Source organism: Nycticebus coucang, chromosome 9 (assembly GCF_027406575.1).
Source record: "Nycticebus coucang isolate mNycCou1 chromosome 9, mNycCou1.pri, whole genome shotgun sequence".
NCBI classification, from domain to species: domain Eukaryota; kingdom Metazoa; phylum Chordata; class Mammalia; order Primates; family Lorisidae; genus Nycticebus; species Nycticebus coucang.
The window spans coordinates 48,891,583-49,170,738 of NC_069788.1; the positions used below are offsets into that span (position 1 = coordinate 48,891,583).

General features: G+C 47.4%; 14 protein-coding genes, 1 long non-coding RNA gene and 1 pseudogene across 34 annotated transcripts in view; 7 read left to right on the forward strand and 9 right to left on the reverse strand.

Annotated features, from left to right (window-relative positions):
- Window positions 1-12,760: 12,760 nt before the first annotated feature.
- Window positions 12,761-32,599, forward strand: POU5F1 (POU class 5 homeobox 1). Of its 2 annotated transcripts, none has more exons than XM_053601317.1 (8): window positions 12,761-12,896; window positions 23,389-23,421; window positions 23,668-23,700; window positions 23,882-28,030; window positions 30,659-30,779; window positions 31,057-31,187; window positions 31,741-31,899; window positions 32,082-32,599. In XM_053601317.1, exons 4-8 carry the CDS (start codon window positions 27,626-27,628, stop codon window positions 32,346-32,348), a joined length of 1,083 nt encoding a protein of 360 aa, XP_053457292.1. In that variant the 5' UTR covers window positions 12,761-12,896; window positions 23,389-23,421; window positions 23,668-23,700; window positions 23,882-27,625; the 3' UTR covers window positions 32,349-32,599. The 2 variants fall into 2 exon arrangements, with proteins under 2 accessions (XP_053457292.1, XP_053457293.1); XM_053601318.1 differs by lacking the exon at window positions 12,761-12,896 and adding an exon at window positions 20,637-20,772.
- Window positions 32,600-34,572: 1,973 nt separating this feature from the next.
- Window positions 34,573-38,944, reverse strand: TCF19 (transcription factor 19). The gene is made up of 4 exons (XM_053603672.1): window positions 38,768-38,944; window positions 37,775-38,347; window positions 35,457-35,988; window positions 34,573-34,940 (listed from the first exon to the last, which is right to left on the reverse strand). Exons 2-4 carry the CDS (start codon window positions 38,010-38,012, stop codon window positions 34,706-34,708), a joined length of 1,005 nt encoding a protein of 334 aa, XP_053459647.1. The 5' UTR covers window positions 38,013-38,347; window positions 38,768-38,944; the 3' UTR covers window positions 34,573-34,705.
- Window positions 38,945-39,284: 340 nt separating this feature from the next.
- CCHCR1 (coiled-coil alpha-helical rod protein 1) lies at window positions 39,285-53,932 on the forward strand. Of its 5 annotated transcripts, none has more exons than XM_053602674.1 (18): window positions 39,285-39,343; window positions 40,291-40,357; window positions 40,435-40,648; window positions 42,133-42,436; window positions 45,950-46,113; window positions 46,214-46,349; window positions 46,453-46,635; window positions 47,169-47,318; window positions 47,742-47,852; window positions 47,936-48,042; window positions 50,622-50,734; window positions 50,923-50,968; window positions 51,137-51,285; window positions 51,371-51,559; window positions 51,655-51,756; window positions 52,897-53,048; window positions 53,162-53,324; window positions 53,645-53,932. In XM_053602674.1, the coding sequence occupies exons 2-18, from the start codon at window positions 40,342-40,344 to the stop codon at window positions 53,767-53,769; spliced, it is 2,424 nt and encodes an 807-aa protein (XP_053458649.1). In that variant the 5' UTR covers window positions 39,285-39,343; window positions 40,291-40,341; the 3' UTR covers window positions 53,770-53,932. The 5 variants fall into 5 exon arrangements, with proteins under 5 accessions (XP_053458649.1, XP_053458653.1, XP_053458651.1 ...); XM_053602678.1 differs by having other exon boundaries at window positions 46,525-46,635; XM_053602675.1 differs by having other exon boundaries at window positions 39,302-39,343; window positions 53,204-53,324.
- Window positions 53,933-57,007: 3,075 nt separating this feature from the next.
- On the forward strand, window positions 57,008-59,634 carry PSORS1C2 (psoriasis susceptibility 1 candidate 2). The gene is made up of 2 exons (XM_053602861.1): window positions 57,008-57,796; window positions 58,382-59,634. The coding sequence occupies exons 1-2, from the start codon at window positions 57,742-57,744 to the stop codon at window positions 58,732-58,734; spliced, it is 408 nt and encodes a 135-aa protein (XP_053458836.1). The 5' UTR covers window positions 57,008-57,741; the 3' UTR covers window positions 58,735-59,634.
- A 13,754-nt stretch (window positions 59,635-73,388) lies between these two features.
- On the reverse strand, window positions 73,389-73,520 carry LOC128594975 (uncharacterized; annotated as a pseudogene).
- Window positions 73,521-75,117: 1,597 nt separating this feature from the next.
- On the forward strand, window positions 75,118-80,167 carry CDSN (corneodesmosin). The gene is made up of 2 exons (XM_053603483.1): window positions 75,118-75,269; window positions 77,726-80,167. The coding sequence occupies exons 1-2, from the start codon at window positions 75,185-75,187 to the stop codon at window positions 79,294-79,296; spliced, it is 1,656 nt and encodes a 551-aa protein (XP_053459458.1). The 5' UTR covers window positions 75,118-75,184; the 3' UTR covers window positions 79,297-80,167.
- Window positions 80,168-83,455: 3,288 nt separating this feature from the next.
- Window positions 83,456-84,802, forward strand: C9H6orf15 (chromosome 9 C6orf15 homolog). Of its 2 annotated transcripts, XM_053603152.1 has the most exons (3): window positions 83,456-83,523; window positions 83,802-84,315; window positions 84,531-84,591. In XM_053603152.1, exons 1-3 carry the CDS (start codon window positions 83,457-83,459, stop codon window positions 84,538-84,540), a joined length of 591 nt encoding a protein of 196 aa, XP_053459127.1. In that variant the 5' UTR covers window position 83,456; the 3' UTR covers window positions 84,541-84,591. The 2 variants fall into 2 exon arrangements, with proteins under 2 accessions (XP_053459127.1, XP_053459126.1); XM_053603151.1 differs by having other exon boundaries at window positions 83,802-84,802.
- Window positions 84,803-100,066: 15,264 nt separating this feature from the next.
- LOC128594571 (eukaryotic translation initiation factor 4E) lies at window positions 100,067-100,883 on the reverse strand. The gene has a single exon (XM_053603484.1). It carries the CDS (start codon window positions 100,869-100,871, stop codon window positions 100,218-100,220), a length of 654 nt encoding a protein of 217 aa, XP_053459459.1. The 5' UTR covers window positions 100,872-100,883; the 3' UTR covers window positions 100,067-100,217.
- Window positions 100,884-103,115: 2,232 nt separating this feature from the next.
- On the forward strand, window positions 103,116-227,419 carry LOC128594343 (uncharacterized). Of its 2 annotated transcripts, none has more exons than XR_008382537.1 (3): window positions 103,116-103,517; window positions 168,909-169,103; window positions 227,184-227,419. It is a non-coding gene; the product is annotated as an uncharacterized LOC128594343 (long non-coding RNA). The 2 variants fall into 2 exon arrangements; XR_008382536.1 differs by lacking the exon at window positions 227,184-227,419 and adding an exon at window positions 171,012-172,071.
- LOC128594341 (dentin sialophosphoprotein-like) lies at window positions 131,717-137,803 on the reverse strand. Its single transcript, XM_053603039.1, has 3 exons — window positions 137,484-137,803; window positions 134,761-136,307; window positions 131,717-132,141 (listed from the first exon to the last, which is right to left on the reverse strand). Exons 1-3 carry the CDS (start codon window positions 137,695-137,697, stop codon window positions 132,061-132,063), a joined length of 1,842 nt encoding a protein of 613 aa, XP_053459014.1. The 5' UTR covers window positions 137,698-137,803; the 3' UTR covers window positions 131,717-132,060.
- Window positions 189,924-194,589, reverse strand: MUC21 (mucin 21, cell surface associated). 2 transcript variants are annotated; one of them, XM_053603040.1, is made up of 4 exons: window positions 194,428-194,589; window positions 194,228-194,350; window positions 190,792-192,272; window positions 189,924-190,473 (listed from the first exon to the last, which is right to left on the reverse strand). In XM_053603040.1, the coding sequence occupies exons 2-4, from the start codon at window positions 194,295-194,297 to the stop codon at window positions 190,279-190,281; spliced, it is 1,746 nt and encodes a 581-aa protein (XP_053459015.1). In that variant the 5' UTR covers window positions 194,298-194,350; window positions 194,428-194,589; the 3' UTR covers window positions 189,924-190,278. The 2 variants fall into 2 exon arrangements, with proteins under 2 accessions (XP_053459015.1, XP_053459016.1); XM_053603041.1 differs by having other exon boundaries at window positions 190,792-192,269; window positions 194,228-194,589.
- On the reverse strand, window positions 219,259-230,234 carry MUCL3 (mucin like 3). The gene is made up of 4 exons (XM_053603037.1): window positions 230,017-230,234; window positions 222,887-224,437; window positions 221,235-222,805; window positions 219,259-220,778 (listed from the first exon to the last, which is right to left on the reverse strand). The coding sequence occupies exons 1-4, from the start codon at window positions 230,093-230,095 to the stop codon at window positions 220,632-220,634; spliced, it is 3,348 nt and encodes a 1,115-aa protein (XP_053459012.1). The 5' UTR covers window positions 230,096-230,234; the 3' UTR covers window positions 219,259-220,631.
- An 8,474-nt stretch (window positions 230,235-238,708) lies between these two features.
- On the forward strand, window positions 238,709-239,644 carry SFTA2 (surfactant associated 2). Its single transcript, XM_053603042.1, has 3 exons — window positions 238,709-238,980; window positions 239,205-239,293; window positions 239,430-239,644. The coding sequence occupies exons 1-3, from the start codon at window positions 238,920-238,922 to the stop codon at window positions 239,514-239,516; spliced, it is 237 nt and encodes a 78-aa protein (XP_053459017.1). The 5' UTR covers window positions 238,709-238,919; the 3' UTR covers window positions 239,517-239,644.
- A 2,000-nt stretch (window positions 239,645-241,644) lies between these two features.
- VARS2 (valyl-tRNA synthetase 2, mitochondrial) lies at window positions 241,645-253,321 on the reverse strand. Of its 7 annotated transcripts, none has more exons than XM_053603048.1 (30): window positions 253,183-253,321; window positions 252,258-252,485; window positions 252,048-252,129; window positions 251,833-251,933; window positions 251,455-251,576; window positions 251,287-251,353; window positions 251,096-251,193; window positions 250,390-250,471; window positions 250,103-250,222; window positions 249,404-249,515; window positions 248,646-248,734; window positions 248,092-248,182; window positions 247,756-247,883; window positions 247,556-247,659; window positions 247,241-247,322; window positions 246,882-246,958; window positions 246,726-246,801; window positions 246,340-246,445; window positions 246,030-246,100; window positions 245,776-245,901; window positions 245,448-245,552; window positions 245,272-245,367; window positions 245,075-245,153; window positions 244,843-244,970; window positions 244,557-244,709; window positions 243,398-243,604; window positions 242,686-242,797; window positions 242,360-242,535; window positions 242,069-242,197; window positions 241,645-241,965 (listed from the first exon to the last, which is right to left on the reverse strand). In XM_053603048.1, the coding sequence occupies exons 2-30, from the start codon at window positions 252,456-252,458 to the stop codon at window positions 241,864-241,866; spliced, it is 3,222 nt and encodes a 1,073-aa protein (XP_053459023.1). In that variant the 5' UTR covers window positions 252,459-252,485; window positions 253,183-253,321; the 3' UTR covers window positions 241,645-241,863. The 7 variants fall into 7 exon arrangements, with proteins under 7 accessions (XP_053459023.1, XP_053459020.1, XP_053459025.1 ...); XM_053603045.1 differs by having other exon boundaries at window positions 253,233-253,315; XM_053603050.1 differs by having other exon boundaries at window positions 252,258-252,387; window positions 253,233-253,308.
- A 114-nt stretch (window positions 253,322-253,435) lies between these two features.
- Window positions 253,436-259,523, reverse strand: GTF2H4 (general transcription factor IIH subunit 4). 4 transcript variants are annotated; one of them, XM_053603051.1, is made up of 14 exons: window positions 259,306-259,523; window positions 258,336-258,478; window positions 257,949-258,053; window positions 257,491-257,622; window positions 257,134-257,230; window positions 256,952-257,040; window positions 256,631-256,742; window positions 256,408-256,476; window positions 256,187-256,270; window positions 255,526-255,658; window positions 255,187-255,317; window positions 254,479-254,526; window positions 254,249-254,327; window positions 253,436-253,726 (listed from the first exon to the last, which is right to left on the reverse strand). In XM_053603051.1, the coding sequence occupies exons 2-14, from the start codon at window positions 258,473-258,475 to the stop codon at window positions 253,554-253,556; spliced, it is 1,392 nt and encodes a 463-aa protein (XP_053459026.1). In that variant the 5' UTR covers window positions 258,476-258,478; window positions 259,306-259,523; the 3' UTR covers window positions 253,436-253,553. The 4 variants fall into 4 exon arrangements, with proteins under 4 accessions (XP_053459026.1, XP_053459028.1, XP_053459027.1 ...); XM_053603053.1 differs by having other exon boundaries at window positions 254,249-254,299; window positions 259,306-259,517; XM_053603052.1 differs by having other exon boundaries at window positions 259,301-259,517.
- Window positions 259,524-265,286: 5,763 nt separating this feature from the next.
- DDR1 (discoidin domain receptor tyrosine kinase 1) overlaps window positions 265,287-279,156 on the reverse strand; it is a 15,551-nt gene continuing 1,681 nt past the window's right edge. The window contains exons 2-18 of one of the 3 annotated variants that reach the window (XM_053603055.1): window positions 276,565-276,691; window positions 276,370-276,472; window positions 275,928-276,156; window positions 274,337-274,484; window positions 273,980-274,079; window positions 272,996-273,182; window positions 272,645-272,891; window positions 272,081-272,176; window positions 271,818-271,969; window positions 270,904-271,069; window positions 270,087-270,197; window positions 268,705-268,949; window positions 268,400-268,527; window positions 267,985-268,203; window positions 267,300-267,534; window positions 266,415-266,564; window positions 265,287-266,288 (exon numbers count right to left, since the gene is read on the reverse strand). In XM_053603055.1, the coding sequence (XP_053459030.1) occupies window positions 266,148-266,288; window positions 266,415-266,564; window positions 267,300-267,534; window positions 267,985-268,203; window positions 268,400-268,527; window positions 268,705-268,949; window positions 270,087-270,197; window positions 270,904-271,069; window positions 271,818-271,969; window positions 272,081-272,176; window positions 272,645-272,891; window positions 272,996-273,182; window positions 273,980-274,079; window positions 274,337-274,484; window positions 275,928-276,156; window positions 276,370-276,472; window positions 276,565-276,649 (2,742 nt within the window). In that variant the 5' untranslated portion in view covers window positions 276,650-276,691 and the 3' untranslated portion in view covers window positions 265,287-266,147. Of the gene's footprint in view, window positions 266,289-266,414; window positions 266,565-267,299; window positions 267,535-267,984; window positions 268,204-268,399; window positions 268,528-268,704; window positions 268,950-270,086; window positions 270,198-270,903; window positions 271,070-271,817; window positions 271,970-272,080; window positions 272,177-272,644; window positions 272,892-272,995; window positions 273,183-273,979; window positions 274,080-274,336; window positions 274,485-275,927; window positions 276,157-276,369; window positions 276,473-276,564; window positions 276,692-279,156 lie in introns of those variants that run through there. The other 2 variants (XM_053603057.1, XR_008382538.1) reach the window with 2 other exon arrangements.

Sequence of the window (279,156 nt, forward strand, 5' to 3'; positions counted from 1 at the left end):
TTTAGAACACCATACTAAGCCAACCTGGCTTAATTTATAATATTGAAAGAAGGCTTAAGAGGCAAAAGTATGGGATACCACACACAGCCCCTCCTAGGGAGCTGCCCACACCGAGGCACTGGGATTTGATTTCCTTGGGGTCCTGGGAATGACTGATACCTGGGAAGAGTCTGAACGTGGGTCAGCAGGTGGTCTAGAGGCAGGGCTTTACACACAGCTCCAGAGCCTATTACACTCTCAGGTCCTTCCCACTCTCCATACTGACCTCCAGGCCTTGCTCTGCTGCCCTCGACTGTTTGGGCCCGTGATGTGCCCAGAGGAGCTCTGAGCATAGTTTCTGACCCAAAGACAGGGGGACCTAGTATGACAACTATTCACAAACTAACAGGGATAACAGAATGGGCCAATGGCAAGGACCTTCAAAACTGACAAATGGCTTCAATCTTGTCCCTTGCAGGAGAATTACCAAAGTGTTTTCTCTGTCTCTAAATAAACAAACATATATATCACAAGCTTTATCCCACACAGACACTAGAGGGCGGCCTGAGTGCGCTGAAGCCACCTAGAATCCCTTGCAGATGGGGTTTTCTCACTAGTCAAAATTTCCTTCACCAAACAAATTGTATTTATTTATTAATCATGCACTTACTTTATCTTTTAATGAAAAAAAGACACATATTGGGGCAGCTCCTGTGGCTCAAGGAGTAGGGTGCTGGCCCCATATACCAGAGGTGATGGGTTCAAACCCAGCCCTGGCAAAAAAAAAAGAAAAAAAGACATATAAGTAAATAAAAATAATGTAATTTTTAAAAATTATGTAAACCTTCTTGTTTAAGAAATGATATAATTTTTTTTTTTTTGGAGACAGAGTCTCACTATGTCACCCTCAGTAGAGTGCTGTGACATCACAGCTCACAGCAACCTCAAACTCTTGGGCTTAAGCGATTCTCTTGCCTCAGCCTCCCAGGTAGCTGGGACTACAGGCATCCACCACAATGCCCACAATGCAGGCTACTTTTTGTAGAAATTGTCCTCGTTTAGCTGGCCCAGGCTGGGTTCGAACCCGCCAGCCTCGGTGTATATGGCTGGTGCTGTAACCACTGTGGTACAGGCGCCAAGCCTAATTTTTTTTTTTGAGACAGAATCTCTCTATGTCACCCTTGGTAGAGTGCTGTGACATCACAGCTCACAGCAACCTCAAACTCTTGGGCTTAAGCGATTCTCTAGCCTCAGTCTCCCAAGTTGCTGGGATTACAGGCACCCGCCACAACGCCATGCTATTATTTATTTTATTTATTTATTTTTTTTTTTTTTGTGGTTTTTGACCGGGGCTGGGTTTGAACCAGCCACCTCCGGCATATGGGACCGGCGCTCTACTCCTTGAGCCACAGGCACGGCCCGTCCATGCTATTTTTGTTGTTGTTGCAGTTGTCATTGTTTAGCTGGCCTGGGCTGTATTTGAACCCACCAGCCTGGGAGTATGTGGCTGGTATCCTACCCACTGAGCTACGGGCACCGCCCTGGAAATGATATAATTTTTATTTATTTATTTATTTTATTTATTTTTATTTTTTTTGAGACAGAGCCTCAAGCTATTGCCCTGGGTAGAGTGCTGTAGCATCGTAGCTCACAGCAACCTCAAACTCCTGGGCTCAAGGGAGTCTCCTGTCTCCGCCTCCCAAGTAGCTGGGACTACAGGCACCCACCACAACACCTGGCTATTTTTTGGTTGCAGCTGTCATTATTATTTGGCTGGCCCGGGCTGGATTCGAACCCACCAGCTCAGATGTATGTGGCTGGCGCCTTAGCCCCTTGAGCCACAGGCGTGGAGCCATGATATAATTTTTAAACAATTTTTTATCTTTAATAAAAGTAAAAGAATTATTTCTACCAAGTTTTTTTTTTTTTTTAAGTTTTTCCTTTTTAATTGTGTGACCTTATTTGTTTGGTCTCCCTTGGAATTATCTTTTATTTTACTTTTTTTTTCTTTTTTCTTTTTGAGACAGAGTCTCACTCAGATGCCCTGGGTAGAATGCCCTGGCATCATCATACCTCATAGACAGCAACCTCAAACTCCTGGGTTCAAGTGATCCTCTTGCCTCAGCCTCCTGAGTGGTTGGGACTACAGGTACCCACCACAACACCCTAAGAGTTTTTCTTTTTCTCTTTTTTTTTTTTTTTTTTTTGCGGTTTTTGGCCAGGGCTGGGCTTGAACCCGCCACCTCTGGCATATGGGGCCGGCGCCCTACTCCTTTGAGCCACAGATGCCACCCCAAGTTTTTCTATTTTTAGTAGGGTCTCACTCTTACTCAGGCTGCTGTTGAACTCCTGAGCTCAAGCAATCCACCTGCCTCAGCCTAGGATTATAGATGTGAGCCACTGCACAAAGCCTATTTTACATTTTAACTTAGTTTTTTTGTTTGTTTGTTTGTTTTTTAAGAGACAGAGTCTCACTTTATCACCCTCAGTAGTGTGCTGTGGCTCACAGATCACAGCAACCTCCAAATCCTGGGCTTAGGCAAGTCTCTTGCTTCAGCCTCCCAACTAGCTGGGACTACAGGTGTCCACCACTATGCCCAGCTATTTTTGTTGTAGCTTGGCCAGGGCTGGATTCAAACCCGCCACCTTTGGTATATGGGGCCAGCACCTTACCCACTGAGCTACAGGCACCGCCGCATTTTAACTTAGTTTTAAATTCAAAAGGTTCAAAGGTAAAAAGTCTCTTTCTATTCCCATCCCATCCCCAACAGACAGGCTCTGATACCAATTTATTGTTTACTTTTCCAACAATATTTTATGTATATACAAGCAAATATCAATCTATCTATCTATATATTCTTTTCCCCCTTTCACATACATTTTAACAAATTATGTATGCTTTTCTGCAACTTGCTTTTTACCCCCTTAACAATATATCATTGGGTAAAGGGGGGAGAAGGGGAGAAGTAAAAACCTACCAACAAGTACAATGAACACTGGGTAATGAGCATGCTGATACCCCTGATTTAAGCATTATAGAGGCTCCCCATGTAATAAAAGCATTTGTACCCCTAACACAGAAGAACCTCCATAGCTGACCACCTTTGTAAGTTGACCTAATTCTCATAAGACTGAACATGCACCACATGTACGTATCAGTACAGTAGGCCTAGTTCTCATGTTGACCACCTCTGTATGTTGACCAGTTTGTTACAGTCCCTTGAGTGGTCAACTTATAGAAGTTCTAACTATTTTGAAAATTGTTTTGTTTTGTTTTTGAGACAGAGTCTCAGTTTGTCAACTTCGGTAGAGTTCCATGGGGTCATCACTCATAGCAACCTCAAACTTTTGGACTTAAGTGATCTTCTTGCCTCTGCCTCTGCCAAATACCCCACTATTTTTAGAGACAGGAGTCTTGCTCTTGTTCAGGCTGGTCTTGAACTCCTGAGCTCAAGCAATCTACCTGCCTCAGCTTCCTGGTGTGCTAGGATTATAGGCATGAGCCACCATGCCCAGCCCATATTTTGAAATTTTATATAAAATTCATACATATATGTAGGGCTGTCCAAAAGGTATCCACCCATTATCAATACTTGGTTTTTTTTAATATTATTTGGAGACCATCCCATGAGAAAATATAGTGATTTTCCTACCTTTTTCTTTGCTTTTAAATTTTCATATACTCCATTGTATAGATATGCAGTACTTTTTTTTTTTTTTTTTTTTTAAGAGACAGGGTCTTGGGCAGTACCTGTGGCTCAGTGAGTAGGGCACTGGCCCCATATACCAAGGGTGGCGGGTTCTAACCTGGCCCCGGCTAAACTGCAACAGCAACAACAAAAGAGACGGGGTCTTACTATGTTACCCAGGCTGGAGTATAGCGGCTATTCACAGGTGCATGCCACGGTGTCCAGCTTATGATGCTTTTTATGCCTCTACTGATAGATATTTGTATTATTTCTTTGCTTTTGTTTTTCTTTTAGTTTTGTTTTGCTTTTACAAACAGAGCTGCCATTTTGAATACAGAATTTTGTAGGGATGCAGGTACAGTATCTTTCTGGACACATTCCTAGAAGTGGGACTGCTCTATACTTTGTTGAGACGGAGTCTTGTTCTGTTGCTCCAGGTAGAGTGCAGTGCAGCAATATAACTTACTGCAACCTCAAACTCCTGCACTCCTGCACTCCTGCCTCAGCCTCCCAATTAGCTGAGACTACAGGAACTCACCATAATGTCCAGCTAATTTTTTCTACTTTTAATAGAGATGGCCTCTTCCTCTTGCTCAGGCTGGTCTCAAACTCGGGAGCTCAAGGGATCTTCCCACTTCCACCTCTCAGAGTGTTAGCTTACAGGCAAGAGTCACTGCCCTTGCCCTGTATCTTTTTAAACAATTCTCTATATTTGTTCCACTGTAGGCTCTTTGGAGGTAGGTATCACCCCATGGTTTGATAATCTGAAAATCAAATTCTCTGTCCTTTTATTTCTACAAATATGATTTTTTTTTTTTTTTTTTTTTTTTTTGTAGAGACAGAGTCTCACTGTACCACCCTCGGTAGAGTGCCATGGCGTCACACGGCTCACAGCAACCTCTAACTCTTGGGCTTAGAGCAGATTCTCTTGCCTCAGCCTCCCGAGCAGCTGGGACTACAGACGCCCGCCACAACGCCCGGCTATTTTTTTTTGTTGCAGTTTGGCCAGGTCTGGGTTTGAACCCGCCACCCTCGGCATATGGGGCCGGCGCCCTACTCACTGAGCCACAGGCGCCGCCCATGATTTTTTTTTTTTAACTTTGTGACACTCTTTGGACCTCTACCCTTCTCCCTTTTACTCTATCAGATATCATCTGTATGGAGCCAAAGTTCCAAAGAAAGAGTGAGGAGGCAGCACAAATAAGCTTGTGCAGAGTGGATGCATAACCAGTGACATGGAACACCTGCAAAGCACCAAACTAGCCAGAGGGAAGAAAACCAGATTGAGCCCAAAGCCCCTGCTCTCTGGAACCTCCATATTTTGTTTAAGAGAAAAAAGTAAATGCACTTACAGGCTGAGATTTTGTGACTTATACGATTTCAGCAAAGAAAGATCAGTGTGGGCCTGAAGAGGTCAAGGGTTTGGGGTCCCCAAAATTGATGGGGGAGAGTCACTCACTTCTTTGTAACATGTACTATTTGCTGTAAAGTTTATATTAGTATTCCCTTTAATTTTCACACTGTCCCTCTAAAAAGGAACACTGCATTTTAGAGATCTATAACTGGGAATCAGAAGTTTAGGTAATAGGTTACAAAATCACCCAGAAGCAAAACTGGGTGGACACCTGGGACTGCCTGCCTATCTCTTTTCCGCCCTGTTTCTATTATAGCACCTCAGGACTCCTAAGAAAGGGGAGATTTTAGGCTTGGTGCCCATAGCACGGTGGTTACAGCACCAGCCGTGTACACCAAAGGTGGCAGGTTCAAACATGGCCCAGGCCAGCTAAACAACTGCAACAAAAAAGTAGCCAGGTGTTGTGGCAGGAGCCTGTAGTCCCAACTCCTTGGGGGGCTGAAGCAAGAGAATCACTTAAGCCCAAGAGTTTGAGGTTGCTGTGAGCTGTGATGCCACGGCACTGTACCCAGGGCAACATAGTGAAACTCTGTCTCAAAACATAATAATAAAATAAATAAAATAAAATAAGAAAGGGAAGATTTTGAATGGATCATGAGACTGGGAACAGTGCTTTAAAACAGTGGAGAAGCTCCTTTCCCACCCCACCAGCCCACCTCAAAAAATCAAAATTGTCCCCTTTAATCTACGCTGTACCTCTTACTCTCCCTCTCCCTACAATGACTGCAAGAATGGGGGGGAGGGAAAAAGAAATCGCCCTAGTTAGCGGGGCTCGGTGGCTCGTGCCTATAATTCTGGCACTGTGGGAGGACGAGGTGGGCAATTGCTTGAGCTCATGAGTTCAAGGCCAGCCTGAGCAAGAGCAAGAGCAAGACCTTGTCTCCAAAAAAATAGCTGGGTGTTATAGCGGGCACTTGTAATCCCAGCTACTCAGGAGGCTGAGGCAAGACACTTGAGCCCAAGAGTTTGAGGTTACTGTGAGCTATGATGCCATGACACTCTACCTAGGGTGACAAAGTTAAGACTCTGTCTTAGAAAAAAAAGAAAGAAAGAAATTGCCTTTGTCCTTCTTGGGCCCTTCCTCTCCTAGGGTCTTTGTCTTTCCACCATTTACTATTCCCACACTTATCCTGTCCATTTAACAATTTTTTTTTAATTTTTTTTTTTTTAAGACGGCTTTGGGTGGCACCTGTAGCTCAATGGGTAGGGCACTGACCACATACACCTAGGCTGGAGGATTTGAACCCATCCTGGGCCAGCTAAACAACAATGACAACTGCAACAAAAAAATAGCAGGGCATTGTGGTGGGTGCCTATAGTCCCAGCTACTTGGGAGGCTGAGGCAAGAGAATTGCTTAAGCCCAGGAGTTTGAGGTTGCTGTGAGCTGTAACACCACGGCACTCTACCGAGGGCGACATAGTGAAACTCTGTCTCCAAAATAAAAAAGACAGGGTCTTACTGTATTGCCCAGGCTAGAGTGCCTTGGCATCAGTCTAGCTCACAGTAACTTCAAACTCCCAGATTCAAATGATTCTCCTCCCTCACCCTCCCAAGTAGCTGAGACTATAGGGATGTGCCATGACACCCAGCTAATTTTTCTATTTTTAGTACAGATGGGGTCTCACTCTTAGGCTGGTCTCCAACACCTGAGCTGAAGCAATTCACCCTCCTTGACCTCCCAGGGTGCTGGGATTATGGATGTGAGCCACCACACACACAGCCCTTTTTAATTTTTTTTTTTTTTTTTTTTTTTTTGCAGTTTTTGGCCAGGGCTGGGTTTAAACCCACTACCTCTGGCATATGGGGCTGGCGCCCTACCCCTTTGAGCCACAGGTGCCGCCCTTTTTTTTTTTTTTTTTTTTAAGACAAGGTCTTTGTCATCGGGGCTGGAGTGCAGTGGCCTGTTCATAACTCCCTGCAACCTCAAACTCCTGGACATAAGTAACCTCTCACTTCAGCCTCCTGGGCAGCTGAGACTATACGTGCATGCCACTATGCCCGGCTAATTTTTATTTTAATATTTTGTGAAGCTGGGACTCCTTATGTTGCCCAGGCTGGTCTGGAATGAACACCTGCCCTCAAGTGAGTCTCCTCTCCGCTGGCCTTGACCTCCCAAAGTGCTGGGATTAGATATGAGCCACAGATGTGAACCACTGTGGCAGGCCTTACTTAGTAATTAATTGAGGCCATTCACTTAACAATTAACTGAGTGCCTATTATGGTTTTTACTTTCAGATTAATATGAAAGTACAAATGATTAGGTTACATTGTTTGCTTTTTTTTTTTTTTGATACAGAGTCTCATTCAGTTCCCCTGGGTAGAGTACCCTGGCATCACAGCTCACAGTAACCTCAAACCTTTGGGCTCAAGATATCCTCATGCCTCAGCCTCCGAGCAGCTGGAACTACAGGTGCCCACCACCACGCCAGGCTAGATTTTCTATTTTTAGTAGAGATGGTATCTCGATCTTGCTCAGGCTGTACTTGAACTACTGAGCTCAAGTAATCCACCCAGTTTGGCCTCCCAGAGGGCTAGTATTACAGGCTTGAGTCACTGCGTGCCTGGCCCATTGTTTGTACTTCTTAGGCAAAATTCAAATTCTAGTTGAGTCCTTCACCCAAGACGTGTGTGAATGCCTATTATGTGCCCTTACCTCTGGGGACAAGAACATGAGTAAGATGCCCCTACCACCACCACCCCCAGTCTACATAGGAACAAAAGACACTAGAGCAGATTGTAAAATTTGGTGTCTTTCCAGTCTGTGGAAAAAGGATGGTGTGATTCAGGGAAAGGGACCTGAATAAAGCTGACTCCTAAGATATGGTAGGTCCAAGAACTCTCTTTATTGGAATTCAAGTCTAGACACAAGTAAATAATATCAGTTTGACTGAATTCCATTCAGTCTTCCTGAGGGATGGACAAACTCACTCCAGTACAAGGAATGTTCCTGGGGTGAAGAAGGCTAGTCCCCAAGAACACTTAGGTTCTGCCAGTCATCATTGCCCACCCAGAGCTCTCTTAGGTCAAGCCTTCTTCCAAGCCTCTCATAGCCCTTGACTGCATCACCGCGGTGTTCACCATGGATAATGGGGCCAGCCTCAGAGTCAGACTATTGAGAAGTGAAACAACACTGACCCTTGCTGAATAAACTTGACACTTCAATCTCATTAAAAGGTTTAATTATAAATCCAATGGCCTGAAAATCAATTAATTAGCTACAACATCCAGGACTGATAAAGATACAGGAAAAGGGATATACTGGGGGTAAGTCTGGAAACTGCCGAGACTGGAAAATGCTTCCATTGTTTGTGAATATAATCTGACAAAAGGAAGGAAAATTCCCAGCCAGGCCTTGGTGGCTCACACCTGTAATTCCAGCTCTTTGGGAGGCCAAGGAATGTGGACTGCTTGAGCTCAGAAGTTCAATACCAACCTGAGCAAGAGTGAGACCTCATTTCTATTAAAAAGTAGAAAAATTAGGGGGTCAGGCCTGGTGCCTCAGGCCTGTAATCCTAGCACTCTGGTAAGTGGATTGCCTGATGTCATGAGTTCAAGACCAGCCTGAGCCACAGTGAGACTTCATGTCTAAAAATAGCCGGGTGTTGTGGTGGGCGCTTGTAGTCCCAGCTACTTGGGAGGCTGAGGCAAGAGAATCACTTGAGCCCAAGAGTTTGAGGTTGCTGTGAGCTGTGATGCCAAGGCACTCTACTGAGGGCAACATAGTGAGACTTCGTCACAAAAAAAAAAAAAAGGAGTTAACAGATTGAATAAATAGTGACCAATTCATTCTGTGGATTATTATCCAGTTATTAAAAAGTAGTTTTAATCCATGTATGGCATTAGAATACTATGAATACTATTATCCGATCTCTGTGGCAGCAAACTTTAAGTATGTGGCAATTCATATTTATGTCATTAAAGAAACATGGAAGGATACATAGCAGATTGTTGACATAGTTATCTTCTTGAGGTAGAAACAGACGATGCAGTTTGCTAACTTTTCTTTTATATATTTTTACATTATTCACCAGTAACAACAAACACACAAGGTCTGATGATTAAGTTCATGAACTCATTCTAGAAAAAATGTTGCATAAACATACCTCATTGTAGAATATCACTATGTTCACCTTTGAAGTACTCCCCCTGGGAAGCTATGCACTGACACCAGCACTTAATCCACCCTTCAAAGCAATTTTGGAACTCTTTTTCTGGAATGGCCATCAAAGTCGTTGTTGTATTACCCTTGATGTCCTGAATGTCATCAAAATGTCTTCCTTTGGGGCGGCGCCTGTGGCTCAAAGGGGTAGGGTCCAGCCCCATATGCCGGAGGTGGCAGGTTCAAACCCAGCCATGGCCAAAAACTGCAAAAAAAAATTATAAATAAATAAATAAAGTCTAATTAAAAAAATATATCTTCCTTTTAGTATTCTTTATCTTCAGGTAAAGAAGAAAAGTCACTGGGGGCCAGATCAGGTGAGCAGGAAGGGTGTTCCAATACAGTTAGTTTACTGACTAAAAAACTCCCTCAGAGATAGTGCAGTGTGAGCTGGTGCATTGTCATGACGTAAGAACGATGAGTTATTGGACGAGATTTACAGTTAAGATTTTCCTGTTTCTCTATAGATGTTTGCTTGGTCTGCTATGCTCCTGACAGACAGCCAACGATCTTGATCACAATTCTATGAAACTTTGCAATGTTTTCATCAGTTCTGCTTGTTATTGGCTGCCTTGACCTTTCTTCATCAATGACTCTCTCGCCTCAGAAATTGTTTAATCCATTTGTACACTGCCGTTTTCTTCATAGCATTATCCCCATCAGCTTGGACTAACATGTCCCTGATTTCATTTCCACTCTCCCCAAGTTTAACAAATTTATAAATGTTTGTTCATTGCTCTAATTCAAGCTCTGACACTTTCACCACTGCACACAAAAACACAGGACAATCATGAACGCCACTCAGCAAGACACTGCCAAATGTCAACTGAACACAACTGAGAGACACTGATATCCAAAGATTATAAAACTTTATCAAGCCCCAGTCACTGAGCGGCCGCCGAGGACTCAGCAGCCTCCCCCTTGAGCCCCCTCGCTTCCCGACGCTCCGTCCACCCCCCCCCCCCGCCCGCCTTCTCCCGCCGCCGCCTTCCACAGGCCGTTTCCACCGCGGAAAAGAGGAAAAGGAATCCTATCGTATGTCCGCTATCCAGAACCTCCACTCTTTCGACCCCTTTGCTGATGCAAGTAAGGGTGATGACCTGCTTCCTGCTGGCACTGAGGAGTATATCCATATAAGAATTCAACAGAGAAACGGCAGGAAGACCCTTACTACTGTTCAAGGGATCGCTGATGATTACGATAGAAAGAAATTAGTGAAGACGTTTTTTTGTTTTTTTTTTTTTTGTGGTTTTTGGCCAGGGCTAGATTTGAACCTGCCACCTCTGGCATATGGGACCGGCGCCCTACTCCTTGAGCCACAGGGGCCGCCCTAGTGAAGACGTTTAAGAAGAAATTTGCCTGTGGGCAGCCCCTATGGCTCAAAGGGGTAGGGTGCTGGTCCCATATGCCAGAGGTGGCAGGTTCAAACCCAGCCGTGGCCAAAAAACTGCAAAAAAAAAAAAAAAAGAAATTTGCCTGCAATGGTACTGTAATTGAGCATCCAGAATATGGAGAAGTAATTCAGCTACAGGGTGACCAGTGCAAGAACATATGCCAGTTCCTTGTAGAGATTGGACTGGCTAAGGACAATCAGCTGAAGGTTCGTGGGTTTTAAGTGCTTGTGGCTCACTGAAGCTTAAGTGAGGATTTCCTTGCAATGAGTAGAATTTCCCCTCTGTCCCTTGTCACAAGTTTAAAAACCCCACAGCTTGTATAATGTAACCATTTGGGGTCTGCTTTTAACTTGGACTAGTGTAACTCCTTCATGCAATAAACTGAAAAGAGCCAAAAAAAAAAAAACACTTTATCAAGTTGCTTACAAGCAACTGCTGCTAATGTAAGCATGCTAGCGGCAAGTTTACAAACTTGTCAGATCTCCTATATTACTTTTGTAAGTTAAATTGTATATATATGAAAAGCTCCTTGGTGATGGTTACACAAGGATAGAACACGAATGTACCTAATGCCACTGAAGAGTACACTTAATACGGTTACTAGGGAGGCAAGATAATCCCTTGAGCCTGGAGCTCCAGGATGCAGTGAGCTATGACTGGTGCTGTGAAGAGCCACTGTACTCAAATGGAACCTTTGAAAAAAACACTTTATCTCAAACAAAGAAAAAAGCTAAAATGGTAATTTTTATGTTATAAAATATTTTTATATTTTACCACAATTTCTAAAAACGTAAGAACTTCTGATGCATCTTCAAAAGATCCCATGACTGGAATTGAAAGTGGAACCTAGGTCAGAGGCTAAGAAATCAGATATAAAAGTGGATGTTAAAAAACATAACGTTGGGGGTGGCACCTGTGGCTCAAGGAGTAGGGCGCCGGTCCCATATGCCAGAGGTGGCGGGTTCAAACCCAGCCCCAGCCAAAAACCACAAAAAAAACAAACAAACAAAAAAAAACATAACGTTGGGTTCAAGGCGCCAGCCACATACATCTGAACTGGCGGGTTCGAATCCAGCCTGGGCAGCCGAACAACAATGATGGCTGCAACAAAAAAAATAGCCGGGCGTTTGTGGCAGGTGCCTGTAGTCCCAGCTACTTGGGAGGCTGAGGCAAGAGAATCGCTTAAGCCCAAGAGTTTGAGGTTGCTGTAAGCCATGATGTCACAGCACTCTATTAAGGGTGACATAGAGACACTCTGTCTCAAAAAATAAATAAATAAATAAAAACATAATGTTGGGCAGCAGCTGTAGCTCAGTGAGTAGGGCACTGGCCACATAACACCCAGGCTGGCAGGTTCAAACCCAGCCTGGGCCAGCTCAACAACAATGGCAACTGCAACAAAAAAAAAAATAGCTGGGACCTGTAGTGCCAGCTACTGGGGAAGCTGAAATAAGAGAATCGCTTAAGCCCAAGAGTTTGAGGTTGCTGTGAGCTGTGACCCCACAGTACTCTATCGAGGGCCACAGAGTGAGACTCAGCACATTGTACCCCATAAATGCATTAATGTATACATGATCTATGTATTTTATGATTTAATAAAAATAATAATAAAAAGAATGTTTTGGGGGCACCCATTGCTCATGCTTGGGGCGCCAGCCACATGCACCAGGGCTGATGGGTTCGAACCCGGCACGGGCCTGCTAAACAAAAAAAGAAAAATAGCCGGGTGTTGTGGCAGGGGCCTGTAGTCCCAGCTACTTGGGAGGCTGAGGCAAGAGAATCGCTTAAGCCCAAGAGTTGGAGGGTGCTGTGAGCTGTGACGTCAAGCATTCTACCAAGAGTGACAAAATGAAACCATCTCGATTTAAAAAAATAATGCTTAATTGGTGGAGAAGTGTCTTATCATAAAAACACTCGATTCAGAAGTGAAGGAGAAGGAACAACGTAAATCCAATCCCCAAGTAGAGGGTTAGCAAAGCACCCCTCTGTCTGCAGAGAAAACAATCTTGTCTCTGACCAGATTCAGTCCAATGGGATGCAAGGAAAAGGGAAAGTCCCGCCTCGCCAGCAGCTACAGGCCAACCGGCGCCTCGGGGACTTGCGGCGCTGCGCAGGCGGGTAGATCTTCCAGTGATGTCCGCAGATCCGGAGGCCTGGCAGCTGGGCCTGGGTGAGAAGGATGCCCTCCAGCCCACCCTCCTGCGCCCCCTCGTCCTGCTGCTGTGCTTGCTGGGGGCGGCTCGTTCCGGAAGCCAGGCCTGTGAGTGCAGGAAGCAGAGGGTGCGGGGCTGTACCCGGCCTCCCCGCCCCCACCCCTTCAAGGCCCCACCCCCAGAATCACAGCGAGAGGTTTGCCTTCCAGGGAAACTGAGGCTGAGTTGCCCCCACCCCCCATCACCAGCGGCCTAATAATGCTACGCGGGGAGCTGAGTTGTAAGGAGGATTAATTGACTTTTCAGAAACCATACCTTCCCCCCGAAATGTGGCCTTTATGAGGTCCGTGAAGAGCGCTTTCTGGAACCCAGGCAGGGAGAACAGGGGAGGTGGCGACTGGGAGTCTGAGAGAAAATAAGTTCAGGCTTAAGGAGCAAGGTTTCCACTGAGATGGGTTGCTTCTCATAAGTGTCCTGATTCTGTCCACCACACTTGAACCTTGAACTTGACTCCTGCCTGCGGTTAGTTCTGCATGGAAGGAGATGAAAAGAGAAAAAGTGAATTTTCTATAAAACTGATTTTTGCAATGCCCACTTATTGATCAGGTACTTCTTGCTTGGCGTGGGGGGAATGCAGAGACGAATAAGATCTGAACTTAAAGCTGGGCACAGTGGCTCAGGCCTGTAACTCTAGCACTCTGGAGGCTGGGGCAGGAAGATTGCCTGAGCTCAGGAGTTTGAACTAGCCTGAGCAAGAGAGAGACCCTGTCTCTACAAAAAATAGAAAAATTAGCCGGGCATGGTGGTGCATGCCTGTAGTCCCAGCTACTCACTCAGGAGGCTGAGGCAAGAGGATCACTTGAGCCCAGGAGTTCGAGGTTGCTATGAGCTATGATGCCATGGCACTCTACCCAGGGTAGAGTGAGACTCTGTCTCAAAAAAGAAAAGAGAGATCTGAACTTAAAGGGTATCTGGTCTGTTGAAAAAGAAACACTGAGCTGATTAGTGTAAGCAGAATGTGTAGGGGCTTGGAGTTTCCGAAAGGAGGGAGTGAATTGTAGAGTTGCAGAAAGGCTTGAGAGAAGTGGCTAGAGTTCAGTGTTGGAAGACAAGCTGGGTCTTGAGTAGACAAAACTGGGAAGGAAGTCACTGCACCAACAGAAGCAGCCAGAGTGGGGTTCTGGGAACTCCAGGTAGATCTGTAAAACTGGGGGGCAGGTGGTATAGGCTGAATCAAATGTATTGGTTGTTGGAGAGCTCATCTCTCTTTGCTTTGTGGGTTATTTACTAACATTAAGCCATTGAATCTGAACCATGTCCCTCCATGATAGGTGGATCTGTTGTCCCAGGTTACAGAGAATAAAGAGATTTACAAGTTATCGATTTCCCTAACTTTGCCTACTGATATGTTGGTGAGTGAAGGATGTCAAACAAAGTATTTTGGATTCCAAATCCTAGGCAAGTCCCAGTCTCCTTATATGAGACAGGCCAAGAAACTGACTGTTTCTGGAAAGCAGTGGTGAAGGTCTCATTAAAGGAGACCTTCAGGCAGGGCAATAAGATGACTGCACTTGTGTTTGGGAAAGAACACCTCAGCAGCTGTGTGCAGGAGAGATGATAGGAGCTGCAAGAGAAACAGGAGCATTGAGAAGTCCAGAGGCGGGTGAGTTTCTTCAGGCAATACTTGTAGAATGAGCAGAGGGTGGAGCTAAGGAAGTGATTCAGAAAACCCCATATAGTCACTGCTCAGGCCCTGGACCCAGTCAAGGAGGCTAAAGAGAGAAGTCAGTTCCCCAAGCAGGAGACTGACAAGAGAAGGGGGACTCGAGAGTCACAGGCTTCTGAGAGACCACATCAGACAAGGGCTGAAAAGAGTGGCTTTGGCAACTAGGAAGTGCCTGGAGACCTCAGCCAGATGAGCACCATGCTGAAGTGGGGACAAAAGATTTGATGGGACATATGTTTATCTGAAAAACTGGGAAAAAAAAAAGTTGTAACAGTAGAATCTCATTTTTGTTTATAGCAGTTTACTCTATTCCAGCCCTGGCCAAAAACTGCAAAAAAAAAAAACTGAGTGCATGTGAAGTGCTTCTTAAAAAAATATGAAGACTGTTTGGAGGCAGTATAGCTCTGTTGCCCTGGGTAGAGTGCTGTGGCATCACCATAGCTCATAGCCACCCCAAACTCTTGGACTCAAGAGATCCTCTTGCCTCAGCCTACCGAGTAGCCGGGACTGCAGACACCCACCACAATGTCAGTTAATTTTTCTTTTTTTTTTTGTTTTTTTTTTTTAGTAGAGACAGGGTCTCACTCTTGCTTAGATTAGCCTTGAACTTCTGAGCTCAGGTTGTTTTTTTTTTGTAGAGACAGAGTCTCACTTTATGGCCCTCGGTAGAGTGCCGTGGCCTCACACAGCTCACAGCAACCTCCAACTCCTGGGTTTAAGCGATTCTCTTGCCTCAGCCTCCCGAGTAGCTGGGACTACAGGCGCCCGCCACAACACCCAGCTATTTTTTGGTTGCAGTTTGGTCGGGGCTGGGTTTAGAACCCGCCACCCTCGGTATATGGGGCTGGTGCCTTACCAACTGAGCCACAAGCGCCGCCCCTGAGCTCAGGTTGTTTATCCACCTCAGCCTCTCAGAGTGCTGGGATTACAGGCGTAAGTCATTATGCCCAGCCAAAATAATACAGCTGGTTGAACTGAGCATGGTGGCATGTGCTTATAGTCCAAACTACTCTGCAGGCTAAGGTCAGAGGATGACTTGAGGCCAGGAATTCACCTAAGGCTATAGTGTACAATGATTGCACCTATGAATAGCCACTGCGCTACAGCCTGGGCAACATAGTGAGACCCCTAAAAACCAAAAACCAAAAATATAGATTCTTGGGTCCAACCCTCTGGAGTCAGGTTCTTTTTTTTTTTTTTTTTTTTTTTTTAGAGACAGAGTCTCACTTTATGGCCCTCGGTAGAGTGTCGTGGCATCACACAGCTCACAGCAACCTACAACTCCTGGGCTTAAGCGATTCTCTTGCCTCAGCCTCCGAAGTAGCTGGGACTACAGGCACCCGCCACAACGCCCAGCTATTTTTTTTTTTTTTTTGGTTGCAGTTCAGCCAGGGCCGGGTTTGAACCCACCACCCTCGGTATATGGGGCCAGGGCCCTACCAACTGAGCCACAGGCACCGCCCTGGAGTCAGGTTCTTAAGGGGAAAGGCCTGGAAAACAGCTGAGGTGATTCTTAGGCTCCGGAGAGCTTGGGAAGTATTGCACTGTACCTTCTTACTTCTCTCAGGAGCTAGTAGTCAGGAAAGGACTCCCCTCCCAAATAGAGGGGAGAGAGAGGCCAAGGAAATTAACTTTTAATAGGAGAAGGGATGGCCATGAGAAGGAAGTACAGCCATTGACAAATGGCAGGGTGTGTGTGTGTGTGTGTGTGTGTGTGTGTGTGTGTGTGTGTGTTGGGATTAGCCCTCCATTCTCTGAGAGTCATAGATCATCTCTTAAATGAAGGGGCTGAGAGGCTGAGCAGCATGGTAGATGGTTTGAGGACAAGTAAGAGTTTAACAAAAGGGTTTAGCTGGTGTGTAGGGAAGAAGGGAAGGATGGTTTTTTCTTCAAGAGTGGAGAATCTCAGGAAGGCACTGGGACATGGAACTGCAGGAGTACCGAGATGCTCCAGTGTTCCTATTCCAAGAGGGCTTGGTGAGGTCAGGGAGTACCAGAGATGGCAGCCTTCAAAGGGCCTTGTTTAGCTTCCTAAGGAACTTGGTAGTTATCCTAGAGAACAAAAGGAAACAGCAGAATGGTATGTAGCCAGATATGTGTTTCCAGATAAATCACTCTGATTATATCAAGGAGGACAGATTTTAAGTGGTTAAGACTGAAGGGAGAGAGACCACTTGGAAAGACTTTGACTATAATTAAGCAAAACCGTGGTTTGATGGGTGTAGATAAATGTCCAGATTTGAGACATAGACAGTAAGAAATGAGCAGGGCTTGGTGATTGTTTGAAACTGGAGGATGGGCAGGTATGGTGGCTCATACCTGTAATCCTAGTGCTAAGGAAGGAGGATCACTTGAGCTCATGAGCTCATGAGTTTGAGACCAGCCTAAACAAAAGTGAGACCCTGTCTCTACTAAAAATAAAAAAATAAAAAAATTAACTGGACGTTATGGCAGGCACCTGTAGTCCAGCTACTTGGGAAACCAAGGCAAGAGGATCACTTGAGCTCTGAAACTTGAGGTTGCTGTGAGCTAGGTGATGGCATGGCACTCTAGTCTGGGCAACAGAGTGAGACTGTCAGAAAGAAAAAAAGAAGGGAGGAAGGAACTGGAGGATGATGGGACGCAGCACTCTGGGATAAACACCCTTATGAAGCACACTTGCTGGTTGTTTGGGAATATCCAGCTCTGCTATAGAAGACAGGAATGAGAATGGGATGGAGGGAACTCAAAACAAGCGTTACACATAGATAATTAAGTTAGTCGTCTGTTAGATAAGTAAGTAGAAAGTATTTGTGTGACTAGAGATACAAAGAGACAGAAATGCCAAGTAGGCACTAAATAGTCATGATACCCTAAATACATGAAACACAAGGCTCTCAATATTCCTGAGGTCTCAGTTGGATAGGACAGATGCATGTTACATTACCTATGATCAGGTTGTGTGATTCTTCCCCCCAGTTTGCACCCTGTACTGAGTGTTAACCTCAGGACTTTCCACTTGCTTCTCATAGTGTTTTACATTCATTTAACAAACCACTTTGAGTATCATAATTTTGTCTGTGAGCCTTCTTTTTCCATGACCTCTGGGATAGCTTCATGGTACTTTGTCAGGAGACTACCATGACATCAGTGATTGCACACATCACGGTCCAGTTCACCCAGTAGGTAGGCAGGTGAGTGGTGATGCCACCCACTGGGAGTACAGGATGAGCGGCAGGTTGTTCCGTGGCAGGTGCTAAGAGGACATGTTCAGTTTTAAATGTGTCCAGATTGAGGTGATAAGGAATACGAGGTCAAGATGGCCAACAGCTGGATGGATATACAGAGGTTAAGTACAGGTTTTCTTTCTTCTTTTTTTTTTTCTTTGAGACAGAGTCTCACTATGTCTTGCCTCAGCCTCCCAAGTATCTGGGACTATAGGTGCTTGCCACAATGGCCAACTATTTATTATTATTGCAATTGTCATTGTTGTTTGGCAGGCCCGGGCCGTGTTTGAACCCGCCAGCCCTGGTATATGTGGCTGAAGCCATAACCACTGTGCTATGGGCGCCGAGCTGGGAATTTAGAGATTTGGGAGTCACTATTTACAACAGTGAGCAGCCTGGATGAGATCCTGGAGGGAAGCAAGAATTTCTTTTCCCATTTATAGTTGTTCACTCCTTGTTCCCCTTCCCTACTCCTTTGGTGCCCTCAAAAATAGTCATACAGCCTCACCTTCTCATAGGAATATTGAGTCATTGTGTCCTAGGCAAGAATCCTATCAGAAATGATGCTTTCCCCTCATTTCTTTTTCCCTCAGCAACCCATTCTCTGCGTTATGACTTCATTGCTCTTTCCCAGCCCCACCCTGGGCAAGCCTCTTTTGAAGTCTCAGGCTACCTGGATGATCAGCCCTTCTTATGGTGCTGCAAGGAAGGCAGGTGGGCAGAACCCCGGGCACCCTGGTCTCAGGCCAGAGATCCAAAAGCTTGGGAGAAGCTGGTTCTCAGACTGAAGGCCAGAGCACAGCACCTTGTTATTATCCTAAGGAGAATTATGGCGCAGAACAACCAGAGCCAAGGTGATTGGGGTTGGGGAGGAGGCAGGGAAGGAGAAGAGGTGCTCAGTACAGGCCTAAAGATGCTGAGCTGTATTCTTGTTTTGTTTTTGTTTTTGTTTTTTTGAGACAGAATGTCACTTTGTCACCCTGGGTAGAGTGCCTTGGCAACATCTTAGCTCACAGTAACCTCCAACTCTTGACTCAAGTGATCCTCTTGCCTCAGCCTCCCAAGTAGCTGGGCTACAGGTAACTGCCACCGTGCCCAGCTTTTTTTAGACAGGATCTCACTCTTGCTCAGACTGGTCTCAAACACCTGAGCTCAAGAGATCCACCGGCCTTAGTCCCAGAGTGCTAGGATTCTAAGTATGAGCAATTGTGCCAGGTGACTGTATTCTTTATTGTTCAACTAAGATGTGCTAAGCTCTGAGTGGGGCATGGTGCTAGGCACTCTGGATCTGACCCCATCTTCACTAATATCTTGATACTTTCTCCTCTGGGGGATTTTATCCCTGATTCAAACCCTGGTTTTGTTGTACACAGTGGTGCCTAAAGATTGGGATATGAGGTATTGGAAAAGGTAGGACATGAGATCCCCACACTTTCCAATTCTCTGCAATGTATTCTGAAAAAAAAAAAAAGGACTCCCACACTTTCCTCCAGTCAAGGAAAAGGTCCTAAGCTGAGTCATTGTCCTTAAGTTCTCAAAGCCTTCCCTTCAGATGAAAAAAACCTTAGCCAACTTTTTTGAATCCAAGAATCGGGAAATGGGGCGGTGCCTGTGGCTCAGTTGGTAAGGCGTTGGCCCCATATACTGAGGGTGGTGGGTTCAAACCCAGCCTCGGCTGAACTGCAACCAAAAAATAGCCGGGCGTTGTGGTGGACGCCTGTGGTCCCAGCTACTCGAGAGGCTGAGGCAAGAGAATCGCGTAAGCCCAGGAGTTGGAGGTTGCTGTGAGCTGTGTGAGGCCACGGCACTCTACCGAGGGCCATAAAGTGAGACTCTGTCTCTACCAAAAAATAGAAAAAAAAAAAAAAGAATCGGGAAATAGCTGGCCTTTTTCCATCATATCCACCTCCCACCCCTACTAGTAGTTATAGGAACCTGGAGACCTGGGCAGGGTCCTGAGCAAAGTATATTTCTGTCCCACCTTGTTTTTCATCAATAATCATTTGAGGGCAGTGCCTGTAGCTCAGTGAGTAGGGCACCAGCCCCATATACCAAGGGTGGTGGGTTCGAACACAGTCCCAGCCAAACTGCAACGACAACCAAAAAAAAGAGCCAGGCGTTGTGGCGGGTGCCTGTAGTCCCAGCTACTTGGGAGACTGAGGCAAGAGAATTGCCTAAGCCCAAGAGCTGGAGGTTGCTGTGAGCTGTGATACCACGGCACTCTACCAAGGGTGAGAAAATGAGACTCTGTCTCTTAAAAAAAAAAAGCATTTGAGGCCCTAGTAAATGCAATTTGTTGTGCTGTTATGTACCTTACAATAGCAGCTACTTAGTTCTTGAATTCTTGTTGGCAGGTTTTACATGAATGCTGGCATGCACTATTAGCTCCCATACCCACATGAGGAAAGCTAGGCTTAGAAAGGTCCAGATACATTTGCCATGGGCCTATAGCCAGTAGGTGGTATTTGGATCTGAGATTTGGACTTGATGCTGTGCTGGCCTTCAGGAGGCCTCGGGTGTGGTGTGGTCAAGAGGGAGAACAGTTGCATGCTGGGAACATGGGAGGGAGCCACTTGCTGCAGGGAAGGGAGGGAGGGGTGCCACATGACTTGGCCAGGGTTGTGCATCACAGGGAAGATGTATCTTGGAGAATGAATGAGGGTTTATCAGTCAGAGAAGAGAATTTCAGGCATTTTGGGAGTTGTTTGGAGTGGAGGTGGAGAGGGCCACTGTTTTGCTCTCTAGTAACTTTTGAGTTCTGGGGTTTTGTCATTTCAGAATCACACACCCTTCAGACCACAGTGGTCTGTGAGTTGCTGGTGAACCAGAGCACCAGGGGACACTGGCAATACAACTATGATGGTCAGAACTTCCTTCTCAGCACACTTGAGTCTTTCAACTCCAGCAAAAGCCAGCCAGAAATAAGCAGAGCTGCAGAAGGGGAGAAGAGAAAGGAGCAATCCTTCCTCACCCAGAGCTGTCTCTACCCTCTCCGGAAATACCTGGAAGCTGGCTACCTGGAAGCTGGCGTGGGGCCACGGCCCACCATAGGTGTGATAAGTTTAGACTGATCAGTGTGGTAAGGTGGAGCAGCTAAGGGCCCTGCAAGGAAGGATGGAAGTGCAGGCCCCGCAGCAGCCTCCGAAACTCCGTTTCATCACCTCTGCCCTGTGTGAACACAGTCCTGTCACTGACCACTCTCTCACACATGTTTGGTCAGCCCTTTCTCCACTTCGTGCTCCAGTTCTGACCCAGGACTCAGCACTCAAAGGCACTCAGGGCGGGGTGTCACCATGGAATGCAATGGGATGGTACCTGAGTGGTGGCCAGAGGATGCACAGTAGTTTGGCAAGACCCAAAGCAGCAGTTTTGGGTTGGTCTAGGAGGTCTCCTTTCTGTCCCACTGTTCCCCTCAGTGAGTGGGATTATCTACAACCTCGTCCCCCTCCTAGGAGTGAGCCCATCCCAACATCCCCATCTAGACCTAGTTGAGGTTGGGCTGCCCCTGCCTTGACCCCCAGGTCCTTGGGACCTTAAGCCACCTGTCCACAGGGGGATGGCATTGCTCAGAGCCAGCTCCACCAAGATCCCTTTGACATGAGCAGAGGCTCTCTTGTCTGGTGGAACACAGATCCATGCTAGGTCTCTGCATGGCCTCAGATGAGCAGCCAGAGGAGCTTCTGCTCCTATTTGGTGGGGAGCCCAGCTGGTCTGACAGTGGCCTACATGCTGTCTTGCCTTTCAGAGCCTCCCCAAGCTAAGCAACTCCCAGTGTGGATCTTGTGTGGGCTCCTGGCTTCCACAGTGGTCATTGTGGGAGCTGCAGGTGCCTTTCTTTGGAAGAAATGGAAAAAGAGCAGAATGGCAGGTATGCTCAGGACAGTAGAAGCTAGAAGCCACCTCAAGCATCATTGGAATGCCTCTTTCTGGGAGCTGGGGGCTGGAGAGAAGAGATTTAGGGAGGAGAAACTTAGGGACTATGAAAACAAAGAGGAGTAGGTTAGGGGTCCATTTCTTCTCTAGCCTTTGACCTAGGTTTCTTCCTTCCAACCCACCCCCACCCCCTCATCCCTTCTGCTCCTTGCCTTTTTTTTTTTTTTTAGACAGTCTCATTTTATTGCCCTAGGTAGAGTGCCATGGCATCATAGCTCATAGCAACCTCAAACTCCAGGGCTCAAGAGACTCTCTTGCCTCAGCCTTCCAAGTAGTTCGGACTACTGGTGTCCACAACGACACGCAGCTAGTTTTTCTATTTTTCATAGAGACAGACAGGGTTTTGCTCTTGCTCAAGCTGGGTCTTGAACTCAAGCAATCCACCCACCTTGGTGTCCCAGGGTGCTAGGATTATAGGTGTGAGCCACCACGCCTGGCCGCCTTGCTCTTATCCATGAGAATTTTACCTTATGTAGTGTATTTTTTTTTTCCTGAGACAGAGTCTCACGCTGTTGCCCTGGGTAGAGTGCCATGGCATCAACATAGCTCATGGCAACCTCAGTCTCTTAAGCTCAAGAGAGCCTCTTGACTTAGCTGAGGCTATAAGCACTCACCACAATACCCAGCTTGTTGGGTGGCGCCTGTGGCTCAAAGGAGTAGGTTGCTGGCCCCATATGCTGGAGGTGGCGGGTTCAAATCCAGCCCTGGCTAGAAACAACAACAACAACAAAAAAAACACCCAGCTAGTTTTTCTATTTATTTTTTAGACAGAGTCATACTCTGTGCCCTAGGTAGAAATACCTCAAACTCTTGGGCTTAGATGATCGCCTTTTCTCAGCCTCCCAAGTAGCTGGGACTACAGCATGTACCATCATGCCTGGTTGCTTAGGCTGGTCTTGGAACTCCTGAGCTCAAGCGATTCACCTACCTCAGCCTCCCAGAGTACTAGGATACAGGCATGAGCCACTGCACCTGGTCCTGAAGTGTTTTTCTTATGCATACCAAAGCAGTGAAAACCAAAACTGGCTCCTTTCAAACTGTTCTTTCTTTTTTTTTTTTTTTTGAGACAGAGTCTCAAAGCTGTCGCCCTGTGTAGAGTGTGGTGGAGTCATAGCTCACAGCAACCTCCAATTTGGACTCAAATGATCCTCTTGCCTCAGTTTTTCTATTTTTAGTAGAGACGGGGTCTTGCTTTTTGTTCAGGCTGGTCTCAAACTCATGAGCTTTAGCAATCCACCCACCTCAACCTCCCAGAGTGCTAGGATTACAGGCGTGAGCCACCATGCCTGGCCACTCCTTTCAGACTTTTCATCTACTTCTCTTTTTTCTTAGACAGAATTTTACTATGTTGCCCTCAATAGAGTGCTGTAGCATCACAGCTCACAGCGACCTCAAACTCTTGGGCTTAAGCGATTCTCTTGCCTCAGTCTCCCAAATAGCTGGCATTACAGGTGCCCGCCACAATGCCTGGCTTTGTTTTTTTTCATAGTTGTCATTGTTATTTAGCAGGCCCAGGCAGGGTTCAAACCCCCCAGCCTCGGTGTATGTGGCTAGTGCCCTAACCACTGAGCTACAGGCGTGAGTCTTCATCTACCTCTTGATGAAAATTGAGGGGAAAACCTGCCAGATTTCCCAGGAAGTCAGCTTGGAGGTGGACAGTGGGGTGTAGGGAGACCTGTGCCACCATCTCACTGAACAGCCTTCTCAGCTCTCCTACCCCATCTCTCTTCACAGGTGGACAGAGAGAAGTCTACATTCCCATGTCAAGTAAGTGAGGAGGGTTGATGGAAGGGTATGGCAGCAATTTTATGTCGGAGTTGGAGGGATATTTATAGTTCATTTCATCCAGTTCCTTTTTACTGGGTGAGGAAACTGAGGCACAGAAGGGAGAGGCACCATTAGCTGAGGAGTCAGAGCCAGGGCCTTGAACGTGGTCCATGGCCTTCTGATTTCTTCCTGACCCCTTCTCTGAGCTCCTCCATCCCTCCTGCTCTTACCTCTATCTCCCTGCAGGCTACAACCAGAGAGTTGACTCCTCTATTTGAGGTAAGAGTATCTGGACTTGGGAAAAGACAGCTTGGGGAGATCAGAAAGCCCACTGTTGAGAAAAGGGGACTGGTCACAGCAAGCAGTGGAATCTGAGTAAACTGAGATTAAGGGAGATCATCTCCTAAGGTGGGACAAGCCTCTCTCTTCAACCCTCCATTCCTTCCCTTTTTGCCTTCAGCTTGACAAACCTCAGAAGTCAAAATAAGTGATTTCCTCGCCTTAATCAAGAGTGAGTCTCCATTGGTCCACATCTGCATTTTTCAGTTGGTTTTCAACCCAACCCTACCCCCATCCCCCAGCAAAGGATGACGGCAGTCTGGCGGCTAGGCTGACAGCAGTCTGGTCACTCGTCACAAGGTTTTGCAGCCATGACAGTCAGCCATACCTGTGGGAGCGGTGGACCTCATTTGCATCTCCCCACACAGTGCTCTGTGAAGGGCTTTGATATTGCACTATAATAAAGGTATACGCAGAGCATCCCTGAGCTTAGTCCTAAATTTGTTTTAGGCACCTGAAGTTTTTTGGTGACTTTCTAAGACAAAAGAAGGTCAAGGAGTCAGATCTGATGACTCAACCTGGCTTCCAGTCTTCTCCAGCTCCAGTAGGGGCCAACAGCACTGGGTCAGGCCTGGCAGAGCTGGCCATGGCAGAAGTGAGGCTGCCTACCCTTCCAGCCTAACAGGAAGGTAGGAAAGAAGAGAAGCATGTTTTAGCTTTCCATCAGCCCTCAGCACCCTTGGAGGGGGCCAGCTAGGACTCTGGACAAATTCAACTTGCCACTAAGCTTGGGATTCAGAGTCCAAGCATGCAGTAAGTTCACAAGGCAGCCAGGGATCTCGGCACCCACCCCTTCTATGGGTCCCTTTTAGGAACAGTCCCCTTGCCCAAACCAGCAGGGACTTTCTTGGTAGTGGCACCCTGTTGAAACTTAACCACCTAGAGCAACTATAAAGTGTAATCTAAAATGAAGAGGGTGTTGTTAAGTGGGGGAACTGGGAAAGGTGTGTTAGGAGTAGCTGGGAAAACAGAAAGCAGGGGCTTTTGGGGCTGGCTTGGGAAGAGAGGTCTCTGGGAACCCAGAAGGGGTGACAAGCTGAGGAAAACTAGGGTTGGGATTTCAGCTGAGTCCCAGGCCTGCCCCTCCCCCTCCTTGGGAAGGCCATCTCCCCCTGGCAGACAGCAGAGAGATGCATGACAAAGGTGCCATGATGGCTCTGTCTTGGGGGTTGGAGGAGCTGGCCAGGGAGGGGCCCCTCCTGTTCCAAAGCACCTTTCTTCTCCCCTACTGGGCCCCTTAATCTACCTGCCTTTTTGGCAGTTAATAGCTGGGAAGTGAATACTGCTGCAACCCCACTGCCTTATAGATCTTTGAACAGACCTACCGGAAGTACTGAAATGCACACATACAATTAGTTGTTCAAAAAGTCTACTCGGATGGGAGATGGCCATAGTAAGAGCCAGCTTGATAGACTCAGAGGGGGAAAAAGGCTCAGAAGGCTCCTGGATGATACCAAGACAAAGATAACCTGCCACAGGCTGGGCATGGTGGCTCACACCTATAATCCTAGCACTTTGGGAGGCTGAGGTGGGTGGATTGCTTGAGCTCAGGAGTTTGAGACCAGCCTGAGCAAGAGTGAAACCCCATCTCTACCAGTCCCAGCTACTCAGGAGGTTGAGGCAAAAGGATCCCTTGAGCCCAAGAGTTTGAGGTTGCTGTGAGTATGAGGCCATGACACTCCGGCACTCCACCCAGGGAAACAGAGTAAGACTGTCTCACACACACACCCAAAAAAAGAAAGACAGCTGGCCACAGTCAGGAAGACCCTTACAGTACACCCAGCCCCTAGGAAGGCAGAGACAGTGCCACCGACCACAGCAAGCAGCCCAAGGCAGGCTGTGCCTGGAACCTGCAATGTAAACAAGACTTACTTAAGTTGACAGAGAGCAAGTTCCCATCTCAGGATCATGGCCTTGCAGAATACAGGGCTTTCTGGTCCAGAGCCTTTCTGGAGCCCCTTTCTGATTTACCCCAGAACTCCACTTAGAGCAGGTTTTGGGAGCAGACAGACAAACATCATCCCTCACAGACAGGCACTCTGTGGGCTATTCTCTTGCAAAAAGAAGCAAGCACTAGCCCAGCAGCCTGAGCCCTCAGGACACTTAGGCAAGGCCCAGAAAAACACCCTGAGGGAGAGCTCACGGCGGCCTTTCTGCACCCCCCTCCCCAAATTGCTGTCTACCTCCTTGGCATCTTTCCCACAGGCAGCCCCCCTCAACAAAGCACAGCCCAGGGGCTGGAGAGCTGGAGGAGGGATGATAGCGAGGCAGGACACCTGAGTCCCCAAAGGAAGGGGGAGCAAGCGAGCTACCTCGGTCCCTGCAGGGGGCACTTGGTGCCTGTCTGAGCCTCCGTCTTTGAGGGGGTTGGGGAGGGGGGTTGCTAGAGCTCCTTTTAGCCTCTCTAGGGGGATTCTGTGAGGGGATTGGGACTAGGGGGTTGAGGGGCAGGAAGCTGTCCCCAGGGGAGCCATCCAGGCCCATTCAAGGGTTGAGCACTTGTTTAGGGTTAGAGCTACCCCCTCTGGGGACCAGGATTCTCCAGCCAAGGCCATTGTCCTGCCCCCTTCCCCCCGTCCCTCCCAGACCTCTTTGAACCTGAAGTCAGATTTTTTTTCTCCACACCCCCCACCCCTTGGTTTCCCCACCCAGGGCCTAGGGCTGGAGGCCTGGGCTGGGGCAGTGGGGGAGGGAGAACAGGCGTGCTAAGGTACTGGATGTTGGGTTTTCAGAGGAGGGGGGTTCACGGAGCCTGTGCAGGTCCTGGAGTGGGGGGACCTATTCGTCTGTTTGAACAAAGGTTGGGGGACTCAGGCCCAGTCAGTCCAGAGCCTGGTTCCTTGAAGGGGAAATGGAGGTGGGGGGGGGGGGGTTGTGTGTCAATCGATGGATTTTTTTTTTTTTTGAGACAGAGTCTCAAGCTGTCGCCCTGGGTAGAGTGCTGTGATGTCACAGCTCACAGCAACCTCAAACTCTTGGGCTTAAGCGATTCTCTTGCCGCAGCCTCCCAAGTAGCTGGGACTACAGGCGCCCGACACAACGCCTGGCTCTTTTTTGTTATAGTTGTCATTGTTGCTTAGCTGACCCAGGCCAGATTTGAACCCATCAGCCTTGGTGTATGTGGCTGGCCCTGTAACCACTGTGCAATGGGCGCCAAGCCAATCACTGGATCTTTTAGAGGACTAGTTTCTGGAGTCTGATATAAAAGACTGGGTTATGCCTTGGGTCTGGTAGTCTACCCTGAAGGTGGGGGGCACTTGGTAGGATGGGAAGTTGGGTGCTGGGTATCTGAGGCTGCAGGACTGCTAGATTTGGCCAGTGCCTGGATGGGCATGCCAGGGTTTCTGCAGGGGGACAGTGGGGTCCAGCTAGCCAGCATGCTTATGTTTGCTCATGAATTGAGGGGTAGCCCCAGACACATTCAATAAATGTTTGAGGAGGTGGGACGGTGGCTGGGGCCAAAAGAGAGAGGACAGTTCCAGAGGTCTCAAGCACCTGTGGTCCTAAGAATATGGAGGTGTCTGAGGGAGCCCAGATAGCTCTGAGGCATGCAGAGAATGAGGGAGGGCTGGCAGCCTGTTGGAGTTGAAAGTGAAGTCCCTGTGGGGAACCTGTACCCAGGTGCAGTAGTGGCACCCTGTAGGATCTCTCAGCTTTCCCCTTCCACAGACACCACTGCCACCTTTAGGAGAGTACCCTCCGCCTCAGTTTCTCCCACCCCCACCACCCTCACCTCCACCCTTCCAGGGGGCGGGGCCAGAGGTCAAGGATAGTGGGTGGGATTGGGGAGGGAGAGAGGTGTTGTGCAGTCCCTACGCTATCCTTCGTTTTACCAGGCCCCCGGCTTGGGGTGCCTTCCTTCCCCATGGCGGGACACCTGGCTTCGGATTTTGCCTTCTCGCCCCCGCCTGGTGGTGGAGGTGATGGGCCAGGAGGTCCAGAGCCAGGCTGGGTTGACCCTCGGACCTGGCTAAGCTTTCAAGGCCCTCCTGGAGGGCCAGGAATCGGGCCCGGGGTTGGGCCAGGGTCTGAGGTATGGGGGATTCCCCCATGTCCCCCACCATATGAGTTCTGTGGGGGGGTGGCCTACTGTGGACCTCAGGTTGGAGTGGGGCTGGTGCCCCAAGGCAGCCTGGAGACCTCTAAGCCCGAGAGCGAGGCAGGAGCTGGAGTGGAGAGTAACTCCGAGGGGGCCTCCCCCGAACCCTGCACTGCTCCCTCTGGTGCTGTGAAGACGGAGAAGGAGAAGCTGGAGCAAAGCCCTGAGGAGGTGAGTGAACTGAGAAAGGGACAGTGGTGGGGGACCCAGGTTGGCAGGGCGGCAAGAGGGGGAAGTGGTCACATGCAGCTGCCCAGGCCTCAAACTGAGAGGAGAAGCCTGGAGAGGTTGCCCCGGGCAGAGAGTGTGTGTGGCAACTGCCGGCCATCCTGGGAGGCAGGGGCAAGGTGGGAACTCGACTGGTGAAGGCAGGGCAATCTGGGAGAGTTGGAAGCTGATCCAGCCTGCTGCCCTTGCTCTGGCCCAGCTCTTGTCAAGTAGATCCCTCACTTCCGAGGTCTGCCCAGGACCAGGTCACTCATTACCAGCCCAGCACCAGGCCCAGCCTGGTGTTTCAGCCCTCTCTTTCACCCTTATCCCGTCTTGAGAACTTGATCCTATCAGAACCTGGATCTGAGCCTAAGGTTAAGAGTGGCCTGCGGGTAGAAACAGTACTTATCCTGCGGGTTATTGTTCCTGAAAGTCCAGGGTGTGACTGGTTTCTGATAGGAGCTCCCTTTTGGGCTGTGTGTGCACGTGGGGAGTTGGGTTTACTTCCAGCCAAGTTTAGGTCTTGTCTTCCCTGGGTTTGGGCCTCAGACCAGTGAGCACTGCCTTGTAGAGAGCTGGAAGTACAGATTTTGATCAATTTTGGCCTCAGTTCCAAAGTTGTAGACAAGGAAAAGAAATGATGAAGTTACTCCAGGCCATTCCCCAAATGTGGGGCTGCTGAGGGATTGAAGGCGCCAGCCCTTCGGTACTGTTAAAGTTGGATTTTCCAGCCCTCTGAAGCAACAAGTGTAAGCAATTAGAGATCAAGTACTAAGTCTGGAGACATCACGGAAGGTGTGAGTGGTTTCAGGCTCAACTGAGTAGCACCAGGTTCTTTGCAGGAGGTGACTTGCTGAGCCTGAATAATAATGGCTGCCAATTGGGGTCCACTTCCTAAGTGCTTGACTGTGTGGTCAGTTTATGCATCATTATCTCATTAACCGTCACAAAATCTCCTAAGGCGGAGGTATTATTAGTCTATTTCATGGGTCTTAACTGCTAAATGATGAAGCAAGGATTTGAGCTGGGGTTTACCTTATGCCAAATCCCAAAAACAGGTTTTGGAAATTCCAGGAAGGCAGATAAGGGCATTTATGGATTCAAATCATTGGCTGAGCAGAAATTGGGAATGAAAATGAGCCTGTTTGAATTTGATGTGATCAATCACTACGATCAACTTCCAGGACTACGGAAAGGCTCTGTTTATTCTCACAAGCTGCTGTTCCTCTGTCCCCTTGGCTGCTTTATCAGCATGCCCCAGGCCCAATCCTTCAACCCTGTCTGTATCCACCCTTCCTTCCTCTCATCCACCCTCAAGGCTTAAATACCATTTAGACAGGTGACTGCCACATTTTCTGACTCCTGTGGATGGCTCCCTGAACTGCCCCACTCAACACCTAGTTGTGCAGGGCCAATTACTTGCACATCTACATCCTGTCCTTAGGAAACATCCTGAACCAATCCAGTCCTAACTCCCATGTCCAGCCACCAACATCTCTGCCAGCATTGCTGCAGTAGTTTCTCGAGTGCACTCTTGCCTTCTCCTTACATAGAGTCTGTGGCCAACATATTGACCAGAGTCATGTTTTAAAGGGTGAGTCAGATCATTTCACTCCACAAAACCCTTCAGGGGCTCCCCACCACTACACCGGTCACTGCAGCCTCCACAGACCTGCCAAGCTCCCTGTGCTCTGCTATTCTCTGTGGTGGGCCACCACCCTGCCCAGCTGGCCTTGCCACTGGGCTCTTTTTTGTTCAGATAGCACCTTCTATCCTATTTACAATTGTCACCCTTTTTTTACAGTCTCCTTCCCTCCTTTCCCCTACTCCTATGTGACCTGCTTGCATTTTCCATAGCACTTCGATCAAGTTGATGCCAGGGCTTTTGGTCCACTTTGAATAGCCTCTGGCTTACATGTAGTAGGTGTTCAATATGTGTGTTGAATTTAAAATCAGAATGCCTCTATGGTGTGAAAAGATGTAAAAATAAGGGATATTCAGTTGTTGTTTTTTTTTTAATCAAGCACCAAGTATCTGTAAAGTGCCTTTTGGTAACTCTTAATGACATCTCCTTTTTGTACTGTGCTTGTTTATGTATGTGCGTGCCAAGTCATAGTGTGTGGGACCCTCAAAGCAAGCTGGGTCCCAAAGAGCTTATTATCAGGCATGATGCTTTTTATTTCTGTAGTCTCAAAATGTCATCAAATTAGGAGTAGTACTTGAGTCAAAGAGACTTGTGAGTATTGAATGAGCTAGCCAGGTGGGAGCTTCTAGCCTAACCATCATAATCTGACAGGTATTTTTATTGAGACGAGGACCTTTCTATCTTTGTTCCTTGCTCTGCATCTACTGGATGTACCAGTTACGAGGGGTGAAGAGCAGTCCACCGTCATATGCATGAATCAGGGAATAATGCGTGAACGAATGTAGATTGGTTATTTTCAGATGTTAGGTGGGCAGAGATAGTCCCACAGACCATTCCTTGAGACCACAGTCAGGGTCTTGAATCCTGAATGGAAAAAATGGAAAGGGGAGGTTGATAACTGGTGTGTTTATGTTCTTACAAGTCTTTTGCTTTTTTAAATGCAGTCCCAGGACATCAAAACTCTGCAGAAAGAACTCGAGCAGTTTGCTAAGCTCCTGAAGCAGAAGAGGATCACCCTGGGATATACCCAGGCTGATGTGGGGCTGACCCTGGGTGTTCTCTTTGGTGGGTCCCTTCAGCATCTTCTGACCTACAGGGACCACATATTCCCCAGAGGAACACCCCTGTACTTAGGCCTTTCCTTCCCACCAAGCGGGGTGGAGGGAGGATGTTTCAGGGGCAGGCTCTACACTCACCCATGAAGAGGGAGGAGGAGAAGCTTCCTGTGGGATGAGGTAGGATCCACAGTGGGATCTTGTAAGGACAAGAAGAGGTGGGAGGCCTGAGTTTTAGAGGAACAAGGGCCACCCAACGTTGCTTTTCTTTCGCTGGCTTCCCCCAGGGAAGGTGTTCAGCCAAACAACCATCTGCCGTTTTGAGGCCCTGCAGCTCAGTTTCAAGAACATGTGTAAGCTGCGGCCCCTGCTGCAGAAGTGGGTGGAGGAAGCTGACAACAACGAAAATCTTCAGGAGGTGAGGTGGAGGGATGCACAGAGGCCTGCTCTATCTTGGCCCTATTTCCATTGCTTCCACCCCTGGCTTGTAGCGCTTCCTCTTAGGGGCAATAGTTCTCAATGGGATGGAGTGTAATTCCTCAGTTCTGCTGGGAAGGGTCCAGAGCCACCCCCCAAGGACGTTCCTTTTTCCTACCACCTGGCTCTGGTGATATAGCTAGTCATGGAGGCTTGGCACCTGTAGCACAGTGATTACAGTGTCAGCCACATGCACCAAGGTTGGTGGGTTCGAACCCAGTCCAGGCCAGCCAAACAATGACAACTGCAACAACAACAACAAAAATAGCCAGGTGTTGTGGCAGGCGCCTGTGGTCCCAGCTACTTGGGAGGCTGAAGCAAGAGAATTGCATAAGCTCAAGAGTTGGAGTTTGCTGTGAGTTGTGATGCCACTCTACTCTACCAAGGGTGACATAGTGAGATTGTCTCAAAAGAAAAAGAAAAATAACCCCATGGAACTGTTGCTCTCAGCAGGTCCAAAGTCTACCCTTGTCTCCCCTTCCCCACCTATCCAGATATGCAAAGCAGAGACCCTTGTGCAGGCTAGAAAGAGAAAGAGAACAAGTATCGAGAACCGAGTGAGAGGCAACCTGGAGAACTTGTTCCTGCAATGCCCGAAACCCACACTGCAGCAGATCAGCCACATCGCACAGCAGCTTGGGCTTGAGAAGGATGTGAGTGCCATTTTGTCGTGTGTTCTATCTCCTCCTCCCCATCACCATCTCCCTTTCCCTAGCTCTGGCTCCTCCTCCAATCTCTCTAGGGCTGTTAGCTATGGGCAAAATAACCAAGCAGAGCCAGACCCACCTCTTGGAGCTCATGGTCTAACGTTTCTCCCTTGTGTTGTCCATCACAGGTAGTCCGAGTGTGGTTCTGTAACCGCCGCCAGAAGGGCAAGCGATCAAGCAGTGACTATTCACAACGGGAGGAGTTTGAGGCTGCTGGGTCTCCTTTCTCAGGGGGACCCATGTCCTTTCCTCTGGCTGCAGGGCCCCATTTTGGTACCCCAGGCTATGGGAGCCCTCACTTCACCACACTGTACTCCTCAGTCCCTTTCTCTGAGGGGGAAGCCTTTCCCTCTGTCTCTGTCACCACTCTGGGCTCTCCTATGCATTCAAACTAAAGTGTCTGCCCTTCTAGGAATGGGGAGGGACATGAATCCAGGAGAAGCTAGAGAAGGAGAACCTGGAGTTTGTACCAGGGCTTTTTAGATTAAATTCTTTAATCACTAAGGAAGGAATTGGGAACACAAAGGGTGGGGGCAGGGAGTATTGGGGGAGCTGGATGGAAGGAAGGTGAAGTTCAATCATGCTCTTGATTTTAATCCCCATATCACTCTTCACTTTGTTATTAAATAAAGCCTGGGACACAGTAGATAGATAATTCTGTCTTTATCGTCCTTTAGTTACTGAGGAGGAGGTGGGGATGGGGATATCCAGTGATACCTGTTTTTATAACAAAGTGACCCTAAAACCATGTTGCCATTTATACTGAGATTCCATGATATCAGAGGGAGAGCTGGGATTAGAACCAAGTTTCTTTCTAGAGGGCTCTTAGAGGCCTTCAGAACCTGTGATGGGGGGAGGTCTGAACACCACACTTTTACCCATAGACATAGTCACCATGTTGCACATTCCTCACTTTGCTCTGGAAGCCTTCAGTAGCTTTATATAAGAAATTGAGTCTTGGGCGGCGCCTGTGGCTCAATCGGTAAGGCGCCAGCCCCATATACCGAGGGCGGTGGGTTCAAACCCGGCCCCGGCCAAACTGCAACCAAAAAATAGCTGGGCGTTGTGGCGGGCGCCTGTAGTCCCAGCTACTCAGGAGGCTGAGGCAGGAGAATCGCCTAAGCCCAAGAGCTGGAGGTTGCTGTGAGCTGTGTGAGGCCACGGCACTCTACTGAGGGCCATAAAATGAGACTGTCTCTACAAAAAAGAAATTGAGTCTTTAGATACTGTTTCTGTGCCATATCACCCCAATGTGAAACGCTTTGTGCTTTCTTGATACTAGAACCCATTTGGTTTTCCACAGGTTTTTGCATACCATGTCCATAGTGACTCACAATACACCCATCTTTTTTTTTTTTTGAGACAGAGTTTCATTATGTCACCCTTGGTAGAGTGCGGTGGCATCATAGCTCACAGCAACCTCAAACTCTTAGACTCAAGCGTTCTCTTGCCTCAGCCTCCCAAGTAGCTGGGACTACAGGCGCTCACCACAACGCCCGGCTATTTTTTGTTGCAGTTGTCATTGTTGGTTAGCTAGCCTGGGCCAGGTTCAAACCCACCAACTTCACTGTATGTGGCTGGCGCCATAACTACTGTGCTACAGGCGCCGAGCCACACCCACCTTTTGTTCTGTGTCTGCCACTAGTTCATTAGGGGCCTTTGCTCAGTAGCTGTTTCCTTGATGTGAAAAAACTTGGTAAGTCAAGGCAGGAGAGCATAGACAGGTCAAGATAAGCCTTTCCCAATAAGAAATCGAGATGATGCTTCAACAGTATCTTGGTTTGGTGTTAAGCTGACAGAAAATAACACCTACTGTATATAGGTTGTATGTGGCCAGCATCTGCTATAGCTAGCTAACAGGATTTTTCTCTTTCACTGACAGTACTTGTGAAGTCCATAAAAGCTGTACAATTCTTAAGAATCTTAGATTACCTGTATTTGTTTTCCTGTCTCCTGCCTCCAACTTACCCCATATATCTATACCTTTGCAGTGAACAGGTTAGTCTTTCTCTACTCATTTCCCCTTCCCCAAACATTCTGAATTAGTTCTCCATACTTTGTCAAATGGCATTCTCCCAAGAACTGGAAAGCAAGGAATATCAGAGCCACAAGAAGTAAATACCCAGGAGTTAATGAAGCTGCTGCTCATTTACTTGGAAATAGAAGCAAAGCTCTGAAAAGCCAGGTCACTATAATCTGATCAGCAGCAGGACCAGCCACAGTGTAAAGATGCTTTGGGTCCAGACCCTGGTTTTCCCAGAATGCCTCAGGTGATGTCATTCAAGAACTCCCTCATAGCAGTTCCAGGTGTGTGTTCTGCAATTGATGGGATGCTCTGACCACAGGTATTCTGGTGCCCGTGGCAAAAAGGCCTCAGCTTATAACAGTGGGAATTTGCAGCTCAACTGGCAACTTAGAGGCAGCGATGGTAGGAAACCATCTTCTGGGGCGGCGCCTGTGGCTCAAGGAGTAGGGCGCCGGTCCCATATGCCAGAGGTGGCAGGTTCAAACCTAGCCCCGGCCAAAAACCACAAAAAAAAAAAAAAAGAGAGAGAAACCCACAACTCTATTCCCAAAGGAAACCATCTGTCACCTTAGCCATGTATCCACAACAATCCACCCTTATTCCCTATAGTCATTCCCTCCTGAGAAGGGAAGGAGGGGGGATGCATTTGTTAGATCCATTTGCACTCCACTGTGTCCTGCAAAATGGAATTGTGTCCTCTGCTGCCTTAGTGGGTAGGCCTTAGGTCTAGGTGTCAGCATGGCATCCTGGGCATCGGAAGTCAGCCTCCCTGGCAGCCTGGATGCTGCAGCCAACACAGGCCACGTGAAACCAGACGTCACAACCATCACACTGAACCCAGGCCACTGTCTCTTCTTGAGGCAGGCAGCAACACGGAGCTGCACAGGGCTCCCCTCCCCCACCTGCAGGGGGTGCTGTGGGGGTGCTCACTGGGTGCTTTCGAGGACGACCACGGCGATTTCTGAAGGAAGAGAAACATCAGGGTCATTGGAAATCTGTAGAAGGCCTAGAGATCTTTCCTCCTGAATAAACATAGGGTGAATTTAGATAGGTTCACTGGACTAATGTGAATCTGAAATCATGTAGAGTTGTAGTGTGGGCCTAGAAACTAGTCCTTAGTTGACTCCTTAGTATGGGATATGATTCTCCCTTTGGGTGCAAAGCTAGTAACTGAAAACCCGCAGTGTGAGCCTGCAAGTTCCCCATCTGGAGTTAAAGCCATAGAAATATAAAAGGTAAATACACCTGTCTGCTGACCTACTGGTTTTATAACAACTGCGCCCCTCACCTAACACATTTCCTTCTATATATTTTTTCCTATTCCTGTTAAAGCTAACCTAGGTCTTGCCATTCTAACATCTGTTCTACCTCTGACTGCTTCCTAAGCAGAGGAGCCTCCTCCCAGCCAGAGGAAATAAAGAGTTGAAAGGCAGTGAGTTATTGAGAGAAGACTGACACATGAGGACTCTTTACTTACCCACTGGGTGTCAGCAGGGCTTTCTCTATACGGAGTTTCTTCCTGGGCTCCATAAGGACTGGTGGAGGGCTCTCATCATCCAATTCTGCCAACACTCGGTGAACAGATTTCCTCCGATTTCGTGGGGGTGGGACAGAAGGGGTTGTCCCTACTTCTCCAGGTGGGGTGGAAACAGGCATGCTCTTAGGCCCACTCCGGGAGAAGGTGAGTGGCTGGGGCTGGAGCTTGCTGAGGCTCCCAATGGAGTTGAGGATCAGTGTGGCCTTGGGAGTGGGAGAGAGGGTGCTGAGAGGCCGCTGTGGAGCCCCCTGGGAAGGCAACATGGGCTGGAAACCAACCCCGGCATCTCCTGTAGACCGTGGGATGGTAATGGCAGCAAAGTCTTGAGGTTTGACTCGGACTTGTTGGAACATGAAGTAGAACTCCGAGGGGCTGGTTCCCGGGGGCGCTTCAGGGCCAAAGGTCAGGAGGTCCCCATCACTCAACTCCAGCCTATGACCTCTTGGGAGTCGGACATTATTGACCAAAGTCCCTGTTGATGGTGGGGCGTCAGATATAGAAAAGGACAAAAACAGAAATGACCAGAGTCAGGAGTGGAGAAATCTGGTTCTGTTTGATATCTGGGGAGCATGGGAAGAACATGCTTTCTTCATCACATTTCTAAGCCCCTCAGCAGGTGATTGCTAGATACCAAGCAATAAACTTCTTGTCCACTGGGAACAAGCTTCTTTTTCCTGTGCTTTCCTACAAAGGACTCCTTCCTTCACTCTCCTGAGGTCCAGTCCTTAGACATCCTCTCTCTTGCCCAACTCCAACTCAAACTGGTTCAAATCCTGGCATCTATCACCTTTCCCAGTCTCCACTTTACCAGCTATGTGATCCTGAACAAGTTTATTATCCTCCTTGTGCTTTGTTTTCCTCGACTGTAAAATGGGGATGAAATTAGTGCAGCCTACATTCAATGCACTTAAAATAGTGACTGGGTCATAACAATAAGCACTAAGGCCAGGCTTAGGGCCTCACGCCTGTAATCCTAACACTCTGGGACGGCAACATGGGTGGATTGCCTGAGCTCATGGGTTCAAGACCAGCCTGAGCAAGAGTGAGACCCTATCTCTAAAAATAGCCAGGTGTTGTGTGGGTACCTGTAGTCCCAGCTACTTGAGGCTGAGGCAAGAGAATCAATCACTTGAGCCCACAAGTTTGAGATTGCTGTGAGCTATGATGCCACAAAGTGAGTGAGACTCTGTGTCAAAAAGAAAAAAGTAAGCACTAAATGAATGTTGGGTACTACAGTCTGATACCTACATACCCTGAAAACTGATTCTGCCAAGAGGCTTTGCCGGGGCAAGTAGCAGAACTCAGAAGTGAGCCTGGGCCTTCTGAAAGTGACTGATCACTCCAAGTCAGGGAGAAAAACACATGCCCAGATCATTAAAACATAATTCAACATAAAACTGCCCAAAACCAGGAATAGAGTGCCTCAGCAAAATTGAATCAAGTCTGAACATGGCCCCACTGTGACACTAATCTGATGATGCCCCAGGCCCTGAACTAAACTAAACAGACCAACAAGGGGGGCGCCTGTAGCTCAGTGGTTACAGCGCCAGTCCCATGTAGTAGGGGTGGCAGGTTTGAATCCAGCCTGTGCCTGCTAAATTAAACTAAAATAAAATAAAAAAATAGCCAGACGTCTGTAGTCTCAGCTACTTGGGAGGCTGAGGCAAGAGGATCACTTCAACCCAATAGTTTGAAGTTGCTGTGAGCTAAGATGCCATGGCACTGTACCATGGGTGACCAAGTGAGACTCTGTCACAAAAAAAAGGGCGGCACCTGTGGCTCAGTGGGTAGGGTGCTGGCCCCATATACCGAGGGTGACGGGTGCAAACCCGGCCCCAACCAGCTAAAACAGCAGTGGCAACTGCAACAAAAATAGCCGGGCGTTATGGCAGGCACCTGTAGTCCCAGCAACTCGGGAGGTTGAGACAAGAGAATGACCCTAGCCCAAGAGCTGGAGGTTGCTGTGAGGTGTGATGCCATGGCATTCTACCAAGGGTGACAAAATGAGAGTCTGTCTCAAAAAAAAACAAAAAAAACAAAAAAAATTCCACATAAACAGGCCAACAAGAATCAAGCTTCTGACACTGCACACTTTCTGACACTACACTTTTGGTGGGAAGACAGGTCTGGACCCCGGACCGTCCACCCAACCTTATAGGGAGTTTAAGAGGCAGATGGCAAGGTCCTTGTGGAGGCTCTTACTCATTCCAGCCTGGAATGAGTTGCTCAGGAGCAAAGCTGTGCTGCTTACTGCTCACCTTGGCTGCTGTGGTCCTCCAGGCTGACCCTCCAGTCATCACCCCGGGGCTCAGCATGCAGCTCGGCGTGGACCCCAGAGATGAGGCCAGGCTCCTGCTGGGGCCGCAGGGCCACATCACACAGGTCAGCCCTGTGGCCCAAGCGATAGGTGCAGCCAGCACCAGTGGGGGGGTGGAAAGTATAGAGATCACCGCCCTTGCCGCCCCCTATGCGCAGAAGCTGGAAGCAGGGCAGCATGGGCAGTGCCCCCTCTGCACCACCTCTTCCACTTCAGGCATCTATCACCTTTCCCAGTCTCCAGCCATGCACCGCTGGCTTATGTTCACTTTCCTGTCTGATGCAAACTTGAGCTGTGCTGTGTGCGATTTCAATTTTGACCACACTACCTGAGTAGTGCAAATTCAGACAGAGTACAAGTAGCATAGGCACTCAGTGCAAAATTGGTTGTTAAGCAGACTTGCTACTGAAAAATTCCAGGAAAGTCTTGGTGCATTGCAAAAACAAGAACATGTCCTATAGCATCTCAGTTGAACTGGATCCTCAGGTCGCAGAATGTTTGGGAAGCATCCAATCTGTGCAATGAAACGAGACATTAAGCCATTTCTAGGGAAATAAAAATTGAAAGGTTGTATGTGTGTGGGAGGTCCTGTTATGCAAACATATAACGTACAATTAGAACGTACAACTTCTGTGTAATTTGGAGAAGAGCAGCCTCTTCCTGTCAAACTTGACTACCCAAATAATGCACCCCTTCTGCTCGCCCGTGCCCCTTCTTCTGGCCAATCCCTCACTCTTAACTAATTAGTTTGAACCACCGAGGGAAATGAATTCACTGTCATCCTCCAAAGTCCTTAAGTACTCCAACAAAGCAGATCTAAACCCTTGCTTCCCAGGTTCTCCGGGAGGGATAAAAACAGAGGAAGGAGCTCCCCGCAGTCACGGAAGGCAAACTCGGCCCTTCTCCCCCAGCCCTATCCCAGTTTCGGATCTACCCGCGCGGTGCAGTCTCCGAGATCTCTTCTTCAGGCAGTGCCAGGCTGTGCAGAGGCCTCGGTACCTCTCGGGATCCTCCGGCTGATCCGGCGCTCCCGCAGACGTTTGACAGCCAAGAAGCCGGGGCCAGGAGGGGCGCGGCCTCCGCGCGCGGGCAGCGCCGACCCCTCCTTCGGAATTCCCGGGTCTGAACTTCGCGCCAAACGAGCCCGCCCCCAGGCAGTTTCTGATTGGTCATCTCTTTTGCTATCCCCCATGTCATTGGGCAGAGCGCTGGACGGGGCGCCAATGTCCCGCCTTCTGCTTGTTCTGATTAGTTCACAAGTTTTCCCGGTTCCCGGAGTGGGGAGGAGCCGCCAGGGCGCCGAGAGGTCTGGACACATTAATTGGACCCGGCTGTAGACGCCACTGCGCCTGCGCACACTTTTGCCTCTCCTCCTTCCGGGCGATTGGGCTTCAGAGTGGCCCGCCAATTCGTCCGCCGTGCGCAGGCGCAGTCAGAGGCGGAGGCGGGGCCGGGCCTAGTGCGAGAGGTGGGGGTGTGGCCACAGCCCCGAGACGAGCTCTCGCGCTGGGTAAGGGGCGTTCGGGAGGAGTCGGTTGGGGGCGGGAAGGGGCTGAGAGGACTGCTGGGGGTGGGGTGGAGTCAGGGGATCCACAGGGGAAGAGGAGGACAGGAGCCGAGTAAAGGGACAGATGAGGTCAGAATAGCTTAGTTTAGAGTCCAGCAGGGTCGGTGATATCTTTGGGGAGAAGAGGGGAGAACAGAGCCCGCTAGAGTGCAGGCCGCTGAGGGTGAGGGACCAGAATAATTCCTTCAGAAAAAAAGCAGATTAGAATGTATGAAGGGACAGGTTAGGAATCCTAGATTTGGATAAAAAAAATAGATGAATTCATTTTTTAGGAGGGTGAGAGAAAGATCTTGAAGAACCCACTATGCTGTAGGACTCTAGAAAAGGAGGTGGGTAACAGGAATGGAAGCCAAATGCTAGTACAGAGAAACTGAGAAGAAGGCTGCAAAAAATATTTGGATGAAATGCCTGGAAGCTGGATCTTCAGCCCAGGATTTAGCCCTGCATGTGGCCACATTCATCTAGGTCCAGGCCTTGGGCCAGCGTTTTAACAGGGAAGGGCCCAGGAGTTATGGCCTGGTGACTTCTAGATGGGCCCCCTCTCTGTCTACTTCTTTCTCACTTCCAGCCAGGAGCAGAGGGGGTGTAGACACTTAAGGAAGAGGGTAAAGGTACTGCCTAGAATCCTAAAAGTATGAGTAAAGCCGAAGAGCTCCCTCTCACCTTGTCTCTCAGTAAATTCTCTCTACTTCATAGTTATTACCTGGTTTCTATCAGGAACCAGGCTGGGACAAGCAACTAATCTTGGGGAATCTCCTACTTCTTTGAGAGGAGGTGAGGGTCTGGTGGACCTGGTTGTAATTTAAGGATTATGACTTTGTTATTGCATGGGCTTTGTCTTAGGAAGGTAGCCTGAAAATTGGAATGTCCTTGTTTTTCCTATTGTCCAGGGGAACATAGATGGCTGGAGACAAAATCTAGAGCCTTCAAAAAATGTGGAGATGTTTCCACCTTCAGGTTAGTGGGACCAGGCAAGGGGACTGTGATTGCCACTGCCTGAGAAACTGACCACCTTTGCTTTTGTGATTCCTCAGGTTCCAAGGGGTTGATTCCCCCTTCCCACTTCCAAGCTCGGCCCCTTTCAACATCGCCAAGAATGGCTCCCACCTGGATCTCAGACATTTCCCTGGTCCCACCCCCAGCCCATCAAGATATCTCAGGGAGATGGCTGGACACTCAGAGATCTCAAATGACCATGAGGGAACAAGATGTTTCTGGTGATAGGCAGGAGCCAGGGTGGAGAGGCAGGTAGGGATCAATCATTGCTGTTTTTCTCAGATTTGCTGGCTAGTGACCCTTCTTCACTGAAATAGATTCCTTATCCTATTTCAGCCCTTGGTTACCTAACTTACTCATTCTTGCTTAAACAATTACTGGTACCTCTGACAGTGTGGTAGGTGCTAGGGATAGGGATAATAATAAGACAGATCTCAGCTTAAATTTTTAATTAATAAGGAATTTAATATCCTAAGGGAAGAGATAGATTGGCCAACAGTCGGTCATTAAGCATAGTAGAAGGAAATGAAGACGTATAAACTACAGTAGAAGTAGGCACCCAGTACATTCTCATGAAGTAAATGAGGAAAGCCTTTACAGAGTACATGCCATTGGAGCTAGACATGCTATCTGTCGATGTGTTTGTTGTCTAGAAAGTTTTTATTTTTGTTGTTTCCTGTGTGTCTTTTCCCAATTGTACTGGAATGGCATTCTGCCATTTCTCTCCAGAGTAGAATTATATCAAAGAGGAAGAGCATGAAGAAAAAGGGGGAATACTTTTGGGTGTCAGGAAATAGAGACTATTTCTAGTTTGGCTACCAGCTAGGGGTCCTTGGCAAGTCACTTCATTTCCCCAGCCTACAGATCCCTGCTACTTAAAAATTATTCTGGTTCTGGGTCTGAGGAAGAGCAGACTCAGGAGCCATGGTCTAAGCAGGGTTAAGCTTTACATGACACCAATAGACTATTCTCCAAAGATCGGCACTGTTATTTATTGATGTACTGTCATCTCAGACTCCTGATAAAGCATACCTAATAATAAATGCCTTTAATTAGTGCCTAACCTCACGATACTAATACTGGAAACCCATGACCTCTCTATGCCTGTGCCTCCCTCAAACCTGTCTTTATTTTATTTTATTTTTTTTTTTTTGAGACAGATTCTTACTATGTTGCCCTGGGTAGAGTGCTGTGGCATCACAGCTCACAGCAACTTCTAATTCTTGGGCTTAAGCAATATTCTTGCCTCGGCCTCCCAAGTATCTGGGACTACAGGCCCCCACCACAACTCCCGGCTATGTTTTTTGCAGTTGTCGTTGTTTAGCTGGCCCAGGCCAGGTTTGAACCCACCAGCTTCAGTGTATGTGACTGGCGCCGTAATCACTGTGCTACAGGCACTGAGCCAAACTTCTCATTCTTAAATCAGGATACAGAAGCCTCCATGTGTTCTTCCAGACTTTCTACCTAGAGTATGTACCTAATGATGTACACATTTGATGTCTAATACATCTGCTGGTACCATATATAGCTAGAGAGATCAGGTTCCATGATCTCAGCTAGCCTTTAGCCCTGTGAGCCCAGGCACTGCACATTGATGAATGGTGACGATGATGTAATTGCAGAGATTCTTACATGGGAACAGAGGGATCCTCTCTTTCCTTCGGTCTCCATTTATGCCTTGGGCCACCCTCCCAGCATAGGAGACAAGTCTTACCTGTGCCACCTTGTCTTTAAAGATCCCTGGAGCTGGAGGGGTCACAAGCCCTGAGCCATCAGGCTGTGCTGATCTCTCGGCAGCTGCAAGAGCTGCAGCGGCTGGAAGAGGAGGTCCGTGTCTTGCGGGAGACCTCACTGCAGCAGAATATGAGGCTGGAGGCCCAGACCACGGAGCTAGAGGCTCTGGCACGGGCAGAGAAGGCTGGTCGAGTGGAGGCCGAGGGCCTGCGTGCTGCTTTGGCCGGGGCTGAGGTCGTCCGGAAGAACCTGGAAGAGGGGAGCAAGCGAGAACTGGAGGAGTTTCAGAGGCTACATGAAGAGCAGGTGAATGTGGGGACAGGAAGGATTCAGATTCATAACAAGGAGAGCTGGGCAGTAGTTTCTCAGCAAAGGGCAGGTATTGCAGAAGAAACCCCTGTGAGCAGTGGAGCAAGGAAAAAAACTAAGTGACCTGGAAAGGGGGAGAACTTGCATGTTTTGGTTTTACTCAGATCGCATTTTTTTTTTTTTTTTTTTGAGACAGAACCTCAAGCTGTCACCCTGGGTAGAGTGCTATGGCATCACAGCTCACAGCAACCTCCAACTCTTGGGCTCAAGCGATTCTCCTGCCTCTGCCTCCCAAGTAGCTGGGATTACAGGCGCCCGCCACAACGCCCGGCTATTTTTTTTTTTTTTTTTTTTGGTTGCAGCCATCATTCTTGTTTGGCGGCCTGGGCTAGATTCGAACCCTCCACCTCAGGTGTATGTGGATGGCGCCTTAGCCACTTAAGCCACAGGTGCCGAGCCTCAGATTGCTTTTTTTTCCCAGGATTCAGGTGACCTCCTGTCACTTGAAGCCCTCCTTCCCCTTCCAATAAGAAGTAGTGGGCACCCTACTTCTTCCAATAAGAAGCTAAGGCACCCTTAGCTCAGTGGATAGGGCGCAGGCCACATACACTGAGGCTGGCGGGTTAACACCTGGCCCAGGCCAGCTAAAACAACAATGACAACTGCAACAAAAAAACTATCTGGGTGTTGTGGCAGGCGCCTGTAGTCCCAGCTACTTGGGAGGCTAAGGCAAGAGAATCATTTAAGCCCAAGAGTTGGAGGTTCTGTGAGCTGTGATACCATGGCACTCTACCCAGGGCGACAGCTGGAGACTTTGTCTCAAAGAAAAGTAGTGTGCCACTTTACTTCAGGTACCCGTTCACATGGGGACATTGTGAGGTGCCACAGTAGACTGAGGAAGGGAGTCTGCAAACTCAGTGCTTACTCTTTGCCATCTCTGAACTCCATGACCAAATCAGCTTGAGTCCCTGCCCTCACAGATGGAGCTGAAAGCTTCATGGAGGATACATACATTCCACATTTAATTTAATCACAACTGATTAATTGCACTTGGGAGAAGTGCCTTGAAGAAGAGGGACAAGAGAGTCCAAATTAGTCTGTGATTTAGGGAAGGCCCCCCTAATCAGTTGACATATCAGGGAATGAAACTATAAAGGTACTAGAAGAAACTATGGGTGAATTCCTTTATAATCTTGAAGTAGGGAAGGCCTTTGCACTTGTGAGTCAAAATCCAGAAGCCATGAAAGATCGATACACTAACTTTATAACATTAACATTTGGAATGACAGAGTTAAAGGACACATGATTAACTAGAGAAGAATATAGCTTATATCAGAAAAATGCTAATATGCCTAGTATATATTGTATGCCTAGAAAGTGGTAAGGTAAAGACTAGCAATCCAATTAGAAATTGGACAAAGGAGATAGTTGAAAGAAAAATGTAAATGACCTTCAGATTCATGAAAGAAGCTTAAAAGCTGGCATTTGTGCTGAATGAAGAGGTGTGTGCAATGGTGTGGAAGCTGGTACACCCTCAGCAGAGCAGCAGGTAGAGGTGAGGGATGGGAGGAGGCCAGAGGGCTGGAGTACAGGTATGAGGACCAGGGTGCGAGACCTCTGGCTAGATGAAAGCTTGACACTTTGTCTTAGGAGCAATGAGCAATTGCTAAAAGTTTTTTTTGTTTTTTTGGGTTTTTTTTTTGTTGTTGTTGTTTGTTTTTTGAGACAAAGCCTCAAACTATCGCCCTGGGTAGAGTGCTGTGGCATCACAGCTCACAGCAACCTCCAACTCCTGGGCTCAAGCGATTCTCTTGCCTCAGCTTCCCAAGTAACTGGGACTACAGCTGCCCACCATAGCACCTGGCTATTTTTTGGTTGTAGTTGTCGTTGTTAGGCAGGCCCAGGCTGGACTTGAATCCACCAGCTCTGGTGTATGTGGCTGGTGGATACAGGCGCTGAGCCATGCTGAATGGTTTTGAGTAGGGAAATGACATGATCAGTTTTGTATTTTGTGACTAAAAGACAATTTTGTGATTTATATCATCTAAAATCCCTTGACTATCATATGGAGACAGAGATAGAGGGAAGAAGACCAGGAAGCAGGATGGCCACTTTGCATTCCTTTCCAGTCTGTCCCATAACTCTTGGTGGCTCTGACACCCTTATGACCATTTGAAGTGCAGTGACCAAAGGAGATTCCTCCCTTCCTAGAGCTTCATTTCCAATGGGACATGACAGATTGTGAACACATATAAGCAAGATACTGTTAGATAAGTGCTCAGGAGAACATGAACAGGAGATAGGGTGGAATGTCGGGGGGTAGGAGGGAATAGTGGTCCCAGTGAGTCCTCACTGAGTTGGGATCATCGCCTAGGGTCTAGGGAGCCAAGAGGCATCTGTTCTTTTTTCTTTTTTTGAGACAGAGTCATTTTGTCACCCTCGGTAGAGTGCCATGGCATCACAGCTCACAGCAACCTCAAATTCTTAGGCTTAAATGATTCTCTTGCCTCAGCCTCCCCAGTAGCTGGGATTACAGGCGCCTGCCGTCTGGCTCAGACTGGTCTCAAACTCCTGGGCTCAGGCAATCCACCTGCCTCGGCCTCCCAAGAGCTGGGATTACAGGCATGAGCCACCTCGCCCGGCCTAAGGCATCTGACTCTTGATAGACTCCCTGTGGTTGGAGCTCAGGAGCAGTGGGATAGTCATGGAGGGTGAGCTCAAGAAGTGGGCAGAGGGCCAGGTGCAGTGGCTCACAACTGTAATCCTAGAACTCTGGGAAGCCAAGGCAGGTGGATTGCTTGAGCTCACGAGTTTGAGACCAGCCTGAGCAAAAGTGAGACCCCATCTCTACTAAAAATATAAAAACTGAGGCAAGAGGATCGCTTGAGCCCAACTTGGAGGTTGCTGTGAGCAGTGACACCATGACACTCTATCCAGGGTGACAGCTTGAGATTCTGTTTCAAAAAAAAAGAAGAAATGGGCAGAGGCCTGGTCATCAGGCTCCACAGGTGTAGGGAGATGTCTGGATTTTGTTCTCAGCCACTGAAGGTTTTTGAAGACTAGCTAGGAGATGGTTGCCGCTGTCCAGGCAGGAGATGAGGGTGGCTTACCTTGGGTTGGTGATAGTGGAGACGGAGAGACAGAGGGAGGTGAAGATATGTTTCTGGGCAAGCCTGACAGGAACTGCTGAAGGGTTGGAGGATGTCATCTGACAGGAACTGCTGAAGGGTTGGAGGATGTCTGGGGAAAGCGAGGTGCCAGGGATGGTCTCTGCTGCTTTCCATGTGCAATTAGTAGGGCCTTTTTTTTGTTGTTGTTGTTGCAGTTTGGCCGGGGCTGGGTTTGAACCCGCCACCCTCGGCATATGGGGCCGGCGCCCTACTCACTGAGCCACCGGCGCCGCCCCAGTAGGGCCATTTTTTAAGGTCACAGAAGGTAGGAAGGGACAAGGCCAAGTTTGTGGGGGGGAGGGTTGAAAGGCCCCTACTGAGGACTGTCTTCTCTCCACAGCTGTCCTCCTTGACACAGGCTCACCAGGAGGCTCTTTCCAGTTTGAACAACAAGGCCGAGGGCTTGGAGAAGTCTCTAAGTAGTCTGGAAACCAGGCGGGCAGGGGAAGTGAAGGAGCTGGCTGTGGCCCAAGGGGAGGCCGAGCAGCTGCGGAAGCAGCTGAGGTAGGTGGCAGTAGGCACCGAAGAGGGGTCCAGAAGTTGGTGGTGTGGCAGGTCTCTAGGCACCCCACGGACAGTTGTCCTGTTCCCACCCCAACCCTAGCAAGACCCAAGAAGACTTGGAGGCACAGGTGACCCTGGTTGAGAATCTAAGAAAATATGTGGGAGAACAAGTTCCTACCAATGGCCACAGTCAGGTATGGGAACCAGAGCGACAGGAGCTTCTGAAAACTGTACAGGTGAGAGAGTGCAGGGGTGCATCTGCGTAGGGGCGGTGGGATGCGTGCCTTAGGGATCAGGTTGGGGGATGAGGTGGCCACTGGAGGAGAATATGGGGGACAGTCCCCAGGAAGAAAGGCAGTTCCTGAGGCAGGAATGGAGGCCCTACAGAGGGGCTGCTTCCCCCACGCGCAGCACTTGCAGGAGGACCGGGACGGGCTGCACTCCACTGCTGAGCTGCTGCAGGTGCGGGTGCAGAGCCTCACACACATCCTTGCCCTGCAGGAGGAGGAGCTGACCAGGAAGGTAGGACTCCACCCCCTCCCCAGGCCCACTGAGCCTCTGCTGGACCCTATCCCTGCTATCCCTAGCCTTCCTCCCTGTGTGCAGAAGGGGTCAGTGTGCCTGCCCAAATCTTTTTTTTTTTTTTTTTTGAGATAGAGTATCACTTTGTGATCCAGGCCTAGAGTCCCATAGCATTAGCCTAGTTCACAGCAACCTCAGACTCCTGGGCTCCGGTGATCCTCCTGCCTCAGCTTCTTGAATAGCTGGAATCACAGGTGCCCATCACCACACCTGGCTAATTTTTCTATTTTTAGTACAGATGGGGTCCCACTGCTGCTCAGGCTGGTCTCAGATTCCTGAGTTCAGCAATTCTCCCGCAGTCTCCCAGAGTGCCAGGATTACAGATGTGAGCCACTGTGCTGGCCTGCATCTTTTCCTTGTGAACTTTTTCCTGCTCTGTCTCCTATTGCTCAGGCAAGACAAAGAAGAAACAAACATGCCTCCCTCTACTCCCCCAGGATCTCACACTTTCCTCCCCTTCCTTCCACCCTCAGCTTCAACCTTCAGATTCCTTGAAGCCTGAGTTTAACAGAAAGTGGCAGTCATTGCTGAACCGCTGGCGGGAGAAGGTGTTTGCCCTCATGGTGCAGCTTAAGACCCAGGAGCTGGAGCACAGGGACTCTGTTAAGCAGCTGAAGGGACAGGTTGCTGCACTCTCTTTTCTCCCTATGTTCCCCCCACACACATCTGGTTCTTTGCTCCTTCCATAAGAGTGGTATTCATTCAAAAAATATTTATTGCATGGTTACCACCTTGAACAAAACAGACAAGTCTCTGCTCTTGTGGAGTTTGTATTCTAGAGCTGAGACACAGAATGCATCAGAGGGTAGGTGGCTTAGTCTAAGCTGCTGAGTCCTGCGGGTGGGTCAGGGGCTGTTTCTTCAAGGTGTGGGCACATGGAAAGCACTTCTGGAAGGAACATTGAACCCAGACTCCATTCTCAGGAACCTATGCTTCTGTCTCCCTGCATGCCATTCTGCAAGATATCTGCACCTGACCCTTCGCTCCCAGAGCCTCCCTCAGCTTCCACTCTGGAGATCCCTGCCCAGCTTCTTCTCTTTCCCCAGTTGGCAGAGCTCCAGGAGCAAGTGACAGCCCAGAGCCAGGAGCAGGCCATCCTGCAGCGCTCCCTTCAGGACAGAGCCACAGAGGTGGAGGTGGAGCGGATGGGTGCCAAGGTCTGTGTGTGAGCCAGGCAGAGATTCAAAGAGGGCAGCTGGTGCTCAGGAAAGGACTGTGTCCTTTACCACATCTTCCCCAGGCCCTGCAGATGGAGCTGAGCCGTGCCCAGGAGGCCAGGCGCCAGTGGCAGCAGCAGACAGCCGTGGCTGAGGAGCAGCTAAAGCTTGTGGCCAATGCTGTCAACAGGTATCTAGGGAGGAGGGTTGGGTGGAATATTTCTGCCTCTACACTTCCTGGGCACTTGAAGTTAAGGAATAAGAAGGGGCTAGGCATGGTGTCTCACGCCTGCAATCCTAGCACTCTGGGAGGCTGAGGCAGGAGAATTGCTTGAGCCTAGGAGTTTGAGACCAGCCTTGGGAGTAGTAAGATTCTGTCTCTACAAAAACTAAAAACATTAGCCAGGCATGGTGGCAGGCACCTGCAGTCCCACCTAATTGGGAGGCTGAGGCAGGAGTATCATTTGAGCCAGTGAATTTGAGGTTGCTGTGAACTAGGCTGGCACCACTGCACTCTGCCCTGGGTAACAGAGTAAGACCCTGAATCCAAAGAAAATAAAAATAGAAGAACCAGGAGGGACTCGCAAGCTGACCACTGGAGGATGATACAGGACTGCATGTATTTAGCCCTGTGAAAGTTTCTGAGTATGTTTTTTTCTGGAGCAGTGCCCTCCACATTCACACTGTGATCACTTGTTATGAATTCCTGCTGCATGTTGGGCTGGACATGAGGCTGTGCTTCCTCCTGCAGTTCGGTCTAGTAGCAGCTTGAGCTAAATAGAACACATGGGAGGCTGGGCGCGGTGGCTCACTCCTGTAATCCTAGCACTTGGGAGGCTGAGGCAGGTGGATTACCTGAAGTCATGGGTTCAAGACCAGCCTGAGCAAGAGTGACACCTCGTCTCTAAAAATAACCAGGCATTGTGGTGGGCCCTGTAGTCCCAGCTACTCGGGAGGCTGAGGCAGGAGAATCACTTGAGCCCAAGTGTTTGAGGTTGCTGTGAGCTATGACACCACAGCATTCTACCAAGGGTGACAAAGTGAGGCTCTGTCTCAAAAAAAAAGAAAGAAAAGAAAATAGAACACATGGGAGGGTCTTTACCTTCAGTTTTGTTCAGGATGGGAGCTATGGATACTTGATCTTCTTCATTTCTTCCTCTAGTAAAATTTACAGGCATGCTCTGTTGGAAAAAATTTTACTCTATTTAGAGCTATATATTTACTTGCTTACTAGATATTCCATCCAAAATGTCAGTTGCCTTCTAAATCAATTGCAAGCCTGTGTCTGTCATACCAACTTCCTAGTTTTTCATCACTGATAATTGTTATATAACCTTTAGAAAGACCACTAAGGAAAAACCAAAGCTTCCTTATGCTGATGATGACCTCTCCTCAGCCTTGAAAATCGAGGTACCTGGGCAGGTCATTGGTGTAGAGCTCTTAGCACAGTGACTGGTTTGTAATTTGTGCCCTGTAAATGTTTACTGTTATCATGAGGCTTTTCTTTCTTTCTTTTTTTTTTTTTTTTTTTGTAGAGACAGAGTCTCACTTTATGGCCCTGGGTAGAGTGCCATGGCCTCACCCAGCTCACAGCAACCTCCAACTCCTGGGCCCAAGTGATTCTCTTGCCTCAGCCTCCCGAGTAGCTGGGACTACAGGTGCCCGCCACAAGGCCCGGCTATTTTTTGGTTGCAGTTTTGGCCGGGGCCGGGTTTGAACCCGCCACCCTCGGTATATGGGGCCGGCACCCTACCGACTGAGCCACAGGCGCCGCCCCATGAGGCTTTTCTTGATTGGTCAGATAACAGTTTTTGGTTTAGCAAAATTATAATGCAGGGTGAGTCTTTGCCCATTATTTCCTTCTCTTGGATGTGTACTTTGGGAACTAATTCAGTTTTAAAATACTATGAAAGCTTTCAAACATACATGGAATTAGACTATTTATGACGCATCACCACCCGGGTTCAGCCCATCCCAAGTGCCTCCTTCCTCCAGGAGGACGGAAAGATATGCTGTGGATAGGGTTTTCCTTTGATAGTAGTAGATCACAGACACGCTTCTTGCTAATGATTCATTGTCAAAAGTATCCAGACTCAAAGCAATCCAAGCTCAGAGTGCTGCTAGATTTGTTAGATAGTACCTAAATGGCTTGGAGACTTATCAGAAAGTAGCTTTAATAAGGGCTGCCATAGGTGGTAGGAGCACCTACTTGGTTTCCAGTTCAAGGTGATTTTTTATTTTTTATTTTTTTTTGCAGTTTTTGGCCGGGGCTGGGTTTAAACTCTCCACCTCTGGCATATGGGGCTGGCGTCCTACCCCTTTGAGCCACAGGTGCCACCCCAAGGTCAAGGTGATCTTTACTGTCTTGCTGGGGATACAACTTTGTCCTCACTTGCTTGTCTGTCAGTGCAGATCTAGACTCTCCTGAAGCAGTCCCAGCTGTGCCCCCAGATGCTTCTGTGGATAAAGTATATGGACCCGGTTCCAGAGATTCTATGCTCCTAGGCTTGCTGGACAGCATAACTTTGACCTCTAATGCATAGCAATGAACAAAATATAGGTTATGAAAAAGAAGCTTCACAGGTTGCTTGAAAAGATACACAGTTACTTAATGCATTCTTGGGGCAAGAACCCTTCAGAAAATTGACAGAAGCTGTGCATTCCTCATGTTTATGACAGAACAGATAGAGGGACTATCTGTACGAGGCACAGCAGGTCCTTTGGGGATGAGGGGAAGCGTGGAAGGTCAGTGCTCTGTGCCCTCTCCAGCTCTCAGATCTGGGTCCAGAGCACCGTGGCTAAGATGGAACAGGCTGCAGCCCGGCTTCCCAGCCTCAGCAACCGACTCAGCTATGCAGTCCGAAAAGTCCACACCATTCAAGGTGGGTAGGGCAGCCTGCTCCTGCCCTCCAGGATCTGGCCCTCATCTTCCTGGCCCAGCTCTCTCTGTCCTATATCCATCTGTTGTCCTCTTCTCACCAGTCATTACATCTCTTTTCCCCTTACTCCCCTGTCTCCCCCTTCTCCCTTGCAAACTCATCTGTATTGTACTTTGCCTTTTACTTCCCAGGCCTGATGGCTCGAAAGCTGGCCCTTGCTCAGCTGCGCCAAGAGAGGTGAAATTTGGGCACTTTGAAGTGGATGGGGTGATGTTGGGGAGCCTGGGGGCTTAAGGGTGTTGGCTACTGGGACCCAAAATCATGAGGACTGAGGAGGGATAGGTAACCTTATTGGCCAGTCAGCTGAGTGCTCCCTTCTGACTCTGCTTCTCTCCCCTTTTCCAGCTGTCCCCCACTCCCACCCCCAACCCCATCAGCCACAGACATAAGCCTTGAGTTGCAGCAGCTACGGGAAGAACGGAACCGCCTGGATGCAGAACTGCAGCTGAGTGCACATCTTATCCAGCAGGAGGTGGGCCGGGCCCGGGAGCAAGGTACCTCTGGTCCTAGAGTCTGGGGGGATGGAGAGGAAGAGGGAAGACATGGGGTCTTGGCTTGAGCAAGCACACCTCCTCCCAGGGGAGGCAGAGCGGCAGCAACTGAGCAAGGTGGCCCAGCAGCTGGAGCTGGAGCTGCAGCAGACCCAGGAGTCTTTGGCCAATGTGGGGCTGCAGCTGGAAGCAGCTCGCCAGGGACAGCAGGAGAGCACGGAAGAGGCTGCCAGTCTCCGGCAGGAGCTGACTCAACAGCAGGAGATCTACAGGCAAGGTATGGGAGGGAAAGTGGGGGCTCCCTGTGGAGGGCAGAGTGGGAATTGTGAACTGAGGCTCCTCCTGACACTCCCCATCTGCACCTCACCCCAGCTCTGCAAGAGAAGGTGGCCGAAGTGGAAACTCGGCTGCGGGAGCAGCTCTCAGACACAGAGAAGAGACTGAATGAGGCTTGGAGGGAGCATGCAAAGGCTGGTGAGGTTTGCCAGGGTAGACATGGGCCTTTCAGGAAGAAGGAAGTGCTGAGAAATAAGCTTATTATTTCCCTCTCAAACTTTTAAAAAGGTTTTTATTGAAGTATGCAAGTAACTAAAACATCAAGGAATAGCGCAGGTGAATTCTTACATGGCGGGCCATGTAGCCAGTACTGGATCAAGAAGTAGTACATTACAAGATGCCAGAGTTCCCCAGACCTGTCCCAGTCACTACCCCTGCACAAAGGCCACCACTTTCTAGATGTCTAACGCCAGCAATTGCCCTCCCCTGCAAACATTTCAAGCACCTAGACAAGTTAAATGAATCATGTAACACCAGGCGCTGTGGCTCATGCCTGTAATCCTAGAACTCTGGGAGGCCGAGGCAAGAGGATCCTTTGAGCTCAGGAGTTTGAGATCAGCCTGAGCTGATTTTCTTTTTTTTACTAAAGTTAGAAAAATTAACCAGGTGCTGTGGTGGGCACCTTCAGTCCCAGATACTTGGGAAGCTAAGGCAGGGGGATTGCTTGAACTCAGGAGTTTGAGGTTGTTGCAAGTTAGGCTAATGCCATGGGACTCTAGCCTGGGGAACAGAGTAAAACTCTGACTCAAAAGAAAAGGAATCATGTAGTGAATATTCATGTGTCTTCTCTAATTTTCTACAGTAGTTAACATTTGCCACATTTGATCTCTTATTTATATACATGTATACACATTTAAATATATTTATATACTATATAATACACAATGTATAATATATACATTTAAAGTAAGTAGCAAACATGGTTGTTCAGCTGTATCTCCCACAAATAGGAAATTCTCCTGTGTAGCTATATTACCATTATCATGCTTTAAGAAAATGAATACTAATTGCACAAAATCTAATAGTCAGTCCATATTCAGATTTCCTCTAAGGATCTCTGGGATGGTTTGGGATGGGGAAGGTACTTTAGGTTCATAGACACCCAGGATCCCGGAGCATCAGCCCATTCTTTCCACTGTATGGAAGGGACAAGAGTTCTACAGAGCTAAACAGTTTCCTCAAGTCGCAGAGCTGGTGATCCCTGCCTATCATTCTAGTCTTGTTTTCATGGGACCTGGCTGCCTCTGGGCTGACTCCTGTGCCTTGGCTTCTCTATAGTGGTCTCCCTGCGCCAGATCCAGCACAAAGCCACCCGAGAAAAGGAGCGGAACCAGGAGCTTAGGCGTCTACAAGAGGAGGCCCGGAAAGAAGAGGCGCAGCGACTGACCCGGCGTGTGCAGGAGCTGGAGAGGGACAAGAACCTCATGCTGGTAGGGGACAGCAGAGACCAGGGCCATGTTGGGCAGGTTGGGGGATAGAAGTGTGAAAAGAGGACAGGGAGGCTTTGCCTGGGCTAGGTGGCGTTTAACCCTCTCCTTCCCAGGCCACCTTGCAGCAGGAGGGTCTCCTCTCCCATTACAAGCAGCAGCGACTGTTGGCCGTTCTTCCTTCCCTGTTGGACAAGGAGAAATCTGTGGAATCCGGTCCCAGGCCTCTAGCACCTGCACTTCCAGCAGCAGCTCAGCCTACTCGGGAATCCATAAAAGGTAATGGGCTGAGCACAGAGACACAAATGGGGGGGCACTTGAGGAACTTTTGCACTTGGGAGCTTTGTTGTCACTATCCTTTAGAGCAGTGGTTCTCAACCTTCCTAATGCTGCAATGTATTTTCATTGTTAAAAAGGGGTCGCAACCCACAGGTTGAGAACCACTGCTTTAGAGGCTCTCAGACTTTTTTATTCACACCTACCTTGGACCAAAGACCCTTCTCCCTCCTAAACTTCATGTCCTGTGCCAGCCTTTTCACTGTGTAACCACAAGAGCCCTGTCTTGTCTGATGCCCATCCTTTGCTGTCTTCTTTCCCAGGGTCCCTCTCTGTCCTGCTCGATGACCTACAGGGCCTGAGTGAGGCCATTTCCAGAGAAGAAGCTATTTTACAAGGTGACAACTGGAACCCTCCAGCCCCTCTTGGACAAAGGCTGAGCAGCTAAGCAGCTGAAAGCTAGAGGGAAAGCCAGCCTGGGGTCTGGGAGGATCCTGGAGAGTGGGGCAGGGCCAGGCCAGCCCCTTCCCCACACAGCGGCTGGTTGCGCTGGCAACACTAGCTAAGACGGATTCTGAATTCCGCATCAAATAAAGATGACTACAATAGGAGCCATTGTTTGGAAATGTTATCTCTGGGAATACGTGAGAATTCTTCCTGCACCCATCTCTCCTTCTGGACATGTGAGAAGTGGTCCCACACATTGCTCTTTCTCTAGATGGTACCTTTTTCAAAACCCTTCCCTAAGCTGCTTTGAAAGTTTTTTGAGAAGCCGTCATTTTCTTTATTCTCAACTTTTGTTTTAAAATACTTTTGCTCTGGAAGATGATAAATGCCAGGAGTGAGGAAAATAAAACATTCATTCAACAGGATGTCAGAACCAGGCATTGCCCTGCTGTAGCCCGGCCACAGCAGTGGGCTGGGTGGGCCCTTGGTGCTTACACTGCAGTAGGAGAGACCTACCATTGATAGGACCTAAGTGGACAAACAAGATCACTTCAAACAATAAGTGCTGGGAAAAGAAAGTACAATCCAATGATCTGATAGAAACTCACTAGCTGGGCGTTGTGGCGGGCGCCTGTAGTCCCAGCTACTCAGGAGGCTGAGGTAAGAGAATCGCTTAAGCCCAGGAGTTGGAGGTTGCTGTGAGCTGTGTGAGGCCACGGCACTCTACCGAGGGCCATAAAGTGAGACTCTGTCTCTACCAAAAAAAAAAAAAAAAAGAAACTCACTCTGGAGCGAAGCAGCATTCACTGAAGGGACAGGAAGGGGCTCTGAGGAAGGAACCTTGTGCTGAGGACCACGTGAAGGATACCCACCTGAGGGGAGTGGGCTGCAGAGGCCAAGGGGACACAGTTAGGAGAGTGATTGAGGATGCTGGTGGCAGGCCAAGCTGTGGCAGAGTTTAGATTTTATTTTAAGTCAGAAAAAAGTCTTTCAAAGGCTGGGTGCTATGCCTCATGCCTGCAATCCCAGCACTCTGGGAGGCCAGAGGGAAGAAGGATTGCTTGAGGCCAGGAGTTCAAGACCATTTTAGGCAACATAGCAAGACCCCCATCTCTACAAAAAATAAAAACAATTAGCTGGATTTGGTGGTGCACACCTATAGTCAGCCTAGATTATAGTGTGAGACTACCCCCACCCCCTTCCATCTCTTTAAAAAAAAAAAAAAAGCCCCAGGGGCTCACACCTGTAATCTCAGAAGTTTGGGAGGCCCGAGGTGGGTGAATCACCTGAGCTCATGAGTTCAAGGCCAGCTTGAGCTAGAGCAAGACCCCCATCTCTAAAAATAGCCAGGCATTGTGGCTGGTGCCTATAGTTCCAGCTACTTGGGAGACTGAGGCAAGAGAATTGCTTGAGCCCAAGAGTTAGAGGTTGCTGTGACCTATGACGCCATGGCACTCTACTGAGGGTGGCAAAGGGAGACTCAAAAAAAAAGGCCCAAGAGTACTTTTTTTTCAGTCTCACTCTGTCACCCTGAGTAGAGTGCCATGGCATCATCATAGCTCACAACAACCTCAAACTCTTGGGCTCAGGTGATCCTCTTCCCTCAACCTCCTAAGTAGCTGTGACTATAGGTGCCCATCATGATTCCCAGCTAGTTTTTTTCTATTTTTAGGTGGTGGTAAAAAAGCAATGCACCCACTTTGGCTACACAGAGTGCTAGGATTATAGCCATGAGCCACCTTGCCCTCCTATTTTTTTTCTTGAAACAGTCTTGCTCTGTCGCCCTGGGTAGAATGCAGTGGCATCATAGCTCACAGCAACCTTAAACTCCTGGGCTTAAGTGATCTTTTTGCCTCAGTCTCCCAAGTAATTGGGATTATAGGCCTTTGTTCTTCCTCAGGCTAGTCCCAAACTCCTGAGCTCAAGCAATCCTCCTGCTTCAACCTCTCAGAGTGCTAGGATTACAGGCATGAACCACTGCACCCAGCCTACAGTACTTTTTGTTTGAGACAGAATCTCATTCTTTTGCCCAGGCTAGAGTGCCATGACATCATCATAGGTCACGGCAACTTCAAATTCTTGGGCTTAAGAGATCCTCTTGCCTCAGCCTCCCAAGAGTACTTTTTTTTTTTTTTTTTTTTTTTTTTTTGTGGTTGCAGCCATCATTGTTGTTTGGCGGGCCCGGGCTGCATTTGAACCTGCCAGCTCAGGTGTATGTGGCTGGCACCTTAGCCGCTTAAGCCACAGGCGCAGAGCCCCAAGAGTATTTCTTGATCAGAGAAAGTGATGTAACTGGATGTACATTTTAAAGAGATCTTTTGGCTGGTTGTGGGGGATGGGTTTGGATGTAGGGGAGGGGTGAAGAGAGGGAGCAGAGGAGCCAATTAGAGGGGTGGGGAGGCTGGAGGAGAGATGGTGGCTCAGGACAGTGGGTTGTGTTTGGATGAGGGGTGAATGGGGGGGCCAGGGGCCTTGCAGGTGGACGGGAAGGAATGACGGTTAAAACATTGAGGTGAGCCAAAGTGGACATTGATGCCCTCTACTGCAGGGGGAGCAGATCAGGTGGGGAACAACCTGAGGGGGAATGGAGTTCTCTTCTGAACACATTACTTCTGAGAGGGTTATGGACTTCCATTTAGGTCCTTGAAAAGTTTCTAGGGGTGGCTCACCCCTGTAATCCTAGTTCTCTGGGAGGCTGAGGCAGATGGATTGCCTGAGATCACAGGTTTGAGACCAGCCTGAGCAAGAGCAAGACTGCGTCTCTACAAATAGCCAACTGTGTGGTGGGCGCCTGTAGTCCAGCTACTCGGGAGGCTGAGGCAAGAGAACCGTCTAAGCCCAAGAGCTGGAGGTTGCTGTGAGCTGGGTGACGCCATGGCACTCTACCGAGAGCGATGGAGTGAGACTCCGTCTCTACAAAAATAAAAGAAAGAAGAAAGAAAAGGTTTTAGGGCAGTGGTTTTCAACCTGTGAGTCACGATCCCTTTGGACTGTATTAAAGGTTTGCGGCATTAGGAAGGTTGAGAACCATTGTTCTAGGGGGACCTCTAAGACAAGGGATCTGAGATCTAAAGGACAAGGGGCGGGAGGAGATAGGCATGAGAGAGCTGGAGCCAAGGACCAGAGGAGAGGCCCAGAGGGGCAGAGAGGAGGACTGCTGAGGGAGGGGGTAGCAGCTGAAGTTACAGGAGGGAGGCAGCTACGTCCTGAGCCTCTGAGCCAGGACTGATGCGCCCAGCCCTAGGTGGGAAGAGGGAACCTGGAGATCCTTGTGTATCTCCTTCCTCTTCTGTAGTCATCCAAGTGGCTCCCGGATGGAATTCCTCAGACGTCACTGCTGGGGAGGCCCCGTGCATGCCTGAAGAAGGCACATGCTGGACAGCAGCATACCTGGGTCCTGGGCGGACGGGAAGTGCCAGGGAAAGAAGGAAGTTCCGAGAAGGAGAGGGAGCAGTCAGCATGTGGGTGGGTGGGGAGACTGGAGTTCCAGCTGACCCTGTCCCAGCTGCATCCCAGGTTTCTCAGGCACCCCCAGCCAACGCCTGCTCAGGCGTCCTGCCTCCCAGCCCCTGTAATTATGGCGCTTCCCCATGTGCAGTTTGCTCTCATTCTTGGGCTTCCAGGAGCTACAAGGGAAGAAAGGTGGACATCCCTGTGATTATGAAGATGCCAGATGGGTACTGATTGCTGCAGGGTGTGAAACAAAAGTGGGGTGACCCTGGGTCTGGGTCACTGATAGGGAGAACCAAGCAGCTGGGTCCTGGGCTCTGGGACTAAAATGAGGGACGCTGCCATCAAAGGTTACATGCTAGCCTCCAAACAGGTTTGACCAGTTTGGTTCTGGTTCCTTGTTTCATTGGGCCAGCCTGTCCCCAGAAACTGGCCTCCTCCTCTCCTTCCTCCCCTATAAAGCCTCTGGGGTTCCCAAGCACCCAGACTCAGCCCGCCCCAGCTTTGGGGGCAGGAGACAGCCATGTTGCTGAACTGGAAGCTACTGGGGGTCCTGGTTCTTTGCCTGTATGCTGGAGGTGAGCCGGGAGGTCAGGAGTGCAATTTGGGAGATCAGGGATGGTCACTACAAGTGAGGGTGACCACTGAGAAAGAAGGGGATGGACTGAACGCATGGAGTGAGAGAGATTCTAGGAATTCGCATGAGGGGAAGTGTTAAGGGGTTGCAGGAAGGTGAATTTTGACTCAGAATAAATGTTTTGCTGGCTCAGGTAGTGTGGGGCAAGTACTCATTGGGACCTGTGTTAAGGAAGGTGGGGTCACTGTAGAGGTGGGGTCTGGGTACTGATGGAACCAGGGTATAGAACATGTTGGGGTGCACAGGGAGGCCCAACCAGGTTTCGAGCTTGTTTGTGGAGGTCCTGTCAGTTTAAAGTTGGTCAAGGTAATGGTTCAGATTAGTGGTGATGGTGATGGTCATGTCATTTTAAGATCATTTTAGTATTTGTAAATATTTAGAGAACTCTTTGAGAGAGACTTTTGAGGCCTGTCTGTGGCATCAGCTCTGGCTCCCAGAGAGGCAATGCCTCCTGGGTGTATAGCTGGGGTAGGGGAATGAGGTCTGGCCTTCACCACCCCTTACCTTTCCCTTTCCTCCGCTACAGGCATCTCAGGCAGTGGGGACCACCCCTCTCTCCCACCCACAGAGGCCCAAGAGGAGGAAGGCTCCCCAACATTTCCTCAGGGTCCTCCAGTCCCTGGGGACCCCTGGCCAGGGGCACCCCCTCTCTTTAAGGATCCTCCACCTCCAGGCTCCAATCACCCTTGGAGAGATCCTGAAGCTGGAGTCTGGCCCCCTGAGCCGCCCAGAACTGATCCACCTCAACCTCCCCGGCCTGATGACCCCTGGCCAGCAGGACCCCAGCCCCCAGAAAACCCTTGGCCCCCTGCCCCGGAGGTGGACCACAGAGCTCAGGTGGAGCCAGACCTTGACCCACCCAGGGAAGAGTACAGATAAGGAGATGTCCAGAGCTGCCCCTGCTCCCAGGCATCTCCAGGAGCAGTGCACCCAACCCTGTCTCCATCCTCTGATTTCTCTTAAGTTCTACCCAATTTAGCCCACCTCCCTAAGTCCCTTCCTCATTCCCTCAACACTCAGAAAGTGTTGTTCTCAATATTTTCTGTCACCTCCTGAGACCTATATTTGGCCCTCATATTTCCCCTCTGTTTTTCTCTGAAAGCCTAAGCATACCCTTCTACCTCATGTCCCATCCTCTGCTGCCACCAACTTCCTCCCCATGTTCTCTGCCCTACCCGGGACCTCGGGGCAGGGCTGCTAGCGCTGTGCTCCCGGCTGCCACCTGGCGGCCTACTGCTGGGAACTATCAGTAGACAACGACGGTGCTTCCGTGAAATGGAAAAATAAAAACTGTTTTCTTAATTCTGACTCTCTAGGCTGCTGCTTCTTCACATATAGTCTTTTTTTGTTTGTTTGATTGTTTGGCTGGGGCTGGGTTTGAACCTGCCACCTCCGGTATATGGGGCTGGTGCCCTACTCCTTTGAGCCACAGGCGCCGCCCTCTTCACCTATAGTTAGGTGAGGTTTTTTTGTTTTGTTTTAGAAACAGAGTCTCACTTTATCGACCTCGGTAGAGTGCGGTCGCGTAACAGCTCACAGCAACCTCCAACTCCCGGGCTTAGACGATTGTTTTGCCACAGCCTCCCGAGTACAGGCGCCTGCAACACTGCCCGGCTATTTTGTTGTTGCAGTTTGGCCAGGGTCGGGTTCAAACACGCCACCCTCAGTATATGGGGTTGGCGCCCCATCCACTGAGCCACAGGCACTGCCCTATAGTTAGGTTTTTAATATTCAGTTGCCCTCCTCACAATCCTAAGCTTACAGAGTAATTTGAGTTCCTAGCTTGCCCATACGCAGTGTATAAGGTTGCAGGGCTGCTCAGAAAGAGTTGGACTCAAGGTCAGGCCCTCATCCCTTCTTTCTGTGACCCTAGTATCAAAGAATGAGAAAACACATTCAGTGTCTCTTTAATGGCTTATGATTCGGGTAGCTCTGGTGTATATGCAAACTTTCTCAGAGGCATGCAGGCAGGATACCAATTACCAGATGTATGTACATACGTCTCTTCCTAAAATGAATTTTTGCCCACACTAAGCCTGCCCTTCCTGCAGCTGCCAAACAAAGGTCAAAGAAAAACATAAACCAATCCTTTCTATCTCATTAAGAGATGCATTTTTTTTTGTTGTGGTTGTTTTCTTTTTGAGACAGAGTCTCACTTTGTTGCTCTGGCTAGAGTGTCCTGGTGTCAGCCTAGCTCACAAAAACCTCAAACTCTTGGGCTAAAGCAATCCTCTTGCTTCAGCCTCCCAAGTAGCTGGTACTACAGGCTGCCAGGATGCCCAGCTAATTTTTTCTTTCTTTTCTGTTTTTTTTTTTTTTTTTTTTTGCAGTTTTTGGCCAGAGCTGGGTTTGAGCCCACCACCTCTGGCATATGGGACCAGTGCCTACCCCTTTGAGCCACAGGCACCACCCCCAGCTAATTTTTTCTATTTTTAGTAGAGACCGGGTCTCTAAAAAATAGTCAGGCATTGTGGTGGGCACCTGTAGTCCCAGCTGCTTGGGAGGCTGAGGCAACAGAATCACTTGAGCCCAGGAGTTTGAGGTTGCTGTGAGCTGTGATGCCATGACACTATACCAAGGGTAGCAGTGAGGCTCTGTCTCTCAAAAATAAATAATATAAGATACAAAAAAAAAAAAAGATATACAAGCATTTCATTAAGGTAAAATTCTATAGGGAAAGTGGAATGAAAAAAGGAACTAAAGAGAAAAAGGAACAAGATAAAATTTCTGACTGGTTAAAGGGTTTGTTCACATATTTCTTAAAAGGTTATTGACAGATACAAAAGTGCTAGGGCATTATATTCCATCTGCTACACTTAAAAGTATGTAGTCTCTGACAGACTCGGCATAAAAAATAAAATTTTTTAAATGTGATGATTTTTTTTGTTTGTTTCTGAGACAGAGTTTCTCTCTGTTGCTCAGGGTAGAATCCCGTGGTGTCATAGCTAACAGCAATCTAAAACTCTTGGGCTCAAGCAATCCTCCTGCCTCAGCCTCCCTGAGTAGCTGGGACTACAGGGCGCTGGGCTAGTTTTACAGACGGGGTCTCCTTCTAGCTCAGGCTGGTCTCAAACTCCTGAGCTCAGGCAATTCACTTGCCTTAACCCCCAAGAGTGCTAGGATTACAGGTGTGAGCCACCATGCCTGGCCAAAATGTAATGTGATTTTAAATAAGTATAATTCACTGGAATGCATACTGTTTGCAATACTATTTAAGTTATTACAAATGTTAGATGTTGACTTCTGTGCAAGTGGCATAGTTTTTCAACATCTTTTAAGGGAGCAGTAAAATTCAAAGGGGAGGAGCCCAGAGATCCCGACAGCCTAGTGTCAACTAGGCCGACTAGGGTTGGGGCTGAAGAGGAGCTAAAAGAAATTGAGGGTGCATAACCTTAAAATTCATCTCTAAGGATCCAGTTTGCTTAAGTGGTGAAACACTAAAACCTAGGCAAGAAAGGGAGACCCTATCTCTACTAAAAAAGTAGGGAAAAAAATTAGCCAGGTGTTGTGGTAGGTGCCTGTAGCCCCCGCTACTAGGCAGGCTAAGGCAGAATGATCTCTTGAACCCTGGAGTTTGAGGTTGCTGTGAAATCTCAAACAGAGTGAGACTCTGTCTCCAAAACAAACAAACAAACAACAAAAAAAAACCTACCTGTGGCAAGAGGAGGTAACACTTTGAAGGTGGGAGGATCCCTGAGCCCAGGAATTCAACACTGCAATCTGCAGTGACACAGCCACTCCAGCCTGGGCAACAGAGCAAGATCCTGTCCCATAAAAAAAGAAACAAACAAAATAAAAAACCCTACACATAGTGCAAATGCAACAAAACTAAGCTTAGGGTTTAGGAATAATCTTACAACACATAAGAATTGTAGGGCGAGCCTAGTGTCTACTCAAAGCAGACTGGATTCACCCATTTGTTCATTCCTTATCTTACATCTTTAACATGTTCACCAATGCCAGGTGCCATGGGAGAATATAAGAATATAAAGAATAAAAATATGCTGTTTCCACTTGCAGGAAGCTTAAATTCAGCTGGGAAAGCCAGGCTTTACAGGCAAGGTTAAATAACATCACAGACAGTAAGAATGCATGTAACTACATAATTACTTAAAACACGAGTGAGCACCTTGGCAATAAATGCCATGACTTTAGCATAGTCATGATGAGTTGCAATGGTCAGGGGAGGCTTCCAGGAGAGGACTGGGAGCAGGACCTGGAGGCTGTGTGGCTCGAGGGCAGAGGACAGTCAGGCAAGTGCAGACTGAGACTCACACAAGGTGCAGGCCTGGAAGCCGCCCCCTCTGGGGTGGGGATGGGGGGCTGGCAGCAGACCATTACCTCCCAGACCCGCCCTGTGCACGCTGGGCCGTCTCAGACCTCTACCTTTGAGTGAGCTGTTCTCTATGTCGAATGGCCTTCCTCTTCCTAACTAGTTGTTTGTCTCTCCTCAGGGACACTTCCCTGCGTACCACTGCCCACCCCTCCCCCCCCGCCCCTGGTCACCCTGAAAGTGATGATTTATTTATTCATGTCTCCTCTCCTCCCAGGCCACGAGCCTCTGTGGGCAGAGCCTGTGTCTACACGCTTCTTCTCAGACCTTGGGCCACGTTTGTGCCTACTGACTCCGCTGTGCTGCATCACCCACAGTAGCCCCTTCTGCCTTGCACAGCTGGGACCTTTTCCTGGTGCAGAGTGCTAGAAGCACCTGGAAATTTTTCTCTTCCCCTCCCCCACCTCTGCTCTCCCCCATCCCGACCCCAGCCTTTAACTGATGATAACAAATATGGAGGTATCACTCCTCCAGTCCTGTGATCGGAGTTGTACTCCATGACACCTTGCTTATGTCCTCTTGTCCACTCACTTGTTTGGCTTATTTTTCTTCTTCCCTTCCAGGTCCCACTTCCCCACCCCCTTTCTACTCCTCTCCACCCTCATCTCTTTTGAATACATCTCTTTTCCTTCAATCTTTGTCTCAGCGTCTGCTTCTGGGGAATCAACCTGAGGGGCAAAGTACACTACATACCATTGCAACTACTTTCTACGGCACAGAGGACGCTGTTGCCAAATGCTAAGAATTAAGCTGCAGATAAAGCTCTTTTCAGCCCAAGAGAGAAACAGAGAAGGCCTGGAGAGGTCCAATGACTTATGCAAGGCCATATGGGGGACACAGGGCAGAACTGGAATTTGAATTCAGGCCTGTGCTATGCCAACAACTCTGATTTAAAACACTGCATTATTCCAGCTGTTTATTCTTCTGCATAACCCTGACCGGGAATGCAGTGCCTGGGCCTTCATGGACACTTAATGCGTGTTTTATAACTGCCTGGACTCTTCAATGAACTGCAAATTTGGGCAACAGAAAGTAGATTGAAATGGTTGGAGTAAACAGTTTATCCCTCAGTCCAGCATGGTGGCTCACACCTGTCATCCCAGCACTCTGTGAGGCTGAAGCAGGAAGACTGCTTGCTTTTTTTCTTTTTGAGACTCACTCTGTTGCCCTGGGTAGAGTGCCATGGAGGCATAGCTCACAGCAACCTCCAACTCTTAGGCTTGAGCAATTCTTTTCCGTCAGCCTCCCGAGTAGCTGGGACTACATGTGTGTGCCACTACACCCAGCTGCTTTTTCTATTTTTAGTAGAGGTGGGATCTCCCTCTTGCTCAGGCTGGTCTACAACTCCTGAGCTCAAGCAATCCACCTGCATCAGCCTCCCAGAGTGCTAGGATTACAGACATGAGCCACCTCACCTGGCCCTTTTTTTTTTTTTAAGCAGTTCCGGGCCGGGTTTGAACCCACCAGCCCTGGAGCATGTGGCTGGCGCCCTAACCACTAAGCAATAGGCACCCAGCCATCACCCAGTCCATTTTCTAAAATTCATTATTTATTTAAGGTTAGTTTGAGGGTACAAAGAATTAGGTTATAATGTTTGCATTTGTTTGGTATAGGCCCTGATGTAGTTGTGTTCTGCCCCCAGAAGATGTGCCATATACCCCCACATTGTGCCCCTTCAGTGGGAGCACATCAATCCCCTCCTCCCATCTTGAATTGAATTGAGTTTTTCTCTTGTGTGGGCATGTATTAAATCATCTACTGGCTTCATATTAGTATAAGTACATTGGATACTTGCTTTTCAGGAGGCTGAGGCAGAAGGATCACTTGAATCCAGGGGTTTGAGGTTGTTGTGAGCTAGGTTGATGTCACGGTCATGAAACTCTAGCCTAGGCAACAGACTAAGGCTCGGTTAAAAAAAGAAAAAGTTGGCCTGGCTCCCGTAGCATAGTGGTTACAGCACTGGCCACTGAGGCTGGCGAGTTCGAACCCAGCCTGGGCCAACTAAACAACAATGACAACCGCAACAAAAAAATAGCCGGGCATTGTGGCGGGCGCCTGTAGTCCCAGATACCTGGGAGGCTGAGGCAACAGAATCGCTTAAGCCCAAGAGTTGGAGGTTGCTGTGAGCTATTCTGCCACAGCACTCTATCAAGGGCGACATAGTGAGACTCCATCTCAAAAAATAAAAATAAAATGTTTATACCTGGAGAAGGGAGAGAAATTAGTGGATGCATATAGGTTGGGGAAAAATTAGGGAAAGTCCTTATGCCAGTCTCAGGAGCTCATACTTGAGATTCTCTCTGCTCTGTCTAAGCTGTGCCTGGAGTAGACAGGACGAAAAATGGGATTGGGTGTGCTGTGCCAGGGAGATGTGGGATGGGAGGAAGAAAGAGGTCTGAACCCTTCAAGCCAATGAGATGGAGTTAGTTGGGAAAAGAAAGAAAAAAAAAAATCTTAAAGAAGAGAGAAAGGGAGGAAAAGGAACCGAGTACTTGAAGAGGCCCAGAAAAGCAGGGAGGGCTCTTTATATCCTGCTTCTGTCCTTAGTTCCCCAGCGTTATGCTGGTTTCCATGTCTTTCTCTCCTTGTAAAGGATGAGCAGGGACTGTGTGTGCCTTGTCTGTCTTTGTATCTCTCATTTCTTCTCTCCAAGCAGCTGGCCAAGGAGGCATTCAATAGAACAAATGATTAGCCCCATTTCACAAATAAGGAAACGACTCTGAGAGTGGTAATTCACCTGTCCAAGACTTATCACAAGTGCCAAAGTAAAGAATGGATGCGGGACTGCTTGGCTCCAAACCAGTTCTTCCCAGTCCAACAGAACGAGTGAGTGAGTGGGACAGAGAGGGAGGCATGAGGTCACTGGAGATTTTAATACCTATTAATAGGCAGGGTATTGGCACTCAAATAGGCCATGTTTATTAGCTGGGGAGGAGGTTGAGTGGGCCTGGATGGCATGGAGTGTTAGCACAGAGAAACCCATTGTGCCAGCTTATCCATTCAGATTGGACAATTCCCATTCCTCTCCACCTGCCTTGGCTGACCCCACCTAGGAGTGAATGTGGTGGGAGCATCTTTGATCTCATGTCAACAGGTAGTTGGGAAACCAAACAATAGAATAGGATCACAGACTACAGAACAATACCCTAGGACCTTGAATATGGAAGATAATAAATTCTTGGCCAATGAAAGGAAAGAATCTAGAACTAGTATCATGGTAAAATCTAATTATAGAAGCTGAGTTACCTTGAGAAAGCCTCAGACAAGGCCCTGGCCTTTGGGCAGGAGAGTATCTTTGGAATAGATAGAAGGGATAGTTGTCTGCCCTGCTTTAAAGATCTCTAGGTAGGGAAACTCCAAACAGCTCATGTGTTCATCTGTTTGCCCACACAACCAACGTTTATTGAGCACCTACTGTGTGGGTGCTGGGTGATGGTGACAATCCCAGGAAGCAGTCTCAGTCCTCCCTGCCCTGAAGGAGCTCTGTGTCCAGAGAGGAAAGAAACACATGAATCATGGCAATAAAATGTGATAAAGGTTAAATTAGAGAGGGGTACACCCTGAGGTGGGAGCCGCAGCAGGGAGTCTTAACTCTGCCGTTTCAAATTCATTTGACCAAAAAAGATTTGCTTTGACATATATCCAAGCTCTCTCACTGTAGATGTTTCTACTCTAATCTTTATTAAGAGGTTCCTGGTACTGGTTCAAAAAGTGTTGAATATAAGCCAGACTCACCCGGTAAGGCTTTTCCCCTAAAATCCTCAAAGGCAGTAATCAGTCTTTCCCCCACCAGGTCTTCTCTTTAGCTGCTGGTAGCAGCACAATCTCAACCCCTGTGATAGGGGCAGGCACGATGAGATCATCGGACTGTGACCTGGGTTCTTGTCCCTACTCTGCCATCTGTCTCTGTGTGATCCTGGGATGGGACTTTAGAGAGTTTCTTTTCTTTTCTTTCTTTTTTTTTTTTTTTTAGAGACAGAGTCTCATTTTGTCACCCTCCACAGAGTGCTGTGCCGTCACAGCTCACAGCAACCTCTAGCTTTGGGGTTTAGGTGATTCTCTTGCCTCAGCCTCCCGAGTACTGGGACTACAGGCACCTGCCACAACGCCCGGCTATTTTTTTTTTGTTGCAGTTTGGCGGGGGCCGGGTCTGAACCCGCCACCTCTGGTATATGGGGCCGGCGCCCTAATCGCTGAGCCACAGGCGCCGCCCCTAGGGAGTTTCTCTAATATTCTCTACAAGCGGTTCTCAACTTGTGGGTCGCGACCCACAGGAACTGTATTAAAGGGCCGCGGCTTTAGGAAGGTTGAGAACCACTGCGCGAGTCTACTCACTGTACTGAGAGTCCGAGTGGGTGTTCCCAGCTCTGCCACCAGAGGGCAGCCTAGAGATTCTTCGCGGGCGTTTTCCTCTAGAGCGGTCTTTGCTCTTTCCCTGGCCAAACCAGCATCCTGCGCTCCCGCTTCACCTCCTTGGGGTGACTCTTGTAAGCCAAGCCAGGCCAGTGAGGCGAGGTGAGGCAGGCTCTGAGCCTCGGGAAAATTCAGGCACAGGCTGCTTAGCCACAACCATTCTTACTGCACTACCTCGTTGATGATTTATTGAGTTCCTTCTCTGAGCCAGTGCTGTAGAGCTGTGGTCCCCGACCCCCTAGAGGTGTGGATACAGCTGCGAGTCACATGTCCTCCCAGGGTTTGCCTTCTAGTGGGGGAAGTGAATGACAAACAGTGCACACAGGAAATCTATGATAAGCTGTTACCTAGTGATAAATGCTGCGAAATGGTGTAAGGCAGAGGCAGGAAAGGAAGTGATGGTCTGTGTTAGAAAGTCAAGGAGGGCCCATCTGAGGAGGTGACAGGTGTTCTAGAACTGAATGAAATAAGGGAGGAAGCCAGCCCATAGGACCATCAGGGGACAAGACAAAATTAAATTAAAATTCCAGGGAAAAGTCCCCAAATACTGGCATCATGCTTATCTCCCTAAATTTGTGTCTGCAACTCCAAAGGACAAATAATAACTCCTGTCTCTGAGCGTCATTAAGAAAGTCAAGATAAATCCTGCATGTGCAGACATTTGCAATGTTACCCTCTGTCAAGGAGTTGGCACCATTCTTTGTGGGGATGGTCTAGTACTGGGGTCCATGAAAACAGAGTTGGACCTGAGATGCTGAACCCTCCAAGAGGAGTCTGTGTTTACAGGTCACCTCTGTGTGCTGTGTGATGCCAGGACACACTGGGGAATAGGAGAAGCTCCCTGCCCACGAGCTCTCCCGGAGAAGCAGTGAGACAGCCCAGAAGACAGGAGAGAAGATGGGCCCACGGTGAGCCGGTCTCCAGGAGCTCCAGGGCCACGCCCCACCTAACAGTCTTTCCCGATACAAATCTTTCCAGCCTCTCCCTTGAGCACAATCAAACTGTATCTGGCCCTCTCTCTCACCCTCTTAAGGGAGCTGGGTCTCTCTAATTCTGGGTGACTGATAACAATAAAAAGCATTAATAGCACTAGTGGAAGGAATGACTATTTGATAGGTGCACGTAATGAGCAAACAGTGAGTATTGTTTTCCCTGGCACTTGCTCTGCAGAACAGAGAAAAAAAATATTATTGTTACTCTGAGAGCTAATCACAGCCTCTGTATGCGCCTCCTCATAAGACAAGAGGGCTGGTGGCCAAATCAGATGCGACTTAAACAAAGCAATGGAGGCTTGGGCTCAGGGAGCATGACTGTGCCTCAGCTGACTCCCTGTTGCTTTCAGGAAGGAGAATTGAAAGGAAAAGAATGGTTGGGGGAGGGGGGGCAGATAGCCCGGTGGGCAGAGCCTCCATCTGCCAAATTCTTCCTCTGTTGAGATTCAAGGTCTGAAGATACTGCTGGTTCTCATCCCCGTCCTGATGCCTATGAGCCCTGAGTCCCATGGAGGGGCCAGCAGGGATCCCAGAAGGGTGAGGCCCAGGCATGGGAAGAGTGGAAAGTGGAGGCTGACCCAGCCAAGCCCTAGGAGGCCAGTTGTAGAGAAAGGGATGAACCGGGGAGCCCAGCAGGGAGGAGAGAGGGAAGACTAGGGGCCTAGAGCTGAGTATGTCTACACCATCAAATATTCTGAGGAAGGGGATGGGGTGTGGACTGCTCCCCAGAGCAGGGATTCTCAGCTAGGAGCAACACATAATGCTGTAGTGGGAGCACCTAGCAGAACCCTCCAGGGGATGTTTCAAGTACACAGCACCATCTTACCCCGCCCTTAGCATAAGATTAATGCTTTGTCTGGGGGAAGTCCCAGTGCTCCCTCGTCACAGCCATGTGAGCTCTGCTATTTGTTAATGGAAGAGTGTTGCATCCCTCAAAAACAAACACAAAAGGGAGATGATCCAGTGGAGAGAAGAGTGGCCCAGGGAGACAGTCACCCATGAGGAATGAGGGCAGGACAGATAGGCCCATGAGTGAGAGAGGACAGGGAGTCGTGTGAGTGGCTGTGTCAGAGCCAAGAGGGACACGTGACCCTCCCCTCTACCCCTCAGTGTACTCCCGGGACCCGAGGGAACTTTGCACATATTAGGTGTGGTTGGGTGGGGCAGAAGGCACAGAAACCAGGGAGGAGGGAGATGTGTCCCCAGTAAGATAAAAGAGGAAGTATGGCCTGACACATTCATTTTTCTTTTTTTAAGAGGTAGCGTCTCACTTTGTCACCCTTGGTAGAATGCTGTGGTGTCACAGCTCACAGCAACCTCCAGCTCTTGGACTTAGGCGATTCTCTTGCCTCAGCCTCCCAAGTAGCTGGGACTACCGGGGCCCACCACAATGCCCAGCTATTTTTTTGTTGCAGTTTGGCTGGGGCTGGGTTCAAATCCACCATCCTTGGTATATGGGGCCAGTGCCCTACCCACTGAGCCACAGGCGCTGCCCAGATGACATCTTTTTTTTTTTTTTGGCCAGGGCCAGGTTTGAACTGCCACCAACAGTATATGGGGCTGGCGTCCTACTCTTAGAGCCACAGGTGCTGTCCCCACATTCGTTTATTCTTTTATTCCAAAATATCACCAAGCACCTACCATGGCTAAGTGTGGAAGACTCCGTGAACACGTTTGTGCTTTGCCCACTCCACGGAGTAGGTCCGGGGGAAGAAGGTTTCTGTCACTCTTGAAGCCATGGGGATGCCGCAGTGTCCATTTGAGAAGAGGGCAAAGAAGCCAGGGCCAGCAGAATGCGGAGTCCACTCTTGGTGGCCCTGCCCCAGGGAAGAAACCGCAGTGAGTGGGCCTTCCAAGGGGAAGGCAGGGAAGTAGGGACTAACGCTGAGCAAGGGGTTCGGCCAGTCCCATGAGAGCCCCTGAGTTAAGGAGGGTCCCTCCCCGCAGAGATAGGTAGCCGCTCCCACGTACAGATTCACCCTCTCTGTCTATGCCCTTGGTCACCGAGGAACCAAGTGAACAGTGTGGGTGACTCAAGGCCACCCCTCCCCACTACAGGAAAAACAACCCAGAGGACATACCCTGCTGGGTGGGCCAGGAGCGTCAGCTTCCACACGAGGGAGAGGAGGGCGGTGTATGACTGGAGAGATGAGTCCGCACAGGTAGCGTGGGTGTGATGGAGAAAGAGAGAGGCGGAGAGGAAAAGGCCCGGCCGCCGAGCCCAGCAGGGAGGAGCCACGCAGGGAGCGGCCCACGGGTCCTGGAGCGAGAGTGGCTCTGGTGGCCTCTCTCCCGCTCCCTACCACAAAATAATCTCCTCTTTCAGGCTTTTTCTCTTCCTATCTTCATTCCCTCCATTTTCTTTCTCCCAAGCCTTAGCCCCAGGTCCACCAATGACCCGTAAGTGGAACACCAACTCTGGAACATCGTCTGTCCTGACTTTTAGGTCCATGGATGAAACTGCGTGGGAGGGACCTCACGTGCCTGGGACGCTGTCACTTAGGGCTTCCAAACTTTCAAGGCTTGGATGGAAATGGAAAAAAATCCTAGAAAGATACAAACACACAGGATTTTTGCACATATTCTTCAGGGTTTATGGAACTGCTGAATTCTGTCGACGACCCACTGCCCCTCCTTTAGAGCCTGGTGTCTGTGGCACAGAATAATGGGGTCTGTGTGTGGGCATGGACGTCCATCAGGCTTGGGTTTGAGTCTTTTCCAAACTGGTTTTGCTTGTGAGCAGTTGGTTTGGACAAATAATTTAAACTCAATTTCTTCATCTCTGCGATAAGGAGAAGAGGCACTTCACTGTACAGGGCCGTTGTGAGGATGAGACAAGACCACATGTGTCTAACACCCCAGGCACAGTGCCTGGCCTGCAGCAGGCAATCAGTAAATGGGGTTCTCCTGCCCCAGGCTTCCTCTTTTCAGCATCTTGCTCTGTCACCCAGGCTGGTCTAGAGCTCCTGGGCTCAAGCAGTACTGTCATCTCAGCCTCTAGAGCAGCTGGGACTGTAGGTGTGCCATGCCCGGTTTCAGCTTCCTCTTTGAGCATTCAAAGCCCTTCTGTTCCCTGTGGCCTCTTGTATTTACTCCATTTCCGAGGGAATCCAGATTCCTTTAGCCAGCTGCTGTGGTCATCGGTAGTCTAGGCTAAGCAGCTTGTCCAATCTCCTGCCCTCTATTCCCCTGCAAGTGTGTCCCTCACCAATCCAACCCATCTGGTCATCTTACAAGCACCCGAAGGACTCCCAGGGCCCCGAGTCTCAGTGGCTTGCTCCCTGCTCCTCATTATTTATTCCTCAAGGCCCAGGGAAAGTCCTCACCTCCTTGAAGCCAAGTGCCTGCCCCCTTCTCCACTCCAGCCTTCTGGGTGTGTGCACCACTGCACTGCAGCTCCTCAGGGCAAGAAACAATCCATGCTCCTTACAACTGCAGCACAGGGTCATGCTGGGGGAGCCAATGCCTGGCACAGTAAAGATAGCAGCATGGGGGTGCCAGAGGGGCAGTGACCTGCCTTCCTCATAATGCATGACATGGTCCCCATCTCTTGTGAATGGAAAGCGTGTGCTTTGAGCTTGGTTCTCTGGGGTGGAGTGTAGGGACGAGGTGAATCTGCACCACCCACTTTCTCCCCAGTCCATACACTGGGCCGGGCACATGCTGGCGGGGTCAGGGGCAGACTCTGTTGCTGTGGAACATGGTAGATCTCCCTGCACAACTGTGGACGTCAGCAGACTGACAGCTTCACAGAAAGTGGTCACTCAGCCCGTGTCTCCCTGGCCTGTGCAGAGAGGATGATTAATGGTGAGCTCAGAGTAAAATACAACACAGCAGATGGGTATTCGGTAAGAAAATGGCAGTGTGGATTGGAATTCAGAGGGCCCAGATGTGGGCAGGCACTCAAGGAACCAGGAGGCCCAGATGGTGGGATAGTAGGGACAGGGGTGGACATCACAGTCAGGGGAGAGAGGCAGGAGGAGGAATGTGGCCACACCACCAACATGAGTGGGTGGCTGGAGACCTGGCGGGAGGCTGGGAGAGACTGTGCCTCTTTCAGGTCAGCTGTCCTGGCCAAAGTCTGATGGTAACCAGCAGGAATGTGAGAAAGAGAACAGAGAAACTGTCACTGCTGGTTGCTCAGGGAAAGAGCCCTGGTGTCCTGCCTCCTCCCACCCACAATCTAGTCCCCAGGCTCTGCACTCCTTCCTGCTCTCTGCAGCCCACCTCGCTGCCCGAGCCTCTTCCCGCTGGGGAGTGCAGACTGAAGGCTTAAGGAGGCCTTGGGAGGGATACACGTTCAGAAGGGCAGCATCACTTGCCACTTTAAATGCATCCCTGTCTCACATTTGTGTGTGTGGCGTTTGTGTGTGTGGCAAGGGAACAGAGGGGACTCTACTGGGATCTGGACTGGAGACTAAGGAGGGGAGTGAGCTGTGGGGTGAACCCATCCTGTTTGCCTGCCTGTGGTAGGGCTGGATGCCTGTGCTAAGGGACTGCACCCTTGTCCCATTTAATTGTTCTGATAATTTCCTGTTTGAGTTTCACAAATATCTTACAAGGTACGAATTGTTTAAAATATAGTATTTCCATTTTCTACTAAGTATGGTGGCTCATGACTATAATCCTAGCACTCTGGGAGGCCAAGGCAGGAGGATTGCTTGAGCTCAGGAGTTTGAAACCAGCCTAAGAGTGAGACACCATCTACACACACACACACACACACAAAATTAGTGGGGCATGGTGACAGGTGACAGTCCTATAGCCCCAGCTCCTCTGGAGGCAGAGGCAGGAGGATCACTTAAATTTAGGAGTTTGGGGTGGTGCCTATGGCTCAGTGAGTAGGGCGCCGGCCCCATCTACCAAGGGTGGTGGGTTCAAACCCAGCGTCGGCCAAACTGCAACAAAAAATAGCCTGGCATTGTGGCAGGCGCCTGTATTCTCAGCTACTTGGGAGGCTGAGACAAGAGAATAACCTAAGCCCAGGAGCTGGAGGTTGCTGTGAGCTGTGACGCACAGCACTCTACCGAGGGCAACAAAACGAGACTCTGTCTCATATAAATTAAATAAATAAATAAAATTAATTTAGGAGTTTGAGACTGTTATGAGCTATGATCATACCACAGCACTATATTCAGGGTGAGAGACTGAGACTCTCCAAATAAATAAATAAAATTAAACATTGTAGGGATGAGGAAATTGAAGTTCAGAAAAGTTTGGTGAGTTGCCCAGAGCCAGGGGGTTAAATGGGACTTGAACCTATGTCATCCTCATTCTAAATCCAGTGTTTTTGTTTGGTTTTTGTTTTCCCCAAAACATCAGCTCTTTTTTTTTAGAGATTTTTTGTTGCAGTTTGGCAGGGGCTAGGTTTGAACCCACCACCCCTAGTATATGGGGCTGGCGCCCTACTCACTTAGCCACAGGCACCGCCCCACATCAGCCATCTTTTTTTTTTTTTTTTTGAGACAGAGCCTCAAGCTGTCTCCCTAGGTAGAGTGCTGTGCTATCACAGCTCACAGCAACCTCCAACTCCTGGGCTCAAGCTATTCTCCTGCCTCCGAAAGTAGCTGGGACTACAGGTGCCCACCACAATGCCTGGCTATTTTTTTGTTGCAGCTGTCATTGTTGTTTGGTGGACTTGGGCTGGATTTGAACCCGCCAGCTCAGGTGTATGTGGCTGGCGCCTTAGCCACTTGAGCCATAGGTGCCGAGCCACATGTCAGCCCCCTTTAAGAGAGGACTGTCCCATCATCACCTCTGTCCATGCCTCCCAGAGCCCCTCTTCCTTCCCACTCTCTCCATAGAGACTATTACAAATTGTTGGTGCTGACTGTCATCATAGCAGGGCAGTGGGGAAAGTTTTCAATTAGCAGTAATCACATCTTGGCTAAATCTCGCTGGCTACCATACTGCCACTGCACAAAGCTCCCACTGCCATTTGAATGCTGCCAGCAAGTCAAGGCTAGACTAGATGGTGGCCACTAGCTGCATGTGTCTGTCCACGTTGAAATTAATTAAAATTAAGTAAAATTCAAAATTCAATTCCTCAGTTGGTTCTCTGAGTCCCATGTGGCCAGTGACTACCTTATTATGATGACCGCTCTGACAGCAATTCCAGAAAAAGAGTTCCCAAATTGCTTTGAAGGGTGGACTAGGTGCTGGTGTCGGCACATAGCTTCCCAAGGGGAGTACCAGGAAGGTGACTGCAGTGACATTCAGCAATGAAGTATGTAGCACTTTTTCTAGGATGAGTTCTCAGACTTATTTGTCCTGCAACCTCATAGATAGCACGGAGAAGGAACGTGTCCATGCTCGTGCTGAACTAGAGTTACAGGAGGGTCAGGAGGCAGGGAGAGTGGGAGAGACCAGCCCCAGGGCTCCAGGGACAGAGCTGCCTTTGTGAAGAGACAGAAACTCTGATGAGTTGGGGTGAGGGGAGCAGGGGCTCCCCAAGGCAGCCATCTGCTCTGGGTCAGGGGAGGAGAGGGCCGCTCCACTGATTCCCAGCCCCTCCCTCCGATACTGATACTCCCGCAATACTAATGAGAAATTAATTGGCTGAGGTGGGGCCAAAGCAGGAGGGAGGGAAATGCAGCGGAGGAGAAACCGTCACCCTCTTAGCCCACTGGGGCTCTGGCCTTCCAGGCCTGCTGTGCACCCTGGGGACCCAGGAGCCTGCCTGGCCCTCCTTTTCTACCCAGTAGGAGCTGGCTGCTGCTTCCTGCTCACTCACTCAAGCCAGGGGCCACCACCTCTCCAATTAGCCTTATTAGCCTCTTGCTCACCCTCTGAGGTCTGGGTCACCAGCCCAGGGGGAGGGACTGCGAGTGGCCTGTGAGTAACCAGGACCTAGCTATGACAGGGGTCCCCAACCCAGCCTGAACCCCAGGCTGAGCCCCAGCTCCCAGCACCTCCACCAGGAGGGAGAGGTCAGGAAGCTGGTTTTGGGAAGCGAATATCAAGTTTCACTCCTGGATGGGACACATGCTGGGTGTGTGGCTGCCTGGTACTTGGGTAGCGACAGCAGGAGGGCACTGGGGCAGGGGCAGTTCTCACATCTGAAGGAAGAAAGTGAAGGTAGAGTGATGGGGTCCCAAGGGTGGCAGCAGACAGGGGTGGGGGGCTTGGATGGGGGGCTTGCTGGAGCAGACCCCCAAGTGTGGAAGGGAAAGTTGAAATGCCCCTGTCTGCAAGTGGAGACAGGGTGGGAGTTGACAGGCCAGATCAGGGAGGCAGAAGGATGAAGGGAGCCAGGCGACTGGGTCCCGGGTGAGAGTGGACGCCCCAGAGTGGGCAGAGCGCCTGGTTCCAGGTTAGGCAATGAGGAGCCGGGGCAGGCCAATCAGGTGACAGGATGGTAGGGCCCATGGCCGTGGGTACCCACACTGCAGCCACCACTGCTGCTGAGTAGGCAGATGCTCCAGGCTGATTACTGTAGCTCCTCCTGGCCACACCAACTTCCCCCAGGCTCCCACCCCCTCCGCCCCTCCCTCCCTCCCCATAGTGACTCCTGCCCAGGGAATGTCCAGCCCTGGATAAAGGACCCGGGTGTCCACGAGCTGCTGTCAGTCAGAAGGCCACTCACTCCAAGATGAGCTCCTCTTGGGCACCCCATTCGGGGCGTGTGGGTGGGCTCAGGATGAAGGTGCTGCTGCTGGCCGGTCTCCTCCTGCCAGGTAGGAGGCTGGGGCCCTGGGAGCAGGAGGGAGGTGGGAGAGGGAGAGTCCAGGAGAGGACTTGGCAAGCGGGAAGGGTAGGGGCTCAGGGAGCTGAGGTTTGAGTGTGGGAGCTGCTCCTCACTGCCCTGTCACCTCAGGCAAGTCACTTAAACCTTCTGATCAGCCTCAGTTTCTGAAATTCTTTTTTTCTTTTTTTTTTGGCCGGGGCTGGGTTTGAACCCGCCACCTCCGGCATATGGGGTTGGCACTCCACTCCTTTGAGCCACAGGCGCCACCCAGTTTCTGAAATTCTAAAATGGGATTAATAATAACACCTAGCTCTTGTCTCTCTGTGTGTCTCAAATTAAATAATGTATGTGACAGGTGCTTTGGAAATTCTGGAAGGTTATATAAATGGTGGTGCTGGTGGTTATTATGATTGTTATGGGTGCACTAGAAGAAGAAGACTGGGCATTTAATAATAATAATTGCTACCATTTTTAGGTCCCCTTTTATGTACCAGGCACTGCTCTAAGCACTTTCAATCACACCTTAGCATTTTTGATCATTATAGGAATTGTATGGCAAAAAAAAAAAAAAGAATTGTATGACAAAGCTTTGTTATTCCCACTCTACAAGTGAGGACATGGAGTCTTGGAGAGGTCAGAAAACTAACTGGCTCAAGATTACGCATTAGGAAGCGGTAAAGCCAGGATTCAAACCCTAGGCGGGGTGACTCCTGGACCTGTGCTGTTAACCACTGTGCATTTACAGCCCTTGAGGAATTTCTGTGACATACCCTTTGTCCAGTGGGTGATGTCTGGGGGAACAGAGGAGGAGGGGGGAACACCTGGTGAACTGTGCAGAACTTATGCAGGGGGGTGGGCAGGGGTGTGGTCTGGTGTGGACAAGCACACAGAGAGTTCCTTCCTTCCTTCCTTCCTTCCTTCCTTCCTTCCTTCCTTCCTTCCTTCCTTGCTTCCTTCCTTCCTTCCTGTTTTTTTGTTTTTTGAGACAGAGTCTTACTATGTCACCCTCAGTAGAGTGCTGTGATGTCACAACTCACAGCAACCTCAAACTCCTGGGCTCAAGCGATTCTCTTGCCTCAGCCTCCCCAGTAGCTGGGACCACAAGTTCCCGTCACAATGCTGGGCTAGTTTTAGAGATGGGGTCTCGATCTTGCTCAGATTGGTCTCATACTAGTTAGCTCAAGCAATCCACCCGCCTCAGCCTTCCAGAGTGCTAAGATTACAGGCATGAGCCACCATGCCCGGCCCCCTGAGAATTTCTTTTTGAGGAGAGTACAGGGATGCCATAGATTACAGAGGTCTGGTTGTTGGTGAAGGGGTCAAGGATGAGTGGCTGTAATAAACTATAATGTCTAATGCTTTATGTTTTTTCCAGCATCTTCCACATAGATGCTATCCCTTAGTCTTCATGGTGACACTGCAGGCAGACCTGACCTCTCTGTATGAACTAAACCTCAGAGAGGTTCACTGACTGTGGCTCCATCCACACCACTTGGGACCTGGAAAGTTTGGAGTGGGCAAAAAGAACTCAGGGGAGAGAGTTGTGGAGGAAGGATGGAGTAAATCGGGCTGGGGATTAAGAGCAAAGCTTTGGTAAGAGAAGCGGTGGTCCCACATCCTCCAGGGGAGCAAAGGCAGCAGCTGTCAGATGCAGGCCTGGGTTGGGGCAGCTGCGCGTGTTCTCTGGCTGGGTGGGGGAGAGATGGAAGCTGATATTGCTCAGGAGCCCTTGGAGCCTCGTGGGGTGTTATCCTGGTGCTCTGGGCTGGACCAGCAAGGGCAGGGTGGCTCAGGGTGCGGTGTCCTGTCACACTGGTACTGTCAGGTTCTTAGCAACAGATCATGACCCCACATCCTGTCCCCCACCCAGCTGTACTGCCATGGCTGAGACAGACAGGAAACAGAGTTTCCATCCTTTACCCAAGCCCGCACTCTCATGGGCATCTGGTGACGGGGACTCAGTCCTCAAGTACCCTCTCCTGTATATCAGCCCTGCCATAGTTCTCTTTCCCTTCTCATCCCTCCATTGTTTTGCCTTTTGTTTTCTCCTTCCCTTTGGTTTCACAGTCTGGCCCAGGGATGTCTCCCTCAGGATTTAAGCTCCTCACTTCTCAGAGCCTCAGTTTCTCCACTCTCTGTCACTTTAGGTCCCTTCCTTTAGACCTACTTGCTCCTGCCACTTCCCATTCGTGCTTGTCTCCAGTGTCCTTAGAGGCCTCCTACTTTGAAGCCTCGTTTTCTGTTTTTCTGGTAGGTGTTTGTTCCCCTTGCCCCACAACAATGAAACTCCCTTTATTCAGCCGCCTCCATTCTCCCTCCTTTCTCCACCCTACACTCTCCCTGGGCTCCTCTTAGGAGCAATCAGAGTGGTGGATGGCTGAGACTGGGCTGAAAGGCAAGGAGAAAACCTCTCTGGCCCTTACTAACCACTGCTTCACTCCCCAGGGACCTTGGCTAAGAGCATCGCGACCTTGGATCCCTGTAAGGATCCCACGCGCATCACCTCCCTTAACGACCCCTGTCTCTCTGGGAAGGGCGGCTCCAGTGGCTTCAGCAGTTCCAGCAGCTCCACTTCCAGTTCCAGTGTCTCCAGCGGTGGCTCTAGTGGTTCTGGCACCTCCAGTGGTGGGTCCGGCGGGTCCGGTGTCATCCAGGGCAGTTCTTCAGGATCTTCTTTAGTTAAGCCAGGAACAGGATACTCTCAGATCAGCTACTCCTCCGGATCCGGCTCTAGTCTACAGGGTGCAACTGGCACTTCCAGTGGTGGGTCCGGCGGGTCCGGTGTCATCCAGGGCAGTTCTTCAGGATCTTCTTTAGTTAAGCCAGGAACAGGATACTCTCAGATCAGCTACTCCTCCGGATCCGGCTCTAGTCTACAGGGTGCGACTAGCACCTCCCAGTCGGGAAGCAGCAGCTCTCAGTCAGAAATCATCAGCTACCAAGTAGGGCATGGCTCTGCTCTACCAACCAACCCTGGTTCTTCCCAGTCTGGAGGAGGCTCTTCTGTCTCCCTAACCTCCAGTATGTCCAGCGGCAGTAGGCAAAGCGTCAGCTCCAACCAGCGTCCCTGCAGCTCGGACATCCCCGACTCTCCCTGCAGTGGAGGGCCCATTGTCTCGCATTCTGGCTCCTACATCTCCAGCTCCCACTCAGTGTCAGGGGGTCAGAGGCCTGTGGTGGTGGTGGTGGAGCAGCATGGCTCTGGTGGCCCCAGAGTGGTTCCAGGTTCCCCCTGCAGCACTGGTGGCCTTCCGGGGAAGCCCTGCCCCCCTATCACCTCTGTAGACAAATCCTACGGTGGCTATGAGGTGGTGGGTGGCTCCTCTGACAGTTATCTGGTTCCGGGCATGACCTACAGTAAGGGGAAAATTTACCCTGTGGGCTACTTCACCAAAGACAACCCCGTTAAAGGCTCCCCAGGTGTCCCCTCCTTTGCAGCTGGGCCCCCTGTCTCTGAGGGCAAATACTTCTCCAGCAATCCCATCGTTCCTAGCTCCAGCATCTACCCATCGGGAGCTTCCTCTGCTATTGTGTTCCAGCCAGTGGGCACTGGCGGGGTCCAGCTCTGTGGTGGCTCCACGGGCTCTAAGGGGCCCTGTGCCCCCTCCAGTTCCAGAGTCCCCAGCAGTGCTAGCATTTCCAGCAGCTCCAGTTCATCCTACCATCCCTGTGGCGATGCTTCCCAGGGGCCTTGCTCCCCTCCAGGCAGTGGATCTTTCAGCAGCAGCTCCAGTTCCCAGTCAGGTGGCAAAATCATCCTTCAGCCCTGTGGCAGCAAGTCCAGCCCTCCTGGTCACCCTTGCCTTTCTGTCTCCTCCTCAACATTGACTGGGGGTCCTGATGGCTCCCCCCACCCTGATCTTTCTGCTGGTGCCAAGCCCTGTGGTTCCAGCAGCTCTGGAAGGCTCCCCTGCCGTTCCATCCGGGATGTCCTGGCCCAGGTGAAGCCTCTGGGGCCTCAGCTAGTTGACCCTGAAGTTTTCTTGCCACAGGGAGAGGTACATGACAGTCCATGAGTCAGCTTTCCCATAGGTGCCTGCACAGGCACACATGTACACACCTCCTCCCTTCCTAGCAGGGAGAAGTCCAGGGGCCCAGGAGAGGTCTCCCTCCTCCCAGGACGGCTGGTCTGCCTCCTCCACACTCAGTGTTGCAAACTCTCCCATGTCACTTCTTTTTTCATTTCCCCAAAAGGGGAGACTCAAAACCCCTGTCCTCATTCTCCCCCCACTTCACTGCAGTACCCCTTCACATGTCCTTTGCTATTTCTTTGAGAGGGTCCATGACTAACCCCACCTGCTCAGGCTCTTGACTGGAAAACCCCTTTAAATGCTCCCAGAGCACCTCTGATGCCTGGAAAAGTTATCTCTTCTACTCCTCCTTTGCCAAATAAAGCAAAGTCAAACCATTATCTGAAAACATTGACCACTTTTCATCAATCTCTCTTTGCCATATGGTCACCCAACCCAAAATGCCACTGGGCTCTCACTCCCGATTCCACATCTGCCCTCCATTCCAAGAGCTCACCACACCCTCCGAGATCACCATTTCCAAACACCCTATGTCTTTCAAGGCCTCCACGTCAGCCCCCTTCCTGCAGCCACTTCCTCTCCCTGCTCAGCTGCTGGGAGAAAAGGGCACCCTCAGAGGCGGGAGCAGGCACCCTGCTCTCTCTGGATCCTGGGCAGACTGCTCAATAAACTGTGTGGACAAAGTGCAGATATTTTGCCTTGTTGGAGTCTTGCGTCTCTTCTTGGAGCCTGGTGGTGTTCCTCCTATGCCTTCGGAGGTCCCTGTATCCCTCATTTTTATTCATGAGTTGGCCCATGTTTCTCTTATACCTTATCACTCTTCCCACAAAGGAGGAAACAATAAATATTTGTTGAACTGAAAGCAGAGGACACCTGGTCTCCCAGATCCTTCCCTCTATTGCTCCAGGAAATCCACTCTCTCCCCACTCCCCCTCCACCCCAGGTCCTCCCGTCACCTTGTATGGAGCCTTCACTATTTCCACCCCCTCCCACCCAAACTCCTTGTTCTCTCCCATTAGTGTGCCTCACCTTCTCTCAGGGAGTCTGGAGCCTCAACTTCCTGGGTTTCTGGGACACCTGGAACGCTGGGAAGGCTGGGCACAACAACACTGACCAGATTCCTGTCAACTGAGTGGAAGTCCATGTGGGTGTTTTTCTGGGAGCTGGGGGTGGAGACAGCAGAGAACAGAGAGCTGGGAGTGGGGCAGGGCGCACAGCCAAGTGTGGTGACTCATGGCTTGTGGCAGAACAGAGCCACAATATCTTTTCCACCTGCACACTCTTGCCTCTGCTGGGGCTCCAGGGTGAGAGCTGTGGGTGACATGGCTCTTAGGTGAGGGGTGAGAAGGTGGGGTACTCCATGGAGAAGAGGAGGTGGCCTCCATGGGAGAAGAGAGAAAGGGGACAGTGAGATGAGGGCCACGGGATGCACATCCTGGAGACAGGGGAGTGGCTGAGGCTGGGGACATTCTCAAATCCCAAGGAGGGCACAGTGCTGTCCCTGTAGGAAGGGCCCCACCTCTGAGCTCAAGCTACCTCTCAGAGCCTACGCTTGCCAGCAGAGGACACCCCACACACACACTCCACACCTAACCCATTCTTTCCTGTTGGTATGGTGTCAGCTGGCCCTGAGTTTAGAGCTGTTGAAATTCCAAGTCCAGAGCCTGCATAAATGTATTAATATTGACCAGAAATGACCTGGCACAGCTAGGCCAGCCTGTAGGGTTGACTGAAAACACAGCATGCCTCCAAAACAGTCCTGTTTCTGTCACCACAGTTGAGCCACCTTTGGCTCAGCATCTGACCCCTGGACTATCTATAGCCAGTGGCAGGAATTGAGGCCAGCAAAGGCTACATGGATGGGAATTTCAGGAAGGGGTCAGCCCTCTGGTGTGGGGCTTCCTTTAGTCTCTGGTGTTCTCTAAATTAAAAGCTTTTCCAAAACCAGCGGGTCGCCCAAAAAGGTCACGAGGCTCCACCCATTGGCCAGTACTGAGGAGCGCTCTTCTTGTTCCAGCAGGAGCCAGCAGGGGCTGGGTGTGGAGACAGAGCAGCACAGTCAGCTAATGTCAGCTCATGGCTCATGTTTAGACTTCAGGCAGCCAAGCAAGCCTACTCTGGGGACCTCCCAGAACGAATGGAGAGAACAAAGGCATCAAAAACCTTTTATTAAAAAAAGGACAACTGGATGGAGTTGAAACACATTCTTCTTAGTGAAATATCACAAGAATGGAAAAGCAAGTATCCAATGTACTCACACTAATGATGAAGCCAGTAGGTGATCTAACACATGCCCACACAAGAGAAAAAACTCAATTCAATTCAAGATGGGGGGAGGAGGCAGGAGGGAGAGGGAGAAGGGAGGGGATTGGTGTGCTCCCATTTAATGGGCACAATGCAAGGGTATATGGCACACCTCCTGGGTGTGGGACACAATTACAACAGGGACTCTACGTAACAAAAGCAAACATTGTAACTTAATTGTACCCTCACATCAATCTGAAAAAAGAAAAAGAGATCATTAATTAAATATTTTCAAAAGAAAAAAAAATGCCAAACAAGATGGGGCGCAGTGCTCATACCTGTAATCCTAGCACTCTGGGAGGCTGAGCCAGGTGGATTGCTTGAGTTCCAGACCAGTCTGTCCAAAAACAAGACCCTGTCTCTACTAAAAATGAAAAACTAGCCTGGTGTCTTGACAGGCACCTGTAGTCCCAGCCACTCGGGAGGCTGAGGGATGAGGATTGCTTGAGACCAAGATTTTCAGGTTGATGTGAGCTATCATGATGCCAGGGCCCTCTACACAGGTGACAGAGTGGGACTCTGTCTTAATAAAAATGTCAAACATATTTTAAAATAGACAAGATAGACAAGTTAATGAATCCCCATTCTCCCATCACTAAGCTTCAACAATGATCAAATCATGGACTTTGACAACCACACTTAAATTCCCTCCTCTGCTGTCATTTGTAAGCAGCCTCTTTCCCTCAATATTTCTTACACTCTGGGGGACATGGGACCATCTGACCATCTGTGGTAGGAAGAATGGTGTCCCCATCCCAACACCACCAAAGATGACCATGTCATAATCCCTGGAACCTGTGAGTATGTTAGGTTATGTGGCAAAGGGAAATTAAGGCTGCAGATGGGATTAAGGATATTAGATGTCTGGCTTTAAAATAGGGAGATAATCCCAGATTATCTGGGTGGGTCCTGGGTAATTATGGGGGCCTTAAATGAGGATGTGGGAAGCAGAAAAGGAAGTCAGAGTGATATAACACAAGAAGAACCTGCTCCTTTTTGCTTCGAGGATGGAGGAAAGGAATCATGAGCCAAGGAACAGGGGCAACCTCTAGACCAGTGGTTCTCAACCTTCCTAATGCCAGGGCCCTTTAATACAGTCGCGACCCACAGGTTGAGAACTGCTGCTCTAGATGCTGGAAAAGGCCAGGGAAGGGAGTCTCCCTAGGGCCCCAGAAAGAAGCAACCCTGCTGAGACCTTGGTTTCAATCCAGTGAGATCCATTGTGGACTTCTGATCTCCAAAACTGTAAAATAATAAATTCATATTGTTGTAAGCCATTACGTTTGTGGTAATTAGTCACTACAGCAATAGGACATTAATAAGCCATCATCTCATAAGGATAGGAAACATGTCTCCCTCTAGACCTAGGTCTCACGTAGGAGCAGCTCCTCAGATGGGGGTCACTTCTGTACCCCAGAACTCCTGCAGGTTGAGGTGCAGGTGAAAGCCATATAGAGATGGACAAGAAAGGGGTGCTGGGAGAAAATGATCTGGATCCCAAACAGAAAATAGAACCCAGTGTTTCTATAGAGAGGCCACGCAGAGATTGCAGCCCCAAGGTAAAGAGATGCAGAGAAGGGCAGGGCTGGCAGCCAGGGATAAGCTGTGAACCAGGACAAGTGGGTTGAGCAGGAAAGGAGCCAGGGCGGGGATGCACCCAGCTTCCTCTGGGACATTCAGGAGGCACCTGTTGCCAAAGACCGTATCAGGAATGAGGATGGAATGTGCAGATTTATTGTCTCCACAACCACTGGCCCAGCCTGTTTCTGCTGTCCCCCACCCCACTATCAGGATAAAGGGCCAGCATCCTGGGGCTGAAGGAGATGCTGGGGCTGAGCAGGATGCAGGGCCGTGTGGTAGGGAGCTGGGCTCCCTGGGGCCTGATTCTGGTCTGTCTTCATCTCCCAGGTATCGATGCTGTACCTGACCTTGGACAGGAGGAGACTTGGATCCTCTGAGGAACTAGAATTAAGAGAAGGGGTGAAGGCAGGAGGGTGCACATTGGGGTCCTTCAGGGGAGTCAGGGAATCAGAGAATCTGGGAAGGGAAGGTGTGGGGACCAAACATCCAGGGGTGGGGAACCTGCAGCCTTGGGGCCACAATATGGCCTTCTGGATCCTGAGTGTGGCTTTTTGACTGAATCCAAATTTTATAGAATAAATCCTCTGTCTTCCCCTTCCCTTCAGGCCTCTTTGCTCGGAGCATCAGTGCAGCAGAGGAAAAAGTCCCCCAGAACTTAGGGACCAACTTGCCTCTGATTGGACAACCTCCCTTGGCCAGCTCTGAACATCCTCAGCACGGACCAGACCCAAGGTCTAATGATTTAGCAAGGGCTCCCCAGAAGCTTGATGCTCCTCTATTCAGCCGCTTCCAACCTGCAGGGGGCTCTGGGATGCAGAGGTGGCCTCCATCTGGGGGGCTGCCTGCTGTGGATTCTTGGCCCTCTGAGGGTCCCTGGCAGGTGATGGCAGCCGAGGCTGACAACGGTCTGGAGGAAGCGCTGCTGGAAGGACCAGCCTACCTCTCCAATGCTGCTGTCCCCTCTCTGGGCAGCGGCCCCATGCCCGAGGAGTTCCCTGTGCACCCTGCAGGCCCCTCACGGGAGGCTGCTCTCCTCCACCAGGACTTGGAGTCCAGACGGCCACCCCGTTCCAGCTCCCTAGGAGCTCAGGGAGAAATCCTCGCCAGGCGCCCACCCTGGTCTCTCATCCACAGGGTTCTGTCTGGTCACCCCTGGGGGACACTGAGTCCCACTGTGTCCTGGGGAGGTGGAGGTCCTGGGACTGGGTGGGGAACGAGGCCCATGCCACACCCTGCAGGAATGTGGGGTATCAACAACAGATTCCCAGGCACCAGTTGGGGGAGTATTAATCGCTACCCGGGTGGTACATGGGGGAACGTTCATCTGCTCCCAGGCATCAGTAGTCAGCTTCCTCCCAGAGTGCTGCGCCCTCCTGGCTCTTCTTGGGACATCCCAGCTGGTTTCTTCCGTCCTCCCAGCCTTGGATTGCAGTGGGGGTAGAGCACCGCAGAGGGAAGCCAGAAGCTGGGAGTCAGAGGGAGTCCTGTCCCTGCCACTTCTGGTTGGAGCCCAGTGGAGGTCCAGGCAGCATTTTCCCAGCATTCTCCTCGCTTCCACTGCCTCCCCTGCTGCCCTGTGCTGACCGCCAATAAAACACAAGCAGTTACTGAATTTGCTTTTTCTCCATGTCTTTCTTTCTGGGTATAAACTGAAGGGAGTTTTGTCCATTCCCATTTTCCAGCCATCCCCATGTCCCTCTAGGGCCCCCTGCAGATGCTCTCATGCTGTCCCCATCCTTTGCAAAAGATCCAAAGTCCAGGTGCTTCAGGGTGGAGTCTCATGGTCTCACTCGGGCCAGATAGGACAGCTGGTTCCAGAATTGTCCTGGAAGCTGAAAGGGGAAGGAAGTGAGGCAGGACTAATGGGAATGGCACCGGTGGCCACAAGAAAGGATGAGGTCCCAGAAGGCCGCATCAGGGCAGGTGGGGTAAATATTCCGCTATTCACAGAAGCACAGATTCAGGTGGCATTGTCTACGCTTCACTTATCTTTCTTCCTCAGAAAGACGCGCTTCTTAGAAGTGGGAGATGCATCAATCTCCTCCCTTACACGCATCACTTAGTACATTGTGTTACAGAGAGCCACAGACTTAGAACATTTTCTGAATAAATAGCAGACATGGATAAATGAAAAAAGAGAAAAGGAAGAAAAGAACCTTGGAGCCAACAATCTCACCTGCAGTGGCATTTGATGCTTTTATTCTCAAGCGATGACAGTCTCTTCCTTTGGTCACACTATTGTCTCTCCTGCCCTCCTTCTGGGATTCCCAGGAGCTCAGTAACATCTACAGGAGTTGGAGTTAAGGTCAGGCTACAAAAGCACAGGCAGAATTGGCAGGCATGGGTTGGAGGTGGTTTGGCTCTGGATTCTCTCTTCCCCACCCATCCTCACCCACAGGGCTCTAGGTGTATGTACCCTCCACCAGCCGGGGGATCACGCCAAGTCCCCAGGAACTGGCCAGCTTGTGGGAGAGGAGGCAGGAGGAGGAGAAACACCTGAACACAAGGGTTGGGGAGTTGTCTGCTTGCCTGGGTGGGAGACGGCGTTCTAAAGAAGATTCTCTGTCCTGAAGCTCCGGCCTAAACTGAGAATCAATTCTCAGGACACCTTCCCCAGCAACCTGCCCTTCCTGTCACCTCAAACTCCTGGCTCAGTTCTTTTCCCTCCCTGCACTATCTTGGTTCCTCCCTGTCCTAGGATGGGGTGGGGGCTGTCAGCACCTGCCTCCACTGCAAGCCCAAGTCATTCTCTCAGGCTTGGGGTCTTCTTTCTCTCTGTCCCTCTTTCTGCTTGCACCTTCTTTATATTCATTCATATTTGCAGTTTTGAATTCCGTGTCAGCAGTCACCGCTCTGCTCTCCAGGCTCAGAACATCAGCACCACCAGGACAGGGGCTTTGTTCCTTTTGTTCACTACTGCACCCTCGGCACCAAGAACAGGGTCTGGACCAGGACAGGCACTCAGCCAGCACAGGAGGAGCTCTGTCTCTGTCTCTCCCTCTCTCTCTAAGCCTCCCTCATTTCTTCTTCCAGTTTCTTCTGAGCCACACAGCTGCACAGATTCTAACCTATCCTCCTGTGTGGCCAGAGCTCACCAATCTTTCCCCATAAACCTTCTGTAGCCCCTCTCAGCTCAGAAAATGCTCCATACATTTCATCATCTAACCTTCATCACTCTCTGTGAAGAAGGATTTATAAAGTTCTTTGTACTGATGGAGACACTGAGACTCAGAGAGATTAAGTAACTCACACAAGGTCGCAAGTGACAAAGGCAGTGACTCAAACAGAATTTTTCTCACTACCTGTCCAGGGAGTGTTCAAATACAATATGCAATTAACAGAGACAACAAGTAATTTTTATTATATGGGCCAGACCATGGACGAGATGCTTCCATACACACCCTTCCAGGGGATCCTCACAACCACCCCATCAGGCGGCACTGCTGGGCCCATGGTGCAGGGGCCTGAGGTTGGCACACAGGCAGCACTGAGCACAGGACTGATGTCCACCTGCTGCTGGTGCTGATGGCTCCAGGAAGCTGGGGCTGCAACAGTGGGGGGGTCCTGGGTAGCTATGGCTTGTCCTTCAGGGCAGTTTTCGGTTTACGATTAGTTGCTGTTCCGTAAAGCTGGGGAGAGGGGCCAGTAATCTGTGTTGTAACTAAGGTCCTGATGTTCACAGTGGAGACTGCTGCCGGTGCCCTGATGTTCACATCGTGATCAGTGCTTAGTTGGCAGACATCCAGCTGTCGTAGCAGGAGTTATTCCTGCTATCCTAGGAGCGTGCTTGTCCAGGAGGAGGAGTTCCCCTTCTGCCACACGCCTTCTCGGCCAGGTCTGCTTAGGCAAGCCATCGAATTCTGTAGACCTCAATCTTCTCATCTGTGAAGTGGGATGAAAGCAGATGTCAGAAAGGGAAAGCAGAAAGCCTCCCTTGTGGGGTTATTAGGCAGTTTAATTAAGACAATGGTAAGGTGCCTTACAGACTGAAAAAGCCCAAACCATCAGAAGGGCCTGATCTTAACGCAGTACATTGTCCCAGCCAGGCAGTCATGGCAGGACCATAGAAAGACCGTGGGAGGCGGGCCTCGGGCAGTGGCCGTAGCTAACTTCACAGTTGATTGTAAGGTCAGTTGTGAGGCTTCCCATGGGGAATTACACTCCAGAATGATCCCAATATCAAGTAGAGAGAGTTGGCTTCTCATTTAAATATTTCATTCCTTAAAGAAACTATATTCAGTCAGCGTTTTTTACGTGTATACACCCTGTCGGATGCTAATGATAATAGCTTCCTTCATGTTTACCACAAACTAAATGTGTTATAGGGGTATTTCAATTTGGGGGTACACTTACTCTTATTATTTCTATTTTACAGGTGAAGAAACGGAGGCTCAGTAAAGTCAAGTGACTAGCCCAAGGTCACACAGCCATAAGACGTGGAGCAGGGCTGTAATACCATACGGAAACTGCAAGCATGTTCCAGCCTCAGTCGCCGGAAGGCCAGCAGTCCGGTCTTGGTTTTGTCTCTGTCTCTCTGGACCAGATGCCTGCCTCTGTGTTCCTTGCATTACTCAGCTGGAAGCATGTCCCCTCTTGGCTTCTTCCTGCCTCCTTCTACACGAATATTCTCCTTTGCTCTCAAGGAACTGGTGAACACACCCCAAAGACACTCACCTTTACTAAGCCATAATCTCCCAGGTGAAGTGAGCACACACACACAGCCATCAGGAAGATCTGTCACATGCCAGGGTGTTGTCCTGGTCACAGAGGCCTGTGCAGTCCAGAGCTAGGGATGGTGAGAGGTTAATAGGAGCTTCTTGTCTTAGGAATGCACAGGGCATCCAAAAGTTCACCCATAAAGTCACCACATAGGGAAAATGGGAAATTGAAGCTGAATGTACCTTTATTGACAAAATATTCATTATAAAATTATAAAAAAGGTGGCTAACATGATTGTAGAGAATATTTTGTAAATATTTTGTAATGAATATTTTGTCAATAAAGGTCCATTTAGCTACAGTTTCCCGTTTTCCCTATTTATGGCGACTTCATGAGCCACCTCTGGGACTCCCTGAAGTTATGGACTATTTCTACACTCTCAGAGCGACAGCTGTTCTAGGGGTCATTACTGGCCCACATCAGCTCAGGGGGTGGGTGTGGTTCATCCCGAGGTGGTAATACAAGCTAGTGCTACAGCCGTTGCCTATTGTGAAGGGGTGGGCTAGGCTGATATGAATTCATTCTTGGTTCTGGATAGTCTCCTACTAGACAAGTCCCAATGTGGGAAGGCAGCAGAAACAATCTGTGAAATAATTTTGAGACTATTCTACTTGGTTTCAGAAAGGCAAAGGCTGGTTCCTTTATCACCTCTTCCTCTGTCCCTCTGCCGCCTGAGCACATCCTGTGCTCAGGCCACTCTCTGGACATCATCCCTCTTGTCCCACCTCACCAAACCCACCTCTCTAGCTGAGCATGGTGGCCCACACTTATAGTCCCAGCTACTTGGGACGCTGAGGCAGGAGCTAATTGTTGACCACTTGAGTCTTGGCTGGACGTGAGGCCTGGTTGCATAGAGCTGCTACACTTTTCTTCTTCTTCTTCCTCTCCTCTTCCTCCTCTTCCTTCTCCTTCTTTTCTTCTTCTTCTTTCTCTCTTCCTCTTCTTTCCCATCCCTTTTCTTACCCCCTTTTCTTTTTCTTTTTCTTTTTGAGACAGAGTCTCACTTTGTCACCCTCTGTAGAGTGCAATAACATCATAGCTCACAGCAGCTTCACACTCTTGGGTTCAAGTGATCCACCTCTGAACACTGGAGTCCAAGAGTTCCAGGCTATAGGGTGCCTTGATCATGCCATGGCACTCCAACGTGGATGTCCCTATCTTAAAAACAACCGAACAAACAGACAAACAATCAAAAATTCAAAAAAAACAATAAACACCTCCCTGAATCCCAGTGCTTTTAAGTCTGTCCACTTGACATCGTAATATCATGATTTCAGAAGAACTAGCTCTGGTAGTGATTAGGGGTGAAGATGATGAGTCTAGAAAGACAAAACCAATCTACTATGTTAATACTCCCTTAACCAACTGTCCAAAACCTGCAAACTCAGGTGGCCCTCTCTATCTTCCTGCGACACACTGTCAGTGTCTGAAGGATGTAAAGGTGTTTCTGTTTAATGTAAAATTTGTTACTCCTAAAAATTTATTAAGCAGGAGGCGCCCGAAGCTTAGTGGTTAGGGCACCGGCCACATGCTCTAGGGCTGGTGGGTTCCAATCTGGTCTGGGCCTACTAAACAAACAAACAAACAAAAAAATAGCTAGGTGCTGTGGTGGGCGCCATAGTCTCAGCTACTAGGGAGGCTGAGGCAGGAGAATTGCTTGAGCCCAAAAGTTTGAGGTTGCTGTGAGCTCTGACTCCACAGCACTCTACTGAGAATGACAAAGTAAGACTCTGTCTGAATTTAAAAAAATTTATTAAGCAGTTAGCATTTAAGCATTAAACAATATTTCCACATTTACATACTGCTTATACAGCTAATGTAGATAAACTTATGAAAATAATAACCAAATTTATTCAAATAATAAATATTGATTTTAGACTTAAACTCATTTAAGCACTTGATTAAAATCTCGAATCTAATCTATAGGAGTCTCTTATATGTCTTAAACCCTCTAAGAAGCGAACAAATGCAAAATTTATTATAGTGATTACAAGAATGATCACTACGCTGTTACTAAAAATCAGTTACCAAAAGCTAGTACCTTAGTTGGGTTTTTTCTTTCTTTCATTCTTTCTTTTTCTTTTTCTTTTCTTTCTTTTTCTTTGAGATAGAGTCTCACTCTGTCATCCACACTAGAGAGCAGTGGCATCCCCACAGCTCAGCACAGCCTCCAACTCCCAGCCGCAGAGATCCTTCTGCCTCAGCCTCCCTAGTAGGATTACAGGTGGGCACCACCACACCCAGCTACAGTACTTTAAACGTATTTCTTCATTGTCCTCCCTCTTCCCTTTCCTTTTCTGTTCTTGGGTTACCTTTCTAGGATGTCAGTGTTTTCTATTTTTATACCATCCTGAGGTCTCAATAACCTTAGGGTCGGCATTTTGACCGCCTGAGTCTTGGCTGGACGAGAGGCCTGGTCGCCCAGAGCTGCTAAACTTGCTACTCTTTCTTCTCCTTTTTCTCTTCCTCCTCTTCCCCTTCCCCTTTCTTACCCCGTCTTCTTCTCCTTCCTCTTTTTCTCCATCTCCTCCTCCTTCTCTTCTTTCTAATTAAAGAAGACTAGTGAAGTCAATAAAACCTTTTTAAAAAGCTTTCTTGGTATATTAAGTCATACATGAAACAGTCTGCCCATTTAAAATGTGCAAAACTGGGGAGTGGCTTTTAGTATAGTCACTGAGTTGTGAAACCACCACCATCATCAATTTTACAACATTTTCATCAGCACCCAAATAAAGCTTATACCCATGAGCAGTCATTCCCCATCTCCCCCAACAGCCCCACCCCACTCTCGGCCCTAAGAAGCTGTCAATCTACTTTCTGCCTTTATGGTTTTGCTTATTCTGAACATTTCATCTAAATGGAATCATACAATCTATGGTCTTTTGTGACTGGCTTCTTTTTCTTAGCTCAATGTTTTTAGGGTTTGTACTTCATTTGCGTGTGTGTGTGTGTGTGTGTGTGTGTGTGTGTTTGGAAGTAGGGTTTCACTCTGTCACTTGGGCTAGAGTGCTGTGGTGTAATCATAGCTCACTGCAGTCTCGAACTCCTGCATTCAAGCAAGGCTCCTGTCTCAGCTGCCCAAGTAGCTGAGACTATGGGTGCATACCATAAAGTCTGGCTAATTTTTCCTATTTTTAGTAGAGATGGGGTCTCAGTTTTGCTCAGGCAGGTCTCAAACTCCTAAGCTAACGTGATCCTCTCTCCTCGGCCTCCCAAAGTGCTAGAATTGCAGGTACTAGCCACTCCACCTGGTTACTTCATCTCTTTTTATTTCCAAATTTATTTTTATTTCATCACATAGGTGGATTACTGTATTTTATTTTCCAATCATTAGTTGACAGATGTTTGAGGCTGCTTTCATTACTTTGGCTATTATGAATAATAGTGTTATGAACATTTGTGAATAAATTCTCATTTTTTTTTCTTTTTGAGATAAAGTCTCACTTTATTGCTCCAGGCTTGAGTGCCCTGGTATCAGCCCAACTCACAGCAACCTCAAACTCCTGGATTTAAGAGATCTTGAGTAGCTGGGACTACACATGCTCACCACAACACCCAGCTAAGTTTTCTGTTTTCAGTAGAGACAGAATCTTGCTCTTGCTCAAGCTGGTCTCAAACTCCTGAGCTCAAGTGATCCTCCTACCTCAGCCTCCCAGAGTGCTAGGATTACAGGTGTGAGCCACCATGCCTGGCCAAACAAGTTCTTACATAGACACATATTTTATTTCCTATATCCCTAGGAGTGAAATTGCTAAGTCATAAGGTAACTCCATGCTCAACCTTTTGAGGAACTGCCAGACTGTTTTCTAAAGTGGCTACATCAGTTCACATTCCCACCAGCTGTGTATGTAGGAGAGTTCCAATTTTTCCACATCCTCGCTGACACTTGTCATCATCTGTCTTTTTATTATAGCTGGCCTATAGGGTATGACACTATTTCTTACCAGGGAATATAATTCTTTTTAGGTGAATAGTTCTCACACAATTTTGGAATTTCGCAAACTATTTTTTCCCCCAGATATACTTTAAAAATCTCTCTTTACCATTATTACATAATTCATTTCTCTCATCATATGCTGACTTGATCTGTTAGTATTATTAAATCTTATGCATTCTTCATGGATAATAAATAAAAATAAATAAGTCATCATGTATTTTATTATGATTAGCAGGGCAATTTAGATATTTAATCTTATAGGAGATGAGAAATTGGGTTGACTTGTTCTTTCCAGTGATTTTTTGGGTTAATTTATTGTCTTGGTACCTACTAGTGAGACTTCTTTCATTATTGCCCTTGACATCACCCCTTTTGAAACATTCTCTTTTTTTCTTTTTTTTTGTAGAGACAGAGTCTCACTGTACCGCCCTCGGGTAGAGTGCTGTGGCCTCACACAGCTCACAGCAACCTCCAACTCCTGGGCTTAAGCGATTCTCTTGCCTCAGCCTCCCAAGTAGCTGGGACTACAGGCGCCCGCCACAACACCCGGCTATTTTTTGGTTGCAGTTTGGCAGGGGCCGGGTTTGAACCCACCACCCTTGGTATATGAGACCAGCGCCTTACTGACTGAGCCACAGGCGCTGCCCCTTGAAACATTCTTATTTCTGCTGACATTCGCACTTATAATGGGGCTACTTAGCTTTCTCGCTGCTCCCTGTGGCTTTCTTTTCTGCTTACACAGACAAAAGTAAGCACCTATTTCTGCTTGATAAACAGACAATTAACAGAGGAGACAAAATGAACCGTTCCCTTTCTATTAAAATCAATTTTTAAAACTCTGTTCTTTTGTATTGTAGCCATCTTTTGCGCCCTTTGTATTAATATTTATCTTGTGAGTGTCATAATGATCTCATGGCTTTGGAAGCCTAAATTTACTTCAATTAACTATAATTATCATTCCTCCTCCTGATCTTTTTCCTTTCATGCTCCATTGTTTCAACTTGAACAATAAATAGGTGCTCCTTTAAGTTGGCTCCTTTGTCTTTTTTAGCACTTTCCTCAACATTTTTGAAGGCGTCCTTGGTCTCTGGCAACAAAGGAACATTCAAGTCCCGTCCTGATTCCTTCCTTCCCTGAGACGTGGAATCAACTATCATACAAGCAGTGCAGTCAAGGGGGGTCCTAGTTTCTTTAAGTGGAGAATAGTATTATTTTATTTCATTTTATTATTTTATTTTATTTAAGGCAAGCATGGAACAAAGTTTACTGAGAAAGAGAAAGGTAGATTTACAGAGTAAAAGCAAGAGATCGGCTTACAGAGCAAGATCCGTTCACCCTAGAGAGTGACCAGGCCTCCATTGCCAGGCAATAAGCAAAGAGACAAAGGGGCCTGAGAATGGTATTTGAAACCAAAGGCAGGCGGGGCTCCATGTGAGAGCTGGTGGAAAGAAGTGCTTCTTCCTCTGTTGGCCATTTTAAAGATAGATATTGAGATTGAGTTTGCTAATTTAACAGGCTATGTTTGTTGGATCCTACTTTTATGAAGACTTTCTACATCACTGTGAGACAAGGAACACGCCCTGGATGAGATTTTAAGTGGGAATGAGGCGAAGGACTGTCTGGAGGCCAAAGAGAGGTGGGGTGGCAGAGGCTGAAGTGTGTGAGGTGACCGGTGGCGGGAGGGGGGCTGGAGGGTATCAGTTTTTTTTTTTGAGACAAAGTCTCACTATGTCACCCTCGGTAGAGTGCTGTAGCGTCACAGCTCACAGCAACCTCAAACTCTTGGGCTTAAGTGATCCTCTTGCTTCAGCCTCCCAAGTAGCTGGGACTACAGCACCTGCCACAACACCTGCTATTTTTTGGTTGCAGTTGTCATTGTTTTTTAGCAGGCCCGGCTGGATTCAAACCCACCAGCTCCAGTGTATGTGCCTGGCACTCTAGCCACTGAGCTACAGGCAGCAAGCCCAGTGTAGAGATTTTGAAGCCATCAGTTTGGGGTAGATAAAGTTTCCATGATGTTCCCACCTGTCATTCTCGCCTGGTTAGGGGCCGGGCCTGTTTGAGCTACTGTCATTTGGGATGTGACCACCTGTCCCCCAAAGGATATATTTAAGTATTAATCTCTTGTACCTCAGAATGTGATCTTATTTGGAAATAAAATCTTTACAGGGGTAAATCAAGTTGAAATTAAGTCATCATCACAAGTTTTAATTCAATAGGACTAGTGACTCCATAAAAAGGGAAAATTTGGAAAGAGGGAAGATGATGTAAGGACCCAGAAAACACCATCTATAAGCTGAGGAGTGCCTGAGGCCACGAGACTGAGGAGAAGGGCACAGGACAGATTCTGTCATGGCCCCCAGAAGGAACCAACCCTGCCAACACCTTGAATTCAGACTTCTGTTGACAGGTCCAACAGGTCTGTTGTCTCTCCTGGACAGTGAGATAACAAATTCTTTTGTTTAAACTGCCCTGTTCGGGATGGCACCTGTGGCTCAGTGAGTAGGACGCTGACCCCATATACTGAGGGTGGCAAGTGCGAACCCAGCCCCGGCCAAACTGCAACAAAAGAATAGCCGGGCATTGTGGTGGGCGCCTGTAGTCCCAGCTACTTGGGAGGCTGAAGCAAGAGAATCACCTGAATCCAAGAGCTGGAGGTTGCTGTGAGCTGTGACGCCATAGCACTCTACTGAGGGTGACAAAATGAGACTCTGTCTCCAAAAAAATAAATAAATACATGAATTTAATTTAAAAAAATAAACTGCCCTGTTTGCAGTACTTTGTTAATGCAGCCTGGCCAATGGATACAACCCTTTAACACACCTCCCCTTTGCCTAATGCCCTCTAACCATCTCGCCTAAGTTTTACTAGTCACCAAGTACAAAGGACTTTAAGATAATTTTTTTGAAAGCAAGCCTACATTATTCCCTCTCATTTAACTATTAATTATTACACACTTCTTATATCTGGGCACAGTGGCTACAGGAGGAAATAAGGCACACATGGTCCTTCCTCCTGAAGCTTTCAGGCTAATGGGAGAGGCAGATATGATGGGACGATTACACAAAGAATATTGAGGAGTCAGCCACAGCGGCTCATGCATGTAATCCCAATCATGTGGGAGGCCAAGGTGGGAGGATGGCTTGAGGTCAGGAGTTCAAGACCAGCCTGAACAACATAGTGAGACCCCCATCTTTACATAAAATTAAAAAAAAGGAAAACTAATTATCTGGGCATGGTGGCATGTGCCTATAGTCCCAGCTATTTGGGAGACTGAGGCAGGAGAATTTCTTGAGTCTAGAGTTTGAGGCTGCAATAAGCTATCATTGTGCCACAGCGAGACCCTGTCCCTAAAAAAAAAATACTGAGGGCAGTGGCACTGTGTATGTGTGTGTGTGGGGGGGGGGGGGAGGGTGAGGTGTGGTCTGGCCATGCTAGGCACCTAAGTGAAGCCCTGACAGCAGAGTCTGGAGCATCTGCGGGACTGAAGGAAGCCAGGGGGCTGTAGAGAGGGACAGGGGGTTCGGGGGAGGTTTGGGTGCCAACCCTGAGGGGTCTTCTCTGGGGTTTGGAGTTATATCTATATCTGAAGAGCCATGGGAATTCAAAGTTTTAAGCAGGAGAGAAACAGGATTATATTCATTTGCCTTTTAAAATGATTTCTCTGTGTTGAGAAGAGATAGGAGGGGAGTAACGATGGAATGATAGATTTGATGATTTGGAGAGCATCAGAAAGGCAAGAAAAGGCGGTTAAGTGCACTCAGGGCAAGTCGAGGTACTTGGAGTTTACAGGGCTGACTCCATCAGGCAGGTCACCAAGAAAGGAAACGACTCCTCAGATGGTTTTGCAGGGGCTGGCCCAGCCCTCAGCTTCCTGCATCAGGGAGGGAGGTGCTTTTGTCTAATGGTTAAATTTGTTTCCTGTTTATGCCTTTCTTTCTCACATGGAGATCCCTGTGGCCTCCTGCCTGGGTGGTGACAGCAAAGTCCTAATTGGCCTCATACCCCAGGCTCTGCCTCCTCCAGCTGGTCCTGTAAGACAGCTCAGCAGTGCTCCCTGCTCAGGTACTGCTGGCTGCAGAGCCTGGGGCTTGTCATTCCTTCTTATGCAGCTGACTGGCTCTGGCTCTCTCAAATCCTCATCCTCACCCATGGGCCCTGCTCTCTGCCCAGCAGACACCACTGGTGGACCTCAGCAAATGTTTGCAAAACCAATGAATGAATAGATAAATGCACCAGGCTGCTGACAACTAACCCACCCTGTGCTAGGCCCCCAAGCCCTTGGCCATTCTGCACTTTGCTTTTGTGATTCACCCACTTCCTCTTTCTCTTCTTATTAAATGTTTCGTTTGGCCAGGTAATATGGCTTACTCCTTTACTCCTAGAGCTTGGGGGGGCTGAGATGGATGGATTGCTTGAAGCCAGTAGTTTGGAATCAGCCTGGGTAGCATAGCAATACCCTATCTCTAAAAAAATTTTTAACAAAAGAAAGAAAAAAATCAGCCAGTTGTGATGGCACCCAAATGTAGTCCCAGCTACTCTGGGGATTGAGATAGGAGGATCAATCGCTCAAGCCTAGGAGTTCAGGGCTATAGTGAGCTACAATTGTAGCCGTACTGCATTCCAGCCCAGGTGCTGTCCTTCTCTTAAAAATAAATGCCCCATTCTTTCATCGGATTCTAGTTCCAGAAGATTTTAACAAACCTGGCGGATCCTAGGGCATAATAAAGGGAATAGAAGGAGGAAAGAAGTGAAAGTATGGCTGGCTCAGGGGAAAGACTAAAGATACAGATTAGCCTTTGATGTTAAATAAAAATATAACTTAATACAGCTTTGTTAAAAATTTAAAAGCAATCACTGATTACAACTAGAAGCCTGTGTTTTAAATTACTGGAAGTACTGGAAGGCCTGAAACAACAACATAGAAAGCAATCCTTTCGGTTAAAATCAGGAAAGAAAAAAAAAATAAAGTAATATAGATGTACAAATTGACCTCTTTTTTTAGAAAGTAGGCCAGGCACTGTGGCTTATGCCTGTAATCCCAGTACTTTGGGAGGCCGAGGTGGGAAGATCATTTGAGGTAATGCTTTCAAGACCAGCCTGGGTGACAGAACAAGACTCTGTTGCTACAATAAATGAAAAAATAGCCAGGTACAGTGGCGCGTGCCTATAGTCTTAGCTACCCTAGAGGCTAGGGCAGGAAGATTGCTTGAGCCAAGGAGTTTGAGGTTGCAGTGAGCTGTGATTCTGCCACTGCACTAGCCTGGGTGATGGAGCGAGACACTGTCTATAAAGAAAAAAGAAAGTATATTTGCAGAGAAAGATCTGTCAAGATGTTATTCAGTTGTCATTCCTTGGGGGTAGAAGCTTTTTGGGACCAGTTGTTGAAGTCTTTACTGATCCCCTACTGAACTCTCATGGCCTTTGTGCCTTTCTCAGGACATTGAATAATTATGGTTGTAACTGCTATAACACATGGGTACTAAGCTCACTAAGCCTTTGTTTCCTTATCTGTAAAGCAGAGATAATCAGAGTTCCTATGTGATAGGATTGTTAAATGACTCAGCCAGACTTTTGCACGTTAAGTAATTAACATAGTAGGCAGCGCCTGTGGATCAGTGGGAAGGGCACCAGCCCCATATACTGAGGGTGGCAGGTTCAAACCTGGCCCCAGCCAAATTGCAACAAAAAAATAGCTGGGCATTGTGGTGGGCGCCTTTAGTCCCAGCTACTTAGGAGTCTGAGGCAAGTGAATTGCTTAAGCCCAGAAGTTGGAGGTTGCTGTGAGCTGTGATGCCACAGCACTCTACCCAGGGTGATAAAGTGAGACTCTGTCTCTTTAAAAAAAAAAAAGTAATTAACATAGTATCTGGCACAATAGGGATTCAATAAACCTTTCTTACAGTTTCCATTCATTCCAAACAACCGTCCAACATCAGCATTATCAGCTTTACAGGTGGTTAGAATATAGCTCAGAGAGGTTAAGTAAATTGCCTAAAGTCACACAGCTAGTAAAGCTTTCCTAGGGAGTTAGATGGAAGTTAATTAGCCACAAATGAAAGTTGTGGAATCTGCGCACAGAGAATGAGAGGTGCCATCTGGAGAAGAAATTGCAGATGGTGCTAAGGAAATTGAGGAGTAAATAAGTCCAATGAAAAGGTAATCCTGGGGAAGCACGCATGGATGGGGACTATATATATGTGTGTGTGTGTGTGTGTGTGTGAGTGTGTGTATATATATATATATTTTTTTTTTTTTTTTTTTTTTTGGAGACAGAGTCTCACTTTGTAACACTCAGTAGTGTGCCATGGCATCAAAGCTCACAGCAACCTCAAACCCTTAAGCTCAAGCAATTCTCTTGCCTCAGCCTCCCAAGTAGCTGGGACTATAAGAGCCCACCACAACACCCAGCTATTTTTAGAGACGGAGTCTCACTCTGGCTCAGGCTGGTGTTAAACCTGTGAGCTCAGGCAATATACCAGCCTTGGCCTCCCAGAATGCTAGGATTACAGGCATAAGCCACCTCACCCAGCCTGGATGGAGATTATAACTAAGTAAACAAAAATCAAATCCATGGTACTAGGTTCCTTCTGAAGAAAGAAACTGCAGAAGAGGGTAGCCTTTATGGAATCTAGAAAAGGGGGGTCTAAGGGACAAGAATCACATGCTGTTTACTGATTTTTCCCTGCAGGAGACAGGCGTGTTCTGGCCATGAGTCTTCTGTTGTAACTTTTTAATCAGCAGCCCCAAATGGCTGCAACATCAAGTGTCTACTAACACTGAACTCACAGTAATGCTCTATATATCAAAGATGGGTGGAGGCCCGGGAGAGGTGGCTCACACCTGTAATCCTAGCACTATGGGAGACAGAGGTGGGTGGATTGCCTGAACTCAGGAGTTCAAGACCAGCCTGAGCAAGAGTGAGACCCGGTCTCTAAAAATAGCCAGATATTGTGCCAGGCCCTTATAATCCCAGCTACTTGGGAGGCTGAGACAAGAGGATCACTTGAGCCCAAGAGTTTGAGGTTGCTGTGTGCTATGAGTCCATGGCACTCTAACAGGGGCAAGAAAGTGAGACTCTGTCTCAAAAAAAAAAGGAAAAAAAAAAGATGGGTGGCGAGGGGGACTTCTTATGTCAGTTTGATGGAAGAATATGTGTACCACTCTTTCATGATTTCACTGGAATCCGCCCCTGGATTAAGCCAGACCAACAGCCTGGGCACACCGTATGGGATTACACCACTCTGATTCTGACTGAACATGGTGCCAGCAGCTGCCCCAGGGACGCTGGAAGAAATGAATGAATCCTACAAAATGTGTATTTTTTTTTTTCAGTTTTTGACCGGGGCTGGGTTTGAACCTGCCACCTCTGGTATATGGGGCCAGTGCCCTACTCCTTGAGCCACAGACACCACCCCAAAATGTGTATTAATGGTAATGATGTGGTCGAGATGATGTTCAGTTTATCACACCACTTCCAGCCCATGGGGACCACAGGAGCACTGCCTCTTGATCTCAGGAAAAGGAATGGTTCTGCTTGCTCTGAGACTCTTGTCTCTTTTTATCTTCAGTGTTGGGAGCCATGTAATGACTGTGTTTCCCTCTTTGCATTGGCTGCTACAGAACTCAGTTCCATATTTGTGACCTTCTCCCAGCATGTTTATACTAATCTCAATGGTTTTTCTTATCTGATTTTTCTTTTTTTTTGCACAAAATTAATGTTTATTCCACCTTTGTGTCATATTCCTGGATCCTTCACCAATGTTACATGAGGAAAAAACAAAAGCAAAACAAATGAAAAACTGAAATCAGAATCACTAATGTTATCAAGTAGGGAAACAAATAAATTAAAATCTAGCAGCCATCAGCAAAAGTACAGCAAAGACAGTGCTGTAAAAAGAAACAAAGAAAATTGCTAGAAAACTGTATGCATCATACTCTTTCAAACCAGCAAAATATGCTCCTGCATCCAATGGAACATAAACAGAACTTTTTTCCTGTAAAGTATAGAAATGCAAATTGTCTTTTGAATATCATGGATGGGTAAAATGTGTTTGTAATGGTAATTCTACTGAACTATTACAGAGTGGGCCAGGAACACATTTATGGATTCTGGGGACAATGTGTACTGTAATTCTTTGATTGGGATAGTGGACACTCTAGCTAAAATTAAAAAAAAAAAAAAAATATATGAACACAGAAGTACAAGACAAAGGCGAATGAGACTTCTCTTATATCTTAGCAACATTTAGATGGAAATCAAATTTAAATGCAGTCCACTCTGCTTTTGAAGAGGCTTTGGTTCAGCTCCCAAATCTCGATTGTTTGACGCAGTCTCCTATGAGAATACTCAGAAGGTGTCTTCTTAAACAACAAACCTATTTTTAGTGGTGGAGCCGCTCTTAGTAGCTGTGTCTGCATGGGACTGATAACCAATCACTATCTTTGGAGGAAGTCCTAACCTTTCCTTATATACCCTCCCTATATGTGTAACAGCTTCTCTGTTTTCACATTCAGTAGTCCATATTGCTATCTTATCACCTTTAGCTCTAACATTAACAACAGCTCCACATACATCATCACTGTAGTCATCAAAAGATTCTCCAATAAGGCACAGCAGTGTCTCTAGCCAAAAGCGATCGAGGTCACTTCGTCTCTGCTGTTTGTTCAATGTAATTAGCCATCGTCCTCCCCGTTTGTTTTTCTCATCTTCCCACATAGGCTCAATACCATCCTTAAAAAGTGAGTAGTCACAGCCAGGCATTAAATTACTAGACAATTGGATATGGTTGTATAAAGCCCAAAAGTCTTCAACAGTATCAAACTTAGAGATCAGCCGAAGGTTTGCTTGCCATGTTTTGCTTTTATCATTTTTAAAAAACCAGAGCGCCCATCTGTTCTGTAGAGGATGTTTAATATAGTGTTCTGGGTTTGCAACCTCCTGATTAGATTCTGTTTTCTCCTCTTCTGCAGGTGGGGGATTAGGAGTAGGGGTGGTTTCCGGTTCCACAGTCGCCATCTTAGATCGATCTCTCTTATCTGATTTTTCTAACTCTTCATTTGCTTTAGCTGTAATTTTTCATTCTATTGTGTTTATGCTATTTTAGAGTTTGTTTAAAACAAGGCTGGTATAAATAAATACAATGGTTTATTCGAAGGCCTGGCGAAGTGGCTCATACCTGTAATCCCAGTGCTCTGGGAGGCCAAGGCAGATGGACTGCCTGAACTGAGGAGTTGGAGACCAGCCTGAGCAAGAGCCAGACCTCTAAAAATAGCCAGGCATTGTGGGATGCGCCTGTGGCTCAAAGGGGTGGGGTGACAGCCCCATACGCCAGAGGTGGTGGGTTCAAATCCAGCCCCCACCAAAAACTGCAAAAAAAAAAAAAGCCAGGCATTGTGACAGGCACCTGTAGTCGCAGCTACCCGGCTGAGGCAAGAGGGTCACTTGAGCCCAAGAGTTTGAGGTTGACGTGAGCTGTGAAGCCACTGCATTCTACCAAGGGTGACAAAGTGAGACTCTGTCTCAAAACAAAACAAAACAAATAAACAAAGCAAACAAACCAATGTTTCATTCCAGTACTGGCTTTACTATGACCTGGATGAAATGCTCCCTAAATATCTACCTCTCCTGACTTTGAGCTCTTGGTCACCCAGCAACATTTTGATTAAGAGCCAGCCTTTCCTTCCAAGTGTCTTGCTGCTAGAATATAGGCACCCCGAGTAACGGCAAGAATTCAGACAGCTTCCGGGTTACAGACGACCTGGTGTATGGCATTCTATACTTAGAAACAGGCCTCCACGCGTCCCCATAAGGATAATTTATAGTTAAATAATTAAATTAATAACCCAGGAAATAGTTTCTTCTGCACATGTAACAAATCCACGCGCCTAAGCAGTGTGCTGGCCAGGCATCTTTACGCCAGTGGCTAGTCTTAGAGAAGCAGCTGATAGAAACACAAGAACACTAAAAATCAGAAGTTCCTGCGCCAAGAAAATTTACAACAAAAGAATCAGCTGAAGCCTTTCATCTCACTGTGTCAGGATTTGCTAAGCCTGAGAAGAAAGATCCTAACAGGGAACAGTTTATAAACTTACTGTGCAGTTAGAACACCAACTGCTACAAGCCCATTTACGATGGAAAAATCAAAAAGGCTGTGCAGATGACCTTAGATACCTTTATGAGAAACCGACTTCAGTGGTACGCTTCCTCCTTCAGCAACAGAACCAAACCCTGATTGTCCAGCACCCACTCCACTCCATCCTTTTCAGCACCACCTCCATCAGCATTGTCTCATTAATATTGGCCTCCCTTCTTGTGTCAAAAATGCCCCTTCCAGTAAGCAAGACATTGAGACATTAGCTGAATGTTAACTTTTAATATTCTTTTTTGAAGTTCCTCCTTTCTCCTAGGTAAACTTTTTGTATGAGTTGGTTTTCATGTTCTGTTTGTTTGAATTAAAATAAAGAGCACGATAGTTTCTATAACTTATTATTACAGCACCGGGGTAGTATTATTATTATTATGGTATTACACCATATTATTATTACCCCATATGAGCCATTATGGAATTATTATTATTGTTACCATGTATGTGCTGTTCATCACAATTCTGACCTACAGATGTTCTCAGGAATGTAGCTCCTCCTTTGGACCACCTGTATCCTGCCTCAGGAGCAAAGTGGTTCCTACACTAGAAACCCAGCAATAATTCTGAGTCCTTCCCAGTTTCTTTCCTGAGAGTGATTGTTCTAGAGCTCAGAAGGGAGCTCCCTGGATACAGCAGGCCAGCCAGCTCCCTCACCTTGTTTTTATGGAGACAAACCCGTCTGTGGTGAACAGTAAACATTGCTTTCCAGGGGAAGGGAAAGGAACCAGCACTAAGGAAGCAGGACTCAGAGCGCTAGGCCGTTCATTGTCGAAACACACTTAATTCTGGCAGCAGTAGTTGTTGACCTGGGGCAGGTGAGAGAAGCTCTGTATTAGTTTCTTCGTTTGTAAAATGGGGATAATATCACCTCCCTTTTTGTGTGGATTAAATGAGATGATTCATTTAAATCACTTAGCACAGTTACTACAACCATTGTTATCCCTATTACTGCCAAGACTATAATCATTAATTATCCTCGCTGCAATTGTGAGGTGGGTGGAATTACATTCGGAAGAGAAGTGGGGAGCCGCCGCCCCACACCGCATCCTCCGCTAGAGGGCGCGCCGCGGCGGGCGGGGAGCAGGAGCCTCCGGTAGGGTTGAGAGCTGGGAGCCGCGGCCCGGGTGGGATAACAGTAACGTCTGTGCTCTGGCTGGATGCACTTGAGCCTGGAGATCCACAGTACCTCCTTCGACCGCTCCCTCTGCGCCTGAAGTCATTATCTCTTGTGGTCACAGCTTATTTCCTTGTGACTCTGCTCACAATGACCCTCTACATCCCTTTCTCTCATGAAAAATCTCAATTTCTTTCCGCATTGAGATTTAAGGACTGGCTCTTCTCTACCCGTGATGTCTTCCAATTGAATAAATAAAAGAGAGGAAGCAAACCGAAAATCACCTGGCGAGGTTCAGATTGTTCCTCTAGGTAAAAGAACAACTACACCTTTCATGTATGCGGCGCATTAGAGCCATGATCTCATCTGATTTTCCTGGCCATGGACAATCAGGTCAGTTAAGGTAAGCCCCGCCTGGACAGCCGCCCCAGCCCCCAGCTGTGCGCTGTCTCACTCACTCAGGGGGGCCACAGGGCAGCCCCGCGAAGCCTAGCGCAAGTGTGGGGGCTGAGGGAAGCCAGGACACTGAGAATTGTAAAATTGCCCTTAGGGAACAGAGCTGTCTGCTGGCTTCCCTCCTTGCGTTCAGACCTCTGGAGTCCCACAGCTGCCTCCCAAACTTCCCCACAGGAGCTCCAGTCTCAAAGTCCGAGGAGGGGCGACCGCAGCAGCTGCCGCTTCTCTACTTTCTTTCTAGCTGAGGCATTTGGGTCTGAGTCCGGGGCTTTCCACATCTGGAAACCCCGTCAGTCCAGCCGTGTGTAGTAGGCCTTGGGCTGGGTCTACACAGCCGGCTTTCGCCCTCTCCTGGCCTTTTGTCCCGCGGTTCCTACTTTGCGTGTACCGCTCCCTCCGACATTCTTTGCCACTTCTGTCTCTTTTGCTTCCTCCATGTTCTCGCTTCTTTTCTTTCCTCTCTCAGCCCTTGGAGTGTTTGGGTTGATGCTAGCCCAGGGTCTCAGGGACTTTATCTTCTCTGTGGCACTTTCTCTGAGGTGGTGTGGCCGGGTAGGCGGGGAGCCCTAGGCGGATTTGGGCTTGCTGCCTGGGGCTCCTGCTCAGGAACCTCACAGCCAACACCCAGCCTTGGGGGAGACAAGGAGTTGGACTGGAATTTGCACTCAAAGAACCTCATATTTCACTAGAAGGACTCAAAAGTTTTGAACAGGGACTAATTTTGACTTCAAAACACTTTTCCTCTTGTACTAGGGTCTTTATTCGTTTTATTATTTTAGATTGCTTAGATCATTTTATTATTTTGTCATTTTACTATTTTTCTTTCTTTTCTTTTTTAAGAGACAAGAGTCTCACTCTGTCACCCTCAGTAGAGTGCAATAGTGTCACAGCTCACAGCAACCTCCAACTCTTGGGCTTAGGCTATTCTCTTGCCTCAGCCTCCCAAGTAGCTGGGACTACAGGCACCTGCCACAATGCCCAGCTATTTTTTTGTTGCAGTTTGGCCAAGACTGGGTTCGAACCCATCACCCTCGGTATATGGGGCCGGAGCCCTACTTACTGAGCCATACGCACCACCAGAGTCATTTTACTATTTCCATTTACTAGTTTCAATATTGCTTCTTTATTTTTACACCATTCTTTTAAGTTTATATCATAAGTAAAATATGATTTTGTCTTAACTTTTTAAACTCATTTGAAGTCAATTTTTTCTTATTTCTTTTATGTTGGAAAAATATACACAACATAAAATTTGCCCTTTTTTTTGAGACAGTCTCCCTTTGTTGCCCACTGTAGTTGCTATAGCATCATAGCTTACAGCAACCTCAGACTCTTGAGCTCAAGCAATTCTCTTGTCTCAGCCTCCCTAGTAGCTGGGACTACAGGTGCCCACCACAATGCCAGGCTATTTTTTTATGTTTGTTTGTTGAGCAGGCCTGGGCAGGTACATTGGCAGGCGCCCTAACCACTAAGCTACAGGCATCCCCAAATTTGCCTTTTTAATCACTTTAAATGGATAATTCAGTGGCATTAATTACATTTCATAATGTACAACTATCACCACTATGTATATGCCATCACTCCAAACAGAAACTCTGCACCCAGTAAGCGGTAACTCTCCCCTGGTAACCTCTAATCTACTTGTCTCTATGGTGTCCCTATTTTGTTTTATTTTATTTTTATTTTTACTTCTTTTGGAGATGAGGTCTTGCTTTGCCACCCAGGCTGGTGTAATCATAGCTTACTGAAGCTTCAAACTCCTGGGCTCAAGCAATCCTCCTGCCTCAGCCTCCTGAGTAGTGGATGTCCCTACTTTAAATGTTTAACATAAGTAGAATCACACGATATTTTTGTGTGTGTGTGCCTGGCTTATTTAATTTAGCATTTCTTCAAGGTTCATTTATGTTGTAGCATGTATCAAAACATAATTCCTTTTTCTGGCTGAATAGTCCTTTGTACTACTTTCTCTTTTGTGTATTTTTTTGTTGTTGTTATTGAAAGGTTATAGAACCTGGCTTATTGTACCCTCAATGAATCCCCAACAATAAAAAAAAAAAAAAAAGAAAAGAAAGGTTATAGAGCCAAAGATGAAAGATTATTTGAGGCACAAGATGAATGGAATATCGAGGCCTGGTTTGTGCAATTAAAATGGCTTTATTCTACTTGGGTGCAGGTAGGGTAAGATTTCCAACCAGGCCGAGAAAAAATACACATGTGGGTAATGGGGAACAGGGGTTTTAAAGGTCAGGAAGGTGGGGGTCGGGACATTCCCTTTCCTGGGTTGGACATCTGTTGTCCTTTGGGGTAGGGTAGGGGGTGGGACACCTTTGTTAGGTGGGACATCTGGTGGGAGCGGGTAGGGGGTTGATTCTTTTAGGTGGGTCTACCCTATTTGGGTGGGATTTGACCCTATCAATTATTTTTTGGTTTTGTTTTTGTCTTTTTAGAGACAGGGTCTTGCTTTGTTGCCCAGGCTGGTCTCCCAACTCTTGGTCTCAGCCGATCCTCCCACCTTGGCCTCCCAAAGTGTTGGGATTACAGGTGTGAGCCACCATGCCCAAGAAATATCCTCACTCGCCATTGAGGCAATGTTGATTTGATTCCTTGTGGAAGACAAAATTAGAACATAACTGAGCTTTTGAATGCTTTGTACGTCTATCTGCCTTTGTCTTATCTATTTCCAGCCTGATTTCACCCCCTCCCTGTCATAAGGAAAATGTCAGGGTGCAGCTGATCTCAGAGTAAGACCTAGAGAAGCCAGCTCGGTCTGGGAGAATACTCAAGAGGGCTTCAGAACGGAATCTTCTGCATTTCTTTCTTTTTTTTTTTTGCAGTTTTTTGTTCGGGGCTAGGTTTGAACCCACCACCTCTGGTATATGGGGCCAAGGCCCTACTCCTTGAGCCACAGGCACTGCCGGGAGTCTGTTGCATTTCTGCTGAGTCATGTCTGAAGACGAAGCACAGAACAACTATTCGGCAGTCCAGGCACTGTCTTACCTCCTTTCCTGAATATGGGTCTTGGAGATTCCTCAGAGGGGCCAAAGGGAAAATATGTCCTAGGGATTGCCAATCATCTTCTGACATTCATTCTTCCTTACTGAGGCTTACTACAGCTAAGTGTGATCATGTGACAAAGTTCTAACTGACAGAGAGGGAAAGTAATGTGTACCATTTCAAGGAATACCCTTACTGGGAGGAACCTTATTCTTTCTTCCTCTCCTTATCCAGCCTCCTGCTTGGAATGTGATTATGATGGCTAAACTTATCTAGATAGTGAGAATATTTAGCTGGGAGTGGTGGTGCAGGCCTGTAGTCCCAGCTACTTGTCAGGTTGAGGCAGAAGGACTACTTGAGCCCAGGAGTTCAGGTTATAGCCAGCCTGGGCAACAGAGAGCGACAACAGAGAGAGAAAAATATTTTACTTTATTTTGTATTTTGTCTCTAAATACAAAATAAAGTAAAATCCATAAAAAAGTAGAGTGAGAATAAGGGTCCTTTCCTATGGGTAGAAAGCTGGACGTATCCTGGATTACAGATTTTTACTCTGAAGCTATCATGTTAGTCTTGAACTGCCACTGTCTGGACCACATTACAAGAGAGACAGTGACAAGCTGAACCCTGATATTTGCAGGGCTTGGGGTAATAGTACAAATTAAGGCCCACATACCATAGGACTAAAGATTAAAAGTTGCAAGTGAAATAAGTTATTAAATTAAATATGTTTCATCTTTCATCTTGATAAATACCTTCAGATTGACCTGAAAGGTGAATGTAGCAGGCACTGTCATCTGCCACCCACATTCTGACTTTAGGATCAAGTCACTCATCCCCCTGCTTCCAGAAGTGTTGGCTGCGACAGCTCCTTCTCTAGGAATTGCCCTTACCTGAAAAGAGCTGTTTTGCCCAAGGTCAAACCTCCTCTCTTCCCTGTCAGCCCACATCCCTTGACTGGGAGGTAGGGCATACAAAGTCTCAGTCCCAGGCTGGCCTCAAGCCTGGATAACAATCCCAGTGCCAGAGGCTTCCCCACCCATTGGATGGCTAAATCCTACTTTACAGCTTTAGGACAGTTAAATTTCTCTTTCCTTATCCTGCTGCTTTCAGTCCTTAAAGGTGCTTCTCCCAAGCACTCTCCATAAACCTTCTGCATGCAAATCTTAGAATTTATTTGGGTAGATTTCAAATCTCAGGAATCTAGTCCAAGACACACAGGCCTGAATTTAGAATTCTGGGACTCCCCATAGTTCTGTGGCAGAATGCGGCAGATTTAGGCAAGCCAGTGCTGGGTCCCTTACTTGCAGTCTAACCTACTTCTTTTCCTGAAAATACAAGGGACCTCCAACCTCCAGCTCCACACTCTTCTCTGAAAACACCCACCTTTTAGTTATCCTGGGGCCTGAGAGTATGTGCCACAGAGGTAAGTCATGCCTTTGGGAGGATGGTCCCAGGAGGAGGCCCCTGCAATATTGGGAGCAGGCTTGGGACGATTTGTGTCAGGGATTCAGGGGTCCCAATTACCTAGGATGTAGTTTAGAAGAAATGATGAAAACTCTGTGGGTAGGCCTATGACTTTGGTTTTTCAGGCCCTTTGTCACATGAGATAGGGGATGGTAGAGCCTGGATCAAAGGGTAAGAAAATTTTTTTCTATTTTATTTAAACCACTGTCATTTGTGTCTCTGTTCAAAGCATCCAGAAATCTATATTTTAAGACATACAGTTGAGTCCCTGTACTTCTATGTCCACCTTCTGGAAAGAGAAGAGTATATCTCTTCAGAAGGGACTTCATCCATTAAATAAGTTGATTACTCTCAGGGCCTAGAGTATACTGTGTTTCCTCCATTTAAATGATATTTCTCATCAATTAAATCTGATTTAATTAGGAAACCCATTTATGTGAGAAATATCTCTCATTGAAAACTGTCCAGACTCATGCCTATAATCTTAAAAGTTTGTGAGGCCAAGGTGGGAGCATCACTTGAGGCCAGGAGCTCGAGACCAGCATGGGCAACATAATGAGATTCCCCATTCCATAAATTAAAAATATTAGCTGAACATCATGGAGCATGCTTGAAGTCCTAGCTATTTGGGAGGCTGAGGCAAGAGGATTGCTTAAGACCAGGAGTTTGGAGTTGCTGTGAGCTATCATGATGCCCCTGCACTCTAGCCTGGGAACAAGGTAAGACCCTGTCTCAAAAAAAAAAATCTACCCAAATAAATTCTCCAATAATCAACTGTGCTGGCCTTTTGGCTCTCCCTGCTAAAGGCTTATTATGTCTCTGGCTTATCCTTCAATATCCATCAGCTCTATTCTCTATAGAGACATTTCCACTTATTGCTCATCCAACAATTCTCAGCCCTTTGCAAACAAACTAGGCCAGAAAACCACAGACTTGCCCCATAAATATGGGCTTGGGTGAACTCAAAGCACTCCCTTTCCAAAGGGCATCCCTTTGAAAACCATGAGCCTATTTCCTCAGTTATGATAGATGGAAAGATATTTCTGGTGTTTCAAATACCAAATCCACCTATCACAACCCAATGCCCTGAGAAAAATATGCACTGACCCCTCATTTTGATAATGTACCATAGTAGGTAATATGTTATCATTGGGAAAAGTGGGGGAAGGGTACACAAGACATCTCTATACTATTTTTGTAATTCTTTGGAGTCTACAATTATTTTGAAACGAAAAAAGAAGAAGAAGAGAACAGAGAAGAAGAAAAAGAGAACAGAGAAGAAGAGACAGAGGAAGAAGGGAGTGGAGGGCAAGAAGGAGAGACATTAAAAAATATATCCTTGGGCGGTGCCTGTGGCTCAGCGGGTAGGGTGCCGGTCCCATATGCCGGAGGTGGCAGGTTCAAACCCAGCCCCGGCCAAAAAAATATATATATCCTTATTAAAAAGTTGAGGTGATTTCTATTCCTGAGGTTTTAGCCCACACTCTATCATGGCTTCCTTCCTTAGTGAACTGGATTAGTGAACATGTGTGAATCATCCACTTTGCCTGGACAAGAGGCAGGGATGTGTAGCAGCCTGCCCCAGCCTGCTCTGTCTCCTGTCCCAAGAGTCCTTCCTCTTGGGCCCCCATAAGAGGGGTGAGGTGTCCTTCACCAGCAGGAGGAGGCTCTGGGTAATCCTCACGGCACCAGTCTTAAAGAATAGCTTTGCCTGAAGCATCTGCCATGTGTCTGTCCCTCAGGACCCCAACAGGGCCGCTGCAGCTGGTAGGTGGCTAATGGAGGATTTTAGGATTTTGAATCTTGCTTATGTCATCTTTGAAGACTTGACCTACATCTGGCATTGTCTAGAAGTTGAAATTGAAGAGGGAATATGGACAGAGCTCTGGGAATTAAAGAGCTGAGTCACTAGAGAATCTGAAACCTCAAAGCAGCTGCCTTTTTCTTGGGCTCAGGCCAAAATTGAGGGAAGCTGACAACATAGTGGATTTCACAGGTCCCCAGGGCTGCAAGCTTATTCATGAACATAGCAGCTTCATTGGCTTGAGGCTGAGGAAGACTTGGGTTTTGCAGAAATAGGAGAAATCAAGTCAGGGAACAGTCGCAACAGTGGAGAATGTAGGACCTTGAAATCTGCTTGGTTGTCTGCTAGAAATGTGAGGGGTTGTGTTTATAAAAAAGTGTACACTGTATTGTGCTCAGTCGCAGGATGCCAGGGTAAACACATTAATGAAGACAATCTACATTGCACTGGCAGGAAAACTAAGAGGTTTATACATTTGTGAGAACTGTCCCCATTATACATTTGTGAATTTTCCAGAATATAGAAATATTCAGATGCCACCTTGTAAATAACACATTGATTTTATTTATTTCTCTACTTTAATTAACACATGGTAATTATATATATTCAGATGTCACTTTATTTTATTTATTTATTTTTTTTGAGACAGAGTTGCACATTGTTGCCCTCGGTAGAGTGCTGTGGCATCACAGTTCACAGCAACCTCAAAGTCTTGGGCTTAAGTAATTCCCTTGCTTCAGCTTCCCAAGTAGCTAGGACTACAGGTGCCAGCCACAATGCCCAGCTATTTTTAGAGATGGGATCTCGCTCTGGCTCAGACTGGTCTCAAACCTATGAGCTCAGGCAATCCACCTGCCTTGGCCTTCCAGAGTGCTAGTATTACAGGTGTGAGCCACTGCGCTTGGCCTTCAGTTGCCACTTTTAAAGACAAAAGACAGTCTGCATGATGGTGGAGTTTTGTTTTTTAAACCCATTACATGTCTGAGTGTTCTAATGTATAATATTTCCTAAATGAGTTTTTATTTAACTATTTAAAACTTTAAAACTTTTTTTTAGAGACAGGGTCTCACGTTATGGCCCATGGTAGAGTGCTGTAGTGTCACAGCTCACAGCAACCTCCAGCTCTTGGGCTTAGGCGATTCTCTAGCCTCAGCTTCCTGAGTAGCTGGGACTACAGGCGCCCGCCACAACGCCCGACTATTTTTTTGTTGCAGTTTGGCCGGGGCGGGGTTTGAACCCGCCACCCTCGCTATTTGGGGCCGGCGCCCTATCCACTGAGCCACAGGCGCCGCCCAGCATTTCTTCATTCTTGTGTTTTCAATCCCCATCTTTCATGTCAATGGCTTTCATCACATGATGACCGCGTTATCAATTTGTTTCCCAACTGCTCTGTGATAATGGGGCTATAAAGCGGTTCTTTCGCAACCAGCACACTATTAAGCTTTGTCAGTAGAGGGCGCTGCGGGGACACTGGCGGAGGAAAGAATTTCTTCCTGGTTCTGGGTAGCGGCGATTTTTGTTATTATTGTTCCTGCTGCGAGGCTTTGCGGGGACATCCAGTACTACGTACTGACGGCGTGCGTTCCCTTAGCGAGTAGGTCCTGGCGTGGACACTGCGTGCCCCAGGCTTTGCACGCACCGAGCCGGCTCCCGTCGCCGGGATAGTCTCCTTGCCTCCTCTTTACCCCCAAAGCAATGCTTCCGGCTTGCTCACGACTATGGACAGGCTTTGGCGCGGGCATCCCAGTGAAATTAGGGGCCACCTGGTGGGCTCATCCACACTTCTGCAACGCGGTCCGAATCCAGCTTTGCGGTGGGGATACCCTTCCAGTGTGAACTCCTGTGAGTTCTTTCTTTTGGCCCCGGACATTCTACAGAATCTGCTTTACATCCTTATAGCTGGTCCCCTGAAGCAGTTAATAATACTTTCTGTCAATCTTTCCCTGCTCAAATCAGGGTCAGTAATCCCTGGTTTGTATCTTAAGCTGTTTGAAAAGTCCAGGGTGTGTGGTGGGGTTTTCAGTGGGCTTCGCTGTAGTGCAATTGGGCTCAACTGTTTCTCCAGAAAACCTTTGTATTCAGGGTCCAGTCAGGTAAAAGAAAAACTCCAAATATTTGGCCAGGTGCAGTGGCTCATGCCTGTAATCCTAGCACTCTGGGAGACCAAGGTGGGAGGATAGCTTGAGCTCAGGAGTTCTAACCAGTCTGAGCAAGATAGAGACCTCATTTCTACTAAAAATAGAAAGAAAAAAATAGAAAAACTAGCTGGGCACCTATAGTCATAGTTACTAGGGAGGCTGAGGGAGGAGGATTGCTTGAACTCAAAACTTGAGGTTGCTGTGACCTAGACTGATAGCAGGGCACTCTAGCCTGAGGCGTCAGAGGGAGACTGTCTAAAAAAAAAAAAAAACTTGAAGTATTTAGACAGAGATAATTTTATTTAAAAAATTGCTAACCACACATTGAGATCTAAAAAGACAGTAAGGGGCACTGAAGTAAAGGTGGAACATGTTGGAATCAGGCAGCCACACCCTCCCTGAGGCTGGGGGAACCAAGGGAGGGGCTGGGCTTATTCCGATTCTGGGAGGAAGAACCCTGAGGAGGGACCTGACTGGGGTGCTGCTATCACTGAAGTGATGTGACCAGCCTGGTGCTGGGAGTGGGAAAGAAATACAATGTGGGGCCAGCTACTGCTACTAGGACCAACTCTTGCTGCTGGGCTGAAGAGCCTTGGCTGTGAAGATGCTGATGCTGACCATGCTGATGACACAGGGAAGCAAACAAAGCAGCCAGTGCCTTTTTCCTCTCTAGCCCTGAATCTCTCTCTAAGCCCCACACAGGAGCCAGAGCAGGGAGAGACTAGCAGAGAGTAGAGTGGTTTTGGAGTAGAGGTGAGGAACCTGTGGCCTTGGGGCCACATACGACCTTCTAGATTCTTGAATGTGGCCTTATGACTGAATACACATTTTAATAAAGGAATTTGTTCTGTGACATTTGGATTCAGTGGAAGGGCTGCTCTTGGGAGCATTTGGGGATCTGGAAGGCCATGTGTGGCTTTGAAGCTAAAGGTTTCCCACCCTCAACTAGATTTTTCCATTAAGCTGCCTGGGGCAAGTCTCACTGCCACAGTTCTCAGAACCAAGGGGAAGGAACCAGGAAGTCTTACTGTTTTGTAGATAGGCTTTTACTTTAGCCTAAATGATGTTCAGTATGACTCCCAGGGCCTCCATGTCATGGTCCAGCCTCTCTAGTGAACAAACCACTCATCAGGGTGGAATCCAGGGAAGTACACTGCCACGTGGTGTGAGCTAAGGGGACCTGGGGCTCTAGTGGCTTCTTATACAGATGGTCAGCTTCTGGTTCCAGGCCCACTTACATCCCCACTTTCAAGGGTACCTGCGATGTCCGTCCTTACTGAGGTTCTGCCATGTGAAATTAGGTTGCTCCAGGGAGTCTCCCACTGCCATCTCACCTTTAAGTTTCTTTTATCTGCTAAGATATTTGTTCATTTGCTGTCCAGATCCTGATTTATTCACCTATTTATTTAGGTTAGGAAGTCTCCTGTTTTGTTTGGTTTGTGTTTTGTTCTTGTGGGTTCTTGCCTTTTAAAAGTCCCTTTTCCACGTTTCAGTGGGATTTCTGGTAGGAGCAGAAATGGCTGTGTTCACCCAGCGGAGTCTGTGGTGTGGACGTGGTGGACTCTGGGTACCCAGTGTGGCTTGCCTGGCACCAAGTAGAAGCAGATGTCAGGAAACCTTTCTATGTATTTCCCTCCATTTTCTCTGGGTCGCCCTTTCTCCAGGAGGGAAGGCTGTGTGTGAGTGTGTGTGTGTGTGTGCATAGGTGTGTGTGCGTGCACACTTCAGTGTATGCCCAATGCATTTCCAACAAGATCCTTTCCTATAGAGAGAGGACAGCCAAGAACTCTGGGTGATGTGCCCTACTGTGGAAAGATCTTCCAGGAACAAGAGGGGGCCTATAGTTCTCATTTTATTTTTTTTTGGCCTCTGACTAATGATTGGAAGCAAAAACAGGGCCAAAATACACAGGCTAATTTACATTCTCTGCTATCAATGTTCATGAAATACCCATATTTTTATATTGTTGCCAAAATCAAGGACTGCAGAAAGGGTGTTCAGTGGATTTGGCAACAGTCCTAAGAACTGGAAAGAAACTCTCTTCTGCTCAAAAATTTCTCCTTCCATTAAAAAATAACATTTATTAGGGTTGGAATCTTAAGGGATAGATTATGCATAGTATAAGAAAACAACAGTAACCTCTAGCCCAAATAATAAAGAAAAACATTGCTAACATTTGGTATTTTTCCTTCTGCTTTTAAAAAACTGAACATATGCTTCTATTTAATTTCATGTCATAAACAGTATCTTACCTTTAAAAATCCTTTATAAAATAATTTTAAATTGCTGTCTATTATGACACCACATAATATACCCTTTTGTTGGACTGGTAAACTGCTTCACTATTACAAGTAGTGCTACCATAGATATTATTGAAAATAAAACCTCTTGGCATATACTATCAGAGTATTTCCAAAAAGATGGTACTACCCATTAGTATTATACAGCCAGTCCTCTGAATCCATGGGTTCCGTAGCCACAGATTCAACAGAATGTGGGTTCAACCAACCAGGGATCCAAAATATTTGAAAAAAGAAAAAGAATAACAGATGATAAAAATGAAAAACAATACAGTATAATAACTATTTACAAAGCATTTACATTGTATTGGGGTATTAGAAGTAATCTAGAGATGATTCAAAGTGCGCAGAGATGAACGTGGGTTGTATGCAAATACTACACTTTTTTTATTAAATCATAAACACAAAGATCATGTATACATTAATGCATTTATGGGGTACAATGTGCTGATTTCATATAGAATTAGGGACACTTACATCACACTGGTTAAGGACTTGAGCATCCCCCAGGATCTTGGTGTTCACGGAGTCCTGGAACAAATTCCACCCGGGTACTGAGGGACCAGTGTATGTGAGTGCTTATTTCACCACACCCTCATAAGAACTAAACTATTTCCTTTTTAAAAACTCTCAAATTGCTTTTTTAAACCATTATCTGAGCAATCCAAACATGCTTTCAAATACACGAGTCCATGGCACTGCTGTAGAGCGTAAGTGGGCTGGTGATATGATTTTATTAACTTTAACTGGAAAGGATATTAATTATTTATTTATTTATTTTCGTTGAGACAGAGTCTTTCTTTGTCACCCTCGGTAGCGTGCCGTGGCCTCTTAGCCCACAGCAAACTCAAACTCTTGGGTTCAAGCGATTCTCTTGCCTCAGCCTCCCTAGTAGCTGGGACTACAGACACCTACCACAACGCCCAGCTATTTTGTTTGTTTAACAGGCCAGGGCTGAGTTCAAACCAGCCCCAGAGCATGTGGCCAGTGCCCTAACCACTGAGCTACAGACACCCTGGAAAGGATAATTAAAAGATGAATGGTCCTGATAGCTAAATAAGATAAGAAGTCACACACCAAAACAAACAAACAAACAAAACAAAACAAAAGTCGCCATATTAATTACTATAGAAAGTAGAATGGGAATAGTTATCTTTAGCAAAGACTTTCTAATTTACTGTTTGTCAATTAAGTATATGGGAAATTAATTACATAAAATCTTGCAGTGTTCCTTGGGAAATCAGTTGCTATTCTCAGAAGATCCACTGAGTGACTTTTGAGAATTTTCTGTGTCTGTAGCAGGTGACTGGTACCTGCTTTGATTTATTTTTTTTCTTTTTGATACAGAGTCTCATTTGGTCACCCATGGTAAAGTGCCATGGCATCTTAGCTCATAGCAACCTCAAATTCTTAGGTTTGAGTGATCCTCTTGCCTCAGCCTCCCAAATACCTGGGACTACAGGCGCCCACCACAACGCTCAGCTATTTTTATTTTATTTTAGTTTAGTTTAGCAGGTCCAGGCTGGGTTTGAACCCACCACCCCACATGGGGGTGGCAGCTCTAACCACTGAGCAATGGGTGCCCCCAATTTTTTTTTTTAACTTTTCAAAATAAGAATGATTTTAGTTCTGCTGTAGCAACATGAGGTTAGAGACCAGGTCTGCCTAGTGTAGTAATGACTAATGATATGGCTGGTGACTCAGTTAATTGCTGTTTCATGAGTTGGAGCAATCCCAAAATAGTTTTGTAAAGGATGCCTGGTTCTGGTGTTTCTACACAGGCTCCTGTGGAGCTTCCCTGTGCAGAGGCTGGATGGTCTTCCATCTAGGAGGACGCACAGGGTGAGGGCCTTGTTTTCATGGGGCAATGTAGACCTGCTGCCTCCCCAGCTGAGCTCTTAAGAAAAGGTCACGTATCTTAGTAACAGAAAATATACATCTTAAAGTTCCCTAACCGAGAGTGCAAACTAGGATTTCAGGTATATGGCTCTTCTCAATAGGCAAGTAGGGGCTGGGTGCAGTGGCTCTTACTTGTAATCCCAGCACTCTTTGGGAGGCTGAGGTGGGAGGATCATTTTAGTCCAGGAGTTCAAGACTAACCTGGGCAGTGCAGTAACACCTCACCTCTACAAAAATAACAATAATAAAAAAATTAGTTGGGTGTGGTGGAGCATGTCTGTAGTCCTAGCTATTCAGGAGGGTGAGGAAGGAGGATCACTTGAGTCTAGGAGTTCAAGACTGCAGTGAGCTATGATTGTGCCACTGCACTCCAGCCTGGCTGACAGGGTATGTCCCTGTTTCTTGGGGGGTGAAGGGGAAGAAAGAAAAGAAAAATAGTCCATTCATACTCTAAATTCTGTCCATAGATAATAGACTTGTATATCTTTTTATTACTTTTTTTGTAGACCTGCATGGAATCTCTTCCACTGAGTTATGTCTTAATGTTCTACCTTCCTTTTTATCCAAGTTTGTTCTAGTGAAAAATATCATATGAAATTGATTATTGAGTTTGCTATAGAAAGTTTGCTGAGAACTTTTATTTTTACAGTACCCAGTGTCCCTTATTAAAGATGCTATATGAGAAATTTATTTTAGAATTTATAACTGGGAAGAATTTTGTTTGCTTTTTTTTGCTCATAAGGACTACTCACATTCCTTTTTTTTGCTTTGGTTGCCAGAAACTTAAAGCGGCAACTGTCTCAAGTTCCTCAATATTATCATCTAAGCTTTGGAATATTTCTAGTTTTCTTTTTAAGTTTTTTCATGTGTGCTTATTTATTATTCACTCATGGTGTGTGTTTGTGTTATAAACCCTTCCAAACAATGTTTGGAACAATTTATTGTATAAATAAATGTACAATCAACAAACTCTCAGGGGAAGTCGGACATAGCCACACAGCGCCTGTTCTAACATGGGCCTGCTGAGACGCAGGCCTAGGCAGCTGCCTGCACTTTGGAGCAGGTGTCGCTGCGTCCTCTGGCCACGGCTAATTGGTCCAGAGGTGGGCACCTGATGCAAGGTCAGCCAATGTATAGCTGGCCAGTGACGGGTCCTGTGGCACGGCACTGGAAGTTGAGTTACATCAACCAGATTCTTCCTATTGGGAATCCACACTAGAAACATAAAGAAATGGCTGATAGGAGGAAGAGGATGTTGAAAGCAGTTTATTGTAGCGCAGAAAAATTTGAGCTTTGGAATCAAACAAACCTAGGTTTGAATCTTGGTTTTGTAACTGACTAAATGTTTACTTCTAAACAAATTATTTGACCTGCCTGCCCTTCAGTTTCCTCAAAGCAGAATCACAGTAGTTACTGGAGAGTATTGTAAGGAGTAGTTGTTCTCGTTGCTGTCACAAACCTGGCACTAAATGGCAGTGACGATGATGGTAATGGTGGTGCTGGTGATGGTGACCATAAGTAATGTGTGGTGGTGAAGTATTGTTCTTGATGATGAGGAGGAGGAGAAGGCTAGAAGGGCCTTAAATTGTACTGAAGAAGCAAAGTCCAGAAGTTAGGAAGTGGAGGAAGAATTATAGAGTAAGTCAAAGTCAACAGGGGGAAAAGTCTAACATAGAGAAGCATAGCCAGGTCACCCTGAAGGCCTGATGGCTGACATACAAAGACAAAAGCAGGATTTATGAAAGAAAGAAGACAGGGAAGAGGAAAAAGCCACATGCAGTGGGCAATTGTGAGTTTCAGTTTTCTTTTCTTTGGGTAAGCTTAGATGGGCTGACTGAGCAATCTGGCTGGGTCATCAGGAAAAACCATTTCAGTTACTTACAGATTCTTCCAAGAACTTGAGAGTTGAGCTATGCAGCATTGGTGAAGACTGTCCCTCCCCAGCGTCTGTTGAAGTACTCACGTCAGCACTACCACCTTAGGTCACATTGGTGCCACCTGTCTGTCAGAAATGCTCACTTACACTACAAAACCTAGTAGACCCAGTTTCACAGTTTCCTGATCTCCAGATTTTCTCTTCCTTTCCCTAATTCTGAAATTCTATCCTCTTTAAGCAACCAGACTTCTAAATTCCTAGATTTTTTTTTCTTTCATCATTACCCTCAGGCAGCTTCTATCTCCCATCACAAGAGGTCGTTGGGCAGAGACTGGAAAGTCATTGTACGGGACGTAATGGGAAAAAATATTGCTTTCAATAGGAGTTTACAGCAAATGGCCTTTAAAGTTCCTGGGAATCCCAAGCATTTGAAATACCCATAGAAGAGAAGCTCTTTAAGGAAGACAGAGAGCCACCAGCCAAGTTTAAGGGGCCAGACAACACTTAATAAACTTTTTTTATTTTTTTAATTGTTTTTTATTAAATCATAACTTTGTACATTGATTCATTTATGGGGTTCAGGGTACTGCTTCGATATGCAATGTGAAATGCTTACACTGAACTAAGTAACACATCCATCACAATTATACTCGTTTCTTAATAGTTTTGAAATGTACCATTGCATCATGAACATTAGGTGAGGTCCCCCCAAATACCTTCCCTCCTTCCATATACTTGCTACATTTTAATTTTATCCCCTGGATATTGTTTCAAAAATCAGTTTCTCATATATATATACTGTATTTAACAATGTTTAAATTCTTTATCACAGCATAGTATTACAATAAATATCATCCCAAACTTTAAGTATTTGTATATATACAGAGCAACTGACATCATTTTAAAGTAAAATTTTAGGGCGGGGCCTGTGGCTCAAGGAATAGGGTGCCCATCCCATATACCAGAGGTGGTGGGTTCAAACACGCCCCCAGCCAAAAATTGCAACAACAACAACAAAGAATATAAAGTAAGTTTTTTTTTTTTTTAATTAAGTAAGATTTTAATTGCATCCTAAGAGCAGCATTTTTCACCTTTGGAAAATTATTTTCAAGCTTACATGGAAAATCAACAGAAGATGGATTCAGTTTATAGAGTACCATTTATTTATGGAGACCTATTAGAAACAAACAAAGCAGATATACAATTGTCCTTCAGTATACTTGGAGGATTGGTTCCAAGTCCCTCCCCCCACAACCCCTAAGCAATACCAAAATAGACACACACTCAAGTCCTACAGACAGAAACTCTTGTATTTATATGTAAAGTCAGCCCTCTGTATAGGTGGCTTTTGCATCCTGAGATGGCTGTATTTTCTTTTTTTTTTTTTTTTTTTGTGGTTTTTTGGCCGGGGCTGGGTTTGAACCCGCCACCTCCTGCATATGGGACCGGCACCCTACTCCTTGAGCCACAGGCGCCGCCCAAGTGAGACGGCTGTATTTTCAATCTGCTTTTGGTTGAAAAAGATCCACATGTAAGTGGACCCGTGAAGTTCAAACCCATGTTTTTCCTGGGGCAACTGTACTGACAATTACATGAAGCAAGACATAAATGGGACTTTAAAGCCTGTTTAATAAATTAAACTTCAAAGGAATTACAAAAAACATCAGGGAAAATCAAATGAGGTATTGCTAATAATTTTTAGGCAATTTCAACAAAGGGAGGGGAATCTTACCAAGTTGATTTTTGCAAAGAAACTGGAACATGAGCTCCTTCCCACACCTATATCTGCCCCTTTCAGGAGGGCGTTCCTGAGGAATCAGCATATAACCGAGGGCCAAAATCAATGCCATTAGGCAGTTTCCCACATCTTCCATATCTTCCCTCTATCATTTTCTAAAATCTCAGTTGCTAGATTGTTTATGCCTGTAATCCTAGCAATTTGGAAGGTGTAGGTGCAGAGGATTGCTTGAGGCCAGAAGTTCAAGAACAACCTAAGCAGCCTAGGGAGAATCCATCCTCTCCCTACACCCATTTCTAAAAAAACAAAAAAATTAGCCAAGAGTAGTGGCTCAGGCCTACAGTCCTAGCTACTCAGGAGGCTGAAATAGGAGAATTGCTTGAGCCCAGAAGTTCCAGGCCACAGTGAACTATGATCAATGTTGCATTCCAGCCTGGGAATGAGATTGGGGGAACCCCTCCCCAATCTCAAAAAACAAACAGACAAAAAACAAAAAACAAAAACCCTCAGTGCCTAAATTCCTTTGAACTTTGTCTCCTACATCTGAAGTTCTTAATTCAATTCAACCTGACAATTACTTATTAAGAAAAGAGACTTTCCTATTTTTGAGGGAAACTCAAAACAGAATAAAATGGGGTTGCTGACCTCTCAGAGTTTGTCATTTAGCAAAGGAAGATACATTTGGGACATAGATAATAACCATAGAAGACAGAGGTGAGAAGAACCAAGGGAGCTGTCATAAGGGGCACTGGGAGCCCTGGGGGGACAGTCTCCAGAGCCTGGGAGTCTGGAGCTACCCCAAAGAAGCTGTGTTTTATTTCATTTTATATATTTATTTTTGAGACAGAGTCTCACTATGTTGTCCTTGGTAGAGTGCCAAGGCATCATAGCTCACAGCAACCTCAAACTCTTGGGCTTAAGCGATTCTCTTGCCTCAGCCTCCCAAGTAGCTGGGACTACAGGTGCCCGCCACAAGGCCTGGCTATTTTTTGGTTGCAGTTACCATTGTTGTTTAGCTGGTCCGGGCCAGGTTCAAACCCACCAGCCTCGGTGTATGTGGCTAGTGCCGTAACCACTGTGCGATAGGCACCCAGCCGAGGCTCTGTTTTAAAAATGTGTTTACACACATTTTTCATCATCTAAGGGAATTATTATTATTGTATGTATATTGGAAAACACAAAAAAGTATTTCAAAAGTAAGTTAAAAAATATTAAACCCTCATTGTGAAGGTTGATTTTGTATGTCAATTTGGCTAAGCCATGATACCCAGATATTTGGTCAAATATTATTCCAGATGTTTCTGCGCTGTTATTTTAAGATGAGATTCAAATTGGCAGACTTTTGAGTAAAGCAGATAAACCTTCCTTATGTGGGAAGGCCTCATCCAATCAGTTGAAGACCTTACTAGAAAAAAACACCAACTGGCTCAGCGCCTGTAGCACAAACATCTAAGGTGCCAGCCACACACACCAGAGCTGGTGGGTTCGAATCCAGCCCCGGCCTGCCAAACAACAATGACAACTGCAACCAAAAAATAGCTGGGCATTGTGGCCGGAGCCTGTAGTCCCAGCTAGTTGGGAGGCTGAGGCAAGAGAATCGCTTAAGCCCAGGATTTGGGCTGTAAGCTGTGATGCCACATCCCTCTACCCAGGGTGACAGCTTGAGGCTCTGTCTTAAAAACAAACAAAAAAAAAAAAAAAATTGAAGAAGAAAAAAACACCAACCTCCCCATGAAGAGGGGTTCTACCTACAGACTTGAATAGCAGTGTTGGTCCTCTTCCTGGCTCGCCAGGCTGCTGGTTGACCCTGCAAATTTTGGACTTGTTAGTCTCTGCAATCGTGTGAATCAATTAATTCCTTAAAATAAATCTCTGGGCGGCGCCTGTGGCTCAAGGAGTAGGGCCCCGGTCCCATATGCTGGAGGTGGCAGGTTCAAACCCAGCCCCGGCCAAAAACCACAAAAATAAAATAAAATAAAATAAAATAAATCTCTATACCTACATCTGTATCTGTAACTATACACATTCTTTCGGTTATGTATTTCTGGAGATCCTTGACTAATACAGTTATGGTTCCATTTCTCAACATTTTTTTCTAGTCTTTTCTTTATAGCTAGGTGGTGGTGGTTGTTTTTGAGAGGGCTTTTTTTTTTTTAGGGTTTGTATGTTATTGTCACTGATTGTGTGTAGGATTGTTTATCCATTTATTCCTTTGTAGGAACTATTATTATGTCTCTATTATATCCCTTATTAATACAGAATTTTAATAAATATCAGCTATGTGGCCCCCCAATGGTGCATGAAGTACATAGTCCGTATAGTTTTTCCTGTGAAGTGTTCCTGCCCCTTCCAATATTTTGTTAAGATAGTCGATTATAGTGAACGTTGTTTGGAAAACTTTTTCCAGAACTGAGATTATTGTTGTCTAAATCTAAAAGGGCTACCAGGAGAGCAGCAGAGACCTGTGGCAGGCTGGGTCAGAGACTGGTGTGAACACCTGCAGGGAGGAATGGATGACCAGGGCAGACCAGGTGTGGGCACAGACTCCGCCCTCAGCTCCCCGAGCTGCCCTCAGGCTCATGATTAATAAGGCTACATTAAAGAGTTAGGAAAAAGAAAGAGACGTCCAGAAACACTTAGAACTGGATGTTAGATATGGCTGCTTTCAGGCTTCTGAGGCCCAAACCCCTCCCTGTACAGGGTTGCCTACTGGAAGCTTCTCCACCTCACCCCAGCTTGCACCGAGTTTTAGGGTTAGTTTACCTCCTCAAGATCACTACCCAAAATACAAGCTCCCAACTCTGTCCTTGTTCTGGTCCAAAAAGGAGAAGTTTTCCTCCTCTACCCAGCTTCTGGCCCATCTACCAGAATCTACACATATAATAGCTTCTTTAGAATTATTCAAAATGAGAATGAGCCTCTCTCTCTCTCTCTCTCTCTCTCTCTCTCTCTCTCTCTCTCTCGCTCTCGCTCTCTCTCGCTCTCTCTCGCTCTCTCTCTCTTTTTTTTTGAGAAAGAGCCTAACTCTGTTGCCCTGGGGTTGAGTGTCGTGGCATGGTCAAAGCTCACAGCAACATCAAACTCTTGGGCTCAGGCCTTAGGCCTCAAAGAGATCTCTTAAGAGATCCTCAGGCCTCAGTTTCCAAAGTAGCTGGGACTACAGGTGCCCACCATAACACCTAGCTAATTTTTTCTATTTTAGTAGAGAAGAGGTCTGACCCTTGCTCAGGTTGGTCTCAAACTCATGAGCTCAAGTGGCCTCCTAGAATGCTAGGATTACATGTGTGAGCTACTGTGCCTGGCCAAGAATGAGCCACTTTCTAAAGGAGAAACATCCCAATTTATGACCTGTGACCTCAATGCCTCGTGATCCATGAGAGTGATATATGTCTAGTAGAAATATAAATTGAGTTATATGTAATTTAAAATGTTCTAGTTGTCATGCTAAAAAGATAAAAAGCAACAGGTGAAATTATTATTTTTTTCTTTTTTTTGACCCAGAGCCTCAAGCTGTCACCCTGGGTAGAGTGCCATGGCATCACAGCTAACAGCAACCTCCAACTCTTGGGCTTAAGCAATTCTCTTGCCTCAACCTCCCAAGTAGATGGGACTACAGGCATACACCACAATGCCTGGCCATTTTTTGGTTGTAGCTGTCATTGTTGTTTGGCAGGCCCAGGCTGGATTCGAACCTGCCAGCTCTGGTGTATGTGGCTAGTGCCTTAGCCGCTTGAGCCACAGGCACTGAGCCGGGAATTAATTTCAATAAGATATTTTATTTAACCCAGCATATCTAAAATGTTACAATTTTGACATATAATCAACATAAAATTATTAGTGAGATATAAAAGTATTGTACTGAGTCTTTGAAATCCCATGTGAGGGCACTTTTTTTCTTTTTTTTGGCTTTCTTCCTTTTATTATTTATTAATTTTTTTATTGTTAAATCATAGCTGTGTACATTAGTGCAATCAAGGGGTACAATGTGCTGGTTTCATATACAATCTGAAATATTCTCATCAAACTGTTCAACGTAGCCTTCAGGCATTTTCTTAGTTAGTGTATGTAGACATTTGTATTCTGCCTTTAGTAAGTTTCTCCTGTACCCATTCTAAGATGCACCATAGGTGTGGCCCCACCCATTACCCTTCCTCCCCCCTAACCTCCCCCCTCCCTTCTCCTTCCTTGGCCCTTTCCCCATAGTCTTGTGCTATAGTTGGGTTATAGCCTTCATGTGAAAGCTATAATTTAGTTTCATAGTAGGGCTGAGTACATTGGATACTTTTTCTTCCATTCCTGAGATACTTTGCTAAGAAGAATATGTTCCAGCTCCATCCATGTAAACATGAAAGAGGTAAAGTCTCCATCTTTCTTTAAGGCTGAATAATATTCCATGGTATACATGTATCAAAATTTGCTAGTCCATTCGTGGGTGGATGGGCACTTGGACTTCTTCCATGACTTAGCAATTATGAATTGGGCTGCGATAAACATTCTGGTACAGATGTCTTTGTTATATTGTGATTTTTGGTCTTCTGGGTATAAACTTAGTAAAGGAATTATAGGATCAAATGGCAGGTCTATTTTTAGGTCTCTAAGTATTCTCCAAACATCCTTCCAGAAGGAACGTATTAGTGTGCATTCCCACCAGCAGTGTAGAAGTGTGCCCTTTTCTCCACATCCACACCAACATCTCTGGTTTGGGGATTTTGTTATGTGGGCTACTCTTACTGGGGTTAGGTGATATCTCAAAGTAGTTTTGATTTGCATTTCTCTGATGATTAAGGATGATGAGCTTTTTTTCATTTGCTTGTAGATCGTGCATCTGTCTTCTTTAGAGACGTTTCTCCCGGAGATGGGATCACGTGTTCTTTTCTTTCTGATACGTTTGAGTTCTCTGTGAATTCTGGTTATTAGACCTTTATTGGAGGTATAACCTGAAAATATTTTCTCCCATTCTGAGGGCTGTCTGCTTGCTTTGATGGATGGTTAAATATGTCACCCATGCCACCTCTCCTCACGTGTAGGGTAGGAGCTGAAAATTTTCTTGGGTGGAGAAACTCACAAACATCTGGAAGCCAACTTTATTCAGGGAAGCTGTCTCAAAACTGGAGTTGGATCCTGAGTGGAAAAAAACATCTCTTCCTGTGTCCAGTCTTCAAATGGTTTCAAGGGTGAGGGTTGAGATGTTACAAATATTTTAAAAAGCAGAGCTCACTAGTAAAAGCAAATAAATGCCATAAATGTCAAAATCCACAACATCTTCCATTGCACACACAAGGAAGGACTTTTTTCCCCTGTGTGTCTGCAACTCATTTCCAGCCTGGGTGTTCCTCAAGAATAGCGACTATATCTGGTTTTTCTTGTTTGGCTCAAAACTCAAAACAGATAAAAAGAAAGATCCAAGGGGCTGTCATTGTAAGCCTAAAGAAGAAAAATTATGAACATGGTATTCCTGGAAGCAAAGAATAAGAGGAGGTTGAAAGGTAACAGATTTCATGAATGACTTTTATGAAGACAGTGCTGAGCAGTTCATCACTTGAGATTCAGCTCAAATGAGGGTAAGAAGTGAGTGAGTTTGGAGCCAAAAGACCTGAATTTGGCTCTCACTCCTCCCTCCTCCCTCTGCAACTTACCATTATTGTTATTTAGGGGCAATTTATCTAACTTCTCTGGAACTCAGTCTTTGTGGGGTTTTGTTTGTTTGTTTGTTTGTTTGTTTGTTTGTTTGTTTTTTGAGACAGAGTCTCACTACATTGCCCTTAGTTGAGTGCTGTAGCATCACAGCTCACAGCAACCTCAAACTCTTGGGCTTAAGCGATTCTCTTGCCTCAGCCTCCCAAGTAGCTGGGACTACAAGCACCTGCCACAATGCCCGGCTATTGTTTTTTGTTCTTGTTGCAGTTGTCATTGTTATTTTAGCAGGCCTGGGATGGGTTCGAACTCGCCAGCCTTGGTGGATTGGCCGGTATCCTCCCCACTGAGCTATGGGCACTGCCCAGTCTTTGTGTTTTTAAGACAAGATGGTTTTCCTACCTCAAAGAGCTGACGTAAGGATAAAATGTGAAAGCAGCATGAAGTGTCCCACATATACGTCATAAGTCTCAGGTCAATTCCCGCATCCCTTGGGAAGTTTTTCTGGATATACACAGGTTGAGTGAGGTCCCTTCTCCAGGCTGGGCCCTATGCTTCCTTCTATTTCTTTTTTTTTTTTTTTTGGCAGTTTTTGGCCGGGGCTGGGTTTGAACCTGCCACCTCCGGCATACGGGGCCAGCGCCCTACTCCTTTGAGCCACAGGTGCCACCCCACTTCCTTCTATTTACAGCACTGAGCATATTGCACTGTACTTATTGGTGTTCTTGTCTTTAAGGTCAAGGACTATGTCATTCACTTCTTTTAGTCTGCCATCTGTGTTCCCAAAAGAATTCCCAGCACATACTAGACCCTCATTTCAGGAATCCTAATTTCTTTATGTTTGTAAGCGTAACCAAAATGAAAGAAATAACACCAAAAGAAAGCTTGCATTCATTTTCCTATTCCAAAATATATATTTCAACAAATCTAAGATGACCTTGATTACAAGATGCACCATAACTTATGTCCCACTAAGAAAAAACGCTGCCAATGAGGCCAAGCCACACTGTGAAGGGTAAGGCACATCTCCATTTTAGACTGTGATGGGGGGAAGTGTGTATCGTGGGCCATGAAACACATTATAATACCTGCTCTGTCTCACGTGTCACTCTTAAGACCCCTGTTCTCAAGGAACTGACATTCTAGTGGAAGGAGAGGGGCGGCAAGTAAATTAATAGTAGATAAACATAAGTTCAGCTTGCAAACAGCTCCAGAAAGGAAATAAATGTGGTGACATACAGAGACAAAAGACAGAGGTCTGCTTGAGATAAATCACAGGAAAGGTCCTAACTAGAATTGAAAAATAGCCGTGTTGGGCGGCACCTGTGGCTCAGTGAGTCGGGTGCTGGGCCCATATACCGAGGGTGGCGGGTTCAAACCCGGCCCCGGCCAAACTGCAACAACAACAACAAAAATAGCTGGGCATTGTGGCGGGCACCTGTAGTCCCAGCTACTCAGGAGGCTGAGGGAAGAGAATCGCCTAAGCCCAGGAGTTGGAGGTTGCTGTGAGCTGTGTGACGCCAGGGCATTCTACCATGGGCAGTAAAGTGAGACTCAGTCTCTACACACAAAAAAAGAAAAATAGCCATGTGTTTTCATACCTGTAATCTCAGCACTCTGGAAGGCCGAGGCAGGAGGATCTCTTGAGCTCAGGAGTTTGAAACTAGTCTGAGCAAGAGTGACACCCCATTTCTACTAAAAGCAGAAAACTTAGTTGGGTATCCTGGTGGGCACCTGTAGTCCCAGCTACTGGGGAGGCTGAGGCAGGAGGATCACTTGAGCGTAGGAGTTTGAGGTTGCTGTGAGCTAGACTGACACCATGACACTCTAGTCTGGGTACCAGAGTGAGACTCTATTTAAAAAAAGAAAGAAAAAGAAAAATAGCCACGTGTTTGCTAAGGTATAAGACAGTACCTTATGAAGGGAGAGTGCTGAGTCACTATTTCTGAATAACAACACCAAACATTCTTGTTGTAAAGACAGGGGACTGGACAAGAATGTGCCTTCACAGACATTTCTGTGAGGGGTGACACACCCAAACAGGCAGGAATCCTGTTCAGGCCCAGTTCTGTAGGGGGTGTGCTCTTCAGTCTGGGCTGTGTGGCAGCAGCTTATGCCAACTGGGTTTACCTGGACTTGGTACCCCTCCTTCGCAAAACCTGAGGAAGTGCTTTAAAGGCTAGACTTCATAAAGAGAAAAGAAGAATTAATGAGTGGGGCTGAACTCACATGACAAAATAAACTGTTAATTCACCAAAGAGATGGCATGCCTAGGTATGTGTCACAAATTACAAGTGTCATATGACTATGAGCATAATATGATGTGGGAGTCATTGCCAAGTCTTGTAGTTCAAGTTCCCAGGGGTGGTTAAGGAAGTATTTCCCTTATTCTTTAAGTCTTCGTTTTTATCTTCTGGATATTTCTGCAGCATCTTCTCTTTGTCTTTCTACCTTCAATGCTGCCCAGAGACCCCCGCCCATGCAGCTCTCTCTGGGTCCTAACCACACCCCCTCCCAGTAGCACCAGGAGGAGGTGGCCACATTCTGGAGAAAACTACCTGGTGAGTTGAGGGAGGTGGACTCAGCAAAGACCCCATGCTTTTGGCTGTACAGCTGACATAATGGGTCATGGGTATTTGGGGAGTAATTAGTACAGGCCATTTGCTATTTATTGACTTTAAGGGCGTCCCTTATACCCTGATCCTGTGTATACCTCTGGAATCTTTGGAGAACAGCAAGAAGGACTGAGATTGAATTTCCATCTAATTGGATAAGAGCAGAAATTAACTCAACTGAAAGAATATGCAAGCTTTTGGGCTTGGTGCCTGTGGCTTAAGCGGCTAAGGCGCCAGCCACATACACCTGAGCTGGTGGGTTCGAATCTAGCCTGGGCCTGCCAAACAATAATGATGGCTGCAATCAAAACATAGGCAGGTGTTGTGGCGGGTGCCTGTAGTCCCAGCACTTGGGAGGCAGAGGCAGGAGACTCGCTTGAGCCCAGGAGTTGGAGGTTGCTGTGAGCTGTGATGCTAGGGCACTCTACCCAGGGTGACAGCTTGAGGCTCTGTCGGGGTTGGGGAAGGGGGGGAGAATATGCAAGCTTTTGATATGCTAACGTTTGTGCAAGCATGCTTTTGCATGCCAAAGTTTCTAGGCTAAGGGTCATAGAAGCTATGGTATTGAAAGAGATTTCATGGTCTCTACAATTGCTCAAAGTTGTCCTTGATGTAGAAGAACTCAAGTACACAGACTTCTTCAGCTAGAATTTGTAGCTCCAGTGAATCCTTTGTCTATTACATAAACAGAGCATGTGCTGAGACTGCAAAAGTTCTGCCCTACTGAAGGCCAAGGCAGACTCCGGAATTCCTTTTGCTTGCCAGTGCCCTTTGATGCAGGCTCAACCTCAAACCCCAGACTGAACTGCAGGCGGAAGATTTTATAAAGACACATCTCACCTTTCCTGCCTAAGAGACTCTTTTTGTTATCCTTCTTTCCTGGGATAAACTGATATTATCGCCACTAGCTCAAATCACAAAACTCTCTTTGTTGCTAGCTGCCTCCATGGGGGTGAAAAAGGGAGCTCCTTTTATTATTATTCCTCCACTCCCCACAGGGTGTAGTTCACATATTCTTGAACTCATAGCACTAGACAGGATCTAGTACAGTGTTTTCCCAAATGGGTTTTTGGAGGTGTTCTCAGAAGTCCACATGTTCTCTACGATGTTTTCAAAAGAATGCGCCATATCAGTAGGATCCCAGTAGCTCACGTAACTGAGCTGCAACTCATTACTCAGCCCATACTCAGAATGCCCTGGAGGAGCAGCCCTGGGCTCAGCAGCGCCGTCAGGGACCCAGGCGGTTTCTTGCTGCTCCACCATTGGCGTGGAGGCCTTCACTGTCTGAGTCTCCTGTGGCCTCAGCATGGCTTACTGCTCCTCCAGCTCTCATACCTACATCCCAGGCAGGACCAAGAGCCATGGTAGAGGGGGTAGGGGGATTTCTCCTCGTGAGCCTCTGCCTTTCCATCTCCAGGAGGCACGCCATCCGCAGAGACTTCTGCCTACATCCCCTTGGCCCTACCTGCACCTCCTCACCACACTGGCTGCAATGGAGACTGGGAAACTGGGGAGTTTCACCTGGGCATGTGGCCACCCCTCACAAGCATGAAGGAAAGGGGAATGAATGATGGGTAGCAACTAGCTGTTTCTGCCTCACGTTTTCCTTTAGATGATAATCTTTAAAATCCCCATAATACAAGTATTTCCTAGATTCTACAGATAACCAATGTAAAACCAACATGAAGCTTATAGAGATGACTAGTCTTTACAATTGTCACAGCCTGATGAGAATAGAGCAGGGACTGTCTTAAATGATGTATTTGCATAAGTGAGGGCCAGATAATCCCACAGCTGCCTGAGAGACTGAAGGTCTTTTTGTGGTTTTGGCTGAGGGTGGGTTTGAACCCGCCATCTCCGGCATATGGGGCCGGTGCCCTACTCCTTTGAGCCACAGGCGCCACCCTTGAGACTGAAGGTCTTGAGAGAGTCTGCACAGAGAAAATGGATGAAACAAGGAAGCCAGCACATGGCGAAGGAGCTTTCCGTAAACTATACTGTAGCAATCGGTACCAAGTTAATGTAGGGAGGAAAGCATTCTTTAGCAAAAAATATCAAGCATTACATTAAATGACTGCTATTATTTCCAACTTTATTGGGACAGTAGATCTACAAGCTTAAGGAGTTTATACTTCATATTCTGTTTTATAGATATTTATGTAATTTAATAAGGCTACTTTAATGCAATGCTGGGATTTCTCAAAAAAGTATGATATTCCTTTAAAAGCACTTATCACAAAATTTTGAAAAATATTGGAAAAGAGGCCCTGAGAAGTTAAGGGGCTTGTTCCTGGGATCTCCACCTGGACAATGAATCTCTAGTTATTTTAGTTTTTAGGTGCCCCAGTGCATCAATGGGCCGATCACGTCCCTGATCATCTCATATAAAAATAGTATAACTGGCTCAGCACCCGTAGCACAGTGGCTACGGTGCCAGCCACATACACCAAACCTGGCGGGTCCGAGTCCTGCCTGGGCCAGCTAGACAACAGTGACAACAGCAACAGAAAATAGCCAGGCATTGTGGAGGGCACCTGTAGTCCCAGCTACCTGGGAGATTGAGGCAAGAGAATCACTTAAGCCCAAGAGTTAATCACTTAAGCCCAAGGTTGTTGCTGACACCACAGCACTCTACTGAGGGCGACATAATGAGACTCTGTTTCAAAAAAAAAAAAAAATAGTATAACTGTCTGTCTTGAGCACTATTTGTTAAGCACTTTCAATCTTATTCAACTTGTAGCCACAATGCCTGGATGATAATAGGTGTGGTGTCAATTGTGGAAACACAAACTTAAACTGGATTTTATTATTTTAATTTATTATTTTGCATTTCTGATTCTATATCATAATACTATAATTCCATTAATTAACAGTGATGGTGATGCTGATAATAGTGGAATAAATCACGAGCAAAGCAATAATCAACAATCTTTAAAGCGTCTTTGCTTTTTGTCCTGAACTCTTCATGGAGCTGTTATACTCAATACTAGGCCTTGTCTGCGGTCTTAGCCGTTATTGAGAAGTCTTTGCAATGAAAGAAATCCCTCCCTGCCCCCATGAGGTAGAAGTATTCTCTTAGTCAGAAGTCAGGTCTGGCCTGTGTGATGGCTCTCTCCTGTAATCCTAGCACTCTTGAGAGGCTAAGGTGGGAGGATCGCCTGAGGTCAGGAGTTCAAGACCAGCCTGAACTAGAGTAAGACCCTGTCTCTACTAAAAATAGAAAAAAATTTTAGTGTCAGGCGCACCTGTAGTCCCATCCACTTGGAAGGCTGAGGCAGGAGGGTGACTTGACCTCAGGAGTTTGAGGTAGCAGTGAGCTGATAACGACGCCACTGCACTTTAGCCAGGGTGACAAGAGTGAGACTCTGTCTCAAAAACAAAAAAAATAGAAGTCAGGTCTGGAGTTAATGTTCCTCACTTCACACCGTGATTGAGATGAGTCTTAGCTGCTTGCCAGGTGACTGGTCCCACACCGATGCTCGATGAGTATTTGTTGAATGATCATCCTGTAGACATGACCTTTTGGCCTGGGTGTTAGGAAGGCCTGGGCACAGTCCTCCTGAGAGACTTGAAAGGCATATCTTTCAGTTCACAGACAGACTGAGCTGGATAGACTGACAGGCCTAGAGTGTGGGGCCCATGCTACTTTGTTAAATGAATGAATGTAGAGATGTGACCCAGACAGAAACAAACATTTGTTTTATTTATTTAATCAGACTTAAAGAGCTGTGCATAACTCCCCTAAATAATTTTCATGACCAAACCTGGTATATAGGTATGGACAGTTTTCCTGAGGAAATAACCATGGCCAGACAGAATACAGAGACATTCAGAGCAGACGGGTAAATCCGTGGGTGCCCTTGACATGCTTGCTCCCAGGGCCAGCTGCCTTCCTCATCTGGTGGTCCCAGGGCTGCAGTCAGGGAGGAGCATGGAAGCTGAGGACACATGTCATGCTTCACGATCGTGCAGAGACTGATGGGGTCTGGTTTCACCAGAACCAACTGTAGTCACTGCTGGGGTCCTCTTCATGGTGTGCTCCAGTTCATGGCATGGGGATGATAAATAACCCCAGTGGGTGGATTTAATGGATGCAGGAGAAACTTTTTCTAGGAAGGAAAAAAAAAATGGTTTGATTTGGAGGATCTGTTCCTCTTTTAACCCTGGTGGTTTGTGATTCATCAAGATCTCTCCAGCCCATCTCCCCAGCTCTGTGACTCCTCCATATGTCACGGTTTCTTCAGATGGTGACACTTACCACTAGAGATATATAATTTCCAAAAATGTTGAAGTTATGCAGGAAGAAAAAAACATTTTGATAAATAGAATGGGGAAAGGAATAGTAATAGAAATAATTCTTATTTTTAAACATTTTGTGCTAAAAGTTTATTTTTTATTTTTATTTTTTAATTTTAATTTTATTTTTATTTTTTTATTGTTAAATCATAGCTGCGTTGTGCTAAAAGTTTAAAAGTTAAAAACTTAGCAAGTTTGAAAGCACAGACATTCCTCTTATTTCCTGTACCCTAGCCTTTTGAAACATTTCTTTCCTTTAGTCTCTATACGAGATTAAGAAGGTGCTACTGCTAGTGACCACTTAGTGCTAATGCTTAGGAGCCTGGTTTGGAGGGAGGGGAGTATCTTTCAACTCAGAACAAGGGTGTCTGATTTTATTTCATGATCCATACGATCAGAAGTCCAGTCTGTGACAGCAGCGAAGTCCAAAAGGTCTTTCCTCTACTGGTGAATATTGAACATGACTCATATGTGAGTTAAGGTGTGTGGAAGCTTCATTTCCTGTAGGCAGTATCCTTCAGAATGCTCAGGTTTCATGGTGTCATTTTGGTGGAACTAAATGTGAACACCTAATGCATTACTTTTGGCTTTACTTGCGCAAACTGATCCAAAGCTGTAGGTTTGCCTCTTGGGGCAGAGGTCACTGCACAGTGGCATCGATGACCAACAAGAATTAATGAGGCTTTAATAAGCTGCATGAGCTGGCTAATCCTGCAAGCTGTCACTTGTTAAAATTTTAGCAGGCACTTAATCCTTAGGTCATGGTGACCAAAAAGGGCCAGGCCTTCCCCATCAAGCAGCAGGCCAGGAGGCTTGGATTTTGGACTAAAAGTCAGCAAGAGGAAGCTGCAGTGTAGGGGCCCCCAGGTCCCTCCAGTTTTCTTTCTGTGTCTTGACCAAAAATCACAGAGTACCATGACCACTCTGTGACCCAGCCAGCTGTAGGTTTTTCCCAGCAGTCTGGAACCCAAGCCAGGGCCTCAATCCCAGATACCAAAAAAGGTTTCTGGGTTGTTGCTCAAAACATTGAAAGAAACTGGCCGTGGCCCTGAGCCACAGTCCTTAAACCAGGGGTCCTCAAACTACAGCCCGTGGGCCACATGCGGCCCGCCAAGGACATTGATCTGGCCCTCTGGGTGTTTTTGCCACTGCTGCCTGTCCTGCCACAGTGCGCATGTGTGGAATGTGTGCGGCACTCTCCGACTCCCCTCCTCTCTGTCTCTCTCTCAGCACTAATTGATACACACTTGCATCACTTGTCACGACCAGCAGTGATAAATATGGAACCAGACATTGACCATCTCATTAGCCAAAAGCAGGCCCATAGTTCCCATTGAAATACTGGTAAGTTTGTTGATTTAACTTTAGTTGTTCTTCATTTTAAATATTGTATTTGTTCCCGTTTTTTTTTTTTAATTCAAAATAAGATATATGCAATGTGCATAGGAATTTGTTCATAGTTTTTTTTTTTTAAACTACAGTCTGGCCCTCCAACAGCCTGAGGGACAGTGAACTGGCCCCCTGTTTAAAAAGTTTGAGGACCCCTGCCTTAAACTCTCATATAAGCTCCATGGCTGACCATGAGAGTTTGCTGCGGACATGCACACCTTTTCTTTCATTGTCCCTTGCAAGGATACACGGCAGCACTCTGGGCAAAAGCTCCCCTAATAAATGCTGTGGACTGATCACCCTGGTGCTTCATGCATCTCTTTGGAAACCCAACTATCCTCATCTCCGATGGTTTGAGGCATTCTCTCACGGAAATCCCATGCCACTGCTTTTGGGGCAATTCCAACTGTGGTTCGGTGAGACACAGCACACAGGCTGGCGTGGAATCCTTTTATCTCCTCAGAGACAGAAAAATACTCAGAGCACCCCTTTGATGGCTGTAACAAACTGTCTCTCTAGTATAAAGTAGTTGTGCTTATAAAAAAGCTACCCAATTTTGGCTTAAAATTGTTTTTGCAGCACTCCAAAGCGAGTAGTAACTAACAAAAAAAAAAGTAATTTCTGACATGAGTGGATCATCCAAAATGTTTCCATTTCCTACACTTCTCTAATCCCCAATTCCTAGTTTTCCTAGGAAAATTTCCAGTTTTCTACATCCATCTCTACTGAAGGCTTCACGCCTTGTTCTCCCTGCCCGAGTCACCGCTGCATTTGTGCTGTGCTACTCTCCGTCCTCTCTTCCCTCCCTTTCTCTCCTTCTCCCTCTGCTTCTCGCAGCTTCCTCTCCCCTCGTCATCTGCATCTTGTATGCTAGCTGCCCCTTGCCTGTCTCTCTGCCGCTCTCCCTGTGTCTTTGCAGAGCTCCCTCTGTAGTTGCCCTCACACTATTTCTGTGCTTCAGCCCCCAGCTCCCAGACCCACCTCCTCACCCTCAGAACCCCACACTCCCATGGTGCCCGCAGGTTCCTGGGTCACACACTCACCACAACGAAGCCCAGTCCCACAAAGAGCGCCACGGAGACTGAGGTGGCAGCCAGGGATATGAGGATAATGCCCATGGGTGTTAGGACCCTGGGGGGTTTCACTGTTGTGACCAAAGCTGTTCCCTGAGGACGAGTCTCATCAGGTTTAGTGGCATAATTTTCCATGCTCCCTGGGTTTGTGGTGGCATGATGTGCAGTGGTCTCCAGGTCAGTGGTGACATAATCCTTTTTGATCCCTGGGTCAGAGGTGACATAGTCCTCAGTGGTCCCCAGGTCAGAGGTGACATAGTCCTCAGTGGTCCCTGGGTCAGAGGTGACATAGTCCTCAGTGGTCCCCGGGTCATTGGTGACATAGTCCTCTGTGGTCCCTGGGTCAGTGGTGACATTGTCCTTGGTGGTCCCTTGGTTAGTGGTGACATAGTCCTCACTGGTCCCTGGGTCTTCAGTGACATATTCCTCACTGGTCGCTGGGTCAGAGGTGACATAGTCCTCAGTGGTCCCTTGGTCAGTGGTGACATAGTCCTCAGTGGTCCTTTGGTCAGTGGTGACATAGTCATCCGTGGTCCCTGGGTCAGGGGTGACATAGTCATCTGTGGTCCCTGGGTCAGAGGTGACATAGTCATCAGTGGTCCCTGGGTCAGTGGTGACATAGTCGTCTGTGGTCCCTGGATCAGGGGTGACATAATCGTCAGTGGTCTCTGGGTCAGAGGTGACATAATCGTCAGTGGTCTCTGGGTCAGAGGTGACATAGTCATCAGTGGTCCCTGGATCAGGGGTGACATAGTCATCAGTGGTCCCTGGATCAAGGGTGACATAATCGTCAGTGGTCTCTGGGTCAGAAGTGACATAGTCATCAGTGGTCCCTGGATCAGGGGTGACATAGTCATCAGTGGTCCCTGGATCAAGGGTGACATAATCGTCAGTGGTCTCTGGGTCAGAAGTGACATAATCGTCAGTGGTCTCTGGCTCAGTGGTGACATAGTCATCAGTGGTCCTTGGATCAAGGGTGACATAATCGTCAGTGGTCTCTGGGTCAGAGGTGACATAGTCATCAGTGGTCCCTGGATCAAGGGTGACATAATCGTCAGTGGTCTCTGGGTCAGTGGTGACATAGTCATCAGTGGTCTCTGGGTCAGTGGTGACATAGTCATCAGTGATCCCTGGATCAAGGGTGACATAATCGTCAGTGGTCTCTGGATCAGTGGTGACATAATCGTCAGTGGTCTCTGGGTCAGAGGTGACATAATCATCAGTGGTCCCTGGGTCAGTGGTGACATAGTCATCAGTGGTCCCTGGGTCAGTGGTGACATAGTCATCAGTGATCCCTGGATCAAGGGTGACATAATCGTCAGTGGTCTCTGGATCAGTGGTGACATAATCGTCAGTGGTCTCTGGGTCAGAGGTGACATAATCGTCAGTGGTCTCTGGGTCAGTGGTGACATAGTCCTCAGTGGTCCCTGGGTCTGCAGTACTATCATTTTCTCTTGTTCCTGAGTCTTCATGGCTGCTTTCTGAGCCTTTAGTAAAAACATTTTGCCTTGTTCCTACTAAAAAATACTCTCAGTTAATATGGATTGTTGATGGTCTCTCCTCATCTGCTCTGCTTAGTATATTTCATAACTATCTTCCCATCAAATAACACATCTTCCCAGGTCATTCAGTTGGACTTAATTTATATTAAGGGTCATCTGTTATGTTTTATTTAGTTTTGGTAAACATTTTCTACAAAGACTCCTCTTGTACCACAGTATGGGTTATCCAGAGGTAAGTCTTGTCCTTAAAAGGTCTGATCACTCAGCCTTTGCCTTTGTCCTTTCTTTTTTTTTTTTTTTTTTGAGATAGTCTCATTTTGTCGCCATTGTTAGAGTGCTGTGGTGTCATAGGCCACAGCAACCTCAAACTCTTGGGTTCAAGTGATCCTCTCGTCTCAGTTTTTCATTTTTTTAGTAGAGACGGGTTCTTGCTCTTGCTCAGGCCAGTCTCAAAGTCATGAGCTCAAGCAATCCACCCACCTGGGCCTCCCAGAGTGCTAGAATTACAGGCATGAGCCACCACAGCTGGCTGCCTCTGTCCTTTCTGCTTACAGAATAGTAAATTTGACTCTTCCCCCGTCTCACTCCCCTCTGAATTGTTTCAGAACTGACTCCATGTTCCTATGTGTCTCCCCTCACCCAGGGCTCTGGCAAACCAAGAGGCAGAAGCTGTGATTCATATCAGAGGTTAAGCTCAGGTCATGGCTTAGTTGTGACTAAGAACAAGACAGCTCCAGAGTCAGCTGTGGGGTCAGAGGCAGGGCTAAAGGCAGGTAAGGCTGAAGATGGCTTGGGGGTGGGTTGAGAGGAGTCACAGGGACACAGGTGTGCTCCAGCCAGGTTGGCAGCAGCCTGGAGCTGGGTTTAAGCAAAAAAAAGAGATGAGTCCTCTTCACCTCCTCCCTGCCCCCGCCGGCAGTTTTCAGGATCACAATATTTTGGTATACCTTTTAGAGTTTTGGGTCTCTGCCCCCAAACAATTCTTCCTTACCTGGTTGCTGGTGATTCCCCATATTCCTCTAATGGGGTTTAACCCATTCATTTCTCAAGAAGAGTTGAAATAAAGAAAATATAAATAATCATCAGTAGAGCATTTCCTTAAAAGGGGACGTGAGAAAGAATGAACAGGACACTGAGGCGGGGAGTCGGCTGGCGGATAGCAGGGCACAGAGCTTCCCCAGGTTCACTCACCTATTCCATACCTCCACTCAGGACCAGCGCTGTCTGAGTCCCAAGAGGTTCCTCTTCCAAGGACCCCGACCCCCTCCCTCCTGGCCCTCAGAACTTTTGCGTCTTTCTCTCCAAAACTGACTCCCTCACCTAGCTCTGAACACCTCAGGAGGAGCAGCAGCAGCAGGAGGGATGTGGCCGGGCATTTTCTTCTTTTCATCTCAAGAGAATCCATGGGTGCAAGCCAGGACACTTCTTCCTCCCTCCCCTCTCACCCTTTTCTCCACTCGTTCCTTCAGGGTTGTGGATTTATGCACACAGCTGCCCAGGGAAGCCAGGGCCCCAGGTCTTCCTTCCTGCAGGGAGGAGCAACCTGCCCCATTACTTCCTGTCACTCTGGGGAAGTGGGATTTGATTTAGGGAGTGGCCAGGCAGGGCAGGAGAAGGATGTCACATGGCAAGAAGGGGTGCTTGGCTTTGGACCAGCGCCCAGAGTGGAGCATTATCAGGGGATCAAACTTGTCAGCGTGAGCTCCGCACGATGGGCCTAGATGAAAACAGTTCTCCTCACAATGTCTCAGTGCCCAAGGGTTGTCACCTTTGTCTTCCACAGGTGGCACAGTAATGTCTGGGTGACCAAAGAGGGCACAGGCCAGGCCTGCTGAGGAGATAGTAGGTGGCAAGAGGAGAGCCAGGTGCCAGAGTATGGAGAGTACTAGGTCCTTATCAGAAGGGAGGAGTGTTCATGAGGGGCCATCTCTCTCTTTCCAAATACTGCCCTCTTCTCACAATCATCCACCCAAATCCTCTTTGGCTTATCTCCAGCCCAGAGACCTATCTCCTTGCTTCCCCTATTAGAGGGTTCTCACCCCAGCAAGCTTTGCTTAATTCCCAGACAAAGCTAGCTTGTGTCCAACACTCCTATTGGGCCTGAATGAGAAGAAGGCCCACATCACTTCCTGCTGTCCCTGACCCCCATTCCTGCCCCAGTCAATGATGTCCACAAATTGTGCTTGGTTCCTGTTTTCATTTAGAGTTCCTGCCATTTGTGGGGCTTCTCTCCTTCCCTTGGCCTTATGGTCAAACACTGTTTTTCAAGGCTATTTAAACCAGCTCCTTCTTCCTCATCCCCTTGACTGTGGCTATGTGATTCATTTGCTAGGGTCTGCACTTCACCTTCTCCCCTCCTCCACATCCTGGTTGATTTGCTAAATTTCCACACATTAAAATTCACTCTTTCAGGGATGGAGGGAGGAGGGTGGGGCCTTGGTGTGTGTCACACTTTATGGGGGCAAGACATGATTGCAAGAGGGACTTTACCTAACAATTGCAATCAGTGTGACCTGGCTTATTGTACCCTCAATGAATCCCCAACAATAAAAAAAAAAAAAAGAAAGAAAAGAAAAAACAAAACAAAAAAAAAACCATCCATTGATTTTTAAATTATAGTTACTATAAAAAAAATTCACTCTTTCTAGTGTACAAACTTGTATAGTTCTTTAGATTTTAATACATGATGGAGTCGTTTATCCACCATATTAGGTCCCTTGGGATTCTTCAAATCCCTCTGACCTGAGTCTCTATAGCCAGCCTTCTCCTGACACCCAAACCCTGACAAATGGCTCTAGTTTCTGTCCTATAATTTTGCTACTTCCAGAATGTCATAAGAATCAGAACATAGTCTTTAGCCTTATTGTTTTGAGCATAATTTATATATTGTTTATAGGAATAATATTTGCAAATATTCATCAGAGTCAAAAATAAACAAATTTTTGCATGTATTTTTAAATAAAATCTTTCGTATGAAATTTTTTATAAATAAACATATCATTATCAAGTATGTTCTTAACTAGAAAACATGCTTAACTAGAAGATGTTCACCAATCTCCCTCTGTACCCCTGTCTCCTACTGCAGCTAAGGGAGACACATAGTCATTTGATGAGTTAGATTTTAGGACATTGCCTAAAGCTGTTCAGTGAAGAACTCCCTAAAACAAGATTTTTAATAAAAGTCACTAGGAAACAGTTTGATGAGAATATTTCAGATTGTATATGAAACCTGCACATTGTACCCCTTGATTGCACTAATGTACACAGCTATGATTTAACAATAAAAATAAATAAATTAAAAAAATAAAAAAAGTCACAAGGAATTATGAAGTTTTTTGTTTTTGTTTTTTTGTAGAGACAAGAGTCTCACTTTGTTGCCCTCGGTAGAGTGCGGTGGTGTCACACACCTCACAGCAACTTCCAACTCCTAGGCTTAGGTGATTCTCTTGCCTCAACCTCCCGAGTAGCTGGGATTACAGGTGCCCACCATAACACCTGGCTATTTTTTTTTTAATTGCAATTTGGCCGGGGCTGGGTTTGAACCCACCACCCTGAGCCACAGGCACCACCCTGTTTTTTTTTTCTCTTTTAAAGTGCCAGACATAAACTTCTAAAAATGACTTCTCTTCTTGATTCTCATTTCCACGTTTTAGTGTCTTGGATTTTTTTTATTTGCTTTTTTCTTTGCTAAGACTTTGCAACAGCCTCTTTGCTGGATTACAGCCTCTGTTTTCTGCTCCCTCAGGTGATCAGAGTGTTCTTACTTGGGAAAAAATTGTGTCCCACTACACCTTAAAATGATCTGTTGGCTTCCTGCTGTTGTAGGATGAAATCTTGACTGCCCAGATGGCATTGGAAGCCGCACAGGCAACCCCCCTGCCTTGTCTCTATCTGCTGTGCTATCTGGCCCCTCAAGTCTTCTGACAGTTCACCTGCCCAGGAAAGGCTGGTCTTGCACAAGCTGTTCGCTTGCTCGGCATTTCCCCTCCTCCTCATAAATACCTGCCAACCCTTCATAATCCAAATGCCACCTTTTTTTTTAGACAGAGCTTCAAGCTGTCACCCTGGGTAGAGTGCTGTGGCATCACTGCTCACAGCAACCTCCAACTCCTGGGCTCAAGTGATTCTCCTGCCTCCACCTCCCAAGTAGCTGGGATTACAGGCGCCGGCCACAACACCGGGCTATTTTTTGGTTGCAGCCGTCATTGCTGTTTGGCAGGCTCGGCTGGATTCAAACTCGCCAGCTCAGGTGTATGTGGCTGGCGCCTTAGCCGCTTGAGCCACAGGCACTGAGCCCCAGATGTCACCTTTTATGTGAGTCAGTCCCTCCTCCCCTTGGTAGGGTTATAAGTTTGCTCGTGGGGTACTTTGATTTATAGCACTTGCTGCAGTGGCCTATAAGTCATCTGCCTGTAAGCCTGTCTCTTTCACCAGACTATGACCTATAGGCTTATCCTTGTCTCCCCAACTTCTCTGGACCTTGTGCCAAGCAGCCACTCTGTCAGTAGGGAAAAGGAATGAATGAAGAAAATGAGTAAGAAAGATGATAATTGTTTTATGGATAAAGGGGCTCTGAAGGCTGAAGAGGAGATATCTCATAGACTATTACTGCTTCCAAGGATTTAAAAAAAAAACACAAACCTGTTCCTAACATAATTGATGCTAAAAAAAAAACCTAAAACCTGTTATATAGTTTTTGTTTTTATTGGGTGAAATGCATGCAAGTATTCAGTTACATGAATTTTGACAAATGTGCTTACCTGTGTAAATAACAGTCCTGTCACCCAGAAAGTGCCCCCTTCCTAAAGATCCTCACCCTCATAGATCAGATGTCTATCATCATAGATTAGTCTTGCCTATTCTTGAATTTCATACAAAAGGAATCATGTAGCAAGTACTCTCTTGCATCTGGTTCTATACAGCTGTTAAAGCAGTTTTGTTAATAGTGTTATAAAATGTGCCTAGAGAAACAGCTTGGCCTTGCTAGGTTCTGGCAAAGATCAGGCTGAGAAGCTCAGAAGCTTGAGAAACTTAACAGAGGGTGAAGTTGACAAAGCTGAGGTGAGTGATGGAAGGGAGGAAGAGTCAGCGCAGTGCATGTGGGGCAACAAGTTGCACCACGAGCTTATCAGGGGCAGGCCTGAGCAACAGCCCAGTGCTGACACGTGGCTGTGTATCCCTGTCTGAGATGTGGTTTTGCGTGAGCTGCAGGGAATCTAGAGCCTAGCAGGGTAAGCCAGGCCCACCCTTGCAGAAACTGGGAGCACATTCTCCCTGCCCAGAACGGCTGCTGGGGCCCGGAGCTGACAGGAGAGAAAGGTGGCAACTCTCACCTGCAGCCTGGAGCAGACTTAAGTGGCCAGAACAAGTGGCCATGCCTGAGGGTGGCCCTATTAGCAAGTCCTTCCCCACCTCACAACATGAACGTGCGATCACTTTCTCCCTCTTGGGGCTCTAGGCTCACACGGAGACTGTCTTCTCATCTCAGGCAGCGCTGATCTACAAAGCCGGCACCTGCCTTCCCTCTCCCCCATTCTATGCCTCCACCAGCCCAGAGGCCTTAGGAGAGTGGAGACTAAAAGTGGGACGGATATGAGGTCTCTGCATTTCACTCCAGGATTGGATAACTTGGAGTACACAGGGAGAGGGGGTCTTCAAGATAGAGGGAACCTCTCTTCACGGCGACATATACACACCACAGAGTCTGGCTTCCACATAAGGTAGATGCATTTCTTTAATAATTATGTCCCAGCTACAGCCTCTTTTTTTCTGGTCTAGGAAAACCAAGCAGGAGGGAGGACTGTCTGGGGCTGAAGTGGGGCTGGGAGGAGCGGCGAGGGGAGCAGGGAGAGCACCTGAGCCCTGTCTGGACTCTGCAAATCTCTGCACTCTGTCAGGCTGATCGTTTCTAGGTCTCCCATCCCCTGACGTCTGCCTCTGCTATTCCGCCTTGGTAGTCACTGCCCAGAGGCTTTTGTGTGCTTACTCAGTTCAGTGCTGCTAAGAAGTTACAAGCAAACTTGTAACTTTCTGTCACCTTCAGTGGGACAGAAACATCAACGGAAAAGGACTATGTCTTTTTTTTTTTTTTTTGAGACAGAGTCTCACTCCATCACCCAAGCTTGGTAGAGTGCTGTGGCGTCACATAGCTCTCAGCAACCTCCAACTTCTGGGCTTAGGTGATTCTCCTGCCTCAGCCTCCCGAGTAGCTGGGACTACAGGACACCACAACACCCAGCTATTTTTTGTTGCAGTTTGGCCAGGGCTGGGTTCGAACCCGCCACCCTCGGTATACAGGGCTGGCACCCTACCCACTGAGCCACCGGCACCACAGGACTGTGCTTTTTGAAGCCAACTTGGTAAGGACATTTGGATTAAAAGGTAGAACCAAAAGGGAAGTCAGGGTAGAATATTTGGGCCTTCTCCCTTTTGGTGCTAAATTCTGGGAAACTTTGAGTTTTGTTCTCTTTATGCCTTGATCTCACTGTTCTTCCAGACACCCCTCTCTATTTGTATCCCCTTTCTCCACCTCTGTTTCTGTTTACAGCATTACTGGTCCTCCCTCCTCTCTATAATACACTGTACAGGCCGGCCCCAGATTATGAACAGGACAGGTTCTGTAGGTTTGCTCTTAAGTTGAATTTGTATGTAAGGTGGAATGCGTACATTCACCTACTGCCTGTAATGGCCTCCATTCCTAAGTGCACGTTGTCCATAAGTCGGATGTTTGTAACTCAGGCACTGCCTAGGCTCTCTTGTCTCTTAGTGTCTGTTTTTTTTAAATTTTGACAATCTCTACATTCCATTGTTTCCAATTATGACATATTTAGATGATACTGTTTCCATGCATTTCACACACACCCACTCCAGCCAAGCTGTGACCAATTGTCACCAGCAGCTTGCTCGTTAACCAGTCACAAATACTCACTTAGTAGACTCCAAGTCCTACTAAGAGAATGACAGCCGAAGAGGGAATAGCAAGGATGACGCCCAGGACTGAGAGTATCCACTGGTTTTACCATAGTCATGGGCTGTGCACATGGGAAAGACCATCTCTGCTTTGTGTGATAGCCCAGTGCCGGGAGTAGCCTTGGCACCTGGCACAAGGTGGCAGTCTCATCCAGGGCTGGTGTGCCGAGAGACATGGGCTTCACCTGTATACCCATGGGGGCTGTGCCTTGGCCACAGGTGATTGTTTGTCTTCCAGGACTGGTATTACCTGGGACGGAAGTGGTCCCAGAGCTGGTGATGACTGGGTGGAGGTAGTTGTGTCTTTTCAAGGTGCAAAACTAGATCTTGGGTTGGTACACCCCTGTTCCGATGGTTGTTGTATCTGCACTTTAGCTGATGTTTCTTTTTTGGTGGTGGATGATCCTTGGGCAGAGATTATGATAGCAGTGCCTGAGATATGTGTAGAAGCGCCCAATCCAGTGGTGATTGTGTCCTGGACAAAAGTGGTTGTGCTCATTTCTGCAATGGCTGTGTCTAGAACATGGGTGATTGTGCCTGCTTTGGTGGTGGTTACTCTTTGGATGGAAGAGATCCAACATTTTTCAGTAGTGGCTGCTGGTGGCTGCACTGGGAGATTACAGGAAGAAAATGACCCTGGGTGCCTCATCTCCAGGTGAGGTTGTGCCAGGGACCTAAGAGCTTCCTCTGACTACTCTAAAAGATCTCTTAAAGCTGTAGGACTGTGTGTGAAAAAAAAAACACACCCAAAGTTTGATTCCGTAGATTGGGGAATTGAACCTACTTGCATTTGTGTATCTGTATCCTTGCCAGGCTCTCATGTGACATTTAGAGTATTTGTTAAGTGAATGTCCAGAATTGGACATTCTCATAATGAGTCTGAGAAACTGTCCAGCCCCCAGTCCTACTGAGCTGTCCTTGCCCCCTCCCTATGTGGGAACGTCACTTTCTCTGACCCCGTAGTGACCTCCCAGAAGCACTTGGTAAGGGAGTAAAGGTTTCCCTCAGGCCCTGTATTAGTTTCCTAGTGTTGCTGTAACAGATTACCACACATTCTGAGGCATAAAACAGCACGAATTTGTTCTCTTACGATTCGTGAAGTCAGAAGTCCAAAACAGGTTTAACTGGGCTGAAGTTGAGGTGTCATCAGGGCTGTGTTATTTCTGGAGGCTTTGGGGGAGAACCGGTTTCCTTGCCTCTTCCAGCTTGTAGAAGCTTCTGGTACTCATTGGTTACTGGCCCCTTCCTCCACTCCCAGAGCCAGTATCATAGCATTTTCAGATCTTTCTCTGGCTCTTACCCACCTGTCTTCCTCTTATAAGGACCTTTGTCATTACAGTGGGTCCACCCCCAATGACCCAGGATAATCTTCACATTGCAAGACATAATGTAATCACGCCTGCAAAGTCCCTCTGCCATATAAGATAAAAAATTTACAGGTTCTGGGGATTGGAATGTAGACATTTGGAGGGGGGGCATTAATCTGCCTATCCAAGCCCTATTTTAATATCTCTCATGGCGTCTAGCTCCATAAATAGAGTCAAATCTAGGAGCTGAGGGCAACCCCAAATGACAGCCATCAAGGAAATGGGGACCTCAATTCTATAGCCACAAGGAATGGAACTGCCACAACCACATGCACTTGAAAGAGATGCCAAGCTGTAGTTGAGGATGCAGCCCAGCCAACGCCTTGATTCTAACTTTGTGAGGCTCTGAGAAAGACCCAGTCATGACTTCTGACTCATAGAACTATAGGCAAATAAATGGATGTTGTTTTAAGCTTCCATGTTTGTGGAAAGTTATCACCAATAGAAAGTGAGTACATGGGTGAACTTACCACATATTCTAGGTTCAGCATATTAGCTTAAGTAGCTGGGAGTCACCCTAAAAATTTTCTAAGGTTGTTTGAAATACAGACTTACTAACTCTATGTTAAATGAAGTTCAGAGCCCAGTATTTCATTAGTATACTTAGAAAATCCAAAGATTTAGGGAGAGAGTAATATTGGAGTGGATTTAACTTGTTCAACTCACTCACCCACTCCTTTATTATGTCCTCCCAGCGGTCCAATCAAAACCACCTTCATCAAGGCATTAGATGGGAGGGGACCAGCATCCTTGGGAAGCTCTGTGGTAGCTTTCTGACAGATACAAAGATGGGAAAATCTGCCCTTTGAAAAAAGTTTCCTGATTTTAGTGTATGAGGCGGAACCTCCAGGAGACAGTGGCCAAGTGGTAGGGCTTAGGGCTTCACTCCAGAGACAAGGTGGGCATGGTTGCTGACATGGGCAGCTTGGCAAGAGCTGTAATCAAGAATCTTAGGCCAGGTTAATTAATCATGATGTTACAAGGAATGAAATACATATCCCACTAAAATCTTACTTTATCTGTGTACATGAAAATGTCGAGGTGGTTGAACGGCACGCTATCTTGAGTAGACACAGTGGAGCAACCCAGACTCTCACCTAGCTCCCAGGCCTGAGCCTATTCATAAACCTAGAAATGAAGAGTAGGCAGAGACCCAACATCGCCACCCCAAGTACATGCCATGAGTCTTCCTACTGGCTCTCCAAAGAGTTTAAATGGCTCGCAGCCATTTATCACTGTGACAGTTCAATGAGGAAGGGGAAATGCCATTTAGCCCTCCCTCCCTGCATCCATGTCTGGTTTATCCATGAATCTATTGAGCAAGCATTAGAGAAGCTGGACAAAGAGCTTGACATCCACAGAATGGGTCACCTTGTCAACCTGATCATTGAAGACCACCTCTGCAGTGATGCCCACTGCTGAATACTCACATGGGACACAAATACTCTCACCATTTGTGCCTTCCCAGAAAACATCCACATTCCTCTTTCCTAGACTTCAATTTATTATACCACAGTCTTTCCACATCTTTATTCAGCCAAATTCTTAGCCATTGCCTGTTGATCAGGTACACTGTAACTCCTGTCATCTCTTTGCCAGGCACACTGCTCCAGGGTCTACTCACAGGGAGAGTTTTCTTTCCCACTGCCCTTCAGGGCTACCCTGATCAGGAACGCAGTGGCCCACTTTCTGGTGGTGCTAATAAGGCATGCAGATGAAATAAAACCTTTCCTTTCTATTTCGGTTGGACATGGGAAACTCACCCTGTGACTGTAATTGTAGAGGGAGAGGTTAGAAATGTAGCTGGTGTGGATGCCATTGGAGTTTAAGCTGCCTACTCATGCCTCTTATTTGCGCCTCGAGGACCTAATTGAAACCAAATTTACACACACCACTTCCATTCAAGGAGGCGAGTGCTATTGAGTATCCACCCCTTCTACCAATCTCATAGTGTGGTGGTGCAGACAACACCCAGTTCAACAGTTTATGTTTCATGAATTCTTATGTACTGAGGATCCAGTATCAAGTCAGATACTTGTTAAAAGGAGACATGGAAGAGGGCCTGCCTGTGTTCCAAAGCCCTGGGCGTCTGCGCAGTGCTTCTTCTGTCATGGGTACCCAAATCTTCATACAGATCCTGACATGACACAGATTGTTTTTCTTCTTTTTTTAAAATGTTTTTTAAATAAGGCGGTACAAATGTTTTTGTTACATGGATAGCATTTGCAATGTTTAAGTCGGAGCTATAAGTGTGCTCATCACACAGATAGTGTTCATTGTACCCATTCCAGTAGGTTTTTATCCTCCCCTTCTTCTCCCTCCCCCCTTCTTGATTTCTAATGATCTCTACCTCTCTCGTTGCACAGATACTTTGAGCCACATTGGATCTATTTAATGATAAGTCTCAAACGGCCCAGTGACTTTGCTTTGGTTCCCACTTGAAGTGGGAAACACACAAACATGAGGCCTAGAGATGAACGTGGAAAAGACTCCACTTATTATTTTTCTAACCTCCATAAGCTCCACTATGACTTGTGGATCACAGGGATGTTTTGTGTCTTCAGATACTAGCATCAGCCCACCTGGTATCTTGCAACACTGTAAATGTTTGGGCATTTCCCTTTCCTCATTGAGCTGTCACAGTGATAAATGGCTGAGGTCCCTTTGGAGAGCCAGTAGAAAGACTCATGGCATGTACTTGGGGTGGCTCTGACACGATATAGAACATTCCTACCCTCCTACCCCACCTCCAAGGAGGCTCCTTCATGCCTTCTCCCTCATTGTGGTTTTAAATCCCATTTCTCCAATATGCAGTGATATTGAGCACCTTTTCAAACCTTCACTGATTATTTTGATATACTCTTTTGTTACATATTTATCAAATATTTTTCTCATTTTAAAATGGCATCATCTTTTTCTGGTTGATGTAGCCTTATCACATACTGGCTATGAGTCCTTTGTCAGACACATGCATTGCAACATCTCCCATTCTGAGTTTCCTTTCCACTCTCTTAAAGATATACTCTGATACTAAACTTTAATGAAGTCCAAATCATCAAACTTTCCTCTTATTATTAGTGCTGTTCATGTCTTTCTTAAAAGGGCTACCTCCTGGTTACAAAGCTATTTTCCTCACAGGACTTTTTGAGGATTAAATGATGATGTATTTAAAGGCTCCTGGGGCAGCGATTGGTACACAGTAAACACTCAAAAATACAATAAAGCACTTCACAAGGAAAACTGAAAGAACAAACAGGAAAGCAAGTAAGCTTCTGGTCCTGAAAATATATTCATTATGTGCTTTTATTTCTTAGCAATGTCATGGTAACATTTAGCATCTTGAGGAAGCATGAGGATGAGAAACATTGATGGGACTTGGTGGGAGCTGGGAGGGAAGATGTCCTGAAGGTGACCCCATGACCCTCTGCAATGGGTCCTGAGGAAGAACTCACGGAAGCTTTGGCTTGAAGTCATCTCCAAGCCAGGCAAAGCCATGCCTCTCCTTCAGACCCCAATGTGACACCAGTGTTGGTCAAGGGTTCTTTGATCCTCTTGCTAGTTCTTTTCTTGACCTTGATCATGTCCATCTCTGTGGTTCACGCCCCTGGAACTTTATATGCTCCAATTTAACATCCCATAATCATTTTTTCTTTCTCCGCCCTGGCCTGATCCTGCTTCCAGCTTCCCATATTTTCTGATATCCAGTCTATGGCCATAGTCATCGTGTCCTGCCATGGCCTTTTCAGTGTCTTCCCCTGTGATTCGCTCCATGGCTTCCTCAGTGGCCTCTTCTATGATCCATTTCGTGGCTATTGCTGTGGCCTCCTCTGTGTCCATGAAGCCCACCAGGATTCATTCCATGACCATCTCCATGGCTGTAGCTCAGTTCATGGCCCACTCCATGCCCAGTCTCAATTCCACCTCCATGGGCTGGTTCATTTCCCAGGTTGTGGAACATTCCAAAGCTCCGGCCTGAGTCCAAGTCCAGACCCAAGCCAAGGCTGTGGTCATGGGGGTAATAAATAGCAGTATTTGCCAAGGGGAAGAAAAAGTCTCTCTAAAAGAAAAAAATATATATTATATAAATTCTCTTTTCTCTTATGACTTATACATAACTTTCCCAAGTATCAGATTTTTACTTATCAAAACTGCTAATTTTCTACTCTCTTTACCACCATTGTTACTGTGATCTCTGTCTCTCTCTTTCCCCTAATTTTCTCTTTTCCTCTCTGAGAATATATCTTCGTTGTTACCCTACATAGGTCACTAGGAAAGTTTTGAGACAGACTGTTATGGGGCCATTATTTCACTACCAAGAGACACAGTTGACAGCATCCTTTCTGACTCACGCATGCAAGTTTCAACTGGCTCGGCTTATTGGTGTTGCTGGGAGAACTTCACTTGTTTCTATCCATGTGGATTTTATGTTTCTTGATTTTTGCATATCTCAAAACTTTCGTAATAACCCATACATTAATGTGTTCATAATATTATGTGAATACTCCAGACCTTGTGCTACAGACCATAAGGTTATGTGTTTTTGGACTTTTGAGACAAAGGTAAATCCACACCCCATTTGGAAAGGCACAGAGACTCACCCAAAAAGGAGTCTTTTTACTTTGTTAGTCACTTAAGGAAGCTGATGATAGGTATGTGGAATTGAGAGCCTCCAGAAAATCATGCAGATAGAACCTTGACCTTACAGGCATGAACTCAGAATAAAACCATCCTTGGTTAGAGCCCTAGATCTGCTGCTTACCATGTACCGGGACAAATAGCTAAGATCATGGAGCTCCAGAACCCTCACTCATTAGATGGCTATAATGCCCCCTAAGATTGTATAGCAGATTAAGTGACATGGGGCCATGTGTGGCGGCTCAACCCTGTCATCCTAGCAATTTGGGAGGACAAAGTGGGAGAATTGTCTGAAGTCAGGAGTTCAAGACCAGCCTGAGGAAGAGCGAGAGCTAATCTCTACAAAAAATAGAAAAATCAACTGAGTGTGGTGCCTCATGCCTATAATTCTAGAACTCTGGAGGCTGAGGCAGGAGGATTGCTTGAGCTCAGGCATTTGAAACAAGCCTGAGCAAGAGTGAGAACCCATCTCAATGAAAAATAGAAAAATTAGCCAGCCATGGTGGTGGATGCCTGTAATCCCAGCTACTCAGGAGACTGAGGGAGGAAGATAGCTTGACAGCAGGAGGTGGCAAGTGCAGTGAGCCAGGCTGACACCATGGTACACTAGCCAGGGCAACAGCAAGACCCAGTCTCAAAAAAAAAATACAAACCTCAAAACATAAATAACATAATGCATTTTAAAAGGCGAAAGATTTATGCGATCTGAAGAGAAACCAGAGTATGACATGATGCTTTTTAATATTCAGCATTGACCCCAGCACTTAGTAAAAACTCAATATTTGTTTTCATTATTATCTCTTGATCTTTCAGATAATATCATAAAGCAATTTAGGAAGCAATTCCTACATTGTGGGTCTTTATATGGAGGGAGACTGAGACTCTGAAATAACGAACTTTAGTAAATTGATTGTACTATGTCAACCCTTTATGCCTGCAGTGAGTTTTTTCATTGTCCATTTTTACCAGTGGTATGTTGTTCAACACTTAATAACAGGCCCACTAGAGGGAACAATTTATAGTATTTGCCAATTTCTGTGGTGTAAATACTTCCACCATAGCATATTTTAAGCTACCAATGTCACGCCACTAAGCTCAGAACTGGGAAGAACTGCGTACTATCTCGTGGGCCAGTATGAACCGGCTCCAGTGTATACCACTGATTGACACTCTGCTTCATACCTCGAATGTGAACTTACTAACAAGTTCATAAGAAAACAGAACAAACATAAATAAAAGTGAAATCAGTATGAGAAAAATATGTATCCAAAGAAAAATCAAACCAGAGAGCAAAGCCACAATTGGAGGTCAGGGAGTAGCTGTCACAGACACAGCAAGGAATTGCAGAGTGCTGTGAGGACTAGAATATTGTCAGCTGTAAGACAATCAGAAACCTGCACTAAGCCTAGCTGAGCATTTTTATGCTTCTGGATTTCCTTATGTGAATGTGTCTTTTGCTCTCTCTTAGTATTTAGTGAAATGTGTTGACATTTCCAGTCTGACAACCTACCTGACAGGAATTGAAGAAAGAGTAATTCATCTTTATTTGTGAAAAAGCATCAAAAGGGGCCAGGTGCGGTGGCTCACGCCTGTAATCCTAGTACTCTGGGAGGTCGAGATGGGTGGATTACCTGAGCTCACAGGCTCAAGACCAGCCTGAGCAAGAGCAAGACCTCATCTCTAAAAATAGCCGGACTTTGTGGGGGGTGCCTATAGTCCCAACTAACTACTTGGGAGGCTGAGGCAAGAGAATCACTTGAGCCCAAGTCCGAGGTTGTTGTGAGCTATACACCATGGCACTCTACTAAGGGTGACAAAGTGAGGCTCTGTATCAAATAAAATAAAATAAAATAAAAGGGAAGGCACTTCTCATGGATAGCAAGTGCTAAAATGTGTGATGTGCCTAAAGACCAGTTGCTGGAAATGCTTCTTCCAGTGCTAAAATACTCTAACTTTCAGATTGTGTTTAATTAAGAGACATGATTTTTTAATAAATACTTTCCTCTCCTTTGCCCCTGTTCAGACAATGTCTCTTTACTTTGGCCTCAGTATCATCTTTCCCCTCCTCTTTTTCTACTTTCCACCTCACTTCCTCTGCCTCACTGATCTGGTCCTTATATCACGGTGTAAGATTGTTTTCTTCCCAGCATACCAACTTATTCTCCTCTCTCATTCTGTATATTCAAAAATATACAGAATATATATATTCAAAAAGCTCTATTTACATGAACCCCTTCTCATTCCTGATTTGCCTTCTCACCAGGCTACCCTATTAACCCAGCCTAGATACTCACCAGACAGAAGCTCAGTCCCACTAACAACCCAACACCAGCCACAGCTGCAGCCAGAGAAATGAGGATGATGCTCCAGGGCTGGAAATATCCACTTGGTTTGATCACACTTGTTGGCATTTGGTCCACACTAACTGCGTTTGTGCCCATGGACCCTGGGCCTATCTCATGGGAGGTGATGCTGGCCCCAAGAGTGCTGGAGAGCTCATGGGTGGATCCTCTGGTGGTCCTAACTCCTGGAACTGGGGTGGGAGACGATGCTCCAATAGTGGACCTGCCTGGGCTGGAGGTACTCGGAGCTGTTCCAGGTAGACTATGGCTGGTAGCAGAGGTCATGTCCATTCCCGGGGTCATGGTGTCAGAGATGGGGGAGGGTGGTCTGCTTCCAGTAGTGCTGGTGCCTAGGAAACAGGTCACACAAGATGATGCATTTGTGGTGGAGATAATTAAAGAGGAGCGGAGGCACTATGTGCAGAGGAGGTTGACTGTAACAGGCCTACATTGGGGTGCTTCAGGAGAAGGCTTGACGGGGAGAAGAGATGGCAGAAACTGATTCGTCTGAGGCCATGGTCCTGAGAACAGAAGTGACTATCATAAAGAGGAGGAGATAGAACATGGTTTCTGATGGTGTTGGTGACAGTGGGGGCAGAAGGCTGAGGAAACATGACCTTGATGGATATGGAAGTGGAAGATCTAGTCAACTATAGAAGTGGTGCCCAGATAGAAGGGGGTGGGCAGGGATACGAAGTGATGGGCCCTGATTCTCCTGTGTTTGTGGTCACTGAGTATAAGGACGGGGTTGGAGGGGGGTGATACAATCAGATTCTCTCATGGATGTGGCAGGGGCTGTGGCTGGGAGCAGAGGTGACATCATCTAACACAGCTGTGGTGCTCACCAAAGTTGAGGTGAGTGTGCTTGGAGCAGGTGTGGATGAAGCTGACCCGAGTGGACAAGGCCAGTCTCAGGGACAGGAGAAGTGGCCTCAGACCAGGTGATAGAATCTAGCACAGCAGAGCTGGTGCTGGTGGTGGCTTAGGTAGCAACGGTTTTGCCTTGGTCAGAAGTGGGTAAAATCTGGACTAGAGGTGAGTGTGCTCAGAACAAAGAAGGTAGAATAGGATCGAATGCCAGCGCTGATGCCAAGTGCAGAGCTGCTGCTATTCCAGCAAGTGGCAGAGTATGAAAAAGTCATTTGGTCTTGGACTAGAGTGATGGTTGGCAAACTTTTTCTATAAAGGGTCAGATATCAAGTATTTTAGGGGTTCAGGGTCATTCAGTCTCTGTTGTCACTACACTAAGGATCTGCAAAGCAGCTGGAGAAAATATGGAAATGAATGGGTGTGGCCATGTTGCAATAAAATATTTACAGAAACTGATAGCAAGTGAGACCTGGCCTGTGAAGTGTGGGTTGCCAAGCCCAGCCCTAGGGGTGACTATTTGACAGGAAGTGGTGGTGTCCCAGGTGGTGGGGTGAATGAAGCTGATGCACGTGGCACAGAAGTGAGAGCAACTGACAACATTGTCGTGGTTGCCATTAAAGGTGAGGTGGGTTTTGGAGGCAGAAGTGGCAGAATGAACTTGCACATGTGAACAGTGATATCTGGAGGAAATGTTTCTGATTGGAAAGGAAGTAGTGATTAGTAAACGAAGGAAGCTGAGACCACAGTGGAAGTACATGGGATTCAGGAAGAGGAAATGGTACCTAACTGGGATGCTAGCTTGACTAGGGTCCAGGGCAGAGAGGATAGGGATAGGTGAAAGGCGGTGACTGCCACCAGAGTTACAATGTGTGTGCTCAGAAGAGACATAGTGGTTGGTACCTGATCCACCTGTGTTGGTCATGGACTGAGTAGAAATGTCAGTGGCCTTGGTGGGCACAAAGGTAGTAACAGAGATGCTGGTGGAGATGGTGGTGGCCTCAGAGGCCAAGATGGATGATGAGGCCAAATCAAAGGTTGTGGTGAGTCTAGAGCCTATGGTGTGTCCAGAAGGTGAGGTGGGAGCTTCGTTGTCCCCAGCAGCAGTGGAGGAGAACATGGAGTGCCCAGAGGCTGAGAAGGAGCCCGTGGAGCTTTCAGAGGCCATGCTCAAGGCAGTCAGGGTCTCAGGAGCTGCAGTGCTGCTTGTCGTGGGCAGAGTAAAGGTGGACACATCTGAGGTGAGCTGAGTGGCTGAGGAGGACACTTTGGGGGACAAGGTGATCTCAGGGCTTGTGGGGGAGGCTGTGGTGGTCACAAATGGTGCTGTGGCTAGGGGAGTGCTCTCAGTGTCTGTGATGGAAGTGATATCAGAGCCTGTGCTAGAGGCCATGTTGGTCTTAGATCTTGTAGAGGCTGTGGTGGCCTCAGAGACAGTGGCAGAGGCTGTTGTGAGCATAGGTACTGTCATTGACACAGTGGGGGTCTCAGAGGCTGTGATGGGCATGAGAGTAATGTCAGGTGATGTAGTGAATACAGACATTTTTAAAGAGGATGTGGTAGCTTCAGAGGCTGTGGAGAAGGCCTTGGTAGATGCAGAGGCTGACGTAGAGGCCACAACAAGGACAGAAGTTATGGTTGAGGGTGTGGTGATCTTAGAATCTTTGGTGGAGGCCAACGTGGTTGCAGACACTGCAGTGGTCCCTGAGTCTATGGTGGTGGCCAGGATCTCAGAGCTTGCTCTGATGAGGACTGTGGAGGACATAGATGTCATCTTGGAGGTCGTGGTGGTCTCGGAGACCGTAGCAGAGGCCATAGTGGGCACAGACACTGTCACAAAGTCTGTGGGATTCTGATAGACTGTGGCAGATACTTCATTGTTCTTTGGAGGCATCATGGCAACAGTGGAGAACACAGACCCTGCAGTCCTCACAGAGGCTGTTGTGTTTCTAGAACCTGAGGTGGAGGCTGTGGTGGGCAAAGATGTTATTGTAGAGGGTGTGGTTGCCTCAGAGACTAGGGCAGTTGGATCAGAGACTGGAGGCAAAGCTGTTGTGAGCACAGACACAATGATGGAGGCTAAGGTAGACTCAGAGCCTGAAGGTTTTTCTGAGGCTGTGGTGGGCACAGAAGTCCCTGTGGAAGCTGTGTTGCTCTGCAAGGCTGTGGTCGAGGCTAGGATGGGAAGAGACATTGCCTGGGAGCCTGTAGTAGTCCCCAAAACTGAAGTGGAGGCAGTAATGGGAGCAGCTGCTGTGCTGGTCTCAGTAGGCATCATGGTGGCTGTGGAGGATCCAGATTCTGTTGTCACAGGGGCTTTGGTGGAAGTCTCAGAGCTTGCAGTGGTGGTTGTGGTAGCTTCAGAGGAAAAGATAGATGCCATGGTAGTCTCACTGGAGGTGGAGGAATGTATGGTGGTTTCAGAGTCCATAGTGGTGTTAGAGGCCTTGGTGAAGGTTGTGGTGGACACAGATGTTACTACATAGTTCCCAGTGTCCTCAGAGGCTGTGGTAGAGGTCACAGTGGGCACAGATGCTGAGGTGGGGATGGTTTTATTCTCAGAGCCTGTGGTGGAGCCCATTGTGGACACAGACTCTGTGGTGGTCTCAGAGGCTGTGGTGAAGACCATGGTAGGCACAGCCGTTATTGTGGCAGTATCTGTGGAAGGCACAGACACTCCATGTGTCACAGAGGTGTTAGTGGAGACTGTGGTCTCAGAGGCTGTGGAAAAGACTAGAGTGGTCTTCAAGGCTTTGGTGGAGACCATAGGAGTCCCAGTAATGATGGTGGAGGCCATGGTGGTCTCAGATACTTCTGTATTCTTGGAGCCTAAGGTGGAGTCTGTGGTGGGCACAGACATTATCATGGAGGGTGTGGTCATCTCAGAGACTACAGTGGAGGACACAGTGAGCTCAGTGGCTGGAGCAGATTGCAGAGACACTGTAGGGGATCCCCTGATGTTCTCAGGGACAGAGGGATGGACTGTTGTTGATTCAGAGCCTTTGGTGGTCTCATATGCTGTAGTGGCTACTGTGGTGAGCTCAGACATCATCATGGAGGTCTCAGAGGCCATGGCAGAGTTCCTAGTGGGTACAGATTCTGTGGTGAAGTTCCTGATGATCTTAGCAGCTGTAGCGATGGTTGTGGTCTTTTCAGAGCCTATGGTGGTCTCAGAGCTCAGGGATGCTGTGATGGTCTCAGAGCCTGTGGTGGTTCCAAAGGCCGTGGTGAAAACCTCCATGGGCACAGATGCTGTGGTGGTCTGTGAAGGTGTTGGTGTCGTTCTTGAGGGTACAGACTGTGCAACTGTTACAAACTCTTTCGTGGAGACTACAGTGTTCTCAGAGGCTCGTATGGAGCCCATGGTGGTCTCAGAGGCCCTGGAGAAGACTGTGGTGGGCACAGATCTTAATGTGGAGCGTGTGGTTGTCTCAGATACAGTGCTGGAGGCTGAGGTAGGTATGAATGCTGTGCTTGTCTCAGCAGCCATCATGGTGGCTATGGAGGGCTCAAACTCTGCAGTTGTCCCAGAGGTGTCATTGGACAGTGTGATGGTCCCAGAGCCTGTAATAGTGTCAGAGGCCATGGTGAGGATGGTGAAGGGCATAGATATTATCGTGGGGGGTGTGGTCCTCTCAGCCCCTATGATGGATACAGGTGCCATGGGTGCGTCAGTAGGTGTTTTAGTCACTGGGGGGGCCCCAGCCTCTGCAGTTCTCACAGAGGTTTGAGTGGGGACTACAGTGGCATCAGAGGCTATGGTGGCAATCATAGTGGTCCCAGAGGTTGTTAGGTTTTTTGAGTCTGAGGTGGAGGCTGTGATAGTCACAGATGTCATTGTGGAGGATGTGGGGGTATCAGAGACCATAATGGAGGCCACAGTTTTCTCAGAGGCCGGGACAGAGACTGTCACTGACACAGGAGCTATAGTGGAGGACCTGATGATCTCAGAGTCTGGAGGGGAGACTGGGGTGGATTCAGAGCCTTTGGTGGTCTCAGATAATGTGGTGGAAGCTGTGATGACCTCAGAGGTTGTGAGAGTGTTAAAGTCTGTGGTGAACACAGACACTGTGGTGGTCTCAGCAGGTGTGGCAGTGTCTGTGGAGGGCACAGACTTTCCAGGGGTTGCAGTGACATTAGTGGAGGCTGTGGTGTTCTCAGAGGCTTGTGTGGAGATCATAGTCTTCTCAGCAGTGGTGGGCACAGATGTTGTGGAAGCCATGAATGGCACAGATGCTGTGGCAGTCTCATCAGGTGTTGTGGTATTTGTGGAGGACACTGTTCCTAAAGTTGTCAGAGAGGCTTTAATGGAGAGTGTTGTGGTTTCAGAGGCTGAGGTGGAAGCCACAGTGGACACAGATGCTACTGTGGATGAAGCTGTGGGGGACTCTGTGGTCATTACAGAGCTCATGGTGGTCTCAGAGGCTGTGCTGGAGACTGTGGTTGTCACGGACATTTCAGTGGAGGGCATGTTGACCTCAGAAGCTATGCTGGAAGTAGTTGTGATCTTAGCATCTGTGGTGGTCTCAGAAGGCATGGAGAATGATGTGGTGGGCATAGATGTCATTATGGAGGTGGTGGAGGGCACAGATGCTATGGAGGCTGTAACTGGCACAGACACTGTGGTAGAGAGTGAGGTGTTCTCAGATGTCACAGTGAAGGCTGTGGTGGATTCAGACCTTGGGCTGGTCTCAGAGGCTCTGGTAGAGATCAGGGTGGGCATGGACATTGTCATGGAAGGTGTCGTGATCTCACTAACTGTAGTGGAGGCTGTGGTGGGCTCAGATTCTGTGGTGGAGGTCAAGGTAATCCCAGAGACTGTGGTGGAGGCCATTGTGGTCACAGCATCTGCCGTGGTCTGTGAGGCTCTGGTGGTCTCAGATCCTGTGGTGGAGACAGCAGTGAGCACAGATACTGTGGTAGTCTCAACAAGTGTTGGCTTGGAGGACACAGACTCTCTTGTTGTCCCAGAGCCCTCAGTGGAGACTGCAGTGGTCTCAAGGGCTGTCACAGATACCACTGTGTTCTCAGAGTTGGTGGTGGAAGCCTTGGGGCTCTCAAAGGCTATGTCCTTTGAGCCTCTGGTAGAGGCTGTGATGGGCATACAAGTTATTGCAGAAGACATTGTGGCCTCAGAGGTTATGGTGGGGGCCATGGCAGACTTAGAGGCTGAGGTGGGCAAATAGGCTCTGTTGAAGGTTGGGGTTGGTGCAGATGTTGTGACAGGGGACATGAACATCTCAGAGTAAGTGGTAGAAGTTTTGGTTGTCTCAGGCCCTGCAGTGGCCTCTGAACCTTTGGTAGAGGCTTTGGCAGTTTCAGAGGCTGAGGCAGACGCTCTCAAGGAAGCAACAGTTGTCATCAAGACATTGGTGGCTTCAGACGCTGTTGTAGTAACGGCTGCTGTGGTGAAGAATGAGGTGGTCTCTGAGACCATGTGGGAGACTATGGTGATCTTGGAGGCTGTGGTGGAGCCTGTTGTGGCCACAAACTCTGCAATAGTCCCTGAAGCTGTGATGGCAGCTGTGGGGGTCTCGGGCCCTGTGGTGTTATCGGAAGCCGTGTTAAAGATGGCAGTAGACACAGATGATATGGCGGAGGGTGAGGTGGGCACAGGTGCTGTGGTGGTCTGAGCAGTTGCTGGGGCAGCTGTGGATTTTTAAATCAACATTATTCTTTCTCTTTTATTATACCTGCCCTGTACTTCCTTGTAGTCCTGGATAGCTTAGTATTAAAATACGTTTTTCTTCTTTATTATAAGGGTGTGTGTTCCCTTTCATCTGTGACTTTATGTTATCTTCCCATCTTGTTAGAATTACGTTTTAAGAATTTATTTTTTTGTTTGTTTGTTTGTTTTTTAATTGTTGGGGATTCATTGAGGGTACAATAAGCCAGGTTACACTGATTGCAATTGTTAGGTAAAGTCCCTCTTGCAATCATGTCTTGCCCCCACAAAGTGTGATACCCACCAAGGCCCCACCCCCCTCCCTCCGTCTTTGTTTAAGTAATCACATTTTCTCTATTTTATTCTTAGAACACTGCTTTATTTTGGTGTGATCCTATTCTTGTCAAATCTTAAAATGTAGTCTATCTCAAAAACTGGTATGGAAATGTTTTTAATTTTATTTATTTATTTTTAGAGACAGGGTTTTGCTCTGTTGCCTGAGCTAGAGGGTAGTGAGGTCATCACAACTCATTCAAACCTCAAATGCCTGGGCGCAAGTGGTCCTTCTGCCTCAGCCTCCCAAATAGCTGGGACTACAGGCATAAGCCACCACACCTGGCTAATTTCTTTTATGTTTTGTAGAGAAGGGAACTTGCTATGTTGCCAGGCTGGTTTTAAACTGCTGACCTCAAGCAATCCCCCTCAGCTTCCCAAAGTGCTGAGATTACAGGCATTAGCCACTGCACCCAGCTACTAAATGTTTTTAAAGGTTCTATTCAAAACCTGGAAACAATCCAATTGTCCTTTATCTAGATAGGCACACTGTGGGATGTGAGTGCATATGTTGTCAAGAAAGTATCCAACCATGTAATACGAAAAATAGTATTAACAATGGCTGGATACTTTCCAGACAGCTTGTATATATACCCGCATACACACACACACACACACACACACACACACACACACACACGAGTCTACTCAGCAACAAAATGAAACTATTTGATAGATGTATAACATGACCCTGTTGACAGGGGAAAAAAAATCTGTGAAAATATGTAAAGAGATTTATTCTGAGCCAGTATGAGTGACCAAGGAGCACAGTCTCAAGAGGTCTTGAGAAGTGCACCCAAGGCAGCCGGGTTAAAATTTGGTTTTATACATTCATGAAGGCAGAAATTACAGGTAAAATAATAAATGAATACATGGAAGGTAGACATTAGTTTGGCCCCCAAAGGTGGGATATCTCTAAGTGGAGGCTCACAAGTCATAGGTGGGCTTTAGGGATTTTTTAACTGGCAATTGGTTGAAAGAGATAAGTTTTTTTGTTTGTTTGTTTGTTTGTTTGTTTTTGAGACAGAGTCTCAAGCTGTTACTCTGGATAGAGTGCTACAGGGTCATAGCTCACAGCAACCTATAAGTCCTGGGCTCAAGTGATCCTCTTGCATCAGTTTTCTATTTTTAGTAGAGACGGGGTCTTGCTTTTGCTCAGGCTGGTCTCAAACTGGTGAGCTCAGGCAATCCACCTGCTGCAGCTTCCCAGAGTGCTAGGATTATAAGCTTGAACCACCACGCCCTGCCAAGCTTTTTTTTCTCTGAGACAGAGTCTCAGTTTGTTGCCCTTGGTAGAATGTTGTGGTGTCACAGTTCACAGCAACCTCAAACTCTTGGGCTCAAGCAATTCTCTTGCCACAGCCTCCCAAGTAGCTGGGACTACAGATGCCCTCCACAATGCCCAAGACAATTTTTAGAGACAAGGTCTCACTCTGGTTCAGTCTGGTCTTGAACCTATGAGCTGAGGCAATCCACCTGCCTCGGCCTCCCAGAATGCTAGGATTACAGGCATGAGCCAACGCCATCTGAAAGAGATAAGCTTTGTCTAAAGCCCTGGGGTCAGTCGAAAGGAATGCTTGAGTTAAGACTGGGAGTGGGTCTGCTAACTGTCACATGAGGCTATTCCAGAGAGAGGCTGGGAAGTAAGCTACATTATTCCAGTATACTGAGCCTGCCGTGAGAAACGTGGTCTGTAGGAGGCAAGAGTAGAAAGCAGAAAATTGGTTAAGAGAACTGATTATTGATGGAACTAGAGAGGTAGCAGGGGAGACAAAGTTAAATGGATGACACCAGCTGTGTCCTGAAATTAGAAAAGTACAACCAACAGGAAGTATTGAAAGACTCCCATGTGGTAGATGACAGGAAAAGGGAAATGTCAAGGGCAACTTCAAGCTCTGGGGCTCAAGCAAAAAGTTGGACATTGGTTCTATTTACTTGAATGGATAAGGATGAAATGGAGGCTGAAAATAGTAGAGATTTTGAACTGCATTTTCATTGGCTTTCCAGGAGACTATCTGTAGACAATTAGATGCCTACACTTAGATCTCAGGGGAGGGAGGTCAGAGCAATGGACAGAAAGTTGGGAGTCATTTAAATATAGATTGTATTTAAGGCCACGAGGTTGACTGAGATCATTTGTGGGGGAAAGTCTTCCTGGAGAAGAGGGCTGTGAACCAAGCCCTGGGTACTCTATCATTCAGATGTCAGGTAGAAGCAGGGAGACGTTCAGAAATGACACTGAGAACAAGCAGCCAGGAAGGAAGGAAGAAAACTCTGAATCAGTGATTTTCAACTAGTGTGCCGTGAAAATGTTTAAAGATCATTAATTAAATTATTTTTGAAAGATATTCAAATCACAATAAGTATATTCTTTTTCTATTCTTTTCTTTTGATCAACATTTACTCTTTTATCCTCTCCAACTGGGGTCTACCTGATCACAAAAATCTGTTCTCAATAAACTAACACTTGCTGTGGAAGTTTAACAAGTGTGCCATGAGATAAAAATGGTTGAAAAACACAAGTTTACAAGGTAAATCAAGGAAGCCAAGAGAATAGAGAAGCTCTAGAAAAATATGTTGGTTGGATGAGTTTGTTTTTTTAAGAGACCAGATAAGATGGGCCCTGAGATTTGTCTATTGGATTGCAGGACAATATACAAGTAAGTGTTTAGTTTATTGGGAACAGATTTTCATGATGAGGCACACCCAAGTTGGAGTGAATAAAAGAGTAAATGAGTCTAGGTAAGGTAGTGGCTCACGCCTGTTATCACAGCACTTTGGGAAGCTAAGGAGGGAGGATTGCTTGAAGCCAGGAGTTCAAGACCAGCATGAGCAACATAGTGAGACTCTGTTTCTACAAAAACTTAAAAAAAAAAAAAATACCTGGGACCAGCACATGCCTCTAGGTATTCAGGAGGCTGGGGCAGGAGGATTTCTTGAACCCAGGAGTTTGAGGCTACAGTGAGCAATGATGATGCCACTACACTGCAGTCAGGGCAACAGAGTAAAAGCCTATTTCTAAATAAATAAATAAAATTAATTAAAATAAGATATATAAATAAAATAAATAAATGGAGGAATAATTGAATATGCATGGAGACTTAAGGATTTTACAGAAGAATCAAAAATAGAGAAATAACAAAAGACCTAAGTCTATAGGAACAAAGAACTGGAGAGATGGCAACAGCAGAGGAGATATTAAAAAAAATTTGTTTAGATAATATACAGCAGGTGGATGAGTGTTAACTCTCCAAGAGTACAGAAAAAGCTTCAATATACGGGCCTACATTGGGGGTGAGGGCAAGTCAACCACTGGTAAGTTGCTCATCCTGTAGAATCCTGAGAAAGTTCAGAAATTATAGCCAGGTTGCTTTGAAGACATGGTGTGATATGTAACTAAATACAGGAGGGATGGTGAAATACATGCAGCTTGGTACCATCTCTCATCCCCAGATCCCTTCATCCATTCACGTAGTTAGGTAAATAGACCTCTCTCTATAAGATGAGCTTGAGGGCTGGGCACTGTGGCTCATGCCTATAATCCTAGCACTCTGGGAGGCCAAGACAGGTGGATTGCCTGAGCTCACCAGTTTGAGACCATCCTGAGCCAGAGCGAGACCTCATCTCTAAAAATAGCCAGGCGTTATGGTGGGTGCCTATAGTCCCAGCTACTTGGAAGGCTGAGGCAAGAGAATTGCTTGAGCCTCAGAGTTTGAGGTTGCTGTGAGCTATGATGTCACAGCACTCTACCAAGGGTGAAAAAGTGAGACTCTGTCTCCAAAAAAAAAAAGATGAGCTTGAGGTTTTATCCCTGGAAATGTCAAAACCAAAGAAACTCTGAATCAGGGATCGCACGCACTGCTGAGGGCAGGGCTGAGGAATTACACTGAAATTATGCAATAAGAGTAAATGCTTACACCCTGAGCTATAGAGCCAACCCTCGTTTCCTCTTCCATTACTCAACTTCCGGCACATTGGCAGCTATATTTATACCCTCTAGGTAAGGAAGCTGGAAAATTATTCTTGTGGAAAGAAATTAGCCCACATTAAAAAAGACCTGCAGATGCCGACATTTTGATGGTCTTCCCAACCAAAACTGCCAGGTCTCAGCTAAGTTACTCTCGAGCTAAGTTCATCAGCAAAACAAGCCCCACCACTGCACAGAGAGCTTCCAGCCATCATTTTAGTGCTTCATTCTCAAATGAAAAGTACATTTTAGAATTACCAGATATTTGGGAAAGGTCTCTAACTTAAAATATAAAGACCAAAACAAATATCCCTGTGCATTTTTTCATCTCTATGAAGCCAAGTCATAGGCAACTGAGACCCTGCAAAGAACAAAACCAACTTCAAATGCCCTCAGCAAGATAAGTGAAAGTACAGCACCCCTCTCCCCAAAAAGAGAGAGAGATGCCATTTTAAAAAGGAACCTACAGAGAACAAAAGAGATCTCTTTGAAACTTGAATTTTCAAAATTTACTAGAAAAATTATAAGACATTAGAAGCTGAGGTTATTCCCCCCAAAGAAAAATAAAATGATAGAATTGGAAGACAGAGAAGAAATCCAAGAAAAGTAGAGCATCAGTCCAGGAGGTCAAACATCCTAATAATAAGATTTTTAAAAAGAACAAAGAAAATGGATGACAGGCAATTGTCAAAAAAAATGTAAATAATTTTTCCAATACTGATGAACATAACTTTCTACTCTATAAGTTCCTAATGCAGTGAAAGAAGAATCCACACCATAGTACTACAGCATGAAATTTTAAGCCAGTAATTTTTTAAAATTCTAAATCTTTCAGAAAAAAATATGAGTAAATCTCTTACAAGTAATGAAAATAATATCAGACTTTTTAATCTAGAATCTAGAAAGAGCAGATCAATGACTTCAAAGTTCTGAGGGAAAATGGTATCCAACTTAGAATTCTATAATCAGCTAAACTCTGAATCAAATATGAAGATAGAATAAAGGTAGTCTCAGACATATAAGGTGCCCAGACTGCCAAATGCATTTTTCTCTTTTTCCTAGGCACATGACTAGTTATATTTCCCAAATTCTCTTGTCACTAGGTGTGGCTATATGTCTAAATCCTGCTCAGAGGATCATGAGTGAAGGAATGTACTATATATAACTTTTACTTCATTTGCATGAAAGTAAATACCTGTTTCTTGGCTTCTGCTTGTATTGTATATTCTTTAAAATTTTTCTGTACATTATGATGTTTTGACTTCTTAACAAACTTTTCTGGGTAGAGAGAGACTGCCTCTCCCAGGATTAGCCAATTTTTAGAGATAGCAAAGGGCTCAGTCAGGAACATGTCTTTGATATCTAAACTAACCAGTCTAGAATCACACCTTCTCTACCAGGTCCATACACTCGAGGAAACAACATCCCTTTGCTTTAATGATCCAAAGGCCAGGTACCAGGCAACTGCAGATCACCCAGCAGCCCAAAGCCCCCAGGAATGATTCAGACTGCCAATCCTACACTGTTCACCTGCTTTTCTGGCAGAAATATCAATGAGAGGAAAGTTTCTTCTCACCTCTCTCTTCTGCCTCCTGACCACGTTGGCATCTTTCCCATCTAGTCCAACATGATGGTACCATGCCTCCCATCTCTAGGACCTCTGAATATAATAATTTCATTTTCCTGAGCCCTTCCTCTTGTGGCTGTACCTTGACTGACCATGTCACTGCTCCTTTACCCTTTCCTTGGACTGAAATGATGACAGTGGAGACCATGTGTTAAAGATGGCAGAGCCACCTTCACCCTGGGTCCCTGAATGACTGTCTGAAGAAGAGCTCCCACCATCCCACAGTACTCCCCTTGGGACTGTTACAAGGGAGAAAACTTGATTTGTTTATTTAACTTTTTAGCTTGTTTATTTTTCAAAGTTACTTTTATAATCTCTTTGTTACAGAAGTTCAAGCATCACCCTAATGTATAAGATTTTAAAACAAGGTTTCCTACCATGAACCCTCTCTCAGGAAGTTTCCAGAGGAAAAGTGCTGCTCCAAAATGAGAAAAGAAAGCAGGAAAGAAGGTAGGGTTCTGCAAGAGGGAAAAAAGGATTTCCACAATGTTAGTGAAGGAACATTTTAGGGCAAGAGCTGGGAGCAGACCTAGAGAGCTTCTAAGGTAGCTCCCAAACTGGATTGCTCAAGGGCAAAAAGTGAAGCTGATAGATTCAGTGGTACTCCCAGTGAAGGTATTATACTGAATTATATATAAAAAACTAAGATAATAAAAATAATGAGGCTACTATTAACACATAAAAACCCCAAAATGTTTAAGAATGGAAAGTCATCAACATATATATGACCCAGCCAGAAGTGTTACTTGTATAGTTATCATAATGTAAACATTAAATACTAACTTAACACCAAAGATCTGATATAATCTTTTGGGGAGGACTGGGAGCGGGAATGTGAGATGTACGATTGCAAGGGGAGGGATCCAAGTTAAATCCTCGAACCCAAACTACAAGCAAAGTAATAGTAGCACAAGAATGTGATTTAGAAATATGAGGGTGAATGCCCAAAGAAACCTTGGAGAATGGGCAGCGCCTGTGGCTCAACGGAGTAGGGCACCTGCCCCATATGCCAGAGGTGGCAGTTTCAAACCCAGCCCCGGCCAAAAATTGCAAAAAAAAAAAAAAAGAGAAGAAGAAGAAGAAACCTTGGAGAGCAGGACTCAGGAATGAGAAGCAGGTAGAGAAAACTTCTCTGGGGCTGCAGTCTTGTTAGAAGCCTTGTAGGACTGCAAGAATCTCTTCTTCAGAACTATGTCCATGCCTTACCTAATAAAGGTAGGAATAAAAGTGAGGAAGGCTCTGAAGAAGGTGGGTGCTGGAGGGGGTCGTTAGGATGCATTTCATTCAAGCAGTGCTTGGTCCAGGGACCTCTGAGATCACATCGCCTTGTTAACAACCATCTCAGGATGGCAGAGCCTGGAACCTGAGCTCTTAATGATCTCCCTGGCTGTTACTTGGGCACACTGGTCTGGAGCCTGTGTGATTGCAGATGGCAAGGATATAAGTAAGGTGGAGTGAGAAGACGGGAGGAGAAGGAAGAATGCAGTGAGCAAGGCAGGAGGGAGAGAAGGGGCCCAGCACCCAGACAGACAGGTTAGTCCTTGCTGATCCATCATAACGGGGCTACGGGGGAGATGGAGGGTCACCTCATAGATCTAGTGGTGGGAAAATGAGGAGGTGCCTGCAGCACCTCGCATACTTGTTCCCTTGTATAAGGAAATACTACTATCTTTGGCAGTGGATTGGGTGTTCCATGGGGGCAGAGACTGTGGCATTCCATGCACCACCCTTATCATGACCTAACATTCAGCAGTACTGGCCGCGAGTAGGAGCTCCAGCAATGTTTGTTGAATGATACATGAATGACAGGTTCTTCGGAGGTAAAGAGACCATTGTTCTAAATCAAATGAATAGCACTGGAGTTAGGGATTGGGACAAGTGAGAAGTGGATCTGGAAGTCATGTGTAGGTAGAGAACAGTTGAAACGTTCAGGTTGAACCACAAGAAAGGAAAGAAAAAGAGAGAAAGTTGAGGGAGGGAGAGTGCAGGGTGTGGGAAACAGATGCATACTGGGCAAGAAGGGGAAATCATCACAGATCCTCCTAGGGGGGCATTCATTCAACCCCGACCTCTGCTTGGAGCTCTGCTCCTCCATCTTCTTGACATGCCATCCTAGTAAAGACAAAGGAAAGAGATAAGCTGATTGACCTGGTCTCTAATAATTAAGGAAGAAACAACACCTTGAGAAATCAGACAGTCAACGGAACTGGCTCAGGTAGTCAGCTGGAATCACACGGGAGCTCAACTCACCTCTCCCCTGGGCTATTTCCTTTCACAACCACTGCTGATCTGGTTCCCAGCAGCCAAGCTGGGAACCAATTTGTTTCTATCAGGAGATTCCAGAGAGGATCAAACATGCATTTGAAATCAGATAGCATCCAAAGAAGGAATAGTTTTGCTTGACTTTAAGCTCAGAACCTACTTCTAATTTAGAATTAAGAATCTTATTGGAAATAGACTTTTCCAGTTAGAAACAAAACTTTTATCAATGATATAAAGGAAAGCAAGACAAGGTCATGTCTGCAGCTGGGGAAGATAAATATACTGTATTTACTGTATAAAGTGGCATCAGAGTCATGGTCAATGGAACTGAAGTCAGTAATAACTTTGGCAGAAAAAAAGCAAAAGAATGAATTCTCTTTGCTTCTAGGAGAAATGTCATGCCCAGGCAGAGGACCCCCATGTCCTTTATGTGGCCTCTATACCACACCCCTCAATAACTGATAAGTCACTTACTAGGTCTCAGGATTCCAAAGAGAACCAGCCACAAGAGCCAGAAAGCAGGAGAGACTTCCCTTCTCATCTTGAAATGATGCACATAGGAAATTGTCTTCTAGACTGTCCGAGTTCCAGAGGAAAGGTGGGCTGCAGAGGCAGAGTCAAGCAGCAGACCACCAGGGCCTTGATGGAAAGTAAAATTGCATGAAATGAAGTGAAGGCCAGCCAGTGCCAAGTTCAGCCTTTCAGGGCATACGGTGGTTTGGGGACCCTCACAAATTGCTCCATTGTTTGACTTCTTATTTTTCTTCTTTGTTCCTTGTGGGCATGTCTATGGCATTTATAGCTGCTATTGAGTAGGGGAGGCCAGAGGTCAGGCCCTCCCTCCCCAGGGAGGGACATCTCTGCACTGTGCTTTCTGCAGCTAGGGCTGCTCGGAGACAGGTACCCTGCAGGTAGGCACAACCAGAGGGTGCAGGTGTGAGGAGGGAGGCAGGTGAAGAGATCAAACTTGTCAGGGTGGAAGGGACCCACCCTTTGAACCAGGGCTGACCTGAAACCTGTTTTGCACGGGTATGCCTCATTTCCTAAGCAGGTCTTTATAGATGAAAGAAGGAGGAAGAAGAGAAAAAGAAGCAAAGGGATGCTAAAGGTCAATAAGAGACTACCTAGGGCAGCTGGGGATTTGGAGGGTGCGGAGTATCAGACACACAGCAGGTTTCCTCCAGCATCCTTCCTGGCACAGAGCAGCACGTAGCTGTGTGAGTGCTGTGCTCCCCTCCCGCTGAGCTCTCCAGGGCTGGGAAGGTGGATGCCAGTGAGTCTCAACTCTAGTACAAGTAGAGGGGAGTGGGGAAGGCGTGGGGTACAGACATATCAGTTTCCCTGGGTCTGTCTTCCCACAGTGACTCTTGAGCAGGAGCCAAGGGCTAACTCACTTGGAGCCCTATTTCTAGGCTCACAACTAGCAGTTATTTGAAATTTACATTGAGTAACTCAGATGAGGAAAAATGTAACTTGAGTTGCTATCACTCATCTGGCTCGGTTTTTGGATTCTCCTTTCCACCAGTGGCAGGGAGGGATATGGTAGGGGAAGTGGATATGGACTTAAGCTTGCCAAATATCGGTGATTCAATTTCATTTCATTTTAAAAGGGTCTCTTTTAGAGGGTACATCGTGTGGTTTTCTTTATATGAAAGTCAGAAAAAAGTCAATTGATGATTGAAGTCAGAATAGTGTTTACCTCTGGGGTGGTATTGATGGGGGGACCGGGGAGCCTTCTGGGGTGATGGAATGCATCCCACCTTGAGGACCCCATACATGAGGGTCAAAATTCAATGACTTGAACACTTATAATGTGTCCACTTTGCACATTTTACTGTACATATTTTAAGCCTCAATTTAAAGATTGAAAACAACAGTCAAAGCAAACAAACTTTCAGTTATAAGATGAGTAAGTTCTGGGAATCTAATGTACAACATGGTGACTATAATTAATAAGACTGTACTGTTTACTTGAAATTTGCTAACACAGAGAGAAAATGATAAAATGTGTGGTGATAGATGTGTTAATTATTTTGATCACAGTAATCATTCCACAATATATACATATATCAAATCATCAGGTTATACACCTTCATGTATATAATTTTTACTTATAATTTTGTCGATTATAACTCAATAAATCTGGGGAGAATTAAAAACAACAAAAAATAAAAACTTTTTTTTTAGAGACAAACTCTCTCTCACCTTGTCAACCCAGGCTAGAGTGCAGTGGCTCTATCATAGCTCACTGCAGCCTCCAACTCCTGGGCTTAAGTGATCCTCCCACCGAAGCCTCCTGAGTAGCTTGGCACACACTGCCATACCCAGCTAATTCCTCTAATTTTTGTAGAGATAGGTCTCACAGTGTTGCCTGGGCTGGTCTCAAACACCTGGCCTTAATCAATCCTCCCATCTTAGCCTCCCAAAGTACTAGAGTTACAGGCATGAGCCACTGCACATGGCAAAAATAAAACTTTTAAAGGTCTTTTTTAGGTAGTCAGGCCATATGAAGTTCAGTGCCCTCTCTCATTGCTGTTTTTCTCTTCTTAAGGGCCCTTCTCTCCACCTTTGCTTTCCCACAGGTCCTCTGAGAGGAATTTAGGCCTCCTGCTGTGATCTGGGAAAGGGACTCAGATCCCTCAAGCTCCTCAGGTCTCTCCTGAGTTTCTTCTCATCCCATCTGGTCACCAGGAGCCTGTGTTGGTGTCCAGCAGCCCCAAGGCACAGTGCCACAATCATCTGCATTTTTCAAATGAGAAAACTAAGTCACAGAGAAGGTAAGTACCTTGGCCAAACTTACAAAGCTAAAACATGATGGAGTCAGGAATTAAACTAGCAGTCCGGCGTCACAGCTGGTGCTCTTAGCCATTATAAAAAAAAAAAAAAGCGGGCGGTGCCTGTGGCTCAGTCGGTAAGGCGCCGGCCCCATATACCGAGGGTGGCGGGTTCAAACCCGGCCCCGGCCAAACTGCAACCAAAAAATAGCCGGGCGTTGTGGCGGGCGCCTGTAGTCCCAGCTACTCGGGAGGCTGAGGCAAGAGAATCGCTTAAGCCCAGGAGTTGGAGGTTGCTGTGAGCTGTGTGAGGCCACGGCACTCTACCGAGGGCCATAAAGTGAGACTCTGTCTCTACAAAAAAAAAAAATAAATAAAAGCATGTCACGTGCAAACAAACCTTCGAGTCTTCCCCCCACCTACCTTCTTCCAACCGAATTACCTATTCCCAGCCCCACCCTGTATAAAAATTATGGAGTTTTTGCTGTTTAAATTACCTGCAAGACCAAACCACAGAAGTTGCAGAGGCCTGGCCATGTGGAATTTGAAAAATAGATGGAAGGGTCGGCAGAAGGGACAGGCCAGGAGAATTAATGAGTTAGGAGCAGGTTGCCCGAGTGGAGCTAACTGATCTGAGGTCATTTCTTGAGTGCCTGCGTGAAAAGCAGGTCTGATGACTTCAGGAAAGAACATGAAGGAGCTGGGTTTGCTTTAGAGAATAAGAGATTCGCCATCACGGTGTAAGGAATTCCAGGGCCCAAATGCTTACATAAAGTAGACAATTTATATTCACATGGCATATATTCAAAAATTTCATTTGGGAAGTGCCTGAACTCTAAATTCTCACTGTCATGTCCCTCAGCCTCACCATGTCCCAACTGAGATCGCCATCCTGGCTGGACTGGAGGTTCACTTTCTCTTTCTAATGTTAGTTAAGCCCCAATTCAGGCAGAGTTCTCTTTATTACAAGGAGTCTCAGAGGTGCCTTCCATATGACATATGGTTTATCAAAAATAACTAAAACAAAAAGAAACAAGAATTTCTATGAAATACATACTGCCCCATATCACCTATGCCTGTGACCCATCTTCCTGATTGAGGTAGCCATCCTCGGATTTGGGGTCTCTTATGAAGCTGTTTACACTTCAAATTATATGGAACCACCAGAACCACCTTTTGTGTAGAAATATCTTCATGAGTGTTCTTCAACTTTTCTGCCTGTATACTTTCCTTTTTTTTGGTAGGGGCCAGGTTTGAACCCGCCACCTCCAGCATATGGGCCAGCACCCTACTCCTTGAGTCACAGGTGCCACCCATGCCTATATACTTTCAAAGAGAATTTTGAAAACTATATATTCTCTCATCTATTTATATTTACTCAAATTTTTTTCTTTTTTTATTAAGTCATATATACATAGATCATGAATACATTTATGCCTTTATGGGATACAATGTGTTGATTATTTGTACAAATTAGAGTGCTTACATCCTACTAATTAACATAGCTTTCACCTCATTTTCTTAATCACAGTGTTAAGACATTTGTGTTCAATACTTGATAGATTTGACTTGTACCCTGGCAATATGCTCCATAGGTGTGGTCCCACCATTAACCTTCCCTCTATCGAGCCACCCCCTCCTTTCCCATCCTTCTCCCCTTCCCTCCTTCATCCTGGGCTATAGTTGTGATTCATCTCTCATATGAAAGTGTGATTATAAATTGGTTTTATAGTAGTACTGAGTACATTGGATTTTTTTTTTTCCATTCCTGAGATACTTTACTAAGAAGGGTATTTTCCAGTTTCATCCATGTAAACATAAAAGAGGTAAAGTCTTCGTCTTTTTTAATGCTGCATAGTATTCCATGGTATACATATACCATAATTTATTAATCCATTCATGTGTCTACAGATGTTGGCATGGATATGGAGAAAAGGGAACACTTCTGCACTGCTGATGGGAATGCAAGCTAGTACGTTCCTTTTGGAAAGAAGTTTGGAGAACACTCAGGGATCTAAATGTAGACCTGCCATTTGAACCTGCAATTCCTCTACTAGGTGCATATCCAAAAGACCAAAAATCACGTGGCAACAAAAATATTTGCACCAGATTGTTCATTGCAGCTCAATTCATAATTGCCAAGTCTTGGAAGAAGCCCAAGTGCCTATCGATACTCTAAAATTTTTTTTCCTTTATTCTTTTTTTTATTAAATCATAGCTGTGTACATTAATATGATCATGGGGCATCATACACTTGGTTCATAGACCATTTGACACATTTTCATCACACTAGTTAACATAGCTTTCCTGGCATTTTCTTAGTTATTTTGCTAAGACATTTACATTCCACATTTACTAAGTTTCACATATACCCTTGTAAGATGCACCGATACTCTAAAATTTTTATCATAAATTTAATAGCTTCAAATAATGTCACTTCTACCATATTGTAAAACTATAGCTAAGCCTAATACCTGGACCACATAGGTTCTCTCAGACAGATCAGTTTTAGGCAAACAATGTATATGGAAGTTGAATATATGGAAACTGACTCCCATAAGACAACCCACACCTGCAGGAGACTCTTTAGAAAGTCTTTGTGTACCTTCAAGAGTATTGGGCACAGATGCCATGTGAAAATCATTTTGCTGAACTAACAGTGCAAACACAAAAGTTCTAGCTGGGGCAATATTTAACCCTGTCCACTTCCTGGATTTTTGCTTGGGTCAAACGTGCTAGATGGGCTGGCACTTTGTCATATTAAAGGAGCAAGTGTATTCCATGACAAAATCTAGGTGATGATGCTTTCAACCTCTACACACACTCTTCAGTTGCTGGGAATAACGGGATACTCATAGCATAACTATGTGAATCAATCACGAGCAAAATTACTCACCAGAAATTCCTTCTTTTTCACCTTCCTCCATCTAAAATGCCCATTCCTTTGAGTCATTTGTTGTTTATCTTTGGAAATAAAAATTTTTATTTACAGGCCAGGCATGGTGGCTCACACTTGCAATCCTAGCACTCTGGGAGGCAGAGGCAGGAGGATCACTTGAATTCAGGAGTTCAAGATCCGCTTAAGCAAAGAGCAAGATCCTGTCTCTGCAAAAATAGAAAACTTAGCCCCACGTGGTGGTTCATGCCTGTAGTCTTAGCTACTAGGGAGGTTGAGGAGGGAGAATCATGTGAGCCCAGGAGTTTGAGCTTGCTGTGAGCTATGATGATGCCACTGCACTCCAGCCTGGGCAACATAGCAAGACCCTGTCTTGTTAAAAAAAATGTATTTACATGATATGGCTAGTCATAACAGCTTTAGTCAGATATGATTTACATACCATATAGTTCATATTTTTAAAGTGTATAATTACACTCTATGTATTTACAGAGTCATACTTGGTGAAACTTTTCAATCTACAAACTCAAATCCTTCATCTCTATTATTCTTTTACTTCCTCTCTTCCTTTGCTAATGTTTTTCCTCCTCCATTTTGAACGTTATTATTTGCATGTTAGTCCTCCTGGATCTATCCCCCAAATGTGTTGTATTTCCTGGGTGATTTTCATCCCCCTATTGTTATGTCTATTTGAGCTATTTTTTCCCACTTGCTCTTCCAGATTACAAATATTCCTGACAGCAGCCAGCCTCTTTCAATTTGCCTATTTTTTAAACTTGAAAATTCATATTTTACTTTTTTTGGATGACCTTCTTGCAGTCCCTTACCTGGTCTTATTTATTTTCTTGTTTTTCACATAATGCTTTCCACACTTCCCACCAGTGGGAGATGCCTTTTCAAGGTGTTCAATACTTGGCTTCCCCTCCAGGTTACTGGATCCCTTTAAGTGAGCAGATGGTGATGATGGTGATGATGGCCTGTGTAAAGCCCTGCCAGGCCTCTGTTCCGGTGAGCAGGTCTATGCAAACCTACCCTCAGAAGCCAAGGGGGCTGAGAGTCTGAAGAAAGAAGCTGACAAATCCAGTTTCTCAGGAAGAAATATTTAATAGGGGATTACTAACAGAAGTGATATCTCAGGCAGCTGTAAGACGGTGGATCCTCACACCTGCCATACATAAAATATCATTTGTATAGCAAGCTTTTAGGGTAAAGGCATGTGCAGCTGTTCACGTCTCAGATTTTCTTGCCAAACCTCATGATCACTGGGGAAGTTAGATAAGCATCCCTAAAAGGAGTTATCTGTGCTACAGACATTGTCCTCAAACCTTGCTGCAGAACACCTTGGTATGCAGGAGTCAAACACTACTCATCATGGTGGTTTCACTTCAAGATGGCATGACTCTCCAGCCCTCAAAACCATCCCTTTTAATCTCACTTCCCCACCTCTTCCATGATAGTCCCTAGGCCTAAAAGGAGAATGCTGCTATTTGTAGCTTTAGCGGCTGTGCATTGGCTCCATTGGAGGTAAAGACAAAAGCAGTGTAGTAACACAGGAGTATAACACCTAGACCAAGAAGCAGTTTCCGCCCTCAGGCACCCCAGGACTCAAGCCAACTAGGAAGCCAAACGTTCCAAGTGAGGGTTTGGTTCGAGAGATGGGTTATTTGGGTTTTCAAATTGGTCATTATCAGATTCATCAGGAAACAAAGCATTTAGTTTTTATAATCATATCATCCTCCCTCCTGCAGCAGTGAGCATGTCTATACAGCCCTGTGATTTGGGAGGACAGCCTTTCTCATGAGAGTGACTTCTGTGTTTAAAAGAGAGATTTTCATGCAGCCATCATTCAAATCTTTCTTTGTATAATTTTTTTAGAGCTTCCACATGCCAAATAACATTTTCAATGTCCAGCTGAGAAAGAACAGTGTTCGACAGAAGCCAAATAATCATACTGGTGGAAAACAGTCCAAGCCCCATGGGATTCCAAATGAGGGAGTTTACAGGCTTTGTAAGGGTGTGGACTGTCCACACTTGTGCCCATGCTCAACCCAAAGAACATCTTCCTAATCATCCAGGGGATTGTTAGGGCCTTAATTTGGTGCAACATATCCAGGAAGTTCCATCTGGAGCCAATCAATAGACTCCTAGACACAGTGCCCATCCTATAGCATGCCCATCAGGACTTTGGAATATCACAGGGGGCAAACATCCGTGTCTTGGTCTCCATCCTACATCCCTTGTTCTATTTAATCAGGTATCTTTAGAATAATTCTTCTATTCCAAACACAGGGGGCCAAGTTGACTAAGCTGGCCAAAAGATGGGCCAGATAAACCCATCCCGTATTTGGGTTATGCCTATGTGCAATCAGGTAGTTTTATTCTTTAACTGGAGTGTTGCCAGTTGAAGAGTGAATTCGTTTCATTGTCAGCAAGACTCTTCCCACATCCCTTTTCTGAAAGAGTAGCATGAATAGGTCATTGGCTTATTTTATCTCTCATCATACTTGTATTTGGTATCATCGTGCAATTTTGGGAAGCAGTGATGTATTTCTGATGTTGTACTCCATCTCATCCTTAGAAGGGAGGCCAGAAGCACCAGAGTGGCACGAGGCTGTATGCCCAGCAGGTGTTATTCTGTAAGCCACAGCATAGTCTTGGGCCCATTGTCAGAAAATATTTGCTTCAGAGGTGACAGCTGGTGATAGTAGTGGGAACGCATAGTACCTAAAGCTGAAAAGAAGGAAACTTAGTGGGTACTTGCAAGAGAAGATCATCTCCATCTGTTAGAATAACGGTAGTCAATTCATTTAGAACCGTTAGTAAAGAAGCAGCTCTCAGCTATTATGAAGAGGTTATACATCATATACGTTGCCCAGAGGATGAAGGGTCAGCAGCAGTTGTCAAAGTAATCTGGCTGAGAGTATACCATGTTAAAGACCCCGCCACCATGCCACAGGGTATCCATGTTTCTCCTCACCATTTATAGCAGGTGATCATGGGTCTGGTGTTCAATAGGATCAGTGGGGACTGCTCTGACTGTCCAGGATATTCCCCCCTCCCTGGCAGAAAACAGCTTATCCAGCTTGGAGGTATTTGCCATTCCAACCCCAGTGGAGTATCTATTGGTGTTTTCATGCACAAAACACACTGGTTGTCAACCAGGCCTGGAAGCAAAGCAGTCATCTCAGTTACCTGTATGCAGACAGTGGTAGGATTAAGGGACAGTTGTTCCAGTTGGTCATATGGAGAAGGTGTTTCCCCTTTGGCTGAAGTTAAAGAAATGAGGACTGCAGATAACACATTCATCAAGCCATGCAAGGAAATTTTCTCTACGAAAGTTTGAATGTGTGCTTTCAACAGACCATGTTTCATTTTAATTAACCCCACTGCTGGGGGTCACATAGGAGAAGAAAGTGTTAGGCTACATCATGTTCCCTGGCCCATTCCTGCACATCATGTCCAGTGAAATGGGTCCCTCAGTCACTGTCAATGTGCTAGACATACCCAGGTACATAGCACCCTAAACCTTTTTTTTTTGTTGTCTTTTTTTATTATTATTAAATCATAGCTGTGTACATTAATGCAGTCATGGGGTACAATGTGCTGGCTCTATATACCATTTGAAATACCTTCATCAAACTGGTTAACATAGCCTTCACCACATTTTCTTAGTTATTGTGTTAAGACATTTATACACTACACTTAGTAAATTTAATGTGCATCCTTGTAAAATGCACTGTAGGTGTGTTCCCACCAATTACCTTCCATCCACCCATCCGCCCTCTCTCCTCCCCTACCTCTCTTCTTTCCCTTTCTTCTTGGGCTACAGTTGGGCTATAGCCTTCATATGAAAGCTATAAATTGGTTTCATAGTAGGGCTGAGTACATTGTATACTTTTTCTTCCATTCTTGAGATACTTTGCTAAGAAGAATATGTTCCAGCTCCATCCATGTAAACATGAAAGAGATAAAGTCTCCATCTTTTTTAAGGCTGCATAATATTCCATGGTATACATATACCACAATTTATTAATCCATTCTTTGGTCCATGGGCACTTGGGCTTCTTCCATGACTTAGCAATTATGAATTGGGCTGCGATAAACATTCTGGTACAGATGTCTTTGTTATATTGTGATTTTTGGCCTTTTGGATATATACCTAGTAGAGGAATTGAAGGATCGAATGGCAGGTCTATTTTTAGATCCCTAAGTGATCTCCAAACAACTTTTCAAAAGTAATGTATTAGTTTGCATTCCCACCAGCAGTGCAGAAGTGTTACCTTTTCTCCACATCCACGCCAACATCTCTAATTTTGGGATTTTGTGATGTGGGCTAATCTTACTGGGGTTAGATGATATCTCAAAGTAGTTTTGATTTGCATTTCTCTGATGATTAAGGATTATGAGCTTTTTTTCATGTGTTTGTAGATCGTGCATCTGTCTTCTTCAGAGAAGTTTCTCTTCAAGTCCCTTGCCCACTCTGAGAGGGGATCACTTGTTCTTTTCTTGCTAATACATTTGAGTTCTCTGTGGATTCTGGTTATTAAACCTTTGTCGGAGACATAACCTGCAAATATCTTCTCCCATTCTGAGGGCTGTCTGCTTGCTCTACTTACTGTGTTCTTGGCTGTGTAGAAGCTTTTTAGTTTGATCAGATCCCAGTAACGTATTTTTGGTGTTGCTTCAATTGCCCGGGGGGGTCTGAGTCCCTAAACCTTTAACAGTACTGGCTGGTGTAGCTCACGTACAAGGACAAACTTGCAGTAGTCCAGTAGCAGTGTTCTAGCAGGTTAGCACATTTCTGCCCTAGGCTTGCAGAAAGAGGTTCTATATAATTCACTTGTCAATCTGTCACAGGCTACGCAGCCCTAGGAATGTATCCTATTTGGTATGGTCTATCCTATCAACGCAATAGCAAAAGAGGTAAGCAGTCGGTAATAGCTGTTAGAAGGCTGCTGTACTTTAAGGGCAATCCTGCTCCCCTGGGTGGTTAGCTCCTTGCTTGCTCTTGCCCTTCAATGACCACTTTAAAAAAGTACTTTTAGAAACCGGGTCTTGCTCTGACAGGCTGGAGTACAGAGGCACAGTCATAGCTCCCTGTAACCTTGAATTCCTGGGCTTGAGCCATTGTCCTCCCCTCCTGCTTCAGCCTCCTGAGTAGATGGGACTACTCAGCACCACGCCTTGCTAATGTTTTTATTTTTGGTAGAGGCATAAATGGTAGGTTTGGGGGATAATTTTCCCAGCCAGTCATATGGGGCAGGTATCCCCACTCTGGCTGAATTAAAGAAATAGGGGCTGCAGACAACACCTATGCAACTTTCCCTAGTAAAGTTTGAATTTGTGCTTTCAACAGACCACTTTTTATTCTAATTAACCCCCATGGTTTGGGGGTTATATGGGAGGCATCTCCCTATGTTGCCCAGGCTGATCTTGAACTCTTAGCCTCAAGCGATCCTCACATTTTGGCCTCCCAAAGTGCTGAGATTATAGGTGTGAGCTGATGCATCCAGCCTATGACCATTTTTTTTTTATGTACCCAAGTCACCAGTGCCTGGGCTAGCACGATGCTTCTAATTTTGTCAGGGTGTCAGCTTCTATATTTCCTGGAACTGAGTCTTTTTCGTGTGCAGCCACATGAAACACAGTTAAATCAGACGCAGAATGTTGAAGCTTCTCTCACATGTCTTGCCACATGCTTATACTTCATAGAGGTGTGTGCATAATCGCCCACTTTTCTTGTTCCCATTGGGCTAGCCACACACTTAGGCCTTTGAATACAGCCCAGCTATCCTTGGAGAGTGCAAAGACCTAGGGGCTGGAGCTCACGTGTGATGACTAACCACGCAGCTCACGACTTAGCCCACTGACCACTCGGATGTATCAGTTTGTGCTTGTATAGTGACAGAGGTCTAAACACAGGGCTTTCCCCTACTGGAACCATCTTCATTCCGAGCATGGCTCAGGATGAGAAACACTCCTTTTTTACTGTGTCCAGTACTGGTGTAGGAAGGGATAAAGGGTGTCCTGTAGATGATCATGTGTAACAGGGCCTAGGACAGCATGCAATTCTGAGATGAAGGGACTCGTTGCCAAACACCTTGTTACACATAGGCATGCCATTCTTTTAAAGAGGGTGTTCAATGGCTATAGTGGAGGTGGGTCCTTGGAACAATCCTTCTATCCATCCCTTGACTGTTTGTCACAGTCACGGGAAGGGTCTTTGTTAACAGTTCCACCCGTCGTAAAGCATTATACACTGCTAGCACTTGTTGCTCAAGGGGAGAATGTCTGATTTCAGTTCCTTTCCTTAATTGCAATCCTAAGAGGACAGATTTGCCATATTGTGTTTGCCATAGGCCCTGGGGAGCAGAAATAGCATCCAAAGTCATAGCTGCACCCTCCAAAGAGGCGCTTTAAGGCTTACACCAGCCCCTGTAGCACTTTAGCCTGTTGGAATCTTCCTGCTGAGCTGTTCCCAGTCCCAATGTGCCCTTCTCTAATAGTTGTATGTAGTGGCCTCAACCATTGTGCTAAGTGTGGGATAAATGCTCTTCAATAGCCAAAAGACCCACAAATGTTTGGATTTCTTTTCCTATTTTCAGAGTTGAAAATTGTTGGACTTTCTTTTTTTTTTTATTGTTGGGGATTCATTGAGGGTACAATAAGCCAGGTTACACTGATTGCAATTGTTAGGTAAAGTCCCTCTTGCAATCATGTCTTGCCCCCATAAAGTGTGACACACACAAGGCCCCACCCACCTCCCTCCTTCCCTCCTTCTGTTCCCCCCCCATAACCATAATTGTCATTAATTGTCCTCATATCAAAATTGAGTACATAGGATTCATGCTTCTCCATTCTTGTGATGCTTTACTAAGAATAATGTCTTCCACGTCCATCCAGGTTAATACGAAGGATGTAAAGTCTCCATTTTTTTTAATGGCTGAATAGTATTCCATGGTATACATATACCACAGCTTGTTAATCCATTCCTGGGTTGGTGGGCATTTAGGCTGTTTCCACATTTTGGCGATTGTAAATTGAGCTGCAATAAACAGTCTAGTACAAGTGTCCTTATGATAAAAGGATTTCTTTCCTTCTGGGTAGATGCCCAGTAATGGGATTGCAGGGTCAAATGGGAGGTCTAGGTTGAGTGCTTTGAGGTTTCTCCATACTTCCTTCCAGAAAGGTTGTACTAGTTTGCAGTCCCACCAGCAGTGTAAAAGTGTTCCCTTCTCTCCACATCCACGCCAGCATCTGCAGTTTTGAGATTTTGTGATGTGGGCCATTCTCACTGGGGTTAGATGATATCTCAGGGTTGTTTTGATTTGCATTTCTCTAATATATAGAGATGATGAACATTTTTTCATGTGTTTGTTAGCCATTCGTCTGTCGTCTTTAGAGAAGGTTCTATTCATGTCTCTTGCCCATTGATATAAGGGATTGTTGGCTTTTTTCATGTGGATTAATTTGAGTTCTCTGTAGATCCTAGTTATCAAGCTTTTGTCTGATTGAAAATATGCAAATATCCTTTCCCATTGTGTAGGTTGTCTCTTTGCTTTGGTTGTTGTCTCCTTAGCTGTACAGAAGCTTTTCAGTTTAATGAAGTCCCATTTGTTTATTTTTGTTGTTGTTGCAATTGCCATGGCAGTCTTCTTCATGAAGTCTTTCCCCAGGCCAATATCTTCCAGTGTTTTTCCTATGCTTTCTTGGAGGATTTTTATTGTTTCATGCCTTAAGTTTAAGTCCTTTATCCATCTTGAATCAATTTTTGTGAGTGGGGAAAGGTGTGGGTCCAGTTTCAGTCTTATACATGTAGACATCCAGTTCTCCCAACACCATTTATTGAATAGGGAGTCTTTCCCCCAAAGTATGTTCTTGTTTGGTTTATCAAAGATTAGGTGGTTGTAAAATGTTAGTTTCATTTCTTGGTTTTCAATTCGATTCCAAGTGTCTATGTCTCTGTTTTTGTGCCAGTACCATGCTGTCTTGAGCACTATGGCTTTGTAGTACAGACTAAAATCTGGTATGCTGATGCCCCCAGCTTTATTTTTGTTACTAAGAACTGCCTTAGCTATACGGGGTTTTTTCCGGTTCCATACAAAACGCAGAATCATTTTTTCCAAATCTTGAAAGTACGATGTTGGTATTTTGATAGGAATGGCATTGAATAGGTAGATTGCTTTGGGAAGTATAGACATTTTAACAATGTTGATTCTTCCCATCCATGAGCATGGTATGTTCTTCCATTTGTTAATATCCTCTGCTATTTCCTTTCTGAGGATTTCATAGTTTTCTTTATAGAGGTCCTTCACCTCCTTCGTTAGGTATATTCCTAGGTATTTCATTTTCTTTGAGACTATGGTGAAGGGAGTTGTGTCCTTAATTAGCTTCTCATCTTGACTGTTATTGGTGTACACAAAGGCTACTGAATTGTGGACATTGATTTTATATCCTGAAACATTACTGTATTTTTTGATGACTTCTAGGAGTCTTGTGGTTGAGTCATTGGGGTTCTCTAAGTATAAGATCATGTCATCAGCAAAGAGGGAGAGTTTGACCTCCTCTGCTCCCATGTGGATTCCCTTTATTTCCTTGTCTTGCCTAATTGTATTGGCTAGAACTTCCAGCACCATGCTGAATAGTAAAGGTGACAGAGGACAACCTTGTCTGGTTCCAGTTCTAAGAGGAAAAGCTTTCAGTTTTACTCCATTCAGTAAAATATTAGCTGTGGGTTTGTCATAGATAGCTTCAATCAGTTTTAGAAATGTGCCACCTATGCCTATACTCTTCAGTGTTCTAATTAGAAAAGGATGCTGGATTTTATCAAATGCTTTTTCTGCATCTATTGAGAGGATCATGTGATCTTTATTTTTGCCTCTGTTAATATGGTGGATAACGTTTATAGACTTGCGTATGTTAAACCAGCCTTGCATCCCTGGGATGAAGCCTACTTGATCATGATGAATGACTTTTTTGATGATAATCTGTAATCTATTGGCTAGGATTTTGTTGAGAATTTTTGCGTCTATGTTCATGAGTGAGATTCGTCTGAAATTCTCCTTTTTGTTTGGGTCTTTTCCTGGTTTGGGTATCAGGGTGATGTTTGCTTCATAGAATGTGTTGGGGAAGATTCCTTCTTCCTCAATTTTTTGGAATAATTTCTGCAGTACAGGAATAAGCTCTTCCTTGAAGGTTTGATAGAATTCTGGAGTGAAGCCATCTGGACCAGGGCATTTTTTGGTTGGAAGATTTTTTATTGTTTCTTTGATCTCAGTGCTTGAAATTGGTCTGTTCAGGAGCTCTATTTCTTCCTGGCTGAGTCTAGGGAGAGGGTGTGATTCCAAATATTGATCCATTTCCTTCACATTGTCAGATTTCTGGGCATAGAGTTTCTGGTAGTATTCAGAGATGATCTCTTGTATCTCTGTGGGATCAGTTGTTATTTCCCCTTTATCATTTCTGATTGAGGTTACTAGAGATTTTACTTTTCTATTCCTTGTTAGTCTGGCCAATGGTTTATCTATTTTATTTATTTTTTCAAAAAACCAACTCCTTGTTTCATTAATTTTCTGAATGATTCTTTTGTTTTCAATTTCATTGATCTCTGATTTGATTTTGGATATTTCTTTTCTTCTACTGAGTTTAGGCTTAGATTATTCTTCTTTTTCCAATTCCATAAGATCTCTTGTGAGATTGTTGATGTGCTCTCTTTCTGTTTTTTGAATGTAGGCATCTAAAGCGATGAATTTTCCTCTCAAAACTGCTTTTGCAGTATCCCACAGGTTTTGGTAGCTTGTGTCTTCATTGTTGTTATGCTCAAGGAAGTTAATGATTTCCTGTTTTATTTCTTCCTTCACCCATCTGTTATTCAACAGAAGATTGTTTAGTTTCCATGCCTTTGGGTGGGGTCGAGCATTTTTGTTAGAGTTGAGTTCCACTTTAGTGCCTTATGGTCTGAGAAGATACAAGGTAAAATTTCAATTCTTTTGATTCTGTTGATATTTGTTTTGTGTCCCAGGATATGATCAATTTTGGAGAATGTTCCATGGGGTGATGAGAAGAATGTATATTCTTTATCTTTGGGATGGAGTGTTCTATATGCGTCTATCAAGCACAGTTGTTCTAGGGTCTCATTTAAGTCTCTTATATCCTTGTTTAATTCTGTTTAGAGGATCTGTCCAGCTCTGTAAGAGGAGTGTTAAGGTCCCCTGTTATGATGGTATTATCAGATATCATATTGCTCAGACTGAGTAAGGTCTGTTTCAAGAATCTGGGAGCATTTAAATTGGGTGCATAGATATTTAGAATTGAAATGTCTTCTTGTTGTATTTTTCCCTTGACCAATATAAAGTGACCATCTTTGTCTTTTTTGACTTTAGTTGCTTTAAATCCACATGTATCTGAAAATAAGATTGCAACTCCTCTTTTCTTCTGAATTCCATTTGCCTGAAAAATTGTCTTCCAACCCTTGACTCGGAGCTTTAATTTGTCTTTTGAAGGCAGGTGTGTTTCCTGCAGACAGCAAATGGATGGCTTGTGTTTTTTAATCCAGTCAACCAATCTATGCCTCTTCAGTGGGGAATTCAAGCCATTAACATTTATTGAGATAATTGATAAGTGTGGTAGTATTCTATTCGTCTTATTTGGTGAGAGTCCATTGCTTAGTTTTATCTTTTGCATCAGTGTGGAGGTTTGGTTCTGTCCTTTAATTTCTGAGTTCTTACTTTGCTGCTGATCCATTATGGTGGTCAGTGTGCAGAACAGGTTGAAGTATTTCCTGTAGAGCTGGTCTTGTTGTGGCGAATTTCCTCAATGTTTGTATATCCGTAAATGATTTGATTTCTCCGTCAATTTTGAAGCTTAGCTTAGCAGGGTACAGAATTCTGGGCTGAAAATTGTTCTGTTTAAGTAGTTTAAAGGTAGATGACCATTGTCTTCTTGTTTGAAAAGTTTCATTAGAGAAGTCTGCGGTCAATCTGATGCATTTGCCCCTATTGGTCAACTGGCGCTTACTCCTGGCAGCTTGCAGAATCTTTTCTTTTGTCTTGACTTTGGACAGGTTCATCACAATGTGTCTTGGAGAAGCTCGGTTAGGGTCGAGGCGACCTGGGGTCCGATATCCCTCTGAAAGCAGTGTGTCAGAATCTTTGGTGATGTTTGGAAAATTTTCTTTTATAATATTCTCTAGTATGGCTTCCATTCCTCTGGGGCATTCTTCTTCCCCTTCTGGAATTCCTATAACTCGTATGTTGGAACGCTTCATAAAGTCCCATAATTCTGACAGTGAACGTTCTGCTTTCTCTCTCTTCTTTTCTGCCTCTTTTACTATCTGAGTTATCTCAAAAACTTTGTCTTCTACCTCTGAAATTCTTTCTTCTGCATGGTCTAACCTGTTGCTGATACTTTCCATTGCATCTTTAAGTTCCCTGATTGACTGTTTCATTTCCTTCAGCTCTGCTATATCCTTTTTATATTCTTCATATCGTTCATCTCTGATTTGATTCTGTTTTTGGATTTCCTTTTGGTTATTTTCCACTTTATTAGCAGTTTCCTTCATTGTTTCCATCATTTCTTTCACTGTTTTCAACATGTGTATTCTAAATTCCCTTTCTGTCATTCCTAACATTTCTGTATAGGTGGAATCCTCTGCAGTAGCTACCTCATGGTCCCTTGGCGGGGTTGTTCTGGACTGGTTCTTCATGTTCCCTGGAGTTTTCTGCTGATTCTTCCTCATGGGTGATTTCTTTTATCTGTTTCCTTGCCCTAATTTTCCTTTCACTTCCTCTTGCTCTTTCAGTTCTCGTGCCTGTGGACTAAGGGTTACAGGACCAGAAGGGTGAGAAGGTTTAAGAGCAAAAAAGGGATGAAAGAAAGGAGGACCGAGTGATAAGGAAAAAAAAAGAAAAATAGAGAAAGGAGAGGGGGTGGGTAAAAGGAATATTGACAAAAAGAAGAGAGGCACAGAAAAAGGGAGACAGAGCAATATAGGTGTACAGTAGGGTACTTTGATACAACCTTTAAAAAAACCCACCTTCTGGGGGTGCCCAGTTGGGTGGTTCCCTTGAGGTCAGCAGCTCTTTGCTAACCTGATCAGACACAGTACCCCACCTCCACCAAGTAGAGAGGAAAGACAAAAATGCTATAAATCAAACCAAAACAAGCAAACAGAAAACTTTATGGGATAAAATTGGCTGGAAAAAACAAATAATAGCGGTAGAAACACTAACAAAAATGAAGTTCTAATTATTGAAATAGGCAGCAATGGGAAATTATAATTAAACTAGAAAAATTGAGAAAGAAAAAGGATCTGTATGGAAAAGGTTGAACTTAAAAAACAAAACAACAATCCACAACATCAAAATAAACAACAACAACAAAAAAAAACAACCAAACCAAAAAAAAAACAAAAAACAAAACACACAACCAAAAACAAAGCAGTATGTATATGTTATTGAATATTGTCTGGGCAACACGTGGTCTTCTGGGGTATGAGATGTTAATCACAGTTCTGATACGACTGGAGGCTGCTAGTTTCTCAAACCCCAGCAGGTAGACAGCCTAAATCTCTCTTCAGCCCACTTAAAAGGCACTTTGAACTTGTTCACTTACTGAGCAGAAGCTTTCTCAGGGAAGTGCTTGTCGCTGGAATCACTGCTGAAGTGGCTATCCACTTACCCTGTGTGTCAAAACTGGTCTCCCTCTGCCCCCGAGGGTTAGGGCTGCAAGGCGGCTCAGACCCTGCCCTTAGGCTACTTGGTCGCTGGGTTACCGGCTCCCACCCAATTCCAGCTCCGCGACCCTGAGGGCGGAGCTTGCCGGGGCGATTGCTCACAATGTCTGCCTGTGACCCAGAGCCAAACACTATTAGCTCCGTCTGGCTCAGCGGCTCAGACTGGGGCCCTGGACAAAGGCCAAAGTTCTCGCACTCCCGCTCAGGCTCTCCCCAAGGCAGTTCAGCTGAGTGCCAAGTCCAAAGACACCAAAACAGTTCACAGGTAAGGCCTTTCTGGTTTGCAGTCTCGCTGCTACTGAACTTACAGTTGCGGGCGGGTTTAGACAAATTGAACACACGCGACCACTTGCCGGTTTTCCACTGATTTAGTCCTCCTCTTGGGGTCCAGAAGTCTCTCGCTGACTCCCTGTATCCTCTCAGGGGTGATGATAGGCAGATCCCACCAGCCAGAGATGCCTGGAGTCCTATATCCCCAGACTCACGGTGCCCAGATGCAAGGAAGCTGTTACTCGGCTGCCATCTTGCTCCGCCTCCCTTGTTGGACTTTCTTAATCACTGCCCATGGTATCAAAGAAGTCTTGCTTGACCCTAAAAATATAACCCCTAAGAACTTCACTGCAGGCTGTGGGCCTAGATTTTTTGAGGGTCGATTGCCCATCCCTGCTTTCATAGATGAGAGCACAATATTGTAAAACTTCCCTGTAACACATTAAAATCTTCAGCGGTTGACATAATGCCAATGGTATAATGAAGTCGAGAAAGAAAAGACAGGGATGAGAACAAAGACAAGTCCATTCCATGACAAATCATAGGGCTGTGAAGATATCCTTGGAGCAATACTTGAAGGGCCAATGGTAACATTTGCTTGCGACTGGTCTTGTGATTGTTCAGAGAGAAGAATGCTGGAAAAGGCATCGGCCTAGTCTAAGACAGCATGATGTGGCCCAGCACAGACCCTATGTGGTTGACTGCATGAGTAATATCAGGATCTGCAGCACGTATGGCTGGGGTTACCTTGTTCAACTCCCAGCAGTGCACAGTGACCTGCCAGGTACTGCCTGGTTTGCACACATACAGACCAGACAGGATTCTTAAATGGGCTTTGAACTGGGTGGATAAATATGCACCTTTGCCAGGCTCACAATAGCTCTACTTATTTCAGCACACCCTCAGGTGATTTGTCTTGTTAATGTCGATAGCTCACCTAGGGGCAGGGAGTCCTGGGGGTTCCCATCTTGCTTCTTCCCAGAGAACAGACAGGTTTTACTGCACACACCTTCAATCTGAATCTCCCACTGAAGTTTGCAAGGTTTTTCCTAACAAAATACCCATGCCCAAAATGTTTTCTGGGATAGGGAAAATAAGTATCCTACATGGGGCAGTGGGAACTTTTCCAATACCTAGATGAAATAAAGTCCTTTTGACCCAGATCAATAGCAGCCCATTAATGGGAGTCTTTCTGGATTTCCATTCCATCCCACATTTCATATTCTGCTAAGACAATAGTCTTCTCTTTATTTGGGGGAAGGGAAGGACTCGTAAATGGTGAGCTCAATATGGGACCTCTGGTTACCCCCTATTGCTCGAACATGGGGTCAACATTGGCCACACTCCTAATCTTGGGGCTAGGTTGGGATTCACCTCTGATAGGCTAGAGCAGTAGAGTGAAGGGTCAAATCCTCTTCCTCCCTCAGAGCAGCAAAAGAGAAGGGATTAAACTGATGTCCAGGCTGCAATTCCCCCCATAAGGTTACCAGTACAGCAGTGGGCTGTTTATTTATTCTCAGGGTGTTGCTGCTCCCAACACTTTATACCCCCTCTGCCTATGTGTGACTCTTATCAACCCCTTTCCCTTGTCTCTCCTTGTTTTCTGTGGAGTTTTCTTTTTCTACTTGGTTAGCCCTTATCAGGTTACCAAGTGTACGTTGTTCCTCACTTTCTCAATTTCCCCCAAATCTGTGATGGCTTCTCCCACACCATACACATCTTGTCCCACTATAGGACTCAACAGAGACAGCAAAGGGTATGCCATCCTCTTGGCACACCCTGTAGTAGTAATTTATTTTTCATCCTGGCAGTGAAACCTGCTTTAGTTGGTTTGGTGAAAACTCAAGCATAGATGATTTGCCTCATCCCTAATTCTCAGAGAAGGCCCCTGGTCCTCTTGGATTGACCTCCAAGAGGTTGACCCTCCTGGTCAGTCTCCTTCTTTAGGCTAAGCCTGCCTTGTAGCTAGAATGATTTAGTCCCTAAGGCTGATCCGCTTGTGTTTGCCTTGCATTGTGCAGGTGTTGCCGCAGGGCTGGGTGGGTGGTGATGTTACTGATTTTTTTCTGCACCATTTTTTGGCTAGGGAATCACCCACTGTGTCCCCCAGGGGAACTATCCAAGCTGTCAGAGGTTCCCTCAGCGGTTGTTTGAAGGTCTGCAACCAAGAATTCTACAGCAGCATCCCCTCCCCCAACAGTGAAAGGCCCCATGTGCTGACCCCCATTTTGCTGCAGTTGTTGAGATTTCTCTTTTCTTTGCATGAGGGGAGAGCTTGCCAGAGTTCCCTGTCCCCCTCCCCATCTGTGGCCTCCAGGTCAGCAGAGTCTCAATTGGGCTTAATTATGGTAGCTCTGATTTTTGGTTGTTTCCATTTCCTTCCCTCTAGGCAGACAAATCTACGAATTTTTTGTCTCTCTCTTTTTTAAGAACTGATGTTTTTTTTCTGCTAACCCTGTTTCCGTGTTGTTTAAGAGCCTGGGAAAAATAGCTTAGGACCACTCAGTGGTTGTTCCCACCCATTCAGTGGCCTGGGCAGTAGGAGCTGCAGACCTGTCTCCACAGCAGGCTGAGAGCCTGTCCTCAGTGGGGACCTGCTCAGTAGGCACAGAGGGCACCTGCAGGCTTCAGACCAGGCTGCAACCTCGAGTTGAATAGTAGTAAACTCAGGAGCTGGGGCAGTGGATTTACCCTGAAATTCTTCCTTGGCCTCAGCTTTCTCAGGCAGCCTGCTCTTCCTTTTAATCTCTTCAGGATCTCTGTAGAAACAGAGGTCACATATGAACTTCCATGGATGTTCAGGGAGATCGTGCCATGCATTTGCAGAACTTCCCAGGCCAGCATCACACCCACCGAGTGAGCTCCCTTGCTGCTGCATGGGATAGCGATGTGCACACCACACAGGGGAGCTCTGTGTTGCACAGAGAAGTCTCCAGTGGTGGGAAGGTTAAGAGGCCTCTGTGAGAGGCTGGTGATCAGCCCTGGGATCACTAACCACTAGAAGATGCAGCTCCCAAATCTGGTTAGTGAAGTTCCCAGGAGTGAAATGACCAGCCATAAAAGTGGCTCCAGTGGCAGCAGCAAACTTCAGCACAGCTCACTGGTCATTATTCCTGAAGGACATGACACTGACATCAGCAGGTTTCTAGTGACAATAATGGCACAAGCTGCCAGCAGAAGTTTCTCCCAGGTCCACTTCAGATTTATAATGTAAACACCATCACTTTTCCTTTTAGAGATATATTGTTTCATCTGGAAGGCAAGGTTGATATCTCCTAAGTGGGTTCCTGCTACAAGGGATTTGAGGACATCCTCCTCCTTCATTTGCAGGACATCAAGTGCTCTGGACATCGTGGAAATTTCCCTTTAAGTTACAATGGGAATCCAGAAGAGCACCACATTGACCCCTTTCTGGGTAGCATGGAAAGGCAATTTTTGTCTCTTGATCTTCAATTCTGTCCATTAAGTTGGATGCAAGGGGAGAAGTGGAAAGCCCTGTGTCCTTTTCTAGTTGCAATTTCTCCTCCAGCCATTTAATTTTTGCCTTTGCTGTGAGCTGGGTCTTCATTGACAAATGAACAAAAAAGTCCAACCGGTTGCGGTGGCTATCTGCTTGGCTTCCTTACTGCAGTGCACCCCCAACTGACATTTTGGGGACACCCTGGTACTCGTGCAGAGGTCCACAGGCATCTAGCTGATGTGCCACCCCGCCCCACATGGATGAGGTGGACATCTTCGGGCATCCGCAGATGCTTTGCTCCCCTTACCTCTCCCTTGGTCTCTCAGCTCCTGGCTGGCTGTTCCACAGTGGGCACATCTGTGCAAACCTACCCCAAAGGCTGAGGGAACTAAAAGACTAAAGAAAGAGACTGACCAATCCAGTTTCTCAGAGAGAAATAATTAATAGGGACTTACAAACCGTGTGATGTCTCAGGCGGTCCCCCTAGACTCCCCCAGTCTTCCAGAAAATACCCCTATATGGCAAGCTTTTAAGGTAAAGACGTGCACTGCTGCCACATCGCAGACTCCATGGCCAAAACTCATAACCATGGGGAGGTTAGATAAGCATCTTCATGAAGGGTGGTCTGTGCTACAGGCATTGCCCTCAGACCTTGCTGCAGAACAGCCTGGTACACGGTAGTCAAACCCTGGTCATCACGGCGGTTTTGCTTCAAGATGGTGTCATTCTTGCCATGAACAGGCTGTTTTCCTTCAGCCATAGTGGCAAGATCCAACTGTTTGTTTTGCTGACACTTGAGAAACCTGATGAGTGGTAGAAGTCAGAGCAGTTTGCACTGCTGGAGAGAGCCCACCAACGGACTGTTAATTCTCTGCTGAGGGCTCTGTCCCAGCAGGATCTCTCCCGCCACCTTGTAGATTTGGGGCAACTTAGCCTCCAAAGCAGCTACCCTCTGTCTTCTAAGGACCCTTCTAAGGATCTTCTGGAGGACCCTTCTCCCCTGGACCCGTTGAAGGGATATGTGCAGCCCTTCTGGGAGGGGGTTCATGAGAATCCCAGTGTCTTTGCCAAGAGCCTCTTGACAGGTTAGATCTTAGCAGGCCAGAAAGTCTTTCCCTTGGGAAGCCCTATCTCTGTGTTGCCCAAGGCAGCACCCTGAAAGACACTAGTGTCAATTAGCAACTTCGCCCTGATGACCAGCCTGGGTCTGGAGCCCTGTAAATGCCCTACAAAGTGTGACTTTGCATGAACATGCCCTGCCCCATGGAGCGCGTCATTGCACTTCCTCCACCTCACCCTGCCCTTGCCTCTCTCAAAACAACAAGCCCTGTGGATAAGCCCGTACACTCCTGGCACCTGCCCTCACTTCTCATCTCTTCCAGCTCAATTCTCCTGCCAACATGAGTATGGGAACACAGGGGTCCTGCTTGAGGCAAGAAGGATTAGGAAATGGGGACAGCGAGATATGAATGAGGTCTCTGGATTTTACTCTGCAAATTCATAATGCCAAGTGGACTCCAGCAGGGAGGTCTGTCCTCCAGCTGGGAAATTCACCTCGGAGCTCCAGACGTCCCCCATGTGCACACACAGTTCCGTCGGATATGTTGGAGGTATTTATTTCTTTGCTAAATGACCATTATATTGTCCTCTTTCCTGTGTCTGGTAAAGGCAAGAGGGAGGAGGAATGCCTTCCCCAGGGTTTTCAGGAACCCAACAAGGCTGGAAAAGGTCTCCTGGGATGAATAAAAGGAAACTCAGGGCTCTGGGGTCCTGGGCCTGCTTCCTCCCTGAAGGATGGGGCACCCCAGCTCTGGGACGCTCAGGGCCCACCATATGGCCCTCTCATCTCCATGGCTACTGAGGACACTGGTCTCCTCCAGAATGAGCTAGGGCTCCACCTAGGCCTGTGGGGGCCCCCAGGATTCCCTCCAGGGCCTGGGCCAAGACCAGGGTTGGGGCCGTGGGGGCGGTAGACACCTGTATCCATGATGTTTCTCAGGGACAGGGTGTTTCTCTGGAAAAAGAAAAGCCAATAGTTTCAGCATTACATTCCCCTCTCCCTAGCCTTCACCAGGGACTCCCTCTGGAACCTTTCACCCCCTTCCACCCATACCCTCCTCCAGCCTTCATTCCTTTTGGTGGCCCCCTTCTCCCACCAGTCAATTGTTCTTTCCACACACGGATTGACTCCTCTGGTTCCAAATTGCCATTTCTCATTATAATCTCTCCAATCTCCTTTCCTCCCCACCCACTACCCATTTGCAGCAATCCTGTTCCCATCCTGTTCCTGATGCTCCCTCCCATCAGCACTTTCTTTACACTAGGCACTCACCACGCAGAAGAAGAGCCCAGCAGAGAGCCCTGCAACCGCCGCAACAGAGACCAGGGTGATGAGGAAGATTTCCCATGGCTTCAGCGACCTACTAGGCTTCCCCCCACTCCCTGGAGTAGCAGCACTTGTGTTCATTTTATTGGGAGTTGTGGGCTTTGCAGTCAAAACAGGTGTGCCAGAGCCTCCGGGGTTTGCAGGGGACCCAGAGCTGGTGACTGCACTGGCCCCACTGAGGTTTGTAGCAGATTCACTGCTGACAGCTGTGCTGGCCCCACTCGGGATCATGCTGGACCCAGAGCTGGTGGCTGCGCTGGCCCCACTGGGGTTTGTAGTGGACTCAGTGCTGGCGGCTGTGCTGGTCCCACCAGGGATTGTGCTAGACCCAGAACTGGTGGCCGTGCTGGCCCCACTGGGGTTTTTAGTAGACTCAGTGCTGGCGGCTGTGCTGGTCCCATTAGGAGTCGTGCTGGATCCAGAGCTGGTGGCTGCACTGGCCCCACTGGGGTTTGTGGTGGGCTCAGTGCTAGCGGCTATGCTGGTCCCATTAGGGATTGTGCTGGACAGAGAGCTGGTGGCCGTGCTGGCCCCACTCGGGATCATGCTGGACCCAGAGCTGGTGGCCGTGCTGGCCCCACTGGGGTTTATGGTGGACTCAGTGCTGGTGGCCGTGCTGGTCCCACCAGGGATCATGCTGGACCCAGAGCTGGTGGCCGTGCTGGCCCCACTGGGGTTTATGGTGGACTCAGTGCTGGTGGCCGTGCTGGTCCCACCAGGGATCATGCTGGACACAGAGCTCATGGCCATGCTGGCCCCACTGGGGTTTATGGTGGACTCAGTGCTGGTGGCTGTGCTGGCCCCACTGGGGTTTGTAATGGACTCAGTGCTGGTGGCTATGCTGGTCCCACCAGGGACTGTGCTGGACCCAGAGCTGGTGGCCGTGCTGGCCCCACTGGGGTTTATGGTAGACTCAGTGCTGGTGGCTATGCTGGTCCCACCAGGGACTGTGCTGGACCCAGAGCTGGTGGCCGTGCTGGCCCCACTGGGGTTTATGGTGGACTCAGTGCTGATGGCTATGCTGGTCCCACCAGGGATTGTGCTGGATCCAGAGCTGGTGGCCGTGCTGGCCCCGCTGGGGTTTATGGTGGACTCAGTGCTGGTGGCTGTGCTGGTCCCACCAGGGATTGTGCTGGACCCAGAGCTGGTGGCCGTGCTGGCCCCACTGGGGTTTATGGTAGATTCAGTGCTGGTGGCTATGCTGGTCCCACCAGGGACTGTGCTGGACCCAGAGCTGGTGGCCGTGCTGGTCCCACTGGGGCTTGTAGTGGACTCAGTGCTGGTCCCACCAAGGGTAGTGCTGGACCCAGCATTAGTTGTTGTGATGGTCCTGCTAGAAGTCGGGCTGGTTCCAGGGGAGCTGGATGTGCCAGAGGCAATGGAGGGTGCACTGGCTCCCATGTTGGCAGACCCGCTGGAAGTTACTACTGAAGATAATCATAAATAATGAATATATATACTCACTACAGCACTGTAATGTATATCCTATTATTATCACCAGCTAAGATGAAGAAATGGGAACTTAAAAATATTAACACCTGCCTGAGTTTATCCAGCCAGTCAGTTTGGGGACAGGAAATAGAGCCCAGGCTATTGAATCTACACTTGTATGTATAAACTATGCTGCTCTCCCGCACTAGAGTCACACGACCTAATTTTACTGGTAGATAAGTTTGCTCCATATTCTGTTATACAAGATCCAATCAGATAAACAGTGTCATATGGGAGTTTTACGACTGGGTGAAACTAGTATACATTGATTAATTCATAAAGTAGTATTGCTCCTTTTTTTTAGAGAGTCTCACTTTGTCACCCTCCGCAGAGTACTGTGGCGTCACACAGCTCACAGCAACCTCCAGCTCCTGGGCTTAGGTGATTCTCTTGCCTCGGCCTCCCAAGTAGCTGGGACCACAGGTACCTGCCACAACACCCGGCTATTTTTTTTGTTGCAATTTGGCCAGGGCCGGGTTTGAACCTGCCACCCTTGCTATATGGGGCTGGCGCCCTACTCACTCAGCCAGGGGTGCCACCCAGTATTGCTCCCTTCTTAGAAAATATTTCTCAGAATGTTATTCAGAGAATACCTGCATTAGACTCACTATGGGAGCTTGCTGGAAGTAAAGATTCTTAAGCAAATCTCTCTAGAATAAATGAATTAAAGTTTGAGATGGAGCACAGCTGTCTGTATCTTCACAAGAAGCCAGCAGACTCTATATGCATTATAATTCCAGGGCATCCCATCACTATGGCAAAGACTGGAAGAAGATAAGTCATGTGTGGCTCAAATGCATATGATCTCCCAGGATTAAGAGCTACAAACCAAGGTCTACAGGTAAAGCGAAGGTTTTCAACTTCTTGCAGGCTCAGCTGGAGTTAAGAATATGCCCCCCCCCAGTGTGTGTCACACTTTATGGGGGCAAGACATGATTGCAAGAGGGACTTTACCTAACAATTGCAATCAGTGTTAACTGGCTTATTGTACCCTCAATGAATCCCCAACAATAAAAAAAAAAAGAATATGCCCCTTACTCCCCTGAAAGATGAAGACCCTTGGCTTCACCAGCCTGTATTTTCTCATCTTATTTGTGGTTCATTTTATTACTACATGGGACATGTGTACCTAGAACCTCACCCTACACATGTCTGGCTTTCCCCCAATCTCATCTGAACTAACATACAATTAGAGTTTAGCTCCATTTTGGTATGGTCTCCCCTACATCTGCAATGTGATATAAATTGGTGGTAAGCTCAGAATCACAAGTAAAGCTAAGTAAGAAACTGGGATGACCAAGAGGAAAGGGTACAAGTAAAAAAAGATGGATAAATGAGTCAAAGCTACAGGAGGGCTAATTTTGGTCCAAAATGATGAATTCTCCAAAAAGTCTTGCTTTCCATTTGTACAACAGGAGATGGCCCCCAAAGTGCTTAGCAGTGTCAGAGCTGTGGAAATCTGTTTTGTTTGGCAAATCCTATTTTCCTTGATCTGAGGCTGACTTAGGCTGATGTAGAATACAGTGTTAAGGACAGAAGGGAAATAAGATTTTGTAGGATATAGTAGAGTGATGTTTAAAAAGCAGCCAACTCTTCTTGTTCTTAATATTTAAGTGCCCAACCACATCACACCCGGGTCATTACCATTGTACAGGTGCAGGAACTAAGGCACAGAGAAGCAACTCGCCCTAAGTACACAGTTAATGGATGGAGACATAGGCCGTCTGAGACCACAGCCCACAGTTGTACTGCTGGGTTCTGACTGCCTCCTGGTGACACGTTGTTATCCTCACTCTATGGAGTTGAAGCAGAACTGACCCCAGCAGTGGTCACATCTCCCCCAACTCCTCAAAGGTTCTCAGACCACCCACTTTTAAATAAAATCACTTACCAGCTTCTAAAAGCAGGAGGTGCACAAGTAACCAATATGTAAGGATGGCGCTTCCTTTCTGCATCTTCATCTGCCGCTTTGTGGCAGGAAAGCAAGATGCCTGGATCCCCAATATGCCAAGACCTTAGAAGGCAAGGAACAGAAGATTCTTGAGAAAGGAGAGCTGAAGGTAAAGAAATAAAGACTAGCGCTTCCAGGACCTTGGGCCTCCTAAGTATGTGTCCTTGGGAAAAACCGTGATCTTGGGGGCGGGTGGCTGGACGCCTGAGCTCCTTAAGCTTCCTCCACGATGTTGCCTCTTTCTCTGCAGTGAAAAAACTGCAGGGGCCTTTATACTTTCATGAGGGCTACGGAGAGGTGGGGCAGTTGACTTGACAGTCTGCCAACTGCGAGTAGGTGACAGATACTGAGCCTGGGAAGGAATCAAGCCGGGTCAAGAGGAAGATGAGGAAGGAGAATGACATAGTTACACCAGGCAGGGCACCTGGGGTGTGGCAGGAAGTAGAGTGGGATAAGAATATCAAGGTTGTCAGAGTGGAAAGGACACACCTTTGAGGCAGGATGGGGTTAGAAACCTGTTCTAGCTCAAAACCTGTTGTTTCCTGGCCAGGAAGTTTTGCGGGACTGCCTTAGCACGGAAGAAGCCCAAAGAAATTGAGCTGATGGGCAGGACCCCACATCTCTGAAGCAAACACAATAGGGGACCCCAAAGAGACCTGTAACTAGGAATCTGGGCAGAAGACAGTTGGAGCATCGCTTGGATATGCACTAGGGACTCAACAGTGCACATCGAATGAACAGAGAAGAGAGACCTAGGGTAATGAAGCCATCTTTGGGGTCTCCGGGGGCAGGGGAGCTGAGGGTGTGGCAAGAATGTTAAATATGCAGGAACGAGTCCCCATGAGACCCATAGCAGGTGAAGGGGTGTAGGACCCCTTCCGACCCTCTACCAGGAGTAATCCCTCTTTTTTGTTGTTGTTGTCAGGAGGCTTCTGTAGGAGCTTCATCATCTTAGAATCCATCAGATGTGTCTTTGCCTCAGTCTTAAGGAGCCATCTCTCAGTACAGCACACCACAGGGAGAGGCATAGGTGCCACATCAGGACATAAGTCTGATGGGAGGAGGAGATATATAGTCCAAGTCCTCCAGGAGCTTTGAGTTTGGTCTGGACACTTGGAGGTAGCTGTCAGAAAAGACACAGTCAGCTAAACAAATATCACTGAAGAGACCCAAATGAGCAGAGAGCCTGGGGAGTTCATGGGACAGGCATCTGGCAACCAGGGTGATGGCAGTGCCAAGGTACATCTTACATCTGCATTTTCTATCTTAGTCTGCTTGTGTTGTCATACAGGAATACCCAAGGCTGGGTAATTTATCAAGAAAAGAGGTTTATTTGGTTCATGATTCTGCGAGGTGTACAAGAAGCATGGCGCCAGCAACTGCTCTTCAGAGAACTCCCACTCATGGCGAAGGCAAAGGGGAGCCAGTGTGTGGAGATCACAGGGTGAGAGAGAGGAAGTGAAGGGAGAGCAGAAGAGGTGTCAGGGTTGTCCAACAACCAGTTCTCCCAGGAGCTAAGAGTGTCAACCCACTCTCCCACAACCAAGAATGGCACCAAGCCACTAACCAAAGATCAGGCCCTGCAACCCAAACTTCCCCCCACCCCACGACCTGGCTACACCTCCCAAATTTCAATAGGAGACTTGGTGGGGCCAAACAAACCATATCCAAATCATAGCAATGACCAAAGGGAATTGTCACCATTCTCCTAACAATGAGAAAAAGCTTTATGAAAGAGGCAACATCTCAGAAGAGTTATTTAAAGGTAAACAAGCTTTCCAGAAATGCAAGACCTATTTGAAGGAAGCTGGCAAGCAGAAGTGGGCTGAAGACAAGAAGAAGCTTGGAAGGAGTGAGACTGAGAGTCAGAAAGTGTCAGAGTTGTGGTGGGAAAGGTTCAGAGTGGGTCTGGCCACTCTCTGTGATGGGAAGACCTGAGGCTCAGGTGTGAGGGTACAGTCAGTGACGGATAGGGTCCTATACTCCCTGTATACCTGAAGTCTTTGTAGCTAAAAAGCCAAAAGCACTCTATAAAGAAACTTTTTTCCCCTCTGGAATTACATGGATGCCAAGATCCTGGATTCCAGTTCAAGTTCCACATTTTATAGGCGATCCTAAAAATCTTAACATGCATACTTACCTTAGCAGAGTCTAAATGTATTTAACATCTTTACTCTCCATTGAAATAATAGAAAGAGCTCAGAAACTTTAATTCTTGTTACCCATCTCCCAGTGCATACACTAATGTCATCAAATATTTTAATTCTATCTTGTTTTTTAACTTCATGAAAGATTGTTGATGCCTATTTACATAACATTAGCCTCAACATAGTCACACAACTACACTAAGCTGCAAAGGACACTGGAAAATACAGTCTCTAGCTGGGCGGACATGTGTTCAACCAACATTTGAGAGTTTTATCATTAAAGATGGAGAAGGGGCATTAGTTGACAACCACAAAGCTGGTACACACATTTAAGCCTACTTGCTTTATATGTGTATTCTGTATTTAATAACTCCGATACCTGAAGTCTTTGTGAATCTGATCCAGCGTTTTGTTTTGTTTTGTTTTTCTTCCTTTTTGGCTTTTACTCAAGGTGTCGGTTTGCATTTGTTATTTGAGATTTATGGCTACGAGTTTATTTTTCTTGGAATGTTATCCATAGAAGTTCTTTGAAGCCTGAGATGAAGGTATGATCTTTCACCTTTGCATGATTTGTCCTTTATTATTGCATGCTCATTAAATGCCAAAGATTATGCTACTGTCCTTAAATACACCATTGTTTATTTCTCAAAACAATCCAGAGAGAACTTAGATTTCTGGCTGTATAATGGGGCTAAGTGCTCTACTGAAAGTAGAGCATCTCTAAATTTGCACAAGAATTTGCATGATTTTGCCCAGCATATAGAGGCATTATCACGTGAGGTTTATTTTATTATTATATTTTTAATTTTTAAGTTTTTTTAAACATTATAATTTTACATATTTATGGGGCATAATTTGATGTTTCCATACATATCTATTTTGTATAATTTGAGGATTCTTTTAAATTTAATTACAGGATTAAGGTCTTTTGCATTACCTAGACTACGTGATTTGGAGCTGCAAATTATGTAAGGTATTATTGTACTGTATTGTATTATTTATTTCTCTGGATGAGCACAGTGGCATATACCTGCAATCCTAGCACTCCAGGAGGCCAAGGTGGGAAGATCTCTTGAGCTCAGGAGTTAAAGACCAGCCTAAACAAGAGCAAGACCATGTCTCTACTAAAATTGGAAAAATTTAGCCAGGTATTATCGCAGGCACCTGTAAGTCCCAGCTATTCAGGAGGCTGAGGCAGGAAGATCACTTGAGCCCAGAAGTATGAGGTTGCTGTGAGGTAGGCTGATGCCACAGCACTCTAGATTGTTAACTTTTTTGACTCTGGGCAATGGAGTCAAGAAAAGTTAACAATTTATTTCTAAAAAAAAAACCCAAAAAACAAAACACAATTTATTTCTCAAGGTATACTTCTCCCTTCCCTCACCAGCACCAGGTTTAGAGACAGACATTTTTGCATGCTTTTCCTTAGAGGAGGGACAGATTTATTTTTGGTTATAATCTCACTGAAGTTGCCAGATTTGTGTGAAAGTCTACTACTCAATTCCCCACCTTGAGCTGGTCCCACTGAGGCTGTGGTACCTGAAGCTTGGGGTCACCGGGTCTGCCAAAGTCGGCTTCAGTACTTCCCTTCCTTCCCGGAGTTCGACTTAGTCTTAATTAGCATTTTTTGCTCTCCTACCAATTCACTGATTCCTTTAAGAAGATTTTTTAGTACATAATTGTTAGCTTTTCAGGCTATTTTCAGTAGAGCACTTAGCCCCATTATATAGCCAGAAATCTTAAGTTCTCGCTGGGTTGTTTTGAGAAATAAACAATGGTGTATTTAAAGACAGTAGCATAATCTTTGGCATTTAATGAGCATGCAATAATAAAGGACAAAAACCAAAAAGACAAACATGAAAACATAAACACATAGATGCCAAGTATATTTTAAGATTTAATTTTCACTGCTCCAGGGAATTTCTCCTTACTTGCCTCAAAGCATTTGGAAGAGACAAAGAAGTAGGGAGGAAAAAATCTTACCAAAGATGAAGGAGACCTAGAGGGCACTGAGTGGGTCTAAGAGCTTTCTGGGCTACTCAGTTGGTATAATTTGAGGCTACAAACCCAAATGAAGAATGTCATTTAATTACAAATTCTCAGGGGAGATTTTGCACCTCCTCCACAAAGTGCCAAATTTAGAGACAGACATTTTCCTTATGGCCCCAGTGTGTCTGGTGGGCAATACAGTTGTGGGTTTAACCTGTTTGGATCTCAGATTTATTTAAGATCTCCTGTTAGACTCCCCTGGTGTGCAGACCCTGGACTTTGAGCCCAGTGTTCTAAGCACTAAGAAGCTATGAGAAAATAATCTCAAGCTTAGCGAGTTTGGCAAATTCCCTCAATGCAAAGGCTACTTCAGAGCTCCTCTTAAGCTCTTTGAGTCTCTGACTTCTCTCAGTCATTGATCTAAATATTATCTACGACCTATCCAGCTAATTGATACACTTGCAAAGATTTTTTCTTCAATATTTTACCCAGAAATATTTGTTACTTTCATTGAAAGGAGTGGTTAATATACCTTGCCACTATGTTGCCAGAAAAGTGGAAATTCTCAAAGGATTGTTCTGACCATTAAGTGATAGAGCATATTTAAAGTCACCTAATATAGGCCAGTCAAAGTGGCACGCACCTATAATCCTAGCACTCTGGGAGGTCAAGGTGGGAGAATCCCTTGAGCTCAGGAGTTTGAGATCAGCTTGAGCATAGTGAGACCCACACACACTAAAAATAGAAAAATTAGCTGAGTGTTGTGGCAGGTGCCTGTAGTTCTAGCTACTCAGGAGACTGAGGCAGGAGGATCACTTAAGCCCACAAGTTTGAGGTTGCTGTGAGCCATGGCACTTTAGCCTGGGCAACAGAGTAAGACACTGTTTCAAAACAATAAAAATAAATGTAAGAATAAAGTCACCACTATGATGCTTACCACATAGTAAACATTCAGTAACAAAGGAGAAAGGAGAGAAGAAAATGTCCAGATGACCAAGCAAGCCTATCCTCTTGCCTCCACAAATACTATGAGCTTTTTTTTAAGCTATAACAATATTATTCTTCCTCTTATCGGTCAGGTTGCATCCTGAAGAAACAATAAAAATCCAAAGCCTAAAGGGTTATGACTTATATGTTGAGAGATCAAAGAGAAGTTGTTCTAAGGTTGATCACTGTGTCCCTTTCCAAGAGGTTATGAACCATGGTTTAGTTCAGGGGGTATTTTTACTTGAGCTCACATCCAAACCTGGTAAGACTGTAGGTCTCCTTCAAAACCACTCTCTGTTTCTCTGTATATTCTGTTGGCCATACTCTCTGTGATCTTTTCCCTGGTTCTTTTCTTGATGTCAATCATGACCATCTCTATGGCCAGTTCCCTGGAGACCCTGGAGAAATCTATCCTGACCCATTTGATGGTTACTACCTTCTCCTCCATGGTTCCCTTCTTCCCTAAGATTTTCCATAGCACCTTTCACTTTCCAGTCCATGGTCATGTTCCCTTCTCCCCTGGGGGCCTCCTCTGTGATCCATTTCATGACTATTGCTCTGTCCATGATACCTGTTGTGATTCATTCCATGACCATCTTCATTGCTCTGGCTTAGTTCATGGCCCCATTCCACATCCAAAGCCGTGTGCTCCTCCATGTCCAACCTCAAGCCCCCCCTCCATGAACCAGCGTATTTTCTAGGCAGTGGAACATTCCAGAGCGCAGGCCTGAGTCCAGGTCCACACCAAAACCAGTTCTGTGGTCATAGTTCTGTTATAAAGTCCTCTATTTATCAGGGGAAAAGAACAATCCTTCTAAAAGAGAAAAAATATGTATTATTAGAGTTAAACCTTTTTTCTTCTGTAACATAAAGCCTCCTTGTATTATCAAAACTCACAAATTTTCACTTTTTATAATACTGTCTACTTTCTTCCCATCAAGTCGTGTGTGTGTGTGTGTGTGTGAGTGTGATATTTTGGGGCTCTCTTCTTCTCCTTTGTTTATATCTCTGAGCAAACAGCCTTTCCAGTCATTGTGTTTGTATGTTCGCTACATGAATGCTGTGACCATTGCTCTGCACCTGGGTAGGGTTATATGCTGTTCAGCTTTCAAGACAAGGAAGACAAGATAGATCCACATCCTATGCCTGTAAAGTCTGCCAAGAAGTTGGGAGTCTTTCACTGTGTTAATCAACTATGAAGGTTGCATGTCTATGAGGATGAGTAAAAATAAATTTTAAAAAATGGAAGCCAGAATAGTCATCATCTTTGTCAGAATGGGTATTACCTGGAAAGGGAAATAGGAGAAACTGCTCAGATGGTAGAAATATTCTAAATTTTAAATTGGGTAGTGACTATACAGATGTATACACATTTTTTTTTTTTTTTTTAGAGACAGAGTCTCACTTTATCGCCCTCAATAGAGTGCCATGGCATCATATAGCTCACAACAACCTCCAACTCCTGGGCTTAGGTGATTCTCTTGCCCAGCCTCCCAAGTAACTGGGACTACAGGCACCGGCCACATGCCTGGCTATTTTTTTGTTGCAGTTTGGCCAGGGCTGGGTTTGAACCCACCACCCTCAGTATATGGGGCCTGTGCCCTACCCACTGAGCCACAGGCACTGCCCAGATGTATACACATTTTAAAATTAATCAAGCTGTACACATAAGATTTGTATACTTTTTGTAAATTATACTTCAATATTTTCCCAGCTATACATGATATTTAGTTTTTTCCAATTATTGCTGTTCTTTTTTTTGTTTTTGTTTTTTTGAGACACAGTCTCACAATGTCGCCCTGGGTAGAGTGCCATGGCATCACAGCTCACAGCAACCTCAAACTCTTGGGCTTAAGTAATTCTCTTGCTTCAGCCTCCCAAGTAGCTGGGACTATAGGCACCTGCCACAACACCCAGCTATTTTTTTTTTTTTTTTTTTTGTAGTTGTCATTGTTGTTTGGCAGGCCCAGGCTGGGTTTGAACCTGCCAGCTCCAGTGTGTGTGGCTGGCATCCTAGCCACTGAGCTACAGACACCGTGCCTTATGCTGCTTTTTTTATGTTTTAATTTAATTTTTAATTTTCCCTCAACTTTATTAATGTATAGTTGGTATAATATTGTGAAATAGATGCTTGGCCTTTAACCTCAATTTTTATTTTTTTGAGATAAAGTTTCACTTTGTCACCCTTGGTACAGTGCCATGGCATCATAGCTCAAAGTAACCTCAAACTGTTGGGTTCAAGTGATTCTCTTGCCTCAGCCTCCCAAGTAGCTGGGACTACAGGCACCCGCCACAACACCTGGCTATTTTTACAGACAGGGTCTCATTCTTGCTCAGGCTGCTGTGGAACCTGTGAGCTCAGGCAATCCACCTACCTTGGCCTCCCAGAGTACTAGGATTACAGGTGTGAGCCACCATTCCTGGCCTCAACCCCATTTCTTGACATACAACTCCTAAAATCCTTAGAAACTCCAAAGTGATATCTTTTTGTATGCTAGTAGGTTGACTGATGGTTGCCAGCCCTTAGGCAGCTTCAAGAGTGAGAGCAGTCACCAGAAAGAACAAGTCTGGCTTAGAGGGTTAGGACTTTCAGCCCTACCACAAATTTCCCAGGATGGGAGAAGGGCTGAATGCTAAGTTGATCACCAGTTGTCAATGGTTTCATCAATTACACCTGTGTAATCACAAAAACCCAAAGCGACAGGGTTCAGAGAGCTTCTGGATAGCTGAACATGCAGAGCTTTCTAGAGGGTCCACCATGGAGGGCACTGAAGCTTTATGCCCCTTTTCCCTGTACATCTCTTCATCTGTATCTTTTGTAATGTCCTTTATAATAAACCAATACGTTTGTGTAAGCATTTCCCTAAGGTCTGTGAGCAACTCTAGCAAATTATTCAAATGCAAAGAGGGGGTCATGAGAACCCCAGCTGTTTAGTCAGAAGTTCCTGAGACCTGGCTCCTCCCCAGACTGCCAGCAGTGCAATGCAGAGAAAGTCTTATTCTACTTTGGGGAAGTAAAGGGAAGAGTTTATAGGATAAAACAGCTCAATTCAGCAAGAGGATATAACAATTCTAAATATATGTACATGCACCCAATACTGGAGCACATAGATATATAAAGCAAATGTTATCAGATCTAAAAAGAGAAACCCCAATACAATAATCACTGGAGACCTCAACCCTCAACTTTTAGCATTGGGAATATCAGTAAAGTTGTAGGATACAAAATCAACATACAAAAATCAACAGCATTTCTATATGCCAACAGTAAACAATCCAAAAAAAAAATCAAGAAAGCAATCCCTTGGCTCAGCACCTGTAGTTCAAGCAGCTAAGGCACCAGCCACATACACCAGAGCAGGCGGGTTTGAATCCAGCCCGGGCCTGCCAAACAACAATGACAATTACAACCAAAACATAGCCAGACCTTGTGGCGGGTGCCTGTAGTCCCAGCTACTTGGGAGGCTGAGGCAAGAGGATTGCTTAAACCCAAGAGTTTGAGGTTGCTGTGAGCACTCTACTCAGGGCAACAGCTTGAGACTCTGTCTCAAAAAAAAAAAAAATGGCTCAGCGCCTAAGGCTCAAGCAGCTAAGGCGCCAGTCATGTACACCTGAGCTGGTGGGTTCGAATCCAGCCTGGGCCCACCAAACAACAATGACGGCTGCAACAAAAAATAGCTGGGCGTTGTGGCGGGCGCCTGTAGTCCCAGCTACTTGGGAGGTGGAGGCAGGAGAATTGCTTGAGCCCAGGAGTTGGAGATTGCTGTGAACTGTGATGCCGTAGCACTCTACTACCCAGGGGGACAGCTTGAAGCTCTGTCTTCAAAAAAAGAAAAAAAAAAAGAAATCAATCCCATTTACAATAGCTACAAATAAAATAAAATACCTAAGAATAAACTTAACCAAAGAACTGAAAAATCTCTATAATGAAAAATAGAAAACATTGATGAAAGAAATTGAAGAAGACACAAAAAATGGAAAGTTATTCCATGCTCATGGATTGGATGAATCAATATTATTGCAATATTGGACTACCCAAAGGAATCTACAGAGTCAATGTAATCCCATCAAAATACCAATGACATTCTTCACAGAAATATAAAAAATAATCCTTGCTGGAACTAAACAGAAAAAGGGGAACCAACATAGTTCATCTAAAAGCAATGACGGGAGGAAATAAAAATTAGTTTGTCTCCCACTGTTTGCTCAGTAAGCAAGTTACTTCTGTAAATAAATAATTTAGTAAGAAAAAAAAATAATCCTAAAATTTTTATAGAACCAAGTATTAGCAACTAGTATATATAAGCAGCTCAAATAACTCAATGGAAAAAAAAAATCAAATAATTTGATTAAAAAATTAGCAAAGGGATCTGAATAGACATTTCTCAAAAAAAAAAACATACAAATGGACAGCACATATATGAAAAATTCTCAATATTATTAGTCATCAGAAATACAAATAAAAACTATAAGGAAATACCATCTCACCCCAGATAAAATGGCTTTTATCAAAAAGACAGGCAATAACAAATGCTGGCAAGGATGTGGAGAAAGGGGAGCGCTCATACACTGCTGATGAAAATTAAGTAGCGCAACCACTATGGATGCAGTAATTTACAGCATGGAGGCTCTTCAAAAAATTAAAAACAGAACTACCGTACTTCTCACTGCTAGGTGTATCTCCAAAAGAAGGAAATTGAGTATGTAGTATATTGAAAAGATATCTCACTCCCATGTTTAGTGCAGCATTACTCACAATAGCCAAGATTTGGAATCAACCTAAGTGTCTGTCAATGGATGAATGGATGAAGAAATTGTGGTCCATATACACAATGGAGTATTATATAGCCATAAAAAGAACAAAATCCTGCTATTTGCAACAACCTGGCTGGAACTGGAGAACATTATGGTAAGTGAAATAAGCCAAGCAAAGAACGACAAATCTCATATGTTTTCACTCATGTCTGGGAGCTAAATACTGAAACAGTTGATCTCCTGAAGACAGAAAGTTAGAATGATGGTTACCAGAGGCTGGGAAATGTAGCAGAACGGGGGGATAAAGTGGGGATATTTAATAGGTATGAAGGTGTAGTTAGATAATAAGATAGAACAAACAGTATTAGCACAATGAAGTGAATATAATCAACAGTAAATTAGAGTATACTTTAAAGTAGTTAAAGGAGTGAAATTGGAATGTTCATAATATAGAGAAATGATAAAAGCCCAAGGTAATAGATACCCTAATTACTGTGACTTGATAAATTCACATTGTACACCCGTATCAAAATGTTGCATGTATCCCATGAAGATTTATAAATATTCTATGCCCATAATAATTAAAAATAAAACCATTGATTATCACGTATTTGCGCTTTGTAATTAAATCAGTACAAAGGAAATATTTTGTTCTTGTCTGGAAACTCCAAGTTACATTGACACAGAGAAGCAGCCCAGTTTCCAACCTCAGAATGGATGAGGAGTTTTCAAATATAACATTCCATGTTGAATTTAATTTTACAGTTTCTGAGGAAACTGAGTCTATTTCAGAGGCTAGAGCTGTTGATTCTTTTACAAACAGCCCTGTTTGCCTTTCAGCATTTTAAAACTTTGCTTTGTATGAACAAACAATTTGGTCTTCAACAAGGGTGAGGGCTTGCAGACTTTTTCTGTAAAGGGCCAGATATCAAGTATTTCAGGGTTTTGGGGTCATTCAGTTGTCACTATACTAAGGACATCTGTTGTCACTATACTAAGGATCTAAAAAGTAGCTGGAGGCAATAGGTAAATGAACAGCTGTGGAAAAGATAACAGGTGAGACCTGGCCTGTGAAGTGGGGGTTGCCAAGCCCTACCCTAGGGGGTGAATATATTGACAGGAGGCGGTGGTGTCCCAGGTGGTGGAGTGAATGAAGCTGATGCACAGAAGTGAAAGCATCTGACAACAATGTGGTGGTTGCATTGGGGATAGAAGGCTGAGGAAATGTGAACTTGATGGATGCAGAAATGGAAGATCTAGTCAACTATAGAAGTGGTGCCCAGATAGAAGGGGGTGGGTTTTCGGAGGCAGAAGTGACAGAATATAATGAACTTGCAAATGTGGACAATGATATCTGTGAAGAAATGTTTCTGATTGGAAAGGAAGTGGTGATTAGTAAATAAAAGGAGCTGAGACCAAAGTGGAAGTTAATGGGATTCAGGAAGAAGAAATGGTACCTAACTGGGATGCTGGCTTGACTAGGGTCCAGGGCAGAGAGGATAGGGACAGGTGAAAGGTAGTGATTGCCACCAGAGTTACAATGTATGTGCTCAGAGAACATGTGGTGGTTGGTACCTGATCCACCTGTGTTGGTGATAGACTGAGTAGAAATCTCAGTGGCCCTGGTGGACACAAAAGTGGTGAAGCTTCTGGTGGAAATGGCAGTGGCCCCAGAGGTCAAGATGGATGATGAGGCCAGATTGAAGGCTGTGGTGATGCTAGAGCCTCTGGTGTGTCCAGAAGGTGAGGTGGGAGCTTTGTTGCCCCCAGCATCAGTGGAGGAGAATGTAGGGAGCCCAAGAGGCTGAGAAGCACCCTGTAGAGCTCTCAAAGGCCATGCTCAAGGCGATCAGGGTCTCAGGAGCTATAATGCTGCTTGTTGTGGGCAGAGTGAAGGTGGACACATCTAAGGTGAGCTGAGCAGCTGGGGAAGACACTATGGAGGATGAGATGGTCTCAGGGCTGTGGGGAAGGATGTGGTGATTACAGATGGTGCTATGCGTGGAGGGGTGCTCTCACAGCCTGTGATGGAAGTGACCTCAGAGCCGGTGCTTTTGGCCACATTGGTCTCAGATCTTATTGCAGAGACTGAAGTAGCTTCAGAGACTGTGGTGAAGGTTGTCATGAACACAGACACTATCATGGAGGGACTAAAGGTCTCAGTCTGTGACGGCCTCAGAGCCCACAATGGGCACTAGGGCAATGTTGGGGTATGCAGTGAACATGGACATTTTTAAAGAGGATATGGTGGCTTCAGAGTCTGTGGAGAAGGCCTCAGTAGTTCCAGACGCTGAGGTGGAGGCCACGGTGGGCACAGAAGTTATGGTCGAGGCCATGGTGAACTCAGAATCTTTGGTGGAGACCAACGTGGTTGCAGACACTGCAGAGGTTACCAAGTCTGTGATGGTAGCTGGGGTCTGAGAGCCTGAAGTAGTCTCAGAGGCCTTGATGAGGACTGTAGAGGGCAAAGATGTCATCATGGAGGGTATGGTGCTCTCAGAGGCTATGGCAGAGGCCACGGTGGGCACAGACATTATCACAGAGTCTATGGGGTTCTGAAAGACTGTGGTGGAAGCTGACATGGACACAGATGCTGCAGTGTTCTCAGCAGGGATCATGGCAACCACAGAGGACACAGACCCTGCAGTAGTCACAGAGGTTTTAGGGGAGACTACCACAATCTCAGAGGCTTTTGTGTTTCTAGAACCTGAGGTGGAGGCTGTGGTGGGCATAAATGTTATTGTGGAGGGTGTGGTTGCCTCAGAGATTAGGGTGGAGGCCACAGTTGGCTCAGAGACTGGAGCCAAAACTGTTGCGAGCACAGATACCATGGTGGAAGCTAAGGTAGATTGGGAACCTGCAGGGATTTCTGAGTCAGGTGTGTGTGTGGAGTTGGGGGGCACAGAAATCCCTGTGGAAGTTGTGTTGCTCTGCAAGGTTGTGGTCGAGGCCAGATTCTGGGAACCTATAGGATTCCCAGAAACTGAAGTGGAGGCAGTAGTGGGAGCAGCTGCTGTGCTGGTCTCAATAGGCATCATGGTGGCTGTGGAGGATCCAGATTCTGTTGTCACAGGGGCTTTTGTGGAGACAAGAGAAGTCTCAGAGCCTGCCAATGGTGGCTGTGGTAGTTTCAGAAGAAGAGATAGAGACCATGGTAGTCTTACAAGAGATGGAGGAATGTATGGTGGTTTCAGAGCCCATGGTGGTGTTAGAGGCCATGGTGAAGGTCGTGATGGGAAAAGATGTTACTACATAGTTCCCCGTGTCCTCAGAGGCTGTGGTAGAGGTCATGGTGGGCACAGATGCTGAGGTGGGGACTATGTTATTCTCAGAGCCTGTGTGGAGCCCACTGTGGACACGTGGTGGTCTCAGAGGCCATGGTGAAGACCGTGGTGGGCACAGCTGTTATTATGGCAGTATCTGTGGAAGGCACAGACACCCCATGTGTCACAGAGGTGTTAGTGGAGACTGTAGTCTCAGAGGCTGTGGAAAAGACTAGAGTGGTCTTCGAGGCTTTGGTGGAGACCATAGCAGTCTCAGTAATGATGGTGGAGGCCATGGTGGTCTCAGATACTTCTGTATTCTTAGAGCCTGAGGTAGAGTCTGTGGTGGGCACAGACATTATTATGGAGGATGTGGTCATCTCAGAGACTACAGTGGAGGACACAGTGAACTCAGTGGCTGGAGCAGATTGCAGGGACACTGAGGGGGAGGCCTTGATGTTCTCAGGGGTTGTAGGATGGACTGTTGTTTATTCAGAGCCTTTGGTGGTCTCATATGCTGTAGTGGTAACTGTGGTGAGCTCAGACATTATCATGGGACCCCTGGAGGTCTCAGAGGCCATGGCAGAGTTCCTGGTGGGTACAGATTCTGTGGAAAAGTTCCTGATGATTTTAGCAGCTGTAGTGATGGTTGTGGTCTTTTCAGAGCTCGGGGATGCCGTGGGTGTCTCAGAGCCTGTGGTGGTTCCAAAGACCATGGTGAAAACTGCCATGGGCACAGATAGATGCTGTGGTGGTCTCTGGAGGTGTTGGTGGTGTTCTTGAGGGTGCAGACTCTGCAATTGTCACAAATGCTTTCATGGAAACTGCAGTGTTCTCAGAGACTGTGGTGGAGTCCAGAGTAGTCTCAGAGGCTTCAGTGGAGACTGTAGGAGTCTTAGAGTTGGTGTTGGAGGTCATGGTGATCTCAGAGTCTGTTGTATGCATAGAGCTTGCCATGGAGGTGGTAATGGCCCTAGTTATAATTAAAGGAGATGTGGTGGATTCAGAGATTATTTTGGAGGGCTCTGTGAACTCAGAGGATGAGTTGGTCTCAGAGACGGTGTTTGAGGAAGTGATTGGGACAGATGTAGCGGTGGAAAGTATAATCATCTCAGGGGCTATGGTACAGGCTATGATGGTCCCAGAGCCAGTGGTGATTTCAGAGGCTGAGGAAGAGGCCATTTTGGACTCAGATGTTAATGTTGAGGGTGTAGTGATCTCAGAGACTATGGTGGAGGCTTTGGAGGGCTCAGAAGCTCTGTTCTCAGCAGACACTGTGGCTATGGAAGGCACAGAGCCTGCAGTTGTCACAGAACTTTCAGTGAGATTATAGTGGTATCAGAGACTATAGTAGAGGCTTTCATGATCTCTGAATCAATGGTTGGTGGTGGCATAGCATTGAAGTGTCTGTGGTGGAGGACATCATCATCACAGAAATCATGGCAAATGTTGCACTCTCAGATGCTGAGTTGATCTCAGAGCCTGTGATGGAGGCTGCGGAGAAGACTGTGGTAGGCACAGATGTTAATGTGGAGGGTGTGGTTGTCTCAGAGACAGTGCTGGAGGCTGAGGTGGGTATGAATGCTGTACTTGTCTCAGCAGGAAGGCTCAAACTCTGCAGTTGTCCCAGAGGCTTTAGTGGAGACTGTAATGCTCTCAGAGTCTGTGGTAGGGGCCATGGTGGTCTCAGAGCCTATGGTGGTATCAGAGGCTATGGTAAGAACTGTGGAGGGCATAGATTTTATTGTGTGGGATATGATCCTCTCAGACACTGTGATGGACATCATGGTAGACACAGATGCTGTGGGGGTGCCAATAGGTGTTTTATAGCTGTGGAAGCCATAACCTCTGCAGTTGTCAGAGAGGCTTACGTGGGGACTATATTGGCCTCAGAGGCTGTGGTAGCAGCCATGGTGGTCTCAGAGGTGGTGCTGGAGGCCATGGTGGTCTCAGATGTAGTGGTGGAGGCCATGACGGTCTCAGAGGTGGTGGCAAAGACCATGGCAGTCTCTGAGGTGGTGGTGGAGGCCATGGCAGTCTCAGAGGTGGTGGTGGAGGTCATGATGGTCTCAGAGGTGGTGGCAGAGGCCAGGGTGGTCTCAGAGACTACTGTGTTCTTAGAACCTGAGGTGGACATAGACATTATTGTGGTAGATGTCATGTTCTCAGAGACAGTGGCGAAGGCCATGGTGGCCTCAGATACTGGGACAGAGGATGACATGGGTAGGAATGCTGTGGTAGAGGACCTGATGGTCTCACACTTTAGGAGAGACGCTATGGTGTATTCAGAGCCGTTAGTAGTCTCAGATGCTACAGCAGAGGACAGGGTGGTCTCAGAAATTGTGGTGGGAGCTGTGGAGGTCTCAGAGCTATGAAGGCTATAATGGGCACAGATGTTACTGTGTAGTCCCTGGTCTTCTCAGAGGCTGTAATGGAGGTCATGGTGGACTCAGATGCTGGGACAGGGACTGGGTTATTCTCAGATCCTGTTGTGGAGTCCATTGTGGTCACAGACTCTCTGATGGTCCCTGAGGCTGTGGTAAAAGCTATGGTGGTCTTAGAACCTATGGAAGCCTCAGAGGCCATGGTGAAAACGATGGTTGGGACAGATGTTATGGTGAAGGTTGTGGTGGGCACAAACTCAGTGGAGACTATAGTAAGCCCATACACTATGTTAGGCAGTGAAGTGATCTCAGATACTGTGGTGGAAGTGGATTCAGAGCCTGTAGTGATTTCACAGCCTGTGGTGGTCTCAGAGGCTGTTGTAGAGACTGTGCTGAACACAGATGTCATGTTGGCCTCAGAAGGGATGGCAGTGTTTGTGGAGGGCCCAGACTCTCCTGGTGTTGCATTGACTTTAGTGGAGACCATAGTGGTCTCAGAAGTTTGTGTGGAGATCATAGTCATCTCAGCAGTGGTGGGCACAGATGTTGTTGTGGAAGCCATGAATGGCACAGATTCTGTGGCAGTCTCATCAGGTGTTGTGGTATTTGTGGAGGACACTGTTCCTAAAGTTGTGAGAGAGGTTTTAGTGGAGATTGTTGTGGTTTCAGAGGCTGAGGTGGAAGTCACAGTGGACACAGATGCTACTGTGGATGAGCTGATGGTCACAGAAGCTGTAGGGGACTCTTTGGTGGTTACAGAGCTCATGGTGGTCTCAGAGGCTTGCTGGAGACTGTTGTTGTCACAGATATTGTAGTGGAGGGTATGATGACCTCAAGGACTGTGCTGGCAGCCATAGTGATCTCAGAGGTGGTGGTGGAGGCCATGCCAGTCTCAGAGGCTATTGTGTTCTTAGAGCCTAAGGTGGAGGCCATGGTGGGCACAGATGATATTATGGAAAATGTCATGTCAGTGACCATGATGGAACCCATAGCAGCCTCAGAACCTGTGCCAGAGGTTGTCATTGACACAGGCAATGTAATGGAGGATCTGATAGTCTCAGAAGTTATGGGGGAGACTGGGGTGGTTGCAGAGCTTACAGTGGTCTTAGAGCCTGTGGTCATCATGGGCATGGATGTTGTAGTGGAGGACATAGTGACCTCAGAAGCTATGGGAATAGCTGCTGTGGCTTCTGCACCTGGAGAGTTCTCAAATGTTGTGGTGGAGGCTATGATAGTCTCAGAGGTCAAAGTGCTCTTGGAGCCTGGGGTGGAGCCCATTGTAGACACAGACTTTGCTGTGGTCTCAAGAGCTGTGGTCATCTCAGAAGGTATGGTGGAGGATGTGTTGATCTCAGAAGACTGGGATGTGGCCATGTTAATCTTTGAATTCTTAGAAGAGGCAATTTCAGTGTCAGGGCCTGTGGTGGTGGTCAGGATGGTTTCAGAAAGCATTGTCCCCATGGTGGTGGGCTCAGAGGCTCAGTTCAAGGCTGTGGTGCTCTGTGTGTAGGTCATAGTAGGAAGCCTGGAAGCTGTGGTCAAAAATGTGGATAGCTCAGAGGCTGAGGTTGGTCCAAGGGTTAGAGTCTTCCCTGAAATATATCAATTTTTATTCAGTTATGACACTCACTTTTACATTTTTTATGTTTAACTAGGAGCATTATACATATTTGGGTTTGTTTGTTTGTTTAAGTCAACAGAACTAGTGCTGTCTAGATTGCAGTTAACTTTTATTTGAAAACATGTTTTAGAGGTTGCAGCAATTGTAGTTTTCTCTTCCTCTTTCTTCTCCTCTAAAATACTTATTTATTTATGTATTTATTGAGACAGAGTCTCACTCTGTTGTCTAGGCTAGAGTGCCTTGTTCACAGCAACCTCAAACTCCTGGGTTCAAGTGATTGTCCTGCCTCAGCCTCCCAAGTAACTAGAATATATGTGCCTGCTGCAAGATCTGGATACTTTTTTCTATTTTTAGTAGAGACAGAGTCTTGCTCTTACTCAGGAACTCCTGAGCTCAAGTAATCCTCCTGCCTCAGCCTCCCGGAGTGCTAGGATTACAGGCATGAGCCACTGCACCCAGCCCCTTTTTTCTTTTTTTAAATGTGGCTGTTTGGGGTCTGGCTGCTGGTTCAACTATGTCTGTGTATTGAATGAATGATTCAATGGATCGCTCTGCTTTGCAATTTCTCTTTCTTCCACAACTTTGCTAACCAGGGTCCTCAGTTTTTGCTTTTGGTTTTGTTTTAGTTTTTTTGGCACTGAATCTTAAGTTCTAACCTTTGTTTAAAAGGCAGCACAAACAGAAACTAACATCTTCTCTCCGTGTGTGTTTTAATACTAAGGATACTGGAGCTCAGACTAGGGGAAACCTCATTGAGATCATCTGAACTGATCCCCCAGAAGAATTCCCTTGGCTAGGTGGAAATGACAGAAAGTCACCCTAAAATGGGAAGTCAGCTTGAACAGAGACACCACAGCGCAAATCTCCCTTTATTCTCAGAGACTTACAGCACACAGTCACTGCCAAAGGGAAGCCCACAGGCCCCAAATTACCACCTGAGGGCACTGGGGTACAAGATTTTGTAGGGCCTCTCTTATCAGCCAAGGTCAGAGTTGATGAGTTAAGCAGTTCATAAAGAGATACAAGGAAATGCCAAGGGGGATATGTCCTTGGGATGATTTCTCTCTTTCTCTTTTTCCTTTATTTACTTTTCTAATGTAAAGTACTAGACTAAGTAGTAGCAGTGGGAATGGATCGGAGGAGAATCTGGATAATTAGTCCAAGTTTCTCTCCAAATCTAGTACTTCTATATCCAGTACTTATCTCTGCACCCAGTATTTCTCAATCATTCTTTCAAAAATATTTCCTACACTTGATCTTAGCCAAAAAGCCGAGAAGCAACACAAAAATATTCCCTAAAAAATCTCCTACGAGCCAATAATGTGGCAGGGAACACAGTGATTAAAAAAAAAAAAAAAGGTTGATACAGACCTTATATTTAAGTTGAGGGAGAAAGGCGCTGCCTGAGTAAGTGTAAGTGTAAGGTGGCTCAGTATTGAAGGGGATGCAGAAACCACCAGCCAGTGCGATAGATCTAGAAAACAGCAACCCTGACCCAACAGCCTTGGAGGCATTGGAACAAGCTGGGTAGCTCACAGAAAATGTAGATCCGGAAAAGGCTATCCAGTTACATATATATAGCAAATAGCAATGTGTTTGAAAATGAGGAACGCTTGGACAGGCAATTGAGTGCTTAGGAAAGCCTCGAGCCTGCTGGCATGAAGATGCAGGGTTGATGAGGCAGCTCTCTCTATTCAGAGAGAAAGATGTTTATGAGGAAACAGAGAATTAGCCAACTGGTTATAAGAAAACAATTGCTCAAGTCTTAGATTGTTTACTCATAAATCACTATACTGTGCTAGTATTTTGCTTTGTGGAAGAGAAAGGAAAAATTCTGACATACCATTTAGAGGACTTGGAGCTTGGTCCATTTAAGGTCTTTTTTTTTTCTTTTTTTGAGACAGAGTCTCACTCTGTTGCACTGGGTAGAGTGCCATGGCACCATCATAGCTCACAGCAACCTCAAACTCTTGGGCACAAGTGATTCTCTTGCCTCAGCCTCTGAAGTAGCTGGGACTACAGGTGTGTGCCATGTTTGGCTAGTTTTTTCTGTTTTTGGTAGAGACGGGGTTTCAGTCTTGCTCAGGCTGGTCTCAAATTCCTAAGCTCAAGCAATCCACCGGCCTCTGCCTCCCAAATTGCTAGAGTTATAGGCATGAGCCACCATGCCCCTCACATTTAAGGTCTTTTTAAAAGCATCTCTGAATAGTAATACAATATGGGCATGACGCAAATACCAGGAGCAAAAGCTGAGAAAGTCACAGGTTGTTCCAACTCCAGAGAATGGAAAACAGATGTGAAAAGGAGTGGATGTGTCAGAGATGGCTGTTTTTTGGTAATAAACTTGTGTGATTTTTGAACTTTATAAACTATAGGCAGTCCCTGGGTTAGGAATGAGATAGGGTCTGTGGCTTTGTCCTTATGTTGAATTTGTATGTAAGTTGGAACAGGTACATTTGCCTATTGCCTGTAACAGCCTCTGTTCATAAGTGTAAGTTACATGTCAGTCAAATGTTTGTAACTTGCGGATTTACTCTAATATCCTGTGTTCGCAAGTGTGAGTTGTACATAAGTTGGATGTTTGTAACTTGAGAACTGCCTGTACATGGATCTCTGTGGTAAAATTTGCAGAGAAAATACACACACACTGAGTAAGAGATAATGAAGACGGTGTTTACAGAGGACTATTTCAGACAAGAGGCGGGTAGAGGAGGACAGAGCTGAGATGTTGGGGGAGTTGTTAAGGTGGAGACTGGAAGAGCAGAGCTTTCCAGAATGTGGCCCTAAACCAGGGCATCAGGAGCCCCTGGGAAACTTGTTAAAATGCAGCTCCAGCCCCCTCCCAAACTTACTGACTCAGAAACCTGAGGGACAGGTCCCAGGCATCTACATTTTTTTTAATTATTGTTAAATCATAGCTGTGTACATTAATGCAATCAAGGGGTACAATTGCTGGTTTCATATACAATCTGAAATATTCTCATCAAACTGTTCAACGTAGCCTTCATGGCATTTTCTTAGCTATTATATGTAGACATTTGTATTCTGCATTTAGTAAGTTTCGCTTCTACCCATTCTAAGATGCACCATAGGTGTGGCCCTACCAATTATCCTCACTCCACCCTAACCTCCTCCCTCCTTTTCCCTCCCTTGGCCCTTTCCCCATATTCTTGTGCTATAGTTGGGTTATAGCCTTCATATGAAAGCTATAAATTAGCTTCATAGTAAGGCTGAGTACACGAATGGATTAACAAATTGTGGTACATGTATACCATGGAATATTATGCAGCCTTGAAGAAAGATGGAGACTTTACCCCTTTCATGTTTACATGGATGGAGCTGGAACATGTTCTTCTTAGCAAAGTATCTCAAGAATGGGGAAAAAAAGGGCATCTACATTTTTTTTTTTTTTTTTTTTGTAGAGACAGAGTCTCACTGTACCGCCCTTGGGTAGAGTGCCGTGGCGTCACACGGCTCACAGCAACCTCTAACTCTTGGGCTTACGCGATTCTCTTGCCTCAGCCTCCCGAGCAGCTGGGACTACAGGCGCCCGCCACAACGCCCGGCTATTTTTTTGTTGCAGTTTGGCCGGGGCTGGGTTAGGGCATCTACATTTTTAAAATAATCTCCTCCAGGTTCTTCCTGTGCATACTGCTTAGACAGCAGTTCTCAACCTGTGGGTCGCAACCCCTTTTTAACAATGAAAATACATTGCGGCGTTAGGAAGGTTGAGAACCACTGGCTTACAGCTTGTTTGGCTGTTGATGGAAACAATCCATGAGAGAAGTGATTTGTGGGAGGGGGAGGAGAAGCCCCTGAGAAGGACCGGGTGGGGGAGGCGGGAACCCAAAGCCAGACTCGGGAACAGTCCTCCAATGTAAGCAGGCTGATGAGGGTGGCGTTTTAGATGCTGGTGGGAAAATAAGGTGGACTGGCTGGCATTTTGCACATTTGTGACTTGGTTTTATTAGGTGCCTTCTTTGTGTGATATCTGTCTTTCCTCATAGACTATGAGTTCCCAGAAGGCAGGGCCTTGTTGCTTTCTTCACTAATGTACCCTCAGACTTAGCACAGAGATATTCAAAAAATGTTTCCTAACTGAACACATAAATGTCACTTTCCATATGATGTGACATCCAAGTGAAGATGTCATTGAAAAATCTGGAAATATAGGACTGGATTTCAGAGCAAAGAGAGGCTGAAGATGAGTCTGGAAGTCATCTGTTACAGTAATAGTTGAAGGCTTTTGAAATGACCGGGCTTACAGAGAGGCAGGGAGGAGGAAGGGAACAGAGTGTGCCAAACAGGGTCTCCAGGAGCGTATCTGGGATAGAGCAGAGGAAGGATGCAAGGAACAGACATCAAAGGGGAAAGAAAAAAGCACCATAGCGTCCTCATCTTCATTCGGCCTAGGGCTGTTTCTGCGGATTCCAATTGAACACCTGTCTGCCTGGCTCTCTGTGGTTGGCATTCCATCCTCCTACAGTGCAAGTGAAGGCTTTATAAGGTATTTGACATTGGATTTTAGTCATTAAGAAAAGTTTGAATTCTGAAAGAGTTGAGGAGAGAAAGCAGGTAAAATGGCTGGGAATACAGGAGCTCAGATTTTTTTTCTCCTTGAGCTAATTTCACACACAGCTCCCATAGTCCTGGGGTTTTGTTGGTCCCTCCACACAATTATGAGAGCTGACTGAAGATTTAAGTTTAGGTAGCATTTCTGGAAGAAATATTTTCATTCAACTTGGCTTTAGACTTGGAACTTCGCTTTAATATAAAATTAACACATTAATTGCCATGTGAGTTGCATTTAACTTATGCTAGTTTTGAGCCTGGGTCCTCATGAATTATATATCAGTCACATGTCTCTTTACCTACCTTGACTTAATAAAACACCACGGCCCCACGGGGGAGGGGGGGATATTTTTCTAATGTGTAAGTCAATGGGTTAAAGATGATGCTGGATTTTCCAGTTAGATACAAAGCATTTATCAAGCACCCACTACACCCTGGGGTCCTAAGGGAAATAAAATGCAGCTGCTATTTGTGTCCATGCTCATAGCTGAGGGTGGAAGGGGGAGGATAAAAGTGGATTTGGAGAAGAAAGGTGGGGGCCAGAATCAGGGTCAGTGGGGCCACTGACATTGACAGAAAGCGGTAAAAAAGAAGTTCATCATCTTTGCTTCCAGCAAAAGAATGGGAATATATATGCGGGCAGAATGCCTGGGACAGGGATCCTTGACTCCTTAAGACTTTTTGTGGCCTTCACATCCTCTCTGATTGACGGATAATTAATTCACTTACCAGCTCCCAGGATTCCAAAGAGAAGCAGCACCCTGATGCAGGAGGCAGGTGATAATTTCCCTCTCCTCATCTTGAAATAATCCACATGGGAGGTTGTTACCCAGAATGTCTGGGAGCAGAATCTGGATGCTGAGAGGAGTTGATGTGCGGCTCTCAATGGGGCATGAAGTTGCAGGAAGAATTTAAAACTTGCCAGGACCAGGGTTGTGGGAGGAGTAAGATCAGCTGGGGTGGGTTCCGAGGCAGTAGGAAGCCAGGGACTGAGAACGCTGGACTCCTGTGTTCCGCAGATTGCTCCCACCATATGTCTGGCTTAATTTCTTTTCTCATGCACCATAGCCGCAGCATTTATAGTTTCTACCAGGCAGTAGAGCCCATAACTTCTGGGTCCTCCCTTTCCAGGGAGGGGCATCTCTGAAGCCATGCTCCCTGACAACACGGGGAGAGGAGCAGGGAGGGGGAGAGAACCCGGGGATCAAATCTGTTAAAGGAGAGGGGACCATGCTCGGGGCCAGAGGCCAGCAGAAACCTGTTTTCTCTGGGATGTCTTTCTTCTGAGACAGAGGCCTTTGTAGGAGACAGAGGGGACAAAAATGAAGACGACTGGGTCGCCAGTCATGGGATCGTCTTCTGTGCCAAACCTCTTGTAGGGCAGCTCCGAGAGGGGCCCAGCCACTGTGTGGGGAGGATGGGGAACCTGTGACTCTGAGGCCCATTAATGGGTCTCATCAGGCAGCAGGGCTGGCAGGAAAGACCCTGGTGAGGAAGGACACCGTGAGACCAGAAGACTCTGGAAGTTCAAGGGGCTGAAAGAGGAGACCTGGGACTCTGGAAGAAAGGGCTAGACACCCTCTCACACAAACCTCAATTACACTCTGTTCCTTAAGTGGTCAGGCTGCCTCAGTGACATGGAACCAGACTCCGCTAAGGAGTAAAGTGAAATTGCGGCTTAAAGAAAATAAACTCAGTTCCACCGGAGCCCCGAGGGTCTGAACAAGGCACTTCTCTGAGCTTCAGTTTTCTCACCTGTAAAACAGGACTAACAAAAAAAGAACTCGCAGGATGATCAGAGGATTGTCGACGCGAGGTAGAAAAAAGCGCAGCGCTAAGGTGTTTTACTACCGAGCGCGCAGGAGCCCCGCGGGTCTGAAAGCGGGACTGACCCCGGCTGACTCGCGGTGCCGGGGCTGCGAGCAGCTAATCCGCCGTCAGAGAGAGGCGAGCGGCCGGCAAGGCGAGCCTCCGCGGAACGACCTGATCACTCTCTGCTCATGGCCCCTCTCCACCAGGGACAGCGGCCACCGGCGCCCCACCCCGAGGCCGAGCCGCCCTGGCCCGCGAGCTCCGGGTCCTCAGTGACTTGAAGAAAATCAACTCGGTTCCCGGGGGCGAGGGCGACATGCACGTGAGGCGGGAGCGGATTCCCTCAGTCCTGCTTATTAGTTATCCCGAAGGGGAGCCCAGTCCCAGAGCTTGTCAAAGGGTTTACCCCTGGATTTCAAAGCGATAAATACCGGGAAAGAGGAAGGAGAGAGGAATGTGCAGGAGACTACGCCCCATGGCCCGCAGGCCAAGGATGCAGACGCAGAGCCTCCCGCACCCACCCCGCATCTGTCCCTGCAGCGCTTTGGCACCTCGGCGGGGGAGGAGTCAGTCAGGTTGAGTGTTTAGACTCTAGGGGCAGAGGTGTTTTTATTTCGTTTTGTTTTTTAATTAGGGTGCAGGCTGGGGACCCAAATTAGGAGAAAGTTTGAGGTAGGGTCATTGTGCCCAGGACAGGAAGACACTCCTGTCCTGGCAGTTGTCACAAGCTGTGTCACCATCTGTCTAGAAAACTAAAAATCAGGAATCTTCCTCCTTTTCTTGAAGACTCCCCGGCCCTCTTCCAGAACCCAGGCATCACTCTCTGCCTTAGTCCTTCTCTAGAGATCTAATTCTGGTGTCCCCTGGGTACCTGGCATGCCTCCTTTCTGGGACACAAGCTTTCCCTTAGCAGAAAAGGTCTCCAGTGGGAGGTTCAGCGAGATCTTCAGGCCTCAGGGATCTCCCAGCCCAACCAGGGCCAGGCAGTTCAGTGACATTAGTTATCCGGATTGGGGTTAGTGACCATGATATTCTTTCAGCAAATGGGGATGCCCAGAGCAGCAAACCTCAAATGGAGTTAAGGTTAGAAGGTCAGTAGCCAACTGGGGTGCCTTTCTGGTCCACCAGGATGTCCAGTGAGAGCCAAGGCTGTGTGGATGGTGAGACGGTTCTGTTGGAACTGACACTTGGGCATGGAGTGGGTTGGGAGCAGGGCTTGTGTCCTAACCTAAATATGGGGCATGGCATGTGTTAATAAAGTTGGGTTTAAGTAATTAAGGTGTTGTTTTATTCTGTATCGTATTACCATGTAACAACTCTTGTTGAATTATTTAATTTTAATTTTCCTGTATTTGTGTTTCAAGTGAGAACTATGGCTTACACTTCTTCATATCCCCAAAAGACTACATAATGGGTGTTTAAAAACATTTATTAACTGACAGATTTTCTCCTCATTTTCTCACCATGAAAATAAATCCAGCATGAATTGAGGCTGGCTTTTATCTAAACCCAGACATAAGCCATTTTAGGAGCAATAGGGTCCCCTTCCTGGAGCCTCCAAAGAACTGCAGTCCTGTGCTGTAGCCCCTCCTGCTCAGGATCTTCTATAAGGTAATGGCCAGAGCCAGAAACACTTGTCAGGACTTCTTCCCAACAGTTCGATAACTATGATGTCCTTACTTTATAAATATGTTACACTTATCAGTGTAACCTGGTTTATTGTACCCTCAATGAATCCCCAACAATAAAAAAATAAATATGTTACACTTTATTATAAAAAGACCAATAGAGAGAAGAAAACTACCTGTCATCTGTCCACACTCCTTTTCTCCTCTGTCCATGAGACATGGAAGAGAAAATCAGAAAGCACACACAGATGAAAGGCCCACCAGGAAGAAAACTGGAATCTGGGTTGAAGTTGTGAGGAGAGAGGATGTGGGCAGGAGACGAGACAAGTGACTTCTAGCAGATGAAGCCAACCTGGCTTTTAATAAAAGAGACAGGAAAATAAATGCTGAGTGGAAACATCATCAGGGAAGGGCTGGGATCAGTGGGTGAGACCGCAGGTTAAACAAAACTCCCCTCCCTGTGTGCCTGTCCACAACCCAGCCAGCCAAACCAGCAGGATGCCCATGGTAAGATGTTTAGAAAAACTAAGGGATTCAGGAAGAAGAGGGAGGCACCATGTAGATGAGAGCTATCTATAATTTTTTTCTAGAATGTTCCTTTCTCCAGAAAATATAAAAGGTAGAGAAGGAAATAAATTCAATTTTCTTCCTAGAGCCTATTTTTTCATTAAACAAACAAACAAAATAAGAAGGGCAAGGGTCCTGGGAACTCAGACACAAGCCTATTTATACATAAACTCTTAGGTAATAGTAAACGGAAATAATACAGATTGGTCCTGAAACCCAGAGGCTCTGTCCTCAGTCTCCCCACTGTCCATAACTCCCACTCACAAGTTAGTCTGGGACCCTGCCTTCTAAGGTTCTTTCCTTCCCTTAGCCATGCCCCTCCCAGGACTCAGTGTCCTGCATAAGCCCTCACCCCATATGTCCATCAAACACCTTCTTCTTAGACAACATTTGCTTGGATTATTCCTACTACATTCTCGTCTAGCCCCTAAACTTGGGTATTCCTTACTTATCACCTCATTCCTCAACCAGTTCTAATTAAGAACAGAGAGAAGGTTAATGCTGCTGTCAGTATTCTGTGCCCTTCATAAAGTCCAGGAAAAAGAACTTGAGATGCTATTTCCTCATACAAAAGAGAGCCAGAGCATGGAAGAGCTGGGGCTGGGCACCTTCTCCATGATCATCGTGGGGAAGGAATCTGGCCCATGCCAAGAGTCTGTTGCTCCATCAAGTAGACTGGGTAGGAATTGGGGCCCTCCTCATCCTCTGGGTCATTGTCCTGGGTGTTCTGGGTTACTGCACGACGTGTTCGCATCATGTAAGAGACCTGTGATTGGGATAAGAAAGGAGAAATAAGAACCATCTGCTGTGCCACTCACATCTCAGGCCTTTCATCCTCTTCTCCCTGATGCTGGACCTTTGGATTGCTCCTTTCTCAAGAGTCCATCCAAACCTTGGTCCTCTAGCCCCAAAGCCAATACACTAGGTCCCAAACTCATTCTCTAATTCACCCTCCATGTTATACCCTCTATTCTCACACCCCAGACATTATCTCCACTGCCTTAATTTTCTCTCTTTCACACCCTTTCTTTCTCAACTACAGCTTTCTCCTCAGTCCCAACTTTTTACATCCTATGTATTTGTTGCCTTTTCCATGATTTTCACCACTACTTCCCCTCTGTTATCACTTCCCCCGCCTCCTGTCATGTCTCTCTACCGTCTTTTCAATTCTCTATCCCACAAGATTTGAGAGATATTTCCTTGGGGCACCCCTGTTCCTTACCAAGAAGATCAGGCCAAGGAACACCAGGAGGAGAATCACAGCCACCAGAATCACAATAACTATTGCCCATGCAGGAAATGAATCATTCTCCCCCATTTGTCCAGGATGGAGACCTGCCTGTGAGCCAGCTTTATTCTGGTATTGATGACTCTTGTTTCCTATGGTTTCTGAAACGATAGAACTCAGCTCCTTTCCAGATGCAGTGATCGTAAAAGAACCAATGGGCACCAAATGGGTAACCTTAGTTTTATTTAGAGAAGGGGAGGCAGTAGAGATGGATTTGTCTCCTGTAACCTTGGCTGGAAGTCTTATTGTCTTTGTGATTGCTGCTGTTTTTTCTTGATTGTCTGTAGACTTCACTGAAGTTTGTATGGTCTCACTAGCCAGGGTGGTCTTTTCTAGGTTTTCTGGTGTGGTTTTCCATAGGATTAATGTGGTCTTCTTTAGGTGTACTGTAGGCTTTTCTGGGGCTTTTGTGGCTTTCTCTGTGGTTAATGGGGTATTTCCTGATTGTTCTGTGGACTTTTCTGGGACTTGTGTCATATTCTCATGGGCGGATATGGTGGTCTTTTCTTCCTGTTCTGTAGGCTTTGCTGAGGCTTTTATGGTTATCCCATTGGCTGATGTCGACTTTTCTGGGTGTTCCATAGGCTTTACTGGGGATGGTGTGGTCTTCTCATTGGCTGATGTGGACTTATCTCCATGTTGTGTAGGGTTTGCTGAGGATGATGTGGTCTTCTCATTTGCTGATGTGATCTCTTTGTGTTGTGTAGGCTTTACTGCAGATGGTGTGGTCTTCTCATTGGCTGATGTGGTCTTATCTCCATGTTCTGTAGGATTTTCTGGGGGTGGTGTGGTCTGATCATTGGCTGATGTGGTCTCATCTCCATGTCGTGTGGGCTTTACTGAGGATGGTGTGGTCTTCTCATTGGCTGAAGTGGTCTTATCTCCATGTTCTGTAGGATTTTCTGGGAGTGACATGGTCTTATTGGCTAATGTGGTCTTCTCATTGACTGATGTAGTCTTCTCTTGTGTAGGCTTTGTTGAGGGTGCTGTGGTCTGCTCATTGGCTGATGTGGTCTTATCTCCATGTTGTATGGGCTTTACTGAGGATGGTGTGGTCTTCTCATTGGCTAAGGTGGTCTTTTCTCCATGCTCTGTAGGATTTTCTGGGGGTAGTGTAGTCTTTTCATTGGCTGATATGGTCTTCTCCGCATGTTGTGTAGGCTTTACTGAGGATTGTATGATCTTCTCATTGGCTGATGTGGTCTTTTCTCCATGTTGTGTAGGCTTTGGTGAGTGTGCTATGGTCTGCTTATTGGCTGATATGGTCCTATCTACACGTAGTGTGGGCTTCACTGGGAATGGTGAGGTCTTCTCATTGGCTGAGGTGCTCTTTTCTCCATGTTTTGTAGGGTTTTCTGAGGGTGTAGTCTTCTCCTTGGTTGATGTGGTTTTCTCCTCATGTTGTGTGGGCTTTACTGGGGATGGTGTGATCCTCTCATTAGCTAATGTGGTCTTTTCTCCATGTTCTATGGGGTTTCCTGTGGGTGGTATGGTCTTCTCATTGGCTGATGTGCTTTTCGCCTCATGTTGTGTGGGCTTTCCTGGGGATAGCAAGGGCTTCTCACTGAATGATGTGGTCTTATCACCATGTTGTGTAGGGCTTGCTGAGGGTAGTGTAGTTTTCTCCTCATGTTGTGTAGGCTTCACTGGGGATGGTGTAGACTTCTCATTGGATGATGTGGTCTTTTTTTCATGTTCTGTAGGGTTTACTGAGGGTGGTGTGGTCTTCTCATGGGCTGATGTGCTTTTCACCTCATGTTGTGTGGGCTTTCCTGGGGATGGCATGGACTTCTCATTGGATGATGTGGCATTTTTTCCATGTTCTGTAGGGTTTGCTGAGGGTGGTGTGGACTTTTCATGGGCTGATGTGATCTCCTCATGTTGTGTAGTCTTTACTGGGGATGGTGTAGTCTTCTTATTGACTGATGTGGTCTTCTCTCCATGTTGTGTAGACTTTCCTGGGGATGGTGTGGTCTTCTCATTGGATGATGTGGTCTTCTCCTTGTGTTGTGTAGTCTTTACTGGGGATGGCATAGTCTTCTTATTGACTGATGTGGTCTTCTCTCCATGTTGTGTAGGCTTTCCTGGGGATGGCATGGTCTTCTCATTGGATGATGTGGTCTTCTCCTCATGTTGTGTAGGCTTTCCTGGGGATGGCATGGTCTTCTCATTGGATGATGTGGTCTTCTCCTCATGTTTTGTGGGCTTTACTGAGGATGGTGTGGTCTTCTTATTGACTAATGTGGTCTTCTCTCCATGTTGTGTAGATATTCCTGGGGATGGTGTGGTCTTCTCACTGGATGATGTGGTCTTTTCCTCTTGTTGTGTAGGCTTTCCTGGGGATGGCATGGTCTTCTCACTGGATGATGTGGTCTTCTCCTTGTGTTGTGTTGGCTTTACTGAGAATGGTGTGGTCTTCTTATTGATTAATGTGGTCTTTTCTCCATGTTCTGTAGGCTTTGCAGAAGTTCTTGTAGTCTTCTCACTAGCTGACATGGTCTCTTTAATGTATTTTGTAGTTTTTATCTGGAGTGTGTCTGAGGCAACGGTAGTTCTATAATCTTCAGGTTTTTCTGACTTCTGCAGGGTGCTTATGGCCTTGTATGTTGTTTTTGTGGCTGTTGTGTTTTTTTCTGAGGAAGATGTTGGGGTTTTGTTACTTCCTGAATTGTCTGAGGTGTGGAAAGGAAGTGTAGTCTCATGTGAGGTGTTACTTTTATTATCTAAAGTAATGGTGGTCTTTTCCAAAGGTCTTACAGTTTTATTTGAGTCTCTTGTTGTGGACCTACGACAAGTTGTTTTGCTCTTAGGAGCCGGGGTTAGATGCTTTTTATCAGAGGATTCTTTGTTTGTAGTAGTGGAGTCAACAGAATTAACAGAGCGTTCATTAAGGATAATTGGTTCTTTTCCCTGATTGCTGGAGTTTTGTTTAGAAGTGGAAGGAGCTTCATGATGAACTGTAGATATTTTGTGGTCTATAATTTTGGAGTTGTCTGTAGGTTTGTGAATTGGCTTAGAATGATGTGTGGAGTTGCAGTGGTGTTTTAGCTTCTGAGTTTCTGTAGATTTAGGAAGGTCTTGAGGTCTTTGTCCTGAATTCAGAACAATGTGGACAGAGGGAGAACCATAAACAGGACCTGAAGTGAGGGAGAATGAATGATCAGATGTTGGGGATTTACCAGCTTCCTGCCATTTTTGAAATGTAATAGCACCTGTAGAGGGAGAGAGGCAAATAAGAAACTTTCCCCATGTTCTTCCCTGACTCCCTGCCTATCTCCTTCTCTAGGGGTCTCTTTTATCTCCCATATGTTTCCCTAGCCAGTCTTCTCTGAATATGATGGTATCTAATTCCAGTCTCATCTCCAGCCTCTGCGCTGTTGTTCAGGATGTGCCTTCAGCAAGCTTACCAGCTCACCTCTTTTCCACATCTAGTCAACTTCCATCTCAGGGCCTTCTGGATTCAGGGCATCTTTTATGATCCCTTCAAAGCAGTTAAGATCTAGCTTCATCTCAGTGCTTAAAAGTCTTTATTAATAACTCTTTCCTGTTACCTTCTATTCAATATCACAGTTGTTTGTGTACCTGTCAACCTCCATTCCCTGCCATGCCTACTGAATGGTAAGGCTTTGAGAGCAGGTAGTGACTGGCATTTCTCTCTGCTGGTGCTCCTCTAGGTTTATAGATTTATAGAATGGAATCCCCTTTCCATGGCAGAACTGAGAGGAAAGGGAATAAACATTGGAATGTCCATCTTTCTACTTTCTAGCTCCATCCCAAATGCAACCATGCAAGAGACTGAGGTGAGGCCTCTTGCAGAATTTCCCATAGGGATTATCAGGGAAACCCATGTTGTTGGGGAGAGACAGTAAGAAGACGAATGAAGAATGGGTAGAAGAAGGAGATGGGGAACTTCCATTAGCAATGAAGCTTGCTCTGAATGAGGGAGGTGGATCAGATGACTCATCCCTTGTGGTCCCCCAGCAAGGTCCCCCTCTTCACACACTTAAAGCCATCTGGGGATAGATAAAGGGGGCAGTTTCAAAAGGAAAAGATACTTGCTTGGGGGTCCTGACAGGAGTGAATGAGACAGCTGGATTCTGGGAGGAACTGACTGTGTTTAAGGACAGGGTGTGAAGGAAAACACCCCTATCAAAGGACAGATACGGGTCTTAATTCAATGGAAAAACAACCGGATGGGGACAGAGGAGATGTCGCTGATACCAGCCAGGAGAGTGAAAGCCAAGAGATCACCAGAGAGTGAAAGAGATAGTGCTGTTACATAACTGAGATTTCCAGTCTCTGTTAGCCCAAGGCGGCACCCAGAGCCTGCACCCACCCCCAGTCACAGGAAACCACAATCCACCCACCTCCTGCTGACAAGGACAATCTGGGGCTGGGGAATTCAGTCCTTGAAAGAAACATGGGTGGGACAAGAAGGAGGTAAGGGTAATAGAGAAGCCCACGTCTCTCAAGGGAATCAAGGTTGGGGGAGAGAGGAGGGCTGAATTATCAGGTCCTTACTCCACCATGCCCATTCCACACTCCGATGCCCTTGGCAACAATGCTGACAATAGCTATTCATCAGGCACCTTCTGCTTGACTGGTTGCCTCACATTCTCTTTTTAGATTCTCTTTTATGGTGGTTGATCTCCCACCTCCCCACAGAATTCTTTAAATTCTCTTAACCTTTTCTGTTTTATATCTGAGAAATTGGACTTTCATGGAGGACTGTACACAGACCCACAGCAATGGCAGTAACCAAGCTTTCTTGAGCACACTTTCTATGAGACAGGCAGGGCGTACGAGTAAAGACATATATTAACTCATTCACTTTTCACAAGAACCCTTTGAGGTCCAGAAATATTTACTATTCTCCCAAACTTATAGATGAGGAAACAAAGTTCAGAGTGGTTAAATAATATTCTCAAGGATACCCAGCAAATAAGAGATTGAGACAGAATTTAAATACACATTCTGGGCTCACAGGCCCAGACTCTTACTGGTTAAGGCCATAGTATACAGCTTGGCTTGGTGGCTCACTCCTGTAATCCTAGCACTTGTAAGGTCAAGGAAGAAGGACCCCTTGAGCTCAGAAGTTCGAAACTAGCCTGAGCAAGAGCAAGACCCTGTCTCTATAAAAATAAAGAAAACTTAGCCAGGTGTGGTGGCACGTGCCTGTAGCCCCATCTACTTGGGAGGTGGAGGTAGGATGATCACTTGAGCCCAGAAATTTGAGAGTGCAGTGAGCTACGATGGAACCACTATGCTCTAGTTGGAGCAACAGAGCAACACTCTGTCTCAAAAAAATAAAAATAACTATAATAAAAAACTAAAATAAATAATAAAAAACTACACTATGCAACCAGACCCTGACATTTGTGGACCCCCGAAGGATGATGTTCATATATTTGTTTAATCTTTGCCACGAACCTATAAAGCAAGAGTTCTGCTCTTAATGTTTTATAGGTTGGGAAAAGAGATTCAAAGAGGTTAAGTATAATCATCGACAAAGTCAAGACTTTTCACAACATCCACAGATGCCATTAAGCATGATAAGGGATGAATAAGTATTCACTGAGAGAATAAATGACTAGGTAGGAGTGCATAGTGGCAAATTCCACTGGCCTTAAAAAATTAGAGGACAGGGTTGGAGTCCAGGCTTCATCCCTCACCAGTTTTGCATCCTTGCTGGGGTCACTTGGATGCTCTGAAGCCTCGTGTCCTCAAAAGCACAGAACTACAATGCCAACTGCACCAGCTTAATATGAGAACTAAAGGAAGTCTGGAGCCTAGGAGGCTCTGGAGCCTAGAAGACTTTTTAAAATGTTGGTGAATCTAAAGTATAGTCTTTGAAACAATCTCATTCTCCCTTTCTCCTGGTAGGAGGAAGACCTGAGCCGCAGCCTTGCCCTCCTGCCTTGATCAGCTTCTTCAAAATGGCAGCCCCTATCCTCCTGGACCACTTCTCCTGCTGTGTTATAGCAATAGCACATTCATCACTTTCTAATATGCAATAAATGTAGTTTAGTTTCTACAATGACAGGAATTTTTATTTGTTTTGTTCATCGGTATATCTCTGGCCTGGAAGAATGTCCAGCCCATAGGAGGCATTTCATAAATATTTATTGAATAGATTAATAAAGGAATACTTTAAGACTGATGGAAACTTTTTAGAAGCAAACAACCTATCGTCATACATATTAAGTAAAAAACAGAAAAAAAAATTGTGACTTCCACAGTCCAGAAGAGCAAGAGGTAACTTCTACTATATTAAGTAAGTGAGCTCCTGAGACAAAAAGATGTTAAAAGAAGACCTCTTGGTTGGGCACAATTGGCTCAGGCCTGTAATCCCAGCACTTCAGGAGGCCTAGACAGGAAGATTATTTGAGGGCAGGAGTTCAAGACCAGCCTGGCAACATAAAGAAACTATGTCTCTACAAAAAAAAAAAAAAAGAAGATAAGAGGATTTCCAGGGAAAAAGGTAAGAAAGAGAAGGAGAGAAAGGGAAGAACGGAAGAAGAGAGGGATGAGGGATGGAGGAAAAAGGAAAAGGGGTCTCTGTCTCACCAATTCTAGGATGTCAGCTGTCATTTAACTACAGGATCACAGGCAACAACTAGGCTGACATAACAGACATTAGAATTCCAGATCTGCCCTAAACAGCTATGGAACCATAGATTATAAAATGTGGAGTTGAATCTTGAGGGATTCCTTAATCCTGACCTGAGCTGTGAGGCAAAGCAGTGACTAAAACCCCAGGAGGAGAAAACCATCTCTTCTTCCCAGTAGATGTACTGTTGGCAGCAACTTGATTCCACCATGAGATATTCATTTCACTTACTACAATAATGGTCTGAAAGGAACTGTTTTGGTCACTGAAGTATAGGCAGAGGGTGCAAAGAGGAAAATCTGGCTTTAGCACAAGGCACTGTTGGTGGATGCTTAACCTGGACAGAAGAGTGAAAACAAATCCCACATAAACTATGTACAGTTCCAAAAGTCTTTTCCACCTGCTTCTGTTCTCTTGTTTGAAAAAGAAGACAACCTGCTAAGCAACACGTGCACGATCCAAGCGACCAGCTCCTCTACGCTCCCCAGCCGCTCCCTTCCTCCGGGGCCCAGCTACACGCGCGCAGCCCCGCGGGATAAACCCCCCCAGAGGAATCGCCCGATCCTATGCGGGAAATCGGATCTGGGGTCTGACCCACGCCTGCCCTTTGCCCCAAAGACTCTCTCTCGGAGCCAAGGTGTGTGGAGCTGATTCATGACTCGCTCTCTTCCGCCCCCTACAGGTTCCTCTTCCCGGAGCGGCAGCGAAACCGAAGGGTAGAGGGGAGCAGGCAGATCAATTGAGAGGTGACTGGAGGGGAAGGCGGGCGAGATGGGGGGAGGCAGGTGGGAGGCAGAGGGCGTTTCTGAGGCCTCTGTCCCCAGACCCTCAACGTAGGGGGAAGGGCATCAAATCAGGGCACCGACCGGACACACCGCAGAGGCAGCTCAATGATTCCTCAGCCCCTGTGCCCTGCCACTATCCAGCTGTCCCCTACCTCGCCCTTCTCGCCCCGCTCCCCGCCCCCCACCACGTGCCCCTGAGCCCAGGGCGGGAGGACTGCCTTCAATATCATCACCCCCAGTCAGGCACCATTGGATGGAGAAAGTGCTGCCTGTCCTGCCCCAAATGCTGCCCAAACTCACGACTTTCCCAGCCCTGGTTTGGGTGGCAAATGCGCCACCGTGGGTGACTCCATCCAGTACGCTGAGTCTCTCTGAACATGCTGTTTGCCTCTACCTTGTGAGGATCCTCCAAACTGCTCCCGTGTTCGGCATCTCTGCTCCCTGGGTTCAGTCACATTCTTTTTCAACTAAGTGAACTAATTTAGCACTTTCCTATTATCTTTCAGGTCTGTTTTGCTCACCACACTTTTCCATATTCATTTTCTCATCTGAGCCCAGGATGTTTTCCCGACTGTAAGACAGGAACAGAAGCTTTGGCACACACCTGCAGAGTTGGTAAACGCAGATGACGTGCCTGGAACAATATCTGATGCCATGTACTGCTCAGTAAGCATTCACTAGTGGTGTTGGCCGCACAGCCTTCCCCATTCTACAGGTGGTGTGGAGGGGCAGACAAGTTAAATGCCAGCCGGGACTAGAGCCTAGGGCTGCACTGAACAGGGCTCTCAGGAGAGGAGCTTGCCCCCTACCCTGGCACAGGGCAGCAGATGGCGTGGGAGGAGCCCCTGCTTGCCTCCCTCTAGCTGTGTGATAGGGGCAAGCCCCTAACCTCTCTGAGGCTCCACTCCTCATGACTATAAAATGAGATGTTATTAACTGTCTCAGGGATGTGGCAGGGATGGAATGAGGCAAATTGTCATGAGCATCTGAATTCCCTGCACAGGGCAGGTGCTGTGTGAATGTCAAGCTCCATACAGGGCTGACAGCCCATGCAGTATCTTTATGCAAACTTAAAGGACCCCCATCCCCACCCCGGGTGAGTGCAGACCTGAGGGCCATGTCTTAAGAAGCAGAATACAGGCTGGATTTCACCTCCTCTATGCCACAAGCCAGCACACTTGAGCAGGGAACACTCTAGATGACTGTATGCCCCGTGCCCACCGCCCCCCCTCATTCATTTCCTGGGAATACTAAGAAACAAGACCTCTTTGTCTTCTCTCCCCTGTGCAATGATGGTACCTTCACCCCGAGGACATCTTACCGGCCTCCCAAGAAGCTAGAAGGAAAAGGAGGCAGCACTGGAAGCCAAACGTGGAGCTGATACTGTGGGCCAGCTTCATGTCGTGGAGCTGGGCAGCTGCTTAGGGGCTGTGGGTTGGGGACCCCTCACCTTATATGGAGCCAGGCTTGACGTCATGGGGGCTGGGACTCCTCAAGACTAAACCTTAAACAAATGGATCCGCCCTGCCTCACAGGGGTGTGCTGATAATGGGAGACCGCAGCTGCCTCTGCGTCATGGGGTACCTGGGTGCCTGCCGGAGGGGTGGGATCTGGGGGCCGAGAAAAGGAAGGAACCGGGAGGGGGCAGACTCCAGACCCAGCCCCAGCAGAAGGAAGAGGCTGGGGTGGGGGTGGCCTCCAGTGCTCTGGGGAGTGGATGGCTAGTTTCTAGAAGGACTGAGCTTGGGCTGGGGGCAGGTAGGTGGGAGGTCTGGGAGGAGGTCTCGTTCTGATCCATCTCCGGCTTCTTGCACACCCTCCTGCCTCTGTCAGCCCAGCCTCTCCACACCCCTTACTCACACATGGCCACTCTTTGCACCCTGGGTGGAGCTGTCCCTGAGGAGCAGGTGAAAGAGCAAAGAAGGGAAAGCCTCACATGACCTGCTGCTGCAGGGACAGGTGCTCTGTGATGTCCAGAAGTGACACAACAAGATGGGGGACAGCAAAGGCAGCGGAGGCAGTGACTGAGACAAGACAGACAGGACCCCAGTGACACAGACAGTCAGGCCACCCAGAGAGACTGAGGCCAATGTCTTCTGCAGATGCTAGGGCACAGGGGCTTCTCCTTTTGCTTTACGCCCTCCCCTCCCACCTCAGCCCAGTGGATGTGTCTCTGCCTCAGAGCTCCCATCGGCACCTAATACAGAAACACAAGCATCTCCTGGAGCTCCCCTCTGCCTACAGCAATCATTAGCTCAGAGACCGTCACTCGTCTCCCCAGTGGCCATGCGTGGGGCTAGAGAAGTGGAGCACAGACTTCCTAGTTCTCTAGGAGAAAGGACTCATCATCCCTTTCTAGCATTCACTTGTTTTCTCACTATGCATCTCCCCCAACAGGAAGTAAGCACCCTGTAGGAAGGGTCTTTTCCCAAACACTGCTACGTTGTCAGCCACTGGGACAGTGCCTGGCACAAAGTAGGCAAACAATAAACATTTACTCTCCTGGATAGAGTGGAAGCCAAGGCTGGCTAATGCCTTTCCGAAGGAAGCGGGCCTCAGAGTGAGTGGAGGGGCCAGGACCTGAAGACAGGATGCCAGAGCACCAGGCAATGGGGCTCTTGAGGGGACTAGAGACCGGACACATTGGTTCCTCTCATTACTCGGAGTGACTCATCCCTAAGCCCTAGGCAGGGCTGAGATAGGTGGGAAGGGGAGAGGAGGTCAACTGCCCATTAATGTGACTAATGGGAGATTAATGAAGCTCCGTGGAGTCAGGCCAAAGACTGACTACTCAGACCTGGGCAGGCTACTTCCCAGCCAATGCATCCTGCAGAATGGAGAAACTGAGGCAGAGACAGCCTAGATGCAACTCCATCTAGACTCAATGGTGACTAACAATCCCCTTTCCCCTAATTCCCTACCCTACCCTTTCCTCAGGGCCCCAGGCCTCTAGGACAGTGGTTCTCTATAGGGAGGAGTAATTTTGCCTCCCACAAGGTACACTGAAGACATTCTTGTCATGACTTGAGAAGTTCTGAAGTTTCTGGAGACATTCTTGTCATGACTTGAGAGGTTCTACTGGTATCTACAGGGTAGAGGCCAGAGACACCACCAAATAAACACTCTACAATGTGTGAGACAATTTCCACAATGAAGAACTATCCAACCCAGTATGTCAAAGTGCTGAAGTTGAGAATCTCTGCTTTGGAATAAGCATTAATCAGTTTATGTGGATAAACATTCTCTTTCCTTCTCTTCCCCAACTCCACCCTGAGGACTCAGGCTTCTGGGGTAGAGGAACGTTGGGGTAGGTAGAGGCCCAACATGGTCTCTTACAGTAAGCTGATCTTATTTTGTCTGAGCTAGAGGTTAGGAGACAACCCTGCTAACTACTGATGTTTGGGCATTTCTCTGCACTGAAGCATGTACTAAGCACCTCGCCTGGTTATATTATAACTTATGAGGTCAGCAGTATCATCTTCATTTTAGCAATGAGGATAAACAAGCCTCGGATGAGGGAGGTGACCTGCCCAAGTCACACACCTGGTAAGTGGACCAAACTCGGCCCTTCAGTGCCTGCACAGTCACAAAGCCTGTGCATTTGGGCATATACATGGTGACTGGGAGACAAATGGAGGAAGTGCTGGTTTATTTAGCAAGAACTGTGCCCACCACCCTCCCAGAGAGGTATGAGGGAGCATCACAAAGGAGGGTTCCTGTCCTGAGAGGGCTTCCTATGGAGGGAGGTGTGAGGGGAGCCCCTTCTCAGGTTCAGAACTGGACTCCCCCTTCCACTATTGGTAGAGGAGACCTGGGAGGCCAGTGATACCAGGAATCCACCTGCAGGAAATGGCCCCAGCCAGGGTGAATGGGGCAGGTGGGCTGGAATGAGTCTACTTGGGACGGGAAGAAGGAAAGCCAAAGGAGAGGTGCCTTCAGCTACCCCCAAGCCACCTTTCATTTGGCAGAGTAGCGCTGGCTGGTAGCCTCATGGTGGCAGCTGTAGGGGGTCACAGAGCCACAGCTACACCCCAGACTCATCTCCTTCCGGAACTGGCAGGCCTGTAAGGGATGAGGGATGTCAGGGTGGGTTAACTGAGGGACCCTGGAACCTGCTGGCCAGCCTCAGCCCTTCCCAGGGATGGCTGCCTCCCCCAACAACCCAGGTGCTGGGTGTTTCTCTTTGAGCACAACTCCTGGTCATGACAATGAATGAGTCTATGTGGTGGGCACTTACTATGTACCTCGCACCTCTAAATGCTTCACAGGTATAAACTCATTTGATCCTCTCAACCACCCTTTGAGATGGATGCTAGTGTCCTCATTTTATCCAGAACTTAATTACCTTATCTGTAAAATGAAGGATAATTACATGACCAGTATCACTGGGTTAATATGAACTAAAAGATGTCCAGCACCTAGCACATAGTAAGTGCTGTTTAAATATTACTTAGTGTTTGTGGAGAATCTGGATGACAGAGGGGTTAGGTAGCTTGTACAAGGTCAGGTAGCTATAGTGGCAGAGCCAGGATCCAAAACCCAGGTTAATGTGGCTGCAAAGAGCGGGCTCTTCACTGTGTGGAACTGGGGCTAGTGTCTTTGTAGGCTGCTCAGCCCCCAGCACTCTCCAACCTCTTTCAATGGCCACACTTCCTCATTCCTGCCAGGCCAGTGATTCCTCTCAGCACCAGGATTCCTCCCCTCCCCCTCACTCCATCCCCAAGCTAGCAAGATGAAGCCTATGCTCCTTGGAGTCCTGGAATGCCAGGTCCCATCCCCACTGCCCTTGGGGACCCAAACTCCTAGACCACAGCTTCACTCACCTTCTTGATACCATACATTAGGCTGACAATTGCTGCCACCAGAGTGATAGTGATCAATACGATGGCCCAGTCTGGGACAGAATCCTTCTGAGGCTCCCGACCTGAGGCGCAAAGAGAGAGACAGTGACCGAGGCAGGTGGCACTTCCACCTGCCGACACCCCTACTGCCCTCCATGACTTTCTGTCTTTCTCTCTGTGACTCTGATGTCTGTGTGACTCTGAGACCACATCTCTCTGTGGTGTTCTCTCCTGTCAACTTGGAAGCAGAATCTCAATGAAGGATGTTTTAAAGGGGTTCAATCCAAGCCCCAGTCACCTCTTCCCCAACACCTGTGGATATGTCTGTTGGTCCCTAAACTCCTCACGGACCTCTCCTTCTTTCTGAACCCCCCTCCAGGTCTCAGACTCTGTTGTTCATGTCCCTGGATCTATGACACCTCTGCACTGTGAGGGTCCCAAAGGGGTCCTCTGCTTCTTTGGAGCCCCATCCTCCCTCTTCCCTACCCTGATTCTGGTCCTTAGGGAAACCAGAGCCTGTTGTCCCGTCTTCCCACCACTCATTTCCTGCCCTCAGACTTTCTGGGTGGGGGGCTCCCCAAGATCCCTCTTCTAAGAACAAAAGGGAGGGGAGGAGGAAGACAGAGGGAGGGAGGAGAGCAGACTCTCTGGAGAGCAGCCCACAAAGACACTAGTTTCCTGCACTAGGTGGACAGATTGGGCCATGAGGAAGAAAGATGATAACATTTTGAGGAAACAGTCAGGGAACAGACATCTGGCCACTGGTCTGACCAGAGACTCGAGGGGGCAACAAAACCCCTTTAAGAGGTTTAAGAGACATCTTCAGACAGGCTCAAAATGCAGTTGAAAGTAGGGCACTGGGCGATGCCTATGGCTCAGTGGGCAGGGCACTGGCCCCATATACCGAGGGTGGTGGGTTCAAACCCGGGCCCGGACAAACTGCAACAAAAAAATAGCCGGGCATTGTGGAGGGCGCCTGTAGTCCCAGCTACTCAAGAGGCAAGAGAATCGCCTAAGCCCAGGAGTTGGAGGTTGCTGTGAGCTGTGTGATGCCACTGCTCTCTACCGAGGGCGATAAAGTGAGACTCTGTCTCTACAAAAAAAAAAAAAAAAAAAAGAAAGAAAGTAGGACACTGATGACTGTCCCTAAACTCCTCCTTGGGGACCAGAGGTGGCTGCAAGGGAATAAGAGAGAATAGGCCCAATCAACCTTTGTCTGTAAGTGACCCAATGCCAATGAGAGCACCTTACTGGTCAAGAGGCTGACCCCAGCGGATGTGGTGGCTGCTCCAGCTGTTGTGGCAGTGGAACCTCCTGTGACAGCCACACTTGATGCAGAAGTCCCGGGAGTAGTTGGAGCAGTTCCAGGAGCCATGGAGGAGACAGATCCTAGGAGGACAGAAGGAAGGACTGGCTAGAAGAGATCCGAGTGAGAGCCAAGCAGAAGCCACATCCAATACACTCACAATCAAGACCCTGGCAAGTTGTGGGCAGAAACTGATGAACTGATTCTATGAAAATAAAAGCTCTGAGACTAGCCAAGATAATCTTCAAAAAAAAAAAATGCGGGGCGCCTAAGACTTGCTACTGAGCTGCCGTCCTTAAGCACTATGACGGTGGAGTGAGAACTGACAGGGAGACCCACACAGATTTGGTCTTTCAGGAAAGATGCTCTAACAGTTCAGTGGTAGGGACAGGGGAGGGTCTGAAATAAATGGCTCTGGGGTAACTGGATATTTGTAAGGAGGGAAAAGTGTGAACCTTGACCTCTACTTACTCCATACACAGAAATTAATCTGAAATAGACCATAGGCTTAAATTTGAAAGCTAAAATAATAAAGTTTCCGGAGGAATGCACAGTGTCTTCATGATCTCAAACTAGCAAAAAATGTCCTAGGCAGGATATAAACAGCACTAACAACCAGAGAAAAAGTTACTAAATTGGAAAACAGAAAGGGGGGCTAGTCACAAAGACTAGGGAGCTGCATCCAGTGAGGATCTAGGAGACCACACCAGACTTACTTCGAGAGCACAGGAAGCCCCACCCCACAGCTACAGTACAGGCCAAGCTAAAGGGTTCTGTGAAGATAGGCTGAGCAACAGAAATATCACCTGATGATGTGGAGACTGTTCCTGAAATGCTCCCAGAAACAGTCAGAGCTGAAGTCTGAGGACTACTGGGAAAAACCCCCAAAGTTGAAGAAGCTGTTGAGAAACTCTCAGAGACAGTGGAGAGACCTGCAGAGACAGAGGGAGGTCCTCCAGAGACAGTGGGAAGACTTCCAGAGACAGCGGGGAGACCCACAGAGACAGCAGGGAGACCGGCAGAGACAGAAGGAAGGCCCGCAGAGACAGTGGGGAGACCCACAGAGACAGAAGGGAGACCGGCAGAGACAGAGGGGAGACCCTCAGAGACAGAAGGGAGACCCGCAGAGACAGAGGGGAGACCCACAGAAACAGAAGGGAGACCCGCAGAGACAGAAGGGAGACCTGCAGAGACAGAGGGGAGACCCGCAGAGATAGAGGGGAGACCTCCAGAGATAGAAGGGAGACCCACAGAGACAGAAGGGAGACCCGCAGAGACAGAGGGGAGACCCGCAGAGATAGAGGGGAGACCTCCAGAGACAGAAGGGAGACCCGCAGAGACAGAGGGGAGACCCGCAGCGACAGAGGAGAGATCTTCAGAGACAGCGGGGAGACCTCCAGAGATATTGGGGAGACCCACAGAGGCAGCAGGGAGATCTCCAGAGACAGGAGGGAGACCTCCAGATATTATGGCAGGGGTCAGCTGAGCTGTTGGAAAAAGAATAGAAACAATAGGATGGGGTTAGAAGAGTTGGCCATCTCCCTGGGTCCCAAGTCCACATCCTCCCCCCACAAACCCATCCCTAGCACCAGATGCTCACCAGATCTGACCAAGGCCTGTAGCCCTAGGAGCAGCAGCAGCAGTGCAGCGTCCATGGTGCCAGTTGATGGTCTTGGCCTGGCCCATCTCCCAGGCTCTTTAAAGGCTCTGGGGACTATTATAAGAGCCAGGTGTGCCAGGGCCTCCATCAACACCAGAATCCATATCCAGGGAGAGGCCACCAAGCTGTCCCAGGGGATTAACCTGTCCCAGCTGATCCCAGGAAGCGCCTGATCACTCCCCACCTGGCCCTTGGGCTCTTCCCAAACTAGGGACCTGTCCCCTTGGCGTAAGTTGGTTCACAGCCCGTCCCAGACCCTCCTCGAAACAAGGAGACCCAAGCTTCTATCCCAAAGTCCTCCTCTTGCTTGTAGAAGTATAACTATTGGGGGTCAGGACATATGAGCCCTTGGGGAGTAGGTCTTGGGAGTTAGGGTTGTGGGGGTGCGTTGGGGCCTAGGGCTGTCTGGGTATAACCCTCAGGAGCCTTCAGGACAGGTTGAGAGGACAAACAACCTTTACATTTATGGTGTGTCTGTGGCTGTGTCACTCCATTTCCCTGCTTATGGCTCCTCTGACTGCCCAGTGCTCTTTCTGCCTCTATCCCTCTGTGCTCAGTCCCACAGGCCTTGCAGAAGGAGTTTGGATTGCTTTTGCAGGGGAGTGGAAAGGGAGAAGGGACAGCACAATGCAGAAAGTCAGAGCCCCGCCCTGGAGCCAGACCACCCTGATCACAGAAACTCAGCACTGGGCTGAAAATCTACTGCACCAGAGTCAAGCTGGGCTGTGTGTTCTCTTTCTCCAGCAAGTCCCAAGACCTAAGTCTTAGTATTTGCACCTACAAACTAATGGTACTCTAGTACCTACTTCAAAGGGTCGGTATGAGCACTGAAAGAAATAACTTTGTGATGAGCCTATAGAAAGGGTGGGAGGACCAGCTAGGAAAGAGAAGGGAGCCCCACACACACCTCCTCTGAGAAGGATCCCTCTGCCTTCTCCCTTTTGGCCCTGGCTCACTCCCCTGCACCCACTGCTCTTCTAGTCCCCAGTCTTCCATGTGGTCACTTGCTCTCCGGTGCAAGTCCAGGAGTCCCCAAATGCCTCCCTTTACATTTATGGTGTGTCTGTGGCTGTGTCACTCCATTTCCCTGCTTATGGCTCCTCTGACTGCCCAGTGCTCTTTCTGCCTCTATCCCTCTGTGCTCAGTCCCACAGGCCTTGCAGAAGGAGTTTGGATGCAGCAGGCCTGTGCCCTATGTGCTCATGTTCGAGCAGATCTATGTGGTTTGTGTGTCAGTCCCGAGCTTGTCCCTGTGTGTCTGGCACAATGAGGGTTGGCTTCTGGTCTCTCTGTCACTGACCTTCCCAAGTCATTTACCCTCTCTGCTCTTACTCTCATGGTTTTTAAAGAAGGGCAGTAATTCCTTCTACAGGTCCATACTTGTGCTTGCCTTTCTGAGTGCCTATGCGCAAGGGTCTTGGGTGGGAGCAGGTGGGCATCCCTGGGGGTAGGAGGAGGCCAGGTACGGTGGCTCACACCTGTAATCCTAGCACTCTGGGAGGCCAAGGAAAGTGGATTGCTTGAGCTCAGAAGTTCAAGACCAGCATGAGCATGAGCAAGACCCTGTCTCAACTAAAAAATATAAAAACTAGCTGGCGTTGTGGCAGGCACCTATATTCTACCTGCTTGGGAGGCTGTGGCGAGATGATCACTTGAACCCAAGAGTTTGAGGTTACTGTGAGCTATGATGCCACATCACTCTACCCAGAGGCTCTGTCAACACACTTGATCTTAGCCAAAAGATCAAGAAGCAATGAGACTGTCTCCAAAAAAAAAAAGAGGCATGGGAGGATATTTGATGAGACTCATGTCTCCACCCAAGCACCTAGGATGTGTTAGAGTGACTAAAACAAAACATTTAAAGGTGAAAGTTCCCTGTTACCCAGATTCCTCACCTAGAAAGCCACTGAGGCTGGGGAAGCAGGATACCTGGGTTTGGAAAGAAAATTGGCCTAATCCGCCCCTCCCTTTTGGGCCCACATTCCTAAGCCCTTTGGTGGCAAGAGTGAAGAAAATTAACTGTAGTTAATAATTAATCCCTAAAGAGCCATGGAAGGCCTAGGCTTGGGTGGAGGGCAGACACCTGCAGGAGGGACACCTCCCTGGTCCCCACTTCACTCTCAGTCTCCCTCTCTGTAAGGCCAGTCCCCACCCCCTCAAGTCTGGAGACATGGGGAGGGGTGGAGCACAGTGTTGGAGAGGGGCCACCCTCTATTTTCCCCCAGAGCCTAGTGAATGACCCTCTCCCAGGTCTTAAGGGCCTTACTGGGAGAACTGGAAAATCCAGTTGCCCAGATCCCCACTCCCATTTCCCCCAGAAGCCTGTGCTAAGGGCCGAGTGGAGTGTCTAAAGGAAGCCTAGACGGAGAAGCCACAGGAACTTTGGTATCTTCCATCTCAGAAGTGAGGTGGCCACAATGCGGTCCAGGCTGTGTCTCATCCTTCTCCTGACACTCCTCTGCAGCTCATGTGGAACAGGTGGGGGCTAGAGGCCTGGGCACCTGGGTCCTCATGTCAAGAGATGGGGAGTGGCCTCTTTGGTCTCTTGAGAGAGACCGAGGCACCCTGTCCTGAACTTCCGAGAGGTTCTGGAGGGGCGTTGTCAGGGAAGAGAAACTGAGGGTGGGGGCAGGAGAGCGCCTGCATCTCAGAGGTAACTGGCCCTCACTGCCAGGTCCTAAGCCATACTTTTGGATTCCCAGGGCCAAGTATGACTTTGCAACTGAAGCTACAGAAGTCTTTTCTGGCAAATTTTTCTGATGATTCCAGTTTCCTGGAATTGTTCAAAAAGGTAGTTCTTTGGGAGGGGAGAGGATGGGGCTGTGTGTTTCTGAGTTAATTTGGGCCTCTCTGCTGGCACCTGGCTAGTGCAAGGGTAGAGGTGAGGCGCTCTCTTACACTGCATTCTCTGACTCTTTCTTCCTCAGCTCTGCCTCCTCCTCCATCTGCCTTCAGGGACCAACATCACCCTCCACCATGCAGGATCCCCACACCACAGCATCTGCTATGCCTGAGCCATTGAAGCTTGTCTCTCCTGGCGGGAGCATTTGGCCCCTGGGGAGCAGTGGGCATGCCTTGACCCTGTCTTCCATGCCCTGAGGCCCTCACCCTGCAACAATAAATACCATATGCTGAATTCAAGGACTTGATGCTGTGGGTCTATGAGCACAGGGCCAGCAGGGAAAGGGATTTGGATGCCCAAGTCTCTGACTTTGACCTGCTGAGCCTCTCGAAGAGTTCCAGGATGGACAACCTGTCCCTCAACACCAGTGTCAAAGGCATAGCAGGAATCTGGGCATTTGTTTAGGGATACACACACACATACTTCAAATTGAGATCTTCAGAATACCTAGGAATAAAGGGAGGTAACATTGATTGAATCCGCCAACGCTTGCAGCAATCTTGAATGCAGCATAACAGGTATCATTGTCTCATTTTACAGATAAGGAAATTGAAGTGTAGAGAGGGCAAGTTACTTGTCTGATGCCCAATAGCTGTGGAGAGGTCAGGCCCCAGATGTCTTGCTTGAAGCAAGATTTCAATTTAATCTCCCTTTGCTTAAGCTTTGGTATGGGGGATCAAGAACCTGAGACAGGATGGGCGGTACCTGTGGCTCAGTCGGTAGGGCGCCGGCCCCATATACCGAGGGTGGTGGGTTCAAACCCGGCCCCGGCCAAAACTGCAACCAAAAAAAAAAAAAAAAAAAAAAATAGCCGGGCATTGTGGCGGGCGCCTGTAGTCCCAGCTACTCGGGAGGCTGAGGCAAGAGAATCACTTGGGCCCAGGAGTTGGAGGTTGCTGTGAGCTGTGTGAGGCCACGGCACTCTACCAAGGGCCATAAAGTGAGACTCAGTCTCTACAAAAAAAAAAAAAAAAAAAAGAACCTGAGACAGGGATATGGACAGAACACCTCCAGGACATGGTCCTCTTGACCAGGGAGCCACACAGGCCAATCAGGGCCGGAGGTGGGGGGAGGCCACTCAGGTGAGAGATGAGGATGGCTGGCTGGGCACAAGTGATGGAGAAGAGCAGCCAGTTGCTGAGCTAACACTGGCTGGCCACATGAACGTGAGATCACATAGGCTGACAGTTGAATCTTGGGCATATTTCTTATCCTCTTAGAGCCTTGGCTTTTTTACCTGCAAAATGGGACAATAATGGTACCTGAACCATTGGATTGTTGAGAGGGTCACATGGATAAGCTACCTAGGGACACACCACAGCCTGTCATACTGTAGGTGGGATGACCCCCAATAAAGAAGTCCTAGTCCCCTGGGGGACCAGGGTCCACCTTATCCTGATTTTCTTGAGGCAGCCACTCATCTAAGTCTCCCCTCAAGATTATCTTGACTTTTCATCAGCTCTCACAACACACGAACTTACAGCCCAGACTTGGCAGCTGGGGGGAACTAATATGATTGCTCTGTGCCCACAACACCCCTCCATCATCATCATATGCAACTGGAGACTGACTCCTTTGGAGGAAGGAAGAGAAGGTGCTCAGTACGTAGCATTTCTGAAGATGAAGGGAGCACAGAAAGTGGGAGAGGCCAACTGTGGTAGCTCACTGTAGCCCTAGCACTTTGGGAGGCCCAGGAGGGAGTATACTTCTGATGCTGTAAGTTCAAGACCAGCCTAGGCAACACAGCAAGACCTGCCTCACCACACATTGCTACTTGGAACTGTTGGACAGAATGTACCTTGGGCGTTTAAAGGCCTGAATTCCACTGAGATGAGATGGTGTTTGGGAGGATAAGGTGGCTGTGAGTGTCTAACTCAGTCAAGGGCTAGACAGTATCCCTGGTGCTATGATCTGAGAAACACGCCATCCCCAGTACCCTCCAGCCCCTCAGGCCTGCTTCTCTCAGAACCTCTGGGGATGAGGCCAAGGAGCAGCAAAGCTTCCCTTTGGTGAGAAGTTTGGAGGGGAAGAGCCTGCAGAAGCCAGGACACTGTCAGTAAGGAAGCAGGTGGACTTGGGTCATTGTGCCCTCCCCCGACCACTTACTAGAAAGCTCTTCCTCCAACGAGAAAGCCCTTTTCTTTTTTCCCAGATCAAGCTCTCAGGGGACAAATGAGAGGTAAGAAAGTCATCACTAGGGGAAAGGGGCATACAAGGACCACAAGCAGACATGATTGGGATTTTTAAAGTTTATCTGAATCTCATTCCCTAACTTTGTAGGACTGTACAGGAGGAGGCTGGGCACATAGCATCTGAGGGACATCAGTCACTGCAACCAAGCCCATCTGCCTCCTCGCTTACAAAATGGAGGAGGACTATGTAGTCTCTGATGTCCCCTTGCTGACAAATCCATTTGTCCTCAAGGATGTGTCTGGAGGAAGACTTCTGGGGATGGAAAATTAGAGCTCCGAGCTCCCTGGGGCTGGAGACTCATCCATCAGCTGCCGGAGGTGAGAGGCTGCCTTGTCCAGTTTTGACAATTCCAACTGGAGGGAAGAAAGCTGGGAGGGGAGAGAAGTTGAGGATCCAGGTATGAGGCTCACCGCTCCCAGCTCATAGTCTCTCGGTGAGCCAGAATTCCTGGGGGCCCCCCTTGGGCCTCACCCTTTGTTGCCTCTGAGTTTCTGCTTCCCCTTCAGATGGGGTCCTGGATATGAGGACATCAAGCTGCTTCTGCAACTTATGCCTTCGGGCAGCTAGCAGAGGTAAATGGGTCTGAGGGTCCACCAGGCCCTGGGTAAGAATAGTGAGAAGGCTCAGACATCTGCACCTGCCCAAGGCCCCCATCCTCTACATTCTAAGGCCCTATCTGGCCTTTACAGTGCCCAGCCCTTCCCTGCCTCCCAAAATTCTTTCAAGCCCTCCCTCTTCTCCCCTCCCATTCCCTCTAGTCACCTGCAGCTCCATATAGACCTGAACTGTGTCACTTAGTGAAGCCTGGGCCCAGCCAGAGGGAGCTGCAGCACCTGGGGGTAAGAGGTCCACGGCTCCACAGCGGCCCAGGGTACCCAGGGGCTCAAGGAAGGGCTTGAAGAGGCCCTGCTCCCCAGGATCGGAGCTCTGCAGCAGCACTGAGGTGAGGGAAACCATCAGGGTCAAGGCTCTGCCCCTGCCTCTCTTCCCATTCTGTACCTCCAAATGGGGATCTCCCCTCTATACCCTCCCTTTTCCCCACCAGTCCCATCTTCCTACAGGGACCCAGGACCCCAGGATGTGCCTACCTCGGGGTCGGACCTTGGTGAGTTGGTACGAGGCTCGGAGAGCCCTCAGTGCCTGAACAGCCTCCTGGACTTGGGAGAAGCATTGCTCCAGCTCCAGCTGGCGCCAGTGCTCCTGGCAATGGGGGGCCCAGAGTTGGCAAAGAGGCTTTTGGGAGACTCAGCACCTACCCTCCTAACTCTATTCTCAACCCAGCCACCACATCTCCTTAGGCAACACTGCACACAAAATCCACCATCCCAAACATGGTAAAGAGTGAAGTCATCTAAGAGGTTATAGATGATCAGTGTTCTGATTGAAGACAGCAAACAACCAAAAATAAATTAAAAATTTAAATATATTATTCAAAATTTACAAGCCAAATAAGCATAAAAGAAACTATTGAACTTTAAAATAATTTTTTTGTAGCATTTATACTTCTATCAAAGCTGTACCAAGACTTTGGGGACACCCTGTTATTAACTCATCTCATCCTTATCACAATCATGACATGCACTAGTCCTGTCCCCATTTTACAGATGCACAGTCCCATGGCTAGTATCAGTCTGGCAACAGTGTCCTGCTCATGAGCACTACACTAATACTGTCCCCAATCCCAGCAACACTGCAGGAACAAGGGCTCTACAGTAAAGTACAAACCACTATTGCAAATGACCCACAGCAGCAAACCTTCCCCAGCAGTCCACTCCAAGGTGTCACGGACCTGTGACTCACCAAGTTTCGGGCACTGGGGTAGGGGGCAACTGATATGCTGGGGGCATTAGGGCAGCCAGGCCTTGAGGGCAGCCTCTGCCAGAGCTCTTCAGCCAGGTAGGGCATCAGTGGAGCAAGGAGACGGAGGCCAAGGTCAGCGCAGGAGAACAGGACCTGAGGGGGTTCTGGCGGACAGGGCGAGCGCCACAGCACAGGCTTTACAGCCTCCTGGGGAGAAAGCCACCAGATCAGAAGATGGGCCCATGGCCACATCTGTCCTCCACAGTCACTGTTCCTACCTGTGAGTGGGGAGTGCTGTGGGTCCTGGGAGGGAGGGACAGGCAGAACCACTCAGCACCTCTGATACCACCAGGCATCCCAGGACATACTCTGGAACATGTGAACAGGGGAAATCCCGCATAGCAGTGGGTGAGAGTAAGACTTCCAGGAAAATGCATAGTTTAGTGGGAAAAAATGAGCTTTTTACTTATCAAAAGGGGTCATAAGTTTTTTTTGTTTGTTTGTTTTTTTGGCCAGGGCTAGGTTTGAACCCACCACCTCCGGCATATGGGACCAGCGCCCTACTCCTTGAGCCACAGGCGCCACACAGGGGTCATAAGTTTTTAATAAGGTTGAGCCAGGGCCAGAGCCACCAGTGTCAGCATTACCTATGACAAGAAATGAACATTCAAGACACACACACCCGCACCAGCCTGCTGAAGGAGCTCTTCTGGGGGTGGCCAGGCAATCTGTGGGCAACAAGCCCTCCATGTGCCGTAGACACGGGACCTGGTGTGAGAACCCCTGGTCCAAAGACCACTGCTTGCTCCCTCCCAGGCCTCTCAGCACACAGCGGCCTATGGGCCAAACCGGCAACTATAGGACTGGAAAAATCTCCCTCCAGAGCCTTCCAACCCTGATCTCCCAGATTGTTTTCTAGGAGTCTCTCTCTCTCCTCCCCTCCCTACAGGCGACAGGCAGGCAACAGTGTCTGGCTCTGCTGCAGACACCAGTCCCCAGAAAAGAAGAATTAAGACTTCCCTGCCTCCTCTCCTTCCCTGTCCTGAGAGGACAATAGGAACTAATGCACTTGGGAGCTCTAGCTGTGGAACTTGACTTCCAGGGAGTCAGAAGCAGTTCTGGAGAGTGGGAATGCCGCACCTTGCCCAGGCTCACTCACCAGATACACGTCACAAAGGTTGTGGAGCCAGAAGTGATACAGGGCATGGGTGACCAATGAGAGCTCCCGGGCAAGGAAGCCCCGCTCACACTCCTGGGCAGCGAGGGCAAGGCGGCTCAGGATCCAGGCGTCCATGGGGGAGGAGGGAGACAGCTGCAGGCAGACAGGGCTTGAGGACTAGGATGGCTGGGCCTCCCACTGCCCTGCTTCCTTTCCTTCCAGATGCCAATTTCACCCCTTAGACGCCTGCCAAACCCCACTCCAAGGACCCTCTGCTCCCACTCACCTCCTCTGCAGGCTGTGGCACAAACTTCTCCCCTAGGACATTGAGGATAAAGCGCAGGGCGTTCCAGATCTTGTTGCAGAAATGTCGGTAGCTCTGGACCTCAGAGGCAGACAGACGCAAGTCGCCCCCTGAAGGGAGAGATTTGAGGGAATCTGCACTGGGCACGACAGCAGTCAGTCCAGATCCTGAATTGGGACCCTCTGCTCACCCAACGCCTCTCGCCAGGCCTTACCCAGGACTCCATGGGAGCAGAGTGCAAATCTCAGGGCATCTGTCCCACACTCAGGAATCCCATGAGGAAAGTCCTTTTCCTACAACCAGAGAAAGAAGGGTAGCACAAGCCCATGAGGTTGCAGACCCAGAGCCTGGGTTGCAGATGAAACTAGTGGCTGAGAGCTACAGCTGTGGGGACAGACACCAGCGACTCACCTGTGCCGCAGTTGCAATGGCCAACTCCGTGGGGTCCAAGTTCCCGCTTCTCAGCTTTTCCTGCAGCACCTGGGAATAGGGGGTTGAAGGCCCTGCCTCTAGAGGGGTCACACCACTGGCCTCATACCTCTCCTCAGCCTCCCCTCCTCTCTCCGGCAGCCGACTCTCCACAGCACCTGCAGCTCGACGCCACTGATGATGTCTCGTGGGTCCAGCACGTTCCCCAGGGACTTGCTCATCTTCCGGCCCTGCCTATCCCGAACCATGGGATGAAGAAGCACCTGGGAGTGTGGACAGGGTCAGCAGAGGGGACTTTGAGAGCCTTTCCTTGGAAGGTCCCTTGGGACCTCTGGCCTATATACTTCAGGGGCTAGGGTGGGAAGAGAATCAGGAAAAAGGCATTGGGAGCACGGAAAGCACCACATTAGGGCTTAGGAGAAGGGAGAACCAGGTTTGGGGGGATTAGGGGATCACAGAAAAGGGCAGAGCACTGAGGTCTGTTACCTTGCTGAAGGGGAGCTGCCCCGTAAGCTGGGTCCCCAGCATAACCATGCGGCCCACCCAGAACAGCAGGAGGTCACTGCCCGTTTCCAAAAGTGACAGGGGATAGAAACGAGCAAGGTCTGGGGTCTAGGAGAGAAAAAGAGTGCTAAAAGGCCTGAGCCCCAGCCCCTGGCTCCTCTCAAGCCTCTGTCGGGTCCCAGTCAGCTCTTCTTTATCATCCCCATCTTTACCTTCATCCTCTCAATCAGCCTCACCTTTTGGGGCCAGCCCAGGGCAGAAAAGGGGAATAGGGCCGAAGAGAACCAGGTGTCCAGGACATCAGGGTCTAGAAAACAGAAAAGGAAGAGGAACAGTTGGAACCTCAGCAACCTCAGACCTTTGCTGCCCACCTTTCTAGGCCAACCTCAGCCCCCAGAGGCTAGAGGTCTCACCTTTGGCTCCATCCCCAGCTTTCCTGACCCTACCTCCACCCAATGTCTGCTCCTCTCAAAGGTCCAGGCACCCAGCCTGCCCCTCCCCATCCTGTCCTTCCCCTGCCCTCCCATCATGAGCTCAGGCACTCACCCCTCTCCAGGGCCAGCTCCGCCCCTGGTCTCCCTGTCAATTCTGCTGCTACCTCTCTGGCCTCAGCCTCTGACCTCCCAACCACCCAACAGTCTTCCCTGTCACCCTACAAAAGAAGTAAGGGGTGGAAAAGAATAAAGAAGAACAGTGGACAGTTGTAAAACGCCACTGGCTTTTGCATTCTCTGTGGTCTCAGAGAGGCCAACCCCCTCCAGGAATGAGATGAAGAAATGCCAGTTCAGGAAGCTTTGATCATGTAGTAGGTTACATCACTAAGACCATGAAGCACATTAACAGGCAGGAACTGGGACAGCCCCAGGAGTCCTCTCGACTCCTGGGCTGAGGCTCCCTCTGCACACCCAGCCCTCTCAGTAGACCCCTCCTACCTCCATGTGCTCCTCTATGACCAGGTAGGCTGGGATCTGATGGCCCCACCAAAGCTGCCGAGAGACACACCAGTCCCTGCCGAGAAGACATCACTGATGTCTCAGCATAACCAATGAAACCCACCCCCATCTCCATGAGATCCTCCTTACCCTTACCCGATGTGGGAAAACCAGTGCTGCCAATTCTTCCGGTGGAAGGCTGGGCTGAGCTCCAGGGCCCCCGATTCCACAGCCTGGAGGAACAGGGACTTTACAGTGCTTCCCTTCTTGCACCTATGCAACTCCAGGGATGGAACAAGTGGCCTCTAAGGTAGTTTTAAAACTCAGAAAAGACCTCTCAAGCCTCCTGTGAAGATTCTGGGCTTGAGTGTGGGCATGAACCAGCCCTCTTTGGGCCACCTTGCATCCGTCCTATACATCCTCTCATTACTACAGCTGGAGAGGTCTTGGGAGAAGAGGTCCTCCAGGCTGTCATTTCTTCCATCCAGTGCCCCTCTGCCCCAGCCCTTCCTCACCTTGGCAGCCCGGTCCCCCATCTCCTGGCAGCGGACAAACCATTGGCTCTTCAGTAGGTATTCTACCACATCCCCGGAACGGCTGAAAGGGAGATAGGGTGAGTCCACTGCTCCACAGCCCTGTGACTTCTCCCAGGGACATGAGATCCTACTCTGTGCCAGGCCCCAGTACTGAGCATAGAGCAGTGAATAAAACTGACACAGAATTGGTATTCTAGTGGGTGGGTGAGCTCAAATCCTACCTACTAACACTCTTAAACTCTATTCACTCCCTTTCAGGGGTGGACTTTAATTCAGGAGTTAAAATAACATTACCTGCAGATGGGCAATACCATGGGGTGGTTCTGGAGGCCCCGGAACAGGCCTCGCTCCCTCAGTGCAGACATTATCTTTTCCCGAGCCACAAATCTGTGAAGACCCTGGAGAAAAAGTGGCAATAGTAAAAGCCTCTAGAGAAATAAGAAAGTGAGAGAAGAGAGGAAGGGCAAAGGTGGGGTGACACAGGCTGGCACCACCTGCAGCCAGTCTCCGCAGAGGGAGGTCATGGTCCCATCCTCTGCAATGACATTCAAGGGACTCAAGCCATGTCTGGCCCCCATCTCAGCATCAGCAGGACTGTGAGCTGGAGTCACCTTCACTGCCCCTAGGGGAGCAAAATCGTAGTAAGCACTGAACCTGACTTGGCGTTTGCTTTCCCAGATAAAGCATTACTGCCCACACCGCCCTATCCCACTCATTTTTTCTGTGCTTCCCCTTCACTCTCCACCACCTGTACAGACTACCCTATATGAGCACTTGCCTCCCCTCTCCCCCAGGACCCCCATTTTCTCTCCCTCCCCAACCTCCCTCACCTGTGCCCATATGTGGCTGAACGGCAGAATCTGTGATGAGGGGCAGAAGCTGCCCTGTCAAGGGGTGATGAAGCTGTCGCCCATGTAGATGCTGAAGGCAAGGGAGAGGAATAAGGGATAAGCACATGGGTGGGATAGAGAACCCCAGGGACAAAAGGGTGGAAACCAAGAAGCAAAGTCAGCAAACATTTTCTTAAGGGGCCAGAGTATAAATATTTTAGGCTTTGAGTCTAGAGGCAAATTCAGTCTCTTCACAATTACCCCACTCTGCTACTGCTGTCGAATCAGATAATATATATAGCAGCAGTCATAGATAATACATGAATGAATGAGTGTGGCTCACACAAAAGTAAGCAACAGGCTGAGGCCATAGGTTGTCAACCTCTGAGCTGAGAAAAATGTGTAACATTGAGAAAAGGGAGTAGAATCAGAGCCACAGAAGAGGTGGGCTGAAAAAGTCGCCTTAGGAAAAGGAGGTAGAAGCAGGAGACAAGGAGCTGCCATCTTAACAGGCAGGGAAGAGGGGCAGGGTGCAGGAGCGCACTGCGTATTACTGTGTATCGGGAGTCATCAGGATGAACGGCCACAGCCACATCTCCAGGAAGCGTCTCTGGCCTTGTGGTTCCCACCACGACTTCTGCATCTGAAGACAAACATTCAAACATGACCACATTTCGCTGGTCACAGCCCTCACCACTGCCTCCTATAGCTAAAGGCTGTAGAGCTGAAAAGGGAAAGGGGCAGGGGCAATCAAGGTGCAACAGCTTCCAGAAGTATCTAGAGAAAATCAGAAGTGTTTGAAGGAGCCCAGGGCTGATGACCAGAGGCATGAGAGAGTGTCTGGTGCTAAGCAATTCTTCCATAACTTGCACGGGAGAAATGGGGATGGCATTAATAAAACCAACTATATCCCTTGCTGGGTGCCCAGAGGACACTGGGGAGTCTCAGAGTCCTAGTCACAAATGTTGTGCATTCTTCATGGCTAGCACCAGCCTCTCCTCCAGGAAGTTTCCTCTGGAGCTTCATCAATCTTCCCCTTCTTTGAATTCTTTGGAACACTTACGTACAAGCCACACTTCAGAACTGATCTTTTGTCTCCTTCCTGGATTAGAATTACGCTAAGCTCTTGAAGGGTAGTGATCACATGTGCTTTTTTATGTCCCCAGAATATCCAGGGTAACTGCTGCAGCCATGCAAACATTACCAAGGTCACATGGGAGACAGACTGATGGATTCCTAGCAGCCCAACACAGGCTTGAGAAAACAGGGGGGACAGAGGTAAGAGGGCCACCCTTCAAAGGATGGCACTCACCAGGCTCTCCATCCACAGGGAAGGCAATAGAAACAAGGAGGCCAAAAGACACAGGGATGGGGCAGCCAGGCAGACGAAGTTCCGTGTGACCAGGTAGGGGCCTGTTCTCCACCTAGAGGTGCCAAAGAAGTTGTGTCAAAGTGACCTTTCCGCAAAGCTCACATCTAGGCTTCCCATTGCCACTCATCCTCCAACCCAGCCTCCCTGCAATCCATCTGGAAGCCATTTGGAGGATTGAAAACTACCTCCCTCCCCTTATCCAATGCTTGTGTAGTCATAGCTCTACTAAGTTTCATTGAGCACTCAAGACATGGCCAGGTTTTGTGCTGAACACCTACATGAATTCTCATTTAACTTTTACAGCACCCCCATGATGCAGACATTCCATTATCTCTAATATAAAGATTGAAGAGCTGAGGCTTCAAGGGGCTAAATTGCCTGCTAAAAGTCGCACAGCTTGGGCGGTGCCTGTGGCTCAAAGGAATAGGGCGCCGGCCCCATATGCTGGAGGTGGCGGGTTCAAACCCAGCCCCAGCTAAAAACTGCAAAAAAAAAGTAAAAATAAAAATAAAAGTCACACAGCTGTTAAAGGCAATATTCAGATTTGAATCCAGGCAATCTGGCTCCAGAGTCTGAGCTTTTAACCACTAGACTACCCTGCCTCAGAGCTCTCACAAACTTGCTTCTTCCGTGCCTCACCTCAATGTCCGAGATAGCTGATTTTAAAGCACATGACCAGTTGACAAGCTGACGATTTCGGTATAACAACCTCGCCTTGTAAAGTCGCACAAAAGCTTCCGTCACAGCCTCTGAGAAGCCCTAGAATGACCTGAGTGTCCACATCTGATAGCTGCTTCTCAGTGGTCAGGGACCCAAGCATTCCCACCTACCTGCCCCAACACACCCTTCAACCCCCTGCCCAGCACAGATCTCAAACACACCTTCCCCCCCCAACACCCATAGGGATCAAGGCATGGAATACTCACAGCATCCATGGTAAAACAATCTCGGTCCCAGTCCAAGGAGGCACCCAGAGCTCGTAGCTGCTCACAGATCTCTCCACCTTTCCTGGGTCCAGAGAAGTCATTTTAGCAAACATGTCCTGAGCACCTCCCACATACCAGGCCCAGTAAGGACCCCAGCAATGCCAGTTGCTGGAGGAAAATGAAAAGTGAATATGGCGTTAATCTAGTCTCTAGACATTAATGGAGATAGACTCACAACCTCGTTAAGGGGTTTTGTAAGACATTAAAAGATGCATCAAGTTCTACAGGAAGAGAGGAAGGACAGCTGAATTTGGGAAAATCCAAGGAAGTTTCACAGAAAAGATGGTATGTGTGATAACAGACCATGTAGCAGAATGAGAATAATTTCATGGGAATTGGAAGAGGGGAAATGGACAAGCAGAGCAGGAAAAGTGATGAAAACTAGGTAAGTGAAAATAGGGTCAATAGAGAAAAAAATACATACATATACATACATACACACGAACGTGTAGTATAGTGCAAACACACACACATAAGCGTAGAGCTTAGAAACTCCACCAAATACTACGTGGCAAGAGTTTTTCATCACTGAGAAAATTAGGATCGTGCTGGGAAAGCTGAGGATTACAAGTTAGGGAGAAAGTGGTGGGAACCAAGGACCCAAACCCACCGTCTGGGCCCCTCCAGTCGTGCCCATCACACTCACACTTCCTTCCACTGCCACACCTCCCTAAGGAAGTCTTTCCGGCTCAGCTCATGTCTCCTGACTCCCCGCTCCTTCCATAGTTGTTTCTCCACCACAGCCTGCCGTTAGAATAGGGCCAGATGGAGAGAGTCGGGATGCTTTAGAAGAAATCACTTTCATCCAAGAAAAGGAAAATGTAACAGAAGACATACTTGTGTAGCAATTCCTGCATGATCTGAGCCAGGGATCCACAGCACTTGATCCCCACGCATCCGGTGCCTGCAACAGAAATGCTTCTGGGCTTATGTTTCTTTCCTCATTCATTCCCATCCTTTCTACTAGCCCTCCAAGAACTCAAGCAAGCCCTGTTCCTCTCTCACCAGCGCACAAGGGCATCCTGTATAGCCACTGTGAGTGCGTGGCCAATGTGCAGGGAGCCAGTGACATTGGGAGGTGGGATACACATGGAAAAGGTCTCCCCTGTGGCCTGGGGCAGCTGGGCCTAGAAGAAAGGAGAAAAGTCAAAGGGGACTGGATGTTACCTGGGAGAATAGCACCCTCTGGTGTCTCCAAGGCAGAAAGAACTTCAGAGAAAACTGTCCTGCAACAGGAAGACAAAGAAAAGGAATCTGCCAAGGAGAACCTGCTAAAAGAGAACTTAGAAGACACCAGAGCCAGAAAGGAAACAGGACTATAGTTGTGTTCAAGGACCACTCTGTCCTGGGGACATTCGATACTCCTCCCTGCCAGGTACTAACCTGATATTCTGGTTTGAAGAAGCCCTCTCGTACCCACCATGAGTACCAGGCAGCCTCAACATATTGGGGACTGTATGCAGGAGGCAGGCACCCAGAGACATCTGTTCAGGCAGAAGAGAACTCCACTAACTACAGAACTTTGTTCCCAGGCTGCATTTCTACAGCTGAAATGCAACAAAAATGTGAGAGAAAAGGCCTTCAAGATCCCTAGTTACCTTTCTTTTCACCAGGTTCCGTGGGGATTTCATACAATACCACCTCCTTAGGACTCCAGGCCTTACTGGACTCTGCAGGTGACTGGAAGGAGGGAGCAGGTGGAGTGGGATACAATTCCCAGACTACCCCAGCCACCTGAATCCCAGCCCAAGTCTCCTCCATCCCCCCCCCCCCCAAGTCTCAGGGACAACACCCACCCCCACCCTAACCTTGCTCTTCTTGGCTATCCCAGCCTCCAGTGCAGCCTGTTTCTCTCGCAGGCGCTTCTGTTTGGCTTCACGATTCTTCCTGGAGATAGGAAATCCATGGAGCTCTGACTGTGTAGAAAGAGGATGGGACCTGGGGAGGCCCCATGAGGGCCTCAGCCCCCAAAGTGGTGATCGAAAAGAGGCTAGAGGCAAATGAGGCATCAGGAGAAGCTGGAAAGGGACCAAAATCTGTTTGGGATAGACAGAGAGCACATCAGGAGGACATGTGATTGGGGGAGTGTCACGCCCCCTAAAGTCACCCGCCTTTTTGAAAGAGTCTCAGTCTGTCACCTGCAGTGCAGTACCGTGGAATCGTTATAGCTCACAGCAACCTCAAACTTTTGGGTTCCTCTTGCCTCAGCCTTCCAAGTAGCTGGAACTACAGGAGCCCGCCACAACACCCAGCTAATTTTTCCTATTTTTAGTAAATAGAGTCTTGCTCTTGCTCAGGCTGGTTTTGATCTCCTTAGCTCAAATTATCTTCCGCCCAGGCCTCCCAGAGTGCTAGGATTACAGGTGTGAGCCACCATGCTGGGGTTTACTTCCTCCCTCCTCCGATTAGCACTGGTGTGCTTATTCTAAGTATCTATCTTCTCCTGCACAACTACAGCGCATGGTGTCCACAAGGGACAACAGCCCCTGAAGCAGGGTCGTTGTCTTTAACCTGCAACCTATGGATCTACGACTTGAGAGATGGCTAACATACGGAGAGGACTCACATTCTGGGAAAAGACCAACATCAACACACTCAAGAACCAGCAAGCAATCCCGCTGGGTCACAGCAATCTCCGCCTGCCCACGGGCAACCCAGTGCACAGGCACCACGCGGCCCGGGGCCTTTCCTCCCACCCTAATGCGTGGGCAAAGGCCCCCCAACGCATCCTACCTCCCGGAAGCCTCCCCGCCGCGCCCTCACTTAGTGACCCGGCCTCTAACCCTTGGCGCCCCTCGGCGACACAGGATGGGGTCACCAGCACACCCAAACTTGGCCCACGACTCTCGCGGCGCGTAAGGGCGGAGCCCCGCCCGGCGCATGCGCAGCGGCTGGCCTCGGCCCCGCCCCTCTCCCTGTCCAATGGCCGCCGACACAGAGGAGACCGCGCTGAAAGGAACCCTCTCGGGAGGCGCCGAACCGCATAGCTCACTTCCACAGCTTTATTAGACAAGAAAAGTTCAGACGTGTAAATAAAAAACACCTGAGTTGTGAGGCCAGCACCACCCCACCTGCCCCCGCCCCTAGGTCCAAGTCCCGCGCTCTCAAGAGCTGTGTTTCTGCCGCTTCCAGAAGCGCTTGACGTCGCTGTGCCCGGCCGGGGTCACCACCATGAGTCGCTTGGCGGAGTTCTCAAACACAAGCACGCCCAGCTCCCGTGCGTGGGCCAGCAGCAGCTCAAAGTCCACTTGGGACAGGAACTGGTTATACAGGACGCCTGGGGTGGGCAACACGAGGAGACATAGTGAGAATGTGCCGCTTGGACCCGCAGTCCTCCCAGCCTCTTCATGGCAGCAGCAGGAGGTGGTCTGGGCTTGCCCCACTGAAATTTTTAAAAACATTCTCTAGGCTTTCTGCCCAGGGGCTCAACTTAACACCAGTGTGATCCAGCCATATTCAGAAAGGCAATAAAAATACAGTAAGAAAGCCCATTGGTGTTAGCCAACACCAGAAAAATTACTGTGAATTATTTCCTCTCCTAGCTAAAACCAAATTGCACTGATCTGGGACATTTGCCACCATTCACCCCAAGATAGTGTCTTGCCAACTTTCTTTCACACAGTATGTAAAAGAAAAAAATGGACAAAAAGCTTTTTCAGCTCATCAAGAGTGAATTGTCTGCTCTCCCCCTCCCTTCCTTCTTCCTCTCCCTTCCTTCATATTAAAGGGGAAAAAAGGCAAGAATTGTCTGCCATTCCTCTGGCCAATAACCAAGACTCACCCACTAGAATCCACTCACCCTCAGTGAACCGAAGTCTGTCCCTCTCCAACTCCCACAAGCGAATCTGATCTGTGATGGTGGGAGGCAGTACAGGTGTCTGTAGAGGCAAGAGCTGGCTGCAGGGCTTCAGGAATAATGCCCCCAGACAACCAGGCCCTCCACTCATTCCCCAAATTTGGATGCCCCCCTTCTATTCCATCATCTCATCAGGGGCTGCCAGCCTCTGACATCTTGTTACCTGTCTGTACCTGTTTGAGCATCACTGGGTGAGCCCTTGTCCTTAGGAAATGGATTATCTGGGAAAACAAGGATGACACAAGAACTTGAGCAAAAATGCAAGAAAGTTATAGAGCTGTTTGTCTGATGTCACTGGAACATCAACTTACATTGTTTCAAAACTCAGCTCCTATCAACTTGACCCATCCTTGTTCAGCTGTTATCCCAAGTTACTGCTCCCACAGGTCATGTCTGCTATTCCTTCTCTGGTACATTTGGCCTTTCTAGTCTTGTTTTGTTTTTCTTTCTTTAAAATAGCAGCAGCCACTATTTCTTGAGCACTTAACTGCATGGCAGGCTCTGAGCTAAATTCTTTACCTCTAGTCTTTCAATAAATTATCCCAGTAACTCTATGAAGTGAGAACTATCATTTACCAGATAAGGAAATTAAGGCTTCACAAAGGTGAAGCAACCAGGTCCAGTTTACACAGCCAAAAAGTAGTAGTGCTGAGACACAAAACCAGAGGTCTACCTCTTCCCACCATGCTTTTTCCTCAAGTGTCTGCCTATCTCCACATTTGAACCCTTGATTTCACATTTGCCTAGTGCCCAAACACAGACAACTCATCACCACCTTTTGTAACAGACTCAGTGCTAACCTTCTGTAATGTGACCACCCTGTACTCCACAGCCCAAGTGCAGCCCCACTGCCCCTCCCCCCTCCCTCAAGGAGGGGATACCTGCTGGGCTGTGATGCCACTGGCGATGGCCTGCTGCACACTCTCTCGGGTCACCTGCGCTACCACCATGTTGGGGAAGCGATAGAGCATCTCAGAGAAGAGGGCAATGAGGGCAATCTGCAGCTCCGACTCTGACCCAGGGATAGAAAGAGAGGATGAGGAGGCAACCCCCACACCCAGATACCCTCAAGCCCTTCCTGTGTGATAAGAAATGTCAGTGAGTTCTGCAAACTGCCAAATAAACATGACCTAGCAGAATTGGCCATTCCCTCATGCTTCCTGCTCCCTCCCCACTCCCACCCACAACCTTCTCTCCCATGAGACTCTGTCCAGCCTCACCTGTATAGGCATACAGTCGATAATTGGTTTCCACAACAATGAAGCCTGGCTGATGCACAGTGCCCCCAGCTCCAGAGACACCTGATGAGAGATTGATGGCCAGGCGCGTAGGGTAATAACGCCGAGATTTCCTCTGGAAAGAACAGAAGGGAAAGGCAAATTGTCCTCTCTTAGGGATCACTGTGCACATTTTCCTGCCTGAAACAGCAGATCCCTCCCAGGACACAGAACGTCCCTCAACTTTTCTCCCCATAGGGACCCAAGTATTCAGTCCTGATAGCTACTTCCTGCTACTGCCCCCAAGACGGCACTCCTTTTTTTTTTTTTTTCTTTTTTTTGTAGAGACAAAGTCTCACTGTACCGCCCTCAGTAGAGTGCCATGGCGTCACACGGCTCACAGCAACCTCTAACTCTTGGGCTTACGCGATTCTCTTGCCTCAGCCTCCCGAGCAGCTGGGACTACAGGCGCCCGCCACAACGCCCGGCTATTTTTTTGTTGCAGTTTGGCCGGGGCTGGGTTTGAACCCGCCACCCTCGGCATATGGGGCCAGCGCCCTACTCACTGAGCCACAGGCGCCGCCCGACCCCACTCCTTTTTAAAGGCTAAAGCAACACACCACCCTGCTTCTTCCCTAGAAGGCTCTGATCTAGGCGTTCATACCTTCCTCTGGAAAACAAGACCAAATTCCCGAAGATGTTGCAGGAAGTTCAACAGAGAATCACTCATACCTTCCACAGAGTAATCCTGAGGAAGACAGATGGCACCAAAACACATCCCATCCTGCCTCCCCAACCCCATACACTCAATCCCTCTGTCCCCATCTCTGCTCATTCTGTATTCATTCTTTTTACCCCCAGCCTGCCCTTCAGCCCCCCACTTACCTTGCCCAGAGTAGAGAAACTGAGCTGGAAGAGGAAGGAGAGAATCTCCACTAGGTCCATGCCCCGGCTCTAGAAAGGGCCAGAGACAAAGGAAGGGAGATGGGAGAGGGAAAATGGGAGGAGAGAGCCGAAGAGAAGATCAAAGAATAGAGTTCTGTAGGCAGTAGTTGCTCTGGGAGACCTGAGAGTACAGCATGCTAGATGTGGCCCCTGGGCTCCTCACCTGGGCTGTCTGCAGATACTGCAACATGAAGTACCACAGCTGGGCCGGCATATCCAGCAGTAGGAACTGGAAGCCAGCAGAAGTAATGCAGGGCGGCTCTCCAGGTTCAGTGCTGGAGACAGAAAGAGACAATAATGGAGCTATGTAGGGAAAGGCTACTTGTACTGTTCCCGTCCACTCATGTTTTTTTCTTGTTATCTCTGGCCGTATTCTACTCAGTTCACCTTTTCCGGTCAACTCCCTCTGATTCGTCCCAGATACTGTTTACCAGGGACCAAGGAGACGGCACAGCAGGAAGCTATAGACCTCTGGCTTCCTCACCTCTTCATAAGTCCCGCCTGGCTGAGGAGCTGAGCCAAGTCCTGGCTGACAGCTGCACTGGGGGAACCCACCATGAAGTGTAAGACCACCTGAGGAACAGAACAGAACAAGAGACAATGGCTCTAGGGGCCAAGGGAGATAGAAGCCTAAGAAGAGACACACACAGAGTCCCAAGTCCTCACCTCCCATCGCTCCTCAGCGTACTTGTCAAGTGAGGGAACATCCCGGGCATGCTTGTCTGGTCCCAGCTGACTTGTGTCATCAGACCAGGCCTTCCCCCTATGGCCAGGATGGGCCAAGAGTAAGGAATCCCTGCTGCCTTCTGCCCTCTTTCCACCCTATCCCCATGGCCATGGGGGACATTTCCTGCACCATGTAGCTACATCTGGCCCAACATATTCCTAAAGGATCTCCACAATGTTCCGCAGAGTCCACAGTGTTCCATGGAATCCCCTCAGGAGCTCCCCGTCTAGCAGTTTAATCAGCAATTTATTTACCAGTTCCCTGGCCTAACTTAGGAAGAGATGAAAGTGACATACCCACCCAGAAGGGCAATGCGGAGGTTCTGGCGGAAGATGGGATTGAGGATGAGGCCCTGGAGCCCACCTGGAAGCAATTGGGTGTGCCAGATACGGAGGCCACTCAGCAGCCCTGTACTTTCCTCCTGAACCCTAGACAGAAGCAGAGAGGTGAGTGAGATGTCTGAAGAACAAAAAGGAGGCCCATAATGGCTTCCATTACTGCCTTGGCACACTGTTCCACAGAGTGAAATCAATGACTTCTTAATACAAACACCTTTACTGCACCATCCATCAGAGCCTTTTTGGAGCCATTATGATGAAGACTCTTTAAGAGGGAAAATACAGTATTTAGAGTTTTCCAAACATACATAATTTATGGTGTACCTATTGAACCTGGAAGTGTTTGAGAAACAGCAGTTTGAGAAACCTAGCTATTGCGAAATTTGTATCTGGCTGAGAAAGCAGCAGAGACTCACTTGCTGAATTCCTTCTTTACCCACAGGGCTACAGCAGCTTGTGGCAATGGCTGCTCCAGAAAGAGCATCCGCATCACCCAGTTCTTAGCCAATGATGGGAGCTCCCTGTAGAGGAGTAGAGGTCCAATGTTAATATCAAAAGCTGTCTTCTATTTGTATCGCTTCCCTTAACTGCCTCTCAAACATCTCATCTCACCCCCTCACACCTTTAACAGTTTTGCTGTCTCCACAAACTCCATCTGTTTTGGCCCCCCACAGTTTGGAGTAATCTCCAACCCCAACTCTAACCCTAAGCTGCTACACTTTATTTTTATGATAACTTATTCCAGTCTGTAGGCCCCATTACATTTCCCCACCATGAACCTTGCCATGAAGGGGGCCCCTCACCTGAAGACAGCCAGACAAGTGGCAGGGTGGCCATACAATCGGTCCAATACCCCAGGGCTCAGGCTCCCTAAGAACTCCTGCAGATTCCGGCATTGTAAGTGTACTCGGTTCAGTCCACCCTTAGCAGGGGTACTCTCCATCACCTGAGAGAGACAGATGTTTGAAGTTACCCCTATCATCCATGCCAGTGTCACCCCTGACCTTTGCAATTCCAGATCCAAGGGTTCCCACAATAACCCCATCTTTTCTGTGGTTTCCTTTCCCATGTCCTCACCACCGCTGGTTTCTGCCAAACCTAACCAACTTCTCCCCACTTCATGCCTCCTCACCCCACTTCTACCCTCAACTCCAGTCTTCTCTCAATTTCCAAGTGATGGAATTATTAGTTGTTCTATATTGGCAAAATCATTTGGTACATGGGTCACTATGAAAGTTTTGAGACAGATTGTGTTACAGTCCATTATTTCAATTCCAAGAAAGACAGTGCATAGCGTTCTTTTTTATTCTCCTGTGCAAGTTTCAACTTGCTTGGCTTATCCATGTTGCTGGGACAGCTTCACTGGTTCCTGTCTGCATTAAGGCTATGTTTCTTGATTTTTGTGTATCTCAAAATTTTTGTTAATGACCCACATATTTCAATGGCTTGTCTCACCTTTAGCTAAGCAGTGACAGAGAAACTTGTTTATGCCCAATCCTTTCTCCCACCCTTCCTGGTCAGATCAGTCTACAAACTCCAAATCTGTCAGTTTTTTCCTTCTTATATTTCTTAGCCCACTTCTACTAACCACGGAGATAACCTCTCCCCTCCATGCTCCCCACCTCTTTCCCCTGTTCCCTGAGTCGTCTTCACTCCATTCATCCTGACCCACCTGACCGATCTGCTAACTTCTCCCCTACTTTCCTCCTACTCCTCGAGGCTCACTCAACTCTCTCACACCTCCGCCACCCCCGCCCTCCTGGGTCACCTCACCACTGTGTGGATCCTCCTCCCGCGCTCCGAGTCTCGAGCTGTGCTTAATCAGAACCAATATCTCGCATTGACTCCCAGAGATAAGGGGAAAGGTGGTGAAAAAATGTAAGAGAAAGATGGGGAAAGCGACGAAAGATTGTACACACAAGAGCCCACAGTGAAGAATTCAGAGAATAGAAAGGGAGCACTAGGAAAGTGAGGACGAGAATAAGAGCTGCACGTGCCCTCCGCAGGGCACATTGGGAATTGGAGTCTTGTCTCGCCTCATCTCGGAGCGGGCTGAGGAGCGTCTGACTACAAATCCCGAAAGGCACCGCGGGGAAGCCGCGAGGCGAGAACCAGGAACACCAGATGCCGGGCAAGTTCGTTCCGCGGCGCTCTAGGCCCTTGCTGCTAACGGCAGGTCTGACCGACCTACGCAGGAGGAGGGGCCCCGAGAGTAGCAATGCCTGGAGGCCTCCTGGCTGGGCACGCTGAGGCGGTCGGGTGATGCGGCCCGGTGCGGCAGTTAGCCCTAGAAACCGTGACGGCTCACGCCTGTAATCTTAGCACTCTGGGAGGCCAAGGCGGGAGGATCCCTTGAGTTGGATCTCACTCAGCCTAAGCAAGAGTGAGATCCCGTCTCTACAAAAAATAGAAAAATAAGCCAAGCATTGGGCTGGGCTCCTTCCCAGCTGCTCCGGAAGCTGGGGCAGGAGTATCCACTTGAGCCCAGAAGTGTGAAGTGGTTGTGAGCTACGATGACGCCACTGACAAGACTGTCTCAAAGCGGGGAAAAAAGGACAATTTACAGTCTGGGAAGAAATGGTTGATGAAATAGATAAAATACAAAACACTCTTATAAAACAATAAGAAAAGGAAATATAGGTCGGCGTCTGTGACTCAGGGAATGGGGCACCGGCCCCATATTTCAAAGGTAGCAAGGTTGATCCCTGCCCCGGCCAAACTGCAACAACAAAAATAAATAAATGAAAAGGAAATATAATTGGCAAGAAGTAACAGACAATACATAAAAGAACTACAGTGCCTTATAACAAGAAGGAAAAACTATCAACTTTACTAGTAATTAAGGAAAAGTTAAACAAAATGTCAGAAATTAAAGAAACAATAGAAGACTTGCAAAATGCCAGGAAGGCTATGTTAACCAGTGTGATGAAAATGTGTCAAACGGTCTATAAAACCAGTGTATGGTGCCCCATGATCCCATTAATGTACACAGCTATGATTTAACAATTAAAAAAAAGATTTGCAAAGTAAATTAAGGCTTGACAACTTCAAGTTGGCCAGGACGTGTGACCATGCTCAGATACTTTTGTTGAAGGCTGATATAACCATACCTTTTTAAGGTCAAATTGGCAGTATCTACCAGCAATTTTAGTGTGACTACCCTTTGACTTAGTAACTTCCCCTTTAGAAATGTATCATAGTGAAATTCTCCCACTTAGTACAGAGGTAAGGTATGCCAAGCCAAGATGTTTATAGAAGTGTGTTGTTATTATGAAAACAATGCAGCAAGGTGTGGTGGCTCACTTGAAACTAGGAGTTCAAGACCAGCCTGGGCAACATAATAAGACTGGGTTTCTACAAAAAAGAAATTAAAAATCAGCCAGCCATGGTGGTACCCATGGTGATGGCCTAGCTACTGGGGAGGCTGAGGTGGGAGAATCACCAGAGTCCAGGAGTTTCAGTTTCAGTGACCTATGTTAAAGCTACTGCACTCCGACCTTGGGTGAAAGAGCAAGACCCTGTCTTGAAAGAAAAAAAAGACAGATGGGAAAGAAAGAAAGGAGAAAGGGAGGCAGGGAGAGAAAGGAAGGGAAGGAAAGGAAGGAAGGGACAGAAAAGAGAGAAAGAAGAATGAAAGAGGAGACAGCTCAAAGGTCCATCATTGGGGATTGATTAGATAAAATGTGAGTCATTGCAACAATGTAGACTACTGGCAGCTCAGAGAGGAAGTCACCGTGGATGCGTATTGGCCTGGAACTATCTACAACCCAACTTTAGGGAGAGAAAAGCAAATTATAAAATGACATACATAGTCTAATGTCATCTTTTTAAGAAGCTTTTATGCGTGTGTACAACTGAAGGAGGCCAAATGCTTCATTTCGAAGCGAGTAGGGAAGGGGGGCTGGGTTGACCACATCAAGGTTTCCTATGCTTTAAGGGCTATGTTGTCCAGTATGATAGCAGCTAGCCACCTGTGACTAATTAAAGTAACTGAAATAAAATTTTAAATTCAGTTTCTCAGTCACAATAGCCCTATTTCAAGTACTCAATAGCTACAGGTAGCTAGTGACTACCTGTCATTTTCATTATCGAGGACTTCTCTTGGAGACCTATCCCTCAGGGATGCAGTGGATGAGGGGAAGATGTGCAATGACAGGAATTGACCACAGGTTGAGTTCCTGGAGCTGACTTAACAAAAGAAAGTCAGGCTAATGAGCCAGCTGAGCCTAAGAAGGAGGCCTATAAGCTGAAGGTATGGAAAGACTTCTTTTCATAACCTTTTCATTTATTTTTTTAATTGAGACAGTTTCACTTTGTCACCCTCGGTAGAGTGCTGTGACAGCTCACAGCAACCTCAAACTCTTGGGCTCAAGTGATTCTCTTGCCACAGCCTCCCAAGAAGCTGGAACTTCTGGCGCCTGCCCCAACACCTGGCTATTTATTTTTATTTTTTTTTTTTTAGCAGGCCTGGTCCAGGTTCGAATCCACCAGCCTCAGAGCATGTGGCTGACACCCTAACCACTGAGCTATGGGCACTCAGCCTTCATAACCTTTTCAAATGCAGGGTTGTCCAGTGATAGTGTCTGTGATAGAAAGCTTCCGACTACTCCCTTCAGGCAGCACCTAGAGAAGAAAACAGAGAGCTCACAATAGACATTTCCCACTGGCTTCACTGTTTCCTGACTGTGCTGCCTTGGGCAAGTTGTTTAACCTAATGAGAAGTTTTCTTCTCTGCGAAATGGCAATAATTTTAACTGTTCCATATATTGCTGTACTAAGATGTAGTATGTAATAAGCACAATACCTGGCATATAGTGGGTGCTCAGTAAAATATTATTATCTGTTTCACTTATTAATCCTAGTTCTCTGAACTACACAGAATCTAGTTATGTAGCCCTTCAGATATTTGATACAGATCTTTTTTTCTTTCTTTTTTTTTGGGGGGGGGGGACAGAGTCTCACTTTATTGCCCTTGGTAGAGTGCCATGGAGTCATAGCTCACAGCAACCTCAAACTCTTAGGCACAAGTGATTCTCTTGCCTCAGCCTCCCAAACTGAGCCTACAGGCACCCACCACAATCCCCAGCTATTTTTAGAGATGGTGTCTCACGCTAGCTCAGGCTAGTCTTGAACTCATGAGCTCATGCGATCCGCCAGCCTCAGCTTCCCAGTGTGCTGGGATTACTGGCAGATCTTTCTTTCAACCAATATTTATTGAGCCCCATGTCCCAGGAATTTGCTCCTGTGGAGCTTATGGTCTAGTGGGAGAGGCAGGTATTTAAAAAATACATGCACAAATACATGTAAATTTTCACCTGTAGCAAGTGCTGCAAAGAAGTTCATGCGCTCTGAGATATCAATAGGTAGGTTCAGGGAAGACAACTAAAGGGCAAGCAGGGGTTAAGAAGACAGAGACCAGAGGGAACATTATATTAAGTGGGGGAACAGCAAAGACCATGCAGCTGGAAGGACTATGGCCCACTGGGGGAAAGTGGAAGGCCAGTGGTGTACAGAGGAGAGGGACAAAAAAGATGCTGAAGCACTTGGGGACCAAACTTAACCAGGAAGACATTGTTCTTTAGGATCAATGAGAAGCCATTAAATGCTTTGAAATAAAGGAGTGGGGTCAGATTTATGCAGGGAGCAGGAGCAGCTTTAGGTGACCAGCTAGACCACTACAGTGATTGAGGCAAGGAGGAGGCAGCATGTGCCAGGAGGGCAATAGAGACAGAAATGACGAGCTCCAGGGAGATTTGGGAGGTAAAATCAATAGAGCTTAGTGCTGGACTGAACTTGGGCAGTGAGGGTAAGGGAGAAGGGGTGTCAAAGATGACACTTCATGCAGCTTGTGTGACTAAATGGATGATGCTGCTACTCCCCAACTCAGGAGACCGTGGAAGAGGAGCAGATTTGGACATGCTGAGACTAACACTTAATAAGCACAGATTGTTATACAGGTCTAAGGCTTAAAAAGAAAGTTCTGGGCTCGGCACCTATAGCTCAGCGGCTAAGGCGCCAGCCACATACACCAGAGCTGGCAGGTTCAAATCCAGCACGGGTCTGTCAAACAATAATGGCAACTACAAAAAAAAAAAAAAGGGCGAGTGTTGTTGTGGGTGCCTATAGTCCCAGCTACTTGGGAGGCTGAAGCAAGAGAATTGCTTAAACCCAAGAGTTTGAGGCTGCTGTGAGCTGTGACATCATGGCACTCTACCGAGGGTGACATAGTGAGACTCAATCTCAAAAAAAAAAAAAAGAGAGAGAGAGAAAGTGTTCTGGGCTCAGAGATTTGGGTCTTATCAGATTTACTGCTATGAGTTCCCTTGCTCACTATTCAGGGTTCTGGCCTCCAAATTCTAACCTGTAAGTGCCACACTTAAATTATGGTACACAGTGGTCCAACCTGTGTGGATTTTTTTTTTTTTTTTTGAGACAGAGCCTCAAGCTGCCGCCCTGGGTAGAGGCTATGGCATCACAGCTCACAGCAACCTCCAACTCCTGGGCTCAAGCGATTCTCCTGCCTCCACCTCCCAAGTAGCTGGGACTACAGGCGCCTGCCACAATGCTTGGTTATTTTTTGATTGGAGCCATCATTGTTGTTTGGCAGGCCTGGGCTGGATTCGAACCCGCCAGCTCAGGTGTATGTGGCTGGCGCCTTAGCCGCTTGAGCCACAGGTGCCGAGCCCCTGTGTGGATTTTGACAGGATTATTAGGTCCCTGACCTGGACCCTGAGGGACTATTAATGCAACCTCAGATTAAATTATCCTTTGTTACCCTCCTTATCCAGCTGGCTCACTTTGTGAATATCACCAACCAAATCCCAGGAGTCTTTATTTCACACAAATTGCCATCAAGACAGGACTACCTTGTCCATTACTTGCAATTGATTTCTTTTTCTTTACAAACAAATTTGAATTCTTTGTTGAATGCTCTCTTGGTGGATGGGCTCATCCTTCCAAGCCTCTGAGATAATTTAGGTTCTTGGTTCTGGCTTCATCTCAACAGCTCACACATTTGTATTCAATCAACCTAATACAGGGACTTTCCACTTGGGCCCCCAGATGTCATAGAGTCCTAGAAATTGGGCAAGAAAAAGAAATTACACCTTTATTTTCACTAATCTCTAACTGAAATTCCGCATTTCCTTCCTATTATGAGCATGGGTAAAACCATCCAAGACATATTAGCAATGCCTATGACTTATTACTAATAGACACCACAGCTATTTTTATATCTCACTACAGTTGTAAAAATCTCAAAATATTGTTTATTCTTATTGCTATTTGGAAAATACAAGTAGTTACACTTGTTGCTAGATCTTATTAAATGTATTAAAAAGAAGCACATATAATTTTTTAACATTTTGTTAAACTGTTTCATTGGTTTCCTTTGTAATCCTATACATTTTATGTGGTGGGTTTAAAAATAATTCTGAGAAGGAATCAGTAGATCTCTCCAGACTGCCAAAGGTGTCCATGGCACACACAAAAAAGTTGAAACCCCTGGCCTGACGGAACTCCCTCCAAGCCTCCTGGAGAGCACCTCTGAGTTGACCACATTCATATATTCATACATTCATGCATTCTCCCCAGGTCCACAGGCAAGGAACTGGATTATGTAGGAATAGAACACTATAGGTGGACAAAATAGGTGGTGGAAAATGGATTAGAGAGAGGAAGGAAAAAGAGGAGAAGGAAAAACAGGATATGGGTCGGGGGGGGGGATTTTATCAAAAGCCCAGGAAACACATAGCTGTGGAAAACTCAACCTTTATTATTACCTGCCTAGTGCAGGGGATTAAAATTGCCTCAAGCTAGGTCCATATATTAGTGTAAAAATCTGTGTCTCTCCCCCCAAAAATGTACAAACCCCAAGTGATTATAGAAAAACCAATATGGCAACTACAATAGAGATGTCCAACCCCATGGGCCACAGGCCATTGCTCCCTCTTTCCCCCTAATCTCAATATTTACTCCACAGAAATGGACAGGCTTAGAGAAGTTCTAGCTACAACATGGCAGGTGGGAAGTTGGGATGACTGAGGGTTGGGGCAGGGATCACCCCCAGGTCCAGTGTTTCAGGTGATGGAGGAGGAAGAAGCCAAAGCTGAGGACAGTTCCAGGAGTAAGCACAAGGGAACATCTTTTCCCTTTTCCCATCTTGTCCTCCTCACCACCCCTCAAATTCTCAGCCAGGGGGTCCAGTGTGTGACAGGAAGAGAGGCTTGGGGCATGGCCACCTCTCCAGGAACCAGTGTTGTCCAGTGCAGCCCAACAGTTCCAATGGGCCACATCCAGTGTCTGCCCCTATATTTGATACCACCCTTCCCCAAGGGATGGCAAGAGGAGGTCAAAGAGGATCCCATCCACAGGGCCAGCTGGGTGGGCGGTGGGGGCTTCTAGGAAGGAGGAATGGGAAAGAGACGTGACAGTGTGTCTGGGAAGGGGGGCATCATCTCCCTGGCAGGCCCAGCCCACCTGTGGTCACACTGCCTTCTCTTAGTGGCAACAGGCAGTCGGAAGAGGAGTGAGGTGGGGGTGCCGTTGGCTCCTCTCAGTTCAGGGTCACTGGCTTCCCCTGGATCACTCCCGGAGGGAGGGGCAGCTGATGTGATTCACACTGTGTTGAGCGCGTCCTCTGCCAGGAACCGATGCATTTGGGAAAAGGGTGGTCGCTGCTCGGACTCCCGGCTCCAGCACCGAAGCATCAGTTCATATAGGCCCTGTGGGCAGGCAGGCGGCCTGGACAGGTACACCTGTAGTATTACAGTGTGGAATGCAGGGGACAAGTGGTATTCAGTCTCAAAGATGTCCGTGTCATGCTCTGCCCCTCCCAGCCCCACCATCACCTCACACCCATCTTCCCTCCCCTCTGCTCTGACCTGCCGGCCCTGGTCCCGGAAGAACTCCCCTGCATTCTCGATGACTTGCTCATCGGTGAGCTGCCCAAAGGGCTGGGCCCTGCAGAGCATCAGCACCTCCCATAAGGTCACCCCAAAGGCCCACACATCACTTGCAGTGGTGAACTTCCCCTGGCACACAAAGAAGGCAACAAAGGCAAAGAAGGGCATTAAGCAGTGCACACCATGCTCCCCTGCTATGGGGAGGGCATTAAGCAGTGCACACCACGCTCCCCTCCTATGGGGAGGGCATTAAGCTGTGCACACCATGCTCCCCTGCTATGGGGAGGGCATTAAGCAGTGCACGCCATGCTCCCCTGCTATGGGGAGGGCATTAAGCTGTGCACGCCATGCTCCCCTGCTATGGGGAGGGCATTAAGCAGTGCACACCTGCTCCCCTGCTATGGAGAGGCCCCCCTCCCACCCACTCTGGGCCTCACCAAGGTCTGACCCCACCTCCCCAAGCCCAGGCTCTCCACACTCCTTACCTAGCCCATCTTTCCCAGTAGGCCTGCCCACTCTCCCTTGGGCTCTGCCTTCTTTCTCCATGGTCTACCTCCTGGGCCCTGGCCCATCTCTTCCTTCCACCCTCCCCCATTTTCTGGTCCTGACACATCTTCCTGCCCAACCTCTCTATCTCCAGCTTCCTCCCTCCCCTTTATCTCTTGAGCTCTCTGCCACCCAAACTCCACCTTGGTACCTGGACTCTTCCCATCATACCACAGCACCCTACTTTCTCCAGTCCTGTGAGCCAAGGGACCCTCACTTTATAGAGATCATAAGGGACTGGGGACACCAGAGCCATGAGTGGCAGCCAGTGCTCTCCCTACCTGCCCTGACCCTGCGACCTGTGTCTAGGTTGCTCACCATGAGGATGCACTCCCAGGCCATCCACCGGATGGGCAGCACCGCCCGGCCCTGCACACGGTAATAGTCCCCAGCATAGAGGTTCCGGCTCATGCCAAAGTCAGCGATTTTGATGGTGAAATTCTCCCCAACCAGGCAGTTCCGTGTGGCCAGGTCCCGATGCACAAAGTTGAGTGTGGCTAGATAGTGCATGCCTGAGGCAATCTGGGCTGCCACATGCAACAACATCGGGTAGCTGAGAAAGGGAGCCATGACAGAGGGTCACAAGGACAGCTGCACAGAGTCCCATCCAGGAAAGGAAAGGAGCCCCTCTCCCCAGAGGGCCAGGTCACTCCTGCTCCCTGTGCTGAGATGCTCTTCGCCTACACAAGGCCAGTGTGGCTTCCCACTCAACCTCTCTGGCCCATCCAACCCTAAATAGTTCTTCTTGAATTATGCTTCCCAACCTGGACTTGGGGTGAAGGTGAGAGAGGCCAGAAGAGAAGTCATGACAGGGCCCAAGTTTCTCCCCACCCCACACAGTCCTCTGCTCGCAGCCTTTCTGTCCACAGTCCTGGACTAACATGTCACATATTCCTCACACCAGGCCCCTCCTGGAACCCCTACCCACCTCCTTGCCCCATGTTGCCCTCTTTTCCTCTGGACTGCACTGAGGGGAGAGGAGTCCTCCTAGGTGGGCAGGTACCTAATGGTGGGCCCCTGGGTAGCCTCCCTGTTTCCAGGGTCGCCCTCAGCCGCCTTGTCCTCCAGCTGGTGGGCACTGAGGAACTGGTTCAAGTCTCCATTCTCCATGTAGTCGGTAATCATGCAGAGGGGGTCGTCCTGCACACACACGCCCAGCAGCCGGATGATGTTGGGATCCTTGAGCCTCGACATGATCTTCACTTCCTTCAGGAAATCATTCCTGGAGAAGCACAGGGACAGTGAGGGAGTGCCGAGGAGGTGGCTGCACCTGCCCTTCTGCTCAGGTGGAGCAGGTGCCCCACCTACCCTACCCTAGACAGCACCTTCTGTCAGTCCCTACTATAGTTCTCTCTGGGTTGCCCCCCACCCTCCATGGCTTCCATTCTCTCCTTCCTGACCCCAGCCCTGGTCCCCACCTGGCATTCTTGGTGGCATCTGGCCGTAGGATCTTGACAGCTACCAACAAGGGGTGTCCCTTGCGCACATTAAGGGGGATATCAAGACTGACCAGATCTTGAGGGTTTTCTACCTCACACAGGTGTACCTGGAAAAAGAAGATCTTTTGCTAAGAGGGTCACAATAAGGTTCGCCAAGGTCAAGGGTCAAATGGGACAACACAGTCACAGATAACAAGGTTGCTGGCCAGGGGGATATGCAGGCATGGCATCAGAGTACCTGACTGGGACAAACACTACTGATGCCAGGCAGGCATCCTCCTTACCTCCCCAAACTGGCCCTCGCCAAGCTTCTCCTTGAAGCGGAGCCGGGATCGAGGGAAATCCACTCTGGGGGGCCCATCCCCAACTGCCCCTGGGGGCAGTGCGGGCACAGCATAGGTGTTGCCCCCGGTGACGCCCTGCAGGGTGACAATGTCAGCCTCGGCATAATGGGGGACGCTGTTCTGGGGAGGCGGGGGCAGAAGCGGGGCACCTGGCTTCTCAGGCTCCATATAGTCCCCACTGCAGGCTGGAGGGGTAAGGGGAAGAAGACAGGACGAGGCATCAGGGACAATGCCTGAGAACCAAGGTTGGCCCCATCCCAGCCTCCCAGAAGCCCTGTATCTCCAGTCAGGTAGGAGACTGGGTCTACCTTCTATCTTCCCTGGTATTCCACCCACCAATCTCTAACCAGACAAGACACTGGCCTGGGATGAAAGTTAGCTATTCCAGAGAAGACTTTTAAATCTATGGGAATATTTGAGCAAAACTGCCATAAGATCTTACTCTCTAGGCATCTCCCAGCCCAACCCCAGTGAAGATCAAGTCGAGGCTCAAGGACACCTTAGATAAGTCTTGGCTGGAAGAAGAATTCCTCTGCTCACCTCAGAAAAACAATGGTTCCAGTACCTGATCACCCTCTCCTTTCCAAACCCTCATCCTGTTCTCCACCAACTGCCTCCCTCCTCTCCCTTAACTATCTTCCCTGCCTTCAGCCTGGCTCCTCCCTGCCATGGCCTCAAACCCTTCCAACTTCACACACCAAGCTCAAAGACAAGCTCAAAGACAATGGCACACAGAGAGAGGGAGAGGGTGACAGTTCTTCACATCCCCAACACAGGTGTCTACAGACAGAAGAAGCAGAGCTGTCCCCTCTTAGCCCTGGGGAAGAGGCCACAGTGAGAAGGCAACACCAAGGAGAGGGGGAGCAGACAAAAGGGTGGGGGCGTGAGCCTTCACCTCTGGGACTGCAGAGAGAGGACACATGTAGGGGAGAGGGCAAGCACTCAGGGTGACAGGCCCTCCTCCTGCAGCTCTAGAGAAAGGGGAAAATAGGGAGAGTCACAGGAGAGCCTGGGGCCACCACAGCAACCTCCTGCCCAGCTCAGGAGAGCTAAAGAAATGGCATGGAAGAAGAGGAGTGCCAGAAGAAGGGGGCAGAGCTGAGAACCAGTGGGCTTTCTACTCCTCAGTTTGAGGGAGATGTCTGAAAAATGAGCAAAAAGCAGGAGAAGTGAGCTAAGGGTGCAAGAGCTTCCTTCCAGGGAGCTCAGGAGAGCAAAAGAGGCCACAGTGGGGAGAGGAGGGAGTGCCAGGTGTGAGGGCTTTTCCCTGCCCCAGCAGGGGCACGGGAAGGCTGGCAGAGCCCAGGGGCAGAGGGGCTTACCCTGGGTGTTGGTGGGTTTGGCCCAGGCGGGTGTGGGGGGGCCCGGGCCTCGAGGGGGACGGGCGTAAGTGGCCAGAAGGAGGCGGTAGGCTGGATTGGAGAGCAGCAACGCTGTCGGGAGAAGGAGGGGGGGAGACACGGGGTAGGGATGAGACTCAAGGCTAGACAGACAGGATTGGGCAAGGCCAGGGCTGATGGGAATGCCTGTACTAAGACACAGAGACAGGACAGAATAAGGACCTGGGGAGTTATGGCTAGCTGGATAGATAATGAATGGGTTGATAGGTGGATTAAGGATGATGAGATGGATGAATGGATGATGATAGATTGATGATAAACAAACATTTGAATGGTTGCATAGTTGGTGGGATGGATGGTTAGATAAATGGAGAATGGATGGATGAATATAGATAGATGGATGTTAGGATAGACGAATGAATGCATGGATATAGATACAGGGATGGATGGGTGGGTGGATGGATGGATGGATGGGTGGAATGAACAAATGAACATGGTAAGTCTAGGAGAACAGAGAAGCCAAGGAGACACAATGAGAAGGTACAAGAAGAAAGTTGAATGTGGGACACAGGGACAGGATGAGACCACAGGGCACTGTGGGTAACATGGGAAATTCTCTAGGGAGACTATGGTAGAGACATGGAATAATGTAGACAGTAACTAGGGGCACAGAAATAAGAAAATGAGTAGGAACTGGGAAAGACAGGAAAAGAAGAGAATGGAAAAGGAGAGGGAAAGGGATACAATAAGAAAATAGGCAGAGAGAATGGAGGTGGGACTGGGACATAGCAGGTCTTACCAGAGCTGCTGGGAACACAGGGAGCAGAGTGGGGTGGATTCCCACGAGGCCGGGGCTCCTGGTAAGGGGGTGGCTCTCGAGGACCTGGGCGATTGTTGATGAGTATGGTGTCCCCAGGAACAGACAGATGAACTGTCAGCTCCTCTTCCAATACCCGCCGCTCAGCCTTGTCATGGGGAAAGGGAAGCATTAACTGCGGCCACTGCTCAGCACACACATCGTGGGACTTTGTCACACACTACACCTATATTCTCTCCCTCAGTCCTCACAACAGTCCTGCATTTTTAACTACTATTATCTCCATTTCACAGGTAAAGAAAGTGAAGCTCAAGAGCATTTAAGTAACCTCCCTGCCTGACGTCCCACAATGTGATTCCAACCTAAATCTGAGCTGTCCATAATTAGCAACCTTAATGCAATCACCACTCCTGGATTCTGGCCAGGAGATGTAGCTTGGGGTTTACCAGCCTTCTTCTATTTCCCCTTAGTGCCAATCTCTACCTGTTTCCACCTGCTTCTGCCCCAAGAGGCTGACCAGTGTAGACTGTCAATAGGCCTAATTTGGGTTGAGAGGTAATCCCCAATAGGAGTTTACATGGGGGACAGAAAGTGGAGTCAGGGTATCTATTCCCTACGGCCTCCCTCAGGGGTGGATTAAAGCCTACTGCCCCACCAGACACACTCCCCCTCAGTCTTGGCAACTGCTGCCTCCTCTCACTCAGCAGGCGTAGGGAAGGGAACTGCCATGCTCCTCTGACTCCCATACACCCTGACTGCACCTTTGGAAGTGGTCTCTTTATTAAGCCCTCCTCAGAAAAAGGATGCGTGATGAGACTGTGTCCTGCAGTCCCCACCAGATCCAGATTTATGCAGGAGACCATCCTCCCTCCACACACATGCCTGACCCTCCCCACCTTGCTGAGGAGCCTGCGCCAGTGCAGCCGCCAGAGCATGAGGGCAATGATGAGCAGCAGCAGCAGGATGATGGCCACCAGGCAGCCGATGAGGATGGCGGTCGGGCTCCCCTCGGCCTTGGCCACAGGCTGCTGGCCCCGGGGCTCCAGCTCTAGCAGAGGCAGAAGAGTCAGCACTGTGGCTCCCACCCGTCCTGAGGGGAGGCCTGTGGAGGGGCAGTATACAGGGTCCACACACCCCAGGAGGCCCCAGGGCTGCTCACCCAAGCTGCTGAAATTGGTGGGAGGAGGGCCAGGTGGCCACCAGGGGGCTGGTGGGAAGGTGCCCCCCAGAGCCGGAGAGGAGTTGTTCACCACATCTGGGGAGAAGGAAGAAAGGAAAGGAGGGAGTTGGAGAAGGAGGAGACACAGGGAGCTGTCAGCAAAGGAGCAAGGGCAGGGGTGACTCTCAGTCACAGCTGGAAGGCCCAGCTGGGGCAGACGGTAATGCTTCAGTTGCTGGATGGTAGGGATGAGGAAAGCTCCTCAGGGAAGCCCATTGTGAGCGTATGGGGAGTCAGGAAGCATATAGAAGAGGCTATTTCTCAACTATCACTCAAGTATCTCAATACTTGAATAACAGTACTGTCAGACTGGCTCAATTGGTTCCAAGTGAGGACTCATAAAGGAAAAATAGAGGCATGTAGGGGCAGAAAGGGGCACCTCTGGTTAAGGCTCATGGGTGAAAGAGATGATGCCAGGAACGGGTATTTTGGAGCACTGCAGGGTTAGGAATTAGGTCAGTTGGCAATACCAGTGTTGGAGACTGGGCACACTCAAGGACTTACCAGAGATGAAGGAGATCTCACTGAAGAGTAGCCAGGGCCCCGCAAAGAAGAAGCGACATTGCAGAAAGCGACCCACACGGCCACCCAGAAGCACTGAAACAACCCGGGCTCTGGGGTCCCCCAGGCTGCCACCCAGGTTGTGTCGCATGGGCTCCCCCTCCCAGGCCATGGCAGGGCCTCGCTTGAAGTGACATTCCACCCCACCAGGCAGGCGAGCTCCCAGCGTGTGCATGTTGTTACAGTGGACCTAGGAGAAGAAGGACACAAGAGTCAAGGCCGGGAGACCCTGAGGACACCCCAGCAGCACCTAGCCTGGCTTCAGAGCCCTCCCCAAGAGCTGGACTTACTCACCTGCATGGCCTGGAAGGCCCTCAGCCGGTCAAATTCAAACTCCATCTCCAAGTAGCCACTGGGGAAGCTGTGGTTGCTCCATCCCACATAGTCATAGCCTGGCCAGACCCGCAGCTCCTGGCTCTCCCTAAAGTCATCCAGTCCCACCACACCATCTGCCAGCTGGCCCAGACCACCATACTGCAGCCTGGAGAGGAGGGGACAAGGAAGAGAAGATTAAAAGGAAAGATAGTCTTGACATCTAGGCACTCTGCCCCCACCCCCTAGTGGCTTGGCCAGCCACTCCCATGCACTCATCCTCCCCACCCGACTGCACCCTCAGGCAGCTCTCTCTTCCCTTCTTCCCGTACCACCCCCAGGACTATCACAGGTAATTTGCCGGTCACACCCTGCACAAAGGCATTACCTAGAAGGGGTGACATTGGATCTATGATGTATTTATTGTGACAATTTCTAACAAATATGTGTTAGCACAGGGGTGCCTTTTCCTAATTTATACAAAATGTCATTTGGGGGTGGCACCTGTGGCTCAGTGAGTAGGGCGCTGGCCCTATATACCGAGGGTGGTGGGTTCAAGCCCAGCCCCAGCAAAACTGCAACAACAACAACAACAACAAAAACAGCTGGGTGTTGTGGCGGGTGCCTGTAGTCCCAGCTACTCAGGAGGCTGAGGCAAAAGAATTGCCTAAACCCAAGAGCTGGAAGTTGCTGTGAGCTGTGATGCCACAGCACTCTACTGAGGATGACAAAGTGAGACTCTGTCTCTAAAAAATAAAAATAAAAATAATAAAAAAAAAATGTCATATGGGCTACTGGCCATCCTCCCCTTCATTCCTGGTTCCTGGTCCTGTCCCTTGAGGCCCGACATAATGGATATCTCTCCTGAGTTCTTCCATCTCACTGCCCAGACTATTTATAAGCCCCCCACACTCAGTCCTCCCTCTCATCCCAGGCCCCATGTCCTGCAGGGCCCATCCCCCTCACCCGCCAACAGTATGTCCATCATAGGTGGAGTCGTTGAGGTACACAGCCTCTGATAAGTACATCGTCTGTCCCGCAGGGGCGGTGTAAGACAGGAGTCCATCTGGGGAGGTTGGGAGGGGAGTGTCAGGTATGAAGCCTCCATCCCATCCTGGCATCAGGCCTGGGCAGGTTCCCCTTTCTTGTATCCCTCCACTTGCTCACTAGCCCATTGGTGTGGAGGAGGTGATGTTAGCCAGACCTCTCCTCACTCAGAGTGACAGCTTCCCAACAAGAGAAAGGGGATCCTGGACACTGGGCTCCCCATGCCCCACCCCCGGGCCAGGAAACAGGCTCTCAAGGAGCTAAGCTATTACTCACCCCTCCAGAGGCAGCCGTAGAGTTCCACCCGCAGACAGACACTCATGACCCGGTCAGCCCGGGGATAGAAGCGCACAAGTCGGGCGACCATGGGAGGCCCCAGGTCCTTGAGCACCACTCCCTCAGGGTCTTCATTACCTGAGATCACCTGTGGGCCAGGAAGCAGGAGGTGGACAGGTGGGAAGGGCTCCATGTCAGAGTCAGTTCCCAGCTACCAGCTGCTCCCTGGCTCAGACCACAGTGGCCACTAGATTTGTGAAGGGTGACACCAAGCACACAGCACTGTGGGGGCACAGCCAGGCTTTTATAGGAGAGACTTCTGACCCTCTCTCAGCCCAAAAGTCCATCCTCAGACTCTAGGCTCAGCTCTCCTCTCTCCTCACCTGGCTCCATCCATTCATCACCCAGACATTAATCCCACTGTGCTCAAACAAATCCAGTCCTCACACCCTTGCACTCCTGCCTCAGCTTCCCCCTCTTGTCTCATCCCTCTGTTCATTCAGCAGAAGTTGGCTGAGAGCCCACTGTGCCAGGCATGTTCTGAATGGTGAGTGTCAGTCCCTGCCCCTGCAGGATTGAGATTCCAACAGGGGAAACAGCTGTGAAGAAGAGCAGGCAGGGTGTGGGGACAGAGCAGTGAGGTGGAGGAGTCCCTGTGACATCCTTCTTCCTCTCAAGCTGAAGGACAGTGAAAGAGTCTTTCATACTTGGAATCTCAGTCCTGCAGGGGTAGAAGAGGCTTTGTAAGGACAGACACCTCAGGGAGAACTGAATGGAGTGGGAGAGTCCTGTGGATGTCTGGGGAAGGAGCTTTCCAGGCACAAAGAATAGCAAGTGAAAGTGTACTGAAGCAGCAGGAATGGGCCCTGCTTGTCCTGGGAAGAAGAAGAAGAGCAGTGCAGTCAAGGAGGAGCAAGAAGCTAAGAGATGCAGGCAAGGCAAGAGCCAGGCCAGGCTGAGCCTTCTGCACCAGCCAGGAGCTCAGCTTTTGTGCTGCCAGAGTGGAAGGCCAGCCGAGAGGTGTGAGCTAGCCGCAACATATTTGATTACATGTTCTAAAGCCCACTAGACATAGTCCCAAAGTGGAGGTTTGACTCCAGGCAGAAAAGGGCAGCAAAAAGAGTTTGGCATCTACCACATTGATCTGAGGCCAGGGCAGGGGAGCTGGACTGGTGAGGAGCGATCAGGAACTACCTTGGAGGTAGAACAGATGGCCTTGCTCATGCTTTGGAAGAAGGAGGTAAGAGAAGCAGAGGGATGAAGGATATCACCTTAGCTTATGGTCTGGGCAACAGGGCAATAGCAGCACCATTTCCTGTGCTAGAAAATGCTGGGGGAAGAGCAGGTTTGGGGTAGAAGTGAGAATCGAGTTCAGCTTGGGAAGTTAATGGTAAGTTTGAGATGCCCATTAGGCACCTAGGTGGAGAGGACAAGCAGGCAGGCAGGTCTGCAATACTAGAAGGAGCTCAGGGGTGGGGACTGGGCTGGACATGATATAAACTAGAGTGTCACTGGTGTAAAGGTGATGCTTAAAGTATAGGTGGAAGAGAGGAAAGCCAACCTCCCTGGGTCCTGCCCTGGTCTGCCTCACCTCCTGACCCCAGCGGTCTCTCCAGTCCATCCAGCGGTGACCGTCCCGAGAGTAACGCAGCCGGTAGCTCCGGGAGAACTCCTTGCCCAGGCCCCCAGCATGCCGCCCCTGGGTGCCCACCAGAGCCACCAGGTGCAGCCGCTGTAGATCCACCTGCAGGTACTCTTCCTCCTTGGGAAACACTGACCCTGCAGGGCACCATGCCCCATCCCCGTCACTGCTCTCCAGCCTGGGAGGGGGGAAGGAGGTCACAGGAAACATCTGGCCTGGGTCTGCCTCTGTCTCCAGTGTTTAACCTCCCCAACCCCGGCAGACTGCAGGCATTTCTTTGACCTGTGCCTTCTCAAAGCCTCTTGGCTCGGGCAGAGGAGTTGGAAGGGCAAGTAGAGATCCCAGAAGCTCCCTGTGGGGCAGCTCCAGGTGCACCAGGTGTGCCAGGTACCTGCTGTGGCGGGCAGCAGTGGAGTCTGACCAGGAGCTAGAGGCAGAGATGTCACTGTCAGGGATGGTCCGGTCCTGCATGCCCAGGGCATAGCGGCACTTGGCTGGGTGAGAATAAGCATGTGACAAGTCAAGGGCCTCAACTCTCTGTCTCTGAAGCCCCATCCCTCAGGGACCCATAATTCAGTCTCCTCACCAGGGTCAAAATGTCCCTTCATGTCAGCATCTCCAGTTGCCACCAAGAGCAGCAGCAGTAGAGAAGAGAGGGCCCCTAGCCCCATAGCTCCTGATCCCTCAGTCCTAAGGGGGTGGGGGCAGCATCTCTGCAGGGGACAAAGCGGGGAGTGGGTAAGTTAATCAGAGGGACTGAGTCACAGCCGACAGCATTAGACGGAGACAGAATGGGCTGCTTTGGGGACAACAGCAGTAAAAGGATAACAGGAACTGTTTAAAATCATCAACTATATTTTTAGAATGTTTTCCTTGTCCCAGACACTGGGCTAAACCCTTAAACAGAATTCATAATTTTATCTTCACAGTCACTTCATAAGGTAGATACTATTACTATCTATATTTAACATAGGAAGAAACTGGGACAGAGATCAGTTAATAAGTTGCCTAAACCCCCATTTTCCCAATGAATAAAGGGCAAAATACCCCATAAACAATGGCTCTGAACAAACAATACATCTTTAAAAATAAATGCTTATATATGGTAGGAAAAGGGTTAATAATAATAAAGTCTGTTATGATTTGACAAGAAAAAGACATAATAAGCAATCCAATAGAAAAATAGCCAAAGAATTTGGACAATCATTTCACAAAAAACAAAACCAAATTGCCAACACATATATTTTTTTAAATAGTCTAATTCACTACAGTCAGGAAAATACAAATCAGATTGACAAAATATGTTTTAAGGTGGTAATACCTCTAGGTGGTGAAGAGTGATGAAAAAGCAGCCATCATGTGTGATGGTGGAAATGTAGCATCATCCATTTGGAAAGCAATCTAGCAATTATCTATTTAATTATAAATATTCATCCCCTTCAACCTTCCAATGATCTAATCAAAGGGAGTGGGAGAAGCACCAGGAAAACACATATACAAAGATGTTTATTATGGCACTTTTTGTAATGACTCAAATCTGTAAGTCTTGTGAATGCCCCTAAAGAATGGGCTGGGAAAAATATTTAAAGTTCGTGGACTACTATGCAGCTATGAAAAGTCACAAAGTAGCAATATGTCTCTGACTTCGTGTGATTTCCTGTGCAACTGATGAATATAAAAAGCAAGATACAGAAGGATGAAAAAGTATCCCACTTTTTGAAAACAAAGAATAAACAAACCTCTGTGTTTGTATATATACCTGTATTTATGTCTAGAGAGAGAAGGTACATAATAGAATATACACATAACAATAAAATGTAACATGAGTTAACACCAATGGAGAAAGAGAAAAAAGCAAACAAAAAGGGAAGAGACAGGCTGTATTATTGTTCTAAATCCTGTAACATATGGTAACACTGATATATTTTATGTAAAATCATATGATACATAAAATATCAAAATTGTCTTGATTTTTTTAAAAAATAAAGGTGTCCAAACATGGCTAGGCAACTCCTTGTGGAGGATATAATAAAATTAAACACTAGATAAGCCTGGAGCAGTTGATCCTGGTCCCCTCCCACCTAGAAGCCCCAAACTCTAAGAGAAGTTGAGGACCTCAGCACCTTCTAATCTTACTGTCCTCTAGAGACCTGTAGGCTCAGCAGCATCAGCAACACCTGGAAGCTTGGGGGAAAGACAGAATCTCAGGTCCACCCTAGACCTGCTGAATCAGAATCTGCATTTTAACACAATCCCCAGATCCATGCCCATTAAAGTTTGAGGATCTCCAGTCTGTTTCTCAAGAGGCCCAGGCAGCTTATTCCACCTAACACCATTCCGACTGGCATCTCCTCTCAAACCCAAATAACTACTCTTCCCTGCCTCAGCTGTAGGAAAAGTTACCCTAACCTGTGCTGGTCCCAGAGCCCTGCACTGAATTCTCCAGGGCCTAAAATCGTGAGAACTTCTGCCACCTCTCTCACAGCCTTACCCTACCCTGACATCAGCTCCAAAACATCCTGTCCCCAGCTCTCCCTGCTCTGCCTTCCCCTCCTGGGATGGAGATCCAGATATCCCGTCCCCCAGTTCCCTCTTTCAGAAGGTGGTTGTCTCTGGAGAAGAGCCCAGGGCTGGGGGGAAAGCTGAGTTGCCCTGGAGACCAGGAAGCTATGTCACCCCAGGAGGTAGGAATGGGGGACACTCCCCCATCCCTTTGTCCTCCTCCAGCTGCTCCCACAATGCTCTAGGGCAGGAATGTAAGAGGCAGCTGAGACCCCAGAGCTCAGAGGCAGCAGCTGAGGGGGATGACTGAATTACGGGGGACACTGGTTATCAAGGGAGAGGCTAGAACTGGAAGGCATCATGCTTGGTCCCTCGGGGTCTAGTGCCATGATGCAGGGGAGCAGGCTACAGGAGTCCCAGGAAACTGGTCCCTGAATTCCTGGGTGCTATTCTCCACCCCCCACCTCTCTTGGGAACAGCGGGACTCTTGTTCCCCTGAGTAACCTTCATGCCTATCCCAGATGAGTCATCAGAGCCAGACGGAGCTGAGAGGAGCCCGGGGTAGAGACACAAAGACAGGCAGGCAGAGAATGGGAGGCAGGGGGAGACAGAGCGAGAAACACAAAGCAAGAGGTAAATAGAGCAGGCTCAGAAACACAGGGCACAGAGCCAAGCA

Bases quoted from the DNA above. Each gene is read 5' to 3' on its own strand.
- POU5F1 (XM_053601317.1), top strand. From the start codon at position 27,626: ATGGCGGGACACCTGGCTTCGGATTTTGCCTTCTCGCCCCCGCCTGGT. The intron at 28,031-30,658 runs GTGAGTGAACTG...TTTTAAATGCAG, and splicing joins TGGAGCAAAGCCCTGAGGAG to TCCCAGGACATCAAAACTCT. The intron at 31,188-31,740 runs GTGAGGTGGAGG...CCACCTATCCAG, and splicing joins ACAACGAAAATCTTCAGGAG to ATATGCAAAGCAGAGACCCT.
- TCF19 (XM_053603672.1), bottom strand. From the start codon at position 38,012: ATGCTGCCCTGCTTCCAGCTTCTGCGCATAGGGGGCGGCAAGGGCGGT. The intron at 35,989-37,774 runs GTGAGCAGTAAG...CACCATCAACAG, and splicing joins GGAGGACCACAGCAGCCAAG to GGACTTTGGTCAATAATGTC. The intron at 34,941-35,456 runs GTAAGTAAAGAG...CTCTTCCTTCAG, and splicing joins GCCCTGCTGACACCCAGTGG to AAATCGCCGTGGTCGTCCTC.
- CCHCR1 (XM_053602674.1), top strand. The intron at 46,114-46,213 runs GTAGGTGGCAGT...CCCCAACCCTAG, and splicing joins CAGCTGCGGAAGCAGCTGAG to CAAGACCCAAGAAGACTTGG. The intron at 53,049-53,161 runs GTAGGGGACAGC...TCTCCTTCCCAG, and splicing joins GGGACAAGAACCTCATGCTG to GCCACCTTGCAGCAGGAGGG.
- PSORS1C2 (XM_053602861.1), top strand. From the start codon at position 57,742: ATGTTGCTGAACTGGAAGCTACTGGGGGTCCTGGTTCTTTGCCTGTAT. The intron at 57,797-58,381 runs GTGAGCCGGGAG...CCTCCGCTACAG, and splicing joins TCTTTGCCTGTATGCTGGAG to GCATCTCAGGCAGTGGGGAC.
- CDSN (XM_053603483.1), top strand. From the start codon at position 75,185: ATGAGCTCCTCTTGGGCACCCCATTCGGGGCGTGTGGGTGGGCTCAGG. The intron at 75,270-77,725 runs GTAGGAGGCTGG...TTCACTCCCCAG, and splicing joins GGCCGGTCTCCTCCTGCCAG to GGACCTTGGCTAAGAGCATC.
- C9H6orf15 (XM_053603151.1), top strand. From the start codon at position 83,457: ATGCAGGGCCGTGTGGTAGGGAGCTGGGCTCCCTGGGGCCTGATTCTG. The intron at 83,524-83,801 runs GTATCGATGCTG...CCTTCCCTTCAG, and splicing joins GGTCTGTCTTCATCTCCCAG to GCCTCTTTGCTCGGAGCATC.
- LOC128594571 (XM_053603484.1), bottom strand. From the start codon at position 100,871: ATGGCGACTGTGGAACCGGAAACCACCCCTACTCCTAATCCCCCACCT.
- LOC128594341 (XM_053603039.1), bottom strand. From the start codon at position 137,697: ATGGATTCTCTTGAGATGAAAAGAAGAAAATGCCCGGCCACATCCCTC. The intron at 136,308-137,483 runs GTGAGTGAACCT...AGTATTTTTTAG, and splicing joins TGAGTGGAGGTATGGAATAG to TAGGAACAAGGCAAAATGTT. The intron at 132,142-134,760 runs GTGAGTGTGTGA...TTTCCTTCCTAG, and splicing joins TGGGACTGGGCTTCGTTGTG to AAAAAGTTTCTCCTGCATCC.
- MUC21 (XM_053603040.1), bottom strand. From the start codon at position 194,297: ATGAAGATGCAGAAAGGAAGCGCCATCCTTACATATTGGTTACTTGTG. The intron at 192,273-194,227 runs GTAAGTGATTTT...GATTATCTTCAG, and splicing joins CCTCCTGCTTTTAGAAGCTG to TAGTAACTTCCAGCGGGTCT. The intron at 190,474-190,791 runs GTGAGTGCCTAG...TTCTTTTTCCAG, and splicing joins CTGGGCTCTTCTTCTGCGTG to AGAAACACCCTGTCCCTGAG.
- MUCL3 (XM_053603037.1), bottom strand. From the start codon at position 230,095: ATGAAGCTGGCCCACAGTATCAGCTCCACGTTTGGCTTCCAGTGCTGC. The intron at 224,438-230,016 runs GTAAGATGTCCT...CCCTCACTTCAG, and splicing joins TCTAGCTTCTTGGGAGGCCG to GTCCTGTTTATGGTTCTCCC. The intron at 220,779-221,234 runs GTAAGGAACAGG...TCCCAATCACAG, and splicing joins TCCTTGGCCTGATCTTCTTG to GTCTCTTACATGATGCGAAC.
- SFTA2 (XM_053603042.1), top strand. From the start codon at position 238,920: ATGCGGTCCAGGCTGTGTCTCATCCTTCTCCTGACACTCCTCTGCAGC. The intron at 238,981-239,204 runs GTGGGGGCTAGA...TTGGATTCCCAG, and splicing joins CTGCAGCTCATGTGGAACAG to GGCCAAGTATGACTTTGCAA. The intron at 239,294-239,429 runs GTAGTTCTTTGG...TTTCTTCCTCAG, and splicing joins TCCTGGAATTGTTCAAAAAG to CTCTGCCTCCTCCTCCATCT.
- VARS2 (XM_053603043.1), bottom strand. From the start codon at position 253,036: ATGTTGGTCTTTTCCCAGAAT. The intron at 245,154-245,271 runs GTGAGTCGCTGG...CTCTGGTTGTAG, and splicing joins CCATTGCAACTGCGGCACAG to GAAAAGGACTTTCCTCATGG. The intron at 243,605-244,556 runs GTGAGTGAGCCT...CTTTCTCCCCAG, and splicing joins ACCTTTGTGACGTGTATCTG to GAGGCTGTAAAGCCTGTGCT.
- GTF2H4 (XM_053603051.1), bottom strand. From the start codon at position 258,475: ATGGAGAGTACCCCTGCTAAGGGTGGACTGAACCGAGTACACTTACAA. The intron at 256,743-256,951 runs GTGAGGAAGCCA...TTCTGTCTCCAG, and splicing joins CAGGCGGGACTTATGAAGAG to CACTGAACCTGGAGAGCCGC. The intron at 256,477-256,630 runs GTGAGGAGCCCA...GGCCCTTTCTAG, and splicing joins AGTATCTGCAGACAGCCCAG to AGCCGGGGCATGGACCTAGT.